The sequence below is a fragment of the Tamandua tetradactyla genome, chromosome 6, assembly GCF_023851605.1.
Source record: "Tamandua tetradactyla isolate mTamTet1 chromosome 6, mTamTet1.pri, whole genome shotgun sequence".
Classification (NCBI taxonomy): Eukaryota; Metazoa; Chordata; class Mammalia; order Pilosa; family Myrmecophagidae; genus Tamandua; species Tamandua tetradactyla.
The window spans coordinates 2,027,940-2,314,226 of NC_135332.1; the positions used below are offsets into that span (position 1 = coordinate 2,027,940).

The following is a 286,287-nucleotide window of genomic DNA, read 5'->3' on the forward strand; positions in this document are numbered from 1 at the left end:
GACCTTTAACACCTTCCCCTGAGTGGATGAAACATTTCTCATTGCTGAAGAGACTTTCCTTAGTGGATTGCAGATGTAATCAGCCATACATGCAGTGAACTTACTGATGATTTAAGCCCACAAAATGTCCTCACAGTAACAGGTAGGCCAGGGCTTGCTTGACCAGACAACTGGGGACCATCACCTGGCTAAGGTGACACGTGAACCAACAGCTGCGTCTGCCACTCCACGCCCCATGGGACCTCATCACCTTCATTTCGTTTCCTCTTGCCAGCTGTTTATCCGGGTCTGACTCCTGCCTTTGTAAAGGTGGGGAGCCCCTCAGGCAAGTCATCCAGTCTTCGGAGTCCTGCTCCGCCTCATCACATGTGCAGAGGAAACCCGCCAGAGCTCAGCGATAGTCTTTGGCTGGAAGTATTTGGCACTGAAAAGCAGGAGGGGACTCAACAGGACAATCGGCGAGGAAGCGTCCAGCTGTTCCCCTCCCCACAATGCCCTCCACCAGGTGAGAGAGCAGGTAACCATTGGGAAGGATTGTAGATTCCCATATTTTCAAGAGCTTGGTGAGTTCAATCATAAATATGGAATAGGGCTTGGTAAAAATGTTATCTGTTCTACCATTTTCAAACTGGCGCTGCTGGATTCTAAGGCTCAAGTATAAGATACTGTCTGGATCATATTTTTGTTGTTGCTGTTTATTTTTTGTTGTTAGAAGGAGGTTTTGTTGTGCTTGTTTTTTGGAAGTGCAGGGCCCTGGAATTGAACCCGTGTCTCCCACCTGGCAGGCGAGAATTCTACCGCTAAGCTACCCTTGGATGGTATTTTTTACCAATTGGTCTCTGCACCTCGTGGATATACTGGCATAAGCCCAAACTCAACTCAGTAAATGTGCAGGAAAGAATATCTTCCTTCAGCTTAACAGAGCATTTTATTTATTTATTTATTTATTTTTTGCATGGGCAGGCACCAGGGATCGAACCTGGGTCTCTGGCATGGCAGGCGAGAACTAGCATATTTATTTTTTTTAATATTTTTTATTGAGAAACCTTCACACACATGCATTCCAACCGTGGTGAACAATCAGTGGCTAACAATGTCATCACAGAGTTGTGTATTCTTCACCATGACCATTTTTAAAACATTTGCATCACTCCAGAAAAAGAGATAAAAAAGAAACAATTCATACACACCATATCCCTTACACCTCCCTCTCACTGACCACTAGGTATTTCAATCTACCTAATTTTTTACCCTTTATCCCCCCTGTTGTTTATTTATTTTTCTCCTTTGTTTTTTTACTCATCTGTCAATATCCTGGATAAAAGGAGCATCGGAACAAGGTTTTCACAATCACATAGTCACATTATAAAAGCTGTATAGTTATACAATCCTCTTCAAGAATTAAGTCTATTGGAACAGAGTTCAACACATTCAGGTACTTCCCTCCAGCCACTTGAATGCACCATAAACTAAAAAGGGATGTCTATATAATGCATAAGAATAACCTCCAGGATAACCTCTCAACTCTGTTTGAAATCTCTCCGCCACTGAGACTTTATTTAGTCTCTTTTCTCTTCCCCTTTTTGGTTAAGAAGGCTTTCTCACTCCCATGACGCTGGGTCCTGGCTCTTCCCTGGAGTTCTGTCCCACGCTGCCAGGAAGATTTATATCCCTGGGAGTCATGTCCCATGTAGTGGGGTAGGGCAGTGAGTTCACCTGCAAAGTTGGCTTAGAGAGAGAGGCCACATCTGAGCAACAAAAGAGCTTCTCTTGGGGTGACTCTCAGGCATAATTATAGGTAGGCTTAGCGTCTCCTTTGCAGGAATGAATTTCAAAGGGATGAGCCCCAAGATTGAGGGCTCAGCCTTAACAGAGCATATTCTGCTGCCTGACCGTGAGGATTCTTGAGGGAGTGCATGGTCTCGAGCACTTCCTAAGGGGTCAGAACATAGGCTGGAGGAGGCACGTTCAATCCCCCCACATTTCAGTTTTCCTCATTCTTTCTTGGCTTTTCCCCACCGAACCCAGTTCTTCCAGGCGTTTACCCCATACCTGCATTTCAGAGTCATCCCCAGACACTGAGCATCCTCGAAAAGCTCCTTGAATAAGACTCCTGGTCTCCACAGTCCCGACAAACTTCTTCCGTCCTCTTTGCCTGGGCTGGGGGAAGCCATCTCTTCGTCATCGTCCTGTTGGGGAATGTGCTTGGATTCCCTGTGCTTTATTAAGGGGCCAAAGGATTCTGATGGAACATCTGCTTCCAGACCCTGTTCAGTTTCCCCTTTTGAGACGTGCTTCAGTTCTGAATCAGCCTCTTGCACAGCTTTTGACCTTAAGGCACAATGGCTCAGCTCTTCTTCCCAGCTCTGTGAAGAAGCTACAAGTTTGCAGTTCTAAGGCCATAAAAGATGCTACTGCCTCTGTTTCAAGGTCACCACTGTATGTACTTCTTTGGTCTTTTTCAAATAGCTTAGTGTCTAGAAAGAGTTCCTATTCCGAAGTTTGGGACTGTCCTTGGGATATAGAGTTTTCTCCTTCTCCTCATCTTCTGCAATCATTTCTGCCATCTCGAGATCAGCCTCAAATGGATGTACGGGGAAACTTCTCCTTAATGTCTTCAAGATGTCAGTGACTTTATCCTCGTTGTTCCATAAGGATGGGACATGGGGACAGGCATTGGGCCTGGAATTCCAAATGGGACTTGTGCATACCAAGTACGAAGATGAAGAGGATGGGCACAAGTGCTGGTTCAGGAACTGGTACCACAATGGTTTGGGTTGATTTGGTGTGTCTTCTGTCTGACATTCTTTGCTCTGGGTATGTAACTGAGAACTTGGGATTTCAGGGATGATTTTGATCACTGAATCATTATGTAGATATTCTTTTTTGCTTTCTGGTATATTGGAGTAGAAAAAAGAGGGAAATACCTGAAATCTCTGAACTGTGATCCAGCTCCCTTGATCTCTGACAATGATCGTATAACCCTTATTTTCCGCCCCTGTGATTGTAAAAACCCTGTGACTAACCTTCATTTGTACCCAGTTATCCAGGTTTTCAAATTTAGGGTCTTGTAATCACTAAAGACAGTCCCTTAGGTTTATTAATAAAGGAACTTGGATCTGCCCAGAATTAACCACCCCAAGTTCAAAGTTATCTTGATAACTGAGAATAGCTGTAACCAAAGTGGGCCCTCCTGACATGCGCAGTTGCTTAGACTTTCACTGCACATCACCTGAACCTCATTATAACACTGAACACCACACCCGTCATCCTACGAAGGCCGCCATTTTCTTCCATACATTCTATGACTAAGCATGAATCCATCTGTGCGTGCTCTGTAGTTAGAGCGCCTCTAATTACATCATCTGGGCCCACTGTGCTCATTATCCTAAATCCTGCCCATCTTTTTGCGTGTGTGTGTGCGCGCACTGTATGGGGGGGGGGGTCACATTTCATTTTATTCTTTTTCTATGTGAATATCCCGTTATTACAGCACCATTTGTTGAATTTGTGTTTGCTTGTTTTTTCTTTGTTTTTTGGGAAGTCTATGGGCTGGGAATTCCATCTTTTAATTCAATAAAATGATCAGAATTACTGCAGTTCAGGGAGACAGGTTTTGGGATGATAGGCCATTTAATCTCCTGCCATGCACCTGGTAATAAACTCTTTCTCTTTTTGAAACCCTGGTATCTCAGGAATTTGTCATTTGAGCGCATGGGGCAAAAATCTCCACTGCCTTTGTCCGTAACAGGTATGTGGTTTGTAATAGGTGGCTTTAGTTTGTGTGCTGGGTTTGCACAAAAAACTTTGTTTGTCAAAAGTCTTGGAAGCTGGGAAGGGGGTAGATTCAGAGCAACTGCTTGTACACTTGCATCCTGTGCCAGTTTGAAGCTCTTGTGGACCCCAGAAAAGCCAAGTTCTTTAATCCACATTCGATATTGCTGGGTGGGAGCTTTTTGATTGTTTCCTTGAGATGTGACCCACCCATTCAAGATGGGGTTGCTTACTGCAGCCCCTTAAGAAGGAACAATTTTGGGAAAGGCTTCAGAGCCACGACAGCCCACACAGCCAGAGACCTTTGGAGTTGCAGAAAGAAAATGCCTCGGGGGAAGCTGTTTTGAAACCAGCAGCCAAAGGACCAGCAGATGCCAGCCACATGCCTTCAAAGATCGGCCTTTTTTGAGTCAAGGTGTCTTTCTCTGGATGACTTAGTTTGGACATTTTTTTTGTCCTTAGAACTGTAACTTGTAGCTTAATTCATTCCCTTTGTAAAATCCAACACATTTCTGGTATATTGCACAGATATATAGATAATATATTATCTATAACTGGAGTTGAACCAGAAAGCTTCCTTTCTCCTCACCATTTCAAGGACTCACTGAGTTTACCCTGTCGCTTACAACCATCACTTCCATCCGAGAGAACCAAACTGTGTATTTGGACATACACTCTTCCAAACAGAACTCTTCCACTGCCCCGCCCCCTGCCCGCCCCCCAAATTATTCTGTGCCCGTTTGGGAGATGTCTGTAAACAATAACTGCACATCTTACGGTGATTTCTCCAGAGTTTTGCCAAGTTGTGTTTATACAGCAATTTGCAACCTTCACTACAGCGTGACTTGTCAGCAACATCTCCTTTATGATTTTCTCAATTTTACAATGTTTGCGCCCTGCCATTACATCATTTATTTTCTTACAGTCACCAGAACAATTCTTGCCCCAGAACTGAAACATTTTACCCTTGTAGTCAAGAAGTTCTGGTTTGGGGGCAAAAAAAATGGTTACAGTGCTGACCCTTGAGTTTCACAACACAAAGTGTGATCCCAACACATTGGGGTGGGACAGTGACATGCTGGGGACCAGCTGGGGACCAGCTGGGGCAGCGCTGCCCAGGGCGGCGAGAGAAGCAGCGGGGACGGTTCCTCCAGCTAACTTGGCCTTGAGACAGGCAGTACTGAAGAAATCACTCCTGTTGGTTTATAGATCATGTTCTTAAAGTCTCACACAACCCCAGCTGTGGCTGTTGCATGTACTTCCACCCGCCATTGCAGAGGGTTTGCAGGTGTTACACGAACATCTCTGTCTTCCCCGAGTCCTTGGTGTTTTCAGTCATTTCTGCTGAAGATGGCAGTGATTTGCAAAGCCCGTGTGGTGTCACTATGGCGGACGTCTGCTCCTGTGATGTCACGCATGTGGATTCTCCGTGGGAAGCAGGTGGCATGGGGCAGGGCCAGCATCCCGGCAGCCCCCACGGTCCTCACAGCAGTGCCTGGTGCGGGTGCTGCAGAGGAAACTCAGAGAAGCTGTTATCGCTGCAAGGTGTGGGTGCTACGCGTCGGTGTGGCCTCAGCTGAACCCAGACTGCCGTGTCCCCCAGAAAAGCCACGTTCTTCCCACCTGTTCTGGAGGGGCAGACCTAGTGTGGGTGGGACCTGCTGATTACGTTGTTTCCATGGAGATGTGATCCCACCCATTCAAGGTGGGTTTTAATCCTTACTTGGGTCCGTTTAGGAGGGGTATTTTGGAGAGGGCACAGATGCTTGGAGATGCTGATGAAACGCCCCAGGAGAGGCCAAGCAGAGGCACAGGATCCAGGGCCAGTGGCCGTGTGCTTTCCCGGGTGACAGAGAAACCCTGGGCCCGATCGGCCTTTCTTGAGCAAAGATATCCCCTTGTTGATGGCTTAATGCAGACATTTTCGTGGCCTTACAATTATAATGATGTAACCTAATAAATCCCCGTTGTAAAAACCGATCCATTTCCGGTACAGGGCATTCCAGCAGCTTTAGCAAACAGAAACAACAACCTCCTGACAATGAACTTCATGTCAAATAACAGTGTTCTGAGACATACAGCACCTGGTAGAAATGCTATCTGTATTTATGATTTCAACAGGAATCCTTTTTAGTCCAGACATTAGACTGAAAAAAAAACCCTTTACTAGCGGTGGGATTCTCAAAGCAGGCCCTGATCACGTCCTTTGGATTTAAAATGTCATTTGAGCAGCTCGAGCACCTGCTGCTTGTGGGAGGAGGTGTGGTGTCCAGGTGGAGCCGTCTCTCTGGGCGGCGCGGCGCCGAGCAGGGCCGCGGAGCAGCCCCTTTCCTCTGGTAAGGAGCGCGGCAGTGTGAAGCCGCATGAACCCCAGAAAAGGCTGTGTCCTTTGACTCCGCTCCTGGGGATGCAGACTGATTGTGGGTGGGACCTTTTGATTAGGTTCAATTAAGATGTGACCCACCCAGTTCCAGGTGGTTCTTAATCTTCCTACTGGATTCCAGGGGAGAAAAGCCCCAGAGAAGCTAGGAGACAAAATTCAGAGAAACATCTGGAGAATTTTTGAGAAAAAACCACTGGCGTAGAAGCCAGACACTGAAACAGTAGCGAAACCCGGAGAGAAGGAGCAGCAGAAGTCGCCAGGAGCCTTGCTGCCTGGTAAGGAGCCCAGGCTTGGGGCAACCAGTCCTCGGAGACAGTCTTGTCCTGTTGATGCCTCAACGGGGATGTTTCCATGGCCTTAGAACTGTACATTTGTGAGTTAATAAATCCCCATCATAGACACCAACCCATCTCTGATATATTGCATTTTGTCAGCTTTACCAAACCAGAACAAGCAGTTTATCCCTTTTGGAGGTTTTTTTTTTTTTTTTTAACAACCATAAACAGGAAACTCGAGCAGCTGTGGCTGCAGCTGGAGAAAGCCTCACTCATGCCAGACGATGCCAGTGAACCAATAGTCAACTGTGGAGCAAAAGGACGGCCACCGGCTGAAAATACTGTCTGCATTTTCAGTTCACTTTCTTGAGATTTTTTTGCTGCCATCCTTCTTTGCGATTTCTTCAATCTCTTGCAAATTTCTACTTCCACGATAAAATAATAAGGTGATTTCATGGTTTAGAATTCAGCCTTGACTCCAAGAGTCAGCAAACTCTATTTGTGCATTGTTAAGTTCCCCTTTAATTTTGTCTGGTGGTCCCGGCTCTGGTGCCATTGCTTCTTCATACTCGTGTTTCAAAGGATTTTTTTAATTCTAACATTTGATGCAAAGGAGTCCCCAGTCCCAGAGCAAGTGGGTAGCTGGAGTCCTTGACCTTTGTTTCAGGAGTTTGTGGTAAATGGGTATGTTGGTCAGAGTAGTTTATAATTTCATTAAAAAACGCACCAGTTTTCTGCTCCATCTTTGGCAGCAGATCCTTTTTGGGGGGCCAGACTCCACCTCGCTGCTCTCCACCATATTGGGCCCGGCTCAGAACGCTGCGGCCACAGGAGCTGTCTTTCTTTTTCTTTTTCTTTTTTAATTTCAAAGCACAGCATGACAATTAATTGTAGAACAGATTTCGGAGTTTCGTATGGGTTCCAATTCCACAATTGTAGGTTTTTACTTCTAGCTGCTCTGAGACACTGGAGACTAGAAGGAATATAATTATGATGACTCAGCACCCATACTCATTCGTTAAACCCTAATTCTCTAACTCTGCCATGTCCTTTGACCTTTCTTTTTTAAACTTTTTTTATTGTGAAATATAACATATATACAAAAAAGCAGTAAGTTTCCAACTTCATTTCACATGGGCAGGCACCAGGAATTGAACCCGGGTCTCTGGCATGGCAGGCGAGAACTCTGCCTGCTGAGCCACCGTGGCCCACCCTAAAAATACTTTTATTGCTAAATCTTAACATACAAACAGTCCATACATGGTGAACAATCAATGGCTCATAGTATCATCACATAGTTGTGCATTCACCACCCTGATCATTTTTTGGAACATTTGCATCATCCATACATTGTAATGAATAGTTATAGAACAGGTTTTAAAGTTTGGTATGAGTTACAGTTCCACGATTTTTCATTTTTTCTGCTAGCTGCTCCAAGACATTGGAGACCAACAGAAATATCAATATAATGATTCAGCATACTCATTTGTTAAATCCTATCTTCTCTGTTATAATCCTTCTCTTTTTTTTCCTTTTTTGTGAAAAATAACATATATACAAAAAAAGCAATAAGTTTCAAAGCACATTGCAACAAGTAGGTGTAGAACAGATTCCAGAGTTTGGTATGGGTTACAATTCTACCATTCTAGATTTTTACTTGTAGCTGCTCTAAGGTACTGGAGACTAAACAAAATATCAATATAATGGTTCAGAATCATACTCATTTCTTAAACCTGACCTTCTCTGTATAACTCCACCATCACCTTTGATCTTTCTCCCAATCTTTAGTGGTAATTGGGCTATGCCCATTCTAATTTTTCATATTAGAAGAGGCTGTTGATAAAATAGGGAGATGGAACAAGTTGATGTTTTGGAGAGGCTGGCCCCTCTGCATTTCAGGACTGTGCTGGTTTGAAAGGATGTATGTCCCCTAGAAAAGCCATGTTTTAATCAAAATCCCATTTTATAAAGGCAGAATAATCCCTATTCAATTCTGTATGTTTGAAACTGTAATAAGATCATCTCCCTGGAGATGTGATTTGATCAACAGTGGTTGTTAAACTGGATTAGGTGGAGGCACATCTTCACTCATTTGGGTGGGTCTTGATAAATTTCTGGAGTCCTGTAAAAGAGGAAACATTTTGGATAATGAGAGATTCGGAGAGAGCAGAGAATGCTGCAGCACCACGAAGCAGAGTCCACCAGCCAGAGACCTTTGGAGATGAAGAAGGAAAACGCCTCCCGGGGAGCATCATGAAACAGGAAACCAGGTGAGAAAGCTAACAGATGACCCCGTGCTCGCCATCTTCCCTTCCAGCCGAGAGAGAAACCCTGACTGTGTTCACCATGTGCCTTCTCACTTGAGAGAGAAACCCTGAACTTCATCAGCCTTCTTGAACCAAGGTATCTTTCCCTGGATACCTTTGATTGGACATTTCTATAGACTTGTTGTAATTGGGACATTTTCTCAGCCTTAGAACTGTAAACTAGCAACTTATTAAATTCCACTTTTAAAAAGCCATTCCATTTCTGGTATATTACATTCCAGAAGCTAGCAAACTACAACAAGGACTTATCTGATCCAGGGACCCATCTGGAGATTTTAGGTTTCTGGAAAGTCACCCTAGTGCATGGAACCCCTGTGGAATCTGATATAATGCCCTAGGTGTTCTTTAGGGTTGGCAGGGATGGTTTTGGTTGGAGTTTGGCATAGGTAGCAATGTCTAACTGCAGCTTGCATAAGACTGACCTCCAGAGTAACTTCTCGACTCCATTTGAACTCTCTCAGCCACTGATCCTTATTTGTTACATTTCCATGAGCTATCTCTTAAGAAAAATTCCTAGAACCCACCATGTAACACTCCTGCAAGGAAGTCTGGGAGACGCAGTCTGTACTCCAAGTGGCCCCAGGACCAGCTAAAAAGGAGTGATCTGGGACAGAGTACACACGTAGGGGTGGACAACTGGTCATCTCTGTATGGTATTTTCTTGTGCTGACCTTCATTTTATAATTAAAAAAATCATCATGTGCTATTGTGTATATTGTTCTTTTTTTTTTTTTTTTTTGAGATGAAAAGGAAAGGGAAGCTGGAGGTAGTAGCTTCCTATGGCCAGGCCTGGCTGTCCTGGGGACATGTTCCAGAAACACCCAAAGGGGAGCTGATTCTAGGAGAAAACACTCAAGAGACCATGCTACCTGCAGACATGACCTAACAGACGTCCTGGAGACCTCCCTCCTGAGCTCCCCCCACCAAAATCACACCAAAGTGGCAGCAGGCTCCGAGTGTGGGGAACGGCAGCCACCTTCCAACAAACTCTCATTGAACACCTGCTGTGTTGGCCTGAAACTTGTGTAACTCAGAAAAGGCGGCACATTTTAATCCAATCTTGTGGGGCCAGACTTATTGTTGTGTGGGACCTTTCTGATTCGATTGTTTCCATGGAGATGTGACCCCACGCATTCAAGGTGGGTATTAAGGGAGAGACATTTAGAGATAGCTCGGGGCCAGGAGAATTTAGAGAAGACAGAAACGCCCCGGGAGGAACAAGCAAGGACCCACGGAAGCCCAGAGACATTTTGGAGAGAAGAACTAGGAGATGTCAGCCACGTGGGTACCTTCTCACGTGACAGAGGAACCCAATGCCACTGGCCTTTCTTCAGAGTCAAGGTATCTTTCTCTGGATGCCTTAATTGGGCATTTTCATGGCCTTAGGAGTGTAAATTTGTAAGTTAAAATCTCCCTTGTAAAGCCAACCTGTTTCTGGCACAGTGCATTTCAGCAGCTTCAAGAAACACCAAAAACACCTACTATGTGCCAGGCACTGAGCTAAGCACCAGAGACCCCAGCAGCAAAGAAAGCAGTCAAGGCCCTTGCCCCAAAGAGCTCTCAGTCCATGGGGGAGGCAGACACATAGACCCAAGTTCTGTGGGTAAAGGAACATCAGCAGCCCCTCGAGGTCAGGAAAGTTTCTCATGGAGGATGCGATCCCCAAGCAACACCTGGAAAGCTGAGCTCTTCTTTGGAGGGACATATCTTCTAAGTTACAGCCAAGCAGAAATTCTTTGCCTGTCCTTGCCATGAAAAGAGCTCCAACTTGTTGGGGGAAATGAGACACTAGGATTTCAGCCCCCCCTGACCTCCCCTGCCAGCCTCTCCCGTGTCCTGAGCCTTCGTGCGTCAGAGGCACTGGCCTCCCTCTACGTCCCCACAGGGGACAAGTTGCTCCGATTCTGCAGTCCAGCGATCATGTCACACGTGCTTCTCTGTGCGGCGAGGGCAGGCCTTCCTGATGTCCGCATCCCTCCCAGAGCTCAGCCAAGGGCCTGGCACAGAGCTAGTTCCTAAAGTCTGCTGAAAAAAACGAGCTTACGAACACATCTAAAGTGAGCACAGAAGCTCTGTTTGGAGTGATGGAAAAGTTCGAAAATTTGATTGTGGTAGTGATGGTGCAACTTGTACACTTATTAAAAATCACTGACTTGAACACTTAAAAACAGGCAACTCTGTTATATAATTCTTTTGTTAGCTATTTATTTATTTAAACTATTTTTATTGAGATATCTTCACACACATACAGTCCACCCAAAGTGCACAATCAGTGGCTCACAACATCATCACAGAGTTGTGTGTTCATCGCCATGATCGTTTTTAGAATATCTGCATCATTCCAGTACAAGAAATAAAAAGAAAAAACTCATACCTCCCATACCCCTCACCCCTCCCTCTCACTGGCCACTAGTATTTCAGTCTACCCAATTTTTTACCCGTTATCCTCTCCTATTATTTATTTATTTTTATACTCATTTTTTTTTACTTATCTATCCATACCCTAGGTAAAGGAGCATCAGACACGAGGTTTTCACAATTACATGGTCACACTGTAAAAGTTATACAATCATCTTTAAGAATCAAGGCTACTGGAACACAGCTCTACAGTTTCAGGTACTTTCCTCCAGGCACTCCAACACAGCATAAACTAAAAACAGATGTCTATACAATGTATAAATAAGAATAACCTCTAGAGCAACCTCTTGACTCTGTTTGAAATCTCTCAGTCACTGAAACTTTATTTTGTCTCATTTTTCTTTCCCCCTTTTTGGTCAAGAAGGCTTTCTTAAAATCTTGATGCCAAGAGGAAATACAAATGGCCAAAAGGCACATGAAGAGATGCTCAATGTCCCTGGCCATTAGAGAAATGCAAATCAAAACCACAATGAGATATCATCTCACACCCACCAGAATGGCCATTATCAACAAAACAGAAAATGACAAGTGCTGGAGAGGATGCGGAGAAAGAGGCACACTTATCCACTGTTGGTGGGAATGTCAAATGGTGCAACCACTGTGGAAGGCAGTTCGGCGGTTCCTCAAAAAGCTGAATATAGAATTGCCATACAACCCAGCAATACCATTGCTGAGAATCTACTCAAAGGAATTAAAGGCAAAGACACAAACGGACATTTGCACACCAGTGTTTATAGCAGCATTATTTACAATTGCAAAGAGATGGAAACAGCCAAAATCTCCATCAACAGACGAGTGGCTAAACAAACTGTGGTATATACATACGATGGAATATTATGCAGCTTTAAGACAAGATAAACTTATGAAGCATGTAATAACATGGATGGACCTAGAGAACATTATGCTGAGTGAGTCTAGCCAAAAACTAAAGGACAAATACTGTATGGTCCCACTGATGTGAACAGACATTCGAGAATAAACTTGGAATATGTCATTGGTAACAGAGTCCAGCAGGAGTTAGAAACAGGGTAAGAAAATGGGTAATTGGAGCTGAAGGGATACAGACGGTGCAACAGGACTAGATACAAAAACTCAAAAATGGACAGCACAATAATACCTAATTGTAAAGTAATCATGTTAAAACACTGAATGAAGCTGCATCCGAGCTATAGGTTTTTGTTTTGTTTTGTTTTTTACTATTATTACTTTTATTTTTGTCTCTATATTAACATTCTATATCTTTTTCGGTTATGTTGCTAGTTCTTCTAAACCAATGCAAATGTACTAAGAAATGATGCTCATGCATCTATGTGATGATGTTAAGAATTACTGATTGCATATGTAGAATGGTATGATCTCTAAATGTTGGGTTAATTTCTTTTTTTCCATTAATTAAAAAAAAAAAAAAGAGAACGGGTAATTGGAGCTGAAGGGATACAGACTGTACAACGGGACTGGATATAAAAACTCAGAAATGGACAGCACAATACTACCCAATTGTAATGCAATTATGTTAAAACACTGAATGAAGCTGCATGTGAGGTATAAGTTTTTTGGGTTTTTTTTTTGTTTTTTTTTTCTTTCTATTATTGTTTTAATTCTTATTCTGTTGTCTTTTTATTTCTTTTTCTAAATCGATGCAAATGTACTAAGAAATGATGAATATGCAACTGTGATGTTATTAAGAATTACTGATTGTATATGTAGATTGGAATGATTTCTAATTGTTTTGTTAATTCTTTTTTTAATTAATTAAAAAAAAAAATCTTGATGCCAGGTTCCGGCTTATCCCGGGAGTCCTGTCCTTTGTTGCCAGGGAGCTTTACACCCCTGGGAGTCATGTCCCACGTAGGGGGGAGGGCGGTGAGTTCACCTGCCATGTTGGCTTAGAGAGAGAGGCTACATCTGAGCCATAAAAGAAGTTCTCTGGGGGTGACTCTTAGGCATAATTATAAGTAGGTTTAGCTTCTTCTTTGCGGGAATAAGTTTCCTAGGGGCGAGTCCCAAGATCAGGGGTTCAGCCTATTGAATTGGTTGCCCCACCGCTTGCAAGAACATCAGGAATTCCTCAGATGGGGATGTTTAATACTTTCTCCTTTCTCCCCAGTCTCCCAAGGGGACTTTGCAAATACTTTTTTATTCTCTGCCCAAATAACTCTGGGATATATCAGGGCATCATGCTAACCTGTACAAACCAAAAAGATCTCACACCCTATTGAAGAGCCCATGTAATTATGGTGTTCAAGTAAACTGACCATACAAGTTAAATTAGAAAATGCGCTACCCAAAATAACACATTTTGCACCAAATAAACATCTCTCCTTTTGGTCTCACACAGAAGTTAAAGTTTTAAAATAAAGCATATGGCATACAAATTATACTCAATAAAGTTATACTCAACATCAATAAAGATGTTAAAAAAGAAAGCCTAACTTACTTGAATGGCTGAATAGAACAGATAGAAAATACCAAGTACAACTGGTACTCTCATGCATCGCCGGTTCAGATTGGCTCAACTGCTTTGGAAATTTGACAATATTGGCTAATGTTAAGCAAACATATATCATCACCTATGAACAACCAATTCCACACGTGGGAATAAGCCATCAGAAAAACGCATATATATTCACAAAAGATACTCATAATTGCCCCAAACTGGAAATTATCCAAATGCCCATCAGAAGTAGAAAAGGACAAATAAATTGTGGACACTACAGAAAAATCTCCAATTATTGGGGGCTTCTCATAAATGGAACGTTGCGTGAAGAAAGCTAGACTGCAAAGAGCACGTACTGTATGAATCCACGTACATACTTTACAGAAAAAGAGAAAGCACAATCTCTGGTGTTCTCCCCCAGCTGGCGGTTCCCTCGGGACGGGGTGACACAAGGGCGGCTTCTGAAATGTCGCTCATGTTTTACTTCCCGCGCATTCGTCCAGTGGGTGAGAATCCACTGAGCGGGACCTCGAAGGCCGCTCTGCCCGAGGAAGGGTCCACTGCACCGAAAAGGGAAAATAACACAGACACCAGGGGAGGGGACTGCGCTCCCGCGTCTCCACCCCCACCTGGTGGCCGCTCGGCGAACTGCAGCTTCGGCGCCCCGCCGGGCAGGACCCAGGCAAGCAGCCGAGCCCTTTCAGCGTCTCCAGGCCGCGCCGGGGACTCACAGCACGAAGAAGCCGTCCACACCGACCAAGAAGACTCGAATGAACGTCCTCTGAACTGGGCTGGGACCCAGATCACCCATTCTCTCCCACCCCTGCCCCGATCCAACCCTCCAGGGTCCCGGCCGCCCACCTCCCCACCTCTGCCCCACTCACAACCCGTGTCACTGCTTCCGGGTCTCCGCCCACGCTGGCTCCACCCCCAGGCCAGGCCAGGCCAATCAGTGCTGACATTCCCCTTGAGTGATTGGGTCCCAGGAGGGCATGTGACTAAGCCTGTCCAATCAGAGTGAGCCTTGGGAGTTTTGCTGAGAAAGCGCCGGTGACGACTGCTGGATGTCAGCCGGGAAGGAACCAGTTCCAGGACTTCTGGCAGCCATCTGTGACCTGTGTGCAAATGGAAGCAACACTGAGAAATAGCCAAGGGACAGAGGGAAACAGATGGGGGCCTAGCCTAGTCCTTGGACCTCTAGATCAAAACTTACCTGAAGCCAGGACTATGTGGTTATGTGAAATTTTAATACAATTCTATTTTTATCATTTCATTATAATTCATTTAATTTAATTATTTGGAAAGTAATTGTATTTTATTTTGCTTAAGGCAAGTTGCATTGCTTTTTTCTGTCATGTGCAACTAAAGGAACCCAACAGAGAGAGAGCATGGTGGCATATGCCAGGGGAAGAGGCATTCAGATTGGAGGGAGAGATGGAGACTGTAGTTGAGGCAGCTATGGGGCTGCACGAAACCAGGCATGGGGGTGCATTGTTATTGCATCTTGAAGGAAGACAGGTTTAAACAGGCAGAATTAACTGACCAGCAAACTACATATTAAACAAAAAAACGGAAATGAGTTCCTCCATTTTAGTTTTGTTTTCAGTTTCCTATAATGAAAATGTTCAAACGTAGTGCTTGATAAACATTTGCTTCGCAGTCTCCCAGACTCAATAGTTGTCAGCATGTTGCCTTAATTACTTTAACTTTTTTGTTGAACCACTTCAAAATAAGTTGCACGCATCCTCACTAGAAGGGAAGTTTTTGCAGCTGGACCGTGAATGCCTTCTCCAGCCTATGGATTTGGGTTTTCATCTGACTTCTTGAAGGATCAGTCCTGAATTTAGGACAGATTCCTGCAGGACCTGCTGCCAGCTGTTAAACAGATCTATGAATGTCCCTTGTTCTCTTGCCCTTGGTGGTCGGTGTCGTTCATTGTGTCACTTGTAACGTGTGGATCGTGTCTATATTGAAGGCGGGGAGGTGGCCCCTCAACTTTACAGTGCTCAGTGACTGGGGGCTGGGGTGAGGGACCCCAGATGCAGTGGCTTCCCTGATGCCACCTGCAACCAGCACACGCACCACAAGCTTTGATTAAGGAGTGGAAAGCGGATGCGGAGCCCCTAGTTCTCTCTGCCACTGCTGTGCTTCCTGCTCCCCAGCCTTTCTAAATAAATTAGGTCCCGGAAAGGCCAATTGTCAATTGTGAGTCTGGCTGTGAATCCTAATCAGAAACCAACTCCTGTGGGCTTGCATGGCTAATGCTTTTAAGTGTGCATCTTCTGAAATTAAGGCTATTCTTCCTAGCCAAAGTGCCAGTATCACATGTGAGAAATTTAAAAATTCCATAACCTCATCTTATATCCAGTCCATTTTCAAGTTTCTTCAGTTGACCCCAAAATACCCTTTACAGCTGGTGTCTAAAAATAAGGATCCAATGGAAGCTTGTGCATGGGAGATTTTTATGGGCCAAGCCACAAAGTGGTAAAATCAGTTTGCTCACATTTTGTGGTCCACAGCACAGCAGTAAAATGTCCCCAACTTAACTGCGAGGAAACTGGGGATGTAATTTATCTGTCTGCCCGAGAGAAAAGCTGTATTTTTGAAGCATGCATTATGTTTGCAGTGGGATGTTACAGGAGGCACAGTTGGGGGATCATGCCCCGGTGGTAAACTTTAATGGCTAGCACAGGTCACCTCCCTCATACTCATTTTCTCCTGCCTAATATTTCCCCAGTTTTTGTACCCTGTGTAGCTCCTTCACTTTAAGGGGAATTGACACTGCCTTTAAGTATGGCTGGCAGAAAAGAAAATGAGTTCAGACTGGTGGGGAGAACGTTGGAAGCCGTTGCATGCTCCTTTGCAGATAAAGAACCTGGTGAAAATGATTTTTCTTTAAGCATCCAATTAAATGTGCATGCGCAAAATGTCCTTTTAATCCAAGGCAAGTTACCTCATCATGCAGGAGAGAGACTGAGGGGCAACTCAGCATCCCTCCAGTTAAGTCATTGACCTTCTGCAGTGGTTTGGAAAGGGCACGGGTAAGCCAGAAAAGAACTGCGCCTTCATGCTATGGGATAAAGAGGTTAAGAACAAATGAGGGAGAAGGGACTTCTGGCTCAGCCACTGACTGGCTCTGTGACCTCCAATGGCCTCACCTCCCTCCTCTCCAGCCTGTGGGTGCTGGGAGAAGCGGTGGAGCAGCTGTCTGGCTGGGGCCTCCCTCGCAGAGGGCTGTGTGTCGGTCTCGGTTTCATGCTCGGGAAAATGGTGCAGCGTTGCATTATTATTACACACAAGCGTGGGTACTTCCTGATGCACCACGGGTTTGACCATGGGACTTCCTCTGGCCAGTGCATGTGACAGAAGTGAAACGTGTCACTTCCGAGCAGAAGCTCTATGTGTCGGTGCGTACGTAGCAACAATTCTTTTTCCCTCTGTTGTAGGACTTTCCCATCCACTGAAGGGAAATTCCTTCCGGTAGGATGGGGGTGGGGTGGGGGCGGTCGTGGAGTGCCCCCTGCTGGCCCATAATGGACATGCAGCGTGAGAAGTGAGTGCTGGTGTCAGCTCCTGAGAGTTAGGGCTCGTTTGTTACTGCAGCAGAACCCAGCCTCTCCTGACCTAGAGAGAAATCTTTACCATCCGGTGGTAGCTCCCTAGACTGGACAGGCCTTCTGTGGGCAGCTCTAACCAGCTTCCTGAGGCTGAAATGAAACCTGCTTCCCTGCAGCCTCTGCCATGGCTCTGGCCCCACCCTCGGTGTTGATGGGTTCCTAGTTGCCCCTTTCCCGAGGGACAGCCCTGCGGTGATTTGTAACTGAGGGTCCTGGCTCTGAGCCTTCCCTTCTGCAGCATCCCACACCCCTGGTTTCCAGGAAGGGTCCTCTTCCCCCTTTATTTGGCAAGTTCTTTTGGCACCAAGCCCAGGGCTTATGCATGTTTCAAGGTCCTTTATCTAGATTTGAGACCTAAAAAATAAATGTTATTGGAGCCAAAAATTAAAAAAAATCTTCTCTGCAAAATCAAATCAATAAATGTTCAATTAAATGTCCAATGTAGCATTATGCTCACTTTATTCATAGTGAGCTCTAATGTTCATAAAATGTTTAGGACAGTGGAAAACATGTGGCTTAGATTTCCTCCCTCTGCGAGAATTCCCCATGAAGGAGGGGGCAGGAGTGTTGCCAGCAAACCGCAGTCAGTCATTATTTGAGCAAATTATGTGTCACCAAATGATCTCAAAAACGAAATCATAAAACTCCTTTCAAATTTTATTTTGTAGTAAGGAGCTATTTTTCCTGTGGGCTGTGGGTGATTTTATACCTCTAATGGGGGATGCGGGGTTAGTGGCCAAAGGCAAGGCCTCGAGGGATGGTCTCCACACTGCTAGTAGCCCTTGATGGAGCTGGGTTAGGGCCCTTCCCTGTCTCGGGCAGAGATGGCTGGCAGCTCCCCAGCGTCCACCTCCTACGTGTGAGGCCTGAGCATGTGTGTGTGAGAGAGAGAATGAGAGAGAGAGCCATTGCATTGAAGAGGGCCCCCAGATGAGCCAGGATCCCTTTCTAACAGAGGCCGTAAGAATAAAGGACTAAATAAACCTGCAGGTGTGGCAGTCGTGTTGCTATGGCATAGGTAGAACCTGCCTGAGACTAACACCACCGGGGAAGAACACGGAGAGAGCCTCAAGGTGGAGAAAGACAAAGTCCTGGTTGTAGTTTAGCACCTGGATCCAGCCATACCTGAAGCACACCTGGATCCAGCCATACCTGAAGCACACCCGGATCCAGCCATACCTGAAGCACACCCGGATCCAGCCATACCTGAAAGCACACCCGGATCCAGCCATACCTGAAGCACACCCGGATCCAGCCATACCTGAAAGCACACCGGATCCAGCCATACCTGAAAGCACACCGGATCCAGCCATACCTGAAGCACACCCGGATCCAGCCATACCTGAAGCACACCCGGATCCAGCCATACCTGAAAGCACACCCGGATCCAGCCATACCTGAAAGCACACCCGGATCCAGCCATACCTGAAGCACACCCGGATCCAGCCATACCTGAAAGCACACCGGATCCAGCCATACCTGAAAGCACACCGGATCCAGCCATACCTGAAGCACACCCGGATCCAGCCATACCTGAAGCACACCCGGATCCAGCCATACCTGAAAGCACACCGGATCCAGCCATACCTGAAGCACACCTGAATCCAGCCATACTTGAAGCACACCTGAATCCAGCCATACCTGAAGCACACCCGGATCCAGCCATACCTGAAGCACACCCGGATCCAGCCATACCTGAAGCACACCTGGATCCAGCCATACCTGAAGCACACCCGGATCCAGCCATACCTGAAGCACACCCGGATCCAGCCATACCTGAAGCACACCCGGATCCAGCCATACCTGAAGCACACCCGGATCCAGCCATACCTGAAGCACACCCGAATCCAGCCATACCTGAACCACACCTGGGCTTTTTGGTTGTGCAGATCACTTAACGCCCTCCATCTATTTTGAGCATGTTTGATTGAGTTTCATGGAAGGAGTCCTGAGTAACACAAACCCTTATGATAGAATGTGTGCAGGGGAATAAACTTCTGTTTGCTGCCACCTCAACCAAACAGCTGCAGAAGGAGATGTAGGGGAGAACCAGCCTCACTGCCTGGAAGCACCGGAAAGTGAAGGCTCGGTGGCAGTGGTGGGCCTCGGCTTCCCAGAAGGGTCTTCAGGTGAAGGGGGAAGGACCTGCCGCCAGCGGAGAGTGGCAGTGGGCTTCCCCATCTGCAGCCGTGGCTGTGTAAGTGGGGGCAGGCATCAGTGGCCCCGGAGCCCCAGGCCAGAATGGCCCTCTCTTGAGCTACGGGAGCACTTTAGATAGGGCTAACGCAGAGAAATACAGTTTGGGGTGTTTCATTTGTCTTCAGAAGCCTGGGAATGAGGGACTCAGTGGAGTTGAACTTGGGGGCCATCAGGCGCCAACTCTGCACTTTGCAGACATGGAAATGGGAAAAAAAAAAAGGTCCTGGCAGGTGGGTGTTGCCAAGACTCAGCCGCAGTGTACGCCTACGGTGCCGAGGAAAACAGCTGCCGCGAGCGGGTTTCAGTCCCGGGTGGGCTGCCTGCAGCAGGAGAGGGCCTGGGAGTCAGCAGGGTGGGACCGGCCAGCCCTCCCTGCAGCTTCAGGCTACCATCGGGAACCACGTCCCTCTCTGTCCTCTCAGTGCCCCAAGGTGGGTGGCACTAGCTTTTTACAGAGGAAGAAACAGAGGGTCAGAGAAGAGAGGTGACTTCTAAAATAACAGGGCTCAAAGTGATGATGATGGAACCTGGTCATCTCGTTGGCTGTACAACGATAATGAATATCATACTCGACAAATGATACCATTACTAGACAGAGGCGGGGGATTCTTTTGCCTAATGTGTTCAAATGACCAATTCCTGAGACACTAGGGTTTCACAGAGAGAAAGGGTTCATTGCTAGGCATGTGGCAGATCAGATGGCCTGTCGGCCCAAAATCTGTCTCCCTGAACAGAGGTGATTCTGATAATTTTATAGAATTAAAAGGTGGGCAGGGCTTAGGGTGATGGGCACAGCGGTCCAGATGGCAAGATTAGAGGGGATGTGAGGAGCGTGTGCAGACGGGGCACACGGCGGCCTGCACCGACAGGGGGGTGGTTCTCAGTATTATAATGAGGTGCAAGTGACCTGCAGGTGAGCGTCTAAGCTATGGTGCATGTCAGGTGGGCCCGCCTCGGTTAGGTCCCGTCTAGAGTGTCGAGATAACTGTGGACTCAAGGCAGGGCAGCTCTGGGCTGGCCCAGGACCTTCGTTCATAAACACTAGGGTCTGTTTTTAGTGATTACAAGACTCTAGAGTTGAAAAATTGGATAAACAGGTACAAGTGAAGGTTAGTCACAAGGTTTTCACATCCAGAGGGGCGGAAGATAAAGGCTCTACAATCATGAGAGGTCAAGGTGGCTGCGTTACAGCGCAGAGATTTCAGGTCTTTCCCTCTGTCTAATAGACCAGAGAGCAAAACAGGAACATCTGCATAACAATTCAGTAATCAAAATCATCCCTTACATCCTGATTTCTCGGTTACACTATCACTGTCATGTATGCATTTACAACATTTATAGTCTGTATTTTTTTTTCATAGCCTGTATTTTGTAATAACTATTTTCTTACATAATTCAGTCTGTGGGACAGCAGCAGTATTCCCGACACTGCTTAATGCTTAGCCGGTCGAGGCCCATTTCCTCCTGAGGTGGCCCAAGCCATAACCCTGACATGGCTGGGCCACATACAATTCATAGATGAGAAAGCGAGCACAGAGAGGGACTTCTCAAGGCCACACAGCTGGTGCCTGAAGGAGACAACGTCTGGACACAGGCAGTCTGGCTCCAGTATCTGTGCTCTTTATCCCTGGTCTCTGGTGTGCACAAAATTCCTTAACAGAGGAGCAATGTCTGTGTTTCCTATTTGCTAAAGCTGCCAGAATGCAAGATACCAGAAACCGGTTGGTTTTTACAATGGGGATTTATTAACTTACAATTTACAGTTCTTAGGCCATGAAAGTAGTCCTGATTAAGGCACAAGCAGGATGCTACCTGAACTCTGGAGGAAGGCCCCTGGCATCCGGGACACCTCAGGCACCCAGGAAGGCACGTGGCCAGGCATCTGCTGGTCTTCTCTCTGGGTTCCGTTGCTTTCAGCTTCTGATTCCAGGGGCTTTCTCTCTGAGCATCTGTCGGTCCCCTCTCAGCTCCTTGGGGGTTCCCAAGTTCTCTCTGCTCTTTCATGAAGGACCCCAGTAAAGGATTAAGACCCACCTTGAATGGACAGGGTCATACCTCAATGGAAACAACCAAATCAAAAGGCTCCACCCCCAATAGGCCTGCCTCTGCAGGACTGGATTAGAACGTGGCCTTTTCTGAGGCACAGACAGCTTCAAACCAGCACAGTCGGCAATAAATTAAGTGGATAAGCAAGGCTTAAAAATAATGTCTGGTTATCTCTCTATAGTGAAGAGACAATTTTTCCTCTTTACCTCTTCGAATTTTTTTTTTTTTTTTTTACAATGTGTAAGTATTATCAGCATCATCAGGAAAACAATGGAGCTCTTTTCATTTTGGGGAAGACGGGAAAAGAAGAAAAACCCTGAGGATAAGGGAAAAGACTCAATGCTAGAAACTTCCAAGGTGCCCTTGACTGGTGACCTGGCCTCCCGCCTCCACTGCCTTCCCCCGGCCATATTAGTGGCCAATCTCTTTTAGTGGGGGAAAGACAAAACTTTGTTTCTCCTCCCTGGTGACCAGAGATGCAAAGACAGGGAGCCTGCTGCGAACAGCTTTCTTAGGTGCCTCTCACTCAAGGACTCGGTGGAGAGGCCCTTCTCTGGCCCCCAGGTCCTGAGGGCTGCTCATCTGAATGCCCACATTTCAGAAGAGGAGACCAAAGCTCAGAGAGGGCAAGGGGTCTGCCCGAGGTCACTTCTGCAGTGAGGAGAGGGCAGGATGCAGTCCTCGTGGCTGAGGACACGGTCCTTGTTTTTTGTTGTTGTTGTTGTTTCAACAATCTTTTAAGAAGTCAGTGTTTTTGGTTACAGTACATGGTTAGAGAGATTCTATTAGACTATGGCGAAAATTATTTTCCTTTCTTTTAAAAAAAATGTTGGCATGGATTGTCTCATCTTGGGCATCTTGATTCATATTCTACCTGCCGCTGTGTGAATGAATGAATACGGCCAGTGATGCAGCAGGCAGGAGAGGCTCAAAGACTCTAACTGGAAACCTCCAGAGGGACAAGGGATGGTCAAGTAGCAATAGGTTAATCGAAAACGGCCTTAGACTGGAACTGACTGCAGGCTTTAGATCCTGGCCTTACTCTTTCTTGCTTGTTATCCATTGCTGTGTAACAAAAACAACAATAAAACAAAAAGCCCAAGCTCAGTGTCTTAATACAAATGTTTCCCACAACATCTCAGGTTTCTGTGGGTGACTGGGCTCAGTTAGGCGGTTCTTGCTTGGGGGCCCTCCTACAGCTGCAGTCGGGGGGGGGGGGGACCGTCTGGGCTAGACATCTGGCACGGCTCACGCCCTGGCTGGCAGCTGATGGAGGCTGTCAAATGGACTCTCAGCTGGGCCCGTGGAATGACAAGTGGCCACTTCACCATGTGACTTGTTCATCTTGTAGCAAGGAAGTTACATTCCAAGAGACGACACCCCAAAAGGCCCATGGGAAAGGGGCAAGATTTATGACCCAGTCTTGGAAGTTCAAGGATGTCACTTCTACCACATTCTGCGTTCAAGCGGAGAGCTGCACTCCGTCTTCTGAAGGAAGAGCACCACGTGCTTGCAGGGACAGAAGGAAGTGATGGCAGCCACCTCTGGAGACTAGACATCTCAGAGAGCTTAGCCCCAGTTTCACCATCTCTAATATGGGAACGCCAATCCTTCTGTTGCAGGGATTAAGTGAGCTGCTAGTATTTGCAAAAGATGCCAGCTCAAGACCTGGAGCATAGCAAGGGTTCAGTGCTCTCCACTCTCTTCCCTCTTCTTTCCCTCCCTGAGGCACCGGAAAAACAGCAGAGCTTCCAGAGAAGAGGCAGGGGACTGAGGGACTTAGGAGCTCATCTGGAACCAGGTGGCCCGGGCTCAAGGCTGTGTGACTTTGGGTAACTTAACCTCTCTCTTCCTCAGCATCCTCCTTTATAGGATAGGGATAATAACTGTTTTTAACTGTTGGTTATATTGTGTGACAACCCTTTTAGGGTTGCTAGTGAAGATTCATTGAATTAATAACTGTAAGGCATAAAATCCATGAACGGGGCATCTTGAAGTTGCACAGAATTTGGTTGGTTGTTCCAATTTGTTGAGATATGGGACCCTTATGAAAGAACAGAATAGGTCATTACAAGTAGGGGTGGGGAGGGGAAGGAAGAGGAGGAGAGGGAGGGAGAGAGGGAGAAGGAGAAGGACAACAACAGAAAGGAAAGAAATGCCAGGTATTGCAAGAGAGGGCAGCACTCTTTTCAGGGTTGGTGGAACTTAAAATGAGTTCCTTGGGCAGTCTGGAAGGAGAGGGTGGCAATATAAGGCGCAATATTTATCCAGATAATAAAGTATTAGGAAGTTGGGGCCTTCTCAGATAGGCATGGAAGGCAGGCTTTGGGGGTCTGGATTAGCAAAAGGGTCCTGGGTAAGAGAAGGGGTTTGAAAGAAAAGGAGAGCCAGAGAAGGAAGCATTGGGGACCTTACGACACTGATGTCTGGTATTTAATTCAAAGGGTTGCCTATGCTGCTCTGTGCCTCGTGGAAATGCTTCCAAGTATTCCAAGTGTTTGCTTGCTGCACCAGAGTCCTTCTGGGAGTGGGATTTGGGGAACGTGGAAAGAGGGGCAGCACCGGGCTTCCTGTGAAATACAGCACTCTGATTTCTCCTCTCTGAAACCCATTAATTTGATAGTCAAAGAACAAAGGAGGTCTATACCCCAAGCATAAGGAGACATCAGCCTCCAGAGTCTTTGGATGGGGTGGTGGTATCTGATATTACGGAGCAAGCTAAGTACCCACAGAGAGGCAAGACTGATGACAGCAAGCCATGTCACCCAGAAACCTGGAAGCAGTGATGTGCTGGTGCCAGCTTGTACCAGCTCTTGGAAGCCGATTTTAAATTCTCAGGTATTTTAGGAGCCAGTGTTAAATGGCCATGATTAAAATTAAATTATATTTACTTATAACTAAACACTATTAAAAACAAAGATAGGGTGGGCCATGGTGGCTCAGCAGGCGGAGTTCTTGCCTGTCATGCAGAGACCCAGGTTAGATTCCTGGTGCCTGCCCATGCAAAAAAAAAAAAAAAAAAAGAAAAGAAAACCAAACCAAAAATTCCCCAAAACAACAACAACAAAACAAGGCAATACTATTAGAAATTCATCACTTCCTAATCACTGTACTACATTTTACTATTATCTCTACTCTTGGTTCTTTAGCTCTATTGTTTCTGCACACTGTAAACACTACATAAAGCTGCCCACCTCCCTTCCACCAAGGGGGTAAGGTCTGAGGTCACCCACTTTACAGGCAACTCCTGTGTACCATCGTTGTGCCAGGTACTGTGTTGGGTACAGGGAAAAAGAGAGAAAGCGTTTGTGTTCATGGAGCTCACAGTCCGTGAGGAGCGGAGTGGGGGAGATATATCAAATATTCACCAAAAAAAAATACATAATTAGCAATCGCGATGAGTGCAACGAAGGAAGGGTAGGTGGAACACGCCCGAATTAGGGTTTGGTTTTGTTTTGTTGGGAGGAGGTAAGGGGGCTGGGGTGGTTCAGTGAAGACTCGAAAGTAACAAGTGAGCTGAGATAAAAAAGTTTAAGCAGGAGTTAAGGTGGGAAAGGACCGTAGGAGAAAGTGAATTCCTGGAAAAAGGAAGAATCTGTGCAGAGATCCTATAGCTCAGGGATGGAGAAACAGGCTGGCGAGAACAGTGGACAACATGCAGGCGGCTGCCTGCGAGTGCTAAAACTCAACCCTTTTGGCTTCAGAAGGTGGAGGGGAGGCTGCCGCGGTGGGAAAGCCCAGGGCTCTGGGGTCTTCACACTTGGCTTAAACACAGCTGGGCCCAGTCAGTTCCTGCCCTCCTCCTCCCGTCCCAGCCCCTCTCGAGGGTCCCCTCTCCGGGGTCCCCCTTCTGCACCCAGCAACAGGGGGTGGACAACGAGCCGCCTTTCGGCAGTTGAGTCCACACCTAGGGGTAGGTCCTCTGGGTTCTGATTGGCTCAGCAGCCTGTGCCTGGAGCCAATCACCGGGTGGAGTCGGCGCCCTTCCCTGGTTGGCCAGATGCCGCAGGGGGCGGGCTGGGGGCGGAGCGAGGCGCTCGGACCCGGAAGGAGGCCGGAAGAGGTCTGCTGGGAGGGGCTTCTGTGGTTTTCTAATTTTTTTTTTTAAAGGATATATAATGCCTTTCATTTGTGTATTGAATTCAATCCTGCTTCAGGGTCTTTCATAAAGTTGGAATCAGAGGATGTTTTTAATGCATGATATGAATTACAAATTTAAATAATTATATATGTTTGAGCTAATTAAATTATGAATCACAACCCATAAAATATTTCTTTCTCTTCTCACTATCGTAGATCTCTCTTCTCAATATTCTGTGGAATTACAGTTTTTTTAAGTCCAACTACAATCCAGCAGAAAATAATGAACAAACATAAATTGTAATATATTTTAGCTTTCAGAGCTAAATTCTTTTTTAAAAATAAGTTATTGAGAAATCTTCACACACATAAATTCCATTCATGGTGTACAATCAATGGCTCACAATACCATCACATGGTTGTGTATTCATCACCATGATCATGTTTTGTCACTCGCATGGGTAGACTGGCCTTTAAATCTGTCAAGGACACGTCGCAGACAATTCTGTTTTTTTGCCCAATCTTTGGAGAACGTTTGTGCCAAAGGCACTTATTACATGAAGTATCCCCTAACTCACAAACCCACAAATTGAGACGCTCTATTCCCTGTCTGTAGGATAGGAGGATTTGACTCTGAGAAATGCCTCTGGTCAGTTGTGTAGCCTCGGGATGGGGATGCAGAATTTCGTGTCTCAGCCTTGTGGAAAACCTAAAGGAGAAGTGGGAATTCGCTGTGGAGTCCTGGTGAGTTAAGTGCACAGACCCTGGGCCAGGCTGCCCGAGTTGAAATATTTGTCCTTCAATTTGCTTAGTTTTCATGGGGAAAGTTAACCCCCCGCCCCTCCCCCGCCCCGTCCCAGTTCCCTCAGCCATAACCTGGAGGTTACAGTAGTACCGACTTCAAACTCTAGTGGGGATTAAATAAGATATGGTTGCTGTATGTTAAGCACTTAAAAGAGGACCTGGTCTGGCAGGTGGTAGGTACTACATATGTCTTTGTTGTTATTATGTTATAGACAACTGAGAATTTACAAACTAAGCTGCAATGCAACAAAGGCATTTATTTGTGGTCTTAGAATCGCAATCTGGGGAGCACAGATTCAGGTAGCAACCCAAAATTTGTTTTTTAAAGGAAAACAAGATGATTAGGTAAGTTGTCTGTGGTTGGTGGACATTAGCTACTCCTAATCGTTTGCTGAGTTCTTTATCTTGAAGTTTTCCTCATGGTGTTGGGATGTCCTTAGGCTTTTTAGGAACACTGCTACTTCGAGGGAGCCTGTAAAATCTGGCTGAGACCTGCCTAATAGTAACGCCCAGAATGGCCTCTCCACTCCACTTTAAATCTCTTCTTTTAGCTATAGTAACTCTGTTTTGTTTTGTTTCTTTTAACATTATAATATGATAAAGGGAAACATCCTTAAATTATAAATAATTCAGGCAATCGCTGCCCAAAGCACTCATTCCTTTATAATAAAGGACAAAGAGCAATAAAGCAAAGACAAGTAATAATTGAGCATTTAACATACGCCAGGAACCGGACTACTAGCTCTGCAAGAGTTACCTTGTTTAATCCTCACCATCATCCTACGGCAGGGATGCGACCGTCAGCTCTATTTTTCAGGTGTGGAGACTGAGGCTGGGGGAGGTGACATCTCTAGCCCAGGGTAAATTACGAATTGAGCCAGACGTGTATTCCAAAGCTCACACTCTCCGCGCGGTCTCCACTCCCGGCCGCGCCTTCCCAAGCTGTTCCTGGGCGCGCGACGTCCCGGGGGCTCAGCCCCGCCCCCCGCCCCTCTCTGGCTCCGCCCACCCCGCGGACCTCACCTGCCTGGCCCCGCCCTCCAGCCCGCCCCTAGCTTGCCCCGCCCCTCCGACGCCGTCCGTCTCGGGCGGGCCACGCCCACCGCCCCCGGGCCCGCCGCTTCCACAGCCTCGTCCCACCCCTCCTCGCCCCGCCCCCAGGCCTCGCCGTCGCCGCGGACGCCGTTCTCACGTATGGAGGCGCCATTTTGCTCTTAGAGACGCCGCCTGTTGTCCCGGCGCTTTCTTCCTTCGGCAGCGGAGGCTGCGGCGGGGCCGGGGCTGGGGTCGGGGCCAGGTAGGCGGGTGGGAGTGGCGGGCCTTCGGCCTTGCGGGGCGCAGGTGCACGGGGCGGGCGGGCGGGCGAGCCGGGTCCGAGGCGGCGGGTCGAGGGTCCCGCGGGAAGACCCTGGCCCCGCGCCCGCAGCCGCGCGCTCCTCCCTCGGTCCTGGCTGGGCGGGGGTCGGCGGGGCCCGGGCGGCGGAGCGCGGGAAAGCCCCGCGCAGCCGCCGACGACCCCTTTTCCCGGACAGGCTCCGTCACTTTCACTTCGCGGGCCTTCACGTTTCTGGTGCCCCGAAAGGGCGTGCGCGCGTGTGAGGTTCCCTCAGCACCCCAAAGGGCGTGTGTGTGTGTGTGTGTGTGTATGCTCGCGTGAGTTCCCTCAGCACATCAAAGGGCGTGTGTGTGTGTGCGCGCGCGTGTGAGGTCCCTTCAGCACCTCAAAGGGATGTGTGTGTGTGTGTGCGTGTGAGGTCCCCTCAGCACCTCAAAGAGCATGTGTGTGTGTGCACGCACGTGCGTGAGTCCCCTCAGCACCCCAAAGGGCATGTGTGTGTGCCTGTGAGGTCCCCTCAGCACCCCAAAGGGGCTGTGTGTGTGTGGGGGGGGGTCCCTCAGCTCCCCCTGACAGGGGTGGGGGTGCCAGACTGTAATTCTTAGGCATTATTCTAACTTAGCATATTTTGTCCCAGTATTTTGACATCGATAAGTATTTTTTTCTTACATTAGTGCTGGCGCATTGGTGTTCAGCTCTTTGGGCGTGAGGAAGTGTGTGGTCCACTGTTTATAAAATATTTAAATACACAAACAAGAGTAATTAGCCCCTTTCTTGTCCTTTATTACCCAGTTGTTACTAGAGCAGGCGCCCTTGTGCTCTTTGCTTCACATCATTGAAAAGGGTTTTTCCATGGACCTGAATGTTTCCCGTTTTTGTTACATTGAATGTACAAAAGTTTACCCAGTTGACCCATTCTGAGCCTTTGCACATGTCCAGTTTCCTTATCTTAAAAAATCTCGAAGTGACTATGGTTGGGCAGCTTTTTCGTTCTTACCTTGGGATAAATTCCTAGAAGTAGAAATACCGAGTCAAACTTCCGCTTTTTTTTTTGGCATAGGATATAAATTGTTTTCCCAACAAGGCTTGTTTACAATTCAGATTTTTCAGGATCTGGGCATTTGATCACATGCCGGTTCAGTCCCGCAGCATGTTGAGGGCCTCCTGCAGGCAGCGTTCAGACCTGGTCTCAAGTCGTTTTCCGTGTGGTGTTGGTGTTGAGGCAGACCGTGCAGCCCTCTGTGGTGCCAACCAGGCTGGAACCACATAAAAGTCTCTGCTGCCTACAGAGTAGTCTTTAGGGCTAAGCTTCACTTCCCACGTGTGATGTGGGTTTAACCGTAGCCCGTTTCATTGGGTGGTCATAACAATTGACGGCACTGAGCACTGTACCTGGAGTGTACCGAAGGTGGTCAGCAAATGTTAGAAGAAAGCATTTTAATGGAGAGGTAGACAAAGTGTATGGCTCTCAGAGGAGCAGAGGGGTAATTTAACTTCTTCTCTTTGATGTGGACCTAAAAAAAGAAACTTTACTTCGCACGCCAGCAAGTATAAAAATAATCACCCTTTATACATTAGGACACCTTTTGTTTTACAGACTACCTTTCAATCCTGTTAGTCATTGAAGCTCAGCGAGGTTAGGCCTTGGCCAACCAGCTTTGCCAAGCCCTCACAATGTGCCAGGTGGTGTTCTCTGTACAGAGAAGATGACAGTAAAAAATCTCCACTGTCCTGGGCCTTACATTCTGACGGGGGAAGCTGTTTTTACCAAGCCCCTATCTCTGTTGTCCAAGAGGGCAGCGCTGAGGCCCAGAAATACCTTGCAAGCTAGAGAGCGTGGAAGGCAAGCCCATGGCCTCCCACCCCTATGCCACCGTCTTTGGATAGAAGGTGTTTATGCAGAAGCATGGTCAGTGCATGCTTTAGAAGGAGTGAAGTAGATGCTTTCTACTTGCTCATCTGAAATAAGGGTGAAGGGCTGTGAAATAACTGCTAGCAAGTCCAAAGCCATGATTTCTTTGTGTGATTGAGATTTATCAGGTTCTCAAATCTCATCCAAAGAGAAGTATGATTTGCTTCTTAAAAGATACTGACATTTCTTCGAAAAGGTGTGTTTTTATGTTTTTTTTTTTTTTTTACATGGGCAGGCACCGGGAATCGAACCCAGGTTCTTGGGCTTGGCAGGCAAGCATTCTTACCTGCTGAGCCACCGTGGCCCGCCCAGAAAAGGTGTGTTTTTATAACGTTATAAATAATTCTACATTGTAGAGTAAATTTAGGGTAAATGTAAAAGCAACTACAGTTCATGAAGAGAAACTGAAAATATTTCCTTTAATCTCTGTTTCATACCAAAGCCTTGTGCAAAAGAACCTCCTGCCAGCCCGGTCCTGGTGGTGTTCATGTTTCTGAAGCTACCTGTAAAACTCCCTTTTTTAAGGTTTGGCATTGATGCAGAGCACAACCTGAATTTCCAAGAGTTGGAATGGAGAGAACCAAAAATGAGAAACAGCCAGTTTGTGAAATGAATAGTTACAGAGCAGGACTGTACTTGTAATCATTTCCTTAACGTCTGCAGGCAAATGAGCCATTTGAAGTAGTCCGAGGTGAGGGCTCAAGTATAGGACCCTGAAACTTCAGAGACCATGATCAAAGAAACAAAGGGGATTTAAACCATGACAGGCAAGGAAAAACTCTAAGAAATGTCCTGAAGAGAATACACAGAGGCGGGAGGGCTGGCCTGTGGAAAAGGACTTTGATGCTTCCTTCAAGTCTTCCAGGAGTGACTCAGGACAGGGGGTGAAGTCTGCAGGGGTGGAATCTCAGCATGTGCTGAGGAGTGTTTGGGAGTGGGTGGGCCCTCAGGATTGTGGGCACCAGACCTGGGGCTCTTGAGGGCTGTTATGGTGGTTCTGTGGTGGGAGGGCTGGTGGTGAGCAGCAGGGGAGGTGAACCCAATTACCTCTTAAGAGCTCTTCCTGACCCTAAAGACTTTCATTCCAGGTGCTTCAAAAGTCCTCACAGGAGTACTGTGAAATTTTGCAAGGTTGAGGGATGTAAAGAGATGGCCACACCATAAATATTACTATTATTTGTTTGCTAGGTAACCACAATCTTAGAGGTTGACCTATATGTAGTTTCTACTTATCAGGCATGTGCTGTATGCTGGGTGCTGAGCTGAATGCTTCACTGAAACTATTTCCTAACAGTCCTAACAGTTTCAAATATGTGGACTTAAGGTGAATTTTGTTCTAGTTCCCCATGTTTCCCAATGTGAAACCTTGGGTTCTCAGAGCTGGAATGCCATTTAAGAGGCCATCCGTAGGGACATGTGTCCTCAGACCCTGCTAGTGGAAGTATAAATTGTGCTACCCCTGACCCAGGTGTTCTACTTCTCAGAGCTGCTGGGGAGAAGTAAGCACACATGTGCACAGGGAGACCTGTTCGGGGATGGGCATGTGGCTAAACCGTGGCCCAGTTACACCATGGAGTACTAGGCAGCCGTGAGAAAGAATGGAGCAGGTCTCTACAGGCAGACCCTGGAGATGGCATGGTGCAGACCACCACAGGGATGCGAGGTTCACCATAAAGCGGGTGACTTGGATTTCTTGGTCTTCCAGTGCATCTAACAGCTAGATTTACACTGTACATGTTCCATAGCATTATATCTAAAAGTACAGTGTGCCTACCTGAATTAGAATGTGACGCAACCTGTTGTTGGAGAAATGGCACTAGTAGACTTGCTCGATGCAGGGCTGCCACAAAGCTTCAGTTTGTTAAGAGTGTGATTTCTGTGAAGTGCAGTAAAGCAGAGCAGGTGAAATGAGGTATGCCTGTATTTTTTAACAAAGATCATAAGAGCATTTTTTTAATAAAAGAAAGTTCCAGATTTGTATGCTGATACCTTTTTATGTTAGAAGCATTTATGTACTTTTTAGATTGCTTATCTTGGGATTAGATGAATAGTAGAAAGGACCTGACAGTGTCCACTCCAAACCAGTAAGAAGGGTCACTTCCAGGGAGATGGGTGGAGAGAAGCCTGGGATTGGGGGTGGGGACTTTAGCCTTAACTATAATGTTGCCATTTTTCTGAAGGGGAATATGTTTGTGTATTACTTGTGTAATTAATGTTAAACAGTAACAGAAGAACTCGGTAGCACATTTATCATCATCCCCAGCCTTCCCAGAATGATGCTGAGTAAAAGGATGACTGAGGAGATGCAGGGGCTTGCTGGGAGAGGCATCCAGTCCCCCACTGCCCACTTGGTTGATGCTCCTGCGTCTGATCCGTCCCTCGTGTGATCCAGGCACTAGTCCCAGGCCCGGAAGCTGGCAAGGCTTGGTGATAAGCACTGGGCTGAGAGCCTCAGCACCTGGCGACTGCGCGGCAAAGCTCCTTTCCACCCACCTGATGTTTGGGTGGTTGCTGAGCTTTCCTTCAGAGGTATTATTTAGTTAACCTTCTGTTCCATCTGAGGAACATGAAGACCATGGGTCAGTTTTAGTCATGACTTGAGGCAGCCAGGTAACCAGATTTCTGTGATGAACAGGTATTACAGGTACAGCAGGGTGTAGCTGGGGCATTTATTCTGTTTAAGGCACAGTCAGTCCATGTCCTTGCTAATGGCTCTGCCACTTTTCTGTGTGTTAATCCAGGAGGAATTTTGGTGTCAGAGAATAAGAGGAGGTTGTTCATAGCTGACTTTAAGGAGCGAACAGTAAAACACTGAGCTCTACAGCTCCACCATTCTTGTAAGTTTATCATTTATTCCCAGTGGTCATGAGAACTAGTTAAACTGTGTAATAACATATTTCTACAAATTTGGAACCCAAAAATACAAATGAAATTTCTATTTGTGTGCATATATATATGTGTGTGTGTGTGTGTGTGTGTATATATATATATATATAATAGATATATGTAATATAAAAGATACCATTCTGTTGAAAGCTTATTTCCTTTAGCGGTAAAGAAAAAAAGAAGAAAACGTTCCTTTCAGGTGTATGTCATGTTATATGGTTCTTAATATAGTTTGCCTCCTTCTAGACTCTGAGGATTTGGAAAACCAAGAAGGTTTTGATGTTTTGTGTGGCACCACCTGAATTACAAACCAAGATGAACATAACCAAAGGTGGACTGGTATTGTTTTCAGCAAATTCGAATTCATCGTGTATGGAGCTTTCAAAGAAAATTGCTGAGTAAGTTATAATTGAACTTTAAAATCTGTATCTATTATGTAATATTTCCAGTTTGATTATCAGATTAACACTGATTGTTAAACTTAAAAGCAGATATATTATAGTTAATTTGTATATCAGTTGTATGTATATTATATATATATATGTAGAGAGAGAGAGGACTAACCTCTTTGTAAGCTATTACTACTAACTGTGTCTTCATCTAGCAGACATTTATTGAGTACCTCATACGTGCCAGGGATTGTATTAGGTGTTTCTTGTCTATAGAATTATGTAAGTGAAAAGAACAGTGAAGTGTACACTGAATGAAAGTTGTTTATAACTTACATATCACTATAATTTTAGATATTTATTAAACTAATATTTATTGAACCCCTAAATGTAGTAGGCTTTGGTCTGGATGTTGGGGTTTAATGATGAGCCAGCCATCAATATCCTTCCTTCTTAGAGAATTTACATTTTAGTAGGGGAGCCAGAAAAGGTGCAAATAAGCAAATGTGATGAATTTATATGGTGCTAAATGCAGTGAAAAGAGAGAAAGTCATGATAGGAGCAGGTCATTCTGCTTTGACCTGAGTGATCTGGTGCCTTTAAACTGAGGGGGTGACACTTAAAATGCGAAACCTGAGTGGATCACTAAATGCAGGTCTAGGGGCAGAGCCTTCCAGCAGAGGGCACAGCGGGCTCAGACGCCCTGTGGCAGAGAGGAAGAGGGTTGGTATGTTGCAGGAACAAAAAGTGGGCTGGAGTGCAGAGAGCTGGTGGTCAGTGAGGCAGGCAGGGCTAGTCGTGTGGGATGGAGAGTGGGCTGTTAAGAGATGGAGTACGTAGCAATTTAATATTGACTTTAACTCTTCCAATGAGGATATCTTTATTTTTAAAAAATCAATTTATGAATCTTCCTTAAGAAGTAAAGATGTTGGGTCTGTTCTATTATCTTTTCAGCTTTTTCCTCCTTTCTCTTCTCTAGGCGGCTGGGGGTGGAGATGGGCAAAGTGCAGGTTTACCAGGAACCTAACAGAGGTGAGCTATCTTGGACGTGCATAATGTTGGTCTTTTCTTGGCATATGGCATATTGGCTTGGTCCTTCATCCCCCACTGCTGACGCGGCCTGTGTGCACTGCCTCAGTGCATGATTTGGCTCAATTGTCCAATTGGTTCCAGCAGCAGGAAGCCAGACAGGCAAGATGGAAGAGAGGAGGTTTTTAGCTCCCATTAACCCCAAGGTATATAATCTTGGGGTGAGCCGCATCTTGGAGCAAGTCACATCCAGTTTTTAGACCTTTTTCAATAAAAGCTGCATAAATAATATATGAACCAGCTGGTCAGTTGAACGAAACGTTCAGACCAGTTGTTGGTAGAATTGACCTCATCTCAGGCAGGAGGCGTGCATCCTGTGTGAACATAGATTGAGCTGGTGGTTCTTTACCTCCATCCAGGCCGACATCGCTTAGATTTCATGAATTCGTGTTAGGAAATACTTTATTGCTAATTGAGTTATGTCATGTAATCATCCCATGTTGTCAAAATGTGTGTTGTTTAATTTCTTTATAAAGGGTGGATATTTGAAATTATTCTAGCTGTAGCAATGGGCCGCTTATCCTTGGCAAGCCTTTCCAAACTGCAAATAATTAGAGCTGTTTTGAGGATTGAATGGGATGATTTGTGTGCCTAACACGGTTCTTGCTTGGCACATGGTTGGTGCTCAATAAATATTGTTTCCTTTGATTTTCCACTGTAGAATTTTGTCAACTACTTAAATATTATAGAGGTTACAGGAAGTTTTGATAAAAAGGAACACTTTGCTGTTCCATATTTATTTTCCCCTTACTGAGTCCTCTTTTCCTAGCTCCTAAGATCCCCTTGTATCTTCTATAGAAGAAAAATTTCGTATTTGAAGGAAGAATACAAGTGAGAACTTGGAGAAGATTCTACCCGTAAAGGGAATTGGACGATGCCCTGTGTCTGGTGTCTGGAAGGGAGGGTCACGGGGGAACTAGCCGAGTCTGACCTAGGCCTGTGACTGGGGACAGGAAAAGTATTTGGCATCTGTTGGGAAGGAAGGAGGGCACTGACACTTCTTGATAACTTACTGTCACCAGATATTGAAAAGTCGAGTTCAGGGATGATGTGAAGTGACAAGGTCCCAGAAGTGGTGGCATCGGTGCTCAATCCAGGTCTCCCTGACGCTAATGCTCTTTTCACCACCCCACATTTCTTTGCAAACATGTGTTACATTTTTTACAACATTTTTCCTGAAAAATTTTCAAACATGCAAAAAAGATGAAAGGCTAGTCCAGTGAACTTGCATATGTATACATAAATGTTTTACCTCATGACTGTGTACGTGGATTCGTTTGAAAGTGTGTTGCAGACGTCAGGACACTTAGCACTGGATACCTGAGCACGTGCCTCCTAAGAATGAAGACTATCCTACATGAGTACAATGGCATTGTCACATTTAAGAAAATTCATGATAATTCTGAATCATCTGATATCAAGTCTATATTCAGATTTCCCCAGTTGTCCTAAAGAGTCTTTTGTCATAGTTTTGTTTTGTTTGTTTGTTTTTTTCCTCCTCTAAAACCAAGAGTCCCCTCACCTTTTCCTGTTTCTTCCCTGGACATTGACTTTTTGAAGAGGTCTTATAGAATGCCCCATTCTGGGTTTGTCTAATTGTTTCCTTTGACTGATCACACATCTTTGGAGAGTAGGAATTTTAGACTTTATTTACCTTTGTTCTCATAAGATATACCGTTTTATGCCAGTAAATTCTCAGATGCTGGTTGAATGAATGATACATATCTCCTTTAAGACACTGTGCTCAGAATGATAGTATACTGCAGTACCCACTGCCTCCACCCAAGGAGGGAGAAGGGTAGATGTACTTGTCTCAGGTCAGAAATGTAATTCCCTCTTAAGGTGTCATATAACTGAATATGTTTAAAAAGTGTGAACGATGGCAGTATGTGTATGATCTCTTAGAGCATCAGAAACCTGGTGATTTGCATGAAAGTTCGTTTCCTTATTTTATAATATCAGGGAATAATGCAAATATTTTGTGTCATTTTTAAAAATATAAACTCTATACCTTCCCCACCACACGCTGTTTTTTCTTTTGCCTGACAGAGACAAGAGTACAAATTCAAGAATCTGTGAGGGGAAAAGACGTTTTCATCATCCAAACTGTTTCAAAGTGAGTATTATCCAGGCTGGTATTTTCCAGGTCTCTATCTGGGCTTGAGTATTGCTTCTGGCTCCTGGGTTCCCATGTAGATAGGTGTGATTCCATTTGGATAAATGCACAGAGGTACATGGTTTATCCAGGGTGATATCTAGGTGTTGGAGGGCAAATCAGACTTAGAATTCAGGACTTGAGAAGAGTTTCTCTTGTAATTCCACCGATCTTCAACTCCTTTAATTTCTTTCCCTTTATTTATTTTAATTTCATTCTTAAGTCCTTCTGTTCCAGCCTTGGTTTTGCCAGTTTTTCATTGCTCTTGTGTAACTACCCAGCATCCCCTTGATTTTCTGTACCTGTGTCTTGTTTTGTACTCGTCTGTCCTAAGGGGCAGGTGTACCCAGTGGATCTCAGATTTGTCCAGGTGGCAGGAAACCTGGATGTTGTGGTCTTAACATGACACACCATGAAACAGTTAATACTGAGAGTTGTCAAATTTAACAGTTTTGGAAAGAGAAAATTTGAATTAAGGAAATTCTGTCAGTTTATTCAATTTTCCTGTAATCCAAAGAAGACTAATTATTTGTCCTTGTTCCAGCTCATAGAAAAATGCTGGTCCTGGGAGCATTCTTTAAGAACCTGGATATAACTCACCATTCCTGGTTAATTCATCTAATCTTACTGTTTGAAATTGAGAGTCTGCTCACTGCCTATCAACAGACTACCTATCTTGTCACTCACATGTACTGTGTTTCCATTTACTCATTCATTCATCAAGCGTTTATGGAATTATCTACTCTAGTTGGTTTTGGATGCATGAGCGGCGTAAGTGATTAAAACAGAGAAAGGTATTTGTCCATGTGGAGTTCATATCCTTGTGGGGGAAGACACAGTAAATATAATAAATAACTTATCTAGTATGTCAGAGGGTGACAAGGGCAATGGAAAAAAATAGAAGTGAGACCAGGAGTAAGGAGTCATTGTGGCAAGCTGGTGGAGGGGTAACTGGGTAGGCCCCATTGAGAGGGTGGGATTTGAGCAAAAACTAAAACTTGAAGCTGAAAGAGTTAGCCAGGGACCCAGGCAGTGAGAACCTGGAGCACCAGGGCCTCGGGTGGGAGTGAGCCAGACATGCATGAAATGGACAGGGAGTCAGGTGGCCACTGTGATGGGCCACGTGGAGAAAGAGCTGTGATCCCACCCAGGACATCAGGTGGGATTTAGAATGCATCTTGGGAGCCACCGTCAGGCCTTTGGCTTTTACTATGGGCAAAATGGGAAAATGTTTCTGGGTCTTAAGCGTGGGAGTGCACAATCTGGCATTTATTTTATCAAGATCAAGCTGGCTGCTGTGTGGAGCTGAGGCACAGGGACTACAGTGGGTGCAGCGAGGCCTGGGACCTGTGCTGCAGGGGGCTGTCACAGGCATCCAGTTGAGAGGCAGAAGGGGCTCAGACCAGGCTGTTGTGGTGGAGTGGTGAGATGTGGCAACTTCCTGAAGCTGAGGGGAGCTTGGGATGTCTCTAAGGGTTTTTTGTTGTTGTTTTTTAAAACTTTCAAGTTTACAAGATAGTAATAAAAATAATACCCCATACAGAGAACTCTAACCTACCCCCAGATACCTAGATCCACCAGTACTAATATTGGCCACATTTGCTGTCATTCTATCTTCCGTCTATCTGTCTATCAATCCATTTTCTGAGCATTTGAGTGTAGGTCTTATCAGTCATGCTCCTTGAATACTTAATACTGCCATGTGCTTTTCCTCAGGACAAGGCTATTCATTTATGTAGCCACCTTATGTACAGTTGTCAAGTTCAAGCAATTTAACACTGACCTTGCGCTCATTGGCTGTATTCCCTATATTCCAGTTTTTCATGTTTGAAAAAACTGAGCCTTTTTACCTCCCTTGCTAGATACCATCCAAGATCATTTATTGAGTTTAATTGTCATTGTCTCTTTATTTGTTATTATTATTTTTTTTTAATCGTGGGAACATAGATACAACTTAAACTTTCCCATCTCAGCCACTCCCAAACATACCATTTAATGGGCTTATTATATTCACAATGTTGCAGCATCCTCACCACTTTCTTTACAAAAACCTTCTCATTTCCCCAAGTAGAAACCCTATACCCATTTTACTTTAATTTCTCATTGCCCTGTCTCTGGCAGCCAATACTCCAATTTCTGTTTATAAGCTTGAATATTCTCCAATATTTTCTTTGTAGTTTCTATAGGCTTAAATTTAGCATCTTAAAGCTATACAATCTTAATTGCTGTGATACCAACTTAGCTTCAATACTGGACATAAACTGTGTTCCGATACCCCTCCATTCCCCTGCCTTTTTGTAGTTCTTGTCATAAATTACATGTTTATACGTTATGAGTCCCAAACCACTGATTTCTCATTACATTTCATACGTTTGCCTTTTAGAGAGTTAAAAACCAAAAGTACAATAGTACTGCATTTATATTTACCCCTGATGTTACCTTCACTGGAGCTCCTTTCTTCACGTGGCTTCATCTGTTGTGTGGCGTCCTTTCTTTTCAACCTGCACAGCAATCTTTAGCATCTCTTAAAGGGCACAGGTTTGGTGGTGACAGACTCCCTCAGCTTTTGTTCATCTGGAAATGTCTTGCTCTCTCCCTCGTGTTTGAATGACATGTTTGCTGGATATTAGATGCTTTGTTGGCAATTTTTTGTCTTCAACTCTTTAAATATGTCCTCCCACTGCCTTCTTGCCTTCACGGTTTCTGATGAGAAATAAATCAGCACCTAATCTTATTGAAGATTTTTTGTTTTTTTTTTTTTTTTAGTTGAAGTAAGTTTCACATACCATAAAATTAACCGTTTTATAGTGAACAATTAAGTGGCGTATAGTACATTTACAACGTATGCAACCACCATCTCTATCTAGTTTTAAAGCAGTTACATCCCCATAAAGGGAAAAACTCATGTTCATTATACCACTGCTCCCTGTACCTCGCTCTCTTATCGCCTTGAGCAACCAGCAGTCTGCTTTCTGTCTTTATGGATTTACTTATTCTGAATATATCATATAAATGGAATCATATAATATGTGGCCTTTTGTGTCTGGCTTGTGTTTTGTTGTGTTGTTTTTAATTATATTTATTTAAACTTGCATTATATTTCCATTGGACAGTGCTGGTATAAGTGGTACCAATGACTTTCTGTTTGCCTCTCTACATATGTATATTTCTACATCTATACACACACACACAGGCAGATATGTGATATGTGTATCATAGGGAATTTTGTTCACATTTTTTTTTTTTGGTGGGATGTGGGACACATGAGCTGGGAATTGAACCTGAGTCTCCTGCATGGCAGGCAGGAATTCTACCACTGAACTACCTGTGCACCCCCTGTCTGGCTTCTGTTAATAATAAATCTTCCAATTAATGAACTGATGCCTTACCATTTATTTAGATCTTCTTTCTTTTTTTTTGAGCAGTGTTTTTAGTTTTTAGTGGGAGGTCTTTCACTTTTTTGTTAAATTTATTTCTAGGTATTTTATTCTTTTGGATGCTATTATAAGTGGAATTGTTTTTAATTTCTTTTTCAATTAGCTTATGTGTAGAAACAACTGATTTTTTGTGTGTTGATCTTGTACCCTACAACTTGGCTGAATAAGTATATGAACTCTTGCTAGATTTTTTGTGATTCTTTGGGATATTTCTGCATATAAAATCTTGACTGTAAGGTTTTTGTCCTGGTAATCTGGAAGAATTAGTGTTGCCATCAACTGAGTTGGCAAAGGGTCGACCAAAGCAGACTTTTGGGGAGAAAGCAGGAGTTCAGTTTTTAGTAAGTTAAATTTTGAGATCTCGGTTAGACATTCACATGGAATTGTCAAGGAACGATTGAATTTGCTAGACTAGTGTTTTAAAGAGAGGTTTGTGAGAGTCACTAGCATATTTGAAGCCGTGAAATTAAATGAGAACCCTAAGGGATGAGGGAAGATAGAAAGAGAAAGGGAAAAACGAATGGGTTATGACTCCAAACCAACTTTAGGAAGTGGGGGAGAAGAGGAATGAGCAAAAAGAAACCAAAGGAGTGCGAAGTGAGTCCAGAGGAGAGCCGTCTAGAATGGAGTTCTGGAGTCCACATGCATAAAGTGTAGGAAGGAATGGCACCGCCGTCCAGGACAGCCACCGCTGATGGCTTGATGAAGGGAAGGACTGACTATTGCCTGTTGAGTTCAGCCATCAGTAACCTGGACGAGAGCAGTTTGGTGGAGTCATGGGTGCAAAAGCCTCATTGAAGTGTTTGGGAAAGAATGAGGGTTGATCTTGAGTTGTGCTACATAGGAGAGCAAAGTGGTCATGAGCTGTTGTTTTAATGGACAAAACAACAGTGTTCATAGGCTGATTGCCATGTCCCAGTGGAATGTAAAAAAAAATGATAATGGAGGTGAGCGTGGGAGAACTGCTGGGGTGACATCTTCCAGTAGGATAGAGGGGGCGGGTATTAGTGTATCCCTACAGGGATTCACTTTAGGTAAGAGTGTGACAAGCTCATCTCTGATGCCTGAAGGCAGGCAGAGTTCAGTTCTCTGAATGCATACTTTTCTCCAGTGAGAAAGGAACTATAGTCAGTGGCTAAAAGGGAATGCCAAGGCTTGAGAAGAGAGCAAGTCATTGGTTTCTTTGTCTGTCCCTTGGGTCTGAAGTCTCAGTGGACTTGCAGGCGGCACATTGCTGGCATGTTGTAGGGTCTGCTATTGTCAAGTGCCTTATTGTGAGGGATTTGCTCTGTCTTGGATTATAGAGACGTGAACACCACCGTCATGGAGCTCCTGATCATGGTATATGCGTGTAAGACCTCCAGTGCCAAGAGCATCATTGGTGTGATTCCCTACTTTCCTTATAGCAAGCAGTGCAAGATGAGAAAAAGAGGTTCCATCGTCTCCAAATTGTTGGCATCCATGATGTGCAAAGCTGGTAAGAACAGCAGAGAAAGCAATAGTTAATCATTGGCCTAGGAGTTGTTTTCTAATGTTAGAAATTTATAAGCATTGTCTTACCCAAATAAGAAGGCTGAACAGAGTGAAAAATATGAATACAGCTTTTAAAGACAAGTAGTATTCAAGGAGAAAACAATACAGAGAAATCTCTCCTGTCCCCAACTCCTTAAAATACAAAGGAAGTGAGAAATCCCTATATTTTCTGATTGTTCCTAGAGTTTTTGCTTAAACATTGTATTTGAAAGATAAGTAAAATTGTATTTAAGTCATTTGTAAAGGAAAAAAAGTCATTCTGATCCCATTACTCTTAACATAGCAACAATTTTTATTTTAGCCTCTTCCTTTTCCAGAATAATCAGGCATTATTTTGTGTCCAGATACTGTCCAGGTAGCATCCTAAGTACTTTTCCCTTGTTTCTGAATAATCTTCATTGTAGTTATTGTGCATTTATGTGTATTAGGACGCATGTGCATTGTGTGGTGCATGTGTCTTTGTATTTGTATGTGTGCATGTATGTGTGTGGTTAGAAAAGGTATGTATAACAGCATTTGGAGAGAAAAGAATAAAAAGCCCCTATGCCACTATCTTAACACAGGTACTTATTGTAGTTTCCTTATTGTACCTTTCCAAAAAAGTCAAACCCCGCCTCCCCCAATTTTTTTAAACCCAAACCCCAGCAACCCAAACAGCATGTCCCCTTGAAAATTCAGTGCTGGGAAGCTGGCTAAGGAGCAAGCTAGCTCATTAAGTCTTCTGGAAAGCTTCCATTCTTCTCTTAGCCCTGCTCACAGGCCACTTTTCTGCTCTTCTGGGCAGTTGACCTTTAAAAATTCCCTCCCTTGAACCTTCTTTGTACTTTTTTTGGTGATCATTTCAAATAATCTTTAAAAGGAGGTAGTGAGGGTGAGGGTTCTTCATTTCCTCCAATTTCCAGGCCAAACTAGTTTGTCTTAATATCTTAAGGTTGGACTTTGCCTTGGCCTATTAATGAAACTTCAAGAAGATGTCATCAGTTCTAATAGAATTTAGAGATATATCTTTGTTGCTGTCATCTTTGATATTTCAAGGCATTAAATTGATGTCAAAATAATGCATTCCATAGTACCAAAAAAGTCTGAGAAATTAAGTGCTAAATTTTTTTAAATGGGAGAGCAACTTTTTAATATTTATTGTGTTATCTATAGTATTTTATTTTATGTAGTACTTTATATCATATAGGACACCTGGTTATTGATGTGCTTGTGTCTGCTTTATTTTCAAAGGCCTAACTCATCTTATTACTATGGATTTACACCAGAAGGAAATTCAGGGCTTCTTCAATATTCCTGTTGATAACTTAAGAGCATCGCCCTTCTTATTACAGTATATTCAAGAAGAGGTGAGCTAGCTGAAATATTTTAATTTTAACCATCCATTTAAGGTTGAAAGATCTATTTCTGTTACCGCGGACTATCCCTGAAGTATTAAAACATGATGGGTTCTACTTAAGGCATTATTCTGTTTTACAAGTGTAATTCCATATATTTTTTTCTATTTTTAATCTGCAGTTTATTTCTTTCTAAGCTCTTAAAATTTTCTCTTCCTTTGAACCTCAGGTCCCTAGAGTTGAATTAGCCATGATCTTTGGTTCATCACAAAAACTCTCATGGCTGGTTCATACATGACCCTGACCCTCTTTTCTCTGTCCACCGTCCACCTCTCTCTGTCCATCTGCCTGTCAGAGTGTGCGTCCATGGGTTCACTCCCGGCAGGAAAACACGATTAGCATAGTGACGAACATCTCCTCAGGTGGGCCTTTCCCCGCCCACACCCTTGCTCCTCCTTCCCCAGGGTACCACCACCCTGAATCTGGTTAATTTTTAACTTAATCAAATTGCATGTAATCTTTTATTTATTTACTTACTTACTTATTTTTTGGCATGTAATCTTTTGGGGACTCTTTACTAGATGTTGCGTTACCGAGTTTCATCCATATTGTTGTAGGTCACTGCTCACCCATTTTGAATACGAAGACAGACTCATTGTGCATCTGTTCAGTTCATTCATGCTTTCCTGTGCAGGCTTTTTCTGGGCTTTGCTGTGGAGCTAGTGCTCTGGGAACGTTCTTGTGTATGTGAGAGTGTCTTGATTTTATAAATATACCCAGAGGGGAATTGCTAGGTTCTATGGTATGTGGATGTTTAATTTTTGTAGATAATGCCAGTCTATACTGATTTTTTGGATTCCCATCAGCAGTATATTTTTTGGATCCATATTAGTTTTAAGACTTAATTTTATCTTTTTTTTTAATCAAATTTTACATTTTTGTCAGTTGAATGGGTGGTATCTTGCTGTGGCTCTGCTGGTTATTTCTCTGATAACTAATGAAGTTGAATCTCTCTTCGTATGTTTCCCCCTATGTGAAAAGGGACTCTCGGCCTTTTGTTCATGTGGTAGTGTGTTTCTTACTGATTTATAGGCATTCTTTTTTAATTCTTGAGCCTGATCTTTTGTTGTTGCTTGTTTCACAGATATCTCTTTGTAACTTGTCTTCTAGTTTTCTTGAGGGAGTCTTGGTAAGCAGACACATTTAATATTAATATATTTGCATTCATAACTTTTTCACATAAGAGCACTTCATATGACTTTATTTAAGAATCCTCTAAGTTTTTACTTATATTCCACTTAAGCTGTTTTGCTCTTTTATGAACTCTTTGTTCTCACATAAATTTTTTCTTTCTTATATGACTTTTTTTTAATGGTACTATATTTAAAACATGGCAGATAACAGGACTATATCTAAATTTCTATCTATATTTAAAAGAATTGTTTCTGTCAAGAATCCAGATATCCTCTATGACCTCGAGCAATTAATTTAAGTATTTTTGAAGGAAAACAGTATATTAAAGTATTCTACTTGTTTCCTTTAAAGTTATTTATAAGAAACAGAAACTCTAAGAACTGCAACAAATATTACAGACTGTTATTCTCAGTTGAGGGAAAGAAGGAGGGAGAGAAAGGACAGGAATCTTGATGGTGAAAGAAGGAGAGAGACAGCAGGGAGAGAAAGCGAGAGGAGAGCACGGAGTATACAGGAGAAAACGGTCCAGTTAAGAACAGCCTGGATGGGGAAGCTGCTAGTTCTTGAAATAGAGCACTTAATGTGACTTTTATAGGTTAGTGGTCATGTCCTGTGATCTTTTGGAATGTTTCTACTCAAGAAAGAAGTCTTATTGTGTTTTCTCACCTCTAGGCATAAATGGCAGTCATTCCTCCTGAGAGGTGCCCTGTGGGTCAGAGGCATCAGCCTGGAGCACCCATTGCTGACCAGTAGCTCAAGGTCAAGCCCGGTCCTGCCCTGGAGGAAAACGGCCTCCTCAGACACGTTGGTTAAGGCCCATTAGTGACGGCTTCTGCTTCAGTGGTGGGGGCTTCCTTCCACTTGAAAAATCCCTATTTTAGCCTTCATTGCTGTAAACAAGTCAGGATTGAACCCCATCCTTACGACAGCAAGTCATCTTTTTCTAAAAAGTAAAAAATGAAAATTTATGTTTATAGTGGGAAAATAGAGGAGTGCTTGTCTGTGTAAAATAATTCTGACAGCATTGTTAAAGCACAGTTCCCCTTGAGCACCAATCTAGTCTTGGTCCTTTCTGCAGAGGCAGCACCCTGTTAGGAGCTGGCTTTGATAGAGACATCCTCTCAGATTGACCTTTTTCTTTGTGTTACACTCTTGTGTATATCCATATAGTTATATATATTGATTGTGGGTGTTAAAAAACACCACTAATGATGGTGGAATAGGATAGGCTGTGTTCACCCTTACTCCATGGACAACTAGAGAAGTGACAGAAAAACAACCCAGATGGCAGTTCCAGGGTACAAGTGACCAGAGAGGGACTTCTACATTATATAGAGAGGACCTGGATGAAAAAGTGGAGGAACCACGATTGAGAGGACAGGGTGCATTTACCTGTACCTGGGGCAGGCTGCCGACGCGCAGGCCAGAGTGGAAACTGAAGGAGCTTTGCGCTCCCACACGCCCTCTGCCATATCAGCTTAAGAGACCTTCCCTCAGCCTTGCAGCCAGGAGCTCCCGTGGGGATCCTGGAAGCCAGCAGACTTGGTTTACCTGTGCTCATAGACCTTGCTGCCAGGGCACAGTGCCTATCCCCCATTGCAAGGCAGGTTGCTGTGGGCACCTGGTTTTGACTGAGACTGGGGAGCCTCCCTTGGGAGGAGGCAGGGACATAGAGCGCTGAGCTGCTCTGACAGTTGGCCAGTGAAGGAGACTCCCTGGGTCCTGCTGCTTCTGTCCTTTTTCCATGGAGGCCAGGAGCGCTCACAGCCTACATGTGCAGAGAGGTAGGGATGTGAGAGCGAGCCAGGCTGCACCAACAGGCACATCTGGACTTGCTGGGGGCAGGGGTAGTTGAAATACTTAGTCCCATGGCTCAAGGTGAGTCCACGCGGGGATCACTGGACGCATGGTGCCCAAAAGCAGATTCGCCTCTGAGGTACACAGCACCCACTACCCGTTCCCAGGTTTGGCCTCTCTCAGCGCGCGGAGACCTGTGCTGTGATCTTGACTGGCTTTACACCTGTCTGGTTCTGGCCTGGGTGAGGGGAGGTGGTGGCCATGCACGCCATCTGCTGGGAAGATGCAGAAGGTGCACCCTGGTCAACTGCCTTCCTCCCTGGCTTTCAACACTTCTCCAGTTAGAGTTGCATCTCTTGTCCCGGCCTTCGTTTTGCAGGGAATTGCTGACAAACTGTTCTAGTTTGTTAGCTCCCAGAATGCAATATACCAGAAACAGAATGGCTTTTAAAAGGGGAATTTAATAAGTTGCTAGTTTACAGTTCTAAGGCTGAGAAAATGTCCCAATTAAAACAAGTCTATAGAAATGTCCAGTCAAAGCATCCAGAGAAAGATACCTTGGTTCAAGAAGGCCAATGAAGTTCAGGGTTTCTCTCTCAAGTGAGAAGGCACATGACGAACATAGTCAGGGTTCCTTTCTCAGCTGGAAGGGCACATGGCGAACAGGGTGTCATCTGCTAGCTTTCTCTCCTGGCTTCCAGTTTCATGAAGCTCCCCGGGAGGTGTTTTACTGCTTTATCTCCAAAGATTGCTGACTCGTGGACTCTCTGCTTCATTGTGCTGCAGCATTCTCTTTCTATAAATCTCTAGCTTTCTCCAAAATGTTTCCTCTTTTATGGGATTCCAGTAAACTAATCAAGACCCACCCAAATGGAATTAAGACCTAATCCAGTTTAACAACCACTCTTGATTAAATCATACCACCAGGAAGATGATCCAATTACAGTTTCAAACATACAATACTGAGTAGGGATTAGAAGAAACCGCTGCCTTTACAAAATGGGATTAGGATTAAAACGTGACTTTTCTAGGGTACATACATCATTTCAAATTGGCACACAAACCAAGTGCAAAGGGAGACCTTCAATGCAAACCTAAGCAACAACAAAATCTTAGATGAGCGAGGGAAATCAATTTTCAAAATAACCTTATCAAGATAATCAGATGTCTCAAAGACAGCAGAAAATTCACAAAGCATATTGAAGATGCTAGAAAATATGGCCCAGACAAATGACCAAATTAAAACACCAGAATAGACACAGAATTTGGAACAATTAATTGAAGATGTCCATGGAAATCTCCTAAATAAGTTCACTGGGTTGGCTGAAGACAGGACGTCCAGAACACCCTAGAAGAGCATGCAGAAGAATTTGAAAGAATAAACAGAAAAAGAGCACATGTTACAGAAATGAAAGATACTGTAGACCAAATTTAAAATATTCTAGAGATACAACAGAATTGATGAGGTAGAAGAAGGAATAAGCGAACCAGAGGACAGGACAATTTAATTCCAACATGCAAATAATAAATGGTGAAAAAGATGGAAAAATTTGTATCGGATTTCAGAGAAATGATGGACAGCACAGTGCATAAATGTAAGAAGCGTTGGAGTCTAGGAGATAAGAGTGAAGTGCTAGGAAGATTATTTGAGGACATAATTTGGGAAAATTTCCCAACCCTTACGAAAGACATAAATAGGCAAATCAAAGTGGTCCATCGAACTCCAAATAGAATAAATCCAAATAGACCCACTCTAATATACATAGTAATCAAACTCAAATGCTGAAGAGAAGCAGAAAGTCCTAAAAGAAAGAAAAAAAGAAATTAACCACATAAACGGAAAGCCACATAAGATTAAGTTTTGACTACTCAACAGGCACCATGAGGGAGAAATATGGTATATTCAAGATACTGAAAGAGGAAAAAATTTCCAGCCAAGAAATCTTTATGTAGTAAATTTGTCCTTGAAAGGTGAGAGACTAAAAATCTGCACAGACAAGTAAATGTTGAGAGAATTTGTCAACAAGAGACCTGCTGTTCTAGTTTGCTAGCTGCTGGAATGCAATATACCAGAAACGGAATGGCTTTTAAATGGGGTGATTTAATGAGTTGCTAGTTTACAGTTCTAAGGCTGAGAAAATGTCCCAATTACAACAAGGCTATAGTAATGTCCAATCAAAGGCATCCAGGGAAAGATACCCTGGTTCAAGAAGGCCGATGAAGTTCAGGGTTTCTCTCTCAAGTGAGATGGCACATGGCAAACACAGTCAGGGCTTCTCTCTCAGCTGGAAGGGCACATGGCAAATATGGCGTCATCTGCTAGCTTTCTCTCCTGGCTTCCTATTTCATGAAGCTCCCCTGGAGGCATTTTCCTTCTTCATCTCCAAAGGTCGCTGGCTCGTGGACTCTGCTTCTCATGGCTATGTCATTCTGCTCTCTCTGAATCTCTCATTCTCCAAAATGTTTCCTCTTGTATAGGACTTCAGAGACTAATCAAGACCTACTCAAATGGGTGGAGACATGTCATCCCCTAATCCAGTTTAACAACCATTCTTAACTAAATCACATCAACCAGGGAGATGACCTCATTACAGTTTCAAATATACAGTATTGAATAGAGATTATTCTACCTTATGAAATGGGATTTATATTAAAACATGGTTTTTCTTAGGGGGCATACTTCCTCTCAAACCAGCACACCTGCCCTACAAGAAATGCTAAAGAAAGTTCTGTCAGCTGGAAAAAAACAGGAGAGAGCATTCTGTGGGAGGGCACAGAATTGAGGAGTACCAGCAAGGGTAACTTAAAGGATACGATGAGAAAAGAATATATAGATCTGAAAAGCCTTGTATCTGATGCTCCCTTTATCCAGTGTATGGACAGATATGTAAAAAAATAAATAATAATGGAAAGGGGATAAGGGGTTTAAAAAAATTGGGTTGATTGAAATACTAGTGGTCAGTGAGGGGGAGGGGTATGGGATATATACCCCTTTTTTCTTTTTCTAGAGTGATGCAGATGTTCTAAAGATGATCATGGTGATGAATACACAACTACATGATGTTATTATGAGCCATTATTGTGTACTTTGGATGGTCTGTATGTGTGTGTAATAAGAGACTGACACTTCTAAATGGAGTTCTCTTGGCTGAAAAAATAAATCAGGAGAGGTCTGGAGGAGGGGACAGAATTGAACAGTTTTAGAAACGGTAACTTAAAGGATGAAAAGAGGAAAAAAATAGATTTAATTGATGAAAAACCAACGATAAGATGGTAGATTCAAGAACTGCCTTTACAGTAATAACTTTGTTAATGGACTAAACTCATCAATTAAAAGATACAGATTGGCAGAATGGATTAAAAAATGTGGTCCATTTTATGCTGTTTACAAGAGACTCATCTTAGACCCAACGATACAGATAGAGTGAAAGTGAAAGGATGGAAAAAGACACTCGACACCAGCTGTTACCAAAAGAAAGGAGGAGCAGCTTATATTTATATCAGACAAAATAGACTTTAAGTGCAAAAATGTAAGAGACAAGGAAGAACACTATAGATTAATAAAAGGGACAATTCACCAAGAAGAAACAGTCATAAAAGTTTATGCATCCAGTCAAGGAGCTCCAAAGTACATGCGCCAAAAACATTGGCAAAACTGAAGGAAGCTATAGTTGTCTCAACAATAATATTAGGAGACTTCAATATACCATTCTCCTTTATAGACAGAACAATCAGATAGAGAATCAAGGAAATAGAGAACCTAAACAATTTGATAAATGAACTAGACCTAACAGACATATATAGACTTAGACCCCAGAACACCAGGATATACATTCTTTTCTAGTGCTCATGGAATGTTCTCCAGGATAGATCATATGATGAGATCATAGATCATATGATAGATCATATGTGCTGGTTTGAAAGGATTTATGTGCCCTAGAAAAGCCATGTTTTAATCCTAATCAATCTTATGGGAACAATGGTTTCTTCTAATCCCTGTTCAGCAGTATAGGCTGGAAACTTGATTAGGTTATCTCCACGGAGATGTGACTCAATCAGTTGTGGGTATTAAGCAGATTATATGGAGACATGTCTTCACCCGTTCTACCTGGGTCTTGATTAGTTTACTGAATCCTTTAAAAGAAGAAGTATTTTGGAGAAAGCTTGAGAATGCTGCAGAACCACAAAGCAGAGAGTCCACTAGCCAGCAACTTTTGGACATGAAGAAGGAAAATGCCTCCTGGGGAGCTTCATGAAACAAGAAGCCAGAAGAGAAAGCTAGCAGACTTCGTCATGTGCCCTTCTAGCCGAGAGAAAAACCCTGAATGTCATCAGCCTTCTTGAACCAAGTTATCTTTCCTTGGATGCGTTAGATTGGACATTTCTGTAGACTTGTTTTAATTTGGACAGTTTCACAGCCTTAGAACTGTAAACTTGTAATTAATTAAATTTCCCTTGTAAAAAGCCATTCCATTTCTGATTTATTGAACTCCAGCAGCTAGCAAACTAGAACACAGGTCTTAACAAATTTAAAAAGTTTGAAATGATTTAAAGCACTTTCTCTGATCATAAGGAATAAAGCTGGAAATCAGTAATCACCAAAGAACCAGAACATTCACAAATATATGGAGACTAAATAGCATACTCTTAAACAATCACTGGGTCAAAGAAGAAATGGCATGAGAAATTGGTAAATATCTACAGATGTATGGAAATAAGAATACAACATATCAGAACATATGGGATGTGGCAAAGGCAGTGCTGAGAGGGAAATTTACTGCCCTGAATGCCTATATTCAAAAAGAAGAAAGAGTAAAAACTAAGGACTTAAAAACTGCTCACCTGGAGGAACTAGAGAAAGAACAGAAAACTAATACCAAAGTGAATAGAAGAAGAGAAATAACAAAGATTAAACCAGAAACAAACGAATTGGAAAAAACAACAGGAAGAATCAGTAAAACCAAAAGTTGGTTCTTTGAGAAAATCAATGAAATTGATGGATTCCTGCCTAACCTGACAAAGAAAAAAGGAGAGAGGATGCAAATAAACAAAATCAGAAGTGAGAAGGGGGGTCATTACCATGGGCCCTGAAGATACTTTACAGATCTTAAGAGGATGCTATGAACACCTATATGCCAACAAACTAGACAGCTTAGATGAAACAGAGAAATCCTAGAAACACACAAATAACCTACACTGACTCAAGAAGAAATAGGAGAACTTAACACACCAATCACAAGTAGAGATTCAATCAGTCATCAAAAACTTCTACAAAGAAAAGCCCAGGGCCAGATGGCTGCACAGGGGAATTTTATCAAACATTCCAAAAAGAATTAACACTAATCCTCTTAAAGCTCTTCCAAAAAATTGAGGAGAAAGGAATACTACCTAACTCATTTTATTATGTGAACATCACTCTGATTTCGAAACTCATTTTATGATGTGGCCATCACACTAATATCAAAACTGGGTAACTAAGAAATGATGATCATACATCTATGTGATGATATTAAGAATTACTGATTGCATATGTAGAATGGAATGATTTCTAAATGTTGTGTTAGTTAATTTTTTTTAATTAATAAAAAAAAAACTGGGTAAAGATGCTACAAAAGAAAAACTACAGGCCAATCTCCCTAATGAGTATAGATGCAAAAATTCTCAACAAAGTAATCACAAATTGAATCCAACAACGTTTGAAAGAATTATACACCGAGACTAAATGGGGTTTATTGCAGGCGTGCAAGGGTCCTTCAACACAAGAAAATAATCATCTTAGACCCAAGGATACAACATATTAACAGATTGAAAGGGAAAATTCACATTATCTCAATTGTTGCTGAGAGAGCATTAGACAAAATTCAGTATCCTTCTCTGATAACACTTCAAAAGGTAGGAATCAAAGGAAACTTCCTCAGTGTGATAAAGGGCATGTATGAAAAACTCCCAGCCAGCATCATACTCAAATGAGAGAGACTGAAAGCTTTTCCCCTGAGATTGGGAATGGGACAAGGATGCCCACTGTCATCACTATTATTCAACATTGTGCTAGAAGTTCTAACTAGCAGTTAGGCAAGAAAAAGAAATAAAAGGCATCCACATTGGAAAGGAAGGAGTAAAACTTTGATTATTTGCAGATGACACGATACTATACTTGGAAAATCCTGAGAAATCTATGATGAAACTTCTTGAGCTAATAAGCAAATTCAACAAATTGGCGCAATATAAGATTCATGTGCAAAAATCAGTAATGTTTCTGTACACAAGTAATGATCTGAGGAGACAAGAGAAAGTTGTCATTCACAATAGTAACTAAAAGAATCAAGTATCAAGGAATAAACTTAACTAGGGATATAAAAGACCAGTACATAGAAAACTACAAAATAGTGCTGAAAGAAATCAGAGAAGATCTAAATAGGTGGAAAAATAGTCTGTGTTCATGAATAGGAAGGCTAAATATCATTAAGATGTGAATTCTACCCAAATCAATCTACAGATTCAATGCAACACCAATCAAAATTCTAAGAACCTTCTCTGAAGACTTGGAAAAACTATTATTTGGAAGGGAAAGGATCCCCGAATAGCCAAAAACGTACTAAAAAAGATGAAATGGGAAGACTTACACTTCCTAATTTTACCACAGTGGTCAAAATGGCATGGTGTTGGCACAAAGATAGGCATATTGACCAATGGAATCAAATTGAGGGCTCAGAAATAGACCCCCAGATCTGTAGTCAATTGAACTTTGACAAGGCCCCTAAAACACTGAACTGGGACAGAATAGCCTTCTCAATAAGTAGGGCTGGAAGAACTGAATACCCATAGCCAAAGAAAAAGACACCTACTTCACACCTTATACAATAATTAACTCAAAGTGGATCAAAGACCTAAATATAAGAGCAGGTACCATAAAACTTCTAGAAGAAAATATCGAGAAACACCTTCAAGACTTAGTAATAGGAGGTAGCTTCTTAGACTTGACACCCAAAGCACAAGCAACAAAAGGGAAAATAGATAACTGTGAACTTCTCAAAATCTAATGCTCCTGTACCTCAAAGGACTTTGTCAAAAAGATGAAGAGGCAGCCAACTTAGTGGGAGAAAATATTTGAAAAACATGTCTGATAAGAGTTTGATATCCAGTAAATGAGATTCTGAATCATGTGACAAATGGATGACCCTAGAGTATATAATGCTGAGTGACATAAGCCAGACCCAAAAGGACAGATACTGTATGATTTTGCTAATATGAATGCCCTTGAGAATATAAACTCAGAGTCTTAAAATGCAGAAAATAGGGAACCTAGAGGTAGACAGGAGCTAGAGAAGGCAGAACGGTTACATGATATGTACAGACTAGTTAACGAGATTGAACTTAAAAGTATGGGAGTGTATAAAGGTGATGGTAGTTCATTAGGGAGGTTATGAGTAATAGTGCCATATTGAAAGTGACTGATTGAAATGGGCTGTTTAAAGCCATGTTCTTTGCTAGTTAGCATTACAAATATAAACAAATTCTTGCATGAGGTACTTCAAAAATATTACACTTTGCTCTCTGCTCCTCCTCACTTGACAGGCAGCCTCATCTTTTCATGCGGTGTCAGCCGCATCTCTTTGGCACGAAGGTGAAGGTCGATGTTCTAGTTTGCTAGTTGCCAGAATGCAATATACAGGGACGAAATGGCTTTTTAAAGGGGAATTTAATAAGTTGCTAGTTTACAGTTCTAAGGCTAAGAAAATGTCCCAATTAAAACAAGTCTATAGAAATGTCCAATCAAAGGCATCCAGGGAGAGATACCTTGGTTCAAGAAGGCCAATGAAGTTCAGGGTTTCTCTCTCAAGTGAGAAGGCACATGGCAGACACAGTCACAGTTTCTCTCTTGGCTGGAAGGGCTCATGGTGAACACAGCATCATCTCCTAGTTTTCTCTCCTGGCTTCCTGTTTCATGAAGCTCTCCGGGAGGCGTTTTCCTTCTTCATCTCCAAAGCGCTGGCTGATGGGCTCTGCTTCATGGTGCTGCAGCATTCTCTGCTCTCTCTGAATCTCTTCATTCTCCAAAATGTTTCCTCTTTTATAGGACTCCAGAAACTTATCAAGACTTACCCAAATGGGTGGAGACATGTCATCACCTAATTCAGCTTAACAACCACTCTTGATTAAATCACATTCCAGGGAGATGATCTGATTACAGTTTCAAACATACTAGTACTGAATAGGGATTAAAAGAAACGGCCACCTTTACAGAATGGAATTAGGATTAAAACATGGCTTTTCTAGGGTCTGGATTTCATTTCAGACCAGCACAGTCGAATAAACAGATTCAGCTGTATTGGGCGCCTGCTCATCAGGGCTGCTGTAAACTCTGGCAAAGTGCAGGTTGTTGCTGTCAATGACCCCTTCACTGACCTCAACTTCATGGTCTGTATGTTCCAGTATGATTCCACCCATGGCAAGTTCAGAGGCGCCGTCAAGGTGCTCTGACGGAAGCTTGTGGTCAGTGGGAATGCCATGACTCTTCTCCAGGAGTGAGATCCACCAACTTCAGATGGGGAGATGCCGGTCCTGGATATGCTATGGAGTCCATTGGTGACTTCACAACCATGGGGAAGGCTGGGGCTCACCTGAAGGGTGGTGCTGAAAGAGACATCATCTCTGCCCCTTCGGCCGATGACCCCATGTTTGTGATGGGCGTGAACCATGAGAAGTATGACAACTCCCTCGAGGTCATCAGCAATGCTTCCTGCACCATCAACTGCCTGACCCCCCTGGCCAGCATCATTCATGAAAACATTGGCATTGTGGAGGGACTTTTGACCCCATCCACACCATCACTGCCATCACTGCCCCTCCAAGAAAATGTGGTGTGACAGCCATGGGGCTGCCCAGAACATCATCCATGCATCTACTGTTGCTGCCAAGGTGGTGGGCAAGGTCATCCCAGAGCTGGATGGGAAGCTCTCCGGCATGGCCTTCTGCATCCCCACTCCCATTACATCCATCATGGATCTGACCTGCCAGCTGGAGAAGGTGGCCAAGTATGATGACATTAAGAAGGTGATGAAGCAGGCATCTGAGGGTCCCCTAAAGGGTGTCCTTGTCTACACTGAGGACTAGGTTGTCTCCTGCGACCTTTAACAGTGACACCTCCTCTTCTAATGCTGGGGCTGGCACTGCCCTCAACGACCACTTCGTCAAGCTCATTTCCTGGTATGAGAATGGATTTGGCTACAGCAACAGGGTGGTAGACCTTACGGTCTACATGGCCTCCAAGGAGTAAGAGCCCCTGGACCACCAGCCCAGTGACAGCATGAGAGGAAGGAAGCTGTCAGCTGCTGGGGAGTGCTGGGTCTACTCGATCCCCCAACACTGAGACTCGCCCATCCTCCACAGCTTCCACCCCAGTCCTCCTGAGGAGGGGGGAGGGGCTGAGAGCCCTGCCTTTTCATGTACCATCAATAAATACACCCAGCCAACAACAACAACAAAAAGGTATGACACTTGTACAAAGAGTTAACAATAGAAAGGTATATAAGAAAGACTACTTATTGATGTACCACAACAATACAAGGGATAAATAATTGTGTGGGGAGGGAGTTAAGGGGAGTTTTCAATTTTCTCTTTGGTGTGGGTGTAACTCTTATTTTTTTCTTTGGAGTAATAAAAGTTGTCTAAAATTGAGAGTGAAGATGATTGTACAACTAAGTGAGGATACTGTGAAACATTGCTTATTTTGGATAGAATATATGCTAGATGATTATGTATCAACAAAATCTGCAGATTCAAAAGAACTAAAGCTTCAAGTGCTAGAGAAAAAAGAAAACACATTAGCATCATATATTTGTGTTCTGAGACTTGTTCTTTCCCTTCCCATTTGGTATTGAAGTTCTTTCCATTCTTTTTATTGTTGCGCATTATTTCATAACGTAGATTAGCGCTGTGCAATAGAACTTTCTGTGATGGTGATGTTCTGTCGGGCCATCATGGTACCACTTGCCGCGGGGCTGGTGCGGCTGGAGGCTGAACTTTTCGTTTTATTTAATTTTAATTAAGTTAATTTGAATAACCATGTGTTTAGATGTTTCAAGTGCAGATTTAAATGGCCCACAGTTTTTCCAAACATTCCCGTTTGATTGGACATGAAGTTGTTTTAGTTTTTCCCTGTTTTTAGTGATGCTGGTTGGACATCCTTGTGCCTGTCTTTCAAGCACGTGTATGAATGTTTTCCTGAGATATGTGCTGGGAAGGGGAATTGCTAGGTTGAATTTTTTAAATATTTTGAATATTTTAATGGATTTTGTGAAATTATTCCCTGGAATGGCTGTATTAATGAACCATTTCACTAATAGTACATGTGACAAAACCCATTTCCCTATGTCCTTGCTGTTTCTTAATATTATCAGTTTTGAAAATTTTTGCCAATTTCATGGGCAAAATGATATTATTTGTATTTTTACTTCCCTGCTTTGTAGTGATACTGAGCATCATCTCCTGTATGGGTTTTTTTTTTTGAATGGAATAACAGGACTTCCCCCATCTAAAGTTTTACCTTTTTGCTTTTTTTGGTTGTGGTTTTTGAAACCTCACCATGATGTGTCTGGCCTGAATCTTTTTTCCCTTTCATCTTACTAGTTGCTCAGTAGGTCCTTTCATTCCCTGAATAAATGAATTTTTAAATTGAGTATTTCATCCCTACTATTTCTTTACTTCTTTCCTTTGGGAAAGATGTGAAAATTTTGCATCAGTCTTTGTCATTTCACTTCTTTTTTTCCTTCTAATTTTTGTACCCTTGTATGCTGCATGCTGGGAAAATTCCTAAGCTGTGTTCATTCTGCGTTCAGCCAGCCTAGCTACTAAGTTTCTTTTTTGGATTATGATATCCTCCACCTCCTACTTTCCTTTTTAAATATATGGTCTGTAACAACTTGTTCTTCCTTTATGTATATTATGTATATTTTTTATCTGCTTTTTATCATAGGGCTACTTTTTCTTTTTTTTGGTGAATTATTTAAGACTGAATGTATCTGAAAATAGTTTTATTCTCCCCTTTCACGTGATTGATAATTAACTGGGTCTAAAATTCTAAATTGGATATACTTTTCTACAGAATTTTGAAGTAATTTCCAATACTGCTGCCGAGAAGTTGAAAACCAGTCTCGTTCTTCCTTATTTGTCGTTGACAGTGTGCTTCTCTGTAGGATGTGCTGCTTGGACCGTTTCATTGAGGGGGATTCCAGTGTCACTGTGCTTTCCTGCCTTGAGCTGTTCAGATTTCCCAGAGAAGCCTCTTCCATCCTCTGCTTGGAGCTTCCTGTGAAGGCCTGGCTTCTCTTCCAGGAGCTGAGAAGGGGGCGAGGGCTGGGGTGGGGATTGGTTCTCACTGCCCACCTATTTGTTCTTTCCAGTCCCCTGTGGCAGTGGGAACACTTCTGCCTTCAGCTGTGCCTGTAGACTCCCTGTCAAAGGCCCTCCTGGGAATGCATTCAGTCACTGCTGGTGGGGGGGAGGCAATCCTTGGCTCTGTCATGGTGGGGGTGCAGGGAGGATCTGGGGCTGACTGTTTCTTTAGAAGTTCTTGACTTGTTCCCCTTAATTCAGGCACCCCATTCTTCATCTTTGTTGCCACCAGTTTAGTGCAGTGTAGAGCAGTTTAGAAAAGCCCTTTATTTTAAAGTCTCCTTTCGTTTGCCTTATTAACTGTTTCCTTGTGTGTTATCTCTTGTCACTGGCTTTGGTGCTTCTCTTTATTGGTATTGCTCTCCCTCATATGTGTGGTGATGGTTTAAGGCAAGGAAGTACTTACAGCAGTTTAGAAGGACTTCAGCAAACATAATGAAAGTGCTTAAATGAAAATATATTTTGTTACATTGCTTCCTGACAGTGTCAGATACATTAGGCCTTCTTATAGATATATCTGACCCATTTATGCTGGCTGAAACTGTTACGACTGTAATCATGACACAGACTACTTAAAATTTTCAACAGTAGAAGACTTCAAAGCTACTTTTTAATTGTTTTTATTTAAGGACTCTTACTGTCTTTATGAAGTAGTTCTGGGCTGATTGTCCTTTTTCTTTGGACTTCATTAATTTGGAATTGAATTCAGATGGATATCATCCCTGTACTGTGAAAATTGCATGTAATGGGCATCCTTGAGAGAACTTCCCGTTGACTTTATAAAAATGTCCTCATTCACCTTGTTGTAGTTGCTGGCATATAGGTGTGAGCTAATTGCTGATTATTCTTACGTTCTTTAAAGAAGTCTATGAGGCTAGCAACTTCGTAATTAATATCTCTTGCTAGGGAGGAATTTCTTCATTTTCCAAAGGAGAGGTTTGCTTTGAATTGTTCTCTTCTTGGAGAACTTCTAAGTAACAAGATGTTTTTGACTCTGTTGAAATGTTCCTTTTTATTGCCTGTTGGGTGTTGGTGCGAATCACCTCCTAGAGATGCGGCGGTAACCCTCGCCCTCTTGTTTGCCACAGATCCCGGATTACAGGAATGCTGTGATCGTGGCCAAGTCTCCAGCCTCAGCCAAGAGGTAGGTGGGACCTCTCAGCCTCCCCTTGCCTCTGCATCCAGGGGTCATACTCCTGACTGAGTACCTGCCGTTTAAACTGTACTACCGTGGCTTCCCCTTATTTTGCTTTCCTGGAGGTATTTTAAGATTTGGCCTGCCAATTCTACCCATTAACTAATGTCTTATTTTCCTTTTTTCAATCCAAATATGTGACTTCCAGTCATTTGGAATTCAAGATAGGGAAATAATGATAAAGAGCTTCCCTCACTCATGGATCGACTACCACTGTTGGTGATCTTCAAACCTGGTATTTAAAATACTGGCAGATATGCCTTGTATTGTTTATTGCCTCTTCTTATTCAAAGAGCTCAGTAATTTATTAACAGACGTGTACCCAGCTGAGAAGCCACCTATTTGTATGTGTTAAAAGGTGACATTGTGCGAAATGAAAGCCCCCAGGGCTCCTGCGTCAGCAGCCAGTGGGTGGTGGAGCCAGGTCGGCTGCAGCCTGGAGCAGCTGCCCGCCCAGGAAGCCCATGCTGCTGTGAGCTTTCACCTACCAGGGTATATGGAGACGCCATCCCATTGCAGTGGGACAGGACAAAATAAATGTAGGATTGAAGGGCATTTCCTAAAAACGCTCTTAAGCTCACTTTCCACAGTGGGCACCTTTGCTTACTGATTGTTGCAGTCCCGTGGACTGGAAGAGGGCAGGGGCGGGCTCTCAGGCCTGCAGGACTTGGCACACAGTGCGCCGTGGGGTAAAAATTATCCCCCAAAGTAGTTTGACAATTATAAATTGAGAATAACATTTAGTTTATTAAAGAAGCAGTAGGGATTTGTGGTAAGTCAGTAGTGTCTTCGTCCAGGCCACCCGGTTAGCAACCAGCCTTCCCCACCAGGCTGTGTCAGGGCCCCTGTTGTCCACCTTTGGTTAAGCCTGAGTAAACCTGCACTCTTTTTGGAACATTTCCCATGGCTTTTCTAAATAATTGTTTAAAGGCCAGACTCATTTTAATTTGGTAATTTATTTTTTCTCTTTCACTAATACTGCAGATGTCATATACATGCTTTTTTCAGGACAGCATTTTTTGTAGTTTCTCCTGTTTCTTCTCCTTACTCATCTTGCCCCTTTCCTCACTGCTCCTAAGTTACATGTTAATGAGCTTTTCAGAACCCTGCCTTATTTTCTGCAAGTTCATTCTGTAATATGCAAGCATAAATATTCATGTATGTGTACACATATGGAGGTGTTTTGGGTTCTTATTTTATGAAAATAGAATTATCTTATAAACAACTTTCTGCATGTGACTTTCATCTCACCCAGCAGCACTCCTTCCCTGTTGGATTGTCTTGGGCTAGTTCATTAATTTTAGCGATTGGTGAGGCCTCTGCAGTGGGGTTGTGTGGACTTATCCAGCTGTTTCTTCCCTGATGGGTGGTCACTCTCCCAGGTTTTCCCATTACAGGCAAGGCTGTGGGTATGTCTCTTTACCAGTGTTTTTGTTTCTGTGAGCTATGTTAGTGGCAGTGTGAGGACTGGATCCCAAGGGTAGGTGTGTTTTTAATTTAAAAGATGTTGCCAGTCACTTCCAAAAAGGCTACAGTACTTCACATTCTCACTAACAGAGTTTTAGAGGCCTTTTTTCCATAGCCCATCAGGCAGCGCAGCGTTAAAGCATTTTAATTTACTAATCATGGAATGAAAAGTGGTATCACAGATCTTTGTTTGTGTTTTTCTTACTGTTGAGTTTGAGAATCTTTTCATGTGCTTAGTAGCCATATGGATTTGCTCTTTTGTGAATTGGCTTTTCATATTTTTGCCCATTGAAAAAACTTTCTAACTTTTGAAATGTGTTCAAACTTACAAGATAATTACAAAAAATAATAAAAACTCCACACAGAACTCTCCAACATACTCTAACCCCTCAGATACTCAGATCAACCAATTTTAACTTTTTGTCACATTTGCCATATCATTTGTCCATTTGGCTATTAATTTTCTGAACCCTTGAGTGTGGGTTGTTTATTCCTTGAACACTTATATACATTTCCTAAGAACAAGGATATTCACTTATATAACCACCTTAAGTATAGTTATCAAGTTCAAGAAATTGAACACTCATTTAAAGCCTATATATATAAAGTCTATTTTGCAAGTTTTTCCTTTATCCCAGTACACGTCCTCTTGGGCATTTTCTATTTCCTTGTTAGATCCTATAAGGGATCATGTATTGCATTGTATCATCGTTTCTTTAGTTCTTCCTTTTTTTTTTTTAAGTGTAAGAACATAAATACAATATAAATTCTCCCATCTCAAACACTCCCAGACATACCATTTAGTGGGTTTCATCCCATTTCCTATGTTGTGGCACCCTCGCCACCTTCCCTTCTCCCCCAACGGAAACCTCGCACTCGTTCTGCATTCACTCCCCATTTCTCCTGTCCCCTATCCCCCGGCCACCCATGGCACAACTTACACTCACATTTCTGTCTTTATGAGTTTGCATAGTCTCTGATATTTTCTCTCATTACCACAGGGCTTAAATTTAGCTTTCTAAATCTATAACAATCTCAACTGTTTTAATACCGACTTAACTTCAATAGTATATAGAAACCATATTCCTATACCCCTCTGTCTCCCTACCTTTACATAGGCCTTGTCACAAATTACATGCTTATACATTAGGGATCCCAGGCCACTGATTTATCGTTGCGTTTTATGCATCTGCCGTTTAGATCCTGCAAAAAGTAAAGAGTGGAGTTACAAACCAAAACTACGATAGTCCTGGCATTTATAGTTACCCAGGTCATTACCCTTGCTGGCGATCGTTATAGCTTCATGTGGTTTCAGTCTATGTCTAGCATCCTTTCCTTTCAACCTGGAAAACTCTTTTTAGCAACTCTTGTAAGGCCTGTGTAGTAGTGACAAACTCTTACTGCTTTTCTTTATCTGTGAACATGTTACTCTGTCCCTCATTTTTGAAAAACAGCGAGTTCTTGGTGCTTAATCGTTTTGAGGCTCCCTTGAATGTGACATGCTGCTTCTCTTTTGTGGCTTACAAAATTCTACCTTTATCTTTGACATTCTACATTTGCTTATAATATTTTGTGGTATGAGTCTGTTTGAATTTATCCTTTTTTGGAGTTCACTAAGCATCTTGAATGTGTATATTCCTATCTTGCATTAAATTTGGGAAGCTTTTGGCCATTATCTCTTTGAGTATTCTCTCTGCCCCTTAATCTCTCTCTTCTCCTTCTGGACTCTCACAGTTTGTATGTAGGTGTGCATGATGGTATCCCATGGGTTCCTCAGACTCTGTTCACTTCATTCTTTTCTCTGCTTCTCAGACCACAAGATTTCAATTATCTGATCTTCAGGTTCACTGATTCTTTTTTCTACCAACTCCAATCTGTTGATGAACCCCTGTAGGGTCTTTTTAATTTCTCTTATTCTGGTCTTCAACTCTGTCTGCCATTAGCCACTTGTTTTCTCTGTCTTACGTTTTTGTTTCTCAGTTCCTCTATTACTGTCCTTTTACAGTTGATATTTATTGTAACCCATTTTGATTCCCTTCTTCCCTTTTCTGTGTGATTTTTAGTTCCTTCTTTCCTTTTCTCTGTAATATTTAGTTTTTTTTTTTAGTGATTTGGGAATTACCGTCAACATCTTAAATTTATTACAGCCTAGTTTGAACATCAACTAGGTTTTTACAGCGTACAAACACTGCTCCTATCCGTCTCTGTCTTTCCCTTTTGTGCTGTTATTGTCACAGACCACATCTTTATACATTGTGTTTCCATTAGTGTAGAGTTATAATTATTGTTGTGTGTGGCTGTGACTGCTAGGTGGGAAGTAGAGCCCAGACTCCCCCACTTGGCCTGTGTGATGCCCCAGGAGAGGAAGAGGCTCCTTGGTACTACTGCCTTGGGGCAGGAGCTCTGGCCCCTGCAGGACCTCCACTGACACTAAGAGAGGGAGCGACCACGAGGTCTCCTCTGATGCTGCCTCAGCCAGGAGTGGGTAGGAGCCCCGCTTTACTGCTGAGTTGGGCGTGAAAATCCAAGTTTCACCTGTGGGTGTGGGTTTGGCTGATACCCTGGGGTGGGGTGCTCATTACCTCCCAGCAGTGGCACAGGGCACAGCCCGCAGTGGGGGAAGCCTCAGCTCCCTAGGTGGCCTTTGCTCACCTTGTTGTGGGGGGGCCACAGTTTTTTCTGTTTGACTGGACTAGGAAGGTTACTGTTTAGAAGTTTTCTGGGACTTGCTCGGCTTTCTCTTTTCTGAAGCTTATTTTAGCTGTGCCTGTGCCTGGCATTTTCTGGCTGCCGACTTCTCCAGCTCCAAGTCTGGGATATTTGAGACAAAAACAAAGTCCAAGAAACTCGACACTCTGTCATTCCTTGGTTCTGAGAGCCCCAGGTGGTCTGACCTTTTCACCACCTTCAGGGTCATCCTATGATTGTTTCGTATGGAATGGCCAGGGTTTCTAGTTGTGCTTCATGAGAAGAATAGGAGCTTGCATGTCTCCACCGTCTTTCTTAAAGCAGCAATGGCAGCAATGTGTTTTAATCATTCTTTTGCCTACTAAATACCAGAAAAACATGGTGAATTTTTTTGTTTGTTTTATTATTTTTTAACTTTTTATTTTGAAATAATTTCTAACTCAGGGAAATGTCATTTTGGCTTTCCCATTTGGGTGAACTTCTGGAGCCCTTAGTTACATCTGACACCTGTGCCTTCATGAGATGACACATGCCCACCACGGTTGTTACTACCTACGTAGCCTTTTGCTCAGTTTCTCTGGCATTTGTAGGATTGCAGTGATGTTTGTCATGAATTCATTCAAACATGGGTTGTGAAGCCCCTGTGCTAGGTGGCCTGAGGCCTGGAGGGCTGCCCTCCTGGGGTTGATTTTGGGTCAGATGTCCTGTCTGCTCAGACTGGGAGGGCAGCAGGTACTGCTCACAGATGGTGGGAGGCACAGCTCCTAGCACCCACCCTAATTGTCATTTCAGTGCCTTGGCGGTGCCTGGTGTGGACGGAACAAGTGGGTTCAGATGGCGTTCACTGATGGCCGGAGCCCTTAGCTGTCCTTTTTTTTTCATCGTGTAGTTGTATATTCATCATCATGGTCATTTCTTAGAACATTTGCATCATTCAGAAAAAGAAATAAAGAGAAAGCAGAAAAAACTTCATACATACCATATCCCTTACCCCACCCTTTCATTGATCACTAGCATTTCAGCCTACTAAATTTATTTTAACCTTTGTTCCTCCATTTTTTCTTTATTTTTAATCCATATGTTTTACTCATCTGTTGATAACATGGATAAAAGGACCATCAGACACAAGGTTTTCACAATCACACGGTCACATTGCGAAAGCTATTATCATTATACAGTCATCTTCAAGAAACATGGCTACTGGAGCACAGCTCTACATTTTCAGGCAGTTCCCTCCAGCCTCTCTGTTACACCTTAACTAAAAAGGTGATCTCTGTTTAATGCATAAGAATAACCTTCAGGATAACCTTGTGACTCTGTTTGGAATCTCTCAGCCATTGACACTTTATTTTGTCTCATTTCTCTCTTGCCCCTTTTGGTCTAGAAGTTTTTCTCAATCCCTTGATGCTGAGTCTCAGCTCATTCTAGGATTTCTGTCCCACGTTGCCAGGAAGGTCCATACCCCTGGGAGTCATGACCCACATAGAGAGGGGGAGGGCAGTGAGTTTGCTTGTTGTGTTGGCTGAGAGAGAAGCCACATCTGAGCAACAAAAGAGGTTCTCTTAGGGGTGACTCCTTTAGCTGTTCTTGTGAGCCACTAGATAGGGGCTTGCTCTGAACTTTTGGTATTTGGAAACAAGTGCTGGGAGAACTTGTTAGATCCTTAAGCACTTGCCCAGGGCCCCCGACTGAAGCGTACACAAGCAGTGAGAAGGGGGCCTTTGAGGAGGTGCAGGTGCCCCCTTGGGGATACCAGGAGGAGGAGGCATGGAGCCAGCACAGCCAGTGTGGTCTGCAGTGGAGCTCAAACGATTTGCTGCTTCCCAAAGGCCAGTGACCGTCTAAGTGTGGGTGGATCATCAGGGCCCTGCCCCTCCAGCCTACTTTGCCCTGGGAACGTACTCACATCTTATCCCCTAGTGAGGGAGGGCATTTTAAGCAGGGAAGGGGTGTGACTGGATTTGGGCTTGCCACTCCAGGATTGTTTGGAGGACAGAGGGAAAGGTTTGCAATTGTTACGGTGACCCGGGGAGGGTTCCGTGGCCTGAAGCAAGGAGGCAGGGTTGGGGTTGAGAAGTGATTGCTGATCCTTGAAGTACGGGAGAGGGGATCTTCAGGTGGACAGTGAGCTGGGGATGCTGAGGCCTGTTTTGGGCACGCCGAGCCCATGATGAGTTGTTGTCTGCTGCTGATCTGTAGTCGGCTGGACACTCACATCATTTGGTTATTCTTGAGACATTTTGTAACTAAAAATTTTTTAATAGAAATTTCAAATCAGCAGAATTAGAAAGAGTAATATAAGGGACTTCTGTGAATCCATCTCCCAGCTTTAGTAGTTATTAACTTCAAGTCTCGCACCCCCTGCCCCAATGGCCACCATGGCATTTTAAGCTTGGGGTGACCTTGGACACGTCCCTTAACTTTTCTAGGCCCAGTGACTTTTTTTTAAACTTAGGGAGCCAGACCTGGACCCAGGCCCCTCAGACTGGCCTACAAGCCACAGAGGTCTGATGCCACAACTTTTTTTGCTACTTTGGTTTTATTTTGGAAAGATTTTTTTTCAGAGGAAATCAGTGTTTAATTTGTAAATAATTTCACACATTTTAAAATTGAAAAAAAATGGAGATAGAGATATACATGTGTATATATATATATGAATTTAGTACACATTTTCCATAAAATTTTAAAGTAGAGCATGAGACTTAAAAACCTTTCAGCCATGGCCAGCAGACTGTCAGCTTCAGGCTGAGGCCCTGGGTATGGGCCGACCTTCTCTGCTCCCTTGAAGGGGCTTTGAAGGGATGTTTGAGTGCCATGGACACAGGTGATTGTTGTGGCCCCTCAGCACAGTTTCTCTGATGTTGGTGTGTTGGCAGGGTGGTACCAGACCGTAAAGCCCACGGTCTTTGTTGTGGTCTCTCGTCACCAGGTAATACGTGGAGAGGGTACTGGCTTCCGCAGGGTGGGCTAGCTCTGTTTGCATTGAGTCTGCGGTCTGTTGCTTCACAGTCTGCACAGCCAGAAGAGCTTCAGTTTGCAGCCATTGTGGATTTATTTGTTTCCTTGTAATATGTTTTGTTTCATTCTGGAAATGCGGACTTAACTTCTGTTTTAAGTGTGTGGTGTAGTTTTCATACGCAGAGACTTGACTGCTGAGGTGGAGAGTGCAGGAGGCTGGAGCTCAGAAAACCTCAGTGTGACTCCTGGTCCTGGTCACCGGTGTGAGCCTGCTGAGGCTTTTCTCCTCACTGAGCATGCTCTTATCTTGAAATGAGCAGCATTCTTTACATGGGCCACATTGCTACTGTGAACATTAAATGACTTTGAGAAAGTGCTGCCTTAACACCATTCCCTTGTCCCAAAGGTCCACTAGTTGGAAACATAATTTGAATATTGCTTGCTTACATTTATACAGATATTACTGTATAATTAATTAACTTTCTGTAAATTAATACTCAGGTTTGGCACAATGATTTAATTTTAATTGACACTTTAAAATTTGACACCATATATTGGTTTCTACCTTTGTGTTTAGGGATGGCATGTTTCAAGAAACTCATAAATTGAATTTGTTGATTATTTTTTATTGTCATAAAATACATGCATGAAAGTGCAAAAAATGCATAAATCTGAAATCTATAGCTTGATGAATTCTTAGTGTGTCCACACCTGTTTAACTACCTTTACACCAAGACTGAGAGCATCATGTTCCCTCCCAGTACCTATCTGCCCCCACCCATAAGCACTCCTCTGACCTCTGTCTCCATAGATTAGTTTTGCCTGTTCTTGAACTTGATGTACATGAAATCAGACAGTATGTACTTTGTTGTGCCTGGCTTTTGTTCAACATAATGTTTGAGATTCATCCAGGTTGTGACATGTTGATCACCTTTTAAGGACATAAAAAGTTCCACATCTGAGTCCTAATATTCAACTAAGCCAAATCCACTTCTTATTGCCTGATAGACCATTATCTTACATACAGTGTCTGCTGTCTGTAATGTAATGCGCATTATTGCAGAGCAAGTATAGCCTATTATGTACCACAATTGTGTGCCATTCTTTTATCTAATGCAAAATTGATGCTTCAAGACCTTCTGTTTCTGGCCAAGAGACTGGATTTACCTCTCACTTGAAGCAAGCAAAAACCCAGACAAAATGTACGAAACATTTTGGTTTTCAAGACATTGGGCATCAGGCAACAAAGGATAGTGGTCCTGGAGAGATGGAAGCAAGGTAAGCCCTACGATTGTCCCAGCATGTTGACTTGAGAGAGTTTCCAGGCTGCAGCACAGGAGGAGAGCCCACGCAGAGCATGGCCTACTCCTGGAGTTGAAGAAGTGGAGCTTGTGTGAGAGTCTGGGGAGACCAAGGCTACTAGGATTCATAGGACGCAATACCAGAGAGCACTTAAAAGTTCTCTGTTACAGAGAGAGCATTTCAGAGATCTTCGAGGGTCCCCCTTGAGTATTCAACAGAATACTGATAGCATCTGCCTTTGAGCAAATGACTGGAGGCATGAGAAAGAAATCTCCTAGAGGGTGAAAGAGAGTGGTATCTTGCATTCATACAGGGCCAGGAATAATGTCTTCTCTTTCCAGCCAGACTGGATAACCTCATAATTCAGAGTAATAACCAACAAAGAAGTTAAGGTGGACTAAAAAAATACTCACTCTAAAAGAAAGTAGAAAAAGAGAACGAAGAGCGTGGGGAACATACAGAAAGTCAGTAGCAAAATAATAAATATAAACCGAACCTTAGGTGCATTAAATGTAAGTGTTCTAACCACCCCAATTAAAAGGCAGAGATCATCAGACTGGATAATAAAGCAAGATCCAACTTTTATGTTGCTTGCAGGAAAAACTCTTTAAATATAAAGACAAATAGGCTAATAACAGTTCAAAATATATGAAGCAGAAACTGATGCATTAGGAAAAACAGATATATCCATAATTATCATCAGAGATTCCATTACTTCTCTAAGTAATAAATGATAGAAGAAATAGACCAAAATTAGTAAGACTGGGCGGGCCACAGTGGCTCAGCAGGCAAGAATGCTTACCTGCCATGCCAGAGGACCCGGGTTTGATTCCCGATGCCTGCTCATGTAAAAAATAATAATAATAAAAAATTAAAAAAAAATTAATAAGGCTGTAGAAGACTTGAATAACACTAACAATCATTAGTTCTGGTCTGCAGAACAAGTCTCAATAAATTTACAAAATATGTTCTCTGACCACAGTGGAATTAAATTAGAAATCAGTAATAGAAAAATCTTTTGAAAATCCCTAAATATTTAGTAACTAAATAATACACTCTTAAATAACCCATGTTCTGAGAAGAAATCAAAAGGGATATTAGAAAGTAATGAAAATAAAAGCACAGCATATACAAATTTGTGGAATACTATTAAACCAGTGTTTAGGGGAAATTTGTAGCATCTAATATTTAGGGGAAATTTATAGCATTCTAATTTATAGCATCTAATATTTTTATTAGAAAAGAAAAAAGAATTGACAAGCTGACCTAGAATCTGAAAATGTGAATGTAAAGGACCAAAACAGTTTTGGAAGAGAACAAAGTTGGAAGTCTAGTATTACCAAGACTGACACTCTTTAAGACTTAGTATAAAGCTTCAGTAATCATGACAATATGGCTTTGGGGTAAGGATAGTAGATCAGTGGAACAGAATAGAAAGTCTAAGTACAGATCTATGTATATCTGGACAACTGATTTCCAACAGAGCTGCTAAGGAATTCAGTGGAGAAAGGTTAGTCTGCAATAGATGGTGCTGGAATAATTAAATATCCATATGCAAAATAATGAATTTTAAGCCATATCTCACGTCATATGTGAAAGCCAATTCAAAATGGATCATAGACCTAACTGTAAAACCCAAAACAGTGAAATTTTTAGTAGAAAACATAGGAGAACATCTTTGTGGCCTTGGCTTAGGCCAAGATTTCTTTAAAACACTTAAAGCACAGTCCATAAGAGAAAAAAATTGATAAACTGAACTTCATCAAAATTAGAAACTGCTCTCCAGAAAACACTGAAAAGAATAAAAAGAAAAGACAGATTGAGAGAAGATATTTGTATTTCTGATAATGGACTTGTACTCAGAACAGATAAAGAATTCTCAAAACTTGATTAAGGAGAATAAGAAAACCAGTGAAAAAACTAGCAGAAGACTTTAACAGACTCTTTACCTAATAAGATAAACAGGTGGAAAATAAGCACATGAGTAGATGTTCACTGCCGCCTGTCCTTGGGGAATTCCAAATTTAAAACCTTGAAGTACCATCGCATACCTTTAGAACAGGTAACCTTAAAATGACTGACCAGCCCAGTGTTAGTGAGTCTGTGGAGGAACTGGAACTCTTAGTGTGCTGCTGGTGGGTCTGCAAAACTATTTAAACACTTTGGAAAACAGTTTAGCAGGTTTTTCTTTTTTTTTTAAGTTAAATATGTGCTTAGCATATGATCCAGAGACTCGACTCCTAGGTATTTACTTGAGAAAAGAAAGCATGTGTCCATATAGAGATAAGTACTTAAATGTTCCTAGTAGCTTTATTTGCAGTAGCTCCAAACTGGAAACACTGAGTCCATTAGCAAGTAAATGGCTGAGCTGATGTAGCCATGTAATGGAATGTTACTCAGCAGTCAGAGGGAATGAACTATTGATGCACTCTAACACTGACGAATCTCAAAAACATGGTGCTGTGTAAAAGAAGCCAGATCAAAAACAAGAATATGTGCTTTAAGATTATATATGAAATTCTAGAAAAGGCAAAACTGCAGTGAGCTGTGGTGAAACTGTAGCAGATCAGCGGTTGCCTGTGCTGAAGGAGGGATTACCAAGGGGCATGAAGAAACAGGTGGCAGTTTTAGGCTCGTTACCTTACTTGTGCGGATGCTTACACGGGTGTGTGCATGTCAGAATTTAGGAAGTTGTCCACTTAAAATATGTGTAGTTTATTGTGTATAAATTATGCCTCGATAAAATGTTAAAACATAGCTTTATGCTTTGATGAGTATTTAGCGTTTTGTGTTTTGTGGTTGGATCTAACCATTATCCTGTTGGCAGGCAGAATTAGCAGTTAAAGATGAGAAAATTGGGATTTGGAGGAAATGAATGAACCTACCTGTGCATTCGACTGGCTGATTGGGGGTGGACCCAGTAGGGGTGAACACTGTGGGGTGGTCCCTGTGGGGGTGGACCCGTTGGAGTGGACCCAGTAGGGGTGAACACTGGGGTGGCCCCTGTGGGGTGGACCTGTTGGGGTGAACTCTGTGGGGTGGACCCGTTGGGGTGAACTCTGTGGGGTGGGCCTGTTGGGGTGAACTCTGTGGGGTGGGCCTGTTGGGGTGCACTCTGTGGGGTGGACCCGTTGGAGTGGACCCAATAGGGGTGAACACTGGGGTGGCCCCTGTGGGGTGGACCTGTTGGGGTGAACTCTGTGGGGTGGACCCGTTGGGGTGAACTCTGTGGGGTGGGCCTGTTGGGGTGCACTCTGTGGGGTGGACCCGTTGGAGTGGACCCAATAGGGGTGAACACTGGGGTGGCCCCTGTGGGGTGGACCTGTTGGGGTGAACTCTGTGGGGTGGACCCGTTGGGGTGAACTCTGTGGGGTGGGCCTGTTGGGGTGCACTCTGTGGGGTGGACCCGTTGGAGTGGACCCAATAGGGGTGAACACTGGGGTGGCCCCCTTTGGGGGTGGACCTGTTGGGGTGCACTCTGTGGGGTGGACCTGTTGGGGTGGACTCTGTGGGGTGTGCCCTTCTAGGGGAATGTTCTGTCACATGGAGTCTTATGCTATTCTTGTTTTCATTGTTCCTCTGAGAAACTACATTAACTCGCGTTCGTGCAAGTTTTCTTACAAAGACATTGGCAGAAAACAGATGCTGAGTGAATTTTGAATTTGTGTCGAATGCTTTCCCTCAGAGCACAGTCTTTTGCTGAGCGACTTCGACTGGGCATTGCGGTGATTCACGGGGAAGCGCAGGACGCTGAGTCCGACTTGGTGGACGGCAGGCACTCCCCACCCATGGTCAGGAACGTGGCCGCCATCCACCCCAGCCTGGAGATCCCCAGTAAGTGTGCTCACACCTCCTTGCTGCTCTCTCTGTTGAATATTTGTAAGGCTCTTGAAGTTGTCAAGTTGATTTCCTCAAAGGCTGTACCAGGATACACTTCCACCAGCACTAGCTACAAGTACCTGCGAACAGGAGGGTTGACAGTGTGGAATAAAAAAAAGAAATGACTTCAGCTTTGGTATTTGTCTTGCTTTTTGTGTTTTTTTGGTCGTCCCCGCCTCTATACTTCCAGGAGTCAACCTGGGTTCACACATTGCATTTGCTTGTTACGCACCTTTAATCTCCTTTCATCTAGGGCAGTGTGGTTCTCACTTGCAGGATGGGGGTTGATTGGCCCACCAGGGGCTGCCTGGAAATATCTAGAGACAATTTGATTGTCACACCGGAGGGGAGCATGCTGCCGGCAGCCAGTGGCAGAGAGGCTGGTGCCTGTCCTAGTCCTGCAGGCTACAAAACGCCCCTCCATGAAGAATTACCTGGCCCTGCGTGCCAGCATGGCAGGCCTGAGATGCCCTCATCTACAGCAGCTTTTCACTTTTTCCCCTTTTATGACTGATACATTAAAAGGGTATTTTTTACTTCTTTGTAATGAAATTCCTGTGTGTTTTGTTCTGACCAGTGCTGATTCCCAAAGAAAAGCCCCCAATCACAGTTGTTGGCGACGTGGGAGGCAGGATCGTCATCATTGTGGTAGGTGGTCCTCTTGTTACCCTGCTTACTGTGGTTATTCCCTGGATTTGCTTGGATTTGTGCACATAGAAAAGGCCTGTGGATAATGGCCTTGTCGGCCAGGTGGGAGCACTGTATTAAATGTTTACTTTGGTCCCAAACTCAACAAATGCTATAATTTAAAAATGGGAGCTGTTCAGTTAAACTAAATATTATGCACCTGATGTTAGTTATGATAATATGGGGGAAATTTGTGATGAAAGGGTATAAAATTATGACCGTTTATACACCTTTCACGTTTTATTAAACGAATGCATAAAGAGTATTTAATACCTGTGTGTTTCAAGAATTAAAAAATGAACACCTGGGCACCCACCACCCAACTGAAGAACCAGGTCCTGCCAGGTGCCCTTGGAGCTCCCTGGGGCTTCTCCCATGACACCTTCCCTGCAGGATAGTCACTGGCCTGCACGTTGTTGTGCTTTGCTGCCCTCACTTACCTTGTTATGCCACGCCTGCCGCTGGCCCTAACACTGTGTTAACTTATCCGACATGGTTTTTATGTGTGTGGAAATGTTTTGGTTCAGCACTGCACTGAGGTTTACCCACGTTGTGATGTGTGGTTGCGTTATTTTTCACTGCAGTAGGATGTTCCATGGCACAGTTATGAGACAGTGTATTTATCTGTTCTCCAAGCATTGTCCATACAGTTGTTTGCTGTTTTCAAATCATAGTGCTTTGAACCTTCTTGTATCTATTTTCTGGTCTCTGGGTCTCAGCAGAGGAGTGGTTGGGTTGGAGGCTATGCACATTTTCACCTTTACCAGGAAGTGCCACTTGTCTCCCAAGTGGTTGCTCCGGGGATTGCTCCACAATCCCCGGAGCACTCTTGGTAATTGTGTTTGCTTCGTTTTCAAGCCCTAAAGTCTCCCACCTCACCCTGTGGGTAACGCTGTACCGTTGGTTTGTTCCTCAATCAACAAAATAAACAGTAGGAGAAAGCTGCCATGGGTTCAGTAGCACTTTTTCTTTCTATTGCAACTGCATTTAAAAAACACATGAACGTTTTTTTTATTTTGAAGCAATTACAGATTCAACAGAAGAAACCTCAAAAAAGGGTGTGAGAACCCTCAGTACTCTTTACCTAGCTCCCCCCAGTGGTCACAGCTTGCATAGCTAGAGTACAGCATCAGTGCCAGGAAATTGACATTGGCACAACCCGCAGACTCTAATGGTTTTCCATGCACTCACGTGTGTGTTTGTGTGTGTGTATGGTGTCACGTGGGTGGCTGCATGTAACAAGACTGTATTCAAGATACAGAAATGCTCCATCACCCCAAGGCTGCTTGGAACTTCCCTTTACAGCCTTGCCTGCCTCCCTCCCTCCCACTTCTCTGACTCTTGGCCATTACTCTTTTTTTTTTTCACATGGGCAAGCACCAGGAATCGAACCCGGATCCTTGGGCACGGCAGGCAAGCGTTCTTGCCTGCTGAGCCACCGTGGCCCGCCCTCCTGGCCATTACTCTTCTGTTCTCCCTCTGTACATTTTATTATTTCAAGAGTATCCATTATTTAACCTTTTGAGATTGGTCTTTCACACTCAGCATATCTCCATGGAGACTGATCCATGTTTATTTGTCATTTGTTCCTTTTTATTGCTGAGTCATATTCCATGGTATGGATGGACCACAGCTGGTTTATGTTCACCTGTTGAAGGGCATTTGGGCTGTTTGAAGTTTGGGGCCATTACAGAGAGTTGCAGGGAGCAATCGTACACAGGTTGTAGAGATATGAGTTTAATTCCTCTGAAATAAGTGCTCAGGAGGGCAGTTGGATCATGTAGTAGTACAGTGGCATGTGTAGATTTTAAAACAACTACTAAATTGTTCCGGAGTGGCTGTACTGTTTTACCTGCAGCACTTTTAAAGTTATATATATATTTGATCATAGTAACATCAGTATACATTTGCAAAGAGTAATATATAGATAAATATATAAGTATTTGGAGCTCTAGGCAATGCTTGATATAATAATGGGTTTTAATTACTCTGGTAGCCTGGGAACCTGTAGTCTGCAGCTCAAAATTACTGGACTGGATATTTTATTTAAAATTATAATCATTTATAATTTTTCCCATTGTAAAAATGAAGTGCTTAGTAGAGAAAGTTTAGAAAATAAGGAAGAGTAGCAAGAAAAAGGGGAGAGAACCACCCATAGTTCCATTATTCAAAGTCAGAAACATCTTGTAATGTTTTTTCTATGCATTAAAAAATCCCTTCAGCAAACATGCATGGGGTCCCCCGTTGTGCTGGCCCTGCCTAGACAGCAGCTACAAGGCTGGAAGCAGGGCTTCTTTCCCCGGGAGCCCAGAGTGTGGTGGAGGGAAGCACGGCGCTCCCAGACACGGTGTGATAAGAGGCCTGCTGCAGAGGCCCAAGGCTGTGCCACTTGCACGGGGCGGGAGCACGGGAGTATGCCGACCAGCCATGCTAAAGCCTGAACCAGTCACCTACCCAGCAACTGTTAGCACAGAAAAATTACTTGGGTCCTTTTTCCTGATTGCTGAAACCCATCTTTGCAAAAGTGTTCATATACCTTTCACTCAATCTGCAATTTGACAGGATGACATTATCGATGACGTTGACAGCTTTCTTGCTGCAGCAGAGACCCTGAAGGAACGAGGTGCCTATAAGATCTTCGTGATGGCAACTCATGGCTTGTTGTCCTCGGATGCTCCCCGGCTGATTGAAGAGTCTGCCATCGACGAGGTAACAGCTCTTTGTTGGCTGTGGGGCCGCCCTGGCCTTTACCGTGTCTCAGTCCTTCTGGCAGAGTGGCTAGAGAGCAAGCTTCTTGGAAGTGAAGAGGTTCTCTTTGTGTGTTTGTGCCTCTGCACCTCTCTCTCTTGCTCAGGGTGGTGGTTCACATCTCTGCTCACTCTCATGAGTGGAGCGTGTCCTCTGTACTGGGCCCTCTGGCTGTGCTTTGCACTCTGTCACTGAGCTCCTGGGGTCCAGAAAGTTCACACCGTTGCCCCATTGATAGAGATGACGACCTTGTGTCTTTGGAAGGTTAAGGAACTTCTCAAGGTCAGATGGCTACTATAGGGTGAGCATCTGGGTTCAAACCTTATTGCCTGATGCCAGGCGCCCCAGTGAGAAGTTGAGAGAGGTAGGTAAATGAGACGGTTGTCCTCGCTACCTAAGGATTTAGACAGGGGCCAGTATCATGACATAGTTTAAAGCAAACACAAGTTTAACTTGCTCCTGCTCTCCCTCCCCACTCATTCCAGAGGCCAGCCAGGGGGTCCTGGGATTCCTTATATATACATAACATTTTAGTATCTCTCAAGAAATAGAAGTAGCTGTCCTCTATGTTTAAATCCCTTTTAGTTTTCTCAAATCCCACGTTTGTACTTTGTAACATTAGATCTCCTTGACCCTGGCCCTCTTTTGATCGTCTTTGATGGGTGGAAGATACTTTAGCACGCACAGGGACAAACTTGCATAGCTCAGCTACAGGCTGCCGCCTCCCTTGACTGGACAGCTATGGCTCAGGACCAAGGATGCTGGCAAAGGCATTGACGGAGGCCAAAGCTGTATCACAACACCCATGTATTACTTGGAGTGGGAAAGCTTCAGGAACAGACACCCTCATCAGTCTGTCTGGCCCTCACTGGACAGATTTCCAGCAGGCATATCCATCTGCTCTGCTGAGCATGTACATGTGTGGAAAGCAGGTCAGCAGGGGGCTCTTGGAGCAGAGTGGGCCTAGAGAGGAGGCCTGGCCACCTCCCATGCAGCCCTGCCTCACTCTAGTCAGGTCAGTAACTGACAGCGATGGACATCTGAGTGGTTTCTACTTTTTGGCTGTGGTGAGTAATACTTCTGTGAATTTTTATGTACAAGTTTTAAGAGGGGTATATATTTTCATTTCTTTTAAATATATACCTAGGAGTTAAATTGCTGAGTCAAAGGGTAATTCTATGTTTAAACTTCCAAGGAGCTGCTAAACTGTTTTCTTAAGCGGCTGTACCATTTTACATTTCCACCCACAGTGAAGGAGGGTCCCGGTTTTCTCCACATCCTCGTCAGCACTAATTATTATCTGACTTCTTGACTTGCTGTCTTAGGGGTGCTCTTAGATAGGAAGTGTGTGTTGCCTTCACACTGACTGGGAACAGTGCTGGAGGTCTGGTAGCACCTGTCCTTCTGTCAAGGATAATCTCTACGTTTCAGATGTAGCCAGGAAGCCGCCGGGTTTTCTGATGGTCTTGGTTTTTCCCCTTTGGTCCACAGGTGGTGGTTACCAATACAATTCCACACGAAATCCAGAAACTCCAGTGCCCCAAAATTAAAACCGTGGACATCAGCATGATCCTTTCAGAAGCCATCCGCCGAATTCACAATGGGGAGTCCATGTCCTATCTCTTCAGAAACATAGGTTTAGATGACTGAACAGCTTTCCGTTTTCAGCACTCCCGAGGGCCAAACTGGGAACGTGCGGACCGAACTCCATGATGGGTCACATTTGGTTCTCAGCACATAACATGAGCCGTGCATTTTATTTTGTTTTCCTCCCCCAAGTACCCTTTCTTCTTGTTAATTCCAGGGAAGGTAGACCAACTTCTTAAGGTGGGTTGAGTGCTTGTGAGTTTTGGGGACAGTTTTTATAAAAGAAAAATCTTTATTCTCCTCTAAATAAAATAAGTTAAGACCTGATTGTGTTCAGTTTAACTATTTAAATACAATTTGGAAAGATTTTTAAGCTCACCCGTAGCCTTTTTTCAAAGTCACTTGAGCCCTAGTGCTTAAAAAAGGTTAATAAAATGATCTACTGTATGGTACCTGCAGTTGAAAAGCCACAGGGACTATGCTGTTGAATCCAGTAAATGACATTTTTAGAAATGCTTTTATAGATGAGTGTGTGAAATATGTGATCATATTTATTTTCTGCAACAACAGAAAGAATAAAAATTTGTGTGTTTGCGTGTGTGTATGTGTTTTTTAACTTTGTGTTTGGTAGTTTTATAACCAAAATAAAATGAACACTGAATATAATGTGCCACGAATGTTGAAATGTTCATCAGCTTGCTGAGTTTTCTCTTCCGTAACTGTTGAGAGGTATGGCGGATCTTTGCCTCTTAGGGGTGTATTATTCCCTATCCTGATTGTTTGTCAAAGACTCAGAATGTTTGTGGTACAGAGAACCTTTCCTGAGGTGGGAGAGGAGTGTGAATCCCAGGATATGTGGCCCTAGGGAGGGCAGGTCACCCGCTTGGCACATGAGCCCGACTGCATCTTGGCTTGGCTTTTGTTCTCTGCTCCCTGTTGGACATGTCAGCCAGTTTCCAAACAAAATATGCTGCTTCATTTCCAGGGGATTAGATCTAGCAGGGAGTCACCTGGGCCAAGCCATGTGAACCTTGCCAATGCCAGGCATCTTAAGTGTTTGCCTGAGTGTTTTTTCTATCAGGCCAGGCTCCTGGGGGACACCCAGGGCCATGGGCTGTGCAACATGTTCTCCCACGGTGGTCACGTGAGGCAGGCCCCCAATTCATGGAGGAACAAATGGACTTTCTCACAAAGAGAAAGACTGTACCCCTGCCCCCACCCTGACAAACCTTTAAAACTTTGCTTTCAGCCTGTTTATCTGGAATAAAATGGCAATTGATTTAGCACGAACTGGAGGTGAGACGTTTACTATTTGCTGTATTGGGGGTTCTTTTTCTTTCTTTTTTTTTTTTTTAATTCTTTATTAATTTAAAAAAAATTACAAGAAACACAAACATTCTTAATATATGCTCATTCCGTTCTACATATGTAATCAGTAATTCACAATATCATCACATAATTGCATATTCATCATCATAATTTCTTAGAACATTTGCATCAATTCAGAAAAAGAAATAAAAAGACAACAGAAAAATAAAACAAAATCTTTTTTTTTTTTTAACAATCTTCATACACCACACAGTCCATCCTAAGTATACATTTAGTGGCTCTTGGTATAATCACATAATTATGCATTCACCACTACAGTCCGTATGAGAACATTCTCATTTTTTTTGAAGAAAAAAAATCCCAACCCTATCCCTGAATTATTGACATTTAGCTTTGGTAAAGTGCCTTTGTTACAGTTAATGAAAGAATACTACAATGTTACTGTTAACTATAGACCTTAGTTTATAGTGTATTTTTTCCACATAGCACCCTATTAGTAGCACTGTAATGGTGAAATATGTTTGTTTTAGCGCACATAAGAACTCATATTTATACAGTTCACCACCATCACTGTCCACTCTGGGTTTCACTAAGTTAGTCCCAGGTTTTATCCTCTAGGTTTCCTTCTGGTGACAGCAGTCCTCTAGCCTGCCTCCTCAGCCACACCCCACTCGTCTTTGTCAGCTGCCTCTGCAGTGTTGTGCTGCCACCCCACGGCATTGTGCTGTGCATCTCTGAACCTCTACAGGAACCTGTGGAACATTCTGTATTCCTTAGTCATTGATATCCCAATTTCTCCCCGCTTTCTAGCTCCTGGTGATCTGCTCTAGATTCAGAGTGTATTGGATTTCTTGGTGCTCCAAGGAGGGCAGCAGGGCTTGGGGGTGCTTGGCCCTTGAACAGGTTTAGATACTGTGGGGGTGCAGAGCTCTGAGGGCTCCCCCTGAAGCCACCTTTGCAGAGTAAATTGTCCCCTGCACATCTGTTCCGCACACTGCGTCAGCAGCGCCCACAACCTGGGTGGTGCTGCTGAAAGGGCCGTGAGACATCAGCCCTGCTCCCTGCCCGTCCCCTGCCACATTTTGCTTTTGAAGAAAGGGAGGTCAGAGAAAAGTGTTTCACACCCCCGAATTTTCAAAACCAGGTAATGTTAGAGCCATTTCCTTTGAAAAAGTTCTTGCTCTTTGAGAACGATCTGTGTCTGGAAGTGGATCATTTGATCTTCCCAAACAGTCTGAAGAAATAGAACACTGACAGCTTCCCCGGCTGGTGTGACCTGAGTTAGCAGGTCAGGACAGCCGTGCTGATTCTGCACAATGAGCTGAGGAAGTCTCAGCACCTAATTGCGCATGTCCGCGCTTGACTGTGGTTGTCCTCCCATCTTCTGCCCGTTCTCATACCATCTTTTATTTTCCCCCTCTTGATGCAGTCTTAACATTTTCTTTTACCGACAGTTCACCAAGCCACCGTGTATGTCGTTAAGCTTTGAAATGAGTGTGAGACACTTTCCAAGCGCTCTTGGAGCACTTCCACGCGTGCAGCTCTTGGCATTGGCACAATAAATGCAGCTCTTGGCATTGGCACAATAAATGCAGCTCTTGGCATTGGCACAATAAATGCAGCTCTTGGCATTGGCACAATAAATGCAGCTCTTGGCATTGGCACAATAAATGCAGCTCTTGGCATTGGCACAATAAATGCAGCTCTTGGCATTGGCACAATGGTGAGGGTTAGGCAGAGAATCATTTGAGAGAAAATAGAGCTCTGAGCTCATTCAGTCCGAGGTGTCCTCCAGGTGGCTGTTTTTTTAGCCTCTGGCTTTTCTTGGTATTCATCTTGTATGAAGAAAAGTCAGATTTACAGAAGAGACGTGAAAGAAGGGAGGCATGCAGTAGTGTCCCTTTGTGTAGGGTCCTTCAAGTCCCCAGATGCTCGAGCGTGAGCTCCAGGCTTGCCCTGAGGGGTGTGAGACCCACCACCTGGGCGAGAAGGACTAGATTCCCGGTAGTCACAGGCAAGCAGAGTGCTGTGGGGCACGGCCAAGGAGCAGCGATGTGTATGGGGACCAGGAAGACAGGAGGTGGCGTGTCCTTGAGAAAAAATGTGGTTTGTACAGAGGATGGTGATGGCCAGGGTAACTGAGCAGAAGCAATTGCATGAGGAAAAGTCTAGAGGCCTGAGGGTGCTGGATGTTGAATATCAGGTCACAGCCCCCTGTGACTGGAACTGGAGAAAGGGTGATAAGGCTGGATGGTGGGTGAGGGCCCAAGGGCAAGGGTAGAGAATGGACCTCTGTGTAGTGGGAAGCCCTGAGGGGTTCTCAGGTACATCAGGAGCTGGTGGAAGTGAAGTCTCCTTTGTACCCAGTTCTCCCAGAGTTCTGTGTGTGCCGCAGGCTTTTGCCTCATTACCCTCTATAAACTATTGTCTCCGTGTAATGAATGACTAGAGACATGGGGCATGGGGACTTGAACCTAGAATTTCTGTAATAGAAAAAACGCTAGTAGTTTCCAATTTTTATTGTGATGTCAACACTGTTGACAAATGTGGGTTCGAACCATGCTCTCAGAGTTCGAGGACACAAGGCAGTGTCACCAGGGGGCACAAGTGAATGGATAAATGCAAGTGAATTCAAGCACTAAGCATTTGGTTCTCATCCTTCCTTTATTCCCTCCCAGGCCCCAGCACTGTCACTAATTGAGCTAAGATTCAGAATGATGCTTTGTGCTTCCCACTTCCCAGCCTGGTACTCTTTCCCATCATTTCAAGCATATTCCAATAAATGCCTCCCAAAGCCCTTGACATGGAGTATGGGGCAGAGCTGGTTTTGTGACTAGGCTTTCCTTGGAGACTGGCTTGGCTCATTTATTAGCATTGATCTGACTGAAGACTTGAGTGGCCAACCTGCCTGCCCCCCTTGGGAGTGATATTTGTGTCTAAAAATTTCAGGTTGGCCAACTGCTATGAAAACTAATACTGCAGGCACCCACTGCATTTGAGGCATTGTCCCAACACTTTACCTTATTGTCTTGCATCTGCAAAGCAACCGTGTTTGATATATGAGGGAACTGATGAAGTGAAGTGAAGTGCTTTTCCCACTAGTTAGTGTTGGGATTTGAACCCAGCTCTGTGTGATCCAGAGCTAATACCTTTCCTTTGACACCATGTCTGGACCAAACATCTCTTGATGATTGTGCTCGTGCATGTGTATTGAAGTAATCACTCTTAGGAAGCAGAAGTTTATGAGCATATTTAGATTTTGATGTACGGGCTTGATCAGGTAGGAATTTGTATTGCTGACGTGACATAATGTTGCTAAAGTAGAGTCATGAAGCTTAAAGTAAGTTCTCCCTTTTAAGTATTCCTTGTCTGTTTCTATGGTTTTCTTGACTTTAGGAAGCCTTTCAAAATAATCAAATTTTCTTTTTACTTCAGAGATAAGCTGGCAGGGCCTGCAAGGGTAGTTCAGTGGTAGAATTCTTGCCTGCCATGCAGGAGACCCAGATTCGATTCCTGGTCCATGCATTTTCCCAAAAACAAATAAACAAGCAAAACAAAAATTCTACAGATGGTGCTGCAATAATGGGATACTCACATGGAAAAATAATGAGATATGACCCTGCCATACAGCATACAAAAAAAAAAAAAAGCTGGCAGGATGTCAGCAGAAATTATGAGTAGAGATTTCCAAAAGTCTGACCCTAAAATGGTAAAAACTGTCCTGACCAAGTTTATTGGAACTCGGGAAATTAATCAGAAGTTTGCAGCAAACGAGGCAAATGCTTAAGAAATAACAGCTGAATGCTGGTGAGAGAGCCTCCTGGCATTTAACTTACCCTGGGCCCCATCCCTCTCTGGGGGCTCCCTGAAAGATTGGCTCCAAGGGCTTACCTTATTTTGCATTATTCAACTCTCCCAGGGCAGAGGCAGCTACTCAGGGAGTAGTATTTGTTGAAAATATTTAAGAGCAAATGTATTCACTGCTGCCTCCTGGGGTAACAGATACAAATTAGGGCAAACTTGGTTGGAAAGACTGAGGGATGAGATTTTTAGGGTAAAAGGGCTTTGGAAGCTCCCATGTATTGCTGAGAGTCTAGAAGGGCACAAACATGCCCAGGACTGGAAGCGTACACCAAAAAGACCTAAGAAGGCTCTAAACTCCCATCTCAGGTTTATTTCAGTCTATGTGTAAGTAGAAAGTGAAGGCTAAGGTACAGCTATAAACTGCCCCGCTGAGTGCTGACAGCACGCCCTCCCACATACACCCAGACCATCTGCAGAGAATGGGAGGCTTATTTTTTGATTGATTCTCTGTGTTTAATGAAATCTTCAATGAATCACTAGCTAACCACTAAGCTAACTGAAAAAGACTAAGCATGCTACACATGACAAAGAATACAGACCACAAATTTTGTTCAGAGACGTTGTTAAACAAACAAAATGATAAGCAACAAGAAAAAATTCTGGGGAAGGTGGAGAATATTATTTGCAGAGTCATCACATCATAGCAATAAAAATGTGCTGTTTTCCAAAAGAAATATATATATATGTGTATATATATATCAGAGAAACGAGATAATGGCCCTTACTGTAAGGAAAAAGAAATAGAAACTATTTTTGAGGAAGCCCAGATGTTGTATTTACTAGAGAAAAATGTAAATAAACAATTTTAAATATGTTCAAAGAGATAAAGGAAACCATTAGAATGATGTTTCACCTAATAGAGGATATCAATAAGGAGAGAGAAATTATTTAAAGGAATCCAGCCAAATTCTGGAATTGAAGATTATAACAACTGAAATGAAAAACTTATCAGAGGGTTGAACAACAGATTTGAGCAGGCATAAGAAAGACTCAGTGAACTTGAAAAGAGGAAAACTGAAATTATCCTTACTGAGTTGCTGAAAAAAAATAATGTAGAAAAAAAAATGAATAGGCTAAGAAACCTGTGGGATGCCATCAGTGTTCCAACATATGGGTAATGGGAGTCCCAGAAGCAAAAGAGAGAAATGGGTGGAAAGGATATTTGAACAAATAATGACTGAAAACTTACTAAATTTGATGAAAGATAGAAATTCCACATCCAAGAAGCTCAATGAACTCCAAGTAGGATCACCTGAAATAGATCCACACTGAGACACGTCATAGTCAAACTTTCCAAGGGCAAGGAATCATGAGACAATGAGAAGTGACTCATCTCAATACAGGGATCCTACATAAGATCAACAACTGATTTCTGATCAGAAACCATGGAGGCCAGAAGGCAATGGGATAACATATTCAAAAGGCTGAAAGAGAAAAACTGTCAACCAAGAATTCTATATCCAGCCAAACTATTACAAAAATGAATGAGAAATGAAGACATTCCATCATAAACAAAACGGACAGATTTCATCACTAGTAAACATGCCCTACGAGAAATGGTAAAGGTAGTCCTTCAGGCTGAAATGAAAGAACACCAGAGGGTAGCTCATTTCCACATGAAGAAATAAAGTACACTTGTAAAGGTCACTCCACAGGTAATTATGAAAGTTGTTAATACCATTTTTTAAAATTTGTAGCTACTCCTTATTTTCTATATGATTTAAAAGGCAAACATAATCGGAAATCTAGGTTAATGAGCACACAATACATAAAGAATATGTGACATGTTATATATGAGAATATAACATTGCGGGGGTAGAGATATATAAGAACAAGATTTTTGTATATATTTGAAAACAAGTTGGTTTTAACTCAGATCATTATAAATTAAAGTGTTAACTGTAATCCTCTTAGGGCACTAAGAAAACAAACAAAAGTTACATAGAAAAATGAATGAGAAAGGAATCAAAATGGATGGTACACTAGAAACCATCAATTTGAGAAAATTTTCTATTTTCTCAAATAGAAAATATTGAGCACAAAAGAAGACAGTAATGGATGAATTAAGGAAGAAAAAAGATATGACATGTAGAAAACAAAAAGCAGAGAGTCCAGCCTTATCATTACATGTAAATGAATTAAATGATCTGATTCAAAGGCAGAGATTGGCAAAAAATGGATAGTGAATATAAAAAAAACAACAAACCATGATACAATTATATACTGTCTACAAGAGATTTACTTTAGATCCCAAAACACAATTAGATTGAATATGAAAGGAGGAGAAAAAAAGATATTCCATGCAACATAAAGAGAACTGAAGTAACCAAGAGAAAATAGAATCGGTTGTACTAATATCAGACAAATTCGACTTTAATACAAAAATTGATTCAAAAGAAAGTCTCTTAAGAAGATGCACCTAACAACAGAACCCCCCAAATTTATTCAGCCCAAATGTCTGTCAACTAATGATATGGTATCTCCAGACAATGGACTATTATTCAGTCATAAAAAGGAACAAAGTTCCGACACATGGTATGATATAGAGGAACCTTGAAATTCAACATTCTGCTAAGTGAAATAAGCCAGACCAGAATGGCCATATATTGTATGATTCCATTTATATGAAATATCCAGAAAACGCAAATCATGGAGTCAGAGAGCAGACTTGTAGGGTGGGGGGAATGGGTACTGGCTGCTTAATGGGTGCAGGGTTTCTATCTAGGGTGGTGAAAAAGTTCTGGAGTCTGATTGCAGTGATGTTTGCATAACATCGTGAATATTACTGGAAGCCATTGAACTGCACACTTTAAAATTGTTAAAATGGTGAGCATAAATTTTGGTTTTACCACATTAAAAAGAATAGGCATGATGTGGAAAAATAAGAACTCTTGTACATTTTTGTGGGAATGTAGGATGGTGCAGCCACTGTGGAAAACAGTTTGGTGATTCCTGAGAAAGTTAAGCATAGAATTACCACATGACCTGTCAATTCCATCTCTAGGTATATATATACACACATGAATTGAAAACAAGGACTCACACAGATATTTGTGTGTTCATCGTAGCATTATTCACAATAGCTAAAAGGTGGAAACAACTAAAGTGTCCATCAGCAGATGCATGGATAGACAAAAGGTAGTATGTCCATGTCATGGGATATTGTTTAACCATAAAAAGAAGTGAAGTTCTGATATATGCCAAGCATGGATGAACCTTGAAGAAATCATGTTGTATGTCTTCAACGTGAAGTATAAGCTAGATTCAAAAGGACGAATATATGAGTTTGCTTATACAAAATACTTGGAATAAGCAAATTCATAGAGACAGAAAGCAAAATAGTGGTTACCAGGGGTGGCGAGTTGGAGAATGGGGAGTGACTGTCAAGTGAGTATGAGGTTTGGTTTGGGATCATGAAAATAGCCCGGAAATAGTGGTGAAAGTTACAGAATATGTCCACTTAAAGTGGTTAAAATGATCTTTATGTGATGTGTATTTTGCCACAATTAAATACTATTTTTAAAAAGTTAACTAAAAAAAAATAGGCTTCTGGGTCTAAGAAAGTTCTTGGAGGCCTTAGCATTTGCAGATTCCCCAGTGGTCTCGGCATCTTGGCCCTCCTGCAGTAACATCTCAGCACAGTCTTCAAGGAGGAGTGAAAATTCACTCAGTAGGCAAAGAGGTAGAAGGACCTGAGATTTGGAGTGCGACTGCCTGTATGACTTGAACCTAAAGTGAGAATTGGGAGCAGCAGGAGCTGGAGCTGCACAGGGCATTAAGGCCAGGTGGCAACCTAAGAGCTTGGGCTTGATCTCATGAATATTAGGTGTCAATAAAAGGTAATCCTTAAATAGGTGAGTCGTGTCAAGGGTTTGGTTTTGGCTCATTCTGCTACCCTGTGCATAGTGGAGGGAATCAAAGTGCAAGACAAGAGGCAGGGAGATGAGTTGGGCTGTGAGATCACCCAGGTGAGAGTCCAGAAGTATTTAGACAGTCGAGTCAAGCAGCTGGGGACGTGGGGCGTGAGGCCCAGGGGACGGGGATCATCATTTGTTCCCAACCCCCAATGCCTCCCATGGGCCGTAAAGGGCCGAGAAGTTTAATAATAAAAGGGCAAGCCTTGAGAGCTGGACAGCTTGGGTTCAAACCCCTCCTCTGCCTCTTACTTCATGGCCTTGACAAGTTTTTTCTGTGAGCCTCACTTTTTCCATCTGTCAAGGAGTTGAGAGGATGGAAGCGGGCAGTGCCTGTGCAGAGTCCACACTCAGGGAGTGTCTGAACACGGTGATGGTGATGGTGGTGACAGCTCTCCAGGGCCTCACCCCACTGAGCTTTGGGAAGGAGCGGGTTTGGGTGGGAGGATAATGAGGGCTGCCTGGTTGAGTATGAGATGCTTGGGGGCCTGTCCCATGCACCCAGAGCTTGGCCACCCAGTCAGCAGTGCACCTCAGCCTCGGCTTCCCACTCTGTACAGCAAAGGGAGACCCACAAGAACGGCCCAGGTGGGGATTAACTGAGCTGCTGTAAACATGAGTGCCAGCGTACAGGAAACGGTGGCCTGGGATCGAATTTGTAAAAGAAAAGTTTGGGTTCCCAGCGGTTTAAGTTTCCTTGGCTGCTCAAGCAAATATCATGCAAAGGGCTGGCTTGAACAATGAGAATTTTTTTTCACTTTTTTTATTGTATAGTATAACATCTATACAAAGCAAGTACAAAGCAATGGTTTTCAAAGCACTCTTCAATAAGAAGTTACAGGACAGATCCCAGAGTTTGTCACGGACTACCGTACACTCCTCTCAGATTGTTTTCCTTCCAGCTGCTCTAGAATATAGGAGGCTAGAAGGTTTAAATATTTTTTCATTATCACAGTTGACTTTTTTCCTTTTTTGTGTGTAACAAATAGCATATATACAAAAAAGCAATAAATTCCAAAGCACAGCACCACAATTAGTTGTAGAACAGATTTCACAGTTTGACATGGGTTACAATTCCACAATTTTAGGTTTTCTAGCTGCTCTAAGATACTGGAGACTAAAATATATCCATTTCTTAAATCCTATCTTCTCTGTATAACTCCACCATCACCTTTAATTTTTCCATCCCTTTCTTTAGGGGTGTTTGGGCAATGGCCATTCTAAATTTTTCATATTGGAAGTGTCTGTCACTAATATGTGGTAGGAAGGTGGAACTATCTGATGTTCTGGAGAGGCTGGGCGCTCTAGGTTTCAGAACTTATCTGGTCCAGGGACATATTTGGAGGTTGTAGTTTTCTGGAAAGTTACTCTAGTGCCTGGAACCCTTGTGGAATCTTATCTATTGCCCTGGGTGTTCAATAGTAGTGGCTGGAATGGTCCTGGTTGGGGATTGGCAGGTTTTGATAGGTAGCAAGGTCTACCTGAAGCTTGTGTAAGACCAACCTCCAGAGTAGCCTCTCGACTGTTTATGAACTCTCTCTGCCACTGATATTTTATTAGTTACACTTCTTTTCCCTGTTTTGGTAAGGGTGGAATTGTTAATCCCATGGTGCCAGGGCCAGATTCATCCCTGGAAGTCATCTCCCACATCGCCAGGGAGACTTTCACCCCTGGATGTCATGTCCCACGTAAGGAGGAGGGCAGTGATTTCACTTGCAGAGTTGGGCTTAGAGAGACTGAGGCCACGTCTGAGCAACAACAGGGGTCCTCCAGAAGTAACTCTTAGGCATGCCTATAGGTAGGCAGAGCTTCTCTGCTACCTACATAAGCTTCACAAGAGTAAGCCTCAGGATCTAGGGCATGGCCTATTGATTTGGGTGCCCCTAAAGTTTGACACAGTATCAGGGGATTCCCTGATGGTAAGGTTTAAGAGTTCCACGTTCTTTCTCCCATCCCTCAAGGGACTTTGCCAATACATTTTTTGTTTGTTTGTTTGTTTTTTGGCATGGGCAGGCTCTGGGAATTGAACCCAGCCAATACTTTTTGATTATCTGCTTAATATACTCTAGGATGTATCCAGGCATTACAATAATCTATACAGGATTAAACGACCTCTTCTTTCTTCTGTACTCCCTGTGTTTCAGTTTTTCAAATGGGCTGTACAGATAGGTTGAGTTAGATTATGTTCTACAGAGAATTTCAGTTGCAGACCAAATAAACATTTCTTCCTTTGGTCTCAAAGAGTGTGTGTGGTTCTAAGATATAGACACTGTCTTCCTTACCCCTGTGTTCTGAATTAGCTTAACCCCAACCTGGAGGACTTCGTTCTTATCTCTAAATATCAGGTTATTTATATAAAATAGCCTCTCGAAATCCAGAAATAATTGCCACTCTGGACTTAATGTGTCTGCTCTAAAAGCTTACAATCTTGGCCCGTGTTTTCTTATAAGCATTTTCTAAAGGTGACCCTACCATTGTTGTTTTTTGTTTCTGGCTTATTTTGTCTCACCAAATGTTTCATATGTTCATTCACATTGTTGCATGCCTCATGACATTGTTCCTTTTTTGTAACAGCACAGCCTTCATTCGTAAGTATACACCATCGTTCGCCAGTCTGCTCCATTGTCACTGCATCCTTCAGCCACTTGCTTTTAATCAGGCATCATGTATAATGTCCAAAGTCCAGAGTCCATCAACAGTCTCAATTTTAGATAATTTCATTGTTCCCAAGAGAAAGAAAACCAATAAACACACCCTCGCCAAATAGGAAATCTAAACCGCTTCTTAACTCTTGTCCCTTCCCCCATTATTCACCTCTGCTATTGCTATGGTAGCTGATGGTTTCCTTTTGAACAGAGCTCATAGAATGCAATAGTAGTTTTCCCCCTGTACCCTGGACTTAAACACTCTTCATACAAGAATCATTTCTTTGAAGTAATTCTTGCAAGAACTAATTCATATTTCAAGTGATAATCAGTGGGACATGTAGGTCTATACAACCCCTTTCAATCATGTTCACTTGCAATATGGTAATATTACTCATAGACCCACTAGAGAATCACCTTCACTTCTGTCTGTTCTCTTACATTGGAGTTCAACCTCATTAACTAGAGATGGGTTCACCCATCTCTAGCTCCTGTGTATCTCTAGGTCACCTATATTCTATATTATAAGCCTCTGATTATGCCTCTGATTATCCACTTTTATGTGGAATCATGCCATATCTGTCGTTTTGTGCCTGGCTTATTTCACTCAGCATTATGTCCTCAAGGCTCATCCCTCTTGTCATGTGCTTCAGGACATCATCTTGTCTTATTGCTGCATAGTATTCCATCGTATGTATTTACCACATTTTGTTGATCTACTCTTCTTTGATGGGCATTTGGTTTGGTTCCATCTTTTGGTGATTGTGAATAATGCTGCCATGAACATTGGTGTGCAAATGTCTGTAGACATGTACTTCTGTATATAATAAGGGGATAAGTATACTAGTTCTGTAACTTGTTTTTTCCTTTAAAAATGTATCATCTTTCCACATCAATTTTTAAACCACCTCACTTTATAGCTATGTATTCTGCAGGGGGGATGGAGCTGATTCATTCAGCCCCTTCCCTGGAGCCAGCTCTCTGCACCTGTGCACCCTCACCCACGGAGCTCGGGCACTCCGTCCTCTCGTGTTTTATAGGACAGAAAGATAGATGCTGTTGAACAGAAGTTATGATAGGTGGCTGCGTTGCCTCAGAGGCGGGAGCAGTGGCGAGCTGGCGTGGATATGGAAGGCAGGTCGCAGCGAGGCCCCAGCGGCTTGGTCCTCCAGCTGGGTGGGCGGCAGTGATTCTGTGCCCGGGCACATGATGGACCCAAGTCGCGTCCCATGCACAATTCTGAGCCCCCGAAGGAAAGTCAATAAATCACCACGCAGCCCCCCCCCCCCCCCGAAAAAATACAGGCACGGTTCCAGCCATCCCACCTGCACCCTGGCCAGCTCTCCCAACCCTACTCCCCGTCCAGGGAGAAGGCGCTCACAAGTTGAGATGGCGTCCCGCTGTGGGGTGCCGCTTCCAGGGGGTTGGCGCAGGTGGCATCTTGGGAAGCGAGCCTCAGAGTAGAAGGGTTGGCCCTCAGGGTGGGGATCCGTGCTGGGAGGGCGGGGGACCAGGGGCTCGAGTATGGTCAAGGCTCGGTGTCATTTCTCCATCCATCGCCTCTGCTGCCACCACCTGCTGCCCGCTCCATCAGAGCTTCCTGTCCCCCAGGGCTTTCGACCAGAAGTGGAGCGTCTGTCCTTTGAGTTCTAAGTTCTGGGGCCCAGGCAGAGAAGAGGGGATCAAGCACTATTGATTAAATGACTTGACCTTATGAAACAGGTTTAATAAATATGAACATTTTTCAGCTGGGGCCTTTTGACCAGGGCAAAGTGATCTTTCAATTTATGATATGTTTAAAATATATATATATATATATATAACATAAAATTTGCCGTTTTAACCATTTTTAAGTGTATAATCAGTGGCATTAATCACATTCATAAGACTGTGCTACCATCACCCCTGTTCGTTACCAAAACATTTCCATACTCCAAACAGAAACTGTACATATTGAGCCTTAACTGCCCATTCCCTCCCTCCTACCCTGAGCCCCTGGTCACCTCTCATCTGCTCTCTGTCCCTGTGAATTTGATTCATCTAGATATTTCATAAAAGTGGAATCATGCAATAGCTGTCCTTTTTTTTAATTTTTTTTTTAATTGACAGACCCAAACAACGTACAAACACGAACACTCTTAACATGCAAAAATTCCTTATATAGTGTACAATCAATGTCTCACAATATCATCACATAGTAGTATATTCATCACCAAGATAATTTCTTAGAACATTTTCATCCCTCCAGAAAAAGAAATAAAAAGTTGTCGTTTTGTGACTAGCTCTTTTCACTCAGCCTAATGTTTGCATAATCATATCCACGTGATGGATGTGATTAGCCCTTCTTTCCTTTCCAAGGCCAAATAATATTCCATTGTGTATTTGGGTTTGCTAAAGCTGACAAAATGCAATATAGAATGGACTGGTTTTTACAATGGGGGTTTATTAAGTTTAAAACTTAAAGTTCTGAGGCCATGAAAAATGTGCAAATCAAGGCACCAGCAGGTGATGCTTTCTCCCTGAAGACTGGGTGCTGGCAGTCCTGGGCTCTGGAAGCTTCTGGCTTCAGAGACTTCCTCTCTGTTTCTCTGTGTGTCCTCTCTCGGCTTCTGTCTATCTGAGCTTCTCTGTCTTTTCTCCTCTCATGAAGGACCCCACTAAGAGGACCGAGACGCAGCCTGAATGAGGTGAGCCACACCTCAAAACCCCTCACAAAGGGCCCGTGCCGCGGGAATGGACTAGTGTCAAGGGCGGGCTTTTTTCTGGGTTCCATCCAGCCTCCACCACCACACTGGGTAGAGACATTTTGTTCCTCCATTCGCCTGTGGATGGACGTTGGGTGCTTCCACCCAGTTTGGCAGCTGTCACCAATGCTGCGATGAACATGGGCATGCAAGCATCTGTCTGAGTCCCACTTCCAGGTGCTTCGGGGACATACTAGGGGTGGAATTGCCAGGCCCGACGGCACTTTTCTGTTTAACCGCCGAGGACCCGCCACACCCGGGCCCGCTGGAGCCAACACGGGGACAGCAAACGCCGTCCAGGCTGGGTGTGTTGTGTGGAGCGGGTGGGTGCGGAGGGGGTCGTCCGAGCCCGCCTGGGATTTCCTACCAGTGGTGACTTTTTCCCTGCTTTGGCCCAGCCCTGCCTGTGCCCTCTGCCCCCTGGTTACCGAGTAACAGGCCCAACAGACAGCGGCTGGCGTGTCCAGTGGCAGTTCACTCATTAACGCCTCTGGAAGGGCCACGGGTGCTGGTCAAGCTCCAAACGCCTTACACGCCCAGGGCAAGGCTTGTGACCCTGCCGTGCACCGATTTAACCCATGCAAAGGGCCCCAGTGGAGCCCGAAGGGACTCGAGGCCCCGCTGTCCCACTGGGAGACTCTGAGGCCAGTTCTGGGTCCTCGTCCCATCCCAGGCAGCCAGGTCCCCACCCTGGGCAGCCAGGTGACCAGCAGGGTTTCCCCCGCATGTCACGGGGCATATCTGGTCCCTATGCGGTCGCGGGCAGGCCGTGATGAGGGAACAGCTGGCCATGGGGAGGGACCAAGAGTGAGTTCTCAGCTTAGAAGCAGAGTGACCAGTCAAGACCAGCCTTTATTGTCCCATGCAGGACGTTTGGAGGTCCAGGACAGCCATGGTGGGAGTAAATCCACAGTGCGGGGGATCTCCCCCCAGGCCCCTCGCAGCCCGACGGCAGCAGGAGGAGGCTGCCCTTTAGGCAGTGCCCCAGAGAGGGGCTGCCAGCCCAGAGCCCTCCCCACTCCTGAGAACAAAATATTATTCAAGCCTCACTTCAGGTAGCACAGCCCTGTCTTTCCAGAATGTTCCACCTGCCCTCAGACCCACTGAGTTCACCCATTATTTCCCCCCAGGCCTCCCCTGGGCTTCAGAGGCCCCTGCTTCTAGCCCCGCCCCTCCTCCCGCTCCCCTGGCCCCCCCACCTCCCCACGCCATGCCCGCACTCTGGGACTTCCCTCCCCCCACCCCACCCCCGGGAGGGGCAAGGGGGACCCAACTTGCCCTTTGAAGCAGCTGCACGCGGCTGGAGGGGCTGCTGTGGGCTGGGTTTAATCATCAGTCGTTCCCTGCGCAGAGCCTTCCGGACCTGGCCGGTTGGGCGCTGCAGGATGGCGGCCGACAACTCCACCAACGGCCCCCACGGACCGGCTCCGCAGCTCCACGCCGCCGACATCGCGGTCATTGCCGCCTACTTCGCCCTGAACGTTGCCGTGGGCCTCTGGGTGAGGGTGTATTCGGGGTCAGGCGGGCAGGGCTGGGCACGGTCCACAGCTGCAGCCCCACCGCGGCCTCAGCCGGTGCCCCCTGCACCCCAGTGCCCCCTATGTCCTGGTGCCCCCTATGCCCTGGTGCCCCCTGCACCTCGCACGGCCTCAGTGGTGCCCCCTGCGCCCCGGTGCTCCCTGCACCCTGGCCCCGCAGTTTGCCCGGGCCCCCCTCTCTCTCCAGGCTGGGCTTCTCAGTCTAACAAGGGAGGAAGAGGGGGTCCCCTCTCTAACGGCCAGTGTCGTGGGCGCTTCCAGGCTGGATCAGACCCCTCCATCGCTCCTGGCCCTGCTGCCTGGGGACCCCCAGGGGCGCACGCCCGCCTGGACCACAGCATCCTGGGGGCTGGTTTGCAGTCAGCACCGCAGTATCAGGACAGGGCAAGGGGGGTGCAGGCCGGGCCGGGGGCTCTTTTCCCCAAGCTTCCTGGGGAATCACACTCTGCAGCCCAGCCCTGGCTCATCGGCCACTTGCCAGGAAGGAGAAGTGACGCATCGGGAGGGTCCAGCGGCCTCCACTGGCGAGGGGCCCTGAGTGCAGGCAGGGAGCCCAGCGACCCCAGGCCCTGGCACCGGTGGGGGGCTCCCCTTTTCCCCACGCTGGTGCTGGTATTTGAGGCCTGCCCCGTGGAAGGAGGTGCTTGTTGGCTCCAGGAGGAGGCCTGGGCAGCTCTGCCCTGCCTTTGCACAGGCCCCTGGGGTGGGCAAGTGCCCCTCTCAGCCCCTGAAGCCCCGGGCCTGGGACTGAGGGCCTGGGGGTTGGGAGACCTCGGGGTGGGTTATGCAGCATTGTGGTGGAGGGATGGTGATGGGTGGGCACAGGAGCCCCAGGCCTGGGGCCAGGTGGAGACTGCAGCAAGAGGGGTGAGAGCTGGGCAGAGGGGGGCCGGGGTAGGAGTGGCAGGGGCAGAGCAGGGAGGGGGTGGCAGGATAGGTGCAGTAGGAGTGGGAGTGCAGTAGTAGAGGCCGTGGTAGGTGACAGTAGGGTAGGAGGACTCGTGGTGGGGTGCTAGCAGTATTAGGAGAGGAGGAAGGGGTGACACTAGCAGGACTTTGGGGCAGAGGTCGGCGTTAGGGGTAGTGGAGGAAGTAGGGCAAGGTGGCAGCGGTAGGAATAGTAAGTGGTAGTAGGAGTGGCAGCTGGGGTAGGGGTAGGATAGAAGTGATTTGGAGTTAATAATCAGAATTATCGGGTGATTGAAGATGAAATAGTAATCAACCCAGGGCTGGGTTTGAGTCCCGGCTCAGCTATGTGTTTTGGGGGAAGTTCCTTGACTTCCCTGGGCCTCAGTTTTCTCAGCCCCATGAGACAGCTGCGCTGCCCCTCTCAGGGCGGACCCCAGAGCTGGGGGCCTGAGTTTGTCACGTCTGCCGCAAATGCTGCTTGCCACTTCTGTGCATATCAGTGCGTGGGCTGGGAATTCCGAGGAGGGGGCATCCGGGGGTGCTGAGCCGGCAGCAGAGGCAAGAGCCAGGTCTGGGGCCCAGCAAGATTGCGGACAGGAGGAGGGGGGAGGGAGTGGGGAAGGGAGGAGAGGAGAGGGGGGAGGAGGGAAGGGCAGGGAGGCGCTCCAGGCTGAGAACAGGTGGGGTTCGGCTGGCAGTGCAGAGCTGGGTGGGGGGCTTTGCGTCTGGCCCTTCCTCCTGCCCCCACCCCCCCGAGCTGCTGGCCCTTTGGCCACTGTGAGGCCCATGGCCGCGTGCATGGCGTCGGGCATCTGTTTGTGTCCTTGCTCCGGTGCCTCTGGGGCTCTACCCAGGAGCCAGCTGCTGACTTGTCCAGCAGCTCCCGGCCCAGCTCCCTGAGGCACCCCAGGCCGTGTCTGGGTGGCTGACCCGTCCCACCTGCCCGGGCAGTGCCCACCGGCTCTAGCCTCGCCCCTGTCCTTGCAGTCCTCGTGCCGGGCCAGCAGGAACACTGTGAGCGGCTACTTCTTGGCGGGCCGGGATATGAGCTGGTGGCCGGTGAGTGCCCCTGCCCCCACCACCCATGGTCTGGGGATGGAACCTGACCCCTGGGCAGTTGCACTGGCATCCCTGAGACCACTTCACCCAGGGTCACCCTGGGTTACTGCCCAGGCCTACTGAGTGATGGGGCAGTTCAAGGCTGGCGTGGTCCTTGCATGGGGGATATAGGGACAGGAGGCCAGACTCGTGTCACGGGGGTGCTTTGGAGTCGCCACTGGCCAGCTGCATGGCTGCCCCTGGGATGGTGGCTGACCTCTCCGAGCCTTGGGCACCTTGCCTGTCCCCTCCTTGTGGACCTGCCGCCTATGTCTCCCCTCTCTCTTCCAGATTGGGGCGTCCCTCTTTGCCAGCAGTGAGGGCTCTGGACTCTTCATTGGCCTGGCGGGCTCGGGTGCAGCTGGGGGAGTGGCTGTGGCCGGCTTCGAGTGGCATGTGAGCTCCCACAGAAGCACAGGCTGTGGGCAGGGTGGGGCAGAGGGCACTGGCCGTGACGCCATCACATCACACCTCTCGGGGGTCTTGGGGCAGTGCCCCACTCCCAGGTCCACCAATGGCCAGCGTCCCACAGTTGTGCTCCTACAAGGCCTGGTCTTTAGAACCCCAAAGGCCCGGAGGGTACAGTGAGCAGGGGGCTGCTGGCTGGGCCCCTCGCCCCCTTGTTCCCAGAGCCCCAGAGGGGAGAAGCGGCTGGCCAGCTCCTCCCGGGCTGGCAGCGTCTGGCTGTGTCCCCGACCCATGGCCTGAACCTATCTCTATGCTCCCCCTAGGCCACGTACGTGCTGCTGGCGCTCGCCTGGGTGTTCGTACCCATCTATATCTCCTCGGGGGTGAGTCTGTCCAGCCCAGGGTGGGGCCGCAGGGGACAGTCCTGGCCTCTGTCCACGCGACTGGTGGTGGAGTCAGGGCGGCCATGGCCTCGTGGCAATGTTAGGGAGCTTCGGTGCTGGGTCGTTACTTGGCCCACTACCTCGCAAGCAGACCCTCTCGGCCCTCAGCCCCCTCATCTGACACCCCCTGGGCACCCACAGTGGACCCCGCACTGCCTGACCCCTCTACACCCTGCAGAGCCCGCCCCACCCAGCCCTCCTTAGCACGCGCCCAGGCTTCTTCTGACAGTGTCCTGTCGGCCCTCGGCCCAGCCATGGCCCTGCCACCGGCACCCCAGATGTGCTCTCAGGGCCGAGCACCCCGCCCCGCTGCGGCCTCCTGAGGCCCCTGGGCCCGCGGCCTCTGGAGCACTGAGCCTTCCTTCACCCACAGATCGTCACCATGCCCGAGTACCTGCAGAGGCGCTTCGGGGGCCGCCGCATCCGCACCTGCCTGTCCGTGCTGTCGCTGCTGCTCTCCATCTTCACCAAGATCTCAGTGAGCTGCCTGGGCCCCGGGAACCGCGGGGAAACTGAGGCCCAAGACAGGGGACGACTTCCCAGGCCGCCTAGTGAGCTAGGGCGCGTAGGGCTGGGGTGCGGGGCCCCGAGCGAGGGCCTTCCTCAGGAGCTCCCAGGCTGGGCCAGGTCCCCAGGAGGGGTGCAGGACCTCCTACGTGAGGCCTCGGCCCCCCCAACTCCTCCCAGGGCCTCTGACACCCTCCAGTAACGGCGACCCCAGGGGAGGGGGCACCCTCTGGCCTGGGGGGGGGTCCGTTCCAGAAGGAGCCTCTTACCCTAGGCTCTGTGCAACGTCAGGAGCAGAAAGCACCCTAGGATGTCCGAGTTAGCAGGGGCTCAGTGCTTATCTTGTCCAAGCCCCTGAGTTTACCGAGAGGGAAACCGAGGCCCAGGGAGGGGAAGTCACTCGCCCAAAGCCTCTCAGGGCGTGAGTGGCAAAGTCAGGCCCTCCTCTCCTCACCCCTGAGCTCCGCTGGCAGCGGCCTACCTGTCTCCAGGCCTCTAAAGGGCACCTTTGGGACAGGAAGGCACCAAGCCTGAGTCCCTGGCTGGGTAAACTGGACCTGGGACTTGGCCTCCCTGAGCCTCGGTTTCCCTTTTTGGGAGGAGGCATGACACCCCCTCCATGGTGGCCGCTCCGTGGAGCCCTGGCCGTGCCCTCGGTGCCGACACGGCCTCCTGGGCCATCCACCTGGATCTGGGGACCCCGGGGGGTGCCAACTGAGCTGAGGGAGAGGCCCCCTAGGAACCAGGCGTCGGGGGCGCCCCACCACCCCTCTGCGGGCTTCTGGAGCCCCCACCTGCTCCGCCTTGGGCACGTGCCGTGGGGCAGCACTGGGGCTCAGCTGCTCAGGGAGGGGAGGGGAGCAGAGCAAGCATCATTTCATACACACTTTATTAGAGATGTTGTGGGCTTAAGGACAAGCCTGCAGAAAAGTCACTTTCCGTGTGACCCCTATTGTCGACACCTCGCTTAGGGAGTACGTTTGGTACAGTTGTGAAAGAAGACTGACGTCTGCCCACATACTGCAACCGTGGTTTACATTAAGGCCCTGGCTTTTTTATAATTTACGTTAGGGCTTCCTACTTAAAAAAAATATATTTTATTTGTGTCCCAGTAGCATATATGCAACTAAACTTCCCCTTCCAAATAGGCAAGTCAGTGGTGTTGATTGCATCCCCCCACCCATTCCCAGGGCGGCTTGCCACCCACTGCAGCTCTGTGCCCCTTGGGCATTCCCACCCCCCACCAACTGGCCCCCCACCCTACCCTTTATTCCAGTTTCTGCCTCTGTGAATTTGCATATTCAAATTATCCCAGATCCCCATCAGAGAGTCTTTCTCTGGTGTCCCTCAGGCCTGGTGGAACTGCCCCGGAGACCCCCATACCCGCCCCCATGTCCTCCACTCCAGACCCTCCTGTGCCGCCTCCTGGAGCTGCTCAGCCACGCAGGGGGTCAGACGCGCAAAGGAGATGGCGCCATAGGTGGGGCATGTGCTGGGGGCGCTGTAGAATTGGGCTCTCGTGCACTGGAAGGATGCTGAGGGGCCGGGGTGGGGTGCCATGTAGGACGTGTCTGGGGAGGGCACGGACCCGGGGTGGGGGCTCAGGGGGCCTTTGAGAGCAGTGGGGGCGGGTGATAGGGCACGGGGGGGGGCGGACTGCGGCAGGCGGGGCCAGCTCCAGCGCCCATGTGAGGTGATCTGCGTGCCAGCGTGGCTCCGGCTGCCGCCTTCAGCCAAGGGGCCTTGCATCCCGGGGAGGTGGCCAGGCGGGCCGGGTCTGTTTGGGTCAGCTTGGTTTTCCCACCGCAGCTTCGTCCTGTGGAGGGTTTGCATCTTACGGTAGAGGAGACAGGCCTGAAGCGGGTGGAATGAGCAGTGCCTGCAGCGGGGTGGGGGCTGGGGCCATGGGGGCATCTTGTCCGCTGTAACTGGGCAGCCAAAGCAATGGGACTGAGGAAATGGAGGTGCGGGCGGGGCTGCAGGGGCTCACGGGGGCTCCTCCCGCTTCTGGGGCCCCAGGAGTCTTTGGCCTGTGGCCGCGGCCCCCCACCTCTGCCCCATCCCCCCGAGCCTGCTCCTCTGTCTCTTACAAGGACACCTGGCCCTGGACTTAGGGCCATGCGGGGCCCCCAGGAGGAGCTCTTCGGGTCGTTAATTTCTTTCCCAAAGTCCTGTTCCCAGCTTCCGGGTTGAGGGTGTGGACCTGTGTTCAGGGGCCGCCCCACCACCCTCTCTACCTGGTTGAGAAAACGGAGACCTGGAGAGGGGCCATCAGCAGGCCAAGGACAGTAGATGAACGGCCTCCCGAGGGTCCCAGCTCCGCAGCTGACGTGGGCTTCAGCCACCACTGTGGCCACTAGCAAGCTTTGGGGTGAGGGATGACTCGGCTCACCTAGCTACTAAGTGAGGAGTGACAAGGCTGAGGCAGAGCCCACGTGGGGCTGCTGGACGAAAGCAGGGGGTGGAGTACAAGGACCGTGACTGCTGAGCTGGGCCTGGGAAGGACGGGGTGCCCTGGTCGAGGCTTTGGGGAGAAGCTGTTTGAAGTCCACGTGTGGCCAGCCCCGAGGCCCTAACCTCACTGACCGAGCCCCAGGAACGCCCCATGTGCTAGCCGCAGCCTGTCCAGAGATGTCAGGGCCTGCCTGCTGCGTCCCTGGGGCCTGCGGTGGCAGGGCACGGAGACCAGCCTCCTGGCACCCAGATAAGGGAAACCGAGGCTCGGGTCAACACAGAGCGGCTCCCTGGTGCCCAGTCGTTGTGGAAGCCAGGGGGGCTCCATTGCTGGGTGCTCTGGAAAGCAGGGAGGCTTCCTTCGTGTGACCTGTGGTTGTGGAGACTTCATTGGCTTCCAGCACCTCGCATGGCTATGCAGCAGAGGTGGGGGGAGCTGATATGGGCTGAAGGGACTCAAAGCCCCACCCCTGAACCACACCTGCGTCTCATTAGCATATGCACCTCCAGGTGTGGTCCTAGGCCCACCATGGAGAACAAAAGATGCTCCTGTTGGGGGAAATTTCTAAGATGTACAGTTTATCTCCCCAGGAGCCTGGGCAAAGACCAGCACAGTTTCCATTTCCATTTCCTGGCCCCTCATTGGCCTTAGCCCTCTCTCCTCCCTCGGCCCACACCACCCCAGCCATGACCCCACCCCAGGGCCTTTGCACAACTGTGGGATTTCCCGCCCGGAAATCATTTCCCCTGCAGGTGCAGCTGCCTCCCTCCCTGACCTCGGGTGCATCTGTGGGATTGGCCTTCTCAGGGAGCCTGGCCCTGCCCCAGCGTGACCTGCCCATCTTTTGCATACACATATGTCTGCTGGCATGTGGATATGGTTCTGGTAATGCCCCTTGCTAGTCCCCCCACTTTTCCTCTTTGCCGACACAGCCCAAATGCTACTGTGTGCTCGGAACATTGCAGGTGCCGGGGCTGTTTACTGAGTGAGTGAGTAGCTAGCTGAGTGAATGAATGAATGAATGAATGAATGAACACGTCACAGGAACGAACGAGTTCACCTACACCAGGGGTCGGCTGAGGTCGTCTGAGAAGGGCTGGAGAGTAAATGAGCAGGCTTTGTGGTTGCAGCCAGCATGGGGATGCGTGGGACAACTGTGGCCTGGGGGTGCTCCTTGGCCAGTGCCTGATGTAGGAGAAGGAGCCCATACTGAGGACCCACTGTGTGCTGGCCCTACGCGAGCAGAACCATGCATTCTTGCCCACGAAGCCAACAGACAAAGAGTAACTATCAATGACCAGAGAGTAATGAAAGAAGCAGGCAAAGGGGCCCACAGAAATCGACAAAAGGAAAGCTGTGCACCCATTTAGGGTCACACCGGTTCAGAAGGTAGAAGGGCGGGAAAGGGGGGCTCACCGAAGGTAAGGGAGCTGCTCCGCCGGGCCGAGATTAAGTTTTGGTTTCCATCACAAAGCGGGAGCTGGCTCCTTCCGGCTGAGAAGCCGTCTCCACCAGGACAGTGAGTTTGTCAGCAGTGCAGCTCCTCGGCTGCCCTGTAGGAGTGTCCCATTTTCCAGGAAAGCCCCTGCAGGCCAACGGTTCTGTTTTCCGGAAAAGCCCTTCTTGGAAGGGGTCTTCTCCCAGCGGAGCCCAGCGCGGGTGGTCATTTATTTTACTTTAACAGAATAAGGGGAGCAGTACAGCACCCCTGTTCTCTTAGAGGGGTCTGGGGGGAGAGTGCTGTGTACACGGAAGGTGAAGGGGTATGTTTCTGGTTTGAATCCCTGAGGGGAAGATCTGGGGGCGTCGGCATAGTCAGCCTTTACTGTCAGGGCAGGGGCCCCCCGGGTCCTCTCTGTGACCCTGTGAAGGAAGGCAGCCAGGGGGCTCCAAGTGGGGAGGGGGTCAGCCTGTGGGTGCCCGTCCATGTTCCTCTGACCTTGGGAGGTACAGTGGGGTCTCCAACAGCTGCACTGACCCGTCCCTTCCTGGAGACCGCCCGCTGCCGCTTGCTGGGGGTCCGCCCAGCTCCCCAGAGGGCATCTTCCTGGGCCCAAGCCCACCGTCTGGGGGGCAGCATACCTACAGGTGCAGGGTGGGGTCCTGAGCCTGGTCCCTCACCCGTGGGGCTTCTGGCAAGTTCTTTCACTGTCCCCCACTCCCTGCCAAGTAGAGTTGATAGTGACACCCCCTCCCACCACGGGACTTGGGGGAGTGAAGTGAGAGGAGATGAAAAAACGCCTCAGACGCTGCCCCACTCCCAGCCGTCTGCGCTTGCCGTGGCTTCTGTGTTGTGTGGGAAGCAAGTGGCGAAGACCGGCCAAAGGACCCGCGTGGCTTCTGGGTACGCGTGGAAGGAGCCCCCAAGGCAGAAGGCCTTACACGTGTGCAGCGGGGAGGTGGGCTGCCTGGGGTACGAAAAGGAGCAAGGGGGTAGCAGGCAGCAGCGGGGGGTAGGGTGGGGATAAATAGGGGACTCAGACCAAAAAAGCAAGCAGACAACTCTGTTCGTTGCCTGTGGCAGCAGGGAGCCCTTGAGGGTTCTGGAGCAGGCGGATGAGACCAGCGGCTCGGGAGGGAGGCCCTGCAGTATGTGGAGTGGAGCCGCCCGCGGGGTGCAGTTCCCTCATGCTGTCCTTTGGATCTCTGCCCAGGATTCTGCCACTACCAGGAAGTCCCTCTGCCCCCCACTTCCCTAGAGGGAGCTAGATCCTGTTATCGACTCTGTCCAGGCCCGAGGGGACAGGGCCGCCCAGGGAGGGGCACCGAGAGGAGCCTGGGAGCTGCTCCTGGCCTGGGACCCAACCGTGCCGAGTGGCAGTTGCCACATACCCCCATCCTCTCTGTTCCTTAGCCCACCCTCTGCGTGCCCCTAACAGGGAATGCGGGGTGAAGGGAGCAGGCAGACATGTGGGTCTGGGGCCCGAGACATGCAGACCTGTTTTTGGAGGCTCACTCCAGGAGGCTGCCCCAGGAAGCCCTCTTGGTGCCCTACTCATCAGAGTTCCACTGGGACCCTGGGGCCAGGGAATGAGGCAAAAATGACACTGTTTCCGACAGGTGTGGGCCATTTAGGGCTTTATTGATAACAGTCACGTCTGTACATCTGAACACTGCACCCAGCCTGGCCGCCTCTGATCTCAAATCAGCCCTGGGGTGGGGCACGGGGGGCAGCAGGGCAGGGTCCCCCCATCTCACCTGCAGGTGCTGAGGCTGAAGGCGGACACCTGCCAGAGTCCACAGCGGTGGGGGCAGAGGTGGGCTTGCCCTGAGCTGCCTGCAGGCCTGGGCTCGAGACAAATGGTGACCTGGACCCCCCCACCCCCAGATTGACCTGTATGCGGGGGCGCTCTTCATACACATCTGCCTGGGCTGGAACTTCTACCTCTCCATCACCCTCACGCTCTTCATCACGGCCCTGTACACCATCGCAGGTGCGGGCAGCACAGGAAGGGAAGGAGGGGGTCAGGGGTGTGGGTGCAGGGTGGGGGTAGAGAGGGGCCAGGGGGCGTGTGCAGGCGGCAGAGAGCCACTTCCTCCCCGGGGATGAGGCCATCTTAAAGCCAAAGGAGGATGTGCAGCCTGACCCTGTGTCCCAGCTGCCTCCCCCAGCAGGGGTTCTGGGGGTCCTGATCGGTCACTTCCTGCACCTCCCCGCTGAGGCTGGCATCTGCACTCAGGGGGCCTGGTGGCAGTGATCTACACGGATGCTCTGCAGACGCTCATCATGGTGGTGGGAGCTGCGTTCCTGGCCGTCAGAGGTGAGGGGCGGGGCTGGCAGCTGGGCTGGGGGCTCTGCCGGGCTCAGTGGGGACCCCGGGTTCTGGTCACAGAGTCTCCTGCTGCCCCCCTGCCTGCCGGCCTGGCTGCTTCTCTGTCACCAGCTCCTGGGAAGCCTCGGGTCAGGGTTCAGGGCTTGCCCCTGACGTGTGGCCGAGGGTGGTGTGGAGTCACACAAATACAAGAAGACAAAACTGCCCTATCTGGGTGTCTTCCCCAATTATTTTAAAATCTTGCACACAGTTCCAAGAGGCGAGGCTACCTCCTGTTAGACAAAGACAGGGAGGGGAGAAGGCAGCTGAGACAGACTGGTGATGCTGGCTGGAGAGGAACAGAGAAGTGTATGGGGTAGCCCTAGAGTTAGTGAGCTCCCCATCACTGGATGGGAACAAGCAGGGCCAGGATGATCCCGAGGAGAGTGAACGTGGGGAGGCCTTGAAAGTCCCTCCTGGGCTCAGCCCCGGGTTGCGATGCCTTCCCCCAGCGGGGCCTTTGCACTTCTGTGTGGAGGAGCTGCCTGCAGGTATGCTCTGAGCCTCATACGTCCTCGGGTGCTGGCCTGGCCTGGCCTGGCCCGGCCTGGAGGCTGGTGCCTGGGGTAGCCACAGGGATGTCCTCTTTCTGGCTGCTGTATATCTGTCTCTTCTCAGGTGTCCCTAGAGCCCACAGCCCAAGCAGGTGCCTGGCGGCCAGGCCTGGGCCAGGGGTATGGGTCCCCAGGGCTTGCCCACGTGGGGCCATGAGCCCGAGGTAGACAGGAACAGTGGCGGGGGTGGGGGACATGGAACATGGTCCAGACTCTCAGGGAAGGCCTTGGCTCGAGGCCCCTCCTGCCTCTGGCTGGCTGCATGACGTTGTTCGAACCCATGACCCACCCGGGACCCTGCTCCCCGTCTCTGTGGCACGACGAGGGGGATCCATCGCACCAGCCATGCTTGGCTTTATCGGGGTAACTCAGGCAGACCCGGGTCAGGACTTTAATACTTTAGATTCCCTGAGAAGGTCTTCGAAGGCCAAGAAAAAACACTGTTGCTTCCTCAAATCAGAAGTTGGAAACCTGGCAGAGAACCTGCTGCCCAGGGTTTGGTGGGCATCCAGGGGTTGCACAACTCCTGCCAGGGTGCCCACGTGCAAAGTGTTCATTTAATAGCATTATCTTAAATACAAATACGATACCGCTAACCTTTAAACCGCCTCCACCCTCTGCACCTCTCTGCACCCGGGAAGGGCTCAAGTTGGAAGCACCCGGCTTCCTCGAGACGGGGTGGCGGGAGCCTGGGCGCTGGACCCACCCCCTGCAGACCCTTCCTCTGCCACCCCGGCCCTCACAGCTTTCGACCAGATCGGCGGGTACGGGCAGCTGGAGGCCGCCTACTCCCGGGCCGTGCCCAGCAGGACCATTGCCAACACGACGTGCCACCTGCCGCGTGCGGACGCCATGCACATGTTCCGCGACGCCGCCACGGGGGACCTCCCGTGGACCGGGATGACGTTTGGCCTGACCGTCTTGGCCACCTGGTACTGGTGCACCGACCAGGTGAGGGTCCCCGCTGGCCACCTGCCTCAGGCCTGGGCATCGTCCTGGGACCATGGTCGGGAGCGGGCTGCAGAGGGCACGGCCCGGGGCGGGCGGGAGCTGCTAGGGGTCCTGGTGGTCCCTGGGGGCCGGGGGCCTCCGCTTCGAGTCGGACGTGGTCCACTGGGTGCCGCCGGCCCTGGCCTTGAGGTGCTTCACCTGGGACAGTCTGGAGTACGGGATCCCCAGAGGGCTGGGGCGCTCCTCGGCCGTCCTGCCAGCAGTGGCGTCTCGGGGCGTTGGGCTGGCCTTGGCCGGCCAATGGGGGGGGGCTGCCGCGGCTGGGGCCGCTCTCCGGGGGGCGCTCGGGGTGCTGTCGGCGGCAGCACGGTACCGGTGGGGTCCTGGGGCCCTCGGGGGACGCGGGAAGCCATCTTTGTCCCTGGTCCCAGAGGCAGGGACCCCGTAGCGGTGGAAATGCTGACCCTAGGAGTGAGAGAGGGCGAGGTGGTTGTGCAGGCCAGGAGGCAGGACCGGCCAACCCTCCCGCCCCCCCCCCCGGCTGGGCACACATGGGCTGGCATCCTGGCTCTGCTGCTCCGGGCTTTGTGCTACGGCTGTCCCCCCTGCACTGTGGGGACACCTTGTCACAGCCTTTGGGAGACGGAGAGGCTGCTGTGCAGCCCAGCACCACCAGGCAGCCCACTGGGCAGTTCCTGCAGCTTTTGGCCACCCCTCTGCCCTGGCCTGCCCTGTCCTTGTGAACAGGCTGGGCATGGTGGGAAGAGGGCAGGGAGGCTGCCCCGTGCAGGGAGGCTGACCGTGGCTGGCCCCAGACCCAATCAATGACTCGGAGGGTGCATGGGGGGTGGCACAGAAGGCAGCACGGGGGGCAGGCCAGGCTTCGAGTGGCCCAGCCCCAGGGTGTTGGCCTTTATTTGCTCTGCCTTTTGCCCACCCTCAGGGCCAGGTGGCAGGTGGGATGGTGGGCCCTGCTTCTGGACCTGAGACCCCCCCACACACACACAACTACTGTAGGGACATGGCAGCAGGCTGGGCTGGGCACCCCTTCCTGTATTCCACTACCGCGGGTCCCAGGCCAGCAGCCCCAAGCCAGATGCAGCAGCTGACAGGAGGCCCCACACACAGCCACCCCGGGTACCCCCCACCCCCCAATTACAGCCTGAAACTAGAGGCCCAGGAGGGCTAAACCGGGGTTTTACTCCAGAGTGCAGTGGCTCCTTCACAGGGCCACAGCTGCCTGCCCAGGACCGGGGCCCTGCCAGCCTCCCCCCAGCCCGAGGAGTGGGGGTTCAGGAAGTGTTTGTCACAGGCCCTCCCTGCGTCCCTGGTCATCCGGGGTGGAAGGCATGGGAAGCCCTGGGAGGCTGTACCTCAGTTTCCCCTCTTTTACAAGTTGCATCCCAGACTTATGTGTAGGCGCAGAGCAGGTGTCTCCTACCTCCCCCTCCCTGGCAGCGCTGCGTGCTGGGGTGCCTGGGCCCCCAGCTGGCCAAGCCCCTTACCCTTTACCCCACAGCACCTCTCGTTCCCTCCCCACTCGGCGGGGCCTGGTGTGGCCCCGGCGTCCCTGGGTGTAACGCACTCGGGAGATTTTCCCATGAAGGCGGATGAGTCAGCATAGATCCCGGCCTCAGGGTCAGACTGGACAGGCTAGGCCCTGCGTGGGCACCCAGAGCTCGCAGAGCGAGGCCGAGGCAGGGCTCCCTGGCTCCTCAGTGGTCCCAGACGGGGTCCAGCACCCATGGGCACTTAAGCCCTAGCTACCCCCTCCTCGGCCCTTCCTGCCTCGGGGCCTCTGGCTCACCCGTCCTCTGCCATCTGCACCCCCAAAAGCCTATCCACGGTCTCCTCTGGGCGGCCTCCCTGCCCACTGGCCCCGCTGGCCTCAGGGGTCAGTAACTCCTTGCTGAGTGGGGGCCTCCAGTCACCCGCACTTCAGTCTGCGCCTCGTCGCCTGTTCCCCCCAGCCCGTCTCTACCAGGACATCTCTGACCCTCAGGGCTTCTCAGGCCACCTGGATGGCCGGCCCTGCCCAGCTCCACGCCAGAGATGTGTACGGTCCAGCCAAAAACAAGGTGGCGGCTCTGGGGGGCGCAAGGACGGGCCCCTTTGTCCTCTACACTTGCCACCAAATCTGAGCCTACCCACAGCAAGCATGGCCACCTCTGCAATCAGAAACAAACAACCCAATGAGGACCGGGCAGAGGCCCCAGCGCACCAAGCCCTGGCCTGGGTTCCCGTCCCGGCCCTGCTCATCCCAGACTCTGGTGAGATGGGACATGCGGAGAGCAGAGGCCTTCTCGGGCCCTCGGCTCGGCGACACCCGGGGCCGCTGCCCTCTGAGGCTCTGGGGCCGGACGCAGACTTCCTTCTCTTGAGGTCCTGGCCGTAAAGACCACAGTTTTCAGGTTCCTGCAGTGGGCCAGGCCCAGGGCGCCGGGCTTGGGTCACAAAGTCCCATTTAGCTCAGGAAATTTCTCCTATCCCTGTTTTACTGCTGAGGAAACCAAAAACCCAGCTCGGTTCAGTGATTCCCTAAAGGTGGGGCCAAGACTAAAATCCTCCTAAGCCAGCACCATGCCAAGGCTGGCTTGGAGAGCCGCACCCAAAGCCAAGCCAAGACAAGCCAGGAGAGGGAGCGTGTGCCCAGGAGGCCATGACGAGCCGGGCCACGGCTGGGCGTCTACACCAGGACCAGGGGACCCAATGCACCAAAGACCATGGCTGGATGTTTATACCGGGGGCCAGGGGGCCCTATGCACCAAAGGCCACAGCTGGGCCGTCTACACTGGGGACCGGGGGTCCTGTGCACCAAAGGCCACAGCTGGGCCGTCTACACTGGGGACCGGGGGTCCTGTGCACCAAAGACCACGGTGGGGCCATCTACACCAGGGGCTAGGGAGCCCTGTGCACAAAAGGCCATAGCTGGGCCGTCTACACTGGAGACCAGGGGCCCTGTGCACCAAAGGCCAGGCTGATCTAATCCTCTGGTGTCCCGCAGTCGGTGCCATGCCCCACCCTACAGAGAGGAAAGGGGTTCGGGGAGGGGAAGTGGCCGGGGAGGGCGGTGCTGCCTCCCGATGGCAGAGGTGGGGTGGCCCTGGATGCTGAGGCAGGTGCTTGTGGCCCATGGGGCAGCTGCGGATGGAGCGCTGGCCCCTGGTCCCGCTGCGTCCGGGGTGGAGGGTAACGGAGGCGGGAGCGCAGTGCTCCACGCGGGTTTCTCTCCCGGCACCAGGACCCGGCCTCAGTCACCGGGCTTGGAGGAGGTTCTTTAGAGGGAAACTCATCTAAAACCCACTGCGATAGGGAAACTGAGGCCCAGGGAGAGGCAAGGATGTGGCCCAGGTCACAGGAACTGAGCCTGCAATCAACATTCTTTTCCTATCATTACTGTTTGAAGGAGGACCAGACCCCAGGGGTAAAGCCAGCAGCTGTGTGTTAAATTAACGCATTTAGCAAACCCAGTCAGCAATCATAGGTAGAACCTGCTGCTGAAGCAAGGCTGGCAGGCTAAGCTGCGGGATGGCAAAGCAAACACACACTAAAAAGCTGCAGGTTTTGCAACTCTGTGATGCTCCTAAGACCCATCGAACTGTGTTGGGTTTCAAAGGGGCGAACTGCACAACCCGTGAACTGCAGCTCCTTAAAGCTGCTTTGAGAGGTCAGAAGGCTTTTCAAAGGGGAACCGTGGCATCCCAGAGACGACACACGTCCGGGTGCAAACCCACCCCTCTGCCCACTCCGTAGATCTGGAAACGGAGGCCCAGCTGGGTTGTGCCCTGCCAGGAGCTGAAGCCACCCTCGGCTGTCCCCCCTCACGCTGCACCGCCAGCTCTCCAGAACCCCTGGTCCTTAAACCCCCCAACCTCTACCAGGGTGGGACCCAAGTCCGATGTGTGTGCCTGGCCTGGGGCGCGGGGGGCCTAGGGGCCCTGGGAGACGGGGCTGGCACCCTCTGGCCTGGAGAACCCATGGGCTTTGGGCCTGGGTGCTCAGCAAATCAGGGCGTGCTCTGCCACCAGTGGGGATCCCATCGCAGCTCAGGGTCAGCGGCTAGGATGGGACACAGCAGGGTGCCTAGTGTGGGGGGAGGGGGAGATGCGGGGTCTGGCCGGGGTGGTGCCTTACTCCCCATCGTGCCTGGCATGCCCAGGTCATCGTGCAGCGCTCGCTATCCGCCCGGGACCTGAACCATGCGAAGGCGGGCTCCATCCTGGCCGGCTACCTCAAGCTGCTGCCCATGGCGCTGATGGTCATGCCAGGGATGATCAGCCGCGCACTCTACCCAGGTAGGATGGCCTGGGGGGCCGGGGCGGGGGCCGTGGTCAGAGGGATGGCTCTGGAGGTGGCCTGGGGTGAGACCTAGGCAGGTGGGTGTGTGTCCTGAGTGGGAGCCACTTGGTGCTGTGTGACCTAGAAGATGTGAACTGTCCTCTCTGTGATATCACTACTTCCCTTAGATCTGCCAGGCAGGGCCATGTGAAGATTCCCTAGCACCAGGTTTTATGGTGCCCGAGGGGCGGTTGAGGTTGCCCTTTGGAAATGGGGTGCTGGGGGTCCCCTGGGGAGGTAAAGGCCTGCCAAGGGCTTCAAGCATCTCCCTACCCCTCGTGTATTGATTCCTCATCTGTGACAATCTGGTGACCCCGTAGTTGGGAGGTGACAGTTGTGAGCTCTCAGGGGGGTTGGGAAATGGAGCTTCCATGACCCCCTGTGTGCAGGGTCCCCCAACCTACCTGCGCCTGCTTGTCCGGGGGCTGCTGGGTTTGTACCCTCCTCGAAGCACCTGCCTCCTCTCTCTTCCGACTCTGGGCCCACGGGGAGCTGACCGGAGGCCCCCCAAAGGTCCCACGGCTCATGTGGGGGGCACTGAGCTGTCGGCGGGGGAGCTGGCCAGCCCCATTGGCCACCTGCTCCGAGTGGCGCCTCCGGAGAGGGGCCGCGCCTTCCCTCACCTCGAAATACTCATCGGACACAGAGGAGGCGCCTGAGGGCCGGCGGGGGCCAGAGCTGCCCGAGAGGCTGTCCTGGTCACTGAGTGTCACGTAGTCATCGTCGTCGTCGTCCTCCTCCCCGTCTAGCCCGTTGGGGACCACTGCGCCAAGGCCGTTGGTGTCGTCCCGGCTGGTGGACAGCTGCCGCTGTAGTGGGGGCTGGCTAGGGCCCGTCGTCCTGGGTGTCCGGCAGCCTGCCCCGTTCTGGGCCGCCGCCTCCTCGGGTGTCTCCGGGGCCTGGCCCACACCGCCGCCCTCCTGGGCCAGCACCTCCGCCACGGGCACCAAGCGGGGCTTGGGCACAGGCGGCCGCGGCGCGAGGCCGTTCTCGGCGTGGGCACCATCCTGGGCGGCGCTGGCCTGGCTCTGCCGCCATGGCTCGTACTGGTCCCCAGCCTGGGAGGTGTCGCGGATCTTAATGCGGTTCATCTGGCTGGGCTGCGGGTTCCAGATGTGGGGGTCGATGATGTTGATGTAACCCAGGATGTCGCTGCCGGGCTCGGGGTCTGGCTCCACCCATGTGGGCAAGTACTCGAACATGTTGGCCCGCTCCAGGTGTAGCAGCCCCGGGTGGAGGGGCGGGGGCAGCTCGGGGACGTCCCCCAGCCTCTCGGCCACTGCCAGACCCCGCAGCCCCGGCGGCCGCTTGCCCTCCTGCTGCTCCATCGGGGTCTTGGCCAGCTCGTCAGCGCTCTTGGCCTTGACCAGCGCGTATTTGGGGTTGACGAGCTTCTTGGCGACGGTGCCTGAGGGCGCCAGTGGGGCCACGGAGGGCAGCACTATGGGCTCCGGCTCTGGCTCCTTGTCCATGGGGACACCCTTGAGGCTGACGCCATGCGACATGAGGTACAGCTCCTGGAACTGCCGGTCGAACACCTCCACAACCTGGCCGGACAGCACGGAGATCACATTCCGGTCCGTCCTGGCCGCCGACCACGTGAAGCTGCAACACAGAGGGGCTGCGGTCAGTACCCACTCACGGGCGCGCTGCCCACCACTGGGCTCAGGCGGGAGCAGCAGCACACAGCCGCGTCGCTGGCTATCCGACCCGGCAGGCTGCTCAGTCTGCCTGAGCCTCAGTTTCCCCCTCCGTCAAATGGGGCCTCAGAACGTCCCCTTGGCTGGGTTGAGGACTCGTGATGGGAGCATGTGGCACTGGGTGGGTGCACTGGGTGCCAGGCCTTTCCCCAATGTGGGGGCCGCTGGCCCCACTGTCTCGGCCCAGGCCAGCCCCAGGGAAGGGTCTCCTCTGCAGAGCCTGGGACATCACCGCCCCGCTCTGACCCACTCCCGGGGACAGCCCTCAGGGTGCCCACCCCGGGCGGAGGACGCAGCTGCCCAGGCCGGGAGACAGACACAAGGTGCCGTGTGGACAGCGCTCCTGGGTCTGCCTCCGGGGAGGGCGGGCATGCCCAGGCCACGCGGCCTCCATGCTTGGGACCCAGTGACCAGGTGGCAGGGTGCCTAAGTGGGGCTCGGGGGCCCCAATGTTCTCTCCCGGGCCCCGCATCACCTGTAGGAGCCGCACACGGCACGGTCCCCATCCACGAACATGAACTTCTGGGCCAGCGTGCCCTTGAACTTGGTGGCCGAGCGGGTGAAGAACTCCGTGCCCCCGCTGCTCCGCACGCGCAGGTTCTGGGGGCAGAAGGGGACACGCGGAAGGAGAGGTGCGTCAGCCTTGTGGAGGGCGGCCACCACACCCAGGCCTGTGGGGCTGCAGGGAGTGGGGCACTTGTAGGAAAAAGGGCCTGGGGTCGGGCCGGCTTGAGGAGCGGGAGGCACCTGCCTGCTGGGAGGGCTGTTGCAGTGTCACGGCCAGGAGAATGATGAGGGCACATTTTGGGGAGTCCCCTGTGGCTGGTGTGGGCAGGGTGGGGGCAGTAGACAGGCAGGGGGCAGCTCTCAGGAATTGGGGCTGGAAATCTGGCCCCATGGGGGACACCCCATCCCACCATCAGGTCTACTGGGAGGGTGGGGTCCGTGATTGGGGGCACCAGGGGCTAGTACTCTTCACTGCAACAGGAAGCCCCTACTTTTGGGAGAGGGCATGGGGGGCAAGGGTGAAAAGCCAGGGAGACCCCAGCAGGCAGAGCGGGCAGCAATTCACCAGGACATACCTGTATCAGAAAGGCAGGTCCTGGGCCCACCTGGAGTCTGCCTGAGGAGGCCCGGGAAGCTCTATTCTTAGGGCAAACCCCAGCGATTCTGGCCCAGGCAGGACTCTTCTCTAGAGCACCCTGCCCATCTGTTTGCACACCCCTGAGGACGGGAGGCTCACTCTCCGCAAGGGGCTCTGGGCCACCCCTGGGCACTGGGCCCTCCATGCCCTGCTGGCTGGATGTGTGATTCCCTCCTCTGTCCCCCTCGTCTGCCCACTGGCCCCGGTATTCTCACTGCCCACGCAGCCACTGCTTGTTCATCTAAACATGGTAGGGCCCCCAGCTGCCACCTGAGATAATGTGACAAGAGCCCCCCTTGGAGGTGACCGGGCAGGGTCAGGCAGGTAAACGACAGCCTGGAAAGTTAGGCCTTACAGGGGCACCCACGGGTGTGGGGTCGGGGGAGGCTCCCAGGAGGAGATAACAGCAAGGCCACCGCGTGAGAGGCGAGAGGGGAGGGATGTGCCCGGCGGAGGGCACAGCACCCGCCTGCCTGCTGGGGGAGCAGACACTTGCGGGGTACGGGGACTTCGGACTGGCTGAGGAGTTGGGGTGGGTAATAGAGGTCTAGGGGGGATGCAGACCCAACACCCCCGGGCTGGTGGAGGGCCCAGGCAAGGGCCTGAGGGGCCTGGGCGGAGGGGCGGCATCTCCTGAACATTCTGCATGCTGTGCAGAGGATGCATGAGCAGGGAGATGGAAGAGGCTGCTGTGGGTTGGCAGGGCGAGGTGGGTCCGAGTCAGGGAGGGGAGAACAAAAAGGGGGTGCTGGGGCTGAGCTCTCGGAGTCCCTCCCCGCTCTGTGTCCCTGGCAGGGCCCTGCCCAGCTGTCCGCAAGCACCTTGCTGGCAACACGGACCAGCGGCCCTACCTTGTGGGGCCCGGCCCAGGAGCCGAGAGCAGCCCCCTGGGCCCTCCTCTCTCTTGCAGGCCGCTGCCTGTCTGCACAGAGCCAGCTTGGCAGGAAGCTGGCCGGGGCCCAGAGCAATTAGTGCGCGTGACTTTGTGCCCACACAGGGCACACTCAGGGAGGAGAAGCTGGGATGAGGCCCGGGAGGTGGAGGAAGCCAGCCTGTCACCTGCCCGACAGGGCCCAGCCCCACAACCTCCCAGGCTCCCGGAGGCATGAGCAGTGCACCACAGCCAGCGTCCCTTTTGGTGGCATCCATCCCCACACACCCCAAATCTTGTGTGGGAGCTTGGGAGGCCACCCTTTCTGGCTCAGATGGACTCTGCTCTCTGTGAATGTAGCTGTGTGACTCTAAGCTGCTTGCTAATCCTCTCTGGGCCTTGGTTTCCCCATCTGCACACTGGGGTAGGGGGTTTAGGGGGGTGGGGGGGCCTTGAAATCTAACCCTGGGCTCAGAAGCAGGTAAGGGCTTGCAGCAGGGGCCACCCTGCACCCCAGGCTCCCCGCCCGCTCCCTGCCTGTTTGTTCCTGGGTGGGGCCCCCCCACGGGGCCTGGCCCAGATGAGGTAATGTCTCCAAAGTCCAGGCTCAGGTGAGGAGAGGAAACTCCACAAAGCTGCATTGTCTCTGAGCTCCTGGGACACCCCCAGCAGGGTGCAGAGAGGACAGGGCTGGGGAGACCCCAGGCCAACCCCGCTTGGGGACCACAGTCTCTGCAGATGCAAAAGGGGGCAGTGACCGGTCCCTGCAAGGGCTCAGGGTGCACTGGGAGCGGCGAGGAGGTGGCCTCTGGGGGCATCAGTGAGCACTCTCGGCTTGCCTGTAACAGCAGGTGGGAGGCGACAGGACAGGAGCCCAGGGTCCCCGGAGGTCAGGGTTTGGGGGGTCTCTGGAGCTCCGGTCACCAACGGCTCCAGTCCTGGCCACGCCACGCCCTGGGCTTCCCACCTGTGAGATGGGTTCACCACCTCATGCTGCTGGGTGCCATGAGGCTGTGGTGCAGGTGGGGTCCCTGGACGTGGCGCATCCTGTGGGCGTGGCTGTGCATTGGGGTGGGCGGGCATGGCCCTTTCTGCCAGGGCTAGGATCCCCTCACGGGGGAGAGACTGAGACACCAGCAGTAGCAGGGGGTGAGGCATCGCTTTCCAGAATGGGTGAATGTGGGCTCCAAGGTTAGGGAGAGTGGGGGGCAGGCGAGGGCGAAAGGGAACTCAACAGAGCCAGGGTCCCACATGGGAGGGGCCGTGCCCACCCCCAGAGGAAACGGGAAGGGACTCATGTCCAAGTAGCCCCACCCCCAGCCGCCTTTTCACGGCAGTCTACACTGCATTCCCATTTCACAGACCCGAAGACAGAGGCCCAGGGAGTGAGCAGGCATTGGGCTGGGGCTGGGGGGGTGGTCACCTGTGGCCATAGTGTGACCCACCGGGTCCCAGGGCAGGATGGTGCAGAGCTGGCCATGTGGCTGGTGGCCAAGGGCGGGCCCGGGTGGTACCAACAGAGGAAGTGCTTCCGAGGCAGGTCTGGGCCCAGCCGGGCCGTAAGCAGGAGTCGGGCAAGCCCCTGACAAGGTGGCACTGGGCTGGCGCTGGGCTGCAGGGGCCTCCCGGGGCAGCCAGGGTCCCACTGCTCCATACTGGCGCTGGCCAACCCCCGCAGTGGCTGCAGCCTCGGAAGCCGGGGCTGCTGCAGGCACCGTGGGAGTCGGGGACCTTCTGAGGGGCTGGTAGATGGGCCAGGCACCCTCGTCACAGAGCCCAGCTGCTCTCGCTTTTCAGCCCTGCCCCTCACCTCACCCTCAGAAAGCCGCGAGGAGCTGGCGGCCCACAGAGGTGGTGGCACGTGCCTGGGCGGCCCAGCAGGTTGGCACCACGGGGACAGGGTGTGGGCAGGACCCAGGGCGCGACGGCACATGCAGCCTCTGCCCAGGGGCCCTGTACCCTCCCGGGACCTGTTGAGTCCTTTCAGCGCAGCCCCAGCCTCGGCAGGGAGCCTGTGGGCAAGTCCTGGCCTTCCTCTGGCCTTGGTTTCCTCATCTGTCCCATCAAAGCCCCCTGGGGTTCTGCTCTCCTAAGACCCCATGAAGTTGAGGGATTTCTGGGGAGTGGAGGGCTGGGTGGGGCCAGGAGGCTGGCAGTGGGGGTACAGCGCAGCCCAGGGCTGTGTCCTCAGGGCTCCCCCTGATGTCCCTCCTCCTGGGAGAGGAGCAGTGGGAGATGAGCCCTCCCTTGCAGGCCCTGGGTTAAAATCTCACTTCAGCAGCCAACCAGGGCTCGAACGTGGGGACATGGGGTACACAGCACCCAGCAGGGCAGGGGGGCGTCAGGAGGAGGGGGCTTTTCCAGGTGGGGGGCAGGGGCCGACAGGAGCCCGAGGGCCTCGAATCTTCTGCCCAGCCAACCCCAGGGTGCATTACGCAGTGGCGGCGGGGGCGGGGAGTGTGGCAGCCACAGAGACAGATGCGGCGAGCTCACCCACTTGAAAGGCCCCACCTGGGATGGGGCGGGAGCACCCGGGTGAGGCCTCGCGAGCCAGCCAGCGTCTCCCTACTCCAGGGGCTTCCACTGGACCCCAGGCCGGGCCCAGGGCTGCTGCCCCCTCAGGCCTCCCTGCTGGGCCACGGGCTGCCAGGGTGGCCCCCCCCAGAACTCTCATGGCCCGCGGCCCCACTGGCGGGCACCTCCTGCTGCTCATCTGGAAAACGGGAATGCCCATCCTATCCCAGTGGCTGTGCCAGGACCAAACCAGTTAACCCGTGTCGAGTGCAGAACTGTGAACTTTACAGTTTACATGGTTAACTCTGAAGTGCCTGGTGCCGGGGCAAGCCTAAAATGGATGGAGAGGACAGGCACACACAGGCGGTGCTAAGTGGAGGAAGGGCTCCCCATGTCCCCAGCCGAGGCCCCAGGCTGGGGTGTCTGAACAGATCTTGTAGCCAGAGTGGAGACCGTGCGCCCAGAGACACACAGCAGAGCAGCCACGTGAACGGAGGCCTCTTTGGCAGCCACTTTGCCCTGAAGGCCCTTCCTACTCTGCTCCCACTCGCCAAATCCATTTCAACTCTGCAGCACCCAAGAAGCCTTCCCTGACCTCAGCCCCCCTGGGAACTTCCTCTATCTCAGCCGGATCCTAAAACCAGTGTGTGGACACAAGAAGGAGATGGGTTTCGCTTAAGGACTTCCTGGGAGTGCAGAGAGGGCACAGCTGCCTGAGTAGGTGGTGAGCCTTCTGTCACTGGAGGTATGCAAGCAACACAGTAACCTGTGTGGGAGGGGCTGCTGGGAAATGACACAGGACACTGCAACTGGCCAGCATGTGATTGTACCCATCTTGTCTCTGGTCGTGGGAGGTGGTGAGCATCCCATCCCTCGGGGTGTCCATCCGCCTGGTAGGAGGCCCTGGGGTCATTTAGCTCCAGGCGCCCAGTGTCTGCTGACTGATTGGATGACCTCCCCGCCCTCCGGCCGCTCACCTTGAGGTGCCCCAGGTGCATGCGGGCCCGCTCGCACATGTGCAGGAAGTACTTGACATTGCTCTCGTCCACGATGATGTACACGGCCACCCGCCTCTTGAAGCCGGCGTCCAGCAAGTCCTTGAAGATGTCCACATCGGTGAACATATCCATGACTACGGCGATCACCTGGGAGCAGGGGGAGGGGCAGGGGCGTCAGGCAGCTGTGGGGGGACACAGCCCTCCCAGCCCCACCGCCCCACTCCAGCCCCGCACCCGGGACCGAACATGCCATCTGGGGATGGGACACTTGGGACGTGGTCATCCTCCACCAGGGGCCATGCCGGACCCTCAGGGGGCAGCGGGGACAGTGGGGAGGCATGTGATACACCCGCCACTTCAGAGAACAGAGCCTGGCTAATCTGGCAGGTGGGAGGGGAGAGGGGAGGAGGGGACGCGTGAAGAGGGAGCTGGCCCACGGCAGCCAGGGAGGGCTCGCTCCAAAGGTCCTTGGGCCGGAGAGGGGTGCGAGCTCTGAGTCCCCATCGGGCTGGTCTTAGGGACGCAGGGGCCCAGCTGTGGCTCGGCCCAGGGACCTGTGTTTGGGTCTGTCCCTGGGGTGCTGAGGGGACCTGGGGAAGCAGGCTGGGTAGTGTGAACTTTAGCACTGGCATGGACAGAGTCACCTGACGGCACCTGTCACAGGTCACGGCTGGTGCGCTCAAGCCTCTCAGACATGGCTCAGGGTGCCCCCGAGGCCAGGGTGCTCCTGCCTTCCCTCTAGCCCGGCCGCAACCCAGCCACACTCATGGGCCCGGCAGGCAAGGGGACAGTGGGAGGGAAAGGCCAGCGTGGGGCCAGGGAGCTTTTGCGTGGACTAGGCGTCCTCAACCAGGACGAGTGGGAACTGCCCAGGGGGTGGTGTGCGAGGGCTTGGGAGGGGCTCGGTGGCTCAGGCCTGGCCCCCAGCCCTGTCTCTCCCTGTCCCAGTGAGGCACAGCCAGGCTTGGGCTGGTCACGGCTCCCTGGGCTGTCCACCCAGACCCATGGCTCTGAGATGCCCCTTCAGGCCTTCCACAGAGAGGAGGGCATGCCCCAGGCTGGACGCTACCAGCTCTGGGCTGGGCCGAGCCACGCATCTTCCTTGCCACCATGCAAGCAGCTGGCAGGTGCCCATGAGTGTGCACAGCCCACGGGGAGCTCAGCAGGTTGCCCATAGGCCCTGCCGCCCACCTGGCTCGGAAGCCCGAAGCCCTGGGTTGTCCTGCCCCAGGGGACCACCCCAGCTTATGGGTCCCTGCTTTCTCACCGGTACAGCAGGGGGGGCAGAGCCCACCTCCCCAGACACAGCAGTCCCTGAGCAGGTCCTCAAGCCCTAGTAGGGGACCCCGTGGATGCCCATAGCTGCCTCCTCCCTGAGTCAGCATTGGCTGTTACAAGGTAGAGAGCTCCCTCAGCACCCCCCACCTCCCCAGGCACCGTGGTACTGTCAGCCCAGTTTGCAGGGGATAAACTGAGGCTCAGCCAGGTTGGAAGGGGGCTGGGCTCGGACCCACCCTCAGGCCTACCAATCCTCAGGCCAGGCCAGGCGGTCTCTAGTCCCTTCTCTGAGACATTTTTCCAGCCTGCGGAGGTGTGAGTCTGGCCAGGCCTTCCCGGGTGCCCTCTATCCTGGGGGATGGCTGCTTGCTGTCTTGGCAGCTCTGAAGGGCTATCTTAGGGCTCAGCATGGGGACTGGCCCCACAGGGTGATGCCTGGCAGAGGTGGAGGTCAGGCCCAGGTGAGGGAAGGCCAGAGTTGCCAGACATTAGGTAGTGGTCTTGAGAAGGAGTGAGCTCCTCGTCCCAGAAGATATTCAAGGAAAGGTCAGACACCACCAGGGGAGGCAGTGACTGAGAAGAGACATGAGGCCTTTAGATCTGTGACCTGCAAGGTGCAGGGCCCGGGGGACAGGCTTCACCAGCAGCAGGGGTGGGTGGGAGCGAAATAATGGCAGGGACTTCCTTCCCTGGGCCGCAGCCCCAAAGCCACTGGTTCCCGGTGTCCCCTAGCTTCAGCTGCTCCTGGGTGGGCAGACAGCTTTGTGTGCCACCCTGGAAAGGCCCGAATCCAGGCAGTGCCAACATGTTTTTCCCCAGAGGCACGTGGTCACCACATATCAGTCTAGGCCCTGCCCTCTGCAGCAGCCGGGGACATGCCCTGGGCCCAGGCTGGGATGACAGGCCCTAGCAGGACCCGACCGTCTGCACGGCTTCCCGTGTCGCCCTCTGGCCAGAAGGGGCCCTGATTCAGGGGTCAACTGTTGTCGGGTTAAATGGGCCCGGGCCTGCCCCCTGGGTCCCATGGGATCCCAGGGCCAGCCAACTGCCCCAGGCCTGGGGCTGGGTGCTGGGGGGTGAGGGAGCTCAGCCTGCCCCAGGAGGCACCCACAGGTTGTCTGCCATAGTCAGGGCCACAGAGTTTCTGGGGGTCCTTGAGTCCTGTCATCCCCATCCCCAATTTACAAAGGGAATGGGGGGCCCAGAGTAGTCAAGGACTTGGGACCAGACCCCCAGCTCCTCCTTGGGGACCCTTCCCGAGCTCCTCCTGCTGCTGGCAGGACAAGCTGGCCCTGGGCCCTCGTCAGAAGGGCAGCTGAACCATCCAAGCTCCCTGCAAGGTGGGGGCTGCTGTTCCCATCTTACAGACGAGGACACTAAGGGTCCAGGAGGCTCACCGTCTTCCCTAATGACCTGTTTGGGTGCTCGAGGCAGGGTGAACACATCAAAGCCTCGGAAGGCCTTGGAGTGCTTTTACCCCCTGAGAATGTAAACAGACACCCAGGAGTGGCCCCAGGAAGCAAGGTGGCCTGGGGTGGGTCACAGCATCCCCCACCCCCATAGACCCCACTCCCAGCCCTGCAGAAACCGCTGCTGGCCCTGGGTCACGGTGGGGCGGGGCCCTCTTCTTTCACCAGAGTGGCATCCCTCGGCCCCCGACTTCAGTCTGGGGCCCCCTAAGAACAGACCTCAAGGTTGCAGCTCTGGGCTCTAGGCTGGCTCTAGGTGAGCTGCACCACTCTCTGGGCCTCAGTTTCCCCATCTGTAAATGTGAAGTCTTAGGACCTCCCCTGCTCTGATGTCCCCACTAAAGGCTAGCCAACTTCCCTGTGCCCTGCCCAGGGACCCAGTGTGGCCTGTCTGCGCCGGCCAGACGACCTGGCCAAGCCCACGCTGCCAAGGGAGTCCCAGCCGCCACGGGCCACCTCCCTCTTAAGACACGACCACAGGCTCCCACCTCACCCGCTGCAGATGCCCTGCCTGTGACTCTCCAGCACAGTGGTTGTTTCCTAGCTTTCCTGCAACCACAGGGTCCTCTCTAGAGACAGAAGTGCACTCAGAGTGCGAGTGGGTAGAGGAGGTGGCAGTGGCAGTGGCTGGGGGAGGAGTGCAGGGGTGAGAGTGCCGAGGCTGGTTCTGAACACAGAGTTCCTGGCCTGCGGGAAAAAGACCCTGCTGCCGGCCAAGGCTCCCTGGCAGCGTCTCCCCTCCCCGCACGCCTGCAGCCACCGTGTCCCTGCACATGATGTACTCCCTGCCAGGCTGCCTTCCCTTTGTGCCTCCATGGACAATTCCTTCAAAACCCAAATATTGCCCCTCTGGCCTCTCTCTCAGAGCCCTGGCCCTCAGGTCTGGGCTTTAAAGGGGTTACCTCCACCTTCCTGGAGATGTCCAGCAATGGAGTCGGACTCGGTGTCTCCCCAAAACCTGGGCCCTAAGAGGCAGGGCAGGGGGGCAGAGTTTCCCATCTGAAACTCCTAGCACTGGCTTGTGACAAACCCTTGTAAGGGTCCACCCGCCCCCCACTGACAGGCCAAGGAGAGCCGCGTGACCTCTGGAAAGTCGCCCCACCTTGGGCAAGTGCCTCAGTTTCCCCATGGGGATATGAACAAGGCTCACTGTTCCAGGATTAAAGGAATCCACACACGTGAAGTGCAAGTTCATGCCTTGAGTGTACCTGGAGAACTCGCCTCGTGTCAGCTGTGTTTCTCCTCCTCTTCCTCATCCCGCCAACCCACGTCCTAACCCACGAGACCCACCGCCCGCTGGAGAAGACAGGCCAGGGAGTGGCGCCCCGCCCGCTTCCCGCTTCCTCTGAGCCGGCTGGGAGCTGATGCGTCACACGGAACACAGAAGAACGCCGCAAGGGCTCTTAAAGGCCACCAAAAGGTGTCAGACACAACTTCCTCTTCCAGCCATGACAGGAACGGAGGCTGGAATGACTAATCATAAACCAGATGAAATAGAGGAAATGATGGTTTTCAGGCAATGGACAAGGCACAGCTCTATCTGGTGATGCCCAAGAGGAGGGAACACCCATGGCGAGCCCCAGGGTGAAGAGAGTGGGGAGGGGGTGCAGGCTGTCTTCCAGGGCAGAGGAGACAGCAGGCAGAGTGTGGCAGCCACAGTCTGCAGGACAGAGTACCGGCGAGGAAAAGGTGCGGAAAGAGAATTCCAGGGCTCTCCAAAGGATACCCTGAGTCGTCAGCTGACCACTGAGGAGATGCCTGGGAAAGAACCACTGGAAAGGAACTGGTGGGACAATTGCTGGAGCCCACTATGGACCAGGAAGAGTTGACGTTCCCACAGCCAGAGGGAAACACTTCCTAACACACAGGACACGAGGCTGTAGCCTACACCAGGAGTTGGCAGACTTTTTCTATAAAGGACCCAAGAGGCTTTATGGGGCCATGTGAACTCTGACACAGCCACTCAGCTCTGCCACTGTGGCTCAAAGGCCGCCACAGATGATACATAAACAAATACATGTGTCCGAGCTCCAATAAACTTCATTTACAAAAGTAGGCAGTAGATTTGGCCTGTGGACCAGAGCTTGCCAACCTCAACCCTCAAGTCTGCTCTGATCCTGCCTAATAAAGCTTAAAAGCAAGCCTTAAAAGCATTAAGTTGTTTCCAAGCAGCTCAACTGCATCCCAGAACAAAGCTCCAACATATTTAAGAGAATAATAATAATAATAAGTAAAAAGAAAACCTCCAATATCCCACAACATAAAATCCACCATGTCTGGCATTCAATGAAAAATTACCAGGTTTACAATGAAACAGGAGAAAAAACAATCAAAACCAACCCAAAACTGCCTGTCATAGATGTTAGAATCAGCAAACAAGGATGTGAAAACAGTTATAATGGCATCCCATATGTTGAAAAAGTTATATATAAAAGATGGTATATATAAATACAGTTTTGTGTTTTTTTGAAAGACCCAAATTGAACTTCAAGAAGGGAAAAATATGTTTGAGATAAAAAATACAGCAGATGGGCTCAATAGCAGATTAGATGGTATAGGAGAAAAGATTAGTGAACTTGAAAATATATCAGCAGAAGTCATCCAAAATGAAACAGAGAGAAACAGACCGAAAAACATGATCAGAGCCTCAGTAAACTGCAGGTAACTTCAAGTGGTTTAATATGTGTGTAATTAGAGTTTCAGGGGGACAGAAAAACATTTAGAAAATGGTCAACCCATTTCCACATTTGATGAAAAGAATAAGTCTGCAAGTCCAAGAAGTTCAATGAATTCTAAGCAAGAGAGAGATGAAGAAAACTACAGAGTCACAGTAAAATCAAATTGCTGAAAACTAGTGAAAAAGAGAAAAAAAATCTCCGAAGATTCCCATGGGAAAAAAAAAAAGATACATTACATATGGAGGAGCAGAGATGAGCAGATTCCGCCTCAGAACTACACAAGCCAGAAGATGAAGTGATATCTTTAAAATCCTGAACAGAGAAAATGGCAACCTAGAATTTTATACCCCGTGACAATATCTCTCCTAACCAAAGGTGAAATAAAGATGCTTTTAGACTTAGGAAAGCTGAACTACTGGCACTCTCCAAACCAGTTTGCCATCTTCTGCCCCAAAAGTGAAGACGAGTTTAGGGAACTGCCTTGTCTTCCCATCCCAGGGGAGATGGGGTGGGGGTCTGGGTACACGGCAGCAGGCCTGATCCAAGCCCAAATGCAAGCCACAGGCAACCTGCAGGCACCCACGTGGCCTTTTCCAAAAGCTAAAGAAGGGTGCGGGTGACTGCTCCCATTTTAGAGTATGGGGGACCACAATCCCAACACCAGAGGCTCCTGTTCTCAGACTGCTCCCCCAGGCAAGGGGTCCTGTGTATGTGCCCAGCTGGGACCCACTGCCTCCCAGTCCCCACGTTTGACCCTGAAACAAACACCTGACTTCAGCCCTGCATGGAAGGTAAACGGTCCCCGGACCACACATTCCCTGGTTGCCTAAAACAGCTCACTTCCCCGCTCTAGGCCTCATTTTCCCTCCGCAGTGAATGGGGAGTTGGGTAAGGTAACCTCCGGGGCCTTCTCTCTTCTGATGTTCCTCAGCTCTGTGAAAGCATTCCCTACCTCTGAACTATTAAGATGGGAGCCTCATTAAGACCAATTAAAGGAGTCTCACGTTTCCAGAGGGCCAAATGGCTGCAGCAGCCATAATGCCCAGAGAGACACTCAGGAATGCTGCAGAGACGAGGCACAGGCAGCGCATGCAGGAAGGGCAGCAGGTGACCAGGGCTGCACCGAGAGGAAGGTGCCAAAGGATAAGATGTTCTCGTCTCCCATCTGCCCCAAGGGGCCTCAGGATCCTCCAAGCTTCCAGGCCTGAACCCACCAGATCCAGCCAAGAAGATGATCCTGCAGTCAGAGAGGGGCCCAAGAGAGTTTTCAAACTGGAAAATCTCAGAAGCAGAAATACAGAAGCCTTAAAAACTTCAGCCTCTCCAGTGCCCAAGAGTGACCGAGAATCCAAATCCCCGAGGAAGATGGACCTGGAAGGGTCTCACAGTGGGGCAGGGCCAAGGGTCCCTGATGCCTATGTCCTCTCCACTGTATTCCACCCAGCCGCTGCTTGAACTCCTCCTGGGATGGGGAGTTCACCACTACTCAATCCAGGCTACTTTCCAGAGAGGCAAGGATGAACAGAGAAGGAAAGAGGGCAGGGAACCAGCAGGTGTAAGCACTGAGCCCACTTGCCTCCCACCAAGCATCCACAGATGGCTCAGTATCACATGGGACTCAGTACCATATGGGGCTCAGTATCACACCAGACTCAGTACCACATGGACTCAGTATCATATGGGGCTCGGGTGCTGCATCCCCGTTTTACAGTGAAGAAACTGCAGTTCGAGGTCACTCAGCAAGCTGGACAAGTGAGCTGGGCCCTGCAGAGGGTGGGCACGACAGGGTGCTGGTGGGCTGTATTTCTGCAGGCCCCTCAGCTTCAGAGCCAGCCTTCAAAGGTGGGGGTGGACATTGGGGTCTCCTGGAAACCCCTCATGTGTGACCCTTGCAGGCCCTGCCCACTCTGAGCCTCAGTTTCCTCACCTGTGACGTGAGTGTGATAACAGGCACCGCCCCGTGGGTCATGGGGCGGGAGAAATGCCTGAAAGGAGCCCTGACTGTCCCCTAAAACTCTCAATTAAGATGCAAACACCCATTGGGAAGGAAGGCTTTGGAGACAGAAGGAGCCAACACCTGGGACTGCATTATCAGATGGTGCCCGCCCTGACAGGTGAGGCCCCGGGCCGGGCCGGGAGGTGCCGGAACAGGCAGAGGGTGGCTCCGGGCACCTGCCAGGAGCCTGGGCCACAGGCTGCCTCTCTCTCTGGGCCAGGCCTCTCACAGCACTGGGGTGTCCTGGTGACCCCTGAGGGAGGGGGGGCATGGCAGCGGCCCTGGCTGCCCCTGACCCCATCCCACCTCGCAAGCACCCTCAAAGTGAGCCCCTTGCCACCCGGTGGAGATGTCGGACAGGGCCGGGACCCTCATGAAAACGGCTGGGGGCGGGACTATGGCTCAGGTGCCCCCAAACACAGGCCCTGGAAGGGAGAGGACAGCCGAGGCACTCCTCCAGGGACAGGGGACCCTCGGGAGCCTGCTGGCCTGGGCCTGGTCCCAGAAATCCCTGCTGTCAGTTCTGGGACCTAGGGCAAGTTACTCTCTCGAGCCCCACCGAGCCTCAGCTTCCTCCTCTGTGAAATGGGGACAACAGGCCCTTTACAGAGCTGTGGGAGGATTAGACAGAGCAGCTAAAGTGCCCGCTCAGCACCTGGCATGGGGTTGGCATCTAATAAGGGCCTCATTAAGCTGCCTTTATTCTCCTGGAGCCAAGTGTGAGCCAGGACTTCGGCAGGTGAAGGCGGAGGCTGGGCGGGGAAAAAAATGTAGGATTAATGTAATCAGGCACCTCGAAACCCGGGGGCAGGGCCCTCCCTGCCTGGGTGGACCTGGATGAGAAACGGAACAGCTCCAGGTCTCCACTCCCGAGCCCTGGCCTGGCAGGTGGGGGATTTGGGATCTAGTTCCACCTTTGCTGCTGCTACTGCTGCTGCCTCAGTTTCCCCACCTGTGAAACAGGCATGGTGGGATTTGCCCCCATCCCTGCCGCCATCTTCAGGGGCTGGTGGAGGGATCAGCTGAGGGCTGCTAGAAGCCTGCCACCCCTCCATGATCTGTGGAAGGACAGTCTTACTAGAAGGTGTGTGCCCCTTCACACCGCACACCGACCCAGGCCGGCCTTGTCTCTCTCGCAGAGGCAGCATAAGGGGGGGACTCAGCCCTCCCAGGCATGATGCTACAGGCCCAGCCCCTGGTATACCGCTGGAACCCCACAGCAGTTTTTTTCCCCAGATAAATAACTGCCCCTCCGGGGCTGGCAGAGGGGGAGGCAGCCAGGTGCCCAGACAGAGGAGCGGGCAGGTGGGAAAGGGATCAGAGAGGTTGAGCTGCCTGCTTGGGGCCACACAGCAGGTTGGAGTAAGACTCAGGACCCCGCACCTCTTGTCTAGAATCACAGGGCAGCAGGATGGCCAAGTGGAAAGGACCCTACAGTCTTCAATGTCTGTGCCCATTTTATAGATGGGGTGGCAGGGGCTCGGGGAGGGGCCAGGACTTGTGTTGGTGGGGTGCTGGCCCCAGCACTGTGGCCCATTAGTCTAAGCCTTCTGGGAAAGGGGGGTACCCAGCTGTGCTCCTGATGGGAACACAGCCCCTCCCGGCGGCCAGGCTGGCGCAGGCTGAGTGCCTGCTGTGTCACTTCCCTGCCCCGGGGCCTGGCTCGGTGCTGACAACACGGAGCAGGGTGAGGAGGTGGCGGGCTGACTCAGCAACTGCCACCCCAGCCCCTATGCCTGGGGTGGGAAGGGGCCGGGGGGCCCTGGGACGGCAGGATCCCCCGCTTCCAGGCCCCAGGGGGGCAGGGAGGGGCTCTCCCAGCAGTGGCATGGTGGGGGGGGGGGTGCAGAGGAGGCAGCGCGGGGCGGTGGGGGGGGGGACCGGCCACGGTGGGATGGGCAAAGCGTGCTGTCAGCATCCGTCAGCGCTCCACAGCCCCGCCCCTGCCGGCCTGGGAAGCAGCCAGCGCGGGGAGAGGGTGACGGCAGGTAGCTCCATCAGCTGCCCCTCCCAGGCCCTGCCTGCCACTGTGTCTGCCAGGGTGAGGGCAGGAGGGGCAGGGGACAGATCCCGGAGTGTGAGGACAACACAGTGTGGATTCACTTCTGGGCCGGGGCGGGCCTTGATCTCTGAATCTCAAAAACAGGGCTGCTGACGCCACCTGAGATTGTGCCCAGCACGCGGTTCACGGTAGCTGTCATGCCTGAAGGTGACATAGGTCCCAGGATGGAAGGGACTGGGAAACGGAAACACATAGGGCTAGGAAGCAAGGGTGGAGCTCACCAACATGATGTGTGGTCTTGAGCAAGTCACTGACCTTCTCTGTGCCTCAGTTTCCCTGCCTATAAGATGAGGGTCTGGGCCTCCATCACCTCTGAGACCCGTCCTGATTTTGGCTGCTAGGACTCCCCCTAAGTCTTTCAGCAGGCCACACTGCCGTCCAAGAGTAGGTAGGCAGTCCCAGGAGAGAGTGAGCCCCCCATATTGGGAAGAATGAGAGGAGGTAATGCCCACCTGCCCAGGAGGCTGCTGCCTGACTGTGGTGTCAGACAAACCTGGGTTTGCATGCAAGGTCTGCTCTTTCTAGCTGTGTGACCTTAGCCAGGTGACACAGGTAAACCTGTGGGACTTTGGGGGGGAGCTACAGGGGACCCCTGGGACTGCACAGAGCTGCTGGGCCCTAGCTCCTGCCGAGGCGATGTGGGGAGGAGGCCAGGGAGTCAGCAAGGGAGCCTCGAGTGCCCAGCCTGGCCCCGGGCACCCTTATCAGGCCCCATCACGGGGCCAGGTCACCTGTTTTTCTGTCTGGGGAAGATTAGATGCCTCTGGCCAGTTCCCAGGCAGTGCTGGAATCTGGTATCTGGTGGGGCACAGAGGTGGAGAGGGGGGTATCCCTGGGGGGGTGCAGCAGATCAGGCTCCGTCCCCCAGGGCCCCAGTTTCCCCATTTTTATGGGATCCCAACAGGCTCTCCCAGGGGACTGGGTTCTGCGAGCTTAGGCGTCAGTGATGCCTTCCTACCCCATGGCACGAGTGGGGTGGATTATTCAACCTGAGACCCACGAAGGTCGAAGGTCACTGCCCCTGCCTCCCTTCCCCCCTCCTTCTCCCCCTCCTCCTTGCCGGCACAACAGCACAAAGAGGCAGCTTCTATCCTCACCACTCCCGTTTTACAGACCCGTTTTACAGACCCGTAAAACCGAAGGTCCCAACTGCCTGGAGACTCCGGTGAGTCGGGGGAGGGGCAGGCCAAGGGCCAGGTTCCCTGACAAGGTTATCTGCCTTGGGGCTGTCCTGGAAACCTAAGCCACTTGTGGCCTCTGCCCAAGGGCTCACTCAGGTCTGTGTGTCGGCCAGGGTGGCCCAGAGCCAGCCTTCCAGTGAAGGTGAAGGGGGTAGCCTTGGCGAGTTAATACCTCCTCCGTCACGGCCTGAGGCCAGGGCACCCGCTGCTTATCAATCACTACTCAGACTGGGCTTCAGAATCCTTCTGAACACAGCCTGCTAGGCGCCTCTGTCAGCTGCATTAGGAAGTGCTCTGCATCCAAGGAAAATCACTTCTACTCAGAGAAAGAAGCACTTGCTCATGGTTACAGATGTGGCAATGGCTGGGCTGCCTCGCATCGCAAATATGTGTGAGTGGGGTACAGCCACCCACTGGGGCCCCTGCATAGCCTGCAGGGGCCAGGAAGGGGGTTCAGACAATGCTTGAGTTCCCTTCCGATGGTGAGATTCAACTCAGGTGAACAAGACTCAGCTGCACTTACTCCACCTCCCCAACACTCCCTGCACTTCTCCCAGCCCACAGAGACTCTGTTCTTGTCAGGAGGCTCAGAGAGGGTGAGCACCTCACTTGCAGATGCCCAGTGCAGCCAGGAAAGAGCCAGCTGTGAATGAGGACCTCCAGGCCAGCCTCAGAGGGACTCAGCCTCCTCTCAAGCTCTGTGACTACCCCTAGCCCATGCTCTCTCCGGCTCCCCATGGAGGCAACAGCAGGGGGCCCTGCTCCTCCTGGGGTGGGGGTGGGGGGTGGGAGGGGATGGTCAGAGCCATCCCAGGGGAGAACCAGTGAGAGAAAGTTCACCACCCCGCCGTCACCCCATGTCTGGGGAAGCTGCTGGCCAGGTCCAGGGAGCCTGGTACTGCCCCCCAACAATGCACAAAGAGCCATCAAGCCCTCTGTCACCCACTGGAGGACCCCTGTCAAGGGCCCCTCACCTTCTGGGCCTGGCTGATCATCTTTCTCACCACCTCCTTGATGTGGGCCTGCCCGTCGATGGGGGGCTGCATGTAGACCGTGGCCCGGGTCACCCCCCGGTAGGCGATGGTGTCAGGCCAGCCCAGGTCCAGCTGAGGGATGGAGCGGTCCGACTTCTGGGGCCAGTACTCCAGGGAGGGCAGCGGCTCCGCCTCGGTCAGGGTCCCGCCGCCCGCCCCGCTGGCCCCCTCGGCATGGCCGCCCGCGTCCCCCTCCTCGGGGCCCCCGCAGCGGCCAGCGGCGCGCGGGTCCTCGGAGCCGGGGTCGTACACCTGGATGGTGTCCAGGATGCGCTGGAGCTCGGGCTCGGAGAGGAAGTCGCGGATGTTCTCCCGCTGCAGCACCTCGCGGAAGGCGTCGGGGCCGCGCGCCACCAGGGCCTCCAGCGCCAGCCGCTGCCCCTCGCTGTAGAAGAACTCGGGCTTGGCCTCGCTCGAGCGCCAGTTCACGTGGCCGTCGTCCAGGCACTGCACCTGGGAGAAGGCCATGGTGCCGGCCGCGGGCAGCCGAGCCCGGCGGGGCGGGAGCCTAATTCCGGGCCCCGGCGGGGGCGCACGGCGCGCTCTGGGGCCGCCCGGCTGCCTCTGCGCCTCTGTCCATAGAAACCTGCGGGGAAGACCCGGTGAGGGCAGGGGCCGGGGGCGGGGCGCGCCGGGGCGGGTCGGGGGCTGGGGGGGTGGGGGCGGGCTGGCGTGGGGGGGTGGGAGGGGCTGGGCAGAGATGGGGACTGTGTGTGTGTGTGTGTGTGTGTGTGTGTGTGTGTGTGTGTAGAGGGTGAGAGTGGGGGTCCGAGATGGGGACTGTGTGTGTGTGTGTGTGTGTGTGTGTGTGTGTGTGTGTAGAGGGTGAGAGTGGGGGTCCGAGATGGGGACTGTGTGTGTGTGTGTGTGTGTGTGTGTGTGTAGAGGGTGAGAGTGGGGGTCCGAGGCCGGCGCGAGGGGACCCGTGTGCCTGGGTTTTGGGGTGCCAGGGGATTTCCGGAGCTCCCCGAAGTCTCAGGCAACTTCCAAGGGAAATGAGGGCAGGCTCGGGACTTCCCAAAGTTTCCAGGATTTGGGGAGCAAGAGCCTGAACTCTGGGGTCTCTGGCCTGGCCCAGCGGGCTCCGCATTTCTGGGCGCTCCTGGGAAAGGATCTCGAGATCCCAGGGTGCTAGGCATCGGAGAGCCGTAGGGCCTTCCTGGAGGGGTCCGGGGCCGGGGGACGGGTCTGGGAGCCCCGGAAGGGCGGCTGGCCGGCGGCAGCGCCTGGCGGGGGGTCCCCGGGGGTCGCGGGCGGGGTTCACTTACCGGCAGGAGCTGGCGCGGGCACAGAGCAGACTGGAGGGGTACCGCGCGGCGGCTGGGCGCGGAGGCGGTGGCGGGGGGCGGGCCCGGGCCACTGTCGCTCCGCCCATCCCGCCGGCGGCCACCTGCGGTCACATGCCTCCGGGAGGCGGGGCCGGAAGCTGATTCACCGGCAGACGTTGGGCGGGTGTGCACACCTTCTCTTAGCTGCCCCACCCACCCCCGGTGCGGGCAGCCCACGGAGCTCGGGGGTCCAAGGGCAGGAGCTCCTCGGAACACTGCGACCCAGAGAGGGTCAGTGCGCTCCCTGAGGTCACACAGCGAGTCGACGGCCTTGGAGTCCCTGCTCTGTCCCCAGGCCTTGCAAGTGGGACGGGAAGGCTGTGGGGGCTGTGTCTGCCTTGGGAGCCCCAAGGCAAGAGTAATGCAAGGTCTGGCTAACCAACCAGGAGGGTGTGTGGGGGGAGCTTTAGCTGTAGGATAGAGCAGGTACCAGTTCTGAGGCCTGAGCCCTCGGGGAAGGCGTCACCAGGGACCCTCCCCAACCCCGAGGGGGGCGGGGCACAGGCTGTGGTGGGTTGGGTGAGGCCCGCCTCTCCGCAGGCGTCCCCAGGGCTTGGGGACCCTGGTTATGGGGGCGGGGGCACATTTGAAGGCAGGCTGCCAGGGTGGGGACGCAAAGCCCATTAAACCTGGCCACCAGGTTCGTTGCATGCCACAGCCAGTCAGCCAGGCGCCGGGGCAGCCGCCCCCCACCCCCACCCCAGGTGCCTTGTATCCAAGCAGGGCTCAGGCCTCTTGGATCAAGGGAGGGGATGGGGGCCTGTTCGGTGAGGGTGGGAGACCTGGTCCCAGGTCCAGCAGTCCTCTGGTGTGTCCCTAGGACTCCAACCTGAGAGCACCGCACCCCAGGTTTGAACTGGAGTCGGACCCTCCCTGCCATCCACTGTCAGGCTTCTCCTCCTGCACACTCTCCTGCCCCAGCACCCCTGGACCCAGCACCTGCAACCTCTCCTGCCCCAGTGCCCCTGGGTCCCCCTCCCTGACCTCCAGTCTCAAGTCTTCCCTGCCACTCGGCCCCCTCCCAGGCCCCAGGGGTTGCTCGCTATCTCTGCACTCGGCAATAACCTGTGCATAGGGAGAGATTAACAGGAAGTTCTCAGAAAATGAGCAGAGGGGTCCCTGACCCCTCCATCCAGCTCCCCAGCGGTCACAGCTTACATAACTAGATGCAACATCAAGCCAGGAAAATGACCTTGGCACAACCCACAGACCTTATTCAGATGCCACCCATCTCCCAGGCACTCATTTGCGTGTGTGCGTTTGTGGAGTTTGAAGCCATTTTATCACATTTGTAGATTTGTGTAATTATCATCACAGCCCAGACATGGAGTTGTTCCTCTACCACAAAAATCTCCCTCGTGCCCCTTTAGAGCCATCCCCCCGTCTCTCCCTCTGCCTGCCCACAGCCCTAATTCCTGACAACCACTAATTTTCCCTCCCTCTCTATAATTTTGTTATTTCCAGAGTGTTATATAAATGCAATCATAAGTATGGAAACTTTGGGGATTGGCTTTTTTTTTTTTTACCCCATCCACAGAAGATTCATCCTGGATGTCGCGTCTGTCATTATTAGATCTTTCCTTTTCATTGCTGCATAGTATTCTGCGGTAAGATTGACAGACTGCAGTTTCTTTAACTGTTCGCCTGCCAAAGGACATTTGAGTTCTTCCCACGTGGGGCTATTACATATAAAGGTGCCGTGAACATTCCAGTACAGGTTTTCTCTGGGACAAACGCCCAAATGTGTGAGTGCTGGGTCATCCGATAACTGCCTGTGTTGTTTTGCTTTGTTTTGTTTAAAGAAACTGCGAAACTGCTCTCTAGGGTGGCTATATCATTTTACGTTCCCCCCAGCAATGTTCGCATCATCCAATTTCTCCACATCCTCACCAGCATTGGGTGTTATCCCTATTTTTAATTCTAGCTATTTTGATAGGTGCAGAGTGACGTCTCATTGTGGTTTTAATTTTCATTGTCCTTGTGGCTAATGATGCTGCATGTTTATTTCATGTGTTTATTTGTCATGTGTATGACATGACACCATGCCTCTTTGGTGAAATGTCTGTTCGTGTCTTGTGTCCATTTTTTAACTGGATTGTTTGGGGTTTTTTAGAGTTGAGTATTGAGAATTCTTTATATATTTTAGAGAGATGGCCCTTGCCGGGTCTGTGGTATGAAGAGATTTTCTCCAGGCAGTTAGTTTGGCTTTTCACCCTCCGCGCAAGGCCTCATGCAGAGCTAAAAAAAAGTTTTTAATTTTGATGAGGTCCAATTTATCAACTTTTATTTAAGGATCATGCTTTTGGTGTTAATTCTAAGAACTCTTTGTCTAGCCGTCCATCTGAAGATTTTTTCTGCATGTTTTTCTTATTCTAAAAGAAAAAAAATTGACCCGCTCCATTTTGAGTTAATTTTTATATAAGGTGTGAAATTTATGACGAGGGTAATTTTTTCTTTTTCTGCATGTGTGGCCTACGGGTGTCCACAGAGGATTTTTACACGGGAGGGACCAGCCTCGGAGAGTTTAGAGAATCAGTCGGATCACACAGCTCTGGAGGGGAGAGCCGGCCTCAAACCCAGGTCTGCTGGAGCCTTTGGCCTGGCCCCAGCGGCCTCGGGGATGGGCCGACTTGTTGGGGGAGAGGAGGGCAGGCAGCCCACCACCCTCCCCACGGCCCACCCTGGGCCTCCTTGGGAGAAGATCATTCAGTCAGTCAACAAATGCTGACGGAGGTTGGCTGTGTCCAAGACCCCAGAGTCGTTGTGGTGGGGGAGACAGGACAGACATGGGGCAAGAGCTATGGGTGCCGGGTCAATGTTGCTCTGAGGCCCTGGGAGCTCAGACTCGCCCCGTGAGAGGAGGAGAATGAGCATACATGCCCTGGGTTTGCAGGCTGGAACGGTGTTCTGGGAGTGGAACCAGCAAACACAGACGCCCAGAGGTGGTGGTGGAGGTGGCAGGGTGAGGGTGCTGGCGAGGGTGCAGGGATTTGAATGCATGCGGAGAGACTTCAGTGCCATCTGCAGGGGAGGGAGAGCCCCAGAAGGGTTGTGAGCTGGTGGTTTTAGAATTCCTGCAGCTGAGTCGAAGGCTCCTGGTGGGCAACAGAAAGCTGCAAGGAGCTGGCACGGAGGCCCCCGGGACCGAGTGCAGTGGCTGACCTTGGGTTCTGGCAGTGGGGATGGAGGACATGGGCAAGGAAGGGGCAGCTCCCTGGCTGCTGGTGGGGGCCCTGACCGGGTGGGGTTGGATGCAGAACCAGAGCCCCATGGGAGAGCCCCCAGGCCTGCACGCCCAGAAGACCCTCCCCAGCTCCCCAGTCATTATGGCCTGTGGGTGCTCACGGCTGAGCTGGCAAACCCAGGGAATTTTGTTGAAATGGCAGCAGGACCCGCAGCCTCTGTGAAGGAGGAGGTCCTTTCTTTCCCTGCGGCATGAACATGAGCTGGCAGTGCCCAGGGGGCGGTGCCCAGTGCCAGGAGTCAGGAAAAGGCTGAATAAACTTGGGAAGAATCTACTGACTCGGGTTTTCTGAGCCATTATGTGGCTGCGATGCCTCACCTGTCCCTCCCAGGGCCAGAGTCAGCCTGTCTAGCTCAGCGCCCATCAGGAGGGCCCAGTGGCCTCAGATGCCTGTGTGACCTGGGCAAGTTGTGCCCCTTTTGGCCCAGAATCCCCCACTTACAGAACTGGCAGGGTGGATTTAGTAGTGTCAGGCAGCTGGATCAAACGGTACCTGAACTCCTTCCTGGCTCTCTCTAGGTTCCTTTCTCTCTCTCCTCCTCTCCATCCTCCCCTCCATTCACTCACTTACTCACTCATTCATTCAATAAATGTTCCCCAGTGTCTCCGCTGGGCCCAGCCCTGGGCTGGGCGATACCAGGGACTCACGATGATTCAAACTGAGTGTCTGCTCCTGGGGAGCTCGTGGGGTGGTGGGGGAGGTGAAGAATGTAAACAAACAACCCTGATTCAGCCCTGGCCATGCTCTGCTGGAGCGCAAGGAAGGAAGCTGCCGTGCTTGGGGTGGGGGGAGCAGAGGTCCTCAGAGGACAAGCCCTTTGCGACTGGGCCTGGACTTCTGCCATAAACAAGGGTGGAGGTGGGCATTAGGCAGGCTGGCCCAGCGGGATGGGGGGTGGGGGTGGGGGTGGGGAGGCGGCAGAGTGCTGGGCGGGCAGGCGTGAGAAAATGCAAGCAGGTCAGGGTGGCTGGAGCCTGGGGCCAGGATGTGAGGGGCTGGACCAGGTGTCAAGGGCCTTGAATGCCCTGGAAAGTTTCCCCCACCTCATCCCAGGGCGCCAGAGGCTCCAGGAGCAGGGGGTGGGAAGGAGGTTCTTGAGTTGTGAGCCCAGAGAGGGTGGCCTGGAGAAGAGGGGCAGGGAGACCGGCATGAACTGGGGTTGCAGCAAGAGGGGTGGAGCCCGGGCAGGGGACAGAGGGGAGGTGGGTGGGGGAGCTGCAGGCTGGGGGACAGGCAGAGGAGGTGGGGAGGTAGGAGGGAGGCTGGGTGGGGTATCACTGGGACAAGGCGGGGAAGGAGGCGAGGTCCTGCTTGGACGAGCTCGTGACACACTGGACAGGAGATTGGGTGGGAGATGAGGATGGGGCGAAGGTGGCTGTTGCAGCCCCCTGTTGGGGGGAAGGGGTCTGAGATGGGCACCCCCAGCAGGTGAGGCCTCCCAGGGGGAGCTTTCAGAAGGGGTGCAAGAAGGGGGCAGCGCCTAGCCCAGGGGTGCTGGGCTGCGGGTTTGCAGAGCATAGCCCCAGGAGGGACAAGTGAGCCTGAGGTGGCCGCTCTCCCTTGCGATTTTGCTGGTACAGCAGGCAGGGCCCACCCACCACCCCCAGGTCGTGGCCCCTGGTCACACTTGGGGAGCAGCAAAGGGCCACGGGAGCAGCAGGTGCTGAGATGTTGTGAGGGGCCAGGCCACAGGCCCACTGCAGCCGCTCCCTGGGGGCCTGGATTCCAGGTTCAGTCGAGGCCCGGGCCTGGGTCTGGGAAATTCCTGCCTTCCTCTTCCTCCTCCTCCTCCCTGTGCTGCTCCTGAGAGCCATGAATAACCAGCCTCCAGGAGATGAGAAGGGGGGAAGAAAAGCAAGGGGGGCGAGTGTGTTTTCAGATCACAAGGCAGGGGATTGCCAGAAAAGACCCAAATAACGTGGACGCACTGGCGAAAGGGTACCGTGGGCTGAGGCGCAGCTGGTACAAAGGCCCTGGATGGGACGGAAGCTGGGGCGCTAGACGAGAGAGAGGATGAGAGGCCAGCAGAGGGGGCTGGGGGTGAAGGAGACCACCGAGAGGAGCGTGGGTCATTTTCTGCATGGCTGGGGGGACGTGGCCCGGTTCCAGTGGTAAGAGTCTTCAGGACGCCATGGCAGGAAGGCCGAAAGCTCTGAGCCCGCCTGGGGTCTCTGGGATGGGGCAGAGGGCACGGAGGTGGGTGGTGGGTGGGGGCACCCACAGCCCACGTGGCTGGGTAGAAACACCCACCAGGGGAGGCCAGGGGGAGGTCCCATGCTGGCAGCAGCCCACCCCCCAGCCCCAGCAGCCCCTCGGCCCTCTCTAGCCTCAGTTTCCTCATCTGGGGAGAATGGCTGGGCCAGGAGAAGAGAGAAGGGAGTCAGCACCCACAGACGGTGGGCTTCTTATAGGCAGGGCCACATACTCCAGAACAGCCGACCCCCCCAGGCCTGGAGGGGGCTTGTGGGGACAGGGGGACGGAGTGAGGACAGAAGGCAGGGGCAGCTGAAGGGCCTGGGGGGAGGTGGGGTGTGCTTAGGAGCCGATGGTTCCCAGAGGCTGACCCTCTCCCCAAGGCTCAGATCGGGAAACTGAGGCCTGGAAGGGAGCCAAGCAGCACCTTGTCGGAGAGGTGGTGGGGCAAGGCTCCCCGAGCCGGGCTGCCCAGTTGTGTTGGGGGGTCCGTGTGGGGGTGCGGGCGCTGAGCACCCCTCTCCCGCAGATGACGTGGGCTGCGTGGTGCCGTCCGAGTGCCTGCGGGCGTGCGGGGCTGAGATCGGCTGCTCCAACATCGCCTACCCCAAGCTGGTCCTGGAACTGATGCCCGTGGGTGAGGCTGGGTGTGGCTCGGCACTGCTGGCGGGGGCGGGGACAGGGGGGCTCGTGTCGGGGGTGGTGGTGCACAGTTGGAATTCGGACCCTGATCATCTGGTCCAGGGCCTGTCCTCTTAACCTGAAAGGCTGGCCCCTTCTCTGACATGCCTGCAGGGTGCCAGGCCCTTTCTCAGACTGCTTCTCATTGAACACTGTGAGGTAGGACTATTGGTGCCATCTTACAGATGGGGAAACTGAGGCATAGCACAGGAAAGTGACTTGTCCAGGGCTATGGAGTGACTGAGAGGCAGGCCTGAGTCTGTCTGGCCCCAAAGCCCACTGCTTACTCTTCGGGAATCAGGCGCTCAAGCCCCCTCCCCCTCCATCCCTATCCCCAGATCTCCAAGCATGAGCCTGCACCCTGTCTTTACCCTGACACACTGCAGCGGGTGGTACTATGGGGCAGACTTAGGCCTTTTCCAGGTTCCTCATGGTAGCACCAGCACTGCCAGGCTGTTGAGAGGTGGTGAGTTCCCCATCACAGGGGATGTGCAAACAGAAACAACAAGGCAAAGGTTCCGAAAGGCCCCGCCCTAAGTAAAAAGAAGGAGGCCACTTGGTAGTCCTTTGTGGCCCAAGGTATTCATCTCGGGAGACTCAGACCTTTGGCCCTCCCCCTCTCCTGGCCCCCCGGGCGAGGTGGGGGCTCTGGGCTCCTCCTGGCTCGACCCTGCTCTGACCTCTCCATCCCCCATCCCCCCACCCACCTGCCCTTCTGCTGGGCCAAGGCACAGGGACAGGAGTGCCTGGAATTGGGGTGACATCTTGGCGCTGCCATTTTGCTGACAGAGACATCTGGGCACATGACTGCAGTGTCTTTGTAAATTGGAGATAATGACACCTACCCATTCTTCAGTGTTCTTGCTGAGATTAAATTTGACAACTCAGAAAGGCCGGGAAGCAGCGTGAGTCCCACCCCTGGTCCTCACCTTCCCCCTTCTGACCTGTGGCAGCCGCTCTCAGCACCCTCAGCCCTGGCCCTGGGCTGAACCCCAGTCCTCTCTAGGACTTGAGTTCCCCGCCTGAGAGATAGGTAGAATAAGTCCCGATTTAATCCACCTCCCTGAGCAAGGGGACAAGGGTAGAAAAATGGTTGCAGGAAACTATGATGTAACTCACTTTCCTTTGGCCCTCATCTCAGTCAGCCCAAGGGAACAGAGAGGGCCCTGGAATGCCTGGAGGACACACAGCAAGTCAGATAGGGAGATTGGGCTGCTGCCCCTGCCAGGCAGTAAATGGCAACCCTAAGCCTGACCCCTTGAGGGAGGGTGTCTACTTCGTTTCTTGTAGGGCAGGTGGTGGAGGACAGGCGGCCCGAGTCTGCAGGGACTGAGGAGGTGCCTAAATGTTTCTGTCTGGGGTCCAGGTCCAGAGAGGACACAGCTCAGAGAGGGAAGGGGGACACCTGCCACTTCCTCTGGCACCCCTGCCTCCAGCCTCTCCCCAGCCTGTGGTGCCCAGAAGGCTCTACCCCACTCCTCGCCCACCTCCAGGGGACCCCTCCCTTGTTTTCCCTCCCAGTCTGGGGACCGGGCTCCTCTTCCGGACAGAGGATGCGAGTGGTGGTTCAGTCTGCCCCTTGGGGCCTGCCATGCACAGGAAGTAGGGGAAATCCCAGAAACCGGCATTGGAGGGGGCGGGGACTGGAGTGAGGACCCAGGTGTGCCCTCCAAACAGGGGGTCCAGCCCAGTCTTCCTCCTTGCCCCAGGCCCCCCAAGTTCTGCCTCCGGCCAGCTGCACTGCCCTGGCAGCTCCCTTCCCTCTCAAGCCAAACGGGCAGGCAGCCCTCCTTGCAGGAGGTCACGGGTATGAAGGGCTTTGTCAGCTGCCGACCCTGCGGTGGGAGTCGGCTGCAGCCAACACCTGAGTGCTGAGGGGTGCTGTGGCGGGCAGACCCACGGGATGGTTTGTCCTGGGCCTCTGGGACCTGCAGCTCTGGGGGAAGGAGGGAGCAGGGCGGCAGCCTGGGGCAGGGTGGGGGGAGGGGGAGGGTCTCGGGGGCCTGGAGAGGAGGGTCTCTGGGGCCCAGGGTGGGGGTCTCAGGGGCCCAGGGGAGGGTCTCTGGGGCCCGGGGGGCTCACAGCGGCCTCCGGCCTGCAGGTCTGCGGGGGCTGATGATCGCCGTGATGATGGCCGCGCTCATGTCCTCGCTGACCTCCATCTTTAACAGCAGCAGCGCCCTCTTCACTATGGACATCTGGAGGGGGCTACGGCCCCACGCCGGCGAGCGGGAGCTGCTGCTGGTGGGACGGTAGGTGCGCAGGGGCTGCCCTGGGCCGGCCGGGCTGCAGGGGGCCGGCTAGACAGCCAGAAACAAAGTGAAAGGACCGGTCAGCTCTGACGGGCAGGAGGCTCACCCGGGAAGGGCACTGGCATCCATGAAACAGCCCTGCCGCCTGGGGGGCACTTGGATTGGCATAGACGGGAGGGGGCCATCACACTGCCTGGGGGGCCCCGACAAAAGGGTCCTGCAGTTTCATAGATCTGTAGGCTGGGAGGAGGATATGCTGAGGGGTGGAAAAGCAGTGAGTGCTGGGTCTGAGAGGAAAATATCTTCAGCGTCTCCATATCCTCTCCCACCTCTCCCATCCGCTCTCCCATCCCCACCTGCCCCCAATAAGGAGGTCTCTGCAGAGACACTTAAGGAAGGCCATGGGATGGGAGGGAAGATTTAGGTAAGGGCATACCCAGCTAGGGGTTGGGGAGGCGGGGAGAGGCCTGACCCCTTGGCTGCAGTTCCCCATCACGGCTGTCAGGTAAAACCTTTGCAACTGTCTGTGGTTGGGCCTGAAAAATCACAAGGAGGACTTTGGCCAGGAGCCAGACCCCTTACTGGGGCACCTGGGAGGGGCCAGGTAGACATCCCAGCCACACAACCAGCCTGTGAGGTCCCACCAGCAACGGGCTTTGCAGGATGAATAGGAGTTTGCCAGTTGGGGAAGAGACAATACCAGGAAGGGGAGAGAAGAGGCCAGAGTAGCCTGTCCATTCTACCTCCCAAATTGCTCCCCTGCTGGTCCCTTCACAGGCATGGACCTCCTCTCTTACCCTGGGCCCAGCTCTTTCTGCCAGGGACAGCCACACTCGCACCTATCCCTGAGAGCCTTCTGTCTTTCCTAGATCCCCAGCGCTCAGGATTGGCCATGCGCGGGCTGCCCTTCTGGCCTCCATGTTCCTGGCTCCACTGAGCTTCTGCTTGTTTCCTCCTTCTTTGCCTCCACAACTTTTCAGACATTGCATGGTGTCCCCTCCGTGAAGCCCTCCCTGAACCCTATGCCAAGGAATGTACCTCTCTCCCTTCTGTGCCGCCATGCGACTCTTCAGATTCCTCCACAGCGTGTGGGGCACTTAGGGCCAACTCTGCTTCCCACCACCCCTCCCCACCGAGCAGGCCGCTCCATGAGGGCAGGGGCTGCAGCTGTCCCTCCGTGAGCGTGTCCAGCCCAGGCGGGTGACCACAAGGCCTTCGGAGGTGAACCCACATGCACGTGTCTGCCTGTCTCTGCCTTTGGCCAGGCCCCCCCACCCCTTCCTGTCCTCGCCTCCTGGCCCTGGGTCAGCCCTGCACCCTGGCTGGGAGCCCAGGGTGCCATCCTGGGGCGGAGGCCCCCAGTGCTCCAGGCGGTTGTCCCGTGAAGCAAAGCAGCTGCTGCTGTTGGAAGAGAGGCCTGTCGGGGCACGCCAGACAGCAGCAGGCGTGAGCTCATTGCAGGTCCACCGCCTCCTCCAAAACAAGGCACCTCCTGCCCTCTGCCATGCAGGCCACGCCTGGCTCTGTGTCCATGCATCGCCGCGTCCCCAGGCACACCCCTCTGGGCCACGCTGTCCCCTCTGTACAGGCCCGTCTCAAGGGCCCCCTGTGCTTCGGCATCCCGGGACCAGGGACCCAGGGACCCTGTTCCCTCAGGGCTGTGCTCTGGACACATCACCGGCCCATGCCTGGTTCCCTTCCCTCTGCTCCCCAACCTCCTCAGAAGCAGCTGTCCTTCCTGCTGCGACCCAAAGTTGAAGTTCCTGAGCAGCCTCCCCTCCGTGCCAGCTCACCCAGCAACCACCATGCAGCCCACCACCTCTCCCAAGCCAAGCCCCCTCCACACCCCGCCAGCTGGGTCTTCAGCCTCCCTGAGGGGCACAGCCCAAGGCTGTGAGATGCTGGGCAGGTTGCTTAACCTGTCTGGGCCGGATTCACTCATCTGCCAGCTCAGGGCAGTAGAAGGACCCAGCACTGGAAGCACAGAGACACCCCCACCACCCCCAGCCACAGAGCTGCCTTCTCAGCACCCCCCACCCCTTGACTAAGACTCCACCATCCCATATCCCCTGGGCCCCACGGGAGCCTGGATCTCAGGTCGGTGGAATAGCACGACTGGAGCCCCCATCCACAGAGACTTTCAGAGCATGGGGCAGCAGGACAGGGTCCAGAATTCGGGGGCAGCAGCTGTCACGGGGCAGGGATATGCCGGTGACCTGGGGGACTCATGGAGGGGGGGGTGCCAGAGATGATGTCATGTCCAGACCCCGATATTTGCCAACCTTGGGATCCCACGCCTCTCGTTCTGTTCCTTCGTTTCCCTCCCCTGCTGTCTCCCTTTGCCCGCTATCCTGTGTTATGCAGTCACAAGCAGTGCCCAAGGCCTGATACTCTGTACTGAGCTGAGCAATATGGGTGACCCAGAAAACCTGAGAGTCCCCTGTCCCTGCCCTTGACTGTGCCTTGGCTGCACTCCAGGGAGATCGTGAGGAATCTCTGATCCTGATGGCAGCGTGTAGGGGGTGGGCTCCGAGAGGGCTTCCTGGAGGAGGTGGCACACAAGCTAGGCCTTTGGAGATGAAGAAGGGTTCGCCAGAGCAGGAGTTGGACAAGGGCACGCCAGGCAGGGGGACACAGCCCATGCAAACATAGTCTTGAGCCAGCCAGGCTGGTGTGGGAAGGAAATGCCAGCTATTCTGTGAGGTCAGAGGGTGAAGTATCAGGGAAGGAGGCAAGGAGCCAGGGCTGGCTTCTGGGGTCGCGAGGTTTGGGGTTCTCTGGGCAGCCTGAATGGAGGCTAGGTTGGAAGAGGAAATCCTAGAGGGCAGCAGGGAGGGCTGGGCCCCGGCCGGGAGGGCGAGCCGGCTGGATGCTAATGTGGGCCTGTTCCTTTGAAAAGGGCAGCGCCCGTCTGCCAGCCTGCCAGGCTGGTGGATAATTAGCCTTAATCGAGGTAGCCCCTCCTTCCTCCACCCTCTCCCTCGGGCTTGGAAGGGAAGAAAGGAGGCAGGCGGGCCACCGAGCACCCACGCCTCTGTCACTGACCTGGCTGGGGTCCCCACATCAGGGGAGAGGGGTACCCACCTGATCCAGGATGCAGGGCTGAGGGGCACTCGGTCAGGGAGGAGGTGACAGGACACCTTGTCCTGCCTGCCCCCTTAGCTGCTTCCCACCCCACTTTGAAGCTGCGGGGTTGCCACCTCCTGGAAGCCAACCTGGATTTGGTTCTTCCTCAGCCCACTCTGAGCGTGGGGCTGATGGGCTCCCCTGTTGGTCCTGGAGTCTGGGTCCCCAGACAGCACCCTACCCTCAGGTGGGCTCTCCAGCATTGGTCGGTTAAGTGAATGAGGGGCACATGTCCCTCCATGGTGGGGCTCTTAGCCTAGTGGAAAGGGAGCCAGGAGCCAAAAGGAGGACGGACTGCACCCAGCCCAGACCGCCTGGCTCCATGCATCTCATCCTTACAGCGGAGGGCGCCCTGCATTGAGTAGGGGTCAGTGTGCAAAGGCGGGGGGCAATGAGGGGTGCGGGGTGACGGCTGCAGGTCATGGCTGGGCTGAGGCCCGGTCGCGTGGGAAAGTGTGGCGTCCTCAAACTGCGGGACGAATTCATTCATTTAGCAAATGAATGAGCCCTTGTAGCCGGCCAGGGGATCCTGCAGTGAACCAAACAGACGGATGGACTTATGGACGGACGGACAGCGTTCCCAGGCAGGAGAGGGAGGGGACCATAGACAGATAAACCATGAAGGCCTGGAGGCTCTGGGGGGACTGTGGGGGAGACCAGATGGGGCCGGACCTGGGGCGGGGTGGTGGGGAGCAGGGGGACCGGGCTGGGGCAGGGTGGCCAGCAGCGCCCATGGCCTATCCCCCCACCCGCGCCCCCTGCAGGCTGGTCACCGTGGTCCTCGTTGGCGTGAGCGTGGCCTGGATCCCCGTGCTGCAGGGCTCCAGCGGCGGCCAGCTCTTCATCTACATGCAGTCGGTGACCAGCACTCTGGCGCCCCCGGTGGCCGCTGTCTTCCTCCTGGGCATCTTCTGGCGGCGTGCCAATGAGCAGGTGCGGGGCGCAGGGTGCCTCAGGGACTTCCCCAGACTCTCCTGTGTGGCCACCCCACCCACCCAGCTCCCTCCTCCCCAGGGCGCCTTCTGGGGCCTGATGGGAGGGCTGGCGGTGGGCGCCGTGAGGCTGCTCCTGGAGGTCCTGCAGCCCAGCCCACCCTGCGGCCAGCGCGACGCCCGGCCAGCTGTGCTCAGCGCCATGCACTACCTGCACTTCGCGGTGGCCCTCTTTGCGCTCAGCGGGACTGTCGTGGTGGCCGGGAGCCTGCTAACCCCACCCCCCCGGGGCACCCAGGTAGCCCCCTGCCCTGCCCCGGCACTCTCCCGCCCGGCTGGGGGTCCTCCTTCCCTGGCCCCGTTTCGGCCCCTGCTTCCCCACGCCAGACCTCCAGCCCCTGAGCCCGGCCCCTTGTGATGTCACCTGCCCCTCTTCCCTTCGCTGACCTCTGACCCTGCCGACCCCCGTCCCTGCAGCTCGAGAACCTCACCTGGTGGACCCTGTCTCATGATGTGTCCTTGGGAAGCAAAGCAGGTGAGCAGGGCCCCAGGGTCCCCTGCGTGGGGAAGTCCGGGCACCAGTGCCCCTCACCTGTCCATGCCCCCTCTCACCCACTGCAGGTATGGCCCGGACATCCCAGGGCCACAGGTCCTGGGCCCGCGCCTGCGGTGTCAACGCCATCCTGCTGGTGTGCGTGAACGTCTTCTGCTACGCCTACTTCGCCTGAGGCCGCGGGGGGCCCCGAGGCAGGGGGCGGCCGTGGTCAGTGCCCAGGGACCCGCCGGGCCCGCAGCACAGAGGCCAGGAAAGAACTTGATATTTCAAAGCCGTGTGGTTAGAAAAAAATTAGACTCTTAATGGGCGGCCGACCCTCATTTCACTGACTTTATTGTGAACGCACTGGCCCGGCTCAGGGCAGCTGACGCTCGCGGTGCTCAGGGGCGTCGGGGTCCGGGGCAGCCCCGGGTTGGGCTGGGCTGAGTGGACGGGACCCCACGGCCCACAGCCGGGGCCTCTCGGGTTGGCCTCCTGAGCCCGCGCCCTCTACCCGTTCCCCAGCTGCTGGGGGGCCCTTGCCCTCTGACCCCGCTCCTGACCAAGACCAGGCAGAGCCCTTGCTCGACCCTCTCACTTTCCCCGGCCCCCAAGACTGCGGTTTCCCCTCCCACTGCCCCCGTCTACTCCAGCTGTGCCCCGACCTGGGACGCCAGCCCTGCTGGGCCTCCGAAGGCCAGCCCTGGCCCCAGTGTCCGCCCCGGGTTGCAGGCCCCCCCTGCCCCCAACCCTGGCCCCTGCTCCTGTGCTCAGCAGAACCGGGCACTGAACAGACAGGAAGGACCACGGCGCCCCTCCCTGGGCCTGGGCACAGCACCTGCCCCTCAGGACTTGTCTGTCTGTCCATCCTGTTGGCAGGCAGAATCGTGTGAGGCTGGGGGCTTCTGTGGGTGATGCGGGGCAAAGAGGGTGGGCGGTTGCCCCCATTCCTGGGGGCTTCAGCTACCTCCCCCAAGAGTCTGTGGAAGTGGTGGGTGCTGAGGCCCCCACAGGAAGGAGAGCCCAAAGCAGCGCACGGCCGGGTTGAGATCAACAAGTCTGCAGCCCCCAACCTGGGCCTTTGGAGGAGCAGGCAGTTGGCAGCCCCAGGTGAACCTCAGCCCCCCCCAAAGCCCTGGGCTCTCCTTGGATTGCGCCCCCCCAGGCAGAAACGGGAGTCCACCCTCCCTGGGGAGGGGGCAATTGACGGGCAGAGGGGGCGGAGCCTCTGCAGACCCCACCCCTTGACCACCAATGGGGAGAAGGTGGGGCCCGGGGGGGTCCCCTGGTTCCCCAGTGCGTTTGGGGGGGTGCGCTGGTGGGGTAGCAGGTGGAGGGACATCAGGAGTTCCCCCCGTTTCGTCTGAGCCCTCAGGCTCCGCGGCGGGCGGGGCGGCACTCACAGGTGCACGGGCTGCACATAGCTCCGCGGGAAGAAGCCCACACGCCCCCCGAGCCGGCCGCGCCACCAGTGGGGGTCCAGGCGCTCCAGCACCTCGATGACGTCCCCGCGGCGGAAGCTCATCTGCGAGGGGTCCTGGGCGCAGAAGTCGAACTGGGCCTGGGCGAAGCAGGCCTGGGGCGGCTGCGAGGGGAGAGATTGCGATTAGCGGGGGGCCCCTGCAGCCCCCCTGTGACCTGTGCTCCCCGGGGGCTCCACGGAGACGAGTGTGCACTGGCGGGAGGGAGCTGCAGGCGGACTCGGGGTTGAGCTTCCATCTTGTCTGCACCCCCTCGGGTAGCCATGCTCCCCCAGGCTGCCCACCCCCAGCGCAGCTTTGTGACAGACTCTGCATCTACATAGAACACCACCTTCCTGGCCCTGAGCTGGCCCCACAGGGCTGGAGGCCAGCAGACCCAAGGTCGGTCCTTAGGGCAGGACTGTGGGCAGGCCCCTGCCCCTCTTGGGGTCTTGATCCTCTGCTGGGCTGCAGTTAGGGTGCTTTTAGACTCGGGGATGTTGAGCCCCAAGAAGGGGTCTTGCAAACTGTAGAGTGCTGTACACCCTTTTGTCAGGCTTCCAGGGAAAGGACTGTCTCTCGGAGCAGCTCTGGACTCTCAGGCCTGGGCTCAGTCCCTGCCCTTTGTGTGCTTCAGTTTCCCTATCTGCTCACGCCCCCCAGGAGCCTCTGGAATTGTATCTGAGATGGGTGATAGGGTGGGCGGGAGGCTGTAATGAGCACTTCTCTGCCCAGGAAGGAGGAGGCGTCTTGGGTCCCAGGGAGTGGAGCCAGCTCTGGAGTCACCCCACAGGGTGGGCGAGCCTGGGCCAGGCCCAAGAGATGGGGGCAGGGGGTGGGGACATCAGTCAGCCCTCCTCGTCCTGGCTCCCTTACACGCTCCAGGCCAGGGTGGACCCAGCAGGGTGGGGGAGGGCGGGGAGGGGGTGGTCCCAGGGACGGAGGCCAGAAGGTGAGCTCGCGGGGGCCTCTGATGCCCCTACCCACAGGCTGGGCTGCTCTGTGTGCAGCCTGCAGGGCCCACGTGGCGCTGGGGCATCCCAGGGGCTCTTAACCCTGCCGGGTGCTGTCATCCCTCTAATGAGAAGAAGCCCTGGTCCCTGACGCCCGTGGATGAAAGGGCTGGCTAGGCAGATGGCCAGGACTGCAAGGAGAGGGGACAGGCGGACCCCCACCCCAGCCCCTACACACACCCCGGGCCCAGTCACATGATGCTCGAGCCTCAGTTTCCCACTCTGTGCAGTGGGGATGATGAGACTCCCGGAGCACAGGAGCCAACCCAGGCCGTGGCGCTTGGTGGGCTCAGCAGGGGCCGCATCCTTCCTTCGACAAGCATTTATCGAACACCCGCTGGGTGCCACACACCACACTAGAAGCTGAGGGCACGCCAGGCCCGGTGTGGCCTCCCCGGACGTGCCGCCTGCTCGGTCCTTTCCTTTCCTTCCTCTCCTTCCCTGTCCTTGCTTGGCCCACCCTGGCTGATGCCAGATTGACCTTTGGGAGCAGGGCTGGGCCCCCCACCAAGGAGGGAGGGGCGGCCACGCCGGGCCACCCCGACGTTCCCCCTGCCCCAGCTGCCCACCTGTGGCCCACTCCCAGGACCCCTTCTGTCATCCCCGACTCGTCTCCCCCAACCCCCCCAGTCCCCCCCACCCCTTCACCGCCCAGGACCCCCCCCACCTACCTGGGGCAGGGGCTCCTGATCGCGCAGGAAGATCTGCCGCCTCTTGGCGATGGTGGAGGTGCGGTAGAAGTCCACCAGCTCATTGAGTGAGTTGAACTTCTCCTCCCACAGGAAGTACTTCCCTGAGGCCTCCCGCAGCACCTTGAAATGCTGCACCTGGTCCCCGTAGCTAGGGCAGAGCAGCGGGGCCACCTCAGGGCGCGCCCAGGGGCCCGCGCCCCCACCCGCCCTGCCACAGGGCCTCACGATGTGCGGGGGGCGGGGGGTGATACCTCCGACCAGCCCCTTTCAGTGGGATATGGGGTCCGGCCACCGGGCTCAGCCACTTTCTTGCTGTGCCAACTTCAGCTAGTTACTTAACCTCTCTGTGTCAGTTTCCTACTGCGGATTCCACCTCCCTATGGATCAGTGTTGGGACAACTGCTCACTAGGGTTTGCTCACAGTGATAAACAGGTTTCTCTGACAACGTGTCCTCTTACGTCTCTTCAACATCCCCGTTGGCCTTGCCGTTCTCCACCCCGTCCTGTGCCCACCCAGACCCCACAGTCCCCTGGAGAGGGCTCCTAAGATTACCCTAACTCGGGCCAGAGCCTGCAGGTATGAGAGGAGCTCAGGTGTGTTGGGTGCCTTGTGTCCCTCCTTCCTCCTCATCAACCTTCCTCCTCATCAACCTCAGTCATGGTCCCGATTATGTCTGTGGCCTCATTCCGTTCAGGTACTTTGTGACTCAGTCGACAGGCCCGCTTCTTTTCCATCTCCCAGCCTTGGCCCAGGCTGTACTCCTTACTTGGAGGTCCTTCCAGTACTCTGCCAACAAATGCTCCGAGGCACCGTCTAGCCCCAGTGAGGAGACAGCTTGTCCCTCTCAAGCTGGCCAGCTGGGTGAAGCCTTTTCTGGCTAGCACTGGGCAGGGGGTCTGCCTCATGCCTTCCCACACCCAGCATTTTCCATACCATGACAGGCCATGCCAGGCTGGGTCAGGACCAAGGACAGTCACAAACTGTTGTGACTCCCTTTTCTTCCTGCAGGGGTGGCTGGGCCTGCCTCAAGGCCTGTGAGAGCAAATTGAGCCCTTTGTATGGTGGGGAAACTGAGGCTGTAAGCACAGTCACCTGCCCAGAGTCACATGGCAAGAAAGGGGAGAGCCAAGGCCAGCTGAGCTCACGCGTGGGAAAGTGTGGCTCTAGCACGTTCTCTGATTGGTCATTGTTGTATAACAATAGCAATAATAATTATTCTAATTATGGTATTAATGATGTCCCAGAACTCATTATTCCGAGTCTGGTTGCACCCTGCCATGCTGCTGCATGGGCTGTGCCTACCTTCCTCCACCTTCCTTCACCTCCCTCGTCCTCTCTGCCAAACCAGACCCTCACCATCCTTCCCAGCTTCACAGTCAGGCCAGCATGGACTTGAATGCCAGCTGCCCTGTCTGACCCTCAGTATCTTCATCTGTCAAACAGATGCGCTGGTACATTCCTTGCCGGGGTGGGGGGTGGCAAGGTTGGTTGCCGGGATAACCAGACATGCCTCAGCTCCCAGCCCCGAAGAAGCCAATTTACAAATAAGTGAATTAAAGAATGCCTGCTTCTCACAGGCCTGGGGGAGGCGTCCTGTCCGGGTGGATGGTGGGGCACCTGAGGACCTGTGGTCGTGACCAGGCTGGGTAAGGGGAACAGGGCCCCCGGCCATCCCAGGCCACAGCGGGTGGGCCATTTTGTTCCCATTTGGGGCTGAGAACTGCCCACCAGCCCTGAGACTCAAAGGTAAAAAACCCACCTTTTGGATTCTGAATTAAAATCTTGTCAAAAAAAAAGGATTGTGGACCCACTAGGTGTACAGCCTGGGTTCCTTGAGGCCCACGGTCTGAGTTCTTTCCTGTCCTGTACAGGGGGGCAGGGTCCATTGCTCCCAGCTTTCTCCTCCCATCCTTGGCTATGGCTGGGTTCTCTTGTCTGTCCGCCCTGGGGCTGACATGCTGCTTGGTTAAAGACTAAAGATTCAAGATTTAAGATAGAGATTTGTTAACCTCCCTCTGGTCTGTACCTGTAGGAAGCAAAGTAGAGTGCAACACCCCACCCCAAGAGGCCAAACCCCACAGAACCTCTCTTCACTTCCTAACATACCTCTGGGCCTTTGTACACACAATTTCCTCCAGCTGGAAGGAATAAGTCTCCAGTCAAACTCCTATTCATGCTTCAAGGCCCAAGTAACATGGCCCATCCTATGAGAAGCTTCCTCAGACCTGTCAGTCCCTGTGGGTCCCTTGGCCCCTTATGCAACCTTCTTTTAAACCACTGCTCATAATTAGTTGCATACTAGATACCCAAAAAGGTGGAAGTCAGGGAGGCAGGACTGGGCTCTGTGGGTGCAGCCCATTAGGAGAGAGACTGGAACCAGGGAACAGGAATTCTGATCCAAGCCATAAGTTGCCATCAGGAGGCGAGGTCCATACAACTCTTCCAGCAGCACGGAACCTGGGATTCCAGGCCTCCGGGTGTGCTGAGCCTGCACAGGTACAGGGAGAGGACCTGGCAGTGTCTCTAAGACTTGCTCAACTCTCCAGGGGGCCGGCTCTCACCTACCGGGAGGCCAGAAAGTGCCTGGGTCTTTGATCAGGTGGAGGCAGAGCCGTTGGGGCTGGCAGTGACACAGGCTTGGAGATTGAGCCCCTTGTGGAGTCGCCTGTGGGCTCTGGGGGGAGCACTAGTCCTGATATGGATGGTAGGGTGCTGACAGAGGCCCCCCACCCCGTGTGGTGATGAGAGGTCACCGCCACCCCCCATGTCCTAGGACCACTCCGCGGGTTGTTGGAACAAGCCCAGGTTTTTCCCAAGCCCTGGACTCCCACTGCAGTGCTCCAGGGATAAAAGAAGTTGGGGCACAAGGACCCCATGGCTCAGTATCTTGGCCCCTTGGGGTGGAGGCCCTGAGTCCATGCCAGCTCTGGAGGAGCCTGGAGTACAGGGGCCCCCACTTCTTGGGAAGAGGACACAGGAGGATGGGCTTGTAAAAAACAGCTACCCAAGTAACACCAACTTTCAATAAAATTGGCAAACCTTTAGCTAGGCCAACGAAGAGAAAAGAGAGGGTGCAAGTAAATAAAACCAGAAATGAAAGTGGGGCGCTGCTACCAACCTCAGGGAAATGAAGGATTCCAAGAGGAGGCAGTGAATGACCTACTCCAACAAAGTAGAGAATCTAGAGGGGATGGGCAGAGTCCTGGAGACACAGAAGTTACTGAAATGGACTCAAGAAGAAGTAAAATATCTCAACAGATCGAGTCAGTAATCCAAAAACCTCCCGAAAGAGAAAAGTCCAGGCCCAGTGGTGAATTTTACCAAACATCCGAAGGACCAATACCAAACCTTCTCTAAGTCTTCCAAAATCACGATGAGAAGAGAATGCTTCCCGCCACGAGGCCAGCACCTCCCTGATTCCAAAGCCAGATAAACATATCACAAGAAAGAAAATTACAGACCAAAATCCTGTATCTGTATTCTAAATATGGACACAAAAGTCCTCTACAAAATCCTAGCAAACCGAGTCCAACACCACATTAGAAGGATTGTACACTGCGTTCAAATGGGCCTTCTCCCAGGAGTGTAAGGCGGTTCCGTGTAAGAAAATCAGTGTAATAAGCTACATTAAAGTAGCTTGGTCAAATCCTGCTACTAGGAGAAATGGGAGAGGATATTATGGTAGCCCTTGGCAGACTCTGGGATCTGTCCTGTAACTATGTGTTGAAGAGAGCTTTGCAAACTACATTGCAATTTTCCTTCTTAGCTTTGTCTGTGTTATACTATACAATAAAAAAAGTTAAAAAAAGAACAAAGATAAACAGGAAAAAACAACCCCACAATGATCATCCCAATTGGTGCAGAAAAGGTGTGTGATAAAATCCAGCATCGCCTCTTAATGAAAACACTCGGAAAACCAGGAACAGATGGGAATCCCTCAGCGCCATGAAGGGCGTCGGAGATAAACCCACAGCTGAAGCCCTGCTCAGGGGTGGGCACCCACCCGCCTTCCCTCCAGCGCCTCCTTTTGCCGCATCTATTGGTCTTTGTCCTGCAAGTCCTAGCAGAGCAATTTGGGGAAAAAATGACGACCTGGGGCGTTTTGGTGTTTGAAGATTTCTGCAGTGACCCAAAAAGCTCAGTTCTCCGGACTAAAGCATTCCCTGAATGCATAGGAGGGTCAGGAAGCAGAGACGGGACATCAGCTGAGGGACCGGGGTGAGGAGTCTGGGGCTGGCCCGTGGGTCTAGAACCTTCCGCCTGAGATCTCACAGATCCTCCACATGGGAAACCTGCGTGCTTCGGCCCTGCCCCGTGCCCGGCCCACGCGTCCGGGTTCACGGCTCGGGGGCAGGGAGAGCCCCGGAGGGCCCGAGGCCGGCTCACCTCCAGGCCTGGGGCCCCACTGCGAGCCCTCCAGGCGCCCCGGGCCTCTCCCCTCGCGGCCTGCACTTAGCCTTGGCTGAGCATCAGGCCGTCGTGGGAATTCACACAGGGACCGCCTCTGGGGATGCCCCCAGACCTCAGCCCCACCCCCTCACTCCAGGTCCAGGGGAGCTTTGGGGGCATGGCAGGGAAACTGAGTCAGAGTCCAGGTGACCCCAAGCTGCGAGGGAGGGGGGCGGGCGGACAGCCTGCTGGGTGGGTTGAGCCGGGCGCGGCCAGGACAGGGCGGACCTGGGGCGGGTGGTCTGAGTGTGAGTGCATAGGTTTGTGTCAGTGTGCGTGACATTGGTTGGGGGTGTGTTTCTGTGTGTGTTTGTGTATGTACGAGACTGTGTTTCTGGGTTGTGAGTGTCTTTGTGTGTGTTTGTTGTGTGCTTCTATGAGCATGTGTTTGTGTATATGTGAGTATCTTGTGCATATGAGTGTTTCTCTGTCTTTGTGTGTTTCTATGCATAGGCGTGTCTGTGTGCACGTGTGTTTGTGTGTTTTTGTGTGTGTATAGGTGTTTGTGTTTATGTGTATGAGTGTGTTTGTGCATGTGTGCTTCCTTGTATATATGTGTGTACCTGAGTGTGTGCATGTGATAGTGTGTCTGTGTGAGTGAGTCCTGGGGCGTGTGTCTGGGGGCACAGGCATCTGTGTGTCTGTCCCTCTTGTGTCCAGGTGTGAGTTCCAGGCGTGTCTGTGTGTATGGATGTCCGTCTCCCTGCTGCACGTCTGTGTGTCTGTGTGTGAGGGGCCATGTGTGTACTTGTCTTGGTGAGACCCCAGGGGAAGGCGGGGCCGGCTGGGGCTGCCGGGAAGGCCCCAGGGACCTGCCCAGCGGGTTTTTCTGGCCGGGCGGCGGCTGCGGCGCAGGTGACCGTAGCGGGGAAGAAAAACAAGGCTGGGGTGAGGGAGGAGGGGGGAGGGCCAGCCTGGGTGATCTCCAGCAGGCCTGGCCTCTCTCTGGCATTGATCTGCCCATCTGTGAAAGGGGAGGCTTCGTGGGCAGCCATTACTGCAGCAGACAGGAAGCAGAAGGGCTGACCGTGGGCCTGGGCAGGGTGGCGCAGCAGAGGTGACTCCTGCTGGGCTTTTGGGCCTCAGGGCAGGTGGGCAGAAGGACAGGCCAGGGCTGGTAGGTTCAGGGGCTGACGTGCACCTGCTCTGCTGCTCCCGGCTGTGTGATCCGGGACAAGTTACTTCACCTCTCTGGGCTTTGTTTTCCTTATCTGCAAACTTGTCTTCTAGGGATGATGCACATTTTCTTGCTTCATTGCAGAACTTGCAGGGTGTCCTTCCCTGCCTAAAATCACATACACATACACACACACACACACACACACACACACACACACACGTGCGCATGCGTGCAACCCGCCCTCTCCATCTCTTCCCTGCTTTGATTTCTCCAAAGCGTTTGTTGTCTTCTAAGATTTTATCTAATTTACTGATTGTTTATTGTCTGTCACTCCACTACCATGTGAGCACCCAAAGGGCAGGGGCTCTGTCCTCTTTTGTTCATGGCTCAATCTCAAGTGTGTGGGACAGGTATGCAGGGCAGCTTGGGACGTCTCCGCTGAGCAAATGGGCAGGACAAACACATGTGCATTAGCTCAAAAGCTCCCGGCACATAGTAGGTTCACAGAGCATCTGGCCAGAAAGGAGGCAAAGCAGCTTGCAGGAGAACAGCTGTAAGCGACTGAGGCATCAGCAGGGCCGGGGGGTGGGGGGTGGTTTGGGGCCCGGGCATTGCATGGGGCTGGCTGAGATGTGCGCCCCGTGAGTAGGAAGGGGGCAGGCAGCCCTTTGTAAACTTGTAAAAGGCAGCCGGCTGTGGCCACGCTGACAGCACAGGGCCATAAACCCCACGTCTGACAGCTTTATGGGGCCTGTGTGTACATGTGGGAGATGCTGCGTGGGGTGGGGTAGGGGTTGCCTGCATGAATCCACCAAGCCAACCCTTTTCCGAATGGCCACTGGGCCACCACACCTGACAGTGCCTGAGGTTACTATTCCCACATCACAGATGAGGGTGCTAAGGCCCAGAGAGGGGCAGAACCTGCCTGAGGTCACACAGCACAGCCAGGGCAAAGCCAGGACTGAGGGTCCTACCTCCTCATGCCACTTCCCCTCCTCTAAGAGCCCTGGGTTCGTTGATTGGGGGTGGAGAGCATCCTAATTGGGGGTAGAAGGGAAGACCCCAGAATCCTGTAAACTCCATGGTCTGGCTTGGGGTGGGGGCATATAATGATGATTACCGAACAGGCCTTTACTGAGCACTTACTATGTGCCAGGAACCACACAAGCCCTTTCCACAGGCCCTCGTTGTACCTTGGGCAGGGTGATAAGCTAGTGGGTGCTGGAGCTGGGGCTCCTGCTCAGAAGTCCACCCTCCTAAGCACGTGCCCCTCCTGAGCCTCGGCGTCCTGCTCTGAGCCCCACCCAGTGGTCTTCCGGAGGCCGTGAGATGCCACACTGAAAGTGGCAGCAGCACTCTGGAGTCCTGGCTGGGCTGGGGGCACGGAGGGGCGAGGCCGCCACCTGGTGGTGCTGTGCTCAGATTACACCAGTGGAGCCCAGGCAGCTCCTGCTGCTTCTGATCTGCAGAAGCGGTCTGGCCGGCAAGGGCCGGGAATCCCCTGGGCGACGTCCCAGACCATCCTCAGGGCAATGTTGGTGCCTGGGTCTCCCCTGCTCAAGAACTGCCGTGGGCTCCCCAGTCTTGCCCATTTTTCTTCCTACTCAGGCCCTCCCCTCACTTCCCTACCCCCGGGCCTTTGCACACACTGTTCCCTGTACCTGTCACAACATCTCCTCTCCTTATGCACCGAACTCCTACTCATACTTCAGGGCCCAGCTCAGATGTCACCTCTTCCCTGCCTCAGCTGTAACTGAAATTCCCTTATTCATGCATTCAACATGGAGATCCCCTAGGTTGTGTGAGCTTCCATTGTGCACACTCCTTGGGTTTGATCCTCTCCCTGTCCCCAGGGCCATGAACTGTGGCTCTCCCATAGCAGATGCTCAGTAAATGCGTATTGAACAAGCTCCCGAGACTGAGGTGTCATAGGTCTGAAGGTAGAGGTTGCACTTACAAAGGGGCGCCAGGAGAGGGCAGCGCGCCTAGGTGCAGGGCTGGATGCTGAGGAGTGGGACTCCTTAGAGGAGAGGGAGGTGTGTGTGTGTGGCGGGGGGGTGCAGGGAAGGCCACCTGAGCCCGGGCTCCAGAGGTGGCAGGGGTCCCCACTGCCCCTGCTCTGCTGGGGGACCAGTGACCAGCCCGCCTGCCGGGCGCCCCTCCATGGAGACACTGGCCCCTCCCGCGCGGGCCTGGAGGCCCAGCTGGAAGCCACCACTTCCTGCCTTTGCGGAAGCGCCTCCTCCGCAGCGTCGGCTTGGCTGGGCTGGGGGGAGGGGCAGCCAGGTGTCCCCCGCCAGCCAGCGGGGTCCGGGGCCAAGAACCCCAGAACCCTTCCCCTATCCCACCAGGGCCCCCAAAATGGACTGTGTTTAAATTAGGGAAACTGAGGTTCAGACAGTAAGAGCCCATCGGGATGAAGCCTGTTCCCAAGGGAAGAAGGAAGTGAAGAGAAGCTGATAGCTGATCCCCTGGACTTGGTGGGGGAGGGAGGATCTGGGGGGGGCGAGAGGGAGGGGGCCTGTGATGTCAGATCATTCCCTGCTGCCCACCCCTCCCCCCTTCCTCACCACAGCGGCCGTATCTTACATGGTCATTTCCACGGACAGACGGGGAGGTCACTACCTGTCAAGGCCCCCACCCTCCTTTTGAAGGGCTGGGCTTATGAACACACTTTTTCTGGCGTCAGTTTAAAATTCATGTCTGGGCCCTACCCTCCAATCTGCAGCAAATAAGCCTGAAGCGGACACTGGCTTGCTTTCTTAGGCAAATAAGCTTTCCCAGCTTTTCTAACAACGGCCATTAACACAAACCTAATGTGCTAATTACAAACCGTGGTGCCAAACAAAATGAGCTAAGTAAATGCAAGCAGCTGGTGCTCATTTCACACCCAGGAGTGCTCTCTCTGCCATCTGTGAAATGTGCTAATTACAAAGGCCAACACTGCTAATGACACACAATGATGCGCTAATTACAAGATGGCCCGGCTAACGACAAACAAGTCAGGGGACTCAGCAGAGAGCCTCAGCCAGAACCTGCAAGGCCTGTCTCGGTCAGCCGAGCACTGTCCTCTGCAAGTGGGAGCCCAGCCGTGGGCGCTCGTGGCCCCCGACTGTTTAGGCTGGAGGACTGTAGTCTGAGTCCCTGTCTGCCCCTCTGGGGTGCCACGCCTAAGGCTGCAGCAACTCCCCGACCTCAGCGTACACCCAGCCCCAGCTTCAACCCCCACAGACGCCCCGTGCTTGCCGATCCATTTGGAAGATCATCCAGCCGCTGATTGCGAATCAACCCAGTCCTAGAAAAATAGGTGTCCCAGCCAAGCCGACACGACACCCACTCCAGCGACCCCTCCTGGCACCCCCCGGCCGGCAGCTCGGTCACCCCCAAAGCAGCCCCGGCAGTGACAGCTCACACGGTGGCACCTGTGCGCCAGGCTCTGGCCAGCTGCCGCCAGCGGCCCTGGAGTTGGTAGTGGTGGGGGATCCCCCACTTCAACAGATGCTCCCCCAATCCTGGACACCCCAGCACGGTCCCAGCTGCCGTCGCCTCCCATCTGGACCACCGCCCCCGGCCCCGCAGCGGACTCCCAGCCTCTGTGGCGATTTGGAAGGATTTATGTGCACTAGAAAAGCCGCGTTTTGATCGTGGCCAATCTTGTGGGAGCAACGGTTTCTTCGAATCCCTGGTCAGTACTACAGGTTGGAAACTTGATGGGGTTGTCTCCACGGAGCTGTGACTCAATCATCTGTGCGTGTTAAACTTGATTAGAGGGAGACGTGTCTCTACCCCTTCTACGTGGGTCTTCATTAGTTTACTGCGATAAGAAGAGGAGACATTTTTGGAGAGAATGTCTTTTGAGAACAACGAGAAGGCCACAGCAGAGCCGAGCAGAGCTGTGAGGCCGAGAGAGCCACAGAGTCCTCCAGCCAGCGGCCTTTGGGGATGAAGAAGGAAAAGGCCTCCCAGAGGGCTTCATGAGACAAGAAGCCAGAAGAGAAAGCTAGTAGACTTCGCCATGGGCCCTTCCAGCCGAGAGAGAAACCCTGCTATCAGCCTTCTTGAACCGAGGTCTCTTTCTCTGGATGCCTTAGATTGGACATCTCTATAGACTTGCTTTGATTTAGACAATCTCACAGCCTTAGGGCTGTAAACTAGCAACTTATTAAATTCCCCTTTTTAAAAGCCGTTCCGTTTCTTGGTATATTGCATTCTGGCAGCTAGCAAACCAGAACACCCCTAAGAGGGATGTGTTAATAAACTGACTCTGCTTACAAAGCACCCTGGCTCCCTAGTGCTCTAAGAGAAAACTCAACCTTGTTTCTAGGGTCTGCCAGGCCCTGTGCAACCTTGCACCCCGTCACTTTGACTGACCAGCCAGGGGCCAGGGCCCTTTGCACCCCCCACCCGCACAACCCCTCTCCCACCACTACCCTCAGCCTGGAACCCTTCACCCTCCAGGCCTGGCCTCTGGGTCTTGGGGCTCTGCACAGCCCAGGGTCCCCTACTCTGTGACTGAGAAGTCGCCCTGTCACAAAGCCAGACCCTCCCCTCAATGCCAGGCCTTATGCTGATTGCTTTAAACATTTAACTCACTTGGTCCTTGCAATGATGCATCTTATGTAGGAGGAAGCAGGCACAGAGAGGTTGGGTGACTCGCCCACAGTCACCCAGCCAGGAAGTGACAGAGCCAGCGTCCATCTACTCAACTGCGTAGGGACAGACTGGGACAGTCTGCAGTGTGGGGGCCGCCTGACCTGGCTGTGGGCTCGTCCCCACCCCCCACCCCACCCCCGCCTCAGCTGCCCACGTCCAGGCCCCTGACAGCTCCTGGCGCTCCAGGCTGTGCGGTCCCCGGTCCCTGGGTTGCCCATTCCTGAGACCCCCACCGGCGCCTGCCCCCGGGCCTTGGCTCGGTTGTCCCTCCCTCACCCACCTGCAGCCCTTCGGCACAGCCCCAGGGTCCGACTCACTTCACAGAGACTGAGAATTCCCCGGGGGAGCTCTCGCTTTCCCGGATCAGGAAGGCTCCCAGGTGGTTGCGCTTCATCAGGATCTCTTCGGCCAGCTGCCGGGAAATCCTGCCCAAGTACCAGCTGTGGAGAGAGGCGAGCTGTGATGGAGCCCCTTGCACAGATGGAGAAACTGAGGCACGACCAGGCAAAGGGATGCACCCTCTACCCCAGGCAAATGTGGACCCTCATGAGAGCAGAAAATTCCCACCCCGAGGAGCCAGCACAGACCATACCCAGCCAACCTCGGCTGAGCGTTCCTGTTTCAGACGGCAGAGTCTTAAAAGCATGAAAAAGAGAAATAAAATAGCAGCTTTCCCTGTACCCATTCCACAGATGCAGAGACGTGGGCTTTTGCACAGGTACGAGCCCAGGGACTGGGTATACAGAAGGTGCCTGGTAAATGCACACAGGCTCTCCTGCCCCCCTCCTTCAAGCTGGAGCAAGCAGCACAGCTCAGGGGCCAGGGCCGGGAGTAGAGGGCTGGGACCCGACTTCTCTCCCAGTCCGGCCCATCTGCTGTGTGCCCTGGGCAGCCCCCAGCCCTCTCTGGGCCTCCCCACCTTGGTGGGGGAGGGTCCCACTAGTTTCCCAGCCCCAGGGCTTTAGCCTCGTTTAAGTTCTGACCCCTTCATTTTTCAGACAGGGAAACTGAGGCCCGGCATGGCTGGAGGCTTCGTGCGCATCGAGCCATGGCCAGCCCCTGAGCCTCAGTTTCCCTTTGCGCCTTCGACAAGCGCCTCCTGGACTCGGACTGAGCCTGCCTCAGGTGGCCGGTTTGAGGTGCGACTTTTTTTTGTTGTCCTGGGATTTTGGTGCAGCCTCGAAGCTGGTAGCAAGGGGTGTGGGGTGAGGGGTGCAGCGGCTGGGGGGGGTCCCATGGGAGGGAGGGCGCTTTCTGCAAACGCCTGTGCTCAGCAGTAACTGCTCGGGGAGGGGGGGAGACAGCTGCCCCTCCCCCCGGTGGGACCCCTCGGGGTGCCGCCAGGGGGGCGAGGAGAAGCGGGGGCGAGGTGGGGTGGGGGCAGCTGCTTCTGTGGCTTGTGGGAGCTGCTGTGAGCTTCCCCGGGAAGGGGCGCAGGGGTGAGGGGGGCGGCTGGGGCTGCGGGTCAGGGACCTGGAGGTGGGTGCCCACCCAGCCCTGACAACCCCAAGGCAGGAGGGGCTGCTGGCCCTGGGGGAGGGACGAGCCTGGGGATAGGCAAGAAGTGACAGGGTCCTAGCCAGGCCAAGCAGAGACCTGAGCGGGGTTTTCCCAAAGGGGCCGGGGCATCTCCAAAGAACCCACAAAACCCCAAGGAGGCGTCAGAGTGGGGGCCGCGGCTGCCCTCAGAGGGTGTTACAGCTGCATCCTCAGGGGAGGCCCCTCGCCCTCCTGCTGAGCCCGCCCCCACCCTGAGAAAGCAGTGCCCGTCCCCGGGGACTGAATGAGAGGAGAGGAAAAGCCAGGCCCCGGAGTCCAGCTTTCCCTCCTCACCCCGGCGTCCGACATCTAAGGTTCCCATTGTGGAAACTGAAGCCCAGAGAGGGTAAGGACAGCTCAAGGTTGCTGTCCCTGGCCTCTGACTCCTTCTCCTGTCTCACAGCTGCTCTCATGGGCTCCCCTGCTGCCTCTCCTGGCAGTTCCCAGTACAGGGGCTTGTGGGCGCAGCCAGGGCCATGCTATCTGGCTTTGAGTCCCGCTTTGCATCATGCTGGCTGTGCAACTCCAGACAAGTCACTCACCCTCTCTGAGCCTGTTTCCTTATCTGTATGGTCATGATTAAAGGAACTGCCACGGGGAAGGGGTTTGCTATAGAGCAGATCAAACCCTTCCTCTTGTGTATCTCTCGATTAGAGCTCTCTTCTGCTGGCCCTGGCTAACTCCTATTTTAACTTCAAGACCCAGTGGCCCAATCCCTCCCTTGAGCAGCCCTCCCTGGCTCCACTCTGGGGGTCATGGTTCTGGATGATGCTCCCTTTGACACACTGGGACTTCCATGGACAGGAGTGGGGAGGGTGACAGTGGGTGTTCCTGGGGCCAGGGCTCTGCTCACTCCACATCCTGGGACCTTTACAGGCTGAGTCAGATACAGAACTGGAGTTTCCCTACAGCTATTTTTGGGCCAGGCAGGTGCTGAGATTAGTCAAGAGGGTGCCTGGGGGACACCGCTAGGCCTGGGCACTGCCTTGGGAGGGTGCTCAGCGGCTTGACTCCAACCCTTGCTCTGTCCCAGGCACAAGTGGGCAAAGCTGACCTGAGGGACGTTGGAGGCTAGAACCCTCCATGGCTCCCACCTACCCCTGGCAGAATCTTCCAACCACTGCACCCAGGCCCTGGATCTTTGTCGTCCATAATCTTTGTCATCTTTTCTGCCCGTCCTGAGCAGGTGGAACCCTCTATGCCTCCCAGCAGCTCAGGCCTTTGCCGTGCCGCTTCCTCGCCAGGAGGTCTCTGCTTTCCAAAGGCCCACGGTGATTGCCCTTCTGGGTGGGCTCTGGGAACCTAGGGCTCCAGGCCCTGAGTCAGGGTCCAGAGCCGGCTTCTTCTGTTCCTCTCATTGTGCAGCCCCTTCCTCCCTTCTCCCTTTACTGACAGATGACACACAGCCAGAGGGTCAGAAGGGCCTCAGACCCAGAGCTCCAGCTGGGGAGCTGGGGTGCCTGGGGCTCAGGCACGTTGGCCTGGAGTGGAGGGGCACTCGCGCCAGCACAGGAAGGCAGAGGTGGTGGCAGATTTGGAAATAACTTGCAGATAAGTAAAGAGGAAATACCCCCAGGCCCCACCCCAGCCCCTCACCTCCCCCGCCTTCCATCATAACCACACAGGCGTCATAGCCCCCTAGCTTCCCCCACCCATCTCCATATCTGACCGAGTCCCTCCCTGCTCAAATACCTTCCTTGGCTCCCTGCCACCATGGCCTCGGCATTCGAGGCTCTCCTGCCAGCCCCATGTGCCATGGATTCTCTCTCATTGCTCTTCATCTGTTCATCCTGTTCTGTCTTACCAGGAATGCCTTTCTCCTTTTCTACTTAGCCAACTCCTACACGTCCTTCAAAACCTCACTCATTGCCACCTCATCTGAGAAGCTGTCCCTGATTAGCCACCTTGGTGCTGACTGCTCCCCTATGTGCTTTCTTTATGTCCTGTCTCTCCATAGGATGGGGTTTCTCTGATGCTCTGTCTCTAGCATCCAGCTGAGCCCAAAGGAGCCCTGGGTAGTGTTTGGTGAAGGCCTGAGTAAATAAATGATTCGTCTTGGGGTTTCCTTGGCCATCATTTAAAGTTTGTTTTTAATAGATTTCTTGGCCATATATGTCATACATCCCCTTCTCAGGACCCAGACGGATGGACAAAGGGGTGGGTGAGGGGGCTTTGTGCCTGAGAGATTTGTCGTGCCCCTCCACGGGCAGCTCTCCTCTGCTGAGCCCAGCAAGGTGGGGCCAGGTGGGACCAGTAGGGCCAGGTGGGACCAGGTGGGACCAGGTAGGGCCATTTAGGGCCAGGTGTGACCAGTAGGGCCAGGTGGGACCAGGTGGGACCAGGTAGGGCCAGGTGGGGCCAGGTAGGGCCAGGTAGGGCCAGGTGTGAGCAGGTGGCACCAGGTGGGGCCAGGTGTGACCAGTAGGGCCAGGTAGGGCCAGGTGTGACCAGATAGGGCCAGGTAGGACCAGGTAGGGCCATTTAGGGCCAGGTGTGACCAGTAGGACCAGGTGGGACCAGGTGTGACCAGGTAGGGCCAGGTGGGGCCAGGTAGGGCCAGGTAGGGCCAGGTGTGACCAGTAGGGCCAGGTGGGACCAGGTAGGGCCAGGTGGGACCAGGTAGGGCCAGGTAGGGCCAGGTGTGAGCAGGTGGCACCAGGTGGGGCCAGATGGTGGCAGAAGCTGAACACTCACGGGTGGGGCTTGATGTGGATGTAGTTCTTGGGGATGAAGCCCTCGGCACCCCGGAGCTCGGCCTTGTACCAGTTCTGGTCATCTTCCATGTTCAGGATCTGCGGGCAGGAGGGACGTCGCCAGTCAGCCCTGCCGAGGCCCTACGGCGCGCCACGCTGGGCTCGACCTCCCCCCGCCCCCTGCCCAAGGAGAAGGCACCGCGGACCCCGTTTCGGAGGAGAAGGTGGCAGCACAGCGGCAGGTCCCTCCTGGGTCACACGCTGGGACCTCAGCCTGCGTGACGTGGCCCTGCCCTTCCCCTGCCGAGGAGAGTCTGGTCCCGGTCGGTCCCCGGCCCCCCGGGGCAGGTGGGTCAGGGTGACACACAGGAGCCCTGGGTCATGGTGGAGGCTTGGGGGGCAGCTGGCGCTCCCGGGTCTCCAGTTCCACAGCGGGCCGCGGGGTCTTGGGGAGCAGACCTGGGGATTCACAGCCTTTGCACGGAGGCCCTGGGGAGAAGATCTGAGGACCCCGGGATGGTGGGGGTGCCCATCCTGGGACACTAGCATTTAAACAGCCCCCGCGGCCTGGGGCTGGCAGGAGGTACCTAGAGGGGGGAAGTGAGGCAGAGGAGCCTCGGGCTGTGGAGGCCGGTCCGGTCACAAGGGCTAATTTTCCATGGGGTGAGGGCCCCTGCAGCCACACAGCTGAGACAAGGGGAACTGAAATAGCTGCAGGTGAGCAACCAACCAAGAGGCTGGGGGCAGGTCTCGGGGAAGGGGCACGGTGGGGTGACAGCAGGCAAGCGTCACACCAGCCACCCCAGTTCTTATACGGCCCTCGGTGATAGACACGATGAAATGTTATTTATTTATTTATTTTTAGCTAGTATTTTTTTTTCTTTAACGTTTTCTTTTGAAATAATTTCCAATGTACAGGATAATTGCAAAAGTAATACAAAATCCACGCAGAGAACGCCAAGGTAACTTCCTCCAGATACCCAGCTCCACCGATTTCAACATTTTGCCACATTTGCTGTATCATTCTCTCTGTCTGTCCATCCATCCATCCATCCATGTGCCTATCATGTGAGTGCAGGTTCACACGCCAGGCGCCTGGAGCACTCAGCACCGCCACGCACATCTCCTAAAGTCTGCCTGGGTAACCGCTCCAAGCGCAGCTATCAAGTTCAAGAAGTTTAACGCTGACCTAATTCCGATTATTTCACATGCCCCAGTAATGTCCCTTTGGGCCTTTTCTTCTCTGTGAAAATATTATTCTGCAGATGAGAAAGCCCAGAGGGCGGAAGGGGCCTGGCTGAGGCCACGCCAACAGAGCCTCTACAGGAAGCCAACGCTCGGGGCCTGGGGTCTCTGGTTCAGCAGGCCTGGAGCGGGGCCCTGACACCTGTCCCTCCCCTGCACCCCCCCATCTCTTTGATCCTAATGGGGATATTTGTTGAGAGCAAAAACTGGGGGAGGGCAGCATCCCAGAGGGAGGGAGCCACAGAAGCAAAGGCTGGGGTGGGGGGTGGGGGCGGGGGCGGCCGATGCACGGATGTCAGCTTGGACGGTGAACTTCTGCCAAGAGGAGCTGGGGTCCCCCTTGGGGCCCAGGCCTGAGGCCCCAGCCCTGCAGCCGGGCACCCCTTGCCTGTGGAGGGCCTGGCTGAGCCCCTTCCAGGCCCTCTGCCCCAGGGATGGACGGAAGCAGCAGTTGTCTCAGTTTGGTGTATTTTTAGAGCACTTCCACTTAAAAAGAAAGAAAAAGAAGAAAAGCAAATAAAACAATCCCCAAATTAAAGAGAAAATGCAGGCTCATGGTGTGGCTGGGGACTCTAGAGGGTTCTGCCTGCCTCTGCCCGCTCTGTGGCTTCGGGCCTCAGTTTACCCATCTGTTAAATGGGCACATGAACCGGCTGGGTTTTGCTGACTGTAGGAATGTATGAATGGGTCATTCCCATTTTGGTTGTGTTTTCCTGTCAGGTTGACTCAGAGGCCCCAGATTGGCTCATTGGTTGCATAAGCTGAGTTCTTAGGGTTTATTGAAAAGCCAGACATTCCCCGGAAGGAGGGCCGCCCAGTGCCTCCCTGGTGAAATTCTCCTGCTGGAGGGGAAACGCACACCTGTGCCTGCCCCGAGCCTCTGCTCCTGTCCGGCCTCCACCCTGGTTCAGTGCGTGCACTCAGCACACATGCACTGAGCGCCTGCTGTGTGCCCTGTCTGCGGGTGCAGCTGTGAACATGGGGCTGCCTCCCATGGGGCAGGGAGAAGGAGCGGACAGGTAGCTGAATGTAGGGTACGAGGTTTGCAAAGTGCAAGGCGGGAGGACACAGATGGAAGAAGATGGGGCCAGGGGGCCAGGAAAGCCCTCTCCGAGGAGGTGACAAGAGCTAAGGCCAAAGCTGCCAGCAGGAATCGTCCATGAGAAGGTAAGGAACAGTGTCCGGGGCAGAGGGACTCACCCATGCGAGGCCTGAGCGGAAACGAGCTGCGTCCCAGGAACAGAAGGGACGGGTGTCTGCAGTGGAGGGAGGGCGGGGGCTGTGGGACCTTATTGGCCACTGTGGGAAGGGGCTCAGTGTTCCTTTGCAAAGCAGAGGGGACCCTGGAAGGGCAGACGGGTGGAGGGTAAGCTTCAGGCTACGTCCCTGCCTGCAGCGCGGAGAAGGGGCTGTGAGTGGGGCAGAGGGCATGTTAAGAAGTGGTCAGACTCGGGGTGGGACAGTCTGGGAGCTTGAGGCAGAGGATCGAAGGCGACTCCAAAGGTTTGGCCTGAACTCTGGCCAGACAGCTGCGGGGTGCAGGTGGGGGTGGGGTGGGGGTGTGTGAGCAGAGCAGTGGGGGGCGGAGCCGCGGCCAGCCTTCCCAGTGAGGTCAGGGAGGACCTGGGACCCCCCGTGGTCAGCCTCTCGGGGGTGTCTGTGGGGAAGGGGGGCGAGGCCTCCGCTGGGCACAGCAGGGTGCCGCATGTCCCCAAACACCTGGCTGAGTCCCAGGGAAGTGACCTTTGGGGCCAAGAAGCCTGGGGGGACCACAACCACAGAGTCTCCCCCAAGCCCAGGTCGGTTTGGACTAGCCAGCTTCTCGGCTGGGCCCAGCAGTGGGGGACAGTCATGGCATTGGCAGGACGGGGCAGCGGCTCAGCTCCCAGGCCCGCCGGGAGGTGACGGCCACGCTGAGGCCCCGACCCGGGGGAGGGTCAGGCAGGGACATTTTTAGGGTTACGTTAGCGGGGCGGGAACTAGAGAAGCCACGGAGGTGCTTCAGATACAAACTTCAAAGGGAAGCCGAAAACGTTAGCATTCAGGAGAAATAATACTTTTGTGCAACATGTTACAAAATAAAGAACGTCATCAAAATCTAAAAATGGATTTTAGCTCATAAAGTATAACCTAGGGTTGTAATGTTAGCAAATGTACCATATCCATATAAGATGTTAATATCAGGGAAACGGGATTATCTTCTCCAATGTCCTATGAATCTAAAACCGTTTAAAAAATAAGGTCTCTTGAGAACTTATGCAAAGACCCAGCAATGCCATACTCAGCATAAACCAGAAGCGCTGAAAGCAGCGACATGCCTGGGCCCTGCACACCGATGCTCCTAGCGGCGCTTTTCACAGCTGTCAAAAGATGGAAACAATCCAAGGGCCACCAGCAGAGGCGGGGATCAGCCAAGTGTGGTGTTACACAGGATGGAAGATTATGCAGCAGTAAGACAAGATGACGTCCTGCAGCACATGACAAGATGGATAAGCCCCGAGGACACAATGCTGAGTGAAAGAAGCAGACACAACAGGACAGATTCTGTATGATTCCACTTTTGTGACTCTGGCAAAGCCCAACTCAAGAGGCTTCCTGTAGAATGCAGGGGACCGAGGGTCGCATAGAGGAGTGATGGGTGATCGGTTACCCAGTGAGGCGGAAGTTAAATGTGAGGGAACGGAGAGAAGGGAAGGTGGCCCATTAGTGGGGTTATAAGTAGCATTGCTGCCCTGAAGGTGAATAGGACTGAAAGGGATTTATAGAGCCGTGCAGCACACTGATTAAATCTAAAATTATATATATTAAAAAAAAAACCCTGCAAAGCCTACCTTTTGTCCCCAAATGGTCCAATAGGTGTAAAGCTTTTTAAATCTTCAAAAAAAAAAAAAAAAATCAACTGTTCATTATTGACTACTTCTTTCCAATCATGCGATCTGTTTCTGTTTAATGCAAATCTGGGTAGAAGCTAGAAACATTTATCCCACATGTTAGGGTCATCCATAAATACTGCCTTTCATCTTTAAAAGCAGGCAAAAAAAAGGAAGCAAACGTACCAGAATCTTAAAGATGGGCTTGTCTCACTCTCGGACAAGCCTGAGAGTGAGGGGGCCTCGCTCCCCGCCCCCCAGCCCAGCCCCGGAAAGAATGCTTGTTTATCACAGAACATTCGGGAAATGCAGAAAAAGTAAAGAAGGAAACACAGATTCCGTAGGGGTCCAGTCACAGGGTAACTGTTAACTTATCAGGAATTTATTTCCAGGTCTTCGTTCCCTCTGCATTCTAGTCCACAAATGTCTACTACCCCAGCACACAATTCTGTCTACGGATTCTCTGTAGAAAGCCAACTCTCTCTTCCGTATGGGGCCATTTTTCTTCTGCTTTTTCATCACTTGATGTTGTATCATGAGCATTTTTATGTCATTAAACACTCTCCAAAATATTTGCTGGTGGAATAGTGTACATGCATCACCAATTTCCCTGTTTCCCAGGAGTAGAATTTCTAGGTCACGAGACCTGGATAGTTTTTTATTTTGGGGGGGACCTGGATATTTTTAAGGCTCTTTATATATGTCTCCTAAACGCCCTCCAAAATGCTTGTCCCTTGACCTGTCCACCCCTCCTCCCACATGAAAGTGCACATTTTTCTATACCCTCAAAAACCTTGGGGATTCTTTCTAAAATAAAATTTTGCTAGCTGGTAAACGGAAAACAGTTAAGTGTTCCAAGTTCCAAGTTGTCGGTTATTAGTGAAATTGAGTATTTATTGGTTTGCATGGCTTCTTTGGCAAATTTCTTGCTCATATCCTTTGCTCATTTTTCTACTAGGCTGTTTATGATTTCCTTGTTGATTTATCAGAACTCTTTACATATAAAGGGCATTAACAGTTTGTTGAGTTTTTCTTGGTGTAAATCACCTTCACTACAGTAGCTCCTCCCCATTTCCATTCTTGTTCCTCTGCTAGCTTTTTTTTTGTCATTAAAAAAAAATTTCATCAATAAAGCCAATCAACATACAATATGAACATTCTTTTTTATCACATAGTTGTATATTCATCATCATGATAATTTCTTAGAATATTTGCATCAATTCAGAAAAAGAAATAAAAAGAAAACAAAAAAATTCATGCATACCATACCCCTTACTCTTCCCTTTCAGTGATCACTAGCATTTCAATCTACTAAATTTATTTCAACAGTTATTCCTCCTATTATTTATTTATTTTCAATCCACATATTTTACTCATCTGTCCATAAGGTAGATAAAAGGAGCATCAGACACAATTTTTCACAATCACATAGTCACATTATGAAAGCTATATCATTATACAATCATCTTCAAGAAACATGGCTACTGGAACACAGCTCTACATTTTCAGGCAGTTCCCTCCAACCTCCCTGTTATACCTTAACTAAAAATGTGATGTCTATTTAATGTGTAAGAATAACCTCCAGGATAACCTCGCCACTCTGTCTGGAATCTCTCAGCCATTGACACTTTATTTTGTCTCATTTCACTCTTCCCCCTTTCGGTCGAGAAGGTTTTCTCAATCCCTTGATGCTAAGTCTCAGCTCGTTCTAGAATTTCAGTCCCACGTGGCCAGGAAGGTCCACACCCCTGGGAGTTATGTCCATGTAGAGAGGGGGAGGGCAGTGAGTTTGCTTGTTGCGTTGGCTGAAGAGAGAGGCCACATCTGAGCAACAAAAGAGGTTGTTTTTTGGGGGGTGACTCTTAGGCCTAATTTTAAGTAGGTTTAGCCTATCCTTTGTGGGGTAAAGTTTCATATGAAGAAACCCCAAGATTGGGGGCTCAGCCTATTGCTGTGGTTGTCCCCACTGCGTGTGAGAATATCAAGAATTCTCCACTTGGGGAAGTTGAATTTTCCCCCTTTCTCACGATTCCCCCAAGGGGACTTTGTCTGCTAACTTTTTAAAACACAAATCTGATCAAATCCTACCCCTGAAGAAAACTTGTTCAGTGAATGCACACTGTATTTAGGATGAAATCCAAATCCTTCACAGGTCCTTCTTTACCTGACCGTGCCAACCTCCCCCCAGCTGCTGTCCAGATGTTGGCCCTTTCTTTCAACTCTTCAGACTTGAGTATGCCCTGCCTCAGGACCTTTGCAGCTGCTTCCTCAGCCTGGCGCGCTCTTCCCGGCTCTTTGCATGGCTGGTTCTGCCCTCCCCTCCCTCTACCAGTCTCACTCAGCCCAGGGGTGAGAATCTGCTCTGACCTCCCCGTCTAACCCAGCCAGCCAGCCAGCGCCTTCTGCCTTTCCTCTCCCTGATGGCCTTCTCCAACCCACTGTCACCTCCTGATGTCCTTACTCATCTTATTGGTTGCCCGCCCCCCTGGGGGCTACCAGCGCCCCAAGGGCCAGGACTTTGCTCCTTGTCTGCTGTGTCCTCAGCACCTGGAACCAGGCCTGGCACAGGGCAGAGCTCAGTAAGTGTTTGTTGAGTGAATGAAGGAAAGCGCAGGTCCTCCCTCTCCTGCCGTTTCTCTGTTACTCCTTCAGCTTGAAAGTCCCCTTGCCCCCCACCTCCAGGCTCCATGGATTAGAGGTGCCAGTGGAGGTGGCTGGTGCCCCCACCCTGGCTGGCATTTTAGTCCATCGAGGGCCTACTGCACGCCTGGCGCTGGCCAAGGCGCAGGTGCTCGGGGCAGGGGGGAGCTAGGTGCTGTGGGGTGCGCCTGGTCCCAGCTCCCCGTTCCCCAGTGCTGACACCCTTTAGAAGCAAATGCTCCGGGACTCAGCTCCTGAACAAGGTTAGGTGGGAAACGGCTGCTCTCGGAGTGGGGGCTGGGGGAGGCAGGAGCTCGGGGGGAGGGAACCCACAGTCTCTGACTATGTCAGCCACCCCCACCACTGCTCCCCCCCCCTCCTATTTCCTCATTCTCCTGCTCCCTCCCGCACCCCAAGCTGCTCTCAGAGGTGTCTGGGAAGCCTTGGAACTAAACGTGGGTCCTTACAAAGAGCTTCGGGGCCTCCTCAAACAGCCCTGGGGCTCAGCCCGCCCCTGTCCCCCGCTGGCCAGATGTCCGTGGGGACCCAGCCAGCTCAGAGAAGAGGGGCAATCCTCAAGGGGACCCGGCCACCCTGGACCCCAGCCCCAGCCTCCCCAGCCCCCCGCCCGGCCTGCTGCGTCTTGCCGGGGACAGTGGGCAGGCTCGAGAGTCAAAGGGACGTAACACATGCCAGCCCCGTGCCTCAGTGGCATCATCTGTGAAGAGAGCTGAGCGTCCTCCAACCTCGACAGCTCGAATGGGACACAGGTGAGCCTCGCTGAGGCCAGGACCTGGCACCCACAGGGGTCGGTCAAGGGGAGCTCCTGTCCCTTCTCTGGCCAGGCCCTGGCTCAGGGGCACAGCGACATCCGGGTCTAGTGCCTGCTGCTCCATGGAGGAGGATGCAGCCCAGAGAGGGGCAGCGACTTACTTAGGGTGAGTCACTGGCAGCTTCAGCAGCTAAGCCTTGTCGCTGCCACTCCCGAAATCTGGCCCCTGGGCTCAGCTCCCATCTGTGGACTTTTAAGGCGGGTTGTTTCCAGAGAGTGATCCCACAGACCCATCCCCTGGACCACCTCGGGAAGCTGTGATTTCCATCAGAAGGGGAAAAGGGGAATGAGCTGTGGTATGACGCTACTTTCCCTTTTCTCCACACTGCCGGGAAGCTCATCCTTGATGCTTAAATACCAGGTATGTCATGCTACTAGTTTAACACGTGTACTTATTTCTTTCTTAAAAATTTCTCTCACTCACATGCTCACTCACTCTCTTGCTCTCTCAACAACCGTCTTTTCACATCCTCTCCTGGAAGACTGAAGGTTGAAAGGAGAGATCGTTGGTCATCTCCCCATTTCCTAGATGGGGAAATTGAGGCTCAGAGGGAGGAGGAGGCTTACCCAGGGCCACACCGCCACAGCCTGAGAAGCTGGGCCTGTGTTCCTCTAGGGTCTCGATCTGGGGGGCTGCCCGAGGCCCCCCCTGACGCCCCCCGACTGGCCTACCTTGAGCGTGTCCCCCTTGTTGAAGGCCAGCTCGTCGCTCTCGGTGGCCTGGAAGCTGTACAGGGCCACGGACTCCATCCCGCGACCCTGGCCCTCCTGGGGCTGCTGGGTGGTAGAGGGGCCGCGGCTTCCTGCCCCTCTGTGCTCGGCAGCCTTCTTCCTTTGTTTTGAGAGAGTGTTTGTTCTTTAAGCTGAGACTGAAACTGGCCCTGATGGGAGAAACAGGAAGCACAGATATGTCACGGAACAGGGAGGGCGTGCGAGCTGGCTCGGCCCCTACCACAGGCCGAGTCCCCTGGGAGTCTCCCTGCAGCCCTGGCAGTGGGGCCGCCTCATACCCACATTACAGATGATAAAACTGAGGTGAACGGGGGAGAAATGCTACAAAGACACCCTGCTGGCTCAGGCGTAGTGTCTCCTGGTCCCAGCGGCGGCCCCCACCCCACTCCCTGAGCTACCCATGTGTCTTCCACATTTTCTGGCCCCAATGCCTCCCGTGAGTCTCCAGTGCCGGGCTACACCAATTTCAAGCTCCCTGCCTGGTATTCAAGGCCCTTCCAAGCCTCTCCTCCCCAACCCACCCCTCTTTCTTCTTCCCCATCACTCTAAACAAACCCTGAGCCCTAGCTGCAGTTGGGGAACACACCACCCACTTTCACCCCCAGCTGTTTACAGGCCGGGCCCACTTCCCCCTTCTGCTCCCAGAAGACTCCTATGTATCCATCAAAGCCCACCCCAGAAGATGCCACTTCTGTTTAAGCACTAGATGGAGTGTATAATCTAAAGCCAAAGAGAATTGCAAATAAAATTATAAGCTTTCCATAGTAGGTTGATTACAGTTAGTGATTTCAGTGTAGCAAGACTTAAATTATTTTTTGAGTATTTTAGGAGAGAGCAAACGGATACAGTGCTGCCCGGAAGCAAGCACTCTCCCCTGGAAGAAGGAGAGGCAGACACGGAAGGTGGTGTTGTGTTGGAACTGGGCATGTCACTAAGAAGTCAGGATTTTTTTCCCTTCTGCATTCATTCATTCATTCATTCATTCATTCATATCAGGATGGACTCATCATTTCATACTTTAGTCAGTGGATTACTATTCTTAGTTTGATGTTCAAATTTTCCCAAGTTTGAGCAGTGGGAGCCCCTTCCCCCTTGCTTTCTGTATCCTTTTCATAGACCCCCTCATTCATTGGCCATTTCCTTAGTTTCTCGTGCAAAAAGTTGTTCCAAGCTCATCTTGAATTTTTCCTGCCCTAAAACAGCCCTCTCCCCAGAGTCCTGGTTCTTTGTGGAATTTAGAAATCAAGAGTGATCTGTGTGTAAGACGTATTCATTGCTTTGGAAAGGTCATTACTTCTAGATCCTCTCAGCAGGTGGAGCTGGGGGGAATATATATATATATCATATACATGTACATATATGTGTGCGTCTATGTATGATCATCGGCTTTCAGAAACATATTTCCTAATGGGCAGAGATATTCCTTGTGTATTTCAGTACCTGAAAAGCTGTGAATTCAATCAAATCTGAATTGGCTACCAAACTCCTATCTGTTCTGCAACTGATTGTTGTGCTGTGCTTTGAAATTAATTGCTTTTTTGTATGTATGTTATTTTTCACAAAAAAGAAAAAAAAGTCGATTGTGATGATAAAAAGATATTTATCCCTTCTAGCCTCCAACGTTCTGGAGCAGCTGGAAGGAAAAATCTGAGAGGATGGAAATGGTCGCCCATGACAAACTCTATTTGTTTGAAGTAACTACTTCAACTTGTAGTAGTAACTACTAGTTGAAGAGTGCTTTGAAAACTACTGCTTTTTTATTTCTTTGCTTTGTATATATATTATATTATACATAAAGAAAATTCTATTTAAAATAAAACAAAAACAAAAAAATGTGAATTGGCAATTGTCACTAGTGTTCTTACAACTCCTCTAGGTCTGAGGGTTTTCTATATAAAAAGTTAAAAGGAATCTACAAGTAGCTCAACATAAAAGTCGAGGGGACAGGAAAGAAAGGAGATGAGAGCGGCCACCTGCTCTGCCCCCCCCCGTGTGACTCTTTCAGCCCCTCCCCGACTTCCGCCCGCCTGGGACCCGGGGATGACAGACAGGACGTCACATAGCGCCGCTTCCCGTCTCACGCTCAGCTGAGGTTTCCAGGCTTCCAGAACAGGGCAGCAGGGCTGGGATTCCTGCCCCCTGCCCCTCACATTTCAATCTGAGGCTCCACGAGCCAAGGGTGGGGGCTCCCCCTCTGAGGCCCAGATGGCTGGTTCATTGCACATATTTCAGGCCCACAGCCCGGCCAGGTGCTCACCTGCGTTTCCTGTACCAAGATTAACTCAATAAATAAAGAAAACGTCCCCATTTTATGGATAAGGAAACTGAGACCCAGGGAGGGAAATGAGTGTTGGCCGCTGGCCCTGCCGACCACGGCGGCACCGGCCATGTTAGTGTGGCCCTGGGACCCTAAACCCTGCACCCCCCCAGCGGCTGCCGGCTCCTCTTCCCTGGAACTCACGACCGTCACCTTCTGAGCCAAAAGGGGTTTCTCGGGGGTGACTGAACCGAGGCTTCTGCACCGGGGAGACTGGGCAGACCCTGCTTGAAATCACGAGTATCCTTACATGAGGGGCAGGACGAGCCTGGACAGGGCAGCAGAGGGCAACGGGACAATGCCCCAAGGTGCCCGCTGCGGGCTCTGGGGACAGGACGGGGACTGCGAGCCAGAAGTGGCCGGGAGGGCCAGAAGCTTCTGGAAGCTGGCGAGGTAAGGACCCCTCCCGTAGGGGCCCCAGGAAGAAGCGGCTCTCCCCACCCTCCACACTCTCACTTTAGCCCCTGAGCAGGAACTTGAACTTTTGGCTCCTGAACTAGAAGGGAATGATTTTTTCTTTTTTTTTTTCTGGCATGAGCAGGCACCGGGAACAAAACCTGGGTCTCTGGCATGGAAGCGAGAACTCCGCCACTGAGCCACCGTCACACCAACTGGGAATGATTTTATGTTGTTTTAAGTGACCGAACTGGTGCTAATTTGGTACAGGGGTGTGGCAGTTGGGTTCAGGTGTCCGCTGGGCCGGGTGACAGAGCCCAGCTCTGGGCCTTGGACCCGAGCCATGCGCCTGTGAATCTCACACAGAGGCTCCATCTGCAGTGGGCTGAGGGGTGAGCCTCCCGCATGGAGCAAGGTTTAGTTTAATTCACTGGAGGTTTAAAAGAGAGAGGTCAGAGGAAGGCTCAGCAGGCCAGCACACCTCATCTCGGCACTGGCAGCTCAGCCCAGACGTCTGGAGATGCCTCAGAGAGGAAAGGAAGGCTGGTGGAACCCAGAGGCCGGGAGGGAAGGCCAGCAGAGGTCACCCTGTGCCTTCCCGTGGGGCAGAGAAACTCCGATGAAAGCTAGCTGCCTTTCCTCTGAAGAACTATAAAATTGTAACTAAATAAATCCCCCTATTAAAAGCCAATCTGTCTTGGGTGTGTTGCATTCTGGCCACTTCAGCAAACTAGAACAAGGGGCAAGAGGAAGTAAGTATGGCCCCTCCTCTTGGAGGTTGGAATTGGCTCCCTAAGGGAGTCAGAAGTGGGAGCTCCAAGTAAGGGGTTAAGGAAGACCAGGATGGGGGAAGAAAGGGCCGTGACTCTTCCTTTCCAAGCCCCTGAGCTGGGGGGAGAAGGGGGAAAACCAGCAAGTTCAATGACGTTTGGAGTTCCATAATTATTGGGAAGACCAGAAACTCGGACATTCCAAGTAGCTGAGGAGAGACCTTTAATCATCAAAGATTCACTGAAATATCTGAGGGCCTTCCCCGAGGGCAGAGGAGCCAGTGTTTGAGAGGGAAAATTGAACAGAAAATGGAGAGTTTCCATTTTCCGTTGCTGAATACAGAAAGATTTCTTGATGCCCTCTCTCTGTGCTCTCTGCGAGGTCTCGTGCATAGAATGGAGAAGAAAAATAGACACCCCCCTGCCTCCTTAGAGCTGATATTTCCGAGGGGGACAGACAATAAGCAAGATAAGTAAGTACAGCCTATCGGGCGCCCTCCACCCAGCCAGCACTGGGCACACATTTTTCTCAAGAGTACAGGGAACATTTTCCAGGAGAGATCACATGGTAGGTCACAAAACAAGTCTCAATAAAAATTTAAAAGACTGGAATCATATAAAGAATCTTTTCTGGCTATGATGGTATGAAACCAGAAATCAGTGACAGAAAGAAAGCCAGAAAATTCACAAATGCGTGGAAATTAAATAACACACTCTTAAACAACCAATGGTTCAAAGGAGAAATCACAAGGAAAATTAGTAAATACTTTGAGACAAATGAAAATGAACACGTAACATCCCAAGATGTAGTGAAAGCAGTGCTTGGAGGGAAATGTATAACTGTAAATGCCTACATTAAAAAAAAAAGAGACGTCCCAAACCAAGAACCTAACTTTACGCCTTGAGAAAATAGAAAACGAATAGCAAGTGAAACCCAAAACTAGCAGAAGGAAGGAAATAATAAAGATTAGAGCCTAGATAAGCAAGGAGGGGCTAGAAAAACAATAGAGAATCGATGAGACCAAGAGTTAGTTTTTGAAAATATGAACAAGACAAACAAACCTTGAATAGACTGGCCACGAGGAAAAGAGAAGATTCAAAAGATTAAAATCAGAAATGAAGGGGGGGCGGGTAACCACCAAAGGTGGGGACAATTCTACAGAAATAGAAAGGATTACAAGAAAGTACTATGAACCACTGTACCCCAAAGAACCAGACAACCTAGATGAAATGGGCACATTTCTAGAAACACACATCACCACACTGACTCAAGAAGAAACAGAAAACCTGAATAGAAAAAGAGATTGAATCAATGATCAAAAACCTCCCACCAAAGAAAAGCCAGATGGTGTCACTGCTGAATTCTACCCAGCATTTAAAAACGAATTAGCACTCCCGCCTGCCATGCCGGAGGCCCAGGTTCGAGTCCCCGTGCCTGCCCATGCAATAAAAAAAAACAAAAACGAATTAGCACAAGTCTTACTCAAACTTTCCCAAAAAAGGGAGAGGGGAACGCTTCTGAACTCATTCTGTGAGGCCAACATTGCCCTGAAACCAAAGTCAAAGACGTTACAAGGAATGAGTACCCTTTATGACGAAAGGTACAAAAATCTTCTGCAGAATACTAGCAAACAGAATCCAGCAGCATGTTCAGAGTATCATACGCCATGACCAACTGGAATTTATCCCAGGAACGCAAGGGTTGACCGACCTAAGAAAATTAATTGGCCTCATACACCATGTTAGTAGAAGGAAGGAAGAAAACCACATGATTGTCTCAATGCATGGAAGCAACAACAGCAAAGCAAAAATGCAACATTTGACAAAATCTGACTTCCTTCCATGAGAAGAGCACTCAGCAAACTAAACGAGAAGGGAACTTCCTCCCTATGATAAAGGGTATTTATTAAAAACCCACAGCTAACATGACAGTCAATGATAACAGACTGAAAGCTTCTCTCCTCCGGCCAGGAACAGGACAAGGAGACCCACTTTCACCACTGCAGTTCAGAATTGTGCTGGCACTACCAGTCAGAAAAATCAGGCAAGAAAAGAAATAAAAAGCAACCAATTTGGAAAGGAAGAAGGAAAATTAGCTCTATTCACAGATGGCATGATGTTTTACATAGAAAATCCTAAAGAGTCCACGTGTGCACACACAAAACTACTAGAGCTAATAAATTCTATAGACTTGCAGCGTACAAGATCAACAGGTAAAAATAAGTTGCATTTCTAAAAATAATAATAAGTTGCATTTCTGTACACTAGCATTCAACAATCCAAAAAGGAAATTTAGAGAACAATTCCATCTGAAAGCATAAAATACCTAGGAATAAATTTACCCAAACAGGTGTAAGACTTTTACATGGAAAATTATACAACATTGCTGAAAGAAATTAACGCCGACCTAAATAAATGGCAAGACATCCCTTGATTATGGGCTGGAAGACTTATTATTGTAAGATGGTAATATTCCTCAAAATGATCTGCAGATTCAGTGCAATCCCTCTCAAGTTCCAATGGCTATTTTTTTTTGGAAGTGGAAAAAGTCAATCCTCAAATTCATATGGAATTCCAAGGAACCCAAAATAGCAAAACCATCTTGAAAAAGCAGAACAAAGTTGGAGGACTCTCACTTCCAGATTTCAAAATTTACTACAAAGCTATCATGATCAAAACAGCGTGGTAGTGGCTTAAGGACAGACATAGCGGCCAAAGGAATAGAAGTGAGGGTCCAGAAATAAACTCACCCATCTATGGTCAATTGATTTTTGATAAGGGTGACAAGACCCTTGTTGGAGAAAGAATAGTCTCTACAACAAATGGTGCTGGGACAATAGGAGGTCCACATGCAAAAGAAGGAAATTCTACCTCCCACCATAACAACTCAAAATGGACCAAAGACCTAAGTGTAAGAACTAGAACTGCGGGGAGCAAGTCCCGCTAGGCTAGCGAGGGTGCACTCTTCCTGCCGAGGGGGCTCCGGGAGTAGAACCGCCAGGCGCAGAGGGGGCTCGAGCCGAGGGTTTGGGTTGGAGGCGCGCGCGCAGGGAACCACTGCGGGTCTGAAGGACTGGAGGCCGAGTCAATTAAGGCATGAAGCGAGGTAGCTTTATTGTTGGTAGACACTTATGCCAGGGCCGCCAGAAGCTAAAGACCACGAGGCTTGACGAGCCCTGGATTATATACAGTTTGAGGAGAGGCGGAGTTAGGGCGTGGCCTCCAGGGGAGGGTAGCCAATCACACAGGGAGGACGGATGAGTGACTGTGACCATAGAGATGCTGTTCCTGAGTGTACCCGTAGCAGAGGATGTTGGGTAGGTGGAGGACTAAGGAGAAGGCCAATAGGGTTAGAGAGACAAGACTGCATCATCACTAGTCGCCGGTGAGGCTTGTAATTCAGAGGCTTAGAAGAACCGGGCGTGCCAAAATGGCGAGGGAGGGAGAGAAAGAGACTAAGCCACCAGGCCAAGACTAAAATTATGCCACAATAGAACCATGAGACAATTAGAAGAAAAGATAAGAGTAAATCTTCATGGCCTTTGGTAATGGGTTATTTGGCCCTGGGTTCATAGGTATGACACCCAAAGCACATGCCACAGAAAAAACAGATAAATTGGTCTTCATCCAAATAAAAAACTTCCGTTCATCAAAGGACTCTATTAAGAACGTGAAAAGATGACCTACAGAATGGGAGAAAATATTTTGAAATCATATATCTGATAAGAGTCTTGTATCCAGAATACATAAGAAACTTCTACAACTCCATACCAAAAGAGACAAGCCCTCAATGAAAAACCGGGCAAAGGACTAGAATAGGCACATTTCTAAGGAAAATCTACACATGTCCAGTAAGCGCATGGAAAGATGATCGTTAGTCATTAGGGAAATGCAGGTTAAAGCCACAATGAGCCCCCTCCGCCCCCTGGAATGGTTATTATAACCATAACAACAAGGAGGAAAACAGCGAGTGTGGGTGGGGACAGGAGACGCGGGAGCCCTCGAGCATTTGCGGGTGGGATGTGAAATGGTTCAGCCGCGGTGGAAACAGCAGTTTCTCAAACTTAACTTAAGGCCCAGCAATCGGTCTCCTAGGGTCCCAAACACCACCTGTCGCAGCAGCTTATGCCCAAGAGCCCAAAGGTGGAAAAATCCAAATGCCCATCAAGGGATGAATGGACAGAAACACGGTCTACGGGCAGAAGGGAATATTATTCAACTGTAAAAAGAAAGAGGTGCCGAGAGACGCGACACAGTGGGTGAATCTCAGCGACGCCCTAGGAAGAGAAAGGAGCCAGACATGAAGGCCGTGTGCTCTACGGTTCCATTTACCTGAAATCCGGGCGCGGTGACACGGTAGGTGACGCACGGAGGCGTGGAGGGCTGCGGGGAGGGTCGTGGTGCCCTCCTCGTGCAACATCCCTTCTGCGCCGGCGACCGTGTCTGGGAACTAAAAGCGGTGGCTGCACATATTGTAAATGCACTAAATGCCAACGAAGTGTCCACTTTAAAATGGCTTATTTTAGCTTATGCGAATTTCACCTCAATAAAAATGTCTGTAAGACAAGGTGATGGTGCCGTGGAGAAAAACCAAGCGGGGAAGGGAATGGAGATTCTGGAGGCCTTTTGCGATTGTAAATATCAGTTCACGGGGGATGCCTCGCTGAGAAGGTGGCATTTGACCAAAGGAAGTCCTGGTGGATGGGTGGGTGGAGGGGAGGCTGGGGTGCGGGGGTGGGGGGTGGGGGGTGGAGGGGAGGCTGGGGTGCGGGGGTGGGTGGAGGGGAGGCTGGGGTGCGGGGGGGGGGTTGTGGAGGGGAGGCTGGGGTGTGGCGAGGTGGAGGGGAGGCTGGGGTGCGGGGGGGTGTGGAGGGGAGGCTGGGGTGCGGGGATGGGGGGTGGGGGGTGGAGCGGAGGCTGGGGTGTGGGGGAGTGGAGGGGAGGCTGGGGTGCGGGGATGGGTGGAGGGGAGGCTGGGGTGCGGGGGAGTGGGGAGGAGGCTGGGGTGCGGGGGGGGTGTGGAGGGGAGGCTGGGGTGCGGGGGGGTGTGGAGGGGAGGCTGGGGTGCGGGGGAGTGGGGAGGAGGCTGGGGTGCGGGGGGGGTGTGGAGGGGAGGCTGGGGTGCGGGGGAGTGGGGAGGAGGCTGGGGTGCGGGGGGTTGTGGAGGGGAGGCTGGGGTGCGGGGGGTTGTGGAGGGGAGGCTGGGGTGCGGGGGAGTGGGGAGGAGGCTGGGGTGCGGGGGGTTGTGGAGGGGAGGCTGGGGTGCGGGGGGGTGTGGAGGGGAGGCTGCGGTGCGGGGGGGTGTGGAGGGGAGGCTGGGGTGCGGGGGGGGGTGGAGGGGAGGCTGGGGTGCGGGGGAGTGGGGAGGAGGCTGGGGTGTGGCGGGGTGGAGGGGAGGCTGGGTGGGGGTGGGGGGGCGAGGTGCACACGTTATGGAAGGAATTGCTCCGGACCGCGGGAACAGTGGGCAAAGGCCTGGGGGTAGGAGCCGAGTGAGGGGGCGGCAGAGGCCTGAGGTCGGGCTGGGCTGGGGTGTCTGGGCAGAAGAGAAGCTGGCGCCACCCGTCACCCGCCTGACCTGGTCTCAGCCACCGGCGGGTGGCTGGACTTGCGTCCTGGCTCCCGAGGAGCTCCCAGGTGACACGGAAAGCACAGGGCCAGGCAGCGTCCACCCTGTGCGATGCCCTCTGAGTGTCTATCAGCTCTGGGCCTGTGTGTCTGTTGCTGAGTCCCGGAGCCTCCAAGGGGTGGTCTGGGCTGACGAATTGCAGGTTGTAAATCCTCGGACACAAGGGTGTCCCTAGAATGAAAAGCCTCGGGGCCCTCCAGCGCCCAGAGACCCTGCACAGGGGACCCCCGGCCTGTTCCCCCGTGGAGCCTGGAGGAGGGCCCAGCCCTGCCCTGGGAAGAGCTCCCAGCGTGCCAGAGCAGTGGGAGGCCCAGTGCGGCCCAGAGCCTGCCCTGCTCGCCGCCTCCAGGGGCAGCCCTCAGCACTGTTCCCCCCATCCCACTTTGCCCACCTCCCGGAAGGACCCTCACCCGCCCAGTAGCTCAAGCAGTTTTCTTGAGCCTCCCACAGCTACCCCCCCAAGCCCGATCCAATGGTCACTAGGCCTGGACTGGCTTAACTGACCATGTGTTCTAGTTTGTTAGTTCACTCAAAGCTGACGCCACGAAATTGGCTTTCACCGTGGGCATTTATTAGCTTACAAGCTTACAGATTTGAGGCCGAGAACAATGTGCAAATGGAGGCATCAGTAGGCGATGCTTTCTCCCCAAGATTGGCTGCTGGCGGCCCTGGGCTCCTCTGCCATCCATCTGCGGTGCCTGCTGCCCTCCCTGCTTCTCGGGGCGTCCTTTGTGCCAGCTTCTTGCCTCCATGCCTGCCCCTCCCTCCCTCCCCTCTGATTCATCCTGTTTATAAAGGACTCCACCAGAGGACTGACAGCCACCCTGGGCCACGTCTCTATGGCGTGGCAGACACGAGGCCCCAGCCGCCACTGGTGCATGCCCACAGGAATGGATGCACTTTAGAACGTGACTTTCTGGGGCCCCCAGGCCCTTCAGTCCAGCAGGGTGGCTGCGAGGGCTCTGGCAAGAAGGTGGGCTTTCTCCCCGACACTGGCCCTTGCGGGAGCTTACAATAGAGACTCCAGAGTGGAGGGGGAAGGGCGAGTTCCTCTAGGGGTGCAGGCGAGGTGCAAGGAAGGGTGGCCCCAGGGGGTGGTGGTGAAAGCACCCGCCCCTCACCCCGCACTGGCCGGAAAGCATGGGGCCTGGGGAGGGTGGCTGGAAAGTTTGGGCAGAGATGCCAAAGGCAGTCATGAACAAAATGAAAGGAAATGGTGTCGCTGCATTGCAGACATTCGGGCCAGACCCCAAAATGGAAGAAAACAAAAGAAACACAAAACCTCACCGGCCTGGGCATAACACAACTAAGACTAGAAGCTTTGCCATGGGTGGTTTAACTAGGAAAGAACTTATTAAGCATAGGAGTGAGGTGACCAGGTGACGGAATGATGGAAAGGGAGATGGAAGATTTAAGGAAATAAACTGAGATCCCAACTTCATTATCTGCAGTAAAATTAAATTAATGACATGAAAGAAAGGCTTTAAAAATCACGGTGGATGCCGTGGAAAAAGATGAGGAGATAGAGGCAAGAAGCAAGAAGTGACAAGTGGGGGACAAAGATAACGATGAACCAAAATAAGGATAATTGGTGCCCCCAAAAAAGAGACACCAACAAGTAGGATATGAAAAACTATAGTGACATACGTAACAGGGAAAAATCGCCTGAGATAAAGAAAGAAGTAACTCACTGACATTAAAGACAAACCACATATTGGGAAATTTTAATATAGATAATGTGTACATAACAACAGGAACAGATTGTGGTAACGTTTCAAGAAGAAAGAAGCATTCCTCACTATCCAAATTGAAAATTCAAATAGTCTACACGGGGAAAAATACCAGGTGGCGCTCAGCCTTCTCTGCACCAATGTTTCATTCCAGCAAAGCAGCAACACTCTGAGGGCAAGGTGGCCCAACAGGACAGTCGGATGTCAAGGTGGCAGACAGAGCTTCCCAAACGAGGAACCCTCGGGATATTCATTCTCAGTGTACAGCTGCCCGGCTCTGGTGCACCGTTCAATCCATGCCCCAGGAGAGGCCACGGGAAGCCCTTGGGCATTTCTCCTTCAGAGTGAGCATGTCCCCGGTTGAGCTTCTCCACGGAGGGTGCTGGAGCTACGCTGCAGGAAGAAGAGGCAGCTGCTTGTGATTTCTGGCACAGGAAGGCAGGGGAAGGGGTCAGCCGTGTGAGCGTGAGGACATCCTGTGGAGCTGGCCCCAGCCTCTGACCCCAAATAAGACCCCTTATCACAGCCTCGCCCTGCTCGGCACCTTTCAGCAGCTCGTTCGGCAATGGAACCCAAGGTCCCATCCAGCCTGCACAGAGCAAGCAGCTTCTCCTTCTGCAAACCCCACCACGGGGCTCCACTCTGCCCTCTACACGCCCTTCACCTGTAGCTGTCCCCACCTGGTCCCCACCGGTACCCTGGAGCAGAGGCTAGGGTTTGCCCAGCAGCTCCCGACCAGTGCTGTCTCGGCTAAACCAGAACTTTCCTGCTCTCCGACGGCAGAACCACACTGTTTCCAACAGATCTGACCCTCTTCCAAGTTGGTCCCTCCTTGGGGACGGTTCCCCAGCTCTCAGGGACCATCGAGTTTCCTTATATCTCAGTTACTCTTTTATCAGCGTTAACAATTCTTACATTGCGTGTCCCCTACTTAACTGATTTCCTCCAATCTCCCAATCGGACCCAGACTGCTGCACTCAAAAAACACTGCACCCCTCAAAGCTTCTCAGAAAAACTACTCAATAGTTTTTCATTTGGCCCACCTATAGCGTCAAAATAGAAAGCGCAGAATCAGAAAAGCCCTCTGGGAAGGACCAGAGGTGAGCACTGAATCCATTTTCAACCCAGAACCAAAACTCAACCCGGAGGCTGGCAGTTCCCGAACAAAACGGAAACGTTACAAATTTTAACAAAATAAAAGCAGTAGAAGCAACCAAAACCAAAAAGGCGCCTGTAAGAGGGACAGTTTACCTTCTTGACACGGCCATTTCATACCATCTAAATTTTAAACTTGGCTAGAAAAAAAAAACAAACTCCAATTTATTTATGATTTTTGAGAACTCTTTTCTTAAACAATGGAGGGATCTTTTTCAGTGAAAAACGAATTTCCACGAATTTCTTTGTTGTTAAAAAAAATGATCTCAAATCAGGATTTATTTATTTACACTTTTTTCATCTTCTAATTTACATTGAAATCAATATAAAACTTCTATTTGTATAACAGCATAGATTTTTATCCTAGTCTCAAAAATCCTATCAACCATCCATTTATCTGGTAAAGAGAGGATAAGGCTGTGTAGAAAGAATTCTAGAACGATGTCCATAAATTATAAAATCCCACCTATAGCGGGTGAGTTTTTTGCTTTTTCCTTTGTATTTTCTAAACTGCTTGAACTTTTTCCTGATGACAATCATTATTCAAAATTAAAGAAAACATTTAAATTGAAATGCTACGACAGCTCTTGCACCCTAAGTTTGAGGGTAAGTATTCATATTTGTAGATTTGCATGTTTGTGTTTCCAGTGAAAGTAAGATTGTAAAGCCATACGCCCAGACCTACTGTGGTTATAATTGCCAAGGTCAGGATTACATATTCACGTATATTTTAGGAGTGCACTTCCCCCTCCTTTTTCCCAATCCCCAACCAACCCATTCCCCTGCTCACAAACTTTCCGGTTAAATAAAAATCCCTTAATTTCTCCAAATTTATCAGCTACTCCCGTGGAAGGGCTGTGCTTGGCTGCCTGTTGGTTAGAAATTACTGCCACTTATAAGGACTTCAAGGATGCAGGGGTGGTGATTCCCACCACATCCCCATTTATCTCTATTTGGCCTGTGCAGAAAACAGATAGGTCTTGGAGGATGACAGTAGATTATCATAAACTGAACCAGGTGATGACTCCAATTGCAGCTGTTGTTCTGGATGTGGTATTACTGCTTGAGCATATCAACACACTCCCTGGTGCCTGGAAAAAAAATGCTTTTTTCTCAATAGCTGTTAGTAAGGACTACCAGAAACAGTTTGCTGTCAGCTGGCAAGGCCGTCCTACTTCAGGGGAAATCAACTCTTCAGCCCTATGTCATAAAATTGTCCACAGGGAACTTGATCATTTCTCCCTCCCACAAGACATCAAAGTGGTCCATTATATTGATGGAATCATGTTCATTGGACCTAATGATCAAGAAGTAGCAACTGCTCTAGACTTACTAGTGAGGCATTTGCATGTAGAGATGGGAGATAAATCCAACAAAATTACAGCAGCCTTTCACCCCAGTGAAATTTCTAGGTGTCCAGTGGTGTGGGGCATGTTGAGATATCCCTTCTAAGGTGAAGGATAAGCTGTTGCCTATGGCCCCATCTATGACCAAAAAGGAAGCACAATGCCTAGTTGGTCTCTTTGAATTTTGGAGAAAACATATTCTCCATTTCGGTGTCCTACTCTGGCCCATTTACCGAATGACCAGAAAAGCATCTAGTTTTGAGTGGGGACCTGAACAAGAGAAGGCTCTGTGACAGGTCCAGGCTGCTGTCCTAGCTGCTCTGCCACTTGGGACATACGATCCAGCAGATCCAATGGTGCTGGAAGTGTCAGTGGCAAACAGGGTTGCTACCTGGAGTCTTTGGCCCCTACAGGAGAATAACACTACAGACCCTTAGCACTCTGGAGTAAAGCTTTACCAGCCACTGTAGATAGACACTTTCCCTCTGAGAAGCAGCTTGAAGCCTGCTACTTAACCTCAGGAGGGACTGAATATTTACCCATGGGCCACCAAGTTACCATGAGACTTGTGTTGCCTATCATGACCTGGGTATTGTCTGACCCATCATGGAAGGGGCAGTGATTTTGTTCTAACTGGAATAAACACATACTCCAGATATGGGTGTGCCTTCCCTACATGCAAAGCTTCCACAAAAACTACCATCCATGGGCTTTCAGAATACCTTATCCACCATCAGAGTATTCCACACAGCATTGCTTCCGATCAAGGAACCCCTTTACAGAAAATGAAGTGCAGGAATGTGCACATGCTCATGGAATTCTCTGGTCTTACGATGTTCCTCCTCATTCAGAGGCAGGTGGGTTGATAGAATGATGGAATAGCTTTTTGAAGACCCAATTATGGCACCAACTAGATGGCAATACCTTGCAGGGCTGGGGAAATGTTCTCCAGGAGGCCGTGTATGCGTTGTATCAATGTTCACTGTATGGTGCTTGTTCTAGTTTGCTAGCTGTGGGAATGCAACACACCAGAGACGGACTGGCTTTTAATAAAAGGGGATTTATTTTGTTAGTTCTTCAGAGGAAAGGCAGCTAACTTTCATCTGAGGTTCTTTCTTACGTGGAAGGCACAGGATGGTCTCTGCTGGTCTTCTCTCCAGGCCCTTGGGTTCCAACAACTTTCCCTGGGGTGACTTCATTCTCCATCTCCAAAGGCCTGGGCTGAGCTGCAAGTACTGAGATGAGGAATGCTGAGCTGCTTAGGCTGTGCTACGCTGTAAGTCAAACGTCATTCATTGCAGCAGACACGCCTCCTAGCTGACTGCAGATGTAATTAGCAACAAATGAGGTTCATGTACCATTGGCTTATGTCCACAGCAACAAGACTAGGTATGCTCACCTGGCCAAGTTGACAACTGAATCTAACTAACACAGTGCTGTTTCTCCCACAGCCAGGATTCATGAGTCCAAGAACCAAGGGGTGGAAACTGGAGTGGCACTACTTACTATCCCCCTTGTGATCCATTAGGAAAATTTCTGTTTCCTGCCCCTGAAACCTCAGGCTCTGCTGGTCTACAGGTCTTAGTTCCAAAAGGAGGAGTCTTCTTATGGGAGACACAGCAACGACTGCACTGAACTGGAAGTTAAGGCTGCCACCTGGCCACTTTGGGCTTTTCATGCCACTGAATCAACAGGCAAGGAAGAGGTTTACTTTACTGCCTGGGATGATTGATCCTGACTGTCATGGGGAAATAGGACTGCAAATACATAATGGATATAAGGAAGATATCCTAGAATACAGACAGCTCCTAGGCTGTCTCTTAATACTACCATGTCCTGTGACATGTTCTAATTGCCACAAAGGAAAACATTATGAACCAAGCAGTCCTAATTGCAATTTCTAAATAACACCCATCCCATACCAATCACTCTTCCTATCTTTCAGGGCTTTCCCTCCAACCAAATCTCAGTCCTTAACAAAGCTGATGCCTTTGTTTCAACATAGTTGAGTTCTACTCTCTCTCCCTAACCATGGTACCTTTGGATAAAATCATCCTTGCCTGTTTCACACTTTCCAGTGCACTATATTATTTGACATCAGTCACCCATATCTTATGTCAATAAGTGTTCAAACCTCCTGACAACTTTGGACATTTTGCCTTCCCAAAATTGAACCCTCCATGATGTCTTAATTGCAAGCTGTCTTTGGGGTTTTCCAGAAGGCCCTGGAAAAAAAAAAAGATTTGTTCTTTCAATTTTTAAAAAGAGAGGTGCTAAACATTATTAGGTTTATTTGCAATATTATGAGATGCATGAGAAATGGGGGCAAATTAAAGGACATGCTTAATCTTTCCTTGGTAAAATTAGTAAGGGTAACATATTATTAGTATAAATACATCAGAAATTACTTGCAGTTCTTAGAGATTTGTCAATGGCCTCACTGTCTGGAATAAGTACAGTTGCTGCTTTCCTTTAGAGAAGATCTACTTTTAAAATGTTTCGTCCCATGGATCAACAATATTTCCCTGCTAACTGCATTATTTTTAAAATGAAATATCATTAGATCTTTAACCACACCCAGTTTAAGAATTTCATAATCTGTAGATACTTTTTATTTTGTGCTCATATTTCTCAAAAAGTGCTTATACTGAACTACAAACTATAATATTCGACTTAACAAAAAGGTACAATCTCAGAGACCAATGTAAAGGGATATGTCAGGTACTCTGAGGCACAGGCTTCTGATGGAATTGTTTAAATAATTTCAGATCTACCACTGGACTGAATCAGGATTTCCTGAACTCCAGTGGAAAAACTGATGGGTTTATGAGAAGGTTAACCCAAGATCAAATAGAATAAAAATTAATTATATAGTACTGATTAAACAATTGGAAAATGATTATGAGTTTTGTTTGGAATATTGAATGTGCTTTCATGTGCTATATTCTGGACACAAGAACTCCTTTATCTTTTATATTCACCTATCTATAACTCATAAGAATTTAAGTAAACTATGTTTGTAAATAGAAATGTAACATTCATCTTTTTTCCTTGCTTGATCTGTGCGGAATTTGGAAACTTTTGAGTATTCTTATTTTCATGGCACTATTAATATTTACATATTTTCAAAGAGAATCTGTTCTCCTTGTTAATAAGAAATAACTGGTTGCATAACCAAGGCTTTGACTGAAATGTCATACTTGAGAATGATGCCTATTTATTTAATCAGTTGCAATTAGAGACTTTTAAGGAACTAAAGGTGATTTCATGAGGCTAATGCTTACAAAGCTTTTACTGGTAAACTGGTCTGGCTTACAGGGTTTCCAGCCTTACAGGTTAGATAGGCCACTTCCTGGACCCAAGGACTATTGGATATTTTGGGGATCTCAATAAAAGAAGAATGCACCTAAATCTATCAATACAGTAGGAGAACCATAGTGGCAAGTTCTTTGCTTGGTTTCCTAGAGTGTAGAGGCTTTTAAACATGCAATCTGTGATTACTTATGAAAACTTTCAGCGAAGCCAACATAAAAAGGCCTGCATGGTAACCTAATATTTTTGATATTACTCAGCAGAGCAAATCTAATGAGATAACTCCCTTAGTAATCTCTCTTTGGGATTATCCTTCCTCTAAAAGAATGTGAAAGTATTGAAATATTTTTCTGTTTCAATAAAAAATTATACATCATTGAGGGTCATCAGATTCTGGTACTGTTCACTGTCTTTGAGCTATTTTGTACCTCTTTGTAAACTGTAACTGATAATTTTGTTACTGTTAAAAAAAAACAGAACAAAATAGAGTTTCTATGGTGTTTTAGTTTCCTAGCCTGTTCAAAGAAAATAATATGAAATAGGGTGACTTTAAACAAAGGGAATTTATTATCTGAGAGTTTGAGGCCATGAGAATGCCCCAAATCAAGGCTTCATCAAGACAGTGCTTCTTCCTGAAGTCCAGCTGATAGGCACATGGCTTTGCTTCTGTCTCTGTCTCTCTGCTTCTCCTTACTCCATTTATAAAGGACTCAGTAATAGGATTAAGTCCCATACTGGATGAGGTGGTTCACACCTTAACTGAAGCAGCCTCCTCCAGTTGTAAGGTCCTACTTACAATGGGTCCGCACCCACAGGAATGGGCTGGTTTTAAGAATATGTTTTCCTGGGATGTATTCAGTTTCAGATAAGATTGGAAATACCAAGACAGGACATGATTTGGTTTGCTATCTGAATTTGTGCTCCTCAAATTGCATTTCTAAGAGCCCAAATAAATGTCTTTATTGTCTTGTAGCTCAATTTGTTATTTCTAGATTGACATTACATGGTATCACATACGGGATCTGAAGTGACCACCAACCTGACTTTGTAGCTGTCACTGGATTTGAGAGTGGTACCAGCAAGAGCTCCATGAATTCTGTCATCTCCGTGACAGCGCTGGGTTGCTGACCTCTCAGCTCTGAAATGCCTCTTGTTTTGCTTGATTTTCTAGCCTTTCTTTTGGTATCTTTTAGTAAAGGGCAACTTGAAATTTGGTTCTTTTGGCTTGGGCTAGGAAAAGCAGTCCAGTATTTAGACACTAGTTCTTTTGGCTTGAGCTTGTGGAAGAAGCCCTGTTTGTGAACTCCGGTTCTTTTGGTTTGGGCTGGTGACAGTCTTTTTCTGGTCTGGCCTTGTGGCAGAAGCCTGTTCGCATAAAGGAAAATTTCATTGCCTGGGGAGTACTCAAATGGGATTTAAAAAATCTCCACTTTGATTAAGAGCTCTTTTCAGTGGTGGGACCCTCCCAAACAATCAGTCTCACAGTTCTGACTGTGAGAAATCAAATAATTATTTTTTGGCAATAGGACAGGCATTGGAATGTTATTAGAATGCCTACTACCTTTGGATTAGAAGCTTCAGCCTCCAAAGATCAAGTTTTCCATGAAAGGATAAGATGATCACACATGGACTAGACTGACTCAAATTTGCTTGCCACCCTCAAGAAAATTTCTGTGCAAGTAGGGGCACTTGGTCATGGGTCAGACAAGTAGAGCACAGGCTATCTGCCAGGTAAAACAAATATGAAGCACACTGTAAAACATCACACTTGTTCCAGACCCAGACAATTCCCCTCAGGCTAGGCTTTAAGATTGCTCAAAATGATAACTAATTAAATGAATGGTTTCCAATCCATCTAAAAACTCTAATGTTACACTGTCATCTATCATCCTGGCTGATTCATTGTTAAAAAATTATGGTCCTGCCTTATGTAAAATCTTATTTCACTTGACTTATAACACTAGAGAAAATCTTGAACTATAATGGCCTCCATGGAGATCTCTTGATATGCCTAAATTGGTATATTTGTGCACTCAACTAGGAAATAGAGGCTCTAAAACTAAGCAAACTGATTGAAAGCCTTATTTTAATTGGTACCTGGAAGCTATCAAACATATAACATTCTAAAATCGCTTCTCTTCAAGAAACAAATACTAAATTAACAAAAACTAATGAAGATCATTATCGCATGTTCTCAATCTTGAAAAATTATCTGGAACTCCTGACTCTGATTGTTTTGGCTTGCTAAACCTGCTGAAATGCAATATAGTAGAAATGGATTGGCTTTTACAGTGAAGCTTCATTAACCTACAATTTTCAGTTCTTAAGCCATGAGACTGTCCCACCTCTGCCGTATGTGAAGGCACATGGCTTATGTCTACTGACCCTTTGCTCTTGGGTTTCATTCCTTCTGGTTCTAGAGGCTTTCTCTCTAAGCTTCTGTATGTCTTCTCAGCTTCTCCAGAGCTTTTCTCTATGACTTTCTCTTAATTTCATCTTTTAGCTTCTTTAGATATTTTAACCTCTTATAAATGATTCCAGAAAAAGGATCAAGACTCACCTAGAAATAACCTAATAAAGGGTCCCATCTACAATAGGTATGCATCCAGAGGAATGGATTGAAAGAACATAGCCTTTTTGGGATACATAGCAGCTTCAAATACCACACTGACTATTCTAACCCTCCTTTATACTCCTCCAGTCTTTCTCCTCCATACCCTAACTTAGCCTAAATCCCTTTCCACAGTTATAAGATTTCCCAAATCCTTGGGAATTACTGACGACTCTGTAATTTTTGCAAAAGAATTCAATCTTATCATTTAGGCTTATTAGCCTGGATACACAGACCTTCATGGATTAATTCACATAATTGCTGGTGAAGGTCATGCCAAAATCTAGATACACAAAGCAAATTGGAAAAATCCCTTAAATGACTTTTAAAAATGAAGAACTACTGAAATAATTGAAGCATTTAAGCTAGCTAAGGAACTTCATAAGGTCGTACCTGAAGTTTTCCCCCAAATTATGTACCCCAAAACCCAAAAAAGCCCCTATATGAATATGATAACAGGTTTGAAGGAAAAAGAAATCTTTAAACAATTCTCAGTTCTCTGACCACATTAACTCCAAAATCCCTACCCTATTTAATTTTACTATTGTTCATGGTTTTTCAGAAGAACTAAACACCACTCTAAAATGTAAACAACTAAAATAGCCACAATATAACCTAATGATTTAATAAATCTCAGCTCAATTAGATCACAACTTTAAAAAAAGCAATAAAAAAATCCTCCCAACCTAAAACAGTACCTAAGTAAGCCTCAATAAACCCTCTAGGTACCAGATTCAAGTTGCTGGTACTTTTAATTATTGTAAACAACAAGGACATTGGAAAAGAGACTGCCCTAAACTTCCCCCAACAGCAGTATCCCTCCTTAGACTCTTTGCCTTCTAAGAAAGCAAAGTGCCTTTCAATGTGACTGTCAGGCCTGCCCCAAGAAATAACAGAGCTTTTCCAATTGTCCATGTCACATCTTCAAGCAAAAAAAAATTGATCATTGGAAACAAATGGAATTTAGATCATAGGATCTGTAATAGATACTAGTACCACCTTCTCTGTCTTGAATCCCATTGCTCTCATTAGCCCTACTCCATGAGTACAGAAACACTTCAAATGGTGGGAGTCTCCAACAAACCCACGACCATCTATTATAACCCCAACTCTCTTTCCATTAGAACCCTTACAATGCACTCATCAATTTGTGTTAGTCCCCTCTATCCCAATTCACTTTTTGGGAAAATATTTCCTTGAATTATTCCAAGCATACATACATTTCTCCCAAAAGAGGAAATTAATTTGGAACTCTTGGAACTAGATTTAAAATACCAGGGTAAGGGGTTAAATTCCATACATATTATTGTCCTTTCAGTCAAAGGAATATAATTTAAACACCACCCCTCATTTAGACACTATTCCAACATATTAGCCTCATTCTTTCTGCCTCACCTATCCCTATTCCAAGGGTCTCTTCCTAGATCATTGCCAAATGCAAAGCATTCTAACTTTCCATCTGCTCAAAAACCAAATGCCAATTAAGAGGCTATTTGCCACAGGATATTGTAGAAATTGGAGTCCTAATTTTTCTTTGATAACTCAACCTTTATATGCCTTGTTTAATGCTAACCAAATTGAGCCCCTTATTTGGAATGGAATTAATAAAAATTTCATTAAGGAAATAAAGCATAGTTTTCTCAGCACTCCTGCTCAGGAACTCCGTAATTACAAATCATCCTTTGTTATCCTTGTTTATGAACAAGAAGGGAATATCTAAGCCTTCCTTGCACAAAAGCATAAAGATCAACATAGACCTCCAGGACACCAGAGCCAGCAATTACACACCTTAGCCAAGGCACTCCCACTTGCATGAAGGTCACTGCTGTGACGGCAAAACTTTAAAAATCAATCGGAGATTTAACTACGGGATCTCCCCTAACTATTTATGTCTTGCATTTTGTTGAAACCCTCTCTACCAATAAATTAATTTCTTATGACATTGTCTTACTTTCCCCTTCCAATGTCTCTTTTGTTCATTGTTACCACCTTAATCTGCTACCTTACTTCTTACTATTTCTGTTGAAACTCATCCTGAAGTCATAGGTTTAACTAATTATTAACACTTTGAATAGACTTACAAGTAACTCCAATTAATAATTCAGGTATTATCTACTATACATTTGACTTTCACCTTGAAGATATCTCAAGAATCTATTGGGTTGAATTTGCTATTAACACTAACCGGGAGATCATAAAAGCAAATTCCTTACCTAAACCAGCAAGCTGAACTTTTTGTCTTCACGAAATCCTGTATACCTGCAGAGGGAAGACAAGCAACTTTATACACTGAAAATTGTATGCTTGTTGGATTTTTCATGACTTGGCGATGTTATGAAAAAGAAGATTTTTTTAACCCCTAATGGAAGGAAAAAAACAGCTGTTATGTTAAGAAAGTGCTAGTTGCTATACTGTTGCCAAAGGATTTGGATATAATAAAAATTCCTGGTCATTCTCAGGCAAACAGGAGGAAAGCATTGGTCACTGCATAGCAGTTACAGCTTCAAAAAGTGCAGAGACAAATTCTAACCTATTCTGACTTCTATAATGACTTTTCAGCCAAACAATTCTATTGGAAACATTAAAAAATTACTTCTTGATACTTAACAAAACACCCTTCTCATGAAATTAAAAAAATGGAAGTATTCTGGATGTTTAATTTGTCCTAAACATAATCCTTGAAAACCTTTCAATAGCTCTCAGGAAAATTTTCCACTACATACTGGACTTTTGGAAATTTCACAATTGGACTTTTTCAACTACCAAAATCCCAAGGCTATAAATATTTTAATAATAGGTATTCATATTAAGCTGAAGCCTTTCCCTGTAGACAAGCTACTTCAGCTACAGTTGTAAAGATATCAGAAAAAAAATTCCAAATTTGGAAATTCCCTTAGAACTTCACAGTGACCGAGGAGGCTAATTTACAGAACAAATTATAAGAACAATATACAAAAATATGGTCTATTTTTCAACATTTTCATTGAGCCTATCACCCCCAAGACTCAGGCTTAATTGAAAGAACACATAGTGTATTAAAAAGCAATGATTCCCGGTGCCTGCCCATGTGAAAAAAAAAAAAAAAAAAAGCAATGAGCTAAATTCATGGAATCCTTCAACCTACCATGGCCAAAAAGTCTTACCTATAGTCTAATTAAATCTTAAGTCTATTCCTTTTGGTAAAGGTAAGTTATAACCATCTGAATTTATATCAGGAAAACCTATGAAAATAAACTTTGGAATATATAAACCTTGCCTCATAAAAGGAAATACGCTAATCCATTGTCAGGAACTAATCAAACCTTTAAAAAAAAAAAAAATGAAACCTTGGCAGAACAATCTTTTTACAGCATGCTCCTAGGTGACGAAGACATTCAGAATCACACTCTTCAGTCTGATGAATCTGGAGAAGACAATTCCATAAAGGTGCATTCCAACCTCACTGGAAAGAACTCTATGAGGTGCTTTTAACTAACCCATGCAGCCAAATTAGAAGGTATTTATTCTTGGATTCATATTTCTCATTTAAAGAAAACTCCCAGCCCTGCCTGGAAATCCATTCCTACTGGGGTCCTAAAGCCCAAAATTACCAAGGATAAAAAGTAGATAGCATCTGATGCAGAGAACTATTGCAAGATCCATAACCAGGCCTGTAAAAGTAATACTGTGTGATCTTAGATCTTAGGCTTAAGTCACTGAGAAGTACTCAGCATCTAATATGAGCAGCCACAAATAACTTGTTTAATTTTCTATTCTTTTAAAAACGCTTTCTGGAAATGCCAAGGTAGGACATGATTTCAGTTGCTATTGAATCTGTGTTCCCAAAACTGCAATTCTAAGACCCCCAATAAATGCCTTTATTGCCTTGTAGCTTAATTTCTTTCTTCTTGGTATTCAACACCTATCTGTAAATTGGGCTGTCATCTTTCGCACATTATTAACTGTCAAAGAACTGAAAGGAAAATGTCTAAAAGGCAAAGATGACTTTATTCAGAGGCCTGCTACAGTTGAGGAGAGAGAGAATAGAATTCAACTCTGTTAAAACAAAGCTTTTTAAGGGCTGGGAGAGACTTGGAGGAAAAGTATTGGAAAACAGTAAGAGGGTTCAATCATGAAGTGGGTAAATGATTTACTGAGGTTGCAATTAGTTCAGTTTTTACTGAAGATGAGTGAGAGATTTATTGAGGTTATGGTTAACACTACTTGATTCAAAATGTTTTTCTTTACAAATACTGAGGCCATTTGGGATCTATAAGCACTAGGAGGGAAGAGGAGGAAAATAAGGAGTGACTTAGTCAAGAGCCTCTAAAGTGCCTGGGTTGTCGTGGAGAAAGGAAGGAGGAAAGGGGTGATACTAATATTTAGAATAGTTAGAGTGTAGAGCTGTCTTATTTTTCCTGCACTCAGAGTCTTACAACTGCAATACAAGTTCTAAGGTAGTTAGGAAAGGGAGGAACTGAGTAGGGATGTGCCAGGAGCAAGACTAGCATCTTGGTCAAGAGAAAGAAAAGTAGTGTTGGTTATAACTCTTACCGATTCCAATCTAACATTCCCAGTTTTACTCCCTATGTCCTGATTTAGCATCATTAAGAACTAGAACCTGACTGCCTAGACATTTATTGGGATTCCAGGTTTCTCGTACTGGCCATCCTCCCCAAGATCTGAGTGAGGACCACAAGGTAAAGCCCAACTATATATACATATATATATTAGGACTTTATGTGTACTTTAAATGTGTACCACAACAGGCCACAGCAGACCATGCACAAGGCATACTTCTCTCCATATAAGCTTCTATCTGGGCCACTAATAAAGTCTTTCCAAATATTTGGAAATACATGTCTTTATATGAGGTAGCCAAGACTGGAAGACATCACCAAAAGCATTACCTATTAGCTTCAAGGAACTTAATGAGCAGTCCTGCATAACTGAAAAATTTTCATCCACTAGCAGCTTAGATTTTTTTTCAGCTTATATTTTAATATAACCTTCTATGTTAATATTTTTCTATTTTTAAATTTGGGCATTTGTCTTTTACGATTCTTCAGCACAAGAATAAAACAATAACAACAAAATATCTGACATTACCACGAACACTTAGATCACACTCAGATCTATGACCTCTTTTGAGTTGGTCAGTCATGAATTAATACTATTCATTTTCAAGAAAAGGGGGAGCTGAACTTTACCCTAGCTCTATGATCCAGGAAAAGAGTCAATATTAATAACTCCCTCACCATCAATCACCCTTTGTTCTAGAAAAAAGGCTAACTGCAAAGAGCCATCCTTCCCCACAGGACTCATGGATGCCCCCACGTTTACCCTGAAGACCAGACAAGATCCTCTAAATTCCCATTCTAAACAGTATAAGTGCAAGAACCACTTGCCCCCACTGATCAATCGGAACAAAATGCTTTTAAACCAAACTGTGGTTTAGCTTATCTCCTTCCCCTGGATCTATGAACTTTGGTCCACCCTCAGCCTGACTCAGCACACAGTTCCATCTTTAGAATCTCTCTCAGAGACTATACTGTCTTCAGCATAAAAAGTTCTCTTCTCTACTATTTGAGCATGCTACCCTTTCATATCACTTCCCTACACTTGGATTCTTTCCAGTCTTGTTAATTTCCTCTATAAAACAAATTCCTTTTTGCCTAACTCCGGAGACTCTTGCAGAGCTTATGACTAGAGCATTCTTCCCAGTGCAGTATTCCCCATTCACCTTTAATAATCTTTTAAACAAAATCTCTAATGAAGTCCAGATTCTTTACCTTTCATAAGAGTCAACTAATAAAGTATATATATGCCTCTATGTCGTTGGGATTCACTCCCTTCCCACTTACCTTCTTTAGTATTGTTTAAATATTTCATCATAAAGTTTATTTATTTTCTGGGGGGTGGGGGCATGGGCAGTCACTGGGAACCGAACCCGGGTCCCTGGCATGGCAGGTAAAAATTCTGCCACTGAGCCACCGACACATTGCCCTCAACATAAAGTTTTAATGGAGTAAGTTAAAAATAATTTAAAACAAAATAAAAAAAAACATGAATGACTTTTGGGACTGTAGATAGTAAGGTTTTTTACTAGGAGTACTGTGTGAATTAAAGTGCAATTTCTGGAATCACGTAGCTCGGGAAAACTACCATTGCCTGTTTGGTTTTTTCCTTACCTCCCCACCCCCCACCTTTTTTTTTTGTTATAAAGCTTTACTGGAAAACAGCCTTGCCCATTCATTTACATTTGGCCTAAAAATGCTTTCCTGCTACACCTGCAGCAGAAATCAGAAGGTGCAACAGACTCCAAAGGAGGGGAATGTGGGGAAAAAAAGCCAGAACTAGGAGAACAGTTTTGGTGAAACAGAGTTAGGATCAACCGGAAAAAAAATTTTATGGAGTGAATAATCAATACTAAGGATGATGTTATAAGGAAGCTGTTTTTAAAACATGGTCTTGAAACTTTTAACTTTGCACAATTTTCTTAAATAAACAAGTAACTGAATATTTGAATATTGAGATGTTGGCAAAGTTTAGCCTTGAGGCCACTACCAATCTTCATATTAAAGTTATTTTGTTAAGTATGAAAAACAATAATCAAGAAAGAATCTTCAAAATAGCTCAGAAATTATTAAAGATGCATTCCATTTTTATAAAGAATGAGTCAAAACGTTGAGTATATTGAAAAATACTTTCGTTTCTCAGGGAAACATATTCAGACAAAAAACACAGGAAAAGGATTACGATAAAAAGAAAAGGTATAAAAACAACGGATGCAGACAAGGTTTAATGTAACATAAAGGGGGTGGGGTGGAAAAGTTACAGGACGTCTCTCCCCGGAGGAAAAGAAACCGAGGTTAAGGCAAGTTAAAGAAAAATAACCAAAACAATGACATAAAGCCCAAATAGAAACAAACGTACAAAAATATGAGCACACTCACGTAACTTGCTAAAGTCTTTGCTGTGGAAACTCGCGACTGGAAACCCGCACGTGCGCCTTAACACGCGAACCGCCCGCCCGAAGGCCTCGGAGACGGAGGCCGGCAGGGGGTGGGGCAACGCCCGGGTCACGCTCCGCGCGCGCCGTAAAGACGCGCACAGGATGGGCCCGAGCTGCTCGCCGGCCGCCGCGCCTGTCACGTGACTCCCCCGCAGACCCCTGCAGCCTGGCCGGCCGCGCCTGTCACGTGACCCCCCCGCAGACCCCTGCAGACTGGCCGGCCGCGCCTGTCACGTGACCCCCCCCCCCCGCAGACCCCTGCAGCCTCGCCGTCCGCCGCGCCTGTCACGTGACTCCCCCACAGACCCCTGCAGCCTCGCCGTCCGCCGCGCCTGTCACGTGACTCCCCCGCAGACCCCTGCAGCCTGGCCGTCCGCACCTGGCAATGGCGGACGCTCCGCGCGCGCCGTAAAGACGCGCACAGGATGGGCCCGAGCTGCTCGCCGTCCGCCGCGCCTGTCACGTGACCCCCCCGCCGACCCCTGCCGCCTGGCCGGCCGCGCCTGTCACGTGACTCCCCGCAGACCCCTGCAGCCTGGCCGGCCGCGCCTGGCAATGGCGGATTTCCTGCTGGTGGCATGGGTTTGGTTCCAGGCACTGCTCGCTGATAACTGTTGGTTCAGTGCGCGTGGGGCTTGTTCTGGGAGACGGGAACCCTGTACCTTCTCGCTTTCGGAACCATTAGCGAACGCACCCAGCTTCGATATCAGACTGAATAAATGTTTAGAGAATAAAAGCATACCAGAGTTCTAGTCTAAGAAATTGCAGTCATCAGTCATCTTATGAGTTATAGTGCTAGCCAAGAATTAAATGTGTATGTAAACACACACACACATACACAGTCTGCAAGGATGCATTTGACATAGTACAAACAGCAGGCTTTATAATCGTGTATGAACCGCGTTTGTACGTTTGTGTTTGTAAACAAAATCAATCAGCTTAATAGATTTCACGCCAATCTTGAACAGCAGTTACCTGCAGGAAGAAGCAGAAAAAGTGGGTATGGGTCGGGCTTCTCTGAATCTTTACTGTGAATGATTCTCTCATTTTCTCAAAGAAAAGCACAGCAATAAAAATTTTAAAAGAAAAAAGACCCCTGCTCAAATGAATTCAAACATTTCTGGTTCTGTACACCATCCTTTCCTTGTTCTGATCTTTCTCCCTCCAGGAATTCACACTTGCCATCACAACACAGCCATATCCATATCTTCAGCAGCTGCTGCTACCAAAACTTGCTGAGGTTTTTATGAGGATGACCTCATCCTCTCATTTACTGGATGCCAGCAGGGGCTCTAATCCTGAATCCTATAAATAAAGTCAAGCACCCACTCCTGAACCATGACGGTGAAAGCTTTAATGTAACCTGTGCCTGTAGCTAAGTTGTCTTTCTCCAGGGAATAATGTTGACATACTGACTTGAGATCCTGCACAGGAGGGTCTAAGTGAAAGAAGGTAATAGCACAAACTGAAAAACATACTTTCTTGTGACCATCTCTCTTGGTCTTTAGGATTTTTTGTCTCTGCCAAACCGTTTTTCTTTGGCTTGCACGGACAAGGGCTTGCTTTAGCAACTTTGAAGACATCAAGAAGCCCACATTCTCAATTTGCTGTCACATTAGCTGTAGTTCTGCTAGGGAGATGCCTAATCTAGCTAGTTCATATATGAGAAAAATACAGTATAGTATCAGAAACAATTGGCATGCTAGTAAATCCCATCAAAAAATCTGGCCCCGGTATTTATTTCCAACTTGACTCAGTTAATGAAATTGTCACTTTTCCTGTAGTGCCTCAAAGCTATTAACATTGATTCATACCCTGTTTCCTATCTGAAACCAAAATCCTATTTTTTAATATTTTTAAAGTATTGAGCTCATACTACTTACTCTTTCATGTCTTTAGTGATAAGTTGCTTTGCTCCATGGATCCTTCTCTGACCATTTAAATTCAGATCCTATGTCTCTATGTCCTTTGAAATCCTGGGTATAGTGCACTGGCCAAACCATAGCATTTGTCTTCAGAATTGAATTGCCTATTCCTTTGTCTGAATGCCTGATTCATTGATCCCTCCAGTATTGGAGGAGTGCTGTCCTCCTTCACCTGTCCATCTACTACATATAGCAAAGTTGCTAGTTAAATTTAATTTGCACAATAATAAATAAAATAATTCTGAAAAATTAAAAAAAAATCTCCCAGCAGCTATATCATTATGTTTAATGTTTAAACAAAAACCTTTTTAAAGAAAAGATTCCTTCTCAATTGAACATAGTCATTTCTAGTCCTGGACTCCGCCTTCTCCTATTCTGACCGTTCTCCTTCCAGAATTTGATTTCTATCATGACAGCTCAGCGATCTCCAAGCTTCTGTGCTTTTTGTTAAGCTTGCTTTAGCTTCCCATTTTGTTGTTACTAGATGGCGCTGTAAGTACAGTGGTTCCTGAATCCCAAAGATATAATGTAGCATGCACTTTTGAAATATCTGTAGGGTGATTTTAAGACATGAAATCATCCTGCCAGGACCTGAATTGTCCCCTTCCTGGAGGAATGTTCATGATCTGAGTCAACATCTTTTATGGGGAGATCTTAGTGGATGAAGATAAATTTGTTTCCTGAAAAGGCCAAATTGTCTCTTGTCATTTTAACTGGACTTTAATCTGTCTCTTATATTTCCCATCCTGTACTTTTCATTTGCCTATCACAGGTTCTGACCCTAAACCATGTGTGTTTTTTTCAACTTTGAAAGACCCCCAAATTCTTAATTGACAGATACACCAGCTGTTTTCATAGTAAGCAGACCCTATATGTAGTAGATGAAGATAATAGAGAAAATCTTTATAAAATTTTCATTAACTAGGAATAAAATTCCTTCAAAAATCAAGTCCATGTAGATATTTCCAACGTCCTTCAGGTGTGTTGTGATAACGATTCCTTTTCGGGATCTCTAATATTTTAACTTCTATTCATGCTGTGACCCTACCTGGAATACCAATCTTTCTTTTGTCTTCCCTAAGTCTAATTTGCATGGCTCCCTGCACGTATTTTTCAGTTATCCAATCATAAATTGCTCTCTCCCAGAAACCTTAAGTGACCATTTAAATTAAAGTGTCATGTCCTTACATCCTATAAATTTCCATAGAATAATGCAAATTATGCTACCACAGCATCTAGTCTAATTTTAATTGCTTGTTCATTTCTTTGAATCCTTTATAGACTGATATCTGAGGTAACAGAGAAACTTTATCATTCATTTGCCCATCGTACACACACAGCAGAATACATACCACATGGTTGCTATTTTGTTTTTTTGGTTCTCAAAAATTAATCGGTTAAAAAAATTAATGGGTTAAAGTAAGTTGTTACAAACAATTGGAAATTGAAATTTTAAAATGTTTTGCAATAGCATCAACAACATGATAAATTTAGGGATAAATCTGAAACAAATGTGCAATATTTAGGCATTAAATGTATAAAATGCTGATGAGATAAAGATAATTTAAATGAAATTTAGATTTATACAATTTTCATAGAGTGCAGGCCCAACATTAAGTTGACAGTTCCCCCAAATTTCACTATAACTAAAACACAATCCCAAATCAAATCATAATTATGCATTTTCGTAGAAACTGATAAATGAATACTAAAATTTATGTAGGTAAGTAGGGGACATAGAATAGCTAAGCCAATATCTGAAAAGATGAATAATGTTGAAAGACCTTCACTAGCTTATGTTAAGGCTTAATATAAAGCAACATTAATCAAGATACTCTGGTATTGGTGTGAGGATAGATGCTCAGATAAATGGAATCATACAGACTCTAGAAATAGGCAAAAACATTTATGGCAAGTACGTTTTCTAAGAAGGTGTCAAAGAAATTCAGTGAGGAAAGAATTGTATTTACAACAAATGGTGCTAGACCGGTTGGACATCCATACACCAAAAGCAAAACAGAGCAAATCAAAACAAAGCCCTCCCTTCATATTTTGCATCAGATAAAAAATTTAACTCAAAATTAATCATAGATATAAATGCAAAACCTGAACATGTAAAGTTCCTACAAGAAAACAACACAAAATTTTGGCACCCTGTGTTAAGTAAGAATTATATGGGTAGGAAATAAACATTTTTTACCATAAAGAATAAAGTTGATTTATTGAACAATTCTAAAATATTCTGCTCTTTGAATGCCATGCTTAAGAAGATGACAAAAGCAGCACATATTCTGAGAAAATATTTTTAATCATTTAGGTCTTATATCAACAAAGAATATATATATAGAGAGATAAATAAATAAATATATATAGAGAGAGATTATATGTAAATTGTAATTTAATACTAATAATAAAACAAGCCATGCAATATTTAGGTGAGCAAAAGTTATATAATAGTTATATAGTTACATAACCAAAGAAGAGATACGGACGGCAAACAAGCCTATGAAAATATTGCCCATCCCATTGCCTTTAGAAGATGTGAATTAGTAAAGCAATGAGAAATGGCCACATATCAACTAGAATAATTTAATTTTTTTTATAGTACTAACAATGCCAAATGCTGGCAAAGGTACAGAACAACTGGTACAATCTCATACTTTGCATTTGGGAATGCAAAATGTCAAAGGAGTTTGCCATTTTCTTGTAAAGTTAATTGTACCATTCCTGAATCCCACTCTTGGGAATTTACCCAAGAGAAATTAAAATATATGTCCATATGAAAACCTGTAGATGGGTGCATATAGCCTCTTTATTGACACAAACCTCAAGTGGTAAAAAAGGTGAACAAATTATGATACATCCAATAAATAGAATACTGCTCAGCATTAAAAAGGAATGGGTCAATCACAAAAGCATTATTCGAAGTGAGAAAAACAGAAAATGTTGTGTACAGTATGATTCTATATATATTACAATACTGAAAAGGTAAACTATTCAGATCTGATCAATAATTGCCAAGGTTGAACGTGTATGTGTTGGGGGCAGGGTTTGACTAAAAAGAGGCACTACAACGTTTATTGTGGTAATGAAAATGTTCTAAATCTTAATTACGGTGATGGTTGCCTCACTGTGTACATTTGTTGAAACTCATCAAATCTCATGGAAAAGGATGGATTTCAGCATTATAAACCTGACTTTAATAAGCAGTAGCTTACTGCATTACTTCCCTTACTTTGCGTCTTTCCCATTTCAAATTAGCAGTACTCAAAGTATCACAAATATGATTAGCACTTTTCCACAAAATTATTCACTTTACTCCCCTTACATAGCAGTAAAATCATTTACAATTTTAGCCTAGCTGTTGTGCAAATGTGCGCTCACGTTTCTATGAACAAGTCATACTTCTTCTTGCCTCCTTATATTTGCATCTTTCCCTCCTGGGTGGTCTTTCCTTCTTACTCTTGAAATCTGTATTCACTCTCAAATAATTAACTTAGCTATTATCCCACATTAGAAACCGACTCCACTGACCCCTCAAGTTGTTTGTAAATATCCTTTTCTGAATTAAAAAAAAGATGCTGAGTTTAGGTTCCACTTTTCTCTTCCCCAACATAATGTAACTTTTATTGCCCCTCCTCCTCAATAGTGGCACTTCCATTTAAGCTTCGTCATTTCAATAGAGACAATAACTAGCAAATAGAGGGAGAGAATGTAAGCATTCATTATAGACATGACTAAAGTTCTCACAGAAGAAACAAAGAAGAGACAACTCTAATTGGCTGACGCGGATCTTTGGAATTCCTAAACATACTTAGGGGATTCCTCCTGTGTAAACAGATCTCAGTCTAGGGCTTCTCTGCCACAGGAAGGCCAGAAACAACAGTAACAAGGGTAGATATCAAACTGATAAGTAACTAAAACATTAAAAATAATAAACTCCATTTCACTTCTACAAAAATGTGACAATTTTAAATCATTATTTGTTTGAATAAATATTTTTGTAGAAATATGACAATACACATTACTGAAGCCAGCTATGCTATTTATAGATCTTATTTTTTAGAACAGTGCTAGATTCTCAGAAAAATTGTGCAGAAAGTACAGAGAATTCCCATGCACTTCTCTTCTTTCACCAATTTCTCCCCACTAGTGACATCTTGCGCTAGTGTGGTACATTTGTTATAATTAATTAACCAATATTGATACCTAACTATTAACTAGAGTCCATAGTTTACATTAGGGGTCACTATTTGTATTTTACAAAGGTTTTGATAAAGGCATATATACGGTTATATATCTATTATTATTGTATCATGCAGAATAGCTTCACTGCCTTAAAAATGCTCTGTGCTCCATTTATTAATTTCTTCCTCCCTCCCCCTGAAGCACTTGCAACTATTGACATATTATTGTCTCTATGGTACTTCCTTTTCGACAGTGTAAAGTAGTTGGAATCATATAGCATACACCTTTTTCAGCCCTGCTTCTTTAACAAGGCAGTATGAATTTAAGGCTCATCCATGTTTTTTTTTGTTGTTGTTATTTTGGGGAGGTGCATGGTCCAGGAATCAAACTCAGGTCTTCCTGCTGAGCCACCGTGGCCCTCATCCATGTATTTTTTATTTTTTTTATTAACGGAAAGAAAAAAAAAAAAGAAATTAACACAACATTTAGAAATCATACCGTTCTGCATATGCACTCAGTAATTCTTAACATCATCACATAGATGCATGATCATTGTTTCTTAGTACATTTGCATTGGTTTAGAGGAACTAGCAACACAACAGAAAAAGATATAAAATGTTAATATAAAGAAAAGAAATAAAAGTAGTAATAATAGTAAAAAACAACAACAACAAACAAACCAACAAGCAAACAAAAACAAAAAAAACCCTATAGCTCAGATGCAGCTTCATTCAGTGTTTTAACATGATTACTTTACAATTAGGTATTATTGTGCTGTCCATTTTTGAGTTTTTGTATCTAGTCCTGTTGCACAGTCTGTATCCCTTCAGCTTCAATTACCCATTGTCTTACCCTGTTTCTAACTCCTGCTGAACTCTGTTACCAATGACATATTTCAAGTTTATTCTCGAATGTCCGTTCACATCAGTGGGACCATACAGTATTTGTCCTTTAGTTTTTGGCTGGATTCACTCAGCATAATATTCTCTAGGTCCATCCATGTTAATACATGGTTCATAAGTTTATCTTGTCTTAAAGCTGCATAATATTCCATCGTATGTATATACCACAGTTTGTTTAGCCACTCTTCTGTTGATGGAGATTTTGGCTGTTTCCATCTCTTTGCAATTGTAAGTAACGCTGCTATAAACATTGGTGTGCAAATGTCCGTTTGTGTCTTTGCCCTTAAGTCCTTTGAGTAGATACCTAGCAATGGTATTGCTGGGTCGTATGGCAATTCTATATTCAGCTTTTTGAGGAACCGCCAAACTGCCTTCCACAGTGGTTGCACCATTTGACATTCCCACCAACAGTGGATAAGTGTGCCTCTTTCTCCGCATCCTCTCCAGCACTTGTCATTTTCTGTTTTGTTGATAATGGCCATTCTGGTGGGTGTGAGATGATATCTCATTGTGGTTTTGATTTGCATTTCTCTAATGGCCAGGGACATTGAGCATCTCTTCATGTGCCTCTTGGCCATCCGTATTTCTTCTTCTGGTAGGTGTCTGTTCAAGTCTTTTTCCCATTTTGTAATTGGGTTGGCTGTCTTTTTGTTGTTGAGTTGAACAATCTCTTTATAAATTCTGGATACTAGACCTTTATCTGATATGTCGTTTCCAAATATTGTCTCCCATTGTGTAGGCTGTCTTTCTACTTTCTTGATGAAGTTCTTTGATGCACAAAAGTGTTTAATTTTGAGGAGCTCCCATTTATTTATTTCTTTCTTCAGTGCTCTTGCTTTAGGTTTAAGGTCCATAAAACCGCCTCCAGTTGTAAGATTCATAAGATATCTCCCTACATTTTCCTCTAACTGTTTTATGGTCTTAGACCTAATGTTTAGATCTTTGATCCATTTTGAGTTAATTTTTGTATAAGGTGTGAGATACGGGTCTTCTTTCATTCTTTTACTTATGGATATCCAGTTCTCTAGGCACCATTTATTGAAGAGACTGTTCTGTCCCAGGTGAGTTGGCTTGACTGCCTTATCAAAGATCAAATGTCCATAGATGAGAGGGCCTATATCTGAGCACTCTATTCAATTCCATTGGTCGATATATCTATCTTTATGCCAATACCATGCTGTTTTGACCACTGTGGCTTCATAATATGCCTTGAAGTCCGGCATCGCTAGACCTCCAGCTTCGTTTTTTTTCCTCAAGATGTTTTTAGCAATTCGGGGCAACCTGCCCTTCCAGATAAATTTGCTTATTGGTTTTTCTAATTCTGAAAAATAAGTTGTTGGGATTTTGATTGGTATTGCATTGAATCTGTAGATGAGTTTAGGTAGGATTGACATCTTAATTATATTTAGTCTTCCAATCCATGAACACGGTATGCCCTTCCATCTATTTAGGTCTTCTGTGATTTCTTTTAGCAGTTTTTTGTAGTTTTCTTTATATAGGTTTTTTGTCTCTTCGGTTAAATTTATTCCTAGGTATTTTATTCTTATAGTTGCGATTGTTAATGGGATTCGTTTCTTGATTTCCACCTCAGCTTGTTCGTTACTAGTGTATAGAAAAGCTACAGATTTTTGAATGTTGATCTTGTAGCCTGCTACTTTGCTGTACTCATTTATTAGCTCTAGTAATTTTGTTGTGGATTTTTCTGGGTTTTCTACGTATAGTATCATATCGTCTGCAAACAGTGATAGTTTTACTTCTTCCTTTCCCATTTTGATGCCTTGTATTTCTTTTTCTTGCCTAATTGCTCTGGCTAAAACTTCCAACACAATGTTGAATAATAGTGGTGATAGTGGACATCCTTGTCTTGTTCCTGATCTTAGGGGGAAAGTTTTCAATTTTTCCCCATTGAGGATGATATTAGCTGTGGGTTTTTCATATATTCCCTCTATCATTTTAAGGAAGTTCCCTTGTATTCCTATCTTTTGAAGTGTTTTCAGCAGGAAAGGATGTTGAATCTTGTCAAATGCCTTCTCTGCATCAATTGAGATGATCATGTGATTTTTCTGCTTTGATTTGTTGATATGGTGTATTACATTAATTGATTTTCTTATGTTGAACCATCCTTGCATACCTGGGATGAATCCTACTTGGTCATGATGTATAATTCTTCTAATGTGTTGTTGGATACGATTTGCTAGAATTTTATTGAGGATTTTTGCATCTATATTCATTAGAGAGATTGGTCTGTAGTTTTCTTTTTTTGTAATATCTTTGCCTGGTTTTGGTATGAGGGTGATGTTGGCTTCATAGAATGAATTAGGTAGTTTTCCCTCCACTTCGATTATGTTGAAGAGTTTGAGGAGAGTTGGTACTAATTCTTTCTGGAATGTTTGATAGAATTTAGATGTGAAGCCGTCTGGCCTGGACTTTTCTTTTTAGGGAGCTTTTGAATAACTAATTCAATCTCTTTACTTGCGATTGGTTTGTTGAGGTCATCTATTTCTTCTTGAGTCAAAGTTGGTTGTTCATGTCTTTCCAGGAACCTGTCCATTTCATCTAAATTGTTGTATTTATTAGCGTAAAGTTGTTCATAGTATCCTGTTATTACCTCCTTTATTTCTGTGAGGTCAGTAGTTATGTCTCCTCTTCCATTTCTAATCTTATTTATTTGCATCCTCTCTCTTCTTCTTTTTGTCAATCTTGCTAAGGGCCCATCAATCTTGTTGATTTTCTCATAGAACCAACTTCTGGTCTTATTGGTTTTCTCTATTGTTTTCATGTTTTCAATTTCATTTATTTCTGCTCTAATCTTTGTTATTTCTTTCCTTTTGCTTGCTTTGGGATTAGTTTGCTGTTCTTTCTCCAGTTCTTCCAAGTGGACAGTTTATTCCTGCATTTTTGCCTTTTCTTCTTTTCTGATAAAGGCATTTAGGGCAATAAATTTCCCTCTTAGCACTGCCTTTGCTGCGTCCCATAAGTTTTGATATGTTGTGTCTTCATTTTCATTTGCCTCTAGGTATTTACTAATTTCTCTTGCAATTTCTTCTTTGACCCACTTGTTGTTTAAGAGTGTGTTGTTGAGCCTCCATGTATTTATGAATTTTCTGGCACTCCGCCTATTATTGATTTCCAACTTCATTCCTTTATGATCCGAGAAAGTGTTGTGTATGATTTCAATCTTTTTAAATTTGTTAAGACTTGCTTTGTGACCCAGCATATGGTCTATCTTTGAGAATGATCCATGAGCACTTGAAAAAAAGGTGTATCCTGCTGTTGTGGGATGTAATGTCCTATAAATGTCTGTTAAGTCTAGCTCATTTATAGTAATATTCAGATTCTCTATTTCTTTATTGATCCTCTGTCTAGATGTTCTGTCCATTGATGAGAGTGGTGAATTGAAGTCTCCAACTATTATGGTATATGTGTCTATTTCCCTTTTCAGTGTTTGCAGTGTATTCCTCACGTATTTTGGGGCATTCTGGTTCGGTGCATAAATATTTATGATTGTTATGTCTTCTTGCTTAATTGTTCCTTTTAATAGTATATAGTGTCCTTCTTTGTCTCTTTTAACTGTTTTACATTTGAAGTCTAATTTGTTGGATATTAGTATAGCCACTCCTGCTCTTTTCTGGTTATTTGCATGAAATATCTTTTCCCAACCTTTCACTTTCAACCTATATTTATCTTTGGGTCTAAGATGTGTTTCCTGTAGACAGCATGTAGAAGGATCCTGTTTTTTAATCCATTCTGCCAGTCTATGTCTTTTGATTGGGGAATTCAGTCCATTAACATTTACAGTTATTACTGTTTGGATAATATTTTCCTCTACCATTTTGCCTTTTGTATTATATATATCATATCTGACTTTCCTTCTTTCTACACTTTTCTCCATGTCTCTCTCTTCTGTCTTTTTGTATCTGACTCTAGTGCTTCCTTTAGTATTTCTTGCAGAGCTGGTCTCTTGGTCACAAATTCTCTCAGTGACTTTTTTTCTGAGAATGTTTTAATTTCTCCCTCATTTTTGAAGGACAATTTTGCTGGATATAGGAGTCTTGGCTGGCAGTTTTTCTCTTTTAGTAACTTAAATATATCATCCCACTGTCTTCTAGCTTCCATGGTTTCTGCTGAGAAATCTACACATGGTCTTACTGGGTTTCCCTTGTATGTGATGGATTGTTTTTCTCTCGCTGCTTTCAAGATCCTCTCTTTCTCTTTGACCTCTGACATTCTAACTAGTAAGTGTCTTGGGGAACGCCTATTTGTGTCTAATCTCTTTGGGGTGCGCTGCACTTCTTGGATCTGTAATTTTAGGTCTTTCATAAGAGTTGGGAAATTTTCAGTGATAATTTCTTCCATTAGTTTTTCTCCTCCTTTTCCCTTCTCTTCTCCTTCTGGGATACCCACTACACATATATTTGTACGGTTCACATTGTCCTTGAGTTCCCTGATACCCTGTTCAAATTTTTCCCATTCTTTTCCGGATAGTTTCTGTTTCTTTTTGGAATTCAGATGTTTCATCCTCCAAATCACTAATTCTATCTTCTGTCTCTTTAAATCTGTCATTGTAGGTATCCATTGTTTTTTCCATCTCTTCTACTTTATCTTTCACTTCCATAAGTTCTGTGATTTGTTTTTTCAGTTTTTCTATTTCTTCTTTATGTTCAGCCCATGTCTTCTTCATGTCCTCCCTCAATTTATCGATTTCGTTTTTGAAGAGGTTTTCCATTTCTGTTCGTATATTCAGCATTAGTTGTTTCAGCTCCTGTATCTCATTTGAACTATTGGTTTCTTCGTTTGACTGGGCCATATGTTCAATTTTCTGAGCGTGATCCGTTATCTTCTGCTGGTGTCTGCGCATTTAGTCAGATTTCCCTGGGTGTTCGACCCCACAGGTTGAAAGATTTTTCTGTGCAATCTCTGGGTTCTGTTTTTCTTATCCTGCCCAGTAGGTGGCGCTCGTGGCACACGTTTGTCTGCGGGTTCCACCAGTGAAAGTTGCTGTGGGTCCTTTAACTCTGGAAAATTCTCGCCGTAGGGGAGGTTCGGCAGCCGAAGCGTCTTGGAAGAATGCCAGCCGGCCTGGGGTTCCGAATGCAGGGAGGGTCGCCGGCCGCCGCAGCACGGGAGAGCGTCCGGCCGAATTAGCTAGTCGGCCCAGGGTGCCAAGCGTGGCGGGAGGGCGCCAGCTGTCGCAGCCCGGGAGAGTGCACTGTTCCCAGCCGGACGGGGGAGTCACGTGTTTGGAAGGGATCCCCCGGTCACCGTTCTCCGCAGTCTGGGGATTTCCGACCCAACTATCTCAGTTGGTCCGGGGGGCCTCGCGTGGTGGGGGCACCAGCCACCGCGGCCTAAGGGGACCGCCTGTCCAATTCTACCAGCTGGCCTGGGAAGGTGGAAGGGAGGGACTCCGGTCGCTTGCCGTCCCACCCAGGAAAGCCCCTGCCCCTTGGTGATCTCACCGGAGCTGGTTCTCCCAGATAGTCAGCCGTTCCAGGATGGGGTACGCTGTCCCTTTGATCTCCCTCGTGGCTCCGGGAGCTGCTCTGTATTATCTCCACTCCCCCAGTAGCTGTTCTGGAGGAGGAAAGGTGAGGGCGGCAAGGCTGTCGAGGCTGGTAGCGGAGGAGCCGTTGAAGGCGGGGGAAGAGGGCACCGTGGTGATTGGAGAGCCGCCGGAGCAGGAGGGGAAAGAGGGGGGAGAAGGAGGGCGGGCGGGTCGGCTGCTGCGGGGCGTGGGCGCCGCGCGGCGGGCCGGCGGAGAAAGAGAGGGGAGAAGGAGGGCGGGCGGGTCGGCTGCTGCGGGGCGTCCATCCATGTATTTTTGTAGCTTGATAGCTTATTTCTTTTTTATGGTTGAAAAATACTTCATTGTATGGATGTACTACACTTCATCCATGCACCTATTGAAAAGAATCATGGTTGACTCTAAGTTTTGGTAGTTATGAATAAAGTTGCTATAAATCTTCATGTTCAGACTTTTTGGTGGACAGAAGTTTTCAACTCATTTGGTTAAATACATAGGATTCTATGGTTAACCTATGATTAGATTTGTAATAGACTGTCTTCCAAAGCGGCTATACTATTTTTCATTTCCACCAGCACTGAATAAGAATTCCTGCTACTAAAGGATATAAACATCTTCACTAGTATTTGGTATTGCCAGTGTTTTGGAATTTAGCCATTCTGTTAGGTATAGTGGTATTTCATTTTTTATTTTAATGTACAATTTTCTAATAACAGATAATGTAGAGAATCCTTTCAAATACTTATTTGTCATCTGTATATTTTCTTGGTGAGGTGTCTGTTAGGATTTCTTATCCATTTTGTAAGTAGGTTGTTTTCTTATTGCTAAGTTTTAAAAATTCTTTGTATATTTTGGATCTGAATGATTTATTAGATATGTCTTTATACAGAAGGGCAAAAGACACAGAATTGATAACACAGTACTGAAGATGAACAAATTAAGAAGGCTAACACTACCTGGCTTCAATACCTACTAAAATATGTAATCAAGAAAATGTGATGTTGGCAAAATAATGGATAAAGTGATCAATGGAACAGAATAGATAGTCCAAAAACAGATTCACACAAGTATGGCCAACTGATCTTTGACAAAGTGGCAAATAAAATTCAATGGAGAAAGGATATTCTGTTTAACAAATTGCATTGGTATAACTAGACATTCAAATGCAAATAAAACAAATAAAACGAATCTAGATGAAGATTTTAAAACTTTCAGAAAAATTAACTCAAAAATGGATATATACCAAAATGTAAAATTCAAAATGATTTGACTTCTACAAGATAACATAGGAGAAAATTTAGATGATCTTGGGCTAGGAAATGCTTTTTTAGATACAAAAGATAATAAATGCACAATCTGTGAAAGAAAAAAATGAGAATTTGGACTTCATTAAATTGAAAAACTTCTGCACTTCAAAAGACCCTGTTAAAAGAATGAAACAAGACACAGTATTGGAGAAAATGTCTGCAAAACAATTCTCTGATAGAGGACTCATATCTTTCCCCCCACCCCTATACAATAAATGTAATGTTTTTCTGGAAAAAAAATTAAGGAAAGAATAAAAATAGTGTACCAATAGATGTCACCAGTAATTTTTATAGAAAAAATTTAATTAATGCTTTAAATATAAACAACTTAAAAGAGCCTCTGTACATGGTAACTCAAATGAAATTGAAAATTGAGTTAGTAAGAATAGATTTTCTTTTAGAGCTATCAGCTCCAGTCTCCATGCACAATCCAGTGCATTCCATATTTGTATTAATTCAACATCTAGGTCACAGGAAATGTCCTAGGCTGTGGGAATATAGAAATGGAAAGTCAATTAAAATTCTATCTTCAAATAGCTACAAAACTCAAATGTGGTGCTCACAGTCCGACCAGTCACCTACTGCTGACAGAATATTTGGCCACAAGCATTCAGGAAGCTTTTCTGCAGCCATTTAACACCATAGTGGAGTTAAAAAAATAAACAAGACAAACAGCAACAACAAAAAAACAAGCTTCAGGCACCAAACCAATCAGACTTGCTGGTGTTTTCATTATCTTTTAAACTTTTTCCTTTTCCAAATCTATGTCTTTTTTCATCTAACTGCCAGCTTGCTCCTCCAAGTTAACCTGAACCTGGAATCTTAGTTGGCGACTTTTTAAAAATACACCTTAGGTGGAATTATTGCCTTTGACACAACTACTATGTATGTTTTCTTTTTTCAATTTGTATGTTTGCTTTTGTTGATGGGTGGGGGAGCTTTGAGTTCATATTTTAATTTTAGAATCTTGACATTTCAGTAAATATCACATGATAGGTTCTCTGATTTTGGAGGTTGCTACTATCTCTTATGGGTCAAAGATTGAGACTATCCCCCATGCAGAGATCATTTGAGCATTGTATTGTCCACCTAGAGCTGGAGCCAAGGGGGATGTATCAAGGTAGTTTCTCAGTGTGGTGGTTGGAAACTTACTGCTGAAGGACAGGGGATTGAAACTAAAAGTCGTAGAGTGAGGGAGACAGAGAAAGCACATTTAAATCACCAGATTTTTGCACAGCATTTGTCATTGGAAAGAAGTTATCCCAGTGAGGAAAGAGATTTGTGGAGTTTGTCGGCCTTGGCTCATTTCCCAGTTTTGCCATTTTCTGTGTGGCCTTGGACAACTTTATTAACCTCATGTTCTTAAGATTTCTGATCTGTAAAATAGTAGTGTGAATCCTGATATGATATTTTTAGGTTTAAATATGGTAACTCATGTTTGTATTTATATTATATTAAACCACACTAGTCCTTTATACTGTGGAGCATGAGTGTGTTTCTGGGTCTTAGAGAAGGTACTACGTCCGGGAGAGAAGTTCATGAACTGCTCCTTTGTGGCAGTGAGTTTTCTACATGGACAGTCGAAACCCATCAGGTGGCTAATTCCCCATGCACATCTGTCCAGATGAGTAATGAAATTCTCCTACTGAATCTACCATACAGAATCCAAGTGAGGAGGTTTAACATAATTGAACATGGGCAAAGAAGGTACATTATTTTTTCGATGTGTGTTTTTTAAAATTTTCTTTCTGCCCAGTTGCTCAACAGCTTAAGAAAAATTCCCACTTAAAAAAATAACAAGAACAATTATATATTGAGCATGAATATGTACTAGTTACTGTTAAGAATATATTTGCTTCCACAGAAATCTATGATTAAATCCTGTTACGATTTTCATGGAACATACAATGAAATCAAGTATTAAATAACTGGCCAACACTTTTATATCTAATAAGGGGGTCGAACTAGGAGAGACCCATGGTAAACTCCCAGGTTTCTGGTACCAGCTTCTTATCAGTGATCACATTTTAGCTACCTTTAAAGCTGGAAGTAGCACTTGAGATGTGGCAGTACATTCTGCTTGGAGTAGCACTCAGCACTCCCCAGATGCAAAAGAAGGGAGTGTGGCAGACACTGTAGGTTGGTTCACTCAAGATCTATATAAATGTACATTATCAAGCTGTTCTCTAGTCTAGTGGTAATAAAGGGAGAGAATAACCATATGAACCGCTTGTGGATAGAACTGACACATGCCAGGGTCATTCTACTGAAATACCCATGTAAATCTGGTAACAATTCAAAAGAAAAAGGAGTAATTTGACAATGACTTTTCACCCTTTCATCTTAATCCTGACTGCAAAAATAAAGGACATTACGTGACACAGCCACTTTGCAACAAAGCCCAGGATGAAGGGGTACTCATTAGGGATGAGGAAAATGAGGTATAAATGTATGCTGAGCCTACATATGCAACTTAACTTGTCTCTCCTATCACATATTGTTACTTGTGACTAATAAACTCACTACAGCATAAAAATAATTCAAGGACAATTTTTTCTTTCTAAGGGCAGAACACAATTATAGCCAAAGAAGGATTAAATTAAAGTAAACTATAAGGCTCTATCTTCTAGTGTTATCCTCAGAAAGTCTCCAGTCTCCTATAAATTGAGAATTAACTTGCCTCCAACTTTTGCTACAAAAATAACACAGCATATGTATTATGTATGGAATATAGGGTTGTTCTTCATATGTGGTAAAACTAAGGTTCATAGTCCCAAGTTCTGATACAATAATAGAGTGAAGGTGAGGGGCAATTTGTTGACCAAGATTTGACCTTGAAATGTTGCATATACGGTATTGGCCCAGAGAATCCTGGATGGTAGCTACACCTGGAAAAGCAAATGCCCATCTACTATCTTGGAGTAAAAATACGCATAATGTGTCACTGCTCCCATTCTTTTGCTCGTATCTCTCTGAATCTAGAATGAATGCCCCTCCCTCAAATAGCTTTAAAATCCTCAGAATGAGGATTTTAGTGCTTGCTTAACGGACCCATGCTATCGATTGGTAGAGCCCTCACCCAGCGGAGTTTCTTCCCTCACAAGGGAATGTGTTCCTCCCAACACAACCCTGTTGTGGGGAGATATTTTTCTGGGTTTCCAAGTCCCAGGAATCTATTTGAAGAAGAAATCAGTTACTTAGGCTCTTCATACTTACCTCATCCACAAATCAAAGTAAATATTCTCAAGGATTGCTCCCTTTTTTTGCTAATAGCCTAAAGCATCAATGAACCTCTGCAGAAATTAAATTTATGAAGCTAGGAGGTTTACATACAAGTTTGTACAAAAAACAAAAGCCTCAAATATCTACAAGATAAACATTTTACCTGACCACAAATTTGTGCAATGTTCAGTGTACAGGAAAAATTCTCATTAGGCAAATCCTGGTTAACCTCAACCCCACCCTGCTAATCAGAACTCTGCTGAATTTGGGGTATGGAACAACCATGTATCTGAGAACCAACATCTGCATCATCCTCATTAATAGAAGGCACCTGAGCAAACTCCAACATTAATCTAATGTAACGGTTCCAATGTCATCCTGACTTTATTCTGATCCTAGAGCCTGGGATACATAGAATATTGAGGCCAATATAATATCTGCTTCTGGGCTGTTCCATTAGGAGTAGTCTAACCTAAGGCCTTGCTTGGGGCAATGGGCCTGGAAGGAAAAAACTACTGTATTCTTTTCTAACCCCATCCATCAATCACTGCATTATCATGAGAATTTGAGTCAGATCCATGAGTTATCTTTCCTTAACAAAAACTATGGCTAATCATTAGTAAACTCTATAGTAAAGATCATAAATAAATCTTAGACTGCTTGTTGGAGGTCTGAATTGTTTTCGCCCACTTCTTGCTTTTGTGTCTCTCTGTGGTTTCAGGTACGGAAATCAGTATTTATAGCCCAGGTTAAAGAATTCCTACTTCACTAGCCAGGGCACTCATAATCTATTCACCAACTATGAGAGATGTGAAAAGTTCAACCTAAAACAAATGACTCAACTAAATAAGAGAAAGATGGATACATTATTGACTAAGTCAAAGAAAATGATAATTTTAAAAAGACATAAGCATTAAAATACTTTAGTGTAATGCCCATTGATAAAAAGCAAGTCGTGATTACTTATTATAATGTGAAATAATTCAAACTTTTTTCAAGAATAATTTATTTTGTAGCACCATACTTTGACCCATTAGTTCCATTTCTACAAAACCATAGTACAAAAAACATGCACTGCCTGGAGCAGTATCAATCAAACTGAAAACAATTTAGTAAGTGAACACTGACTTGTCTATATTATGGACCACCTGTAAAAGGAACATCGTGCAGACATTTAAAATAATTAAGCGGAAGGAATCATGGACTCAAATGTCTACAACTCTTGGGTAAAGAGAAAAATAAACAAAGTGATGAAGTTTAAACCTATAAAACAACAAAGAGAGCGGTCTCTGCATTCCCAGTGAAAGCCCTGGTGCTCTGCGTACACAACTGAATGCCTTTATGAACCTTCCACAATGTTAACAAATTAATGGAAACATTCACAGCACTGTTTAACCTAAATTCACAGAGATGCTAAGCAAATTTTCTTATGTATCTCCTAGACGGGCTCTCTTATTGCCCACCACCGTTATCTGAGGAAATTTCTGGGAAAAACTAAAACAGGAATGCCGAACATGATCTGTCTCCTCTCATAAAAGCTCTATTCCCATTCAATTTAATAAAGAATGATGCTTGAAAAGATTAATATAATTGAGCAAATCTGAAAAATTATTATGAGTACAAGGAATGAATACCATTGATAAAAGTACACAAATACAAATTTGATTGTAGGTGATGTTTACGTGATTGAAAAAATAAATCATTATATACACAAAGGTTAAAGCCATTTTGGCATCCCAAGGTGCCAAAACATAAAGCAAGAACAAAAATTCAAAGGGACGCCTGAAGTGGTAACGTGTAGGCAATAAAAATGATTGTGAAGATGCTTGCTCTTTAAACCAAAGAACTTCAGACCCTTAAAAGATCCCAGAGCGAGGCAAAGAGCAATTTGCTTATCTCTTGGAAGTAGCGCCCATAAGGGGGCGGGGCCCGGAGGAAGCGGACATCTGCCCTGGGGTGGTCAGCGCCTGCACCGAAGGCGCCAACTCGACCCATTTGCCGACCATTTGCCGACTCCGGAGGAGCAGCTGCAGGACGGAAACATCCCTGAGGCTCCAGAAATCAGGGGCGGAGAAAGAGGAGGCATGGCAAAGAACACAATTAATTGAGAATTTCTAAAAAATTGAAATGGGGAATGATGTCAAAGGAGATGGCATCAAGGCATTGCTAGATCCTCAGTCGCACCCTGGCAGGGAAAAGTGGAGAAATCTGAAAATGGAACGAAAATAAAATTATCTTAAGGAAGTTTTTATCCTGATTGTTGTTAGCCTTGGGCTAGTTATTGTGGGTATAGAATAATATCCTTATTTTACTAAAGCGATGTCATGATGTCTTCCCTTAAAATTGCCAAATATGAACATACATATATGTGAATAGATACGGTTACTGGGTCAAAATGTTAATTTTGAATCTAGGACGCTGATATATAGATATATATTTTACTATTTCTTTGACATTTTAAAAAATATAGTTTCTATTTTTAATAAAATTAAAAAAATTAAAGCTGAAGGAAAAAGCCAGTTAGCAAGTTATACACTAAAAACGTTAATGGTACTGGAGCACAAGGTCTTGTAATAGTTATTTACTTTCCTTATGTAATTTCCAACATTCTATAGAATAAAAAGGTTTCAGCAATTGACAGTGTGTTTTTGAAACTTCAGCACTCAAAGGTAGATTATAAAATCACTCTATTATAACAGACTAAAAATGGAGAAGGGGAAGTTAATTCCTTGCAAAGAAAACACACGCACAAATTAGATAGAGATGTCAGTATTAAACAAAAGTTGTTATAACGGGCTAATCAGGAATGATATTATTTTCTTTCCCACAGTCAGCAAAACGAAACAAGTGACTGCATATGAAAAGTAGAAACATGCTTTTGAGAATATTCTTTTTCTGCGTGCTCAAAAGCTTAAGGAATATACTTTATAGAAATTTCGTTATTCTGCAAGTCAAATACTAGACTGACGCCACAAAATTACGATACCATCACAGCATTGTAAAGACTTCGAAAATAAAACACCTTAAGTGGTACCTGTGGCAGAAAGAGATGATGGAAGGAAGGGAAAAGAAGGAAGGAAGGAAGAGGAGCGAAGGAAAAGGGAGACTAAGGAGAGAGGGAGGGAGAAAGGAAAGAAAAGAAAAACATGAAGAGATACTGATGTTCAGGACCGGCAAACACAGTCACGTGCTAAGGTAATATTTTGTATTCAAATTAACATTTTCGTTATTAATAATCTACCAATATAAGATTTGCGTAAATATCTACTGCTTGTCATCATAGAACACGGGGATGCAGTGGGAATGCGCTCTGCTGTGAGATACTCGAGAGGTTCAGGAGTTTGCGACGGGAAACCAAAGAGCCTCGAAGTGAGACGCAGCGGAGCGCGCAGCGGAGAAACTTCCTGTCCGCGGCCCCCCGGTAGCCCGCGCGCCCGCCCCCGGCTCCCCGCAACCCGCGCGCCCGCCCCCGGCTCCCCGCAGCCCGCGCGCCCGCCCCCGGCTCCCCGCAGCCCGCGCGCCCGCCCCCGGCTCCCCGCAGCCCGCGCGCCCGCCCCCGGCTCCCCGCCGCCCGCGCGCCCGCCCCCGGCTCCCCGCCGCCCGCGCCCCCGCCCCCGGCCCCCCGCAGCCCGCGCGCCCGCCCCCGGCTCCCCGCAGCCCGCGCGCCCGCCCCCCGCTCCCCGTAGCCTCCGCCCCCGGCTCCCCGTAGCCCGCGCGCCCGCCCCCCGCTCCCCGTAGCCCCGCCCCCGCCCCCCGCTCCCCGTAGCCCCCGCCCCCCGCTCCCCGGTAGCCCGCGCGCCCGCCCCCGGCTCCCCGCCGCCCGCGCCCCCGCCCCCGGCCCCCCGCAGCCCGCGCGCCCGCCCCCCGCTCCCCGCAGCCCGCGCGCCCGCCCCCCGCTCCCCGTAGCCTCCGCCCCCGGCTCCCCGTAGCCCGCGCGCCCGCCCCCCGCTCCCCGTAGCCTCCGCCCCCGGCCCCCCGCAGCCCGCGCGCCCGCCCCCGGCTCCCCGCCGCCCGCGCGCCCCGCCCCCGGCCCCCCGCCGCCCGCGCCCCCGCCCCCGGCCCCCCGCAGCCCGCGCGCCCGCCCCCCCCCGCTCCCCGCAGCCCGCGCGCCCGCCCCCCGCTCCCCGCAGCCCGCGCGCCCGCCCCCCGCTCCCCGTAGCCTCCGCCCCCGGCTCCCCGTAGCCCGCGCGCCCGTCCCCCCCGCTCCCCGTAGCCTCCGCCCCCGCCCCCGCTCCCCGTAGCCTCCGCCCCCCGCTCCCCGTAGCCCCGCCCCCGCCCCCGCCCCCCGCTCCCCGTAGCCCGCGCGCCCGCCCCCGCCCCCCGCTCCCCGTAGCCCCGCCCCCGCCCCCGCCCGCCTGCTCCTCGCGGACCCCAGCCCCGGGCCGGTCCCGACTCTCCAGCCCTTCCCGTCCCTCTCGGGCCTTGCTCTGCGCAGCCGCGGGACCCGCCGAGCCCGCCGCTGCCTGTGGGCCGCCCTAGGAGTCCCGCATCTGGACGCCAGGGGGCGCTGTGCCCCGGCCGCTCGGAATCGTAGGCTCGGCGCGTCCCATCTGCACCTGAGAAATGAGTGAGCGGCAGGAACCTGCCCGGGAGGTGCGGGTGAGAGTCTGAGGGATGCGGAAAGGGAGGGGAACGGGCACCTTCAGTCGCCTCTGAGCCTGCCTCTCAGCGAGCCTGGGGAGCGCCCTCCGCCCGTTCCACCGACGCTTCCCCAGGCACAGGACGCCCTTGGCAATGTCCTTGACCCGCGCGCACGCACAGTGACCAACTTCAGTTTGTTCTGTCTTCCTGACGTGAGGCAGGTCTCATGGGCTGGGGGTAACGTTTCAAGAAATAAGACCCAGAAATAACAATTCTTCTATACAGATCACATTCCTGTGTAGCCCTGAATCACTATCTTTTTTTTTTTATTTAAAAACTTCCCCAAATTTCAACACTCAACACCTACCAAGCAACAACTCTTCCTCTTCCCTCCATTTCCTGGTAATTCTTGCTACTTTTGTATGGATCTGCTGTAAATGAAATCATATCGTATTTATCCTAACTGATCACTTCTTGACTACACCTGCTCATTCCCATCACCGTGAATGGGTGTCAACAGGAATGGTGGAAATCACACAGACAACAGTACAGCCGATTTTATTAAGAAAAGTTGCCTCACAATCACTCTTTGTGCCATAGATGGTGATGTTAAGATATTAATGTCTGGATCAAAATACTTAGAATAATCAGAATAAGAATGTCAAGACATTTGTGATATCTATTTACAAATTAATTTAAATTGTGGTTTATATATTTTATGAGTAAAAAGTATGCCATTATCATTCTAAAAGGGCTTTTTCAATAAGTATAAAATACGGCAACTAGTTAGGTTTGTATTCATTTAATTGGCAGAGTTGATATCCCTCATTTTAGACCAGTCTTAAATATTTGATTCATTGACATAACAGCGGATGCCCCACCATTGACTCCTACAGACACTGTGCAGAGACAGGCGCTGACTTTCTGTCTCGGTGAGTTTTACTTGCACTGTTCTTTGTTCTCTTTAATCTCACCAACTAGAAGTTTACAGCTAAGGGTACAGTAAGCACTGAGTAATTGCAGGATGAACCAATCAAGATATTTTGTAACAATCGGAATTGGATTTGCCTTACCACCTTAATAAAAGGAAACAATATATAAGAAAAACTGTATCCCAGACACAAAGGATAAGGATCCCTGATAGATGTGAATCAATGTTGTGAGCCCTCCCATTGCCCCAGTCTACAGCTTGAAGAGTGTTTCCAGGCCATATCGTGGAAAGGATCCCTGTAGAGGCAATGGATCAGAAAGGACAGAAGAACAAGTTGGCCTAATTTCATAAATCAGAGTACTGGAGAAAAGATACATTCTAGAGTGAGACATCTGGAGATATGCAAAGAATCCTCCCATGTATGTGAGTGAGGAATACCTGCAGCCAAGAAATTAACCACCTAAAATGTAAAAGAGGCAAATGCCTCATGTTTACACAGTGCTGAGAATAGTGTCTTTTCTCGCCAGCCAGACTGATAAATTTCAAGTCTCACAAGCCACTGAAGAGAGGACATAGATGAGTCTCAGGCCCTAAATTAAACACATCTGTACTTGACCTACTAATATTAAAAACAAGGTATGAAAGTTACAAACTGCTTCTCAGAAAGGTCCCAGCAGAAAGAACACTAGATAGGAATACAGAGATATCCAGCACCAAGGAAGTTAAAATCTGTAATGGCTGGGATCCAATAAGAAGTTGCCAGCCATGCAAAGAAACATGAAAATATAACCCATCATGAGAAGACAAATAATCAATTGAAACTAACCCAGAAGTGACACAGATGTTAGAATTATCAATAATATTTTCCTTTTTATTGCTGATTAGTATTCTCTTGTATGGGCATACCATTTCTTGTTCATTCGTTCACCCATTGAAGGACATTTGGATTATTTCCTATTCAAGGTGAAACTTGAAATTTTGGAATCTCTGTAAATACCTGTGTATTCTTACTCTAGGGGATTTAACCTAACAGAAGAAGTCTGGCTGCTTAAAGGGCCGCATGCAATAAAAATTATATACAGAAAAGTTAAAGTTCCCTTAAAATTTTAAGTGATAGAAACAGTTAAATTTTAATCCTAGAAAGTGATTATGTAATATAGTAATTGTTATTTATTTACTTGTAAGTGAAATGGGAACACACATTCATTTTTATTTAGAACACTTACATCTGTGAATAATAATGTAAACAATAGAGTAAAACCACTGTGGAAGGCAGTTTGGCGGTTCCTCAAAAAGCTGAATATAGAATTGCCATACGACCCAGAAATACCATTGCTAGGTATCTACTCAAAGGACTTAAGGGCAAAGACACAAACGGACATTTGCACACCAATGTTTATAGCAGCGTTATTTACAATTGCAAAGAGATGGAAACAGCCAAAATGTCCATCAACAGAAGAGTGGCTAAACAAACTGTGGTATATACATACGATGGAATATTATGCAGCTTTAAGACAAGATAAACTTATGAAGCATGTAATAACATAGATGGACCTAGAGATTATTATGCTGAGTGAGTCCAGCCAAAAACTAAAGGACAAATACTGTATGGTCCCACTAATGTGAACCGACATTCGAGAATAAACTTGGAATATGTCATTGGTAACAGAGACCATCAGGAGTTAGAAACAGGGTAAGATAATGGGTAATTGGAGCTGAAGGGATACAGACTGTGCAACAGGACTAGATAGAAAAACTCAAAAATGGACAGCACAATACTACCTAATTGTAATGTAATTATATTAAAACACTGAATGAAGCTGCATCTGAGCTATAGGGTTTTTTTTTTTTTTACTATTATTACTACTTTTATTTCTTTTCTCTATATTAACATTTTATATCTTTTTCTGTTGTGTTGCTAGTTCCTCTAAACCGATGCAAATGTACTAAGAAACCATGATCATGCATCTATGTGATGATGTTAAGAATTACTGAGTGCATATGTAGAATGGTATGATTTCTAAATGTTGTGTTAATTTCTTTTTTTTTCTTTCCGTTAATAAAAAAAATAATAGAGTAAAAATAATTATAAGACTATAAATGTTCTTTGCAGGTTTCTATAAAAAAGTAAAAATGTTAAGCTTTCTAATGATGCTTTACATACCAAGAACCTGCCCTTGGAGTATGCCCTGGGCTGAAAGTAGGGCTTGGATAAACGAATTTTCAGTTCTGAAATACTGCTTGAGATCTACATTATGCAAAAGTAAATTTAATTCCATATTCTCTGTATTCACTATATATATTTATTAGGTGTAACTTTGTATTAGTCATACCTGCAGTTTGTGAAAACACAGTTGTAATCAAAAGAGTAAACTCACCTTTACCCTTTGAATTTACATTCCATATTATAGTGGTTTGAAGCTATATGTATCCCAGAAAAACACATAACTTAAACATAATCCATTACAGTGGGTATGACTCCATTTTAAGTGGGGCCTTTTGATGAAGTTACTTCAGTTAAAGTGTGGCCTGTCTCAATCAGGATTGAGATATTATTATGGTGTCTTTTCTCACCATCCAGACTGATAAATTTCAAGATTCACAAACCACTGAAGAGAGGATGTAGATGAGTCTCAGTAGTGGAGAATAACTGGCCCTAAATTAAACACATCTGTAATCACGATAAAATTCTTAATTTTATCGCTGGAATACTTTACAAGCATAAAGGATTTGACTGAGAAAGAGAAAGCCGCAGGAAAGCAAGTAGCGGAACATAAATAGAACCTGAAAGAGAAGGAAGAGACCAGGAGACGCTGCCATGTGTCTTGCTTTGTGACCAGTTAAGGATGAAGAAACGCCAGCAGCTTGGGGGAAGAAAGCATTGCATGGATGACACCTTGGTTTGGGCTCTTTCTCAGCCTCTAACTGTGAGTGAATAAATTCTTAATGTTTAGCCCACCCATTTCACGGTGTTTACTTAAGCAGGCTAGGGAACTAAAACACATATCAACGTATAGTCAATGTATCCTGTTTGGCCATTCTGATATTTACAGTTTCTCAGAGGAAATATTTTATTCAAGACAATTTAGATATAAGATTTAAAGATGTGCTTGTTTCTTCCAGTACCACAGTGGGGCAGAATGCAATGTCCAGGCAGCATTTTCTGCACTCCCAGTCACTCCATCAGGCTTGTTGGTATTGTCATGATCACTCCGGCATGTCATGTTCAAACACAACTGCTGGTTGTGTTTTGCTGAACAGAGTTCCAGCAAGAAAGAACATATTCTTTGTGTCCTCCTTAACCGTCTCACACCTTCATCCTCCAACACGAAGTGAACAGAGCATAGACATTGTATAGGATAAATCTTTCCCACTTTAAAGTCTCAATTGGGAAAATGGCCTCTGATACTAAGTTCTGAATCTTTGGGCTGGTAAAACTGAGGCTGCCTGTTTTACACTTGGGAACTTGGCGTCGCAAATAAAATGCTACTGGGAGTGATCTAATTTTGTAGACTGCCATTCCCCATTCATGACAATGTTTCAGTGTAGTTCCCAAAGAATGCACAGTTGTGGGAAGGGAAATTATGCACAAAGAAATATGGAATAGTAAGGCACAGAAAAACTTTCTCCAAATTCCTCAGGATGCCAGCGTTAGATAATGATTAACACTGAGTTTGGCTGTACTGTATTGTTTGGGTTAATAGCATAGTATTGTCTTGAAGATTTTGACCTTAAAAAAGTATATCTTAGTCCTAGTATATCATTTCTAAAATTGGAAATGAGAGTGTTATATATGTTTTATGTTTTTATCTTAAAATAGTAAGTATAAATGCATGTGAGGAACTATTAAGATAATGGCTAGTAATCCTTAAATTAATTCTACTTGTCAAACACTCTTCAGGCCATTATGCATACATTACATATCAAAACTGCAGGAGCCTTTTTTTCAAAATGCAGAAATGGAAAAGCTGATACTTAAATTCATATGGAGAAAGGGGCCCCAAATAGTCAAAGAATTTTGGAAACAAAAAAGATTGGGGTACTGACACTTTTCACTATCAAACTTAACACAAATTTAGGGCAATCAAAATGGTTTGATACTGGTGATATATACCAATGAATTGAAAATTCAGAAATGATCCACACATATCCATGACCAGCTGATTTTTAACAACAGTGTCAAGTGCATGCTGTGGGTAAAGAAAAATCTCTTCAACAAGTGGTTCTGGGAAAAGTGAACATCCACATACAAAAAGTGATGTTAGACACCTAACTTACATCATATATAAAATTGATTCAAAATGGATCAATGACCTAAGTGTAGTCATAAAACATTTAGAAGATAAAATAGGGACAAATCTTCATGACCTTTGTAAATTGACTTCATCAAACTTAGAAATTGTTTTGCCTCAAAGGAAAGTATCAAAAAATCTAAAAGAATTTCAATAGAATGGGAGAAAATGGTAGCAAAGCATATATCTTAAAAGGGCTTAATATAAAGAATACATAAAGAAGTCTTGCAGTTCAACAACAAAAAGGTAAGCAACCCTATAAAAATGGGAAAAGGATCTAAACAGATATATTTTCCAAACCAGATATGCAAATGACCAGTTAACACCTGAAAAGCTATTCATTGTTAGTTGTTGGGGGAAGACACATTAAAACCACAATGTGATACTACTTCATAATCACAAGGATGGTATTAAATAAAAAATGTAAAATAACATATTGGAGAGGATGTAGAGAATTTGGAGCACTCATTCATTTTTCAATGGGAATGTAAAATGGTGCAGCTTTTGTTGAAAGTGTATGTGAGTTACTAAAAAAAAAGAAATATAGAATTACCATATGAACCAGAAATAACACTCCTAGGTATATATTCAAAGAAATTGACAACAGGGATTCAAACAGATACTTGTACACAAATGTTCAAACAGCATTATTCATAATGGCCAAAAGGTGAAAATAACCCAAATATCCATCTACAGAGGAATGGATAAAGAAAATGTGGTTCCAACACAGCGAAATATTATTCTACCTAAGAGGGAATGACATTCTGAGACGTACCATAACATGGATGATCCTTGCAATCATTATGGTGAGTGAAATAATCAAGGTACATAAGGACAAATATTGTATAATTTCATGAAGTAGAAGCATCATGGAGATAGAAAGTATAATAGAGGTTACCATGGAATGGGGTAAGTGGAGAATGGGAGTTGTTTCTTGGAGGGTATAGAGTGTTTATAATTTTTGGAAAATGTTAAATAAATTAATCTAAACATACTATTCAAAGTTTTTTTTTCATGAATCATGCAATGATGCAACTAATAATTGTTACAGCTCTGATTCAACATGTAATAATTCTCTGGAAGAAAGTACTGATCCTCTGTGCTAAACCCACAATTCAAGTGTCAGGTGTGTAAGTGGAGAAGGCCTATTTCACAACTGGAAAAGTGATCCACATAAATGCAATCTCTTGACAGATGTGACAGCAATTCCTACTGCTTTGACTTCCTAACCTCATCCTTCATAATTTGAGGAAGAAGAAACCATACATATTAAGGATGACAGAAAAAATACAGAAGGAGGTTGAATTTCTCGGGGGCATTCCTGAGCTTCCACCACAGTCCAAGTTTGCTTACCAGGATTTTTTAGAACCAAGAAGAAATAAATTCTCATCAAAATTTTAAGACTTTAAAGTAAAGTTTTTAAATTAATACCGCTATTCTTAAAACATTGCTATTTGGCTTGCTTTATGCCTAGGCATCACTTAAACCAAACACAAATGTAAAAGTCCACATCTGCCTCACCTCATGATTTTCCCTGAACTGCACCTTTTTTCTTTGCTTTCTCTATTCTCTCTTCTCTAGTTTGTTATCCCTCTGTGGTTTCCAGTGAGAAAATTATTCATCAGGCTGCTCCCACACAAACTTTACTGAAGCAGTGTGAAAGGTTTTGTGAAAAGCAATAGACTGTATTGAAATAGCTGCTAAAACCAAACAAATGAATTATGTACTCTAATTTGTAAATGAGATATATACTTTTTCTGATATGATATGTTCTATAAATTATATGCAAAATAATTTATAGAACAATGATATAATGAAAATTGGAAAATATTTGCTACTGTAATGAGATTTCAGAAATTCAAATGCTTTGATGAAGGAGTAAAAGTCTACCAATATACTCTACAATAATAACTGGTCTCTAGCACAGATGAAGTTACATGAATATGTGCTCCTATAATGTTGCTTTTAGACTTTTAGGGTTTTATGAGGGAAAATGAAAACAAACTAAATATACACCCATTAAAGAATAATGGGTGGTTCTGGTTTCAGCAGCATATATACTAAAATTGGAATGATACAGAGAAGCTTAGCATGCCCCTGTGCAAGGATGACACGCAAATTCATGAAGCATTCCATATTAAAAAAAAAAAAAAGAATGGATGATTGGGTAAAAATAATATAGGGGATCCTTACCTCCAATTTACATGTAAACTTTTGAGTTTAATCAGTAGTTACTGAATGCTTAATATGTCCACAGCACACAGCTAAGAGAAAACAGAACAATGTAACAATGCTTCTCTCTGCCCAGTGGAAAAGAGAAGAAACTGTATTATTTACTATCTCTGTAACCTTTCACAAATTCCCCTACTTATCTTCAATGTTCTCACCTATTCTCATTCAATGGGTATAATAATACATATATACCATATATTGTTTTTGGAGGAAAAACTTTCTAACTAATTAAAAGTACTCTAATAACAATGCATAGCAATATGACACACTAAGTCTGGCTGAAATTAGCATAATTATCTTTACATGGTGTGTATACTATATTTGAAAACATGCAGATAAATATACATATACGTATATCAAAGTTCTGAGAAGAGATTAAGTTTTGGTTGTTGATGGTGATTACTATTGAAAATTGCATATTACAAAAGTTAGAGAACAAATGATAGTATTTCATTATGTAGTTTTTCTCTAAGTATAATTTGATTTTTTATTAAAAATAAATTCTTCCTTTAAAGACTGTAATGTTAAAACAGAAAAAATACTAATATATAGTTATGAACATCCTAAAAGAAAAAGTTCTAGAGTTATTTTTGAAGATCATTCCTAAATGTCGTATCAGGAGCTTTATTCCATTGGGATTTACCCAGTTCCTTCTTACCTTTGTTAATGTCCTTATATAGTAATTTTAGCATGCAGAAGGAAAAAAAGTGGCACGTTTCAAATACTTTACAGCACGTAGGAAACAAATAGATTTCCTTATTTTGTGTGAGCTGCCCATGAAGAGTCTTCTGCAATAGGCTCTGAAGCTTGAGCGAAGAGAATGGACCAGGAGGACCACGGGTGGAGAAAAAATCCTAAACCCAATTCTGAAGTTCAAGACAAGGTTAACAGAGCAAGGTTAAGGGGAGGAGGAGATGCTTAAACAAGAGGCACGAGAACAAAGAAAGTCTAGTAGTTGTTTTTTTCACCCAGTTCTAAAGTTTAATTCAAAAGATTGGGAGGTTCCAAACTTTAAAAAAATGAATTAAGATTCCTAAGTTTTATACTGGCAATAATTACAGCAATTTTCAAGATAATGTATGAAATTCTGGAAGAAATTTTGCCTCTGGAGTTTTTGAGACGGACAGGAGTATTCGAAAACAGTACAATGGCGAATCAGTACTTTAAACTCATCTTAATGTTGGTTTGCCTTTAAATAAACAAAACAAACAAAATAATAATTGTCAAAATAACAAAATAGTTGAAAAATCTGACTAATGCAATTAAATTAAAACGTAAATAAAAACATTAATACAAAAAAGAATACTATAAACGACTTTATTTTTGGATTCTCACGTCAATATAAAAAAGATGGGCATTAAAAACACCATTTTTTCGTACATGTTGCAGAAAAAGCAATTTGTTTATACGGGGAAATTCAAGAATCAGAACAGGAGAAAGGTTTAGATTCCACAGCCCGAATCAGCGCGCGCTCTTGGAAGTCCGCATCCAGGAGGAAAACGACCGACAGGGAACTCCCAGCGCGCGCCGGACCTCCGCGCCGGATCATCGCACTTGGCGGAGGAAGTGGCCGAAACGGAGGCCAGGAGGGGGTGGGGCGTTCCGACTGTCTTACCGCGTAGATGTCGCGCTCAAGTAAAGAGGATAGGACCTTACGGGCCTCCGTCCGCCCGCATGTCACGTGACCGCCCCACAGCTCACTGCGGAACATCCGGCTCCACCCGACACAACAGTTTTCCTTTGGCGGTGCGGGTAAGGCTGTCGTCAATCCGGATGGGACTGTCGCCAGGAGGCCAAGGACTCAAGCTCTGTCCAGTCTGGTTTCTTCATAAAGTAATATCCTGCCCAATCATCCTTCAGTCAGTTTCTACATCCTTATTTTTATTTTATTTTATTTTTTGTTATATATATATATTTTTAGAGCAGTGTAAAGTAAGTTCTTTTTTGCCACCGCTTTGAGAGTAAAGCATTTCAGGTCTCACTGCCCAGAGAATCCTACATTTCATAGATTCCCTTAGTGGAATTATTACAGGTCGGTTCTGAGATACCGAATTTGAAAAGTTAAGAGAAATGTAGGTTACAAAGTAAGATAAGTATTTAGGCACATGTATCAGAATTATCAAATCACAGAAACAAATGTTACAAAATAGTAAAAATTGCACTACCCCACACTTTTCAAGGTATAGCTGCTGTATTTCACAGAACACGTTCTATAAAACATTGACTTTGGCTTAATAAAAAGGAGCAAGTTTTAATTAAGATGTACAATCCAGAATAGATAAATATTAAGAGGTTTTAGGGTTATCGGCCACTTTCCCGTAAAAGTACCTTAGATTCTCCAACTTTTACCATATATATGAATTAATCCCAGTTGTAATAAGGTACCGTGAGTTTTAAATGAAAATGAAGCAGCAACCAAATACCTTTCCTAATATAGGGGCTGACGTGGAATCTAGATATCATAAAACAAAGGTTTACAATTTCTATGGAACTATAATATTTAAGCATAATAGAATAGCACTACAAATAAAGTAGTCAAATCCATTTGGAGACTATTTGCTCTTTATATACTGCAAGTAATGTAATATCCAGAATACACAATGAACTAAAATTAATAAGAATAAAAAGAAGCTAATTAAAATTGTATTAAGTCACAAGAACAGGCAGTTTTCAAAGGAGAAAAAAACACAAACAACAATCTTATTCACAAAATGACTAAGATAAGCTAATTAGATGACATTTTAGCCTCACTGGGGAAAAGATAAATTGCTCGCATCCAAGTTTGGTAATTGAATATTCAGTTTGGTACTTACACAGTTTAAATGTGGATGTATATTACTGAATCTTTTCTTGAGCCATCAATTCTGATTGTACTGATTTGTGAAATTTATAAGCATATCCTCTGCCACATTTACTACAAAAGTGATTAATAAGAAAAACTAAACTTTCATCAGCACATAGACAAATCAAAGAGCATGCATATTTTAATATGAAATAAAATAATGTAAGTATATTAATAAGAAATGTTACTATAAATAAAAATCAATTTGCAAAATGAAATGTGACCCTCACATGTCGATCTTTTTATTAAATCTATACATTTCCATCAATTACATATCTATAAATCTCTATATATCTGTATCTAGATATAGATGTCTATATCTCACATCATATGTACTTTAATATATTTGCAGCATGTTGGAAAATATGAAAGTACAAACATGTTTAAAATGTAGTTTGGGATTGGATAAAAGAAAGGATACTTTGTGTACAACTTTTAGTTTGTAATTTATGAACTTCTGTAGTTTAAAACGATTTACAGTAACAAAAAAACTACTCAGCAGTATTTACAGTAACCAATAACTTTTGTAATTTGAAAGATATTTTAATCCTGTCTTTACTGAGTTACATCATTAGTAGTTCCTAGAATCCTGTTCTTTCCAGGATTCAGATCTCTCTTCTTGCATCATCACCAACATCTTTAGCAGCTGCTGGCAGCCTGGGTTCTCAGCAGTTAATTTTAGCCTGATTCCATATTTCCATTTCTGGATGACAGATGATGCTGTAAGATGGAGGTTCCTGATTGTTGCACAGTTTTAATACACTTCATATATGAAAGAAGTGAATTCTAACTAAAAACTGGAATTTTACTTGGGGCTCACTTATTTACTTTGAAGAAGGGATACTGACGTAAATTTCCACAAGCAGAATTGAATTTACCAGTTTTAGCAACAGTGCAATGCAGGCATTCTCCATATGCTAAGGAAGACTGCAAATTAAACTCTTCTGTGACTGCACACTAGAAGGGTCTGGTTGCTGTTCCTTTTATAATACAACATATTTCTGAGTTCAGGATTTCTCTCAAATTCCAAAGCCTCAGGAATATACACTTAATGAACAGTGAATCTGGGAGGAAAAAGTTTTGTGACACATCCTGCTTGGGATATTCTGGAAAAGAGAAGAGGCAGTGGAAGAGGTGCTGGAAAATTGTAGATAATAAAATGAAAACCTAAATTTAAAGTGAAAGACTTGAAAAGAAAAGGCCACTTGCCTACCAAAAATTCTTGGAACCCAAGCAAATTTCCTAAGCCTAGCAGTTTTTTTTATCATCACTTTTTTTCTTTCTTGTGAAAAATTTATACCAAAAAAAGCAATAAATTTCAAGGCACAGCACAGCACTTAGTTGTAGAACAGATTTCAGAGTTTGGTATAGGTCAAAAAAGCCTAGCAATTTTAAGCTATGGACAGAATCTTTTACAAGCCATTTCATTTTAGAATAATTCCAGGGTCTTCTAGCCTTACAGAAACCCTTGTCTCCTGAATTTACTAATTTACTTCTCACTTCAGGATAGCCCACAAATGCTGGTGAAAAGGGATAACATAAAAATAGTATAAAACTGAATGTAACTCATATGTATGTGAAACATTTATAAATTCAAATAGGATATTTTAAATTGGAAAGCACTGACTGAAGAGTCTGTTTTTGAAGAAATTACTTTTGAAGATAAATAATGTTGAGAAAGGAAGTGCTTCAAAAAGCATGGGAACTTGTCTTAAGGGTACAGAAGCAAAAGCCTAAAGAGGTAAGATTGGAAAAATTTGTGCAGCACAATTAATAATCATACTTATTATATTCACTCATGTTGGTGAACTATGATGCTGATAAAAAAATACACATACTATTAAAGTATTTCCCTACAAAGTACTTTAACTAGAAAAGGGTAAACATTATACGTGGAGAAACTTAGCCTCCCCTCAACCATGTGACCTAAGTTTACATCACCAATATCACTATAAATCAACATTATGTGATTCCTGAAAAGATGCAGTGAGAAGGATACACGACCGAATTTTCCTTGAAATTCTTGCCAAAATTACATAACCCATAAATAATCATGGTGAAACACCAGACAACACAAAATTGAGAGGTATTTTACAAAATAACTGTTTTGTACTCTTCAAAAACATAAAATTCAAAAATCACAAATGCTAAGGAATTGTTCCAGATAAAAGGAGACTAAATGTAACGTGATTCTAGATTGGATCTGGAATCCCAGAATAATAGCTATAAAAGATAAATTTAGAAGGGTGCCACAGTGTTCAGTGATAGAATGCGCCTTCTATGTGGGAGACCTGGGTTCGATTCCTGGACCATGCATCCCCCCACCCCCCAAAAAGACAAAATTAGAATAACTGAAAAAAATTGATTACAGATTGTGAATTAGATAGTAGCATGTTATCCTTCCTTACTTTCTTAAACAGTGGTTTTATTTTCTAAAAAAAAAAAATCTGTATTACTGAAAATAAACTCTGAAGTTTTTAGGGTTAAAATACATGATTTATCCAATTTACTCTCAAATTGGAACTAATATGTAAGTAAGTGGAGTGAGAGAGAGAGTGTGCGTGTGCATGTGTGCATGCATGTGAATATATCTATATATATCCATGTTTACATGTAGAGGGAGTAAGAATGAGAAATCAAATACGGCAAAATGCAAACAACTGATGAATCTGGATAAAGAGAATATGAGAATTCCTTACTCTATTCTTGCAACTTTATTTCTGCCTTTTTTCCTCTTTTCCCTTTTGAGATGGGAAAAATCAGGAGTGGTATGAGAACAGGAGTTTCCTTTTGTAAATGTTAAATTCGAGAGGTCGGTAAGACATGTAAACTGAGATTTTAGGGAGGCAGCTGGATATGTACATTTGGAGTGAAAACTTGTAAGGAAATTTTGCATAATCAGCAAAATGATGGGCAGTAGATAAGCCCACAGTTGATCACTTCACCATGGCAGAGGGTTATGAGACATGACAGAAGGAGGCCTAGGTTCAGGGACTGCAGAACCCGATATTCCAAGCTGGATTAAGGGAGGAGAGCCTGCAAAGGAAAACTCAGACAAAGGCCAGCGAGAATGTCAGAAGCTTTTGGGATTCTGTAAGCTGCAGAGGGGGGATTTTTCAAGGAGATTTGCAACTTTCTCTAAGTTTAAAAACCTACCAGAAGTAATTTGGGGAGCAATTTATTGTATCAGCCATCTGGAAAAATAAAGTTAAATCACTTCACATAACTATTTATAAAAGTGAGCTTAAATTAACATAAAAAGATAGTTTAAAATAGTGTGGAAAGTCATCAACTGAGAAGGAATATTTGTAGCATATGTAACTGACAAAGATTTGGTCTGTAGAATATATAAAGGACTTTTTATAAATGATATATGATTAAGAATAATAAAAAAAGCCCATCTTATGGGAAAAAAAGTGAGCATTTTACATCCAACAGATGAAATACAACTAACAAGTAACATATGAAAAGACACTTAACATTATGCAGGAATCAAGGAAGATGAGGATATACTGCATTTTACCTACCGCGATATCAATTTTCAAAAAGTTAATTCATAATTTTATCCTTTATAACAAGGATCACCTTTCTTCCAGTTTCCTATAACACATTCATCATTTCCTTTGAGGACTCACCAGACATACCTTCAATGTCCATATTTCTACCAAAAGCCTAATCAAAGAATCTTGGCTTTTCCTATTAAGTGCCTCAAAATGCTTTCATCCTTTACCCATTACCCTGTTCCAAAGCCAATTCCACATTTTATCTCCTTTCCTCCAATTCCCAAATTGGGAAGCATATGTGGTAATATTAGTCATACAACCTAAATCAGAGGTTTTTAAAAAAGTAGAATACAAAAAGTCACAGCAGCCCTCCACTTTTCAGGACCAAAACCTGTATTAGTTTGCCTGAGCTACTATCACAATACTACACATTGAGTTGGTTTAAAATGCAAACATTTATTGACTCATGGCTTCTGAAATCAACTTTAGAAGTCCAAGATTGAGATATCAGCAAGGCCTGCTTTCATCCCAAAGACTGTAGATTTCTCCCCGAAGAAATTATTTACTCCAATTTAGACATGCTCTTCATCTCAATCCTCGTTCCTTTAAGGTATAAATTCATTATAAATAGGATCTTTTGGAGATGTTATTTTTGGTTAAGGTGGGACCCAACTGAATAAGGTTGAGTCTTAATATGGATTCTAATGAAATCTTATAAAGAGCCAGAAGCTGGAAGTCAGTGAAAAAAACAGAAGAATAGACACAACAAGGAAAAATCATAAAGCCTCAGGAGGCAGAGAGAAACAAGACAAGAACCTCCAAGGATCACAGGCAGCCATCACCAGATTGCTACAGACACTGGGGAGAAAGAAAGTCTTGCCAGTATCTTGATGGTGGATTCAGGACCCTGAAACTATAAGCCAATAAGTGCTTGATGTTTAAGCAAACTCTTTGTGCGGTATTTGTGATAACAGCTCAGACAAACTAAGAGAGATTATGCATTTCATATTGAATTCCTGTAACAAGTTTTGACTGGGGTTTATAACATCATTGAATCCAAGGGGTATGATCCCACCTTCATTAGGGAAGGGCATGATAGGGGAAAGGACCAATGTAGCCACTCCACTATATTGTACACATGCCAAACTTGGACAAATGAAGCAATATACTCTTCCTTTCTTTTTATTTTCTGCCTCTCTGTCTTGACTTATCCCATTTCCTCAATACTATTTAATTGTCTACTTATTATTTTAGTTTCCTGGGCTACTCAAGCAAACACCATCAAATGGATTGAGTTAAAAAAAGGAAATATATTCACTCATGGATTGAGGCTAGAAAAATGTCCAAGCAAGGCATTATAAAGGCAATGCTTTCTTTTTGAAGTCTGTGGTGTACTGGGGCTGGCTGCCTGCGATTCTTGTCCTTAGCTTGTCACATGGCAAGGCACATGGCAGGGTCTCCTGGTATCTCTGTTTACTTCCAAGTTCCAGGTTCCATTGAATTTCAGCTTCTGGCTGCTTCCTATGACTTTATCTCTGTCTGAATTACACTCCATTTATAAAGGACTCCAGTAATAAAATTAAAGCCATCCTTATTGGGTGACCGCACCTTAACTGAAGTAATCATAACAAAAGGTCCTACTTAGCAAGGGTTCATACCCACAGAAATAGATTAAATTTAAAAGCATGTTTTTCAGGGGTACATACAACTTCAAACCACCATAGTCCTCTTTCAAATCCACCTTTCTCTTCAAAACTTTCTTTTACAAGTGTCTCTTGCAAACCCATTTATTTGTTTCTACATTTCTTAGAATATTTATTATTTCAAGTATTATATTCTAATTATTTCTTATTGTGGTTGTCTTATTTCCCCTTGTCAATTTGTAATACCCTTGAGAATAGAATTGTGTTTCAGTCATTCATTTTTTTAAATCTAACTTAATATCCATTTCAGAATACTGCATTCAATAGGTTCTTGGTAGATATTATTAATTTTAATTGACTCTTTGATTTAAAGCAAAAATGTTAACTTTTTTTGGAGGCATGGAGGAAATTTTTAGAAGTATTTCTTCATTATTGTGGTTAGATTACACAATAGAAACCAGATGGTTTTGAATCCTGGTTCAATGCTACATGAACAAAAACGGTATCTGTACAATCTGAACAAAACTAAACTAAAACATATATTTAAAATGTAGACATCTTCGATCCAACAGAAAGTGTTTTCGTTTTCAATTTCAAGGGGAAATATTGGCAAAATTAAACCTAATATATATTTCTTATAACTCAGAATCAATTATTTATTCCATGTTACTCTTTAATTCACTTAATAAACACCCATTCAATTCAACTGTAAGTGTTTTTCCCAGGGCTCTTGACTTTTATAAAAGATACATCCTGGAACCTTTAAGAACTTGTCAATTTTCATGATAAAGTATGAAAGGTAGACATTTCAAGGTAAAGCTGAGGTTTGGTGACTATTTAGTTGTCCAAGGCTACTCACTGCTAAGTGACCCCCAGACACATCAAGTTAAAATCTGAACTCCATCAAAGTAGCACATTATTATAAGTCATAGTCTTTTGGGATGACTTATATGTAGATGAAATGACAAATTTTAAATTCCAGAATGCCAATTTTTTAGGTTTGCTAAAGCTGCTGAAATGCAATATACCAGAAATGCATTGGCTTTCAACAATAGGTATTTATTAAGTTTCAAGTTACAATTCTAAGGCTATGTAAATGTCCAAATTAAGGCTTCAATAAGAGAATACTTTCTCTGAAGAAAGGCCGATGGCATTTGAATTTCCTCTGTCACATGGGAAGGTATCTACTGGTCCTTCATCCTCGGGTTCTTTGCTTTTAGGTTCCATATGTCTTTGCTTGATTCTCCAGGGACACCCTCTGAGCATTCTGTGTTCTGTGGTTCTTCTCTTAGCATCTCCGGGGCGTTTCCCACTCTGCATCCTTTACTTGGCTTCATCTCTCTGTTCTCTGTATTGGCTGAGCTCTCTCTGTTTTCTGTCTTTTATTCTTTTCATAGAGGACTCCAGTAAAAGAATTAATAGCCGTCTTGAATTAGGTGAGTCACCGCTCCATGGAGACAACTTAATCAGAGATCCTACCCACAATGGGGCAGCACCCAAAATAATGGATTAGAAGAACATGGCTGTCCTGGAGTGCATAACAGTCTCAAACCAACACACCAATGGTTTACTATTTTAGCATATACTGCACATAGGGTATTGTGAAATGGGACCACACACCATAGAAAGATGAACAAAACATAAACTTTGCCCTTAAAAGCAATAATGTAGGCTAAAATCTAGTATGAGAAAGGAGTTCTGTGGAAAAAATGAAGGATTCCAGCTAGCAATACAGCAGAAGTCTTCATGGAGAAGAGAATTTGTGTGGGGTCTTCAAGGATGTACAGAGCCTAGAAATGTGGGTTGGGAATTAGTTCAAGGTGGAGAGGATAGTCTGAGAAAGTAAACCAGACCTGGATGCCTTTCAGCCTTTTCTATCCAGGTGTTGATTGCAACCATTTCATTTATGTCAATTCATATTGAATTCTCTCCTTCTCTTTCTGAATCCGGTGTTTCCAGAAGCCCTCTTCTGCTTAATCAATCTTCCTTTGTAGCAATGAAGCAATATTGTCTCAGGGCATCATACCCAAGTACATATTACTGCTGAAAGTCTGACATTATTATACCCTGAGAGTCCTCTTCTTGTTTTTCTTTGATGTATTTAGAATTACCAAGCACTCCTATTTACAGTATAATGAATTGCACCTCTATATTTATCTACTATTAATCTCTAGTCATTATTAATCATTTTGGAAGGTAGTATTTATTTCTATCTCTAATAAAATAAAAATACAGATATAAATGGGAATTGACACATGATTATTACATGTTTATTTTGAGTTATTTTGGTCCCTTTTCTTTGAAAGGACTATATTTCACAAAACCTCAAATTATATTCAAAGATGCTTTAATATTTTAATTAGGAAAAAATGAGCAGTTAGCTGAACGCAAAATGATTCAATTTTTATTCATCATTTCTATAGACTCTACAGGGAGAGGATGAAAAGCAAGAAACTTTATTAAAACTTGTCAATAAGTTTTTATTAAAACAAGCAAAGTTTGTTGACCTTTCTTAAGACACTGTTGTTTTGAAAAATTAAACATGTAATTTCAGTATGATATCATATTCATTTTAAAATAGCAGATACATTATTATTATTATCATTATTGTTATTATATTAGCAGGTACATTTTAAATAAATATTTTAAAACTTTTATTTCAGTGACTAAAGTGTATTCTCAGCTATCCATTTTGGTTTTGGATAACATAGAGGGTGCAGTTTATTCATAGAAATGCTAGGAGGAAGGAGAAAGTTTCAAACAGTGAGAACCTTTTGAACATATGATGGAGTCCTTGCTTTAAACCCTTCACCAGTGGATCTACATCTACTCTTCCTACGCGTGTTGTGCTCAGTTTAATTTCCAAGGCAGCTTAGATGTGTTTGCATTGCCAAGTTCTGGAGCTGAGGTGATGAGACAATGAATTCTTCCACAAAAGCAACAAACGGTCATGAAAAATTCATGTTATAATAGGAAGGAGTTCATTCCTTCTCCTATTTCCATTGACTGGTTGTAATTAGGAGGTTGGTGGCTCTTCACTGGAATTTACACCCTCATCTTGAGTCCAGATTTTTCTTGGCCCCAGCTGGAGGCATGCATTCTGTGTCAGCAAGGATCCCATAGGCTTTGAAGTGTGCCTGCCTCTGGATAAGCACAGCTTAGCCCTTTCATGGAGATTGGATCAACATGAAGCTATAAAGCTTCACTCAGTATGTCAGGCCATTTATGGGGAATTATGGATCATCTGTGCCTGGTCTATTTAAGAGCAAACTCAAAATATTTTCTCTTTAAATTCTGGTTCTGTAATTAGCAAAATTCATTTAAATTTTTATAAATCAACTTACTTTCCCCTATTTATTATTAAATTGTTAAGTTCATCTTAATTACTTTCTATTTTTTCTTTATCAGATAAATACAGGGGCATAGAATTTTTATATATTTTATTTTCTTTTATATAAGGTAAATCACTTAAAAACTTCCAAAATTATGCACCATTATTTAAAAAGATAATATTTGTGATTGTGTTATTAACATATACTATATGCCATCATTTAAATCTATGAGAAGTTTTCAGTGAATTTTAATAAAAATTGATTTTGCCTAAATTCTTTTTCTTGTTTACTTATAACAAGTAAAATCTCATATAAGAAGCATATTGACATTTCAAGGCTTCTTCACCCACATTATTTACACTTTTTGGTTTACTGAGTTTTATTGAAACTAATCTTTTGATCTTTTGTTTAGCATCTTAAATTTATTGGGCTGAAAAATATATAAACTTCACGTTCTATAATTAGCTGTTACATGATGTGATGCCCAGTGGAGCAGTGTGAGCTTGTGGAAAAGAGATTTATTAAAGTTCAATAAATGATTTATAGCTGAATTCATATCGGGAAATGAAAAGTTTTGCAGCCTCCAAGCTTGGACCATCATCTTTCTCTCTGAGCTAAGATAGGATGTTGACATTTGTAAAGAAATAGAAAAATTATTATTTAAATACTGGAGATTTCTAGAATATTTTCTATCTACAAATCTTGAAGACATTTACAAATATCAATTATAATTTCAGTGAATCATTGTCAGTCTTGTATTTCTACTTGTACAAAATCATATGAAACAAAGAAGCGAGAACCAAACTGCTCTGTTCTCTGAAATACTAGAGGGGAAAACTATATCAATAATATGAAAAATAGACAATAATTTTAAAATTGTTTATAGTTTGGCTTTGAATTCACTATGTTTTTTGATGCAGAAAGCAATATATTTATTTCAGTAAGCAATCAGGTTAAGCTATACATAGGTGAACTTCATTGTGATGGTTTGAAGGTGTATGTAACCCAGAGAAGATCATGTTCTTTTAATCCACTCTTTGGGTATAAACTTATAGTGGGTGGGATGTTTTGATTAGGTTATTTCAGTTGATACCTGCCCCAGGATGTGTCTTAATCCTTTTACTGGAGTCCTTTATAAGAGGATAAAAGACACACAGAAAAAAAAACCAGAGAAGCTGAGAGAGAACATGTGGAAAGCTTGAGAAGAAGCCATAGAAGCCAGAAGATGAACAAAATCCAGGAAAGATGGACCAGCAGACACCGGCCATGTGCATCGCCATGTGGCAGGGAAGTCCAGATACATCTGATGATGCCTTGATGTAGATATTTTCATGCTTCAAAACTCTAACATTGTAAGTTAATAAATCCCCATTCTAAAAGCCAACACATTTCTGGTATATTGTGTTTCATCAGCTTTAGCAAACTAAAACACTCATTAACTGTCATGTCACCAAATGCACAAATATATGTAACCAGCCATGAGACTAGTATGATTGCCAGATTTAGCAAATAAAACTATCCAGCTAAGCTTTAATTTCATAAAAAATGACAAATAACTTTAAAAAGTCTGTTTCTTTCCAATGTTGCATGTGACCTACTTACGGTAAAAATTATTCCTTGTTTATCTGAAATTTACATTTCAGTGGGCATCTCATGTTCAATCTCACACTCTAGGAAGAAACATTTAATGTGTCTCCATCTAATTGGTCCCACCAATCTCCAGATGATTTTTAAGAGATGCAGATCTAGGAGAAAAGGACAAAGTGGAAGCATTCAAGAAGTAAGGTAAGGAGCCCCATGAGGACATCCACTGTAGCTCAAAGAACGTCTCCTTGACCCCTCTGGCCTCTGCAGAGCAAATAGCATAATTATGTTGTGCAGAAGGCAGAAATGACTTTTTGCCTTTTAAGAACTCATCAGAGACAATAGAAAGTAGTACCAAAAATTGAAAACAAAACATAAAAACCTTGCTTTTTTGCACGTCTCTTCTGTCCCCATGTGGTGGAAACATCAGAGAAATAACTGAATTCTTACCACTTAAATTACCATAAAATTCACTTTAACACTGACAATGACTGAGTTCACCAGGAAGAAGTGGCAATACCCATTTCCAATCATAAGATTAAAGGCCAAATTTTTGACAGATGCTAGGGGGAGTTACATTATTTGGCCTTAAATGATTTTATTCTAATTTTAGCTTCCAGTTGCTGGTTATAGAATCTCTGTGAGATTTAGGCACCTCAGCTCATTATCGTGCTGTACATCCATGGGTTCTCTCTATGTCATAAATGTTGCATTAATCACAGGCACAATAGGAAGAAAGTGGATGTCAATTCTGGGGAGGAGTGAGGTGGTCCAGGTCACTGTTACATTTAACAATGTAATGTATGTGGCTATTTTTAAAACACTTTCTTATCTCCATATACTCTAAATTTTAACATGCAGCCATACTCTAACTCCCATACCTTTTGTTTTCCTTCTACAAATATAGTGTGGAAGGCATTTTTCCCCACTCTTATATTTGATTTTTATATATAACCAGCTGTATTAACAAGTCAAAGTTGTGATAATACACTTATTGCACAATTGTCAAACCTTTATTTCCTCTGTTAAAAAGAAAAGGCAGAAAGATACTCCAAAATTGTTTTATTTTTCTTTGTCTGTGGAATATATTTCATCTTCCCTTTTATTAATCCAGTTGTTTTTTAGCATACTAAGACCTGCTTGAAATCATTCATTCTGGTTAGAAAGCACTTGGAACTTATAAGACTTACAAATTCTCTAAATATGTGTTTAGTAATCATCATAGACAGCTATAATCAAATCTAAATCTGATAGAGATATTTGCCATTGTTATCTCCTCAATTAAAACCATGACCCTTTATTATTTTATTAAGGATGTATATAAATAATAATCTGTACTGCTAATTTTGTTTTATTCTTAGGCTACAATGCCAAACAACCTGTCCACGTTCCAACCTTACTGTTGCCTCCAGCTGGCTACATGAACTTGGCTGAGTCAAGTTCCCTCTCCAAACTTTATTTCCTCATCTGTTAAATGGAGATGATAGTGCCTACTAAAGAGGGCTGTTGAGGTATTAAATTATCAAATATTTAGATTATCTTTTGCTGTGTAATTAACTACCACAAAGAATGGCTTAGAAAAACAGTTTTTTAAAAAATTTTCACCTATGGTCCTATGGGTTGACTGGGCTTAACTGAGAAGTTCTCTCTTAGTGCCTTTTTGGTGGTTGCAGTCAAATGGTGGAGGATTGTCTCAGATGACCCCATTCATGTGTCTGCTGCCTCAGTGTGATAGCCAGAACAGCTGGAGGCTGGCTAGGCATCTTTTCTCTCTTTCTTTCCATGGCCCCTTTACATAGCTAGCTTGGGCTTCTTCATAAAATGGTGTTCTCAGGAGAGCTTGTAATCTGACTTCCCACCTGGTGACAGGGAAAAAAATAATCATTCCTATGTTTTTGTCATAGGACTGTTTGCGCAAATGAAATATTGCAATGAAACCTAAACTCAAACCAATGATACCCATAGAAGTGTTTTTTCTGGTTGAAGTTCCACTTACTCACTCCTACCTTCTCTTAGTGGGGACATGGGGAAGTTTTCAGGGACACTCCCCACCCTCAGATTCCCCAGGCCATATTTTGAAATGCACACAAATATAATAGGAAACTAGAAAAGTTATAAAGCCAAAATTACAAAAGGAAGGGAAAAGAAAAATATCTAAATCTCTCTCTTACTTAACTGACATTAAATGGCTATAGACCAAGTGAAATGATCCTGTATGCACCACCTCACTTTAAACATATACCTAACTTCATGACAACCCTTTGCATGTTTGCCTCTCAGAAGCCTATGAATTAAAAGACGGTGTTTTTCCAACCTTTTTTGCCAGACCCTGCTAGACCACCTGGCACAGAGTAGGATTTCAATAAATATTTGCAAATTAAGATATGAATAGATATATTTTTAAAATTGAGCAGATGTTCTGAAACACTTTTTTTGCCCTTAACACATCTTCGGCTGGTAGGTGGCATGGAAGATCCTAAAGCAGTTGAGAGGGAAACCCAGACATTTCAAGTAGCTAAGCCTCTCCCTTCCCTCAAGGTGGGGAGTGTCACTGCATACAAATTTTGCCTGTGCTCCGATCTTCCCTGGAACATCATTCTTCTATTTAAACTGCACACTGAGAGTCAGAAGTAAGGACACAGCAATTGTTTGGTCCTTAGCTCTAATCCATGTTTTAGCCCCAAATAAAAGTTAATGCATTTTCCTTGAGGGTGAAGTTATGCATTGCTTTCTAAACTGTTTTGTGTGTTCTCTGCTGCCTCCAAGTTTTCTGATTGCCTTTATCAGTGACTTCTCCACCCTGAAAAACAAACCAAGAACAAGAATTAGCTCTGCTTCTCCTCTAGAATTTTTTTAAATTAATGACCTCAGTGAGTTATTTATGCCAGAAACCTAGGCATCATTCTCTACCAATTCTTCTTATTCAAGCACTGCATGTTTTCTCCCTTATTATTTCTAACAGTACTAACTTTAGTTTGACAAAAGCTTGTATTTGTTCATGAATTTAGAGCAGATCTCTTTTGCTTTAAACTATCTAATTGGATGTTTGATTCCTCATGAAAACTATCCTTTCAGTAACAGCTAACCAGTTTATTCTACTGATAACTTCTTGAGCCAGTTAACTCACATGCAAAGTTTAAACTCAATTCTCCCAGACAATTTTTCTCACCTGTACCCTCCTATTCCCCCTTAGTTCCAGCTGATTTGGACTTCCTGTAATGTTCTCTCAGGGCCCCCTGTGCATACTGAACTGAATGCCCTTGGAGGTCAGAGCAAGCCTCATGGTATATATCATTCATTGGGTCTGGCACATGGCAGGTACTAAACAACGGTGAGAATGATGAGTAGGTAGTAAGTGTCTGCTCTGTATCTGTACAATGTGAGATACTGATGATTTAAAGATAAGGAAAGACCTTTGCCCTAGGGGCATTCACATAATGGGAAAAAATGAAAATCAACATCCAAACAAATGATCACAAATGGATACGACTTTGAAGACTCAAATCAAATGTGATGGATTCATGGAGACGAAGGAAAGGAGACAGTATCTAACTCTTTCTAAAGGTATCAGGAAAGACCACAGAGACATGTAGAGTTTATCTAAAGCCTTGAAGGGAGCAAGGAAGCAGGACGTGTTCCAGGGAGTTGGGACAATATGAATTTCACCGAATTGAAGACACTTTCTATTGTAAACTCCACAGTTAAAATAAAATCATAACTAAAAAGGCATGTTATGAAAGAATACAGACACATTTGATATTTTTTTCTTAGAATTTTAATTGAATTTGGCCTAATGTGGTATTTCCAAATAAAACTGTGTAATTAATGATGTATTACACAATTAGAACCTAATTGAAATTGTAAGTTAATAGGTTTATAAGCATTATTTATCACATTTTATCAATTTTAAGAGACATTTTACATGTATTTTAAGAGACATATTTATTACTAAAATCAGGATGTATCTTTGATCAATGATGTCCTAGTTTAATTGGTAGCTTTTACTTTTTAGAAGCATATAAAATGATGCTGCTTTTTATAAGTAACGCTATTTTAGATTCAAGAAGTACAGTAGTAGTTAGATAGTCTTTGTAGTTATTAGATCTGGGAAAATAATCAATAAGTGACTAAAATATATTAAAATTAAAACTCAAACATTTCAAAGTACTTAATTTTAAAAGTTCACAAATGGAACAAAAATAATTCAAAGGTTCTTTGAAATCTATTGCAAAATCAGCTAGACTTACAAATAGAATAGGATTTAAAAATTGAACTTAAAAATTTGATTAGAAATTAAAAACTTGAAGTGGAAACTTGGACAAATTAAACATTACATTTGAAAACATCTGAATAACCTTTCCTATTTATAAAAGCCACCCTCAAATTAGCAAAAAAGATGAAATACAATCCAGGAAGTTGCAATAATGACAAATGCAAGGAGGTGTGAAACAGCCTGGCATCTTTAAGAAACTGGGGTACTGGGTGTATGAGGGTGAGGGATAGTAGGTAAGACAGAGAGGAAAGTAGAAGCCAGAACAAGTAAGAAATGTTATGCTAAGTTAAGTGATTTGAATTTCCTCAAAATCAATGGGGAAAGATTTAAAGATGTAAAACATGTAAATAATAAGTGAGAATTGCATTCCATAAAAAATTAAATAAAGGAAAAATTCAGGTCTAAGTATAGCAGGTTGAGGTGGAATGGGGCCAGACTGGAGATGAGAAGTGAAACAGCAGCAAAGATGAGATAAATCCAAGGCTTCTTATAAGGCTGGACCTGAGGATCAGTGACAGATAGGAGATGGTCATTAAGTGAAAAGTAGTTCTGGCAGGAGCGGTTGGGGGTGCCCCTCACCAAGATGGAACATCAAAGTGGAGGAATATATGTTAACGGTAAAACAGTAAGAGAGGACTTCCCTTTCCCCCATCCCACCTCATCTTGGCAAAAGTGACTGATGTCAAAGGATCCATAATTTTCCTTTGATCTCAGAGTTGGATTTAGGGTTAAGCTCTAGCCCGAAGGAGCTGCCAATAAGACTAAAGGAAGGTCTTCAGAAGGTCCATGCGGACTCCCTGGCAGTGGGGAGAAGGGCAGCAACTCCATCAAGAGCCAGACCAGGTGATCACATCAACAATAGAATAGCAGGAGAACAAGATTCATTCTATGGTTGAAAAGAAACCCAGGAAATCAGAAGGAAACTTCCTTGCCACCAATATGTACACTATCATGTACACAGATTACACCAACCTTTCCATGGAGGCACAGTGGGCAAAAGGCATGCAGACACAGGGGGAAAGATTGGTGGGGAAGGAGGTACAGAGAAGGAAAACCTAGATGGCACCTATGAACCTGACTGTGACTGAAATGATAATTCTGATTTGACTGAAAAAAAAAATCACTGTATAGCATTACAGTTCTTTGAAAGCATAAAGAATAAAATCTGTGCTGTCATTAGAAGTGAGGAATCAAAGTTAAAATATAAGTGCAGAGATAGAATAAGAAAAGTTTTATTTTTGAATCTGAGTTCTATAAATGGTGGAAAAGATAAAATATCAGTATATTTTCCACTGAACCACCCATGCATCCACAAATATCAGTATATTTTAATGTCAAAGGAAAAGACAGGATTTTATGCTGGATGTGTTGACTAAAACACCACCCACTGTATGCAATACATGTGAAAATTCCAAAGGTTTGTGACTGACCAATGGTGGAAATGTCCAGGTACGTTTCCAAGAACTGGTGGACAGTATTGATCCCCATAAAAGTGTCATGAAATTTTAAAATTCCAAAGTCAAGATGTTGATTTTGATCTTCCCCTTTAGAAAGCCCATCTGGTTTCTGATGGATGGCTGACAATCCATGGCCTTTCCTTGGCTTGGGGTGGCATAACTCAATCTCTGCCTCCATCACATGTCCACCTCTATCTCAGTCACTCTCTTACTATGTCCAAATTTCTTCTTCTAACAAAGATATAAGTCAGATAGGCTTAGGGCCCACTCTAATCCAATTTTCTCTCATATATTCCAGATTTCCCTCATCTTAATTAATAAGATCCTCAAAATCCTATGTACAAATAAATTCACATCCACAGGACCAAGTTGAGATTAGAACATATTTTGGGGGTGTGTTGGCTTAAAAGGATGTATGTGCCCTAGAAAAACTGTGTTTTAAGCCTAATCCCATTTTGTAAAGGCAGCCATTTCTCCTAATCCCTATTCAGTACTGTATGTTTGAAACTGTAATTAGATCATCTCCCTGGAGATGCTACTTAATCAAGAGTGGTTGTTAAAGTGGATTAGGTGGAGATATGTCTCCACCCATTTGGGTGGGTCTTGGTTAGTTTACTGGAAACCCATAAAAGAGAACAACAAAAGAGAAAGCTAGGAGATTCAGAGAGAGAATACTGCAGCACCAAGAAGCTGAGAATCCACCATCCAGCGACCTTTGGAGATGAAGAAGGAAAATGCCTCCCAGAGAGCTTCATGAAACAGGAAGCCAGGAGAGAAAGCTAGCAGATGATGCTCTGTTTCTCATGTGCCCTTCCAGCTGAGAGAGAAGCCCTGACTATGTTCACCCATGTGCCTTCTCACTTGAGATAGAAACCCTGAACTTCATTGGCCTTCTTGAACTGAGGTATCTTTCCCTGGATGCCTTAAATTGGACATTTCTATAGACTTGTTTTAAGTGGGACATTTTCTCAGTCTTAGAACTATAAACTAGCAACTTCTTAAATTCCCCTTTTTAAAAGACTTCCATTTCTGGAATATTGCATTCTGGCAGCTAGCAAACTAGAACAGAGGGGAATGTAATTCAAGCCATAATAACTACCTTGAGGGCAAAGTAAGTGAGAGTCGATATTGCATCGGGATTCCTTGGCACTGCCAAAGTGTATGAGGGATAAAAGACTCAAGGCTTTTTCCCTTGGATCAGAGTTGAGATACATTGCAGAGAGACAACTGACTTTCAATTAGCTGGGAGTCCTTCAACTTCTAGCCAAGGGGACTCCCTGGAAGTCTAGAAGGGAGAGTCTGTTTGAGTGGAACTCAGAAAAAACAGATGCTGAGGGTGGAAGAGTGGCAGGTAGAAGAACAGAATACATCTCCCAAGGAAAAAGTGTGGTGCCCAAGGAACCCACGGACATGCTCACAAGAAAGTCAGTTCTAAATATTTGCCAGGCTCAGAGAGTGCAAAACCATTTACCACATATAAAGCTCAGGGAAGAAAAAACACATCTGTAGTCACACACAATTAGATTCGTTAACTTGCTGCAGCAAAGGAAACATCATAACATGGAGGACTGTGTAAAAGGGACTTAGGATGTGCTTACAATAGGGTTTGAGCATGTGCTGAGTAACTTTGGGGAAGGCTTAAGAAAGTAAAGGGCTTAAGGGATGGGGCTATTAGAAAGCAGGGGAAGTTTGAAGCAAATTTAGAAGTTTTATAAAGGAGATAAGGGTAACAAAGTGGGATAGTGTTGTCATTGAAAAAGAAGCATGGCCACTCATGTTAGCTAAAGGAGACAAATGTTTGGTCCTTTTTCTTTTTACCTGGTGGCCTTGTTTGTATCTCAATGCTATCAAAATCACAGTAACCTTTTTTGATCTTGCTATTATATAATATTGTTTATGTCCAAGCACCAAGTTAGTTGCCAGGCCAACCACCGGTTCTCAACATAGAGAAACATATTTTGCTTTGTTTATAATATTCAAACAAGAACATCCTGCTCCCCCCGTCCTCTTTTTTCCTCCCCATTCTCCCACCCAGGAGTGGTCAATTAGAGCAGTTAGATTGGGTTGGACAACATGTGGGAAGAGAGTGAATGTTGATAAAGAAGTGATTAGTCAGCAAGTCTACTGTAGGGCCAGTTGGTTAGAATCTGAAATTTTGGACTGTTGCTTCCTATGAAATGGAGCTCGAAGGATATTAAGGAATGATGAGGAAGAAAGAAAGAAAGAAAGACACAGATGGGCCCAGGGAGTCTGAAGCTTAACTTTACATCAGACATCAGAAACTTGATTCTCATCCAGATCCTGCTTAAATACTGCAGGTGACAAGAGGCATGCACGCACTTCTTGGAAGAACAGAGAGCTTATTTTTCAGTGCTCTCTTCCTTCATACTTAACATAACTATTTGGGGTAAACATTCTCTTCCTCCCAGACTGCTCTACATAACAATCTCCACAGTTTACTGCCTCCATCCTGAGGCCAGCTGCTCCCAACAAATTCTGCAGGTCTTGTTTTAACACTTGGCTCCTACATTGGACTTGATGAAATTGGAAGAATTGACATGAATTACACTGGCTACTCCAAATACTGATTATATTTTGCAACTATATCATAGAATTTATGTGACACATGAACAATAGGAACAATCATTAAAACAGCCTGAATTTTCATCCAGAAACAGTGAAACTCAGCCATGGGAAGACAATTTAAAGAAAGAATGGGAGACAAAGGAAAATTTTCGAGTTGAAAATGTCCTGAGACTCACAACTGGTCAGTGCTCCACTTAAACTTTCTTATCTCTTATTTTTCTCCTCTGGTCTCACACTGACCTGGGCACAAGTGAATAGGCCCAACACTGTCTATTTCACCCACACATAACAAAGTGTAGCATTCCAATTCAGTACAGCTAATTTATGAGTGCTAAGTGTCTTGATTTTCCTCCTTATTTAGGTAAGTTTGATGCCCATAGGATTTAATAGAAATTCAATGTTGAATGAAGGAAACTGTTGAAATGTGAATATGTAGTATAACTTAATTACATGGTTCAATCACCATATTCAAGCCTTGGGATGCCCAACACATAAGGGGAGAGGAGATGTTGCAGTCAGAACTCTACCTACGGAGCCTAGAAAGAGCAGTGTCAAGGAAGCTTGGTGAGAGAGAGACAGAGGCCCACAGCTTTAGGCACTGTAGAGAGATGAGCTGAAATAAATGGTAAGGCACCTTCTGACACTGGCCCTGGGGAGAGTACAGGTCCCATCTGAAGTTTTCCTGGATGCCCCTCTTGTTCTTGTTTAATATGAGCTGCCCTCAATGGCCCTCTTCCAGGTCCTCCAATTTGCCATACTCCCTTCTGCCTCAGGCTCTTTGTACCTGTTTTCCCCTGTCTAGGAGGCTCCTACTCCTTTCTTTTGCCCAATTCCTCATCATCCCTCAGTTCTCAGATCAAATATCAGCTCCTTCGGATCTTGTCTGATCTCCCACTCAAAGTTAGGTCTCCCTGTCATAGCCCTCATGGTCCATGGACTTCTGTATATGACAACTTTTCAAAGAGTGATGAAATACTAATTTGGAAGTTTTACATTAAATGCCAGTGATTTATTTTATCCTACTGTGTGGTAGTTTGAGGCTGCATGTACCCCAGAAAAACACGTTCTTAAAGTTACTCCTGTGGTTGTGAACCCATTGTAAATTGAACCTTCAGGTGACGCTACTTCTATTAAGGTGTGGCTAACTCAGTCAGGAATGTTCTGTTACTAGAGTCCTTTATAAGAGAATGAAATTCAGACAGACAGAAAAGCCATGAAAGCAAGAAGCTGAAATCAGTGAAACCTGGAAGAGAAGGAAGAGACCAGCAGATGGCACCATGTCCTTGCCCTGTGGTAGAGGAGTCAAGGATCGGCCGCAGCTGGTCTTCCGGAAGAAAGCAAAGTTGGATGATGCTTGACTTGGACATTTTCCTGGTCTTAAAGCTATAAGCCAATAAATTCCCATTGTTTAAGCCAATCTATTTCACAGTATTTGCTGGAGCAACCTAGGAAACTAAAACATACTGTATTGTAGGTCTTTTTTGTTCATTTTGTATTTCCAAACACCTAGCAGAGCCCCTGTAACATGATAAGCATTTAATTAATTTTCACTCATTAATGAAACTTATATGCAGCTCACTATGTGCCACACATTGCTTTAAGTACTTTATAAATACAACTTGTTTAGTAATTAGATGTGGAATGCAGTAAGTGAGGAGTAGGTTGGAAAATTACGTACTTACTGCCAAAAACTTTTACCTGAGGGTGATATTCAGAGGGATGAGGAAACACAGGACTTTAAAGGCAAAATAGCGCATTGGTGGGCAGCAGACCTTAGAACTGGAATGTCTGGGTTCAAATGTCACCTCTGCCTCTTAGTAATTGTGTGATCTGGATAATCAATTAGTCTTCCTGCATCTTCTGTCTTCATCTGTATTTTGAAAATAATAAAAGTACTTATCATGTGGGTTATTATGGACATCCCATGATTTAATGATTGTAGAGCCCTCAGAACAATGCCTGAGATGGAAGAGACCTTTATAAGTATGGCTGTTACATATAAACATGGCTATTATAAAATGTATGTATTATATAATTTTATTATATATATGTATATACATATTTTTTCTTTTTGCATGGGCAGGCACCGGGAATTGAACTCGGGTCTCCCCGCATGGCAGGCAAGAATTCTGCCACTGAGCTACCATCACACCATCCCAAATTATATATTTTTACATGCTGTCTGTTCCCCTTCCTTTTGTTCTCCCACTTTCTTTTCTTCCTATATCAGTATAGTTTTGGAAACAAGCCATAAACTTTTGGCCATTAGAAATGGTCTAAAAATTGATTTCACCTCAGGACATATCCCAAGTCATATTTCTTAATTTATCTTCTACTGACTTAAAAGGGTTTCAAATCCCTAGGTTTGTGTCAGTCCCTTTTATGCTATTCTAACTGAAATTATACTGCTACTACTTATAGGCAGAATGTAATTACTTCTGCTGGCATTTGGATTTTACTATAGGCTAACCCACTGTTGCATGCCTTTCTGTAGTTCCAACCTCTCTTTCTCCCCCTCTGTCCCCACCCCACTTCCTGCCCTTCTTCTCCAATCTTTAGTCACGTGCCTTAGTAACTTGGGTCTTGCACTCTCATAGGTTATTAGTATTCCTAAACTGCGCATGCGCAAAATTGTATAACAACTTATGAATATGTAAACCTCCCGCCGTCTCGCCACCTCCCCTCCGCGTATGGGGGTCCTCGCTCCCTCCTGTCCCCGCCTTCGCCACGCCCCTTATTGTCTTGTACCCATATAAGTTGAGCCCCTTCGGCCTGCGAGGAGGCTCCTCGGGATTTGCCTACCGAGCGTGCCCCTGTAGAGAGTTCCTGCGAATAAACTATGCTCTTGCTGTTAACCCCCTTTGCGTGGTTGTCGGTGGCTCTCGGCACCGTCCTTCGGGTGATGGTCTCGCCCCATACTTCTCCCTGAAGCGGTCTCCGGGGAAGGTTCCCCTCCATTCGAATGAAGAGCACCTAGGCGGGTCCGCGGAAGGCAAGCCGCAGGACCTCCACCCGAAGCGGGATCCCCGCAACCCACTAAAAATTACATGACCCTTTCAATGACTATATCCTCTTTTAAAAAAAAAAAATCAGCAAGGATGAGAAGATTAGGGCAACTCTCTACAATGCACACAGAGAAAGGTACCATCTGTGTGGTCTCTTTTATAGGGTGAGATCTGCCATTTCTTTAGATGTTGTGTTGCTAGGATATTCAAACCATTGCTGTATCATGCAATGAAAGCCTAGAAAAGTGCTTTGCCCTTAAATTAAATGAATTGTCTAAATAATAGATAAAATAACTCCAGGAAAATATTTGACTATGTAATCTTTTGTGGAGACAGTAAACTGTAAGCTAATAAATTACCATTGTTTAAGCCAACACATTTCATAGTATTTGCTGGAGCAACCTAGAAAACTAACATACTGTATTGTAGGTCAAAGGGATTGTTTTTTGGTTCAGTTTTGTATTTCCAGTAATGCCAGCAGAGTGCCTGCAACATAATAAGTATTTAATAAATGTAATTAATTTTTATTCATTAATAAAACTTATATGCTGCTTATGATATACATTATAAGCATAACACCAAGGCGAGAAAGTTAATGGAAATTATTGATATGCTTGATGAAATAAAAATTCAGAATATATAGTAAAATTAAAACAAAAGAGAAATTGTAAAATGTATGAGTTAAATGATAAAAAGTAATTCTAAATATATAGGGTAAATCATAAAAAGTCAAAAGAAAAGGTTCATAATCTTAAAAAAAAGTTATACAAGAACAGGTAATTAACACACATACAAAAGTAGACAAATGACAAGTTAGGACAGACACACCCCATTGCCAAGTTAAATAAAATAATCATGACCCCTTTTTTGTCTGTTCATATTATAAAATATTTGAACAATAAGGATTCCTAGAAGCATCCTGAATACTCATAAATAAGAAACTTAAATAATGTGCATCCATCCCATGAATTATATAACATAAAAAAGATTAAAAATTCTATGCAGCACACAAAAGCATTGAAAAGAATGAAGCACAGCTATATGCCTGTATGCAAAGAAAGGTTGGCAACACATGTTAAGTGATAGACGTTCAGAATAAGTGGTAACCTGCTTCCATTTTGGTAAAAAAATGTATACATGTATGTATGTGTATATATGTGCACCCACATTTACATATCTATGCATATGCATATATACATACACATGTACACACATTTATGTGTGTATGTACACTTATATGCATGCATTTGTTTAGAAAATTCCTGGATGAATATCTAAGAAACTTTCTGACAGTGATTACAGACTGGAGGTATGAAGTAGGTGAGAGGCTCACTCAGTTCAGATTTCCTTTTAAATCAAGATAATGCGTTATGTTGAATAGAAATCATTTTATTTGTAAGAAGATGGTGTCTTAAAGTGCAGATGGATGGGCTCTCTCTCATGCTCTACTATTGTACACTACAATTTTTTGCCAGTTGACTTGGTGAAGCATTTCAAAGTTTTAAAATGGGTTTATTCTTTGAATGAAAAATACTTCTCTTGGGTAATTATTTTGAGAAAATATCAGCAAAAATACCTATACAGAGACTCACTTTAATATTATTTATAATAGTGGAAACTTGGAAGCAATCATCGTTGTGTCTTGATTTGGCTTATTCAAAGGGGATTTATTTTGATTAAATAAATAAATTGGTTTATTCAAAGGGGATTTATGAAGTTACAAATTTACAGTCCTAGGGCCATGGAAATGTCCAAATTGAGGCATCCAGAGAAAGATATCTTGACTCTGAAGAAAGGCCAGTGTTCAGGGTTTCTCCATCACATGGGAATGTACATAGCAAGGGACATGGTGATGTCTGCTATTCTATCCCAGCTGCTGGATTCAAACTGCTATCTCAGCTCCTGTTTCCAGTGGCTTTCACTCTAAGCATCTGTGGGTCCTCACTTAGCTTCTCTGGGTTTCATCTCGTAGCTTAGCATCTCTAAATGTCTGTGTCTTGGTTTCAGTTAAAGATATATGACATGATATGACAAAATACGAAGCAGTCAGTAAAAATCAGGTTGTAAAAGATACTTACACCATTGACTTCAAGGTAAAATGTTTACAGTGCAAATTATCTAGTGTACGGTATGACTTCAATTATGTTGAAATATATATTTAACAATAGAAACACTAGAGGGATACATATGAAGGTTTATAGTGTTTATCTTTGGGTAATTGCATTATGGATTTTTTGTCAGTATATTCTAAATGTTCTGTAAAGGACATGCTTTATTTTATCATTAAAATAACTATATTACATAAGATGTTTTAATTTTAGAAATATTACAAAATACAGCTAATCAGACAGAACTGGTTGGTGTTTAAGAGTTTACATATGTTCCTTTAGAAATCGTTGTTACTGTATTTTTGGTAGGGATTATATTATCACTTTTCTATACTGTTTTGATATACTAATCAATGTATCATGAACACATATACATGTCAATGCACATTCTTTTATAGCATAATGTCTAATATGAAGTTTTGCTCCATTATGTGGATTACCTTATTTTATTTGTAACTGTTATATAATATTGGCTATATCAGTTGCTTACAAATATTTACTATTATAATACTACAAGAATATATTTTTAGTCAAATACATTCACAAATGTATTATTTCCCAAAAAGAAAATTCTATAAGTAATGTTGATATTTCAAAGGGTGAGTACAATTTTAAGATGTCTGATTGATACTGTCCAATTGAACCAGAACTCTTAGAGCAAGTTACATACTCAAGTGTGGTTTTGCTTTTTCCCAAACAGGTCTTACTTCTGTAACTAAGGAAAACATGATATTGTGCATCCCATTGGTTAAACAGTCATTAGTCCAGCAACCTAACAAAGGTTATACTCTATAGCAATTTATTTTTCCAATGTTTACAAATTCTTGGTAGAAGCCAAATACAGATTGAAAGTTACAAAAATGAATAAGCTTGCATCTCCTCTTCTGAAAAAAGTTTCCTATCTATTATGGGGAGACAGATACACAGTTGGTACATTGTTTTCTGACAGCAAGCAATGGCACAATGTATTTAAAAGGTGTTTTTTATTTATTCCCCTGAATTACAGTGATAACAGTGTAGGTCGGTAGCTCTCTGATCTCAGCTTGTTCATTTGGCAAAGGAACCAGAGAACAAACCAGTCAATATACTGGCCTATATCTCTTATATGGTAAAATATTAATAAATTACTGCACATTTACACAGACACACACCCCTGTGGATTTCATATAAAGCTGAGAGAAATCACAAGCTTTCTTCTTACAATTTTCTGTTGTGAGATCAATTTATTTTCAAGCTGCCATAGTTTTGTAAGCTATGAATGTTGAAAATCGTCAGCCATTTAATAACCAGTTCTTGAAATTCTCTATGTGGAAAGTAGGGAGTAAACAAAATTAAATACAACGTGGCCCCTAATCCCATGGCCCTCATTACAGTTTAGTGAAGAAGAAAAAGCTAGAAAGCTCACATAATCTCAAGGCAGTTAATGTGTTAAACTAGAAAAAAATCAGCAAATTATAGCCAGTTATTCATTCATTATTCATGTAACCTATATATATTGTTACCAGGTGCCAACCTCTGTTTTAATAGAAAAGGAAATAAATAAGAAACAAACAAAACATTGGCCCTATATTCATAGAGAAAGACAGATCAATTTAAGCATATATGTTTTCTTTTTTAAAATGAAATTTTGTGTATTCAAAGAGTATTTATTAAGATACTTAGCTGATTTTAAATATGAGCACTCAGTGTCTTCTGTGTTGTGCAAAACTGTTTCAACTTGGAATATAAAAAAACAGGTGAAAAAATGAGTTTTTAAGTTATATAATAAGTAAATTGGCAGAAATGGAATTTACAGGCTCATTTTCTATTTCTGCTTCATCTGGTGGTAAAGAGAAAATTAATTTATTTTCCTTAGCTGTATAATTTTAAAAGCTATATAATTGGCTATAAATTCCCAAAAATATATAATAAGATTTGGCTATATACTAAAATTTCAAGTTTTGAAGGAGAAAAGGAAGTATCAAAAGAATAGGCTCACAATGTGAACACTACTTTGGCAGCAATCCCCCAAAAATTATGTCTTAGGTTTATCTTTTTTTGTTTATGAAGCTAAAAATGTCTACAAGTTGTTCTCAAATGTCAAAAAGGACATGTTAATGAGCACATTTTAATGACAATGTGGTAAAAACTGTTTAGTTTAGACTTTTTTGTCTTACCCTGCAGTTATTTTTTTTCAATAATACACCACTCAGTGTTGTTGTATAAAGGTCTGTATTAAATATTTATTTATTTTTGAAAAGATAGTACATAGAAAATCTCCGCTTTCCCTGAAAAACAGTTATGCAACTTACTAATTATCATATTACTAAATATGTTATTTTAAAATGTTTTGATGATAATTAAGTGCAGAATAAATATTGTTTAACATTGAATTTTTTGTATATGTTGTTATATATTTATTAAATATATAATTAAATATAACTGCATATATTAGACATATTTCTTTCCTTAACAGAGTCATTAAAGGCTGGTTTGATTTTGCTGCTAAGTGCAGCAAAATTAGTTCCTGGAAACTTGAAATTGAGCATTGTGTACAAATAATTATATTCTGTCTATTCCAATCGCTACTTAAGATGATGTAGAAGAAGAAGGTGCAAGAGGAGAAGAAAATGACATCTGTTTATGAGCTTGCAGGAAATAGTGTATTATGAAAAATTGATTTTTGAAAACTTTTGGTGACAAATTCTACCAGGAATGTTTTTAGTTGACAAAGGGTGGATGTATAACCGTCTTCAGAAATTTTCCAGATTAAGATACAACCATCCTTTATGAACACTTAAAAGTCCAAGAAAATATTAAAACTGTATAATTTGGGGGGGAAGAATGCTCCTAACTGTGAAAATTTTGTTTTCCTTCACAAAAAAAAGTTTGTGAGAATGATGCGCTGGTGAACTGATGCTAATTAAAAAAGTATATAAGCATAAAAATCAACTGAATTAGTGTTGTTTGAAAATGGAGATTCTTGGTTTATTATAATAGGCTACTTCACCTGATTAAAATAGTAGCTTGCATACATTAATGATAAATAGACCCACAGAGTGGTGAAAATAATAAAGTTGTCCAGGAAATTCTACTATATGCAATAAAGTTTGCACATTTCATACATACATTATTGAAAAAAATTCTTGGATATGTTTGAAACATTCTCTGCCTTCTTTTAACTATTTTCCTCAGAAAATCTCAAGATATATTTGTTCTTGTCATAGCTCACCCTTAGTTTCAGAGATGGTGAAAAGTATTTTAGTTTTTTGATAATCTAAGCTATTTGATTACCACACTCCAATCATGTGGGCTGTTTTGAACGGTGGCTCACTACTGGTTGACACAAAAGTTACATTTCATCACCTCAGGAAAATAAGTCACGAGGTTTAGCTATATGAGAGCCTGATAAAAAATGAAAATTTGTAGTTTCACTAATTTTGGCCTTACTTTATTTTTTCCCATTAATTAAGGTCCAAAGTAATATTGCATTTATTACTGACAAGCACTTCAATTTAGGATGATGTTTTCAATATTCATTAACTTCTAAGTAAAAAATTTGTTCACGATTTCAACAGACACAGGAATAAATGGTCTAGGAATGAGGAAGTAGAGCTATTTACTGTATTAGGAAGCTTTGCTGAGTTATGCTGCCATAACGAATAACCTAGTTCCTAGTGACTTACTACAAGAAATTCTTGCACGCAAGTTGGATGGTTGTGGGTTTCGGGACTGCTCTGCTCCATGTGTCCCAATCTTTCTGGAATCCCAGCCAAAAAATCTTATTTCTGGGATGTGATATACCTATGGCAGAGAGAAAGGGTCAATTGCATACATACATGCACCCACATGTGCCAAATTTTAATGAAATACCCTTTTGTGCAACTGATAATGGTGACCTAGCTCAGGCTTTTAAGAAAAATAAAATTATAAATGAGATCAGATGGTGATAGAAGTATTGCAAGGGGAAGGTTTGAATATGGCCAAACTAAGCTATTAATAGATGGTAGAAAAATAGATAGAAGAAAGAGATTTGATAAACATTTCTGAAGAAGAATTAATAGTACATGGGCCTCAGATGATATTTTCTAACCCAGTGCTTTTTTGTTTTGTTTTGTTTTGTTGCCTGGACAGGCACCAGGAATAGAACCTGGGTTTCCAGCATGGCAGGTGAGAACTCTGCCTGCTGAGCTACCATGGCCCACCCTAATCCAGGGGTTTAAATGCCCATTTTATGCTGATGATTTACATTTTACTGCATCAGCCCCATGTCTCTTCACTGAAGATTAGACTCCTAAAATCTGAATTTGGGTACTGTGGTGGTTTGAACTCTTATGCATCTGAGAAAACAACATGTTCTTTTAATCCATTTCTGTAGGTATAGACTTACTGCGGATGGGACCTTCTGATTAGGTTATTTCAATTGAGAGGTGACTCCCCCTCATTCATGGTAAGTCTCAATCTTCTTGTGGGTGTCCTTTATAAGAGGATAAAACAAATACAGAAGTGAAGAGAGACAAAATTGAAAGAAGCTCAGAACCCTAAAGAAACTAAGGGAGGATCACAGAAACTCAGAGAGGAAACCTCTGGGACAGAAGATGAAAGCAATGAAACCTGCAGTGAAGGACCAGCAGAACCTGGCCATGTGCTTTCCCACGACACAGAGGTGTCCCAGCTGCTAGCAGCCTGTCTTCAGATTCCAGATATCTGGGCTTGAGTTGTTGCCTCAAGTTAGATATTTTTATGGCCTAAGAACTTTAAATTGTAAGATAATAAATCCCTATTTTAAAGCTAACCCATTTCTCGTATATTGCATTCTGGCAGCTTTAGCAAACTGAAACAGACCAAGAAGTGGGTTGTTTTGTTTTGCAAATACCAAAAATGCTGAAACAACTTTATAAAAGGATAAGGAGAAATTTATGAAACTGCAGTACTTGATAGAAAAGGCCTAGATTGCTTTGAAGAGACTGCTGGCAGAAATTTGGACGCTAAAGTTACTTCCAATAAGGCCTTAGATAAAAATGATAAATGTGCCACTGTCATTGCCAACTGAAAGAAAGGCAATTCTTATTTTAAAGTGGCAGAGAATTTGGGAGAACTGAGTCCTGATGTCAGATAGAAGGCAGAATTTGTATGTGATGAGCTTGTATATTTAGCTGAAAAGATTTCTAAATTAAATATGGAAAGGGCAGCCTGCCTTTCCCCTGCAACTTATAACAAAATGTGAGAGGAAAGGGATAAGCTGAGAACTGAAATCTTGGGTACAAAGAAATCAGAAATTGATGGTTTAGAAAATTATGAGCCTCCAGAAAATAAGTTCTAAGAGAATAGTGGATTTAACCAAATGTGCAACTAGTCAACCATTTCAGCATGAATCAGGATTGGGGATGAAGTTATCCAGAAAGGATTTGTGGAACGTTCTATTGTCTGATATTTGGGACCCTTGCTTGCTGCATGCAAAACTGACAATTTTTTTGCAAGACCTGAATGAACAGAACCACTGCCAGCCTTGACTAAATGGGGCAGATTGAAGGAAAAATGATTTCAAACGCAGAACCATGGAGGAAGAGGTTTGTAGCAATGATGCCTCAGACTGAGAGAGCTGACTCACGTATGATTTTGGAAAGGATGAGTTTTCCCAGGAGCTCACAGAGGGTGGACCTTCCAACCTACTACTGTTGCTGTAGGCTTCAGAGAGAGTGGAGCATGTTTCCCAGGGATTGGGCAGAGTCTGGCTGCCCCACTGCTCTTAGAGGATTGAGCTTATACCCTGGAGATGGCAGAAATTATGGTCACCACCCTGATGCATGAAGAGAGTGGTACCAAGGGCCTGGCCATCTCCCCAATGCTTGATGTTGGAATCTTCATTCCAGTGTTTGGAGAGAGTAGGGCCACTGTACAAGCCCTTGGAGAGGGCGGAGCTGCTGCTCTATCCAGCCCCAAGGACAAAATATCTTTCTATAGATGACTCCCAGTCATTGAAATCTAATGAATTATGCCTTGCAGGTTTTCAGAACTGTTTGGAACTTTTGATCTCTGTTTTCTTCCTCTTTCTCTTATAAAAATGGGAGTGTTCACTCTATGACTGTCCCTCTTTTGTATATTGGCAGCAGATAACTTGTTTTAAGTTTCCACAAGTCCATAGCTGGAGGGGAACTTTGCCTTGGGGACAGACCACACCTGTAACTGATTTTGATGAGACTTTTTACTTAATATTGTTACTGAAATGATTTAAGCCTTCTTAATATTGTGCTGGAATGGATTTTTTTTTCATTTTAAATGGTTTTATTCTCACATTATACAATCCAACCTAAGTCACTAGACATGCTGTCATCACCATAGTCTATATGAAGACATTTCCTTTTCTTCCACAAAGAATCCATTCCTTGCCCACCTCACCTGCTGACATTTAGTTTTGGCATAATATCTTTTTGTTACATTCAGTGGAAGCATATTACAATGTTACTGTGACTATAGACCCTACCTTGCACTGACTGTACTTTTTTCTGTATATCATCCATTTTCAACCCTTTACAATATTGACATTTGTTTGTTCTCCCTCACGCAAAATAATTTTTGCATTGTCCTCTTGAGGCATTCTCAAGTTATATTGTCTTAGCCTTTATCCTCTATCTTTCCTTCTGGTTCCATCCATGCCCCACCCCTTCTCCCTCAATCATATTCACATTTCACTTCATTCAATGTACTTATATTATTGTGCTACAATCAGGTAGTATTGTGCTATGCATTTTTGAATTTTCAAAATCAATCCTGTGGCATGATCTGTGGAATTAATATATTTTATGTATGGAAAGAACATGTCTTTCAGGGGTCCAAAGGGTAGAGTGTGGTGGATTGAATCTGTTATGCTCCCCAGAAAAGGACATATTATTTTAATCCATTCATATGAGCACAGGACTGTTGTGGGTGGGACCTCTTTAGGTAATTTCAGTTGAGATGTGACCCACCTCATTCAGGGTAGGTATTGATCCTCTTGCTAGTGTCATCTATAAGAGTATAAAACACATATATAAAGAGATGAAACTGAGTGATGCTCATAGGGAAAAGCCCCAGAGAAAGTAAGTGAGGATGCTCAGAAGCTCAGACAGGAAGCCACTGGAACCAGAAGCTGTAAACAATGAAACCCAGGAGTAAAGGACCAGCAGAAGAGGTCAGCAGCCTGTCTTTAGAGCCCAAATATTATTTTGTTGATGCCTAGAGTTAGACATTTTAACAACCTAAGAACTATAAAATGTAAATTAATAAATCCCCAGTGTAAAAGCCAATCAATTTCCGATATACTGCATCCTGGCATCTTTAGCAAACTGAAACAGATTTAAGCCATATTAATCAGGGTTCTCTAGAGGAACATAAACAACAGAAGATATCTGTAAATATTATGAGATTTTTATAAGAGTGTCTCACACAACTGGGGAGATGCCTTAGTCCAAAGTCCATAGCACAGGCTGCAAACAGGCAACTCCATGAAGATTTTTAACAAATTCCCCAGGAGAAGCTGGCTGGCTGAAGTCAAGACGAAAGTTCTCTTCTGACTGCTGAAGTCTTAACTTCTTCTTTTAAAGCCTTCAACTGAGTGGATTAAATAGCTCTCATTTCTGAAGACAGTATCCTTAGTTGATTGTAGATGTAATCAGCCATGCATACAATCAATGTACTTATTATTTATGTCCACAGAATGTTCTCGCAGTAACAGATCAGTGCTTGCTTGACCAGACAACTGGGCACTGTTACCTGTCCAAGTTGACACATGAACATAACCATCACAGGTAGCTAATAAGCATCTCATGCTTCTTATATCTAAACAAAGACCCTGATTCCTTGCCCAAGACTCTAACCTAACCTTCTCTATTTCATTTCTACTATTCCCTATCTCAGTAGAAAGACAAAATCATTCATCTAGATGCTGAAACCATGAAACTGGAAGTCCTATCTTGCACAAGTTGGTTACTTAGTCATCTAGTTCTTTGATTCATTTCACCTGCTGATTCAGGTAATGCAACTCAATGAATTCACACAAGCAGGGCTCATTTTGTCAGTAGCCAGTTTGTACTCAGATTGTACCGAGTCACACTTTTTCCCAAGTCTAATGTGCACTCCATTGCATTCAATCTGTTCTCCAGTTGCTGCATTCTGGTTTCTTGATATTCTGAAGGTAGATACAGCCAACTCCTTGGTTTTGCAGGTTCATAAGATTCTCAGCATATTTTCTCTCCTCATCAGATTGGTGAAGAAAATATTTGGCAAGGTTCTTCAAAACTACATTATCAAGGCCAAAGTAGTAAGGTATAAACAGAGCTAAGAGGTGTAGGGCCTCACATCATTCTGGCGGTAGATTGAAACATCCTGCTCTGGCTGTGGTTTTGATACTTCTGCAACAGGACATGGTCTTCATGGCAGGCTGCTGAGGAGATACAGCCACAGGGTCTTAGAACTGTCCAAGGGTGCTGTGAGTGGGTGGGGGAGGGCAGGTTCCCAGCAGCCAGAAGAGAGAGGTGAGCACTGGTTCCGTTCAATCACTGTTGAAGCAAGAAACCACAGCCACTCTCTGCAAAGATGTCTGTCCCCATTCTTATTTTTGAAGTCACAGTTAAAATATCATTTTTGTAGAGATTCTGTCTTTAAACCCTTAATGGAAAATTCCCTCTCTACCACAGATACTCTTTACTACAGTACCTTTTGTTTAAAATTTTCTGGCAACTATGATATTCTGTAATTCTTATCTACTTATATGACCATTCTCCATGAAAATAAAAGTTTCAGTAGATAAAGGATCAGGATTGTCTGTAACTTCATCACCTAATGGATTCTCAGTGATGAATGAATGATGGGCTCTGAGGAAGAGCATGGAATTGAGAATGACTCACAAGACAGGGAGAGGGTGATACAATGATTAGGTAGAAAATGCCAAAAAAAGCAGAGGCCTTGGAAGGGAAATAATTTATCATTTTAAAGCCAATGAGTTTGAGTTGTCTGCAGTACATTTTGTATCATTAAGGCAGGGAAGGTAGAGATATCCATATGGGATCATGAAGTGCATCTCTTAGTCATTGAGAGTATATTGATTCTCTATTGCTGCCCTAACAAATGACCACAAATTTTGTGGCTCAGAAGACCAAAAAATTATGCTCTCACGGTTCTGAAGGTCAGAAGTTTGGAATGACTTGACTAGTTCTGAGTTTCATGAGGACAATATCAAGGTATTGGCTGTCCAATATTTTATTAGGAGGCCCTGGGAAGAAATCAGTTTTTAGCTCATTTAGCTCATTGGCAGAATCCATTTCTTTAGAATTTTAAAACCGAGAACCCCATCTTCTTGCTGTCTCTCAGATGGGTGCTGCTCTAGAAACTTGAAGCCTCTCTCCAGTGCTTGCACATGGACCCCCCACAATTTACAGCCAGCAACACCATGTCGAATCCTTCTCATACTTGGAATCCTTCTGACTTTCCCCTCTGCTGCAGGATTGCGCTGGCCTAGTGTGCTGGTTTGAAAGTATTTTTTACCCAAGAAAAGCCGTGTTTTAAACCTAATCCTAGTTTGTGGAGGTAACTGTTTCTTTTAATCCTAATTGAACACCATAGGTTGGAAACTGTTGATTAGATTATCTCCACAGAGATGTGACATTCCCAATCGTGGGTGTGACTTTTGATTCGATGGAAATATGACTCCACCCATCCAGGTGTGCCTTGTTTAGGTTTACTGGAATTCTTTAAAAGAGGAAACATTTTGGAGAGCGCCAGAAATGAAAGAGCCTACAAAAAGACAGAAGCCTTAAAGCCAAAAGACAGCAAGCTGATAGAAACACCAGAGCAGAACTGACAGGCAGAGAACAGATACATGGATGTTTGGAGATGCCTGGAGCCCAGCAGACATTGCCATTAGGTATTAAACAAGCCAGAACCTGGAGAGAATCAAAGGAAGCAAGAGATGAAAGCCAGCCCCAGAGAAGCAAAGTGATGAACCCCCACGGTAACAGAGGCTGAAAACAATGGAGTCCAGGAGCAAGGGACAAACAGATGCCAGCCATGTGGCTACCCAGCTGACAGAAATGTTTCTGACCCAGAGGCCTTCCTTGAATTAAGATATCTTACCATGGATACCTTAGTTTGGACGTTTTTATAGGCTTAGAGCTGTAAATTCATAACTTATTAAATTCCCCCTTTACAATGCCATTCCTGTTCTGGTATATCACATTCCAGCAGCTAGCGAACCGACACACCTACTCTTCTATCACATGTCTTTAATTGAAACTTCTGCCTTCCTCTCCCATTTTTAAGGGCTCGTGTGATTATCCTGGGCATACCCTGATCATCCAGAATAAACTACCTATTTTAAGGTAATTAGATTAGAAACCTTAATTACACCTGCAAAATCCCTCCACAGCAGTACCTAGATTAGTGTTTAATTGAATAATAGGGGACAGGCGTCTTGGGGAAATATTTTTAGAAGTCTGCACCTCACAGGGGGTATGATAAGATTCTTAAAGAGCATCCCTAGTTAAGGGGCTGTTGAAAGTAGTGGACCAGTAGAAGGATGCTCAACGACCACTTAGATCTATAAGAGAAATACTAGAAGATAATGGTGCCTTTAAGTTAGAGGAGGAAGTGGGTCTATATGTCAGGATGCCACAAAGAGGAAACCTTTGCATTTAGGAACTAAGAAGTCAGTCATGCCTTTGAAAGAGCAATTGCCACAGAGTGGTATAGAAAGGAGCTCTACTGTAGTAGGTGGAGGAATGATTGCAATACCATGAGGTTGGGCAGGAGAGCTTAAAGTATTATCTCCAGAAGATTTATGGGGAAATAAGAGAAAAAGATGAGGCAACAGTCCTGTTACAGTGGGGATAATTGGTGCAACAATAAATTTTGTTCAAGCCGCAGAATCTTGTGCCCTGACAAAAACAGCTTTTAAGATAAAACTGAATCCAGAGGTCTTAATGTATTATTACATTCCATGATTCACAAATATCTAAAGCCACATTAAAATGTATTATGTAAATTATATCTATACAACCTTTGTAGGACAGCTTTTAAAAGACAAATCAGATCACTGTATCAAAATGTAAAGACTGTAGAGAAAGAATTCTTATTGTGCATTAAAAGCCATACAATGATAAACAGTAAAGGCAAATAACAACATAGATGTTAAAAATAAACAATTTTATTATAATGCTAGAAGTGAGATATCAAGTCCATATGAAGTTCTTATGATATTATTTTCAAGCAGATACTTTCTCTCAAAGCTAACCCCTTTGCCTCTTTTTTTTCCTACATTTTTGTTCAAACAGACAAATGACAGTTAGACTCCAGTGGTCCTTCAAAACTTTCAAGGAGGCAAATGAGACTAAAGCAAAAACACGCAAGTGTTCTTGTATGCATTTGCAAGAAATAAATGGGTGCCATCTGTGAGAAGATTTCATTTGCTGCCTAATTAATTCTCCCATGTTCCCTGGTACACCCATGCAAGACCCAGAGATACAACTGGAAAAGGGAACAGATGGCATCTTTTCTAGTTACCTATTGACTACTGTGATCTTCTTGCTAATTAATCTAAATAAAGTACCCATTATTTAATCTTCAACAAAATTTCAACCAGATAAGGTTTGGGGGTGACATTAAGGAAATGTTTTCCTTTACATTTGCATAAATTATCTCAATGTTTACTCTGAGTAGTAAGGGCTGAAACAAGTTCATCTAATCTTCACATCAGTCAAAAGGCATTCCCTGGCATTCTTTCTCAAAATCATCATAAGATAATTGGATCCTAATTTTTTCTCAACTTTCAGGACTCTGATTTGGTGATGATTGTCATAGGTTGTCTGAAAGGATTTTTAAAGTCAATGAAAGGAAACAAAAAACACAACCCAACATATCTTTCCATTAGAAGTTCAAGCAATATTTTGCCACTAAATATGTTCATGTAAACAGCAGCATGATTAAGAAGCCAATTCCCAATTTGTTTTAAGAGTATTAACAAGTGTTAGTTTTTCCTTAAAAGTTACTAATGGAAGTGTTGTTAAAAATATCCTTCACTGGTTTTTACTTTTACATTTTTTATTTTTATTTTGGTATTGTTATGACACTACTGCCAAATCTGCCTTCTTGTCCTCTGAAATCTTCATTTTTAGGAATTTGAAAATTACAGCCCCTGGATTTGGGCAGAGATACTTCAGTTGAAAATAAATTTTGCAGTATTTTTAAGGTAATTTATTAGAGGAAGTACATCTGATACTGTGCTTCAGAATCATGTAAAAATAGTTTGTTTTTTATAACTGAGAAAATAATAACTAATGATTAAGAATTATTAAAGAAAACAAACTCGATTTATCCTTAAGCAGGCATAATTCTTTAACTCTTATAAAGTCATTACCTTAATGGGAAGGTGTTTCATTCTTAAAATAATGTAAAGATGTCTTAGCAGTAAACAATTTGGGTTTCTTTCAGCAATGTAAGATAGTTTTATATTTCCCTAGTCCCAGAACATCTTTAGTAAGTCAGGCAATTTAAATAATGATTTAGATTAACATTATTTTTCCTTGGGAAGTGGCTAATTGGTAAAGAATTGATTCCTTAGAAGTTCCATTTTTTTCTATAATTCAATTACAGCACTTATCATGTTGCTTTGCTATTCATCTTTTTATTTTACATGACTCTTTTGAAAGTCTGGGAGGTTTATTCCAGAAAGTAGAACCTGTATCTGATTTGTCTTCTTATCCCCAGCATCTAGAGATATGCTTGGCACATTTTGGGGGATCAATGAATGATGTCCAGATGAATAAATGATCAAATTTCATCTGGAATAGTGATGATAGTATAATATATTTTACTCAGGAAAAGAATACCAAAGTTGATTATTTGCTGAACTTGAGGAAACCTACAATATTTTCTTAAAAAAAAAAAAGAAAAGAAAATCAAAGACTCATTTTCATGTCAAAATATTTCAGTCTCCCCCCCCCCCCCCCCCCCCCCCCCCCCCCCCCCCCCCCCCCCCCCCCCCCCCCCCCCCCCCCCCCCCCCCGGTTAATGCTTCAGGGCTATAGCAAACCTTAGGGCAGTGATGTGTGACTAAGTTAGCTGGGAATGCTTAGTGGTTGTTTAGAGCATTGCGGTGCAGCGGAGAGGAAGCGTATCATTAGCTCCCTCCATCCCGAGCCGGAATGCTCAGTGGTTGTTTAGAGCATTGCGGTGCAGCGGAGAGGAAGCGTATCATTAGCGTCCTCCATCCCGAGACGGAATGCTCAGTGGTTGTTTAGAGCATTGCGGTGCAGCGGAGAGGAAGCGTATCATTAGCGTCCTCCATCCCGAGCCACTCTGAACACACTTTGGTGCCTCATCTTCCTTTCCTGTCACTTGGATACCATTTGGAATACATTCCAGGCCCTTACTGCCCTCCAACCTAAAACATTTTCCTCTTCTCTTCTCTAGCCCAAAATCAAAGTATGTTTGAGGTTCAGAACTTGCCCGTACTGGATCCTCTATATACTAGGTTTTGATATGGGGAAATAATTGAAGCAACAGTAACGAAAATATCTGCGTAAGAAGATGCCTCTGTATTCTAGTTTAATCAGTCTCCCCAACTTATCCTCAACATCCCTGGTGAATAATATTCTAGGCTCTGCTTGAACCTATTCATCAAGAGGGACTTCGGCACCTTATAAAGTCTATTCTAGTGTGTTCCTGGTGCTCTTCCTAGTACTGGGCTAAAATATATTTCCTTCTAAGTTCTCATGAGATAGTATTATAGGCCCAAGGATAAACCAGCCACATCTAAACGAGTTGGAATTCCTTAAACTTAAGTTCTCTGGCATCCAGGATACCCAAGGAGAAAGTAGGAAGCATTTCTGCAAGAAGACCTTCAGGCAAAGGGGAGATTAGAATTACTAAATAGGCAATAAAACTGATGGGAGAGCCTCCTGAAAATCTCTGACTTCAGCCACACTGAGTTTAAGTTAGAGTGGCATTGTATTTAGGATACAAAAGTGCTTATGGAATTTCAATTTCCCTGTATATGTGATGGAATATATGATCAATTAATTTCCCTGAGAAAAACTGATAATAGTAAAAACCAAACATTAGACCACAAATAGATGAGTAGAGAACTTTTTAATTTAAAAGATTGCTTGGGGGGAATCTATGTAATATAAGATACATTAATTAATGCAAATATTTATGTAATAATATTATATTCTTGGCACTCTCATAGAGATTCTATAGGAGAAGAACATAGTCAATCTGGTCCTGATCACTCCTCATGAAATTTTCTATGTAATAGAGGAAGCAGTGAAACATAAAGAGCTGTATCACAATGTAGGCAGTTGATAAACATTTTACAAGAAAATTGTGGATAAATTGCTGTGGGGGCGGTTACAATTGAAAATGGCTTATTTTCAGTGGTAGGAGATTTGAAAAGTTTTTAAGAAGTGATGATAATTTATGGAAATAGTGAATAATGGGTAAGAAACTACGACCTCCTTGATGAAAAGAACTGTGCCTCTATAGAATTATGTGCTTGAGAATGTCTGAATGCATTAATGAATTAATTGGTACGTGAATGAGTGGTTGGCTGAAATAATGGATTGAGAAACTGATGTAGCAGTAAGGGTATTTCAGGCATAGGCAAAAATCAAAGGCAGATTAACTACTTACAACATGCCAATTATAATGCAGCGCAATAATAATTTTGAATATCATTTAGTGATTATGGCAGGTTAGGCTTTTGCAAAAATTGTATTGAATTACAAAATGAAATGTTAATGTAAGTATTGCCATTATCTTTCTTAAATCAATGGCTTCTTGTCTTCTCATATATATGCGTGTATATATATATATATATATATGTAGGATTGTATATGTTCAGATGGTGTAATGGATTAAATAGTTTCCTCCATAAAGACATCTTCAAGTCATAGTTCTTGATCCTGTGGATGTGAACTCACTTGTCAATAGGATCTTTGAAGATGCTATTGGATAAAATAAGGTCCAATTGGATCAAGGTGAGACTTAATCTAACTTGATTGGAGTCCTCACAAGCAGAGGAATTTTGGCACAGTAGAAGGAGACAGATGGGGCGAGAGATGACCATGTGACAGAAGCAGAGATGAAGTTATGGAATTCTAGCAAGCCAATACCAGCATCCTACAGACTTCAGAGAAACCATTATCTTTCTGACACCTTAATTTTAGACTTCTAGCTCATAAACTGTGATACAATAAATCCCTGTTGTTAGCCAACTAGTCTATGGTACTTTGTTACAGCAGTACCCGCAAACTGAGACAAACCGTAGAGATTTGTAACAACTTAATCTTGGCAATGAGCTAATCACTCTCTTATTGGTTGAGTCATCTAAATTTAAGCTACATTTGATAGGAACTTACTGACAGGAACATTTAGAAGAAATAGGACAATTAACTAAAACTCAACATTAAAAACAGCAATAAAATTCATTGGGTAATTTTTCTATGTGCCAGACATTGATAAAGCTTTTTATGTATTATCATATCTAAACCTCTCAGCCATTCTATCACAAAAAAACTATTCCTATTATTCATATTAAAACTGAGATGCAGAGCACTTGAGTAACTTGCCCAAAGTCACACATTTAGTAATGGTAGAGCTGGGGTTCAAATTCTAGCAGTCCAACTCCAGAGTAATGACTTGGAAATGCAGTATCATAATGGCTGCACATATTTGAGAGGAAATCAGAGCCACTGATTTGAGATGCACTTACATCTTAACTTTGTACTCTTTCCTTCTTATAACATTTATACATAGGTTAAGTAAGGCTACGAGAATATAAGAAACCTAACGTGGGGATTGAGTAAGATGAATATTAAAAAAATTCCATCCATTAATATTTTAAGCAACAGTGTTTCAAAGATACTGGTTTCTTCCTATTTGGGGAGCATAGGATGCCACAAAGCAGAGAGCTCAGAGGTTTGGATTAGTGGTCAACTTGTGATTGCAAGGGAAGAGCCCAAGCACTCTGCTTTCATTTGTCAAGCCCTATGATCAAACAGAATTCTGATCCTGTATTAGGTAGCGGACCCTGCCCACAATACTGCAGCTTCATATTGAGTGCTTTTAGTTGAGCACTGTACAAAGTTTAAAGAAAACTTTTGAGGCTGGTTCATCAAAGAATCTACTCTACTACCCATCAAAGATAAAGGAAATGTAGCATTGAAAATGTCATTGTCTGCTAATTCTGGAGTATGTTTGTGGAAAGAAACTGGTTCTTTGAGTAGTATTTCTATACCTTACTTAAAAAAATCTCTCCAATTAGATATTTTAGAAGATAAAAAATAGAAGAAAATATAATAGCCAATAAAAAGCAAATCTGGCAGTGTCTGACAGGTGGAAAGGGTTCAATAAATATTAATTTTGTTGGTTTGTGGAGGAGGAATAACTCAACTTGATGCTGAGATTGTAAAGTGCTATCTGAAAGCATCATTCCAGATTCCATACTTCCTCAATCCTAAGACATCAATCAAAAGAAGCACAATTATAGATTTTGGGAGGAATAAACCTTATAAAAAATAAGTAGAGGCAGCTCAGTATAAAAGTGTTAAAATATGAAAGTACATGCATGTGGTAATTAGATCAGTTGTCAACTTGGCCAGGTGAAGGCACCTAGTTCTGTTGCTGTGGACATGAGACAATGGTAGGTGAATCTCATCTGTTGCTAATTACATCTGCAGTCGGCTAGGAGGCGTGTCTGCTGCAATGAGTGACGTTTTGACTTAATTGGCTGGTGTTTAAATGAGAGAATGCAATGTAGCACAGCCAAGCAGCTCGGCATTCCTCATCTCAGCACTAGCAGCTCAGCCCAGGCCTTTGGAGATGCAGAAAGAAGTCACCCCGGGGAAAGTTGTTGGAACCCAGGGGCCTGGAGAGAAGACCAGCAGAGACCAACTTGTGCCTTCCACGTAAGAAAGAACCTCGGTGGAAAGTTAGCTGCCTTTCCTCTGAAGAACCAACAAAATAAATCCCCTTTTTATTAAAAGCCAATCCATCTCTGGTGTGTTGCATTCCGGCAGCTAGCAAACTAGAACAATGCATTTTAGAATTGTGCAAATAGGGGGAGACATCTCTGAGCATTCAACTAAATTCCCCCAACTTTGGTTAAGAAATTGTGGTTGGACCTGTGAAGAATAAAAAGATAAATAAGACATGCTCCCAGTCCTAACATTCCAAATCCTCGAATAAATGAAAATATGACCCCACAAAAGCCTGGTGACTATTTCACTTGTGGACTTTTTAAAAAGTCAATTAGTAAAGAAAGTAGGAATTTGTGTCAATTGATGCCCAATTAAATGACAGAAACTCTCTGAAGCAACTGTTTGGGGCTTCAGAGGCCTGGGGGCATTGCACAGCATCTAAGGGAGAGTGAGAAGAAGAGGTGGAGACACTGTAGTACAAAACCATGAGTGAAACGCTCAGTGGGGACTACCTCTCACTCTCAGGGTTCCTACTTTGGTCTAGTTCCTGATGTGCATAGGGATATGGAAACCCTCTTCCCCAAGAATAGGGGGATGCATGGTTGAGTGCAGGTCATGGTTTTGATCAACAAATTAGGATCACTGGATGCTGACTTGGAGACTTGATTTCAGCCTGCCCAGAACAGGAACCACCCACCATTGTGTAAACCATGCCTTGACAGGGGCAAAGATACAGGGTCGCTTTAAGGCTGTGGGGAGGTTTGCTGAAGAGCAACAAATACTGGGAAGGTAAGTGAAGTGCAGTTTCTGGAACCATCAAAAAGGCATTTTGGCATCTTTCCTGACCCTGGGCTCTTTGGAGCTAGTGTGTGCTCACTTTGTGGGTCCCTGGCAATATTCTGACTGGGAAATATTGACTTGAGACACCCATCTCTGGGGTGAGCCTCCTTCCAGAATTTGTCCACCAGGCAAAAGCAGATAGAAGCAATGAAAGGAGAGTTGAAAAAAATCATCAAACAACTGGATCTATTTGATATTTACAGAACACATCAAAGAAAAACAGCAGAGTTCACATTTCTCTCAAACACACAGGAACATTCATCAAGATTGATCATGTTCTGGGACACAAAACATACCTTAATAAATTTAATGTAGCACAAATTATACAAAGAATGCTTTCAGACCATAGTGGAACTGAACAGGAAATCAGTGACAGAAAGGTAAGTGGAAAGACCCTAAACGTTTGGAGATTGAGCAATGCATTTCTGAAAAACACACAAACAAAAGAAAAAGCCTTAAGTGAAATTAGGAATGATGTTGAATTAAATGTACATGAAAATTCAACTTACCAAAATATGTGGAATACAGCGATAGCAGTATTTGGAAGGAAAGTTATGGAATTCAGTGCATTTATTACAAAAAGAAAAAAGGTCCAAATGCATAAGGAAACTAAAGAGAGAAGAACAACGCAAGCCTAAAATGAGCAAAAGTAAAGAAGTCACAAGACTTAAAGCAGAAATCAATTAAATTGAAAACAAAAAAATCAACAGACGATATTGATGAATCCAAAATCTGCTTCTTTGAAAAGATCAATAAAATTGTTTAACCTCCAACAAGTTTAACCAAGAAAAAAAAGAGAGGACACAATGTAACAATATCAGAAATAATCTATTTATCTCACAGACATTAAAGTGATAATAAAGGAATTAATGAATAATTGCATGCCCCCAATTTTAAGAATTTAGATGAAGTGTACCAATTCCTTAAAAGACACAATCTTTCTATACTTACCTAGGGCGAATAGATCATTTTAAAAGCTCTATATCAATACAAAAAATTGAATCAGCAATTAATAACCTTCCAAAACATCAAACAGTAAGTCCAGATGACCTCACTGGTGAATTCTATCAAGCCATTTAAATCACAATTATATCAATATAATATTGAAATATAATTTCTTCCAGAAAATAACAGCAGAGGGAACATTTCCTAATTAATTCTATGAGACCAGCATTACTTAATTTGCAAAGTAGGTAAATTTCTTACAAGAAATGAAAACTACAGTCTAATATTTGTCATAAACATAGATGAAAAATGCTGCATTATATCTTTTAGGAAGCCAAATTTCTGAAAAATGCTGAACAAAACATTAGCAATGAAATCAAACAATGAGAAAAGAATTTGGAAGCTGCCTAAATCTGTGGCCTCTACTTAATCCTCACCTACTTAAGGGTGGCACCTCACCTGCCTGCAGGGCTTTCTCCAAGAAGTAAAGCCGACTCTTCCTAAAGCACTTTGTGAAGTCCCCAGGAAGGTAGAGCCTCTGGTTACTTAACTATACCAGAATTCACACTGTCCAGTGAGTAAATACCTGGTCCATCCTCACTGGGAATCTTGCAAAAAGTCATGTCTGCAATATATCTTTTAGGAAGCCAAATTTCTGAAAAAAATTAAGAAATGATTTTGAAGATCGCTCCCAAGCCCGGCGCCCCACTCCCTGCACCCACCGCCCCACTTCCGTGCCCGGCGCCCAGCTCCCGTGCCCGGCGCCCAGCTCCCGTGCCCACCGCCCCACTCCCAGGCCCGGAGCCTCACCACCGGCGCACTACTCCCCGTGCCCCGCACCCCGCCGCCCGCCCAACGCTATGCCCCGCCGGGTGCTCCCCCACCCGCGCCCGCTACTCCCGACCCCCGTGCTTTGCCACAGCGCGCCTGTCCGGGCTCACCTTGCAGAGCTGGAAGTGCTCGCCTGCAGCGTCTCGGAGATCTTTCGGCGATCTCCGGCGATCTCCGGAGGCCTGGGGGTTCGCGCCGCGCCTGCGCACTCTGCGTGCCTAAGCACTCTGTCCGCCTGCTCCGCCAAGGCCCTGCTGCCGCCCTGTGGCGCAGTGTGTGGATCACGGCAGTTGGCGTCTGTCGTGGCTCCGCGGGCATTGGCGCCGGTAGCTGACCCTCAGAGAGCCGCGGCGGTCCAGTCAGTGGCGGGGCGGTCCAGTCAGCGGCGGAGCGGCCTGGCCCGGGGTCCCGGACGCTTGCGTGGGGCCGGGCGGCCGCGACCGAAGCTGAAGCCGGATGGGGAGCCGGAGCGGAAGCGGCGGGGGCGGCACGGGACCGCCCGCGGCCAGGTGAGCGGGCAGCCGGCGTGGGGCCGCGGTCGCTGCGTTTCCCTTGCGGGTCCGGCGCGCGCCCTGGGGCCGCTGGAACCCTCGGGAGGGGCCTCGCCGAGACCGTGAGGAAATTCAACATCAGGAGAGGGCTGAACGGTCTGACCGCCGGATCGTCCTGGATCATCCTGGATCGTCCTCGGCCGCGCAGCCGCCGCAGCCCGCGCCACCCGGCAGCCGCGAGCCGGAGATCTCCGAGACGCTGCAGGCCGAGCTCTTCCAGCTCTGCAAGGTGAGCCGGGGCAGGCCTGCGTGTGGCGTAGCGGGGAGGGAGGTAGCGGGCGCGGGTGGGGGAGCGCTCGGCAGGGCATCGCTCTGGGCTGCGTCGGGGTGCGGGGCACGGGAAGTAGCGCGGCGCGGGTGGTGAAGCTCCGGGCCTGGGAGTGGGGCGGTGGGTGCGGGGAGTGGGGCGTCGGGCGCGAAAGTGGGGCGGTGGGCGCGGGAGTGGGGCGGCGGAGCGGAGTCAGGGAGCGGGGTTTTAGATATTTCTCTGTGAGGTCTTGGGCCCCATCTGCCTGGCGGGGTCTTCTGAGTTGCTCCAAACACCTGTTAGAGAGGAGGGGGTGCTGGCCTCACCTATCGTGGGCCCCTTTGTCTTCTTTTTATTTTTTATAATATTTTTTACTATGAATATAATGTTTATACAATGAGGAATATATTTTGAAGTAGACTGTAAGAAGTAGTTATCAAACAAGAGTTTGATATGGGTTACAGTTCCTCAGTTTTGGGTTTTCTAGCGACACTAGCGACATAATAGAAATACCAATATAGTGATTTAGCAGTCGTGCTCATTTGTTACATTCTAAATTCTCTGTTATAACACCTCCTTCTCCTTTGACCCTTCTCCCAATCTTTAGGGATATTTGGGCTCTGCTCTTTCTAACTTCATGTTGCAAAGGGGTATCGGCAATGTAAGATAGGTGGATAAAACTAGTTGATGTTCTTGGAGAGGCTTGTCCCTCTGCGTTTCAGGGCTTACCTGGCCTAGGAACCATCTGGAGTTTGTAGGTTTCTAGAAGTAATCTTAGTGTGTGAGCCTTGTGTAGAATCCCTGATAAAGCCGGGGGTGATCTTTAGGGTTGACAGGAATGGTGTTGGTTGGGGTTGGCAGACCATGATAATTAGCAGTATCTAGCTGAAGCTTGTGTAAGTGTAGCCTCCAGAGCAGCCTCTTGACTCTACTTGAACTCCCTTAGCCACTGATACCTTATCTTGTTACATTTCTTTTTCCCCTTTTGTTCCAGAAGGCATTGTTGATCCCATGTGCCAGAGCTAGACTCATCCCTGGGAGTCATGTCCCATGTTCCCAGGAAGACTTTCACCCCTGGATGTCATGTCCTACGAAGAGGGAAAGGTAATGATTTTACTTGTTATGTTGGGCTTAGAGAGAGAGGGGCCACATCTGAGCAACCAAAGAGATGCTCTGGAGGTAACTCTTCGGCATACCTATAGGTAGGCTTTGTATGGCTGCTACGTGCATGAGCTTCACAGGAGCAAGCCTCAAGATCAAGAGCTTTGCCTATTGACTTAATATTCCCTAACGTTTGAGACAGTATCAGGGGTTTCCTTCATGGCAAAGCTTAATAGTTCCATATTTTTATCTCTCGTTCCTCGATGGACTTTGCCAATACATTTTACTTATCTGGTCAACATACTCTGGAATATATCTGGCATTATATTAAGCTGTACAGAATCACAAGACCTCATTACCATTCTGAACTCTGTGTGCTTGGGTTGTTTAAATGAGCTATCTGTACATGTTGAGTTAGATTATGTGTTGCAGAAAAATTAGGTTTAGACAGAATAAACTTCTCTTCCTTTGATCTCATATAGTTGGTAAAGTTCTGAATACAATGCTCCCCTTACCCGTGTATTCTTCTCTACCTTACTCCTGACCTGGTCAGCTTCGTTCTTATCTCTAATTCAAACCTGATCTCTGTTTCAGTTTCTTTATCATTGGTTGCATGTAATAATGCTGACTTTCAGAGCTACAGAACTCCAACTCTGAGTCTTAGGTGTCACACAGGTAGCCAAAGTTCCAGGGAGGTACTAAATTCTACATATAATAGCACACCATCTCAAAATCTAGATGTAACATTTATAGCTCCTGACTAAATGTGACTACTATAAGACCTTAAAATCCACACCCAAATTTTCTTATAAATATTTTCTAAAAGAGACCATACAATATTCTTTTTTTTTCTCTGGCTTATTTTATACAACATAATGTCCCCAAGGTTTATTCACCTCGTTGGTTGCCTCACGACTTCATTCCATTCTGTAACAGCACAGTATTCCATCACAAATACATACCAGAGTTCACTATTCTACTTGTCAGTGTATCTTTCAGCCAGCTCCTTCCATTGGACATCATGTATAATGTCCACTGTCAACAATCCATCTCTCACATTATCTCACTTAGTTGTATAATCATCAACACTCTCAAGCTTTGACAATGTTCATTGCTGTAAAGAGAAAAATAACAGATAAACATATCCTTACCAATAGAATTTCCAAACCTCCCCTTAACTCTTTTCCCTTCCTCCCAGTTATTTACCACTGGTATTTTTGTGGTACTGGTGATGTCTTCCTGTTAAACCTATACCACAGTGTGCAATAGAAGTTTTCCCCTTACACTCTGACATTATTTATTCTTTGAACAAGATGCGTACCTTTGAAGTAGTTCATACAAGCACTTATTTATATGTATATCGTTGCTGAGGCTCCTGGTGCGCGGCATTCACGCCTATGGTCTCTTGAAAGTGCACCTTGTATCTGCAGGAGCAGTGCCCCTGCCTCCCGCAGGGCTCTGCAGGCAGGGCCTTGGCTGCTGCAGCGCTTCCTGCTAAGGGCTTTTCCTTTGAGTTTTATTTTTGTCTTTTGGCAAGGTGTCGTGGTTAGGGACATGTGTCAACTTGGCCCAGTTGTGGTACCTGTTTATCTGGTTGGGCAAGTGCTGGCCTGTCTTTTGCTATGAGGACATTTCATAGAATTAGATCATGATCACGTCAGCTGCGTCCACAGCTGATTCCATTTGTAATCAGCCAAAGGGGATGTCTTCTACAATGAGTGATGCTTAATCTAATCACGGGAAACCTTTTAAGGAGGATTCAGAGGAGACAGGCCCCATTCTTGCTTCTGCTGGTGAACCTCTCCTGTGGAGTTCATCCAGACCCTCCATCGGAGTCGTCGGCTTCACAGCCTGGCCTGCAGATTTTGGACTCTGCATTCCTGTGGTCACGTGAGACACTTTTATAAATTTTGTATTTACAAGTGTTCCCTGTTGATTCTGTTTCTCTAGAAAACCCTAACTAATATGTTCCCGGACCTGTGGTCTGCTCCTCCACAGTGCCCCGGCTGACAGCTGCTTGTGGACTGGCTGGCTGCTGCTCCCTGTGAGCTTAGAACCAGTTGGAAGGGAGCAGCAAAATAACTTGCTGGAAGTTTGCTTGGGGATTTCAAGTTCATAATTAGCTGATTTTAAGATGTTTGTTTATTTTTGTTTTTCACATATTAGTATCTCTGACACTGGGATGTTTCTTATAATGAATATATATGGTTTATAGATTTTGTTAATATTGAAAAATATAGGCATATATTAGGATCAGTATATATTAGATTTGTTGGTATTTGTTATATGTGATTTTGAAAAGCCTGATAGCGTGCAGTTTTGAGACCGTAGGAGTGGGCTTTCTGCAATGAACTTTATGGCCCATGCTGGTGTCCCTGTCACTCCTTGAGGGTCTCCTTAGCTGTCCTTTGCTCTCCTTGGGTCTGTCGGAAGTCCTCAGGGGTTTAATTGCTCCCCCACGTGCAATGTCCTCTTTTTCAGACTGCTTTTTAAAAATTCTCTCTTTATCTTTGGTTTTCAGCACTTTGATGATAATGTGCTCAGCCATGATTTTCTTCCTGTTTATCCTGCTTGAGATTTACTGAGCTTCTTAAATCTGTAAATTTATGCTTTTCATGAAATTTGGGAAATGTTCAGCTGATATGTCTTCAGATACCTTTTATGCTTTATTCTCTCTCTCTTCTCCTCTAGAGCTTCAGTTTAAAGATTACTGAGGCTTTATTTTTTCAATCTTTTTTCTCTTGGTTCTTCAGATTGGATATCTTATTGAGTTTTCTATGGGTTTACTTAATATTTTTTCTCTTAAATTTTTTGAATTTTTTCCAAATACTCTGTTTTCAGTTTCAGGCTTTGATTCTTTTTCATACTTGCTATTTCTCTGCCAAGATTTCTTAACTCTTTATTCAGTCCTAACAGATTTTTCTTTGCTATATTGAGTCTAGTTATAATAGCTGCTTTAGAAGTGGTGTTTGCTAACAATTCTGGCATCTTGGTCATCTCTGGCTGAGTCTTTGTGGATCATTTTTTCTGTTGAGAATGGGTCACATTTCCCTAGTTCTGAGTCTGTTGAGTACCTTTGAATTATATACTGGATATTGTGAATTTCATGTTGTGGACTCACTGAATGCGGCTGTGTTCTTTTGACAGGTATAGACTTTTGTTTGTTTTAATAGTGTATTAGTTAGGGTTCTCTAGAGAAACAGAATCAACAGGAAACACTCGCAAATATAAAATTTATAAAAGTGTCTCATCTAATTGTGGGAATGCAGAGTCCAAAATCCTCAGAGCAGGCTGTGAAGCTGACGATTCCGATGGAGGGTGTGGATGAACTCCACAGGAGAGGCTCGCTGGCCAAAGCAGGAAGAGCCTGTCAGAAGGACAGAGCCTTTGTCTTCTGAATCCTCATTAAAAGGCTTCCAGTGATTAGATTAAGTGTCACTCACTGAAGAAGACCCCCCCCTTGGCTGATTACAAATGGAATCAGCTGTAGATGCAGCTGACATGATCATGATTTAATTCTATGAAATGTCCTCATCGCAACAGACAGGCCAGCACTTGCCCAACCAGAAAAACAGGTACCACCACTTGGCACATGAACCTGGCCATGACAAGTAGGGGGTTCACTCAGTTTTACTCAGACTGCAGACTCTCTTTTGAGGCATCTCAAATCTCAGTTCATTTTTTAAATTCGTAGTTGGGCAGCTCGAAGATGGCCTGAGCATGTTTCTGCTGAAGGTGTGGACGGGGTTTATACACAGAATTTGGGGCTCCCCTTTGTGGCCTCCTCTTTTTGCTGTCTCATCTCCCTTTCCAATGCCCCTCAGTCTCTGAGCTTTGTGTTTTAGGCTGGAAAAACAGTGGTTTCTCTATAGAATTTTAGGCACTCTACATGGTGCGAACCCCTCGAGAGTTCTCCTTCAGATGCCTTCCTCCCTCATCAGCCTCCGGTTGCTTTTTGCTGTCCGCAGGCAGCTCTTCCTGGTATTTGTCGAGAGCTTGGAGCTGTTATCTGAGGGAATTGTCTTGGTTGTTACTGGACGTGGGCCCTCAAGATGGCTCTTAAGGAAATGGGCATCAGACATGTCGTTTGGAAGGTGTTCGTGAATTAATGTGTAAAGCTAGCCTCAATATCTGAAGCTACTGTACCCTAGTATGTGTTATTACTTATTTAATGTTTCATACTTTTCCTAGCTATGATTTTATTAGATTGCTATACTAGTATGTAGGACAGCTGTCATTATCCCTGCCTGAAACTGGGAAACTGAGGAATAAGAATAAATGATTTTTCCAAGGCAGTTGGTGGCATTAAAATGGGACTGGGCTCTTTGCCTTGGACTTGTAGGCTGGGGTTTTTCCCTGTCATGTGACCTTCTAAGCTCACAGACACCGTTGTTTTCTGTTGTCCTGGCCATGTCCAGGGACTGGGTGAAGTTCCCAGATCCACAGCTGGTGTTGTTTGACGCTGTTGTGACCCCATAAAAGATCATGTTCTTTTAATCCAATCCTGTGGATTGGATTAACAAATCACACTAGGAAAATTGAAGATATGGCCCGGTCAGAGGAACAAACCAACAATTCAAATGAGATACAGGAGTTGAAATGATTAATTCAGAACATACGAACAGACAATGAAAACCTCATCAAAAACCGAATCAGTGAATTGATGGAGGATATAAAGAAGGCAAGGAATGAACAAAAAGAAGAAATGAAAAGTATGAAAAAACATATCACAGAACTTATTGGAATGAAAGGCACAGTTGAAGAGATGAAAAAAAGCAGTGGAAACCTACAATGGTAGATTTCGAGAGGCAGAAAATAGGATTAGTGAACTGGAGGGTGGAACATCTGAAATCCAATAAGAAAAAGAAAGTATAGGGAAAAAAGGCAAATTTAATTTCCAGAGACTCAGGCATTGAATGACAATATGAAGCACATGAATGTACCTGTTGGGTGTCCCAGAAGGAGAAGAGAAGGGAAGAGGAGAAAACCTAATGGGGGAAATTATCACTGAAAATTTCCAACTCTTATGAAAGACTTAAAATTATAGATCCAGGATGTGCAGTGTACCCAAAAGAGAATAGATCCAAATAGACGTACTCCAAGACACTTACTAATCAGAATCTCAGAGGTCAAAGAGAAAGAATCTTGAAAGTAGCAAGAGAAAAGCAATCCATCACACACAAGGGAAGCCCAATAAGACTATGCATAGATTTCTCAGAAACCATGGAGGCGAGAAGGCCTCGTTCACTGCCCTCCTCACGGCCCCAGGACTGTAAGTGTGAAAGTGTGAGTATGACTCCTGCTGCTGGAGCTCGGGTGTCCACATGGAGCCCAGACGTGCACCGTGAGGAGATGCCCAGGTTGCACCCCTGGAAGGGTCCCCCATCTTGGGGCTGTGAGGTGACTGGGGTCCCTGTGCCCGGTGCCTGAGGAAATGCCCCGGCTGGACCCCTGGCAGGGTCCTCCATCTGGGGGGCTGTGGGGTGACTGGGGGGCTCTGCGCCCAGCACCTGAACATACACAGGCTTGCCAGCTCCTGTCCCAGCTGTCAGCATCTTTCACTCATCCCTTCCTCTGCCTCGTGGTGGTCAGGGTGTGAAAGTGTTGGAGCCAGCAGCACCCTTGTGCCCGCAGAACAATGAGGTGCCTGTGTGGGTTTGCATTAAAGAGTCACCTTTTCTCTTCCAGAGAGCTCCTGTCCAGTGACGTGATGATGAAGTTCACGGCTTGCGTCTACCTGCATGAGACTACAAGTCCCAGGAGCAGTTCATGGTAAGCCCTCGTCGGCCTGGGACCCCAGGGTGAGGCCGTGGGTGGCTGGAAACGTGTGCTTTCCCTGGTGAAGTCCATTGCCTTGGTCTGAAAGGTCTCTGTCCCTTGCAGAGTGCGATGGTGCTTTAGGTGAAGACCCAGCCACATCTCTGCAGCCCTTAAATGGTGGGGTGGAGCCTGCAGTGGGAGGAGCCTGCTGTGTAGAAGGAGCCTGTCATATGTGGTGGAGCCTGCTGTGTGGGTGGAGTCTGTCATATGGGGTGGAGCCTGCTGTGTAGAAGGAGCCTGTCATATGGGGTGGAGCCTGCTGTGTAGAAGGAGCCTGTCATATGGGGTGGAGCCTGCTGTGTGGGTGGAGTCTGTCATATGGGGTGGAACCTGCTATGTAGAAGGAGCCTGTCATATGGGGTGGAGCCTGCTGTGTAGAAGGAGCCTGTCATATGGGGTGGAGTCTACTGTGTGGGTGGAGCCTGTGGTGGGAGGAGCCTGCTGTGTAGAAGGAGCCTGTCATATGTGGTGGAGCCTGCTGTGTGGGTGGAGTCTGTCATATGGGGTGGAGCCTGCTGTGTGGGTAGTCTGTCATATCGGGTGGAGCCTGCTGTGTAGAAGGAGCCTGTCATATGGGGTGAAGCCTGCTGTGTGGGTGGAGTCTGTCATATGGGGTGGAGCCTGCCATGTGGGGTGGAGCCTGCCATGTAGGGCAGAACCTACCATGTGGGGTGGAAGGTGGAAAGCCCAGAGGGACAGAGTACTGCACGCAGGTGGCTCTGGGACTTCAGGGGAGTGTGGCACCTTCTGCAAGGCTGTGTGTGGCCACTTGCAATGGGTAGAGTCTGGTGGGGACCAGCTACAGAAGGCCAGACCCTCTGCTCAGGAAAGGTGGAGGCACTTCTGAGCAGGAACCGCTCTAGCAGGATTTTGGAAGCTGGTTGCTGGGTGGGAGCATGATCGTCTCAACACCCTGCCTGTAGGAAAGCCCCAGCTTCCCTCACAGTGGACCGTTTCCTCACCTCTCCTCCCTGCCTCCCCACCCTTGCAGTGTGTGCAGGACCGTGTGGGATCTGTCTTCCCCATGAGGCCTGGTCTGTGTCATCGGCTCATCCTCGAGCCCAGCCGAGGGCTTAACACTGGCAGGAGCATGGCCCCACCTGGGGCTGGATGCAGTGATGGGCACAAGTACCTAGGCCAGGGTGGGGAAAAGCGTGCCATTGAAGGGTGCACAGGGACAGAGGTGCCGCCTCGGGTACAGGGGCAGCGGGGATTGGGCCAAGGTTTCCAGTGTTGTTAAATTGGGACATCTGTGCTGGCGGTAGTGAAGAACTGTCCTTACCCTTCCTGGCTCCCAATCCCTGCCTCACTCAGCCTCTCGGGCTTGTCTGCCCTCACCACTCCCGGTGCTCAGGCACACCCACAGCGCCCTGGCCTCGGGCAGAATGCGGCCAGCGCATTGTGGTTGGGGTGCATGGATTGGACATGGACCCCAGCGTTGCTCCACCTCTTCATCTGGAGCTCATCAAAAGGTCCACCCCTCCGCCTGCTCCCTGCTGGGGTGATGACGCCAGGCCAGCCCACCGGCTCCTGCTCTGCCATGCAGCCCTCTCCTTCCAGCCTGGCGCTGTCTCCCTCATGCTGGACTTGGTGATGTGGATCCTGCACTCCAAGGCATCTCGGGAGGGCTGGGCAGCACTGGACCTGGTGGTCAGCCCCCCCCGCCCCAGCCCACTGGCCTCTGTCTGTCAGAGGAGGGAAATTGAATTTTTATAAGACTGATAGTGGTGGAGCAATGTGTTTTAGCTGAGTCTGATTCAAAGAATAGGCCGTTAATTGAAATGCATTTGTCTCGTATGTAAATGCTGTCACAAATATGAATGGGGTCAGAGACCTGGCCTGTTCCCAGAATGAAGTTGACCCTCCAGAGGCAGCAGGTGGGGTGGGGGCCCTCATCTGGGGGTTCTGTCCCACACCTGAGACCCCCAAGGCCAGGCCCTGCACGCTCTTGGCCCCCACTTTGCCAGGAGATTGCACCAAAGCTGTGCTCTGGCCCCGAGGCCCGGTCATCTCACCATAAGTGACCGGGCGAGTCTTATTGCCTCGCGGGTGCCTGCCCTGGGCCCCCACTCGGCTCCTTGGCCTGCAAACTCGCCAGGCCCCCACCGCCTGCATGTCCCTGGGAAATCCGGCACTTGGGGGTTCAGGGGGCTTCTGCAGCTGTCCAGACAGTACACCAAGGCCTAGTTGAGACCATGTGGTCGGATGGGGGCCTAGGATGTCCCGGCCCTGGGCAGGGGCCAGGGGTTCCTGATGGGGAGGGGAGCAGGCCCATCAGCCCTGGCCCCTGAGAGCACCTGCAGCCACCCTGTGATGGGGAACGAGGCAGCACTCACGGGCTGGTGTGGAGGGAGGTTTTTCGTATAGGACTCCGTGCTGGATGGCCAGCTCAGCCTCAGGAAGATGAGGCTGGGAGGCCCAGTTTTGGAGAAAGGAAGATCTTCTGGGGGGTGTTGAGGAGGGAAGGGGCCCAAGGGGTGGGGAGGTGGGGTCTGGCAGGGCGCCCTGCAGTGGCTGGGTCTGCGGAGCTGAGCGGGGCCTCCTGGGGCCGCCGTCCCCTCTGGGTTGGGTCTTGGGCCTGGTCCAGCCTCCGGGTACTCACCAGGATCTTCCCTTGTGTGGTTTCTCATCAGGTCGTGGAGGGCAGCCAGGCCTCGGGGTGAGACCATGGGCTCAGCGCTGTGACTGTGCTTTGTCGCCCACAGCTTGGGTGGGCTTAGGTGAGGCATGTGGTGGGCCTGCCCGGGACAGCGCCAGGTGTGGGCAGTGCTGGGTGTGGGATAACACCAGGTGTGGACAGGGCCAAGTGCTAGGACAGTGCTGAGTGCTCAGGACAGCATGATGTATGACAGCATTGGGTGCTCAGAACAGCACAGGGTGTGGACAGTGCTGGGTGCTCAGGACCTCGTGGTGTGTGGACAGCATTGGGTGGTCAGGACAGCATGGGGTGTGGACAGTGCTGAGTGCTGAGGACAGCGTGGTGTGTGGACAACATTGGATGCTCTGGACAGTTCAAGGTGTGGGCAGTGCTGGGGTTTCAGGACAGTGTGGTGTGTGGACATCATCGGGTATGGACAGCACAGGTATGGACAGGGACAAGTGCTAGGACAGTGCTGGGTGCTCAGGACAGTGTGGTGTTTGGGCAACATTGGGTGCTCAGGACAGCATGGGGTGTATGCAGTGCTGGGTGCTTAGGACACCATGGGGTGTGGACAGTGCTGGGTGCTCAGGACAGTGCTGGGTTCTCAGAACAGTGTGGGGTGTGGACAGTGCTAGCTACTCAGGATAGCGCCGGGTGTGGACAGCACTGCATGTGGACAGTTTTTGCGTGTGGACAGCATCTAAATGTTAGCTGCTGCTGCTGCCTGCCCTCCCCTCCAGACGGCCTGTGTTTCCTGAGCCCAGGCCGGTGCAGCCCAGGGAGTCAGTCCATCCAATTCTCATCTGTTACAAGGAGCACTGGAGAGAGCTCTGTGTCACTCATTTGCTTTCAGCCAGTGCATCCAGTGGGCTTCACTGCCGGCCCACGGGTTGACGATGGTGAAGGTGAGGAGTGGTGGGCAGTGGGGTCTGTCTGAGGTGGAGCTTCAGGCATCAGCCGAGGCTTAGGGGCAGTTGGAGTAGAGGCCCTGGCACTCATGCAGTCTGGGTGGTTAGGTCAATGAGATGGCACTGCACACAGCCTTTGGCCCCCTGCTGGTCCTCTTGCCCCCACCTGGCAGCAGTGAGCTCTGACGTGCCCTCTGCTCCCCAGCTCAGAGTCTCTTGTGGCTCTCATTTCCCTGAGAAAATGCCCATGGCATAATACCTTCAGGGTCCTCCCAGCCTGGGCCTCCTCCCCCAGAGCATCTCTGGTCCCATCTTGGTCCTGGGTCCCAACACACTGCTGGCTGCCGTGCAGTTCTTGGAATAACTTAGATGTTCCCACCCCAGGGCCGATGCTTGTGCCATCCCTGGTACACTTCCTCCCCAGAAGTGCATGGACACCCCCCCCACCTCTGCCATGGTGTCCTGTGGTCAGGGAGGCTGCTGAGTGAAGGTTCTGGAGCAGCCCTTGTAGCCCCTCCATCCTTCTGGGGTGTTGTGCTCAGCAGATGGGTTTGGGTTGATGGCTGAGTCCCCGGGGTCCGAGCAGTGCTGGGGGTGGTAGGGCCCGTGAAGTCCATCTGTGAATTAAATGTGAGTGCCTGTTACCCCCAGCAGGGAGGCAGGGGTCCAGGTGCGTAGAGCTCAAGGGTGAGTCAGTTCGAGGAGCCAAATGGGGGCCCTGGGGGTGTAGCCATCTCAAGTCACAGGCTGGTGAGCTCCCCAGGTGCCGAGCTTGGTATTGGCCTGTCCTGGGAGGGAGGCATCCTGGAAGGCTCGTGGAGCTGAGGAGGACTTGCAGGAGGAGGGCAGGCTGTGTGTCCCAGTTGGGGATTGCTGTCTGCCCGGCAGCCAGCCTCCCAAGGCCCTGATCCCTTCCTGCGGCTGCCCAAGAGGATGACTCTGTCCCACAGGGTCCTGGTGGAGAGCCAGAGACCACAACCCATCAGGAAGGCTGTGGTCTCTGAGTGGGTGGGCCCAGGGCCAGGGGCTGCACCGTTTGGTTTCTGTGTTACAACCTTAAACGTGTTGGATCTCCTGCCAACTTTAATGAATCAGCACCCCAAGAACATTTCTGTATGGATTCCATATTGAATCACCAGCGAGTTTTTAAGAGTTTCCACTTCTATCCTCTGACCGTGGGAAATAGAACATTTACTTTGTTTCCAGAAGAGAGTCAAAGAGAGGAAATTGCTGTGCCCTGGAGGGCTCCTGAGAAGATGCCGTGCCGCACACCAAGCCCTAACCAACCTCGTGGGTCGTTTGAGGCCTCGCCGTGGGGTGAGCTGAGCCTGGGGATCCCCGCGGTCAGGGAGGAGTGCTCCCCAGAGACACCCATCTTGAAACCTGGGTCCACACCTGCCACAGAGATGGGCACCTACCTGGCCCGGAGTACTGGGGTCTGGCATCAGTGCAGCTCCAGCAGGGGTCAGGCTTTCCGAGGGTCACCACACCTCTGGTCTCAGCATGCACCTCCCCTGGAGGACCTTTCCTGCTGTTGTCTTTGGGACGGGCATGCCTCCATGGATAATTCAGTTGAGTCCTTCCCTGGCCTCTGCCACTGAGCGAGTGTTTGTGGGTTTGTGACTTCCAAGGGGATCGCCTGGCCCCTCCAAGACACGAAACCATGTGGCCCACAGAGGAGCATAAAAGACTCATCTCCTTCCTGAAGCCAGCATTGATAGAAGGATGCCATGGCAGTGACTTCCCTGGTCCCTGGCTTCCAAGTGGCTGAATGAGGTGGAAATGGCAAGTTTATTTTCGTATGATTTCTTGTCACCTTCTCCGACTGCAACAGCATGGCATCACCCCAGGAAGCGTCATAAGTGTTCTCTCATGATTGTCTGACCTACGAATGTCAAGAGAATGGGAGAAAGGGGCCGTGGGGCCATTTCCGCATTGACATTGGTCAGTCATGACCCTGAAGCCAGGCTGTCCGTGGGGCCTCTCTTCCAGGTCCTGCTCTGTTGCAGAGAGACCCTCAGATCCCATAGCTGGAAGTAGGTTTGTGCTGAACTGAGGCACGGAGCCAGGGGGTTTGTGCTGAACCGAGGCAGGCTCGAACCTGCAGGTGGCAGCTCCTTCCACTGTCCAGGCTGCCGTCCCTACTGCGGCTTCCTCCAGGGTGTTGCTGGTGGCTTGGCCTGCGACAGCCAGTGTTCCAGCTCTGCTGACCAGCAGGTGGGCATGTCTTCTTGCTGCCATTGGCACGCCAAAAGCCTCCTTCCCTGGAGGGCCTGATCTCTTGAGGGCAGGCTGAGCCCAGAAGACTCTCCCACTCTTGCAGACAGCTGGGAAGGAGCTGTGGGCCCTGTAAATCTGCTCTGTACCAGAGCCTCCTGGGCAGCCTGGCGGACCTGAGTTGTGGTGCTTGTGGTTGTTCAGGACCCTGTAGCAGCATGATGGGATGCCAGTCTGTCTTGTTTGTCTTGAGATGCTTTTGTTACTAAGGTTCACCCTGAGTTTGGGGCTGAACCCCCAGTGCACCATGCAGCTCCATGCGGCCTGGACTGGGAGAGTGCAGGTACTCAGGACAGAGGGAAGGAACACTGGGTTGGGTGCAGGTGCCAGGACAGAGGGAAGGAGGCAGGGTACAGTTCTTCAGAGGAAAGGCAGCTAACTTTCAACTGAGATTCTTTCTTACATGGGTACCGTGGGAGGGGTGGGTGGGGAGGTATCTCTGCTGGCCTTCTTTCCAGGCCTGTGGGTTCCAACAGCTTTCCCTGGGTGATTCCTTTCTGTGACTCCAAAGCCTGGGCTGAGCTGTGAGTGCTGAGATGAGGTATGCTGAGCTGCTTGGATTGAGTGCTCTATTTAAGCTTCCAGCCTTAAATGACATCATTCATTGCAGCAGACAGGCCTCCTTGCTGACTGCAGATGTGATCAGCAACAGATGAGCTTCACATGCCATTAGCTCATGTCCACAGCAACAAAGCTAGGCATCTTCACCTGGCCAAGTTGACACCTGGGCCTAACTACCACAGCCAGTAACATTCAGGGTTTCTCCCTCAGCTGGAGAGGCACATGGCCAACATGGCAGCATCTGCTGGTTTTCTCTCCAGGCCTCTTGCTTATTGAAGCTTCCCAGGAGGCGTTTTCCTTCTTCACCTCCAAAGGTCGCCAGCTGGTGGACTCTGTCGTTCTCTCATCCTTCTGTTGTGGTTCTTTGGCTCTCTCCTCATTCTCAAAAGGAACTCTCTCCAAAATGTCTCCTCTTTATAGGGTTCCAGTAGACTAATCAAGTCCCACATAGAATGGGTGGAGACGCTTCTCCATCTAATGAAATTTAAAACCCAGAATTAAGTGAGTCACATATCTGGACATAACCTAATCAAACTTCCAAATGCTGGTACTGATAGGGATTAGAAGAATGGTTGCTTCCACAAGATTGATTAGATTAAAGCATGGCTTTTCTAGAGGACGTAAGCCCTTTCAACTGGCACACGCCCCTACACAGTTCTCAGCAGGTGTGAGCTCCTGCAAGAGAGCTCTCCAGCTGTCTGCACAGACTGGCAGTGGGTGGGCTGCCCAAGCGTGGGTAGGGTGCCAAGTGGGGCAGTGGGGTCTGCACACTCCTGGCTGTGAGCTCCCACACTGCCATGTCCACACCTTGGATGGCCTCTCCCCATGGATCTAGAGATTCAGGCAAAACCATTCAAAGTCTGACTGGGTTCCTGTGAAAATTTGTGAAAACTGAGAAACTGGTTCTGAAATTTATAAGGAAATATCAACAACCTAGAATAGCCCAAACAACTGTGTGAAAGTACAAAACTGGAGGCCTCCATTACACACTACGTGCCACAGAGCTGGCTGAGTGAGACAGTGCCAGGCCAGTGCAGGCCAGTGAGCAGCCAGAGAACAGCCCAAGAGCCGGGAGCAAACCTGTAAACAGACGGACTTTTGAGAAACTCACCAGAGCAGGTTCACTGGGGAGGGGAAAGTTCTCAAAATGGTGCTGTAGCAGCTCCACTGCCATAGGCAGAAACAGAACCTGGCCAGCCCTGGCAGCAAAACGTTAAAAAAAATGAACCAGGTTGACCATAGGCCTAAATGTAAGCTAAAACTGAAAAACTTCAGAAAACATTATCTCATTACATATATATCCTAAAAACATGGTTTGAAAGATTCCTTATATGTTACTCTTGAAGCACCAACTAGTGTAAAATTCAAGATCAAATTCAATTAGAGTTCATCAAAATGGAGCCCATTTGCTTTTCAAAAGATATTTGTAAAAATAAGTGAGCAATTCACAACCTGGGAAGAAAAATTTGCAAACATGTTGAAGAAAAGACTTGTAACTAAACACTGTATAAGTAACGAACTGCCAGAGCCCAGAAGGACAGACACTCAGTTAAAGAAAGATAGTTCAAAGTCTGAATGGCCCTGTTCTATTTGCCAGCTGCCAAATAACACACCAGGATGGATTGGCTTTTAATAAAAGGGGATTTATTTTTTAGTTCTTCAGAGGAAAGGCAGCTAACTTTCAACAGAGGCTCTTTCTTATGTGGGAAGACACAGGGCGATCTCTGCTGGCCTTCTCCAGGCCTCTAGGTTCCAACGAGTTTCCTCAGGTTTTCCTTTCTGTATCTCCGAAGGCCTGGGCTGAGCTGCAAGTGCTGAGATGAGGTATGCTGAGGTGCTTGGGCTGTGCTATATTGAGCTCTCTCATTTAAGCACCAGCCAATTGAATCAGACATCGATTGCAGCAGGCATGCCTCCTGGACGACTGCAGGTGTAATCAGGAACAGATGAGGTTCACATACCATCGGTTCATGTCCACAGCAGTATAACTAGGCATCTTCACCTGGCCAAGTTGACACCTGAATCTACCTCCCACAGACCCCTCACCCAGGATTCAGAGGGGCAAACCATGTGTGTGAGATGCTCGGTCTCACTTGTCGTGTGGGAAGTGCAGTCAAGGCTGCAATTTCCCCCTAAACACCACTGAGTTTCCAAAATTTGTCAAATAAAAAAGACTGATCACACCAAGTGTGGGCCCAAATATAAGGGAACTGGTACTCTCACAGGCTACAGGTGGAAATGGACAGTGGAACCCCACCCAGAGAAGCATCCAGCAGCCTCTTGGAATGTTAAAATACGCCTCTCCCATGACCCAGCCATTCCACTCCCAGGTATTTCCCTAAGAGACATGGAGGCCCACACGCGCAAAACTGTTCATCGTTCATTGTTTGGCTTCAATCGTAATCGCTAAACATGGCAAACTACTCAGATCATCCTCAGCAGCGAATGGATAAACGCTGTGGTACATCTGTGCAGTGGGACATGCTCAGCAATACACAGGAAAGAGCACCCATACTACCTGGGCGTGGATGGATGTCAGCGTGATGCACTGCATGGAAGCAGCCAGGGAAGAACAGTGTGTCCTTTGGACTGCGTGTCATAGTTGCGAAAAGGCAGACTGCTCCCTAGCAACAGAAAGCAGATTGATGGTTTCTGGGGAGGGTGTGGGGTGGCAGGGGGAGGGTCACAAAGGGGCCAGGGAGACTTCCGGGTGGCAGACTCACTGGGGTGGGTCCTCGGGGGGTGGGTCCTCAGGAGGTGGGTCCTCGGGGGCAGTTACTTGAGGGTGGGTCCCCAGGGAGTGGGTCCCCAGGAAGTGGGTCCTCGGGGGGTGGGTCCTCAGGAGGTGGGTCCTCGGGGACAGTTCCTTGAGGGTGGGTCCCCAGGGAGTGGGTCCCCAGGGAGTGGGTCCTCGGGGGGTGGGTCCTCAGGAGGTGGGTCCTCGGGGGCAGTTACTTGAGGGTGGGTCCTCGGGGGGTGGGTCCTCAGGAGGTGGGTCCTCAGGGGCAGTTACTTGAGGGTGGGTCCCCAGGGAGTGGGTCCTCAGGGGGTGAGTCCTCGGGTCCGGGTCCTCAGGGGGTGGGTCCTCGTGGCTGTGTCCTTGGGGGTGGGTCTTCCGAGGATGGGTGCTTGGGGTCAGGTCCTCAGAGGTGGGTACTTAGGGATGGTGGCTGCCCAGACCAGCAGCACTTGGGACCTTGCTGGGCCTATGGATTCCTGGGCCCCACCTGTTCCTGTGGACTCATAACCTGGGGTAGGCCCTCCAGGGACTACGATGGAATTTGAGCCAGAGTTCTGACCCTCCAACTGCCTGCGCCCCTCGGACAGGTATGGGCTGCAGCCGCTGTGGGGTCAGTCCTCCCAGACCACCTATCTCCCCTTAGTTAGATTAAGAGCAGTTAATGAACACTTGGGGGTTCCTTCTATTTAGTATATTTTGTATGTTAGCCTCTTTGTTTTTTGTGATTAAGAATTGTTCAGAACTAGAGTGTGTTTAGAAAAATCTTGACGTGTAGAATGGGTCAGTGCCCACAGGTTGCTGGTGCCTGCTCGGCAGATGTGAGCCAGGGGCATCTCTCTTTCCAAGGAGGCGTGCAGAGGGCTTCACTATTTCAGGTCTGCTTACACCATCAAAACTTGCTGTTCCTAAGTTCTGATGTTTATTCATTGTTTGTCGAGCAGATCTTTCCTGCCACTTTGCTATGGGGTCACTGGTCTTGCCCGTCCTCACAGGGTAATGGGGATCCCATGGTATGCTCCAGGGGCCGCGGTCCTGGGGCCCACGCCTGGCAGGGCACTGAGGTTCAGGTCTTCACAGCACCCCATGTTCCGTGCCCCAGGTGCTCTGTCCAATCCCAGGCACCCAGTAGTGTCCTGGAGATCACAGACCAGCACCACCCTGGAAACCAGATGCCTCGGGAAGCCTTGGGTGAATGGTTGTAGCCAGTGAAGGTTGTCCTGTGCCCCCCAGGAGGCCCTTCCCCACAGAATCAGCACGGGTCACACTTATGCACACGGAAGGGCGTGTCTCCTTCCGTGCAGCCCTGTGATGGCAGTGCACAGGTCAGATTTGGCACCGTGTGGGCTGTAATTAAAATGTACAGAAATTAAACACGATGCTCCTGCTCTGCCTGAGAGGATGCAGCACCCCTGGATGGGTGTCTACCTGGGCTCTGGGTGCCGCCTGCTGCTGCACTCCCATGAGTGTCCTTTATGCCTTGAGTGCTGGCAACTGGCAGCCAGGGTGCTCAGCTGTGCTCGGGTGATAGGGAGTGACAGTGGTGCCAGGCTCGCCATCTCCCCCCGGCCCATCCTCTGCTCACCTGCTGCCCGGTCCTGCCTGACAGTTCCATTCTGGATGTGATTTGGGGAGCTGGTGGCTGCCTTTTCAAACCAGTTGCCAGTTGCTGACATGTACATACTAAGCGCAGGCCATGCCTATCAGGAGACAGGCCCCATAAGTCAGGGCTGGAACCTAGGAAGAAGTGGACAGCTGGGATGTGGCAGGGAGAGTGGCATCCCAGGATAGGAGGTCAGCAGGGACAGAGGAGGGAGGTGCCCTGGGGGAATGGGGCAACAGAGACGGGGTAGTGGTGCCCGGGGGAGGGTGTCAGCAGGGGCGGGGGAGGGTGTCAGCAGGGGCAGGGGAGGGTGGTCGTGTCCCGGGGGAGAGGACGAACAGGCATAGAGGAGGGGCAGCAGGGAGGGAGGGAGATTGCCCGGGTCCTGAGGGTTTCATTTTTAATTGGGGCCTGGTGGACGGCCTCCTGTCTGGACCTCAGCCAGGCCGCACTTGCTGGGGCAGCCTCCTCCCCAACTACAGCCACCCTGCAGTGGGCGGGGCCACCTCCCCTGTCTGAGCTCCTGCCCCAGACCATTTTGTCCTGGAGCCTGCAGGTCAGGGGTGCTGGAGGGTCGGTCCTTGGGACACGGTCGCCGCACAATA

The 286,287-nt window shown here is 47.1% G+C and overlaps 4 protein-coding genes, 2 long non-coding RNA genes, 1 other non-coding gene and 3 pseudogenes across 17 annotated transcripts; 3 read left to right on the plus strand and 7 right to left on the minus strand.

Moving 5' to 3' along the window:
* Positions 1-330: 330 nt before the first annotated feature.
* On the minus strand, positions 331-3,270 carry LOC143686539 (zinc finger MYM-type protein 4-like; annotated as a pseudogene).
* Positions 3,271-4,003: 733 nt separating this feature from the next.
* LOC143686540 (zinc finger MYM-type protein 4 pseudogene) lies at positions 4,004-5,221 on the minus strand (annotated as a pseudogene).
* Positions 5,222-5,257: 36 nt separating this feature from the next.
* Positions 5,258-7,175, minus strand: LOC143686541 (zinc finger MYM-type protein 4-like; annotated as a pseudogene).
* A 20,306-nt stretch (positions 7,176-27,481) lies between these two features.
* Positions 27,482-91,244, plus strand: PRPSAP2 (phosphoribosyl pyrophosphate synthetase associated protein 2). 7 transcript variants are annotated; one of them, XM_077163434.1, is made up of 13 exons: positions 27,482-27,657; positions 32,350-32,445; positions 32,741-32,892; positions 33,863-33,915; positions 36,022-36,088; positions 40,869-41,041; positions 42,328-42,443; positions 57,905-57,960; positions 70,112-70,260; positions 70,883-70,953; positions 73,555-73,701; positions 89,730-89,766; positions 91,175-91,244. In XM_077163434.1, exons 3-12 carry the CDS (start codon positions 32,774-32,776, stop codon positions 89,763-89,765), a joined length of 987 nt encoding a protein of 328 aa, XP_077019549.1. In that variant the 5' UTR covers positions 27,482-27,657; positions 32,350-32,445; positions 32,741-32,773; the 3' UTR covers position 89,766; positions 91,175-91,244. The 7 variants fall into 7 exon arrangements, with proteins under 7 accessions (XP_077019549.1, XP_077019548.1, XP_077019550.1 ...); XM_077163433.1 differs by lacking the exon at positions 91,175-91,244 and adding an exon at positions 90,692-90,773; XM_077163432.1 differs by lacking the exons at positions 89,730-89,766; positions 91,175-91,244 and adding exons at positions 29,844-29,925; positions 75,232-75,927 and having other exon boundaries at positions 27,484-27,657.
* On the plus strand, positions 89,771-140,360 carry SLC5A10 (solute carrier family 5 member 10). 2 transcript variants are annotated; one of them, XM_077163429.1, is made up of 16 exons: positions 89,771-90,878; positions 91,175-91,322; positions 93,258-93,329; positions 93,660-93,764; positions 94,100-94,159; positions 94,593-94,697; positions 100,510-100,615; positions 100,862-100,942; positions 102,293-102,498; positions 106,658-106,793; positions 133,057-133,164; positions 135,310-135,460; positions 139,351-139,519; positions 139,601-139,816; positions 139,996-140,053; positions 140,140-140,360. In XM_077163429.1, exons 1-16 carry the CDS (start codon positions 90,574-90,576, stop codon positions 140,244-140,246), a joined length of 2,133 nt encoding a protein of 710 aa, XP_077019544.1. In that variant the 5' UTR covers positions 89,771-90,573; the 3' UTR covers positions 140,247-140,360. The 2 variants fall into 2 exon arrangements, with proteins under 2 accessions (XP_077019544.1, XP_077019543.1); XM_077163428.1 differs by having other exon boundaries at positions 139,996-140,319.
* On the minus strand, positions 100,243-127,101 carry FAM83G (family with sequence similarity 83 member G). Its single transcript, XM_077163427.1, has 6 exons — positions 127,030-127,101; positions 125,702-126,347; positions 114,043-114,210; positions 109,012-109,136; positions 107,241-108,441; positions 100,243-102,963 (listed from the first exon to the last, which is right to left on the minus strand). Exons 2-6 carry the CDS (start codon positions 126,227-126,229, stop codon positions 102,601-102,603), a joined length of 2,385 nt encoding a protein of 794 aa, XP_077019542.1. The 5' UTR covers positions 126,230-126,347; positions 127,030-127,101; the 3' UTR covers positions 100,243-102,600.
* GRAP (GRB2 related adaptor protein) lies at positions 140,360-166,156 on the minus strand. Of its 3 annotated transcripts, none has more exons than XM_077163437.1 (5): positions 160,119-160,364; positions 157,675-157,772; positions 153,759-153,881; positions 143,198-143,366; positions 140,360-141,638 (listed from the first exon to the last, which is right to left on the minus strand). In XM_077163437.1, exons 1-5 carry the CDS (start codon positions 160,347-160,349, stop codon positions 141,453-141,455), a joined length of 807 nt encoding a protein of 268 aa, XP_077019552.1. In that variant the 5' UTR covers positions 160,350-160,364; the 3' UTR covers positions 140,360-141,452. The 3 variants fall into 3 exon arrangements, with proteins under 3 accessions (XP_077019552.1, XP_077019553.1, XP_077019554.1); XM_077163438.1 differs by lacking the exon at positions 160,119-160,364 and adding an exon at positions 165,933-166,156 and having other exon boundaries at positions 140,371-141,638; XM_077163439.1 differs by lacking the exons at positions 140,360-141,638; positions 143,198-143,366 and adding an exon at positions 148,576-152,602.
* Positions 166,157-180,155: 13,999 nt separating this feature from the next.
* On the minus strand, positions 180,156-192,323 carry LOC143686948 (uncharacterized). Its single transcript, XR_013177320.1, has 4 exons — positions 192,194-192,323; positions 187,472-187,517; positions 181,470-181,560; positions 180,156-180,656 (listed from the first exon to the last, which is right to left on the minus strand). It is a non-coding gene; the product is annotated as an uncharacterized LOC143686948 (long non-coding RNA).
* Positions 192,324-221,163: 28,840 nt separating this feature from the next.
* On the plus strand, positions 221,164-221,266 carry LOC143689209 (U6 spliceosomal RNA). Its single transcript, XR_013178668.1, has one exon. It is a non-coding gene; the product is annotated as a U6 spliceosomal RNA (small nuclear RNA).
* A 14,284-nt stretch (positions 221,267-235,550) lies between these two features.
* On the minus strand, positions 235,551-267,711 carry LOC143685767 (uncharacterized). 2 transcript variants are annotated; one of them, XR_013176722.1, is made up of 4 exons: positions 267,347-267,711; positions 266,865-267,060; positions 244,041-244,094; positions 235,551-237,060 (listed from the first exon to the last, which is right to left on the minus strand). It is a non-coding gene; the product is annotated as an uncharacterized LOC143685767 (long non-coding RNA). The 2 variants fall into 2 exon arrangements; XR_013176723.1 differs by lacking the exon at positions 244,041-244,094 and having other exon boundaries at positions 267,347-267,707.
* Between the last annotated feature and the right edge of the window lie 18,576 nt (positions 267,712-286,287).

Excerpts from the sequence above, each read along its gene's own strand:
- PRPSAP2 (XM_077163432.1), top strand. The coding sequence starts at position 32,774 with ATGTTTTGTGTGGCACCACCTGAATTACAAACCAAGATGAACATAACC. Across the intron at positions 36,089-40,868 it reads ATCATCCAAACTGTTTCAAA|AGACGTGAACACCACCGTCA; the intron begins GTGAGTATTATC and ends CTTGGATTATAG. Across the intron at positions 42,444-57,904 it reads TACAGTATATTCAAGAAGAG|ATCCCGGATTACAGGAATGC; the intron begins GTGAGCTAGCTG and ends TGTTTGCCACAG.
- SLC5A10 (XM_077163428.1), top strand. The coding sequence starts at position 90,574 with ATGCGGTCGCGGGCAGGCCGTGATGAGGGAACAGCTGGCCATGGGGAG. Across the intron at positions 100,616-100,861 it reads GGCCCTGTACACCATCGCAG|GGGGCCTGGTGGCAGTGATC; the intron begins GTGCGGGCAGCA and ends ATCTGCACTCAG. Across the intron at positions 139,520-139,600 it reads GGCGGCGTGCCAATGAGCAG|GGCGCCTTCTGGGGCCTGAT; the intron begins GTGCGGGGCGCA and ends CCTCCTCCCCAG.
- FAM83G (XM_077163427.1), bottom strand. The coding sequence starts at position 126,229 with ATGGCCTTCTCCCAGGTGCAGTGCCTGGACGACGGCCACGTGAACTGG. Across the intron at positions 114,211-125,701 it reads TGATCAGCCAGGCCCAGAAG|GTGATCGCCGTAGTCATGGA; the intron begins GTGAGGGGCCCT and ends CCCTGCTCCCAG. Across the intron at positions 102,964-107,240 it reads CCCCGGACAAGCAGGCGCAG|GGTCAGCATTTCCACCGCTA; the intron begins GTAGGTTGGGGG and ends TCTCACTCCTAG.
- GRAP (XM_077163437.1), bottom strand. The coding sequence starts at position 160,349 with ATGCCCTCTGCCCCACTCACAGCCCCTTCTCCGCGCTGCAGGCAGGGA. Across the intron at positions 143,367-153,758 it reads GAATTCTCAGTCTCTGTGAA|CTACGGGGACCAGGTGCAGC; the intron begins GTGAGTCGGACC and ends GCTCTGCCCTAG. Across the intron at positions 141,639-143,197 it reads ATCAGGAGCCCCTGCCCCAG|CCGCCCCAGGCCTGCTTCGC; the intron begins GTAGGTGGGGGG and ends CTCCCCTCGCAG.